We start from the raw sequence: 277875 nt of genomic DNA, 5'->3' as shown, positions 1-277875 counted from the left end.
CGGGTGTCACAATTCTAGCTCCTGAAATTGAAAAGCCCACTTGAAACTAAGTTTTTACTTCAGTTCTTCCCTGATTCTGACAGAACTAATGGGATTACAATGGGAGCTGGTAGTGACCCCTATATTTAGATGTCCTAACACTTCTTTACAAAGGATTGCTGTAATTTATTTTAATAACTCTCACACCTCCAGTGCTGGAGAGTGGAGAGGGAAGGGGTCACACTCCAATTGTCCCAAGGGGTCAGTATGCACAGTAGGACCAGCCTTTGCTGTGTTCCAGTTTGAAGAAGAAAACATTTTCAAAGGTCAATTTTTTTGTTCTCATTTGCATTTATCAGGCACACTGTGGTGATCTGTCTAAGCAAGTAACAAGTCCCAATGCAGTCTCAGGCATGTAGCCAAAGCAACCATACATTCATAAGGCTTGCCAGTGGACATACAGCTCCTGAAACACGATTTCTGCTCAGGCACACTTTGTACTATATTTTTGTAGCAGAAACTGGAACACAGTAAATTAATTAATACCACTTCAAAACTATTCAGTGGCTCAGAGGTTCAGACCAATTCCAAAACACCCTATAAAGACCAAATTTGTTCATACTTATGAAGCTTAACTAATTTTTGATTGATAGTTAAACTGAATAGTTTCCTGTATAGTTGGAGTGAAGTGTTCCATCTTGTGGCATCCAGGATCATTTGAGATACAAGTGTCCGCAACCCTTCCTTGAGTGCCTACTTAACTTGCACATAATCTAAAGTCTCATGTTGAAATATGTAGGAGCAAGGGACTCTTAGGAAATGATTAATCACCGCTCATCCAAGAATAAAATAACCTTCTATTACCTGGGCACAGTGAGCAGGAAGAGGCTTTTAACATGGTAGAGGACTCCAATGCCATTTATGCAGCAAGTTATTTAGCGATCAACTTCAAATTACCAGTCTTATGGAAATTACTATGCACAAGCCAATCGTGCCTGCTTTGTGGCTCCTTGCTGGCTTAGTGTTACATCTGAACCTAGGGTCATGGTTTGTTGGAAAATACCAAACCACTGTCTCTGGCATTCCATTCTCTTGCTCTCTTGACTTCAGTGGCTTCCTACTTTCTCCTCTTGGCTGCTCCATCCCCTCCCACCCATTTCTGCCTTTTCCTTTTGCTCTTTTTGGTTGCTCTGCTTTTTCTTTAGGTACTTGGGTGCCAAGCATCCATCTTCCAACTTCCTTCTTCAGCTTTATGTACTTTTGTGTTGATGCCACCTTATGTAGAAGATGGCAGTAGAGAACAGGGGCTCAGAGGCTTTGTAAGCAGCAGGGAAGCCCTCAAGGGCATCATTGTGCCCATGGGCACCCCAATTGCAAACATTCAGGGGAAAGCCAATAAGTTCCACCACTGCTTAGACTACTTGATCCAGGATTATGTAAAGGGTACAACAATTTTGCACATCTCAGTTCTAATCGGGGGGGGGGGTGTTCTTCAGAAGTTTATAGCAAATGGTAGCAGCTTTCATGAGGTTGAACTGTTGTAGAGGTGAGACAGAAATTTGGTTTACGAAATTGCCGTTTTGAACTCAGGTCCATGCAAGGACGGAAACCTCAACCTTCATTTAAGCTACTCAGCAGGGGCTGGTATTCAAAGCCTGGATTTGTATGCATGGTGAAATGGTTCATTCAAGGTTGAAGTGGGTGCCAGAAAATAAAATGTTTGTTTCAGCACTGTTTTCAATATTTTAAATGCTGCAGGTTAAACTCACATTGGTCTCATCTTGATTATAATTAAGATCAGGGTTTGCTTATTTGTTTGCTAAGGGGGTGGTAGGGCAAATATGTAATAAATGATGATCATGATCCAAAGGGCTACACGTGAAATGCACTGGGGCTCTCCTGCCCTTCCCCTTTCCACAACAACCTGTCCTGCTATCCACAAAGTGTTTCTGAAGGTTTAGGGGACCGTCTGGCATAGGAACTGTTGCATTGCAATGGGATACAGCCAGAAGGGAAAATTCATACACATGCAAGTATCTGGATTCTGGCTTATTTGGGAGGGGGGGGGTGATTTTACATATACCATAGAGCAGCAATTATTTGCTAACTATCCGTCATTTCTGTTAAGTCTTCAACTAACAAGATTTTTAATATTTGCATTTTCAGTTATATTGCTTTATGGAAGTAAACAACCTGAGCACTTCACAGGGTAAAAGGTTCAAGAGTGAGTGTTGGAGAAAGGGCCATAGGTCAGTGGTAGTGCCTCTGCTTTGCATGCATAAGGTCCCAGGTTCAATCTCAAGGTAGGGCTGGGAGAGACTCCTGCCTGAAACCCGGCAGTGCTGCTGCCAGTAAGTGTAGGCAATCCTGAACTAGACAGACCAAGACTCTCACTTCATATAAAGTAGCTTCCTATGTTCTTACGAGCAATCTGTGAGAAATACATATTTAAGAATATCAATTTTAACCTTATTAGTGCCAAAGTAACAAATATTTCTAAATACGTAAAGGAAATATTTTATCTTAATGAAAGAAAGCAAAAAAGCAAAAACAAATGCATCGCCAACAACTATTTATTTCAGCTGAATTCCTCAGTTCAGACAAAAACAAGTGGCATTTATAGCTGGAACTGCTTTGAACATAGGTAACTGTGGGCCTCATAAGTTCCAAAGCATTCCTAAACAAATGTACAGAGTTCACACCAAATGTTTAGATACATTCTTCAACGCTGTGTATCTAACGTTTCTGACGAAACTACGCTGATCCCACAGACCAACACAAAGATTTCAAATCCAACTCCATAAAAACTGCGTTAACCTAGACCTAAATAAATAAAGCGGACTTTCCCATATTGTGAATGCTCCCCTTGTTCATGGGGGAATATGCCTTTGGTTGCACATCATTCCAGAGAAGTCCGAAGAAGAACTGCCAGTGCTTTTATTTGCCTATTCTCTGAACTACCCAGTCCTGTTGGCAGAGGGGGCAGCGGTTGTTCTGTTTCACCCACAGTGACATGCAGCAGTTGTGGAAGGAATGATTACACTCTCCCCAGACCACTGAAAGGGAAAAAAAACCAAACTTGAGTCGGCAAGTTGGAAATGGTTAAGACAGAGATCTAATACAAAGCGCTAGCATTTATCTCAATATATATTCAGTATTGTTGTAGGACTTTGCTTTTTGTAAACAACTATAAAGTCATGGAAAAAGGAAAGTGCACCCTCTTTGAATTCAGTGGTTTTACATATGAAATGGAAAAGCTATGTGTAAAAAATTAAGTACACCTTATGATTCAATTGCTTGTAGAACTACCTTAGCAGCAATAACTTGAAATAATCATTTTCTGTAGGACTTTATCAGTCTCTCACATCATTGCGGAATTTTGGTCCTTTCTTCTTTACGTTGCTTCAATTCCTTGAGGTTTGCTGGCATTTGTTGATGCACAACTCTCTTAAGGTCCTGCACAGCATTTCACTTGCGTTGAGGTCTGGACTTTGACTGGGCCATTGCAACACCTTGATTCTTTTATTTTCCAGCCATTCTGTTGTAGATTTGCTGGTGTGCTTGGGATCCTTGTCCTGTTGCATGACCCAGTTTCAGCCAAGCTTCAGCTGTTGGGCACATGGCCTCACATTTGACTGTAGAATACTTTGGTATACAAAGGAGTTCATGGCTGACTCAATGACTACAAGGTTCCCAAATCATCGCCCTTCCACCACTGTGCTTGACATTTGGTATGAGGTGCTTGTGATGATATGCTGTGTTTGGTTTCCACCAAATGTGGCACTGTGCATTATGGCCAAACATCTCCACTTTGGTCTTGTCTGGCCAAAGGACACTGTTCCAGAAATCTTGTGGTTTGTTCAGATGCAATTTTGCAAACCTAATCCATTCTTTTTAAAGAGAACAGGCTTTCTCCTGGCAACCCTTTCAAACAAACCATACTTGTTCCAACTTTTTCTAATTGTACTGTTATGAACTTTTAATATTTAACATGCTAACTGAGGCCTGTAGGGCCTGAGATATAACTCTCGCATTTTTCTGCAATTTCTCTGAGCATTGCACGGTCTGACCTTAGGGTGAATTTGCTGAGATATCCACTCATGAGAAGATTGGCAAACGTCTTGAATGTTTTCCACTTTTAGATACAGCGGTACCTCGGGTTACGAACTTAATTCATTCCGGAGGTCCGTTCTTAACCTGAAGTCGTTCTTAACCTGAGGTACCACTTTAGCTAATGGGGCCTCCCGCTGCCGCCGCCGCCGCGCGATTTCTGTTTTCTCATCCTGAGGTAAAGTTCTTAACCCGAGGTACTACTTCCGGGTTAGTGGAGCCTGTAACCCAAACTGTTTGTAATCTGAGATACCACTGTAATCTTTCTCACTGTAGAATGCTGGACTTAAAATTGGTTGGAGATGGCCTTAGAACCCTTCCCAGTTTCATGGGCAGCATCACTTGCTTCTCTAAGAGCATTGTGTCATCTTTCCTCCTTGGCATTGTGTTAAAACACACCTGAATGCTCCACACCAGCAAACTGCGGCTTTTATAGAGGTGGGCACACTTACTGATGATCAATTAAGTGAGTGCATTTGATTATCAGCACCTGTCTGCTACTTGGCCTCTGAATTCCAATGGAAGCAGTAAAGGTGTACTTAGTTTTTAACACGTTTTCTCCATTTTGGTTTTATTTCTGTTAAATAAATCAGGACATGGTGTGATATGTCATGTGTTGTTGTTCATCTGAGGTTATATTTACCTAATTTTAAGACCTGCTAAGGAACAGATGATTGTTATTATGTCTTCATATGTACAGTGGACACTCAGGTTGCGAACGTGATCTGTGCGGGAGGCACGTTCGCAACCCGCAGCGCCGTGTCTGCGCACACGCGGGTCACGATTTGGTGCTTCTGCGCATAGCGCAATTTAGCGCTTCCAGGTTTGGTGCGGTGCGCAACCCGAAATCAAGCAACCTGAAGCGGCCGTAACCTGAGGTGTGACTGTAAAACCACAGAATTCAAAGAGGGTGCACTCCTCCCCCCCATCACTGCAGCCATGGTCCAAAGCAATGTCTTCCAAATATAATGAAATACTTTTTTTCTTGAACAGCAAGCGTTCATGCCACTCAGCATGACACAGAATATTTGTGATATGACATTGGAATGGTGGAATAAATATACTTGTTTCAAGGAAAGGAAGCCAAGAGTCTGACTGAGCACGTGAGAATTTGGGTGTGCCAAAGCAGTTCAAAGTAGCCTAAGACTTTACAGCACATGAAGAATTGTTGTCTAAGCTTATTAACATTTCTTACTCAAATACTTCACTTTTACAGATTTCGCTATCAGCACCATTCAAAAGCTATTATTATTGTGTGGAGACCATCCAAAATACACTTCCAGAATAACAGGCAGAACCTGCACTATTTGCTTTTAAAAGTTGAGGTATACATTTTTATGTTAAAAATAAGTATTGCAAATTTCTTCTATGTGAAGATTTCAACCCAGCATCACTTTTCATGTTCTTGGTTAATGCATTTTAGCAGTCGATAGTGCTTTGCTACCAAAATTACCAAGTGCTTAAGTGCAAAATATCAGACTCAGTACTTTCTACATCTACAGTACTTTAAAAGCAAGATGAGTCTCGAATCCATACAAATAAGTGGTGGTTAAGAATTCAACTTTTAAATACTCATTTTAATAAAAAGCACAACACAAAAACAGCACCCTTGAAACCTCAAGGTCAGCAAGTAAGTTGTGAAACCAAATGTTTTTTTGTTTTAAGATCCCAAGATTTCTTTCAACAAACCATTTTTATGAAAAATGCCTGAAGATACAACAGACCAGACCAAATCAAATGTTTTAGTTTATGTAACTGGTATTTCATGGCTACATACCCATACATAAAGGAAAAATTGCAGCTTCCCTATGGCCAAGTATTTTATACAAATGTATGTCATTTTACATTAACAAAGTTTTCCTGAATTTTATTGCACAAAAATAAGAGCTATTTAGCTGAAACTTTAAAAAGCACCCCACTAAGAAAAAGCCTTTGGTTGAATAACAAGAGAATGAAATCACAACATACCAACACAATCTTCTTGTTTGTTTTCAGCTTGACATCTAAGACAGGCATCTAGATGTAAACAAGGACAAGACTAAGTATGATGTTGTGAAAGCAGCTCTGAAAAGTGTGTTTCCAAAGCATCTACAGTCACTGATATACATTTAATGGTGTGCGTATACTGTGTCATGTAATCTAAGCACCTCAAATCATTAATCTAAAACTTACCCCAATACATGACCTACCACTAACAGCCACTTCCACACCACAAAAGCTTGGCTCTTCCAACTTACTTTAGAAAATTTAGGGTTCACGCTGATAATTATGAGTTTGCTTTCTTTGTGATCTCATCTTTGTCTGAAGGACTATGTGGAGAAATGTAGCGAACAATCCAGTAGTAAATTAATTCACTGTGCAGCAATTCCTTTTCCTAACACATCACTTCTTAGAAGAATGCCCTGGAGCAAATACACTGAGTTAGCTCAGTTTGTAGAGCATGAAACGCTTAATCTAAGGGTTGTGGGTTTGAGCCCCATGAGCCCCCTAAAGATTCCTGCATTGGCGGAGGGGGGTGGACTAAATGATCCTTTTGATGCCTTCCAACTCTACAAATCTATGATCTATTCCGTACCTCTGTGTAAGGTACACTGGACTGCTTTGGGAAATTGGCCCCCAAACATAGCCACATTGTTACTTCTATGGTTATTAGAAAAACACCCCAAATGGAAGAAAATGTAACTGGTGGATAGCTATTCATAAACAATTCGGAAACAACTCCACAGGGTTTCACTGCTGTCACCCAGATGTGTAATTTAAGCATAGATATTATAACAGAAAAATTAATACTGCTTCTGGTGAAAAGATGAATGGGCATTCTACCAATTTAGGGAGCCAATTGTACATAGGCACTGGTCACAGAGAAAGCTTAGCTTTACCAGTGCTGCCCTCAGGTCAGAAAGTGAGTGGGATGTGCCACCATGAAAACGGATACAGCACAAAGAAAGCATCCTACAGATGGCGATGTTCAAAGTCAGAGACAGCATCCTTTTATTATATATACAGCACTAAATCACATATATCTTCAGGAACAACAGCAAATAGAAAAAAGGACTTGTAAAAATGCACTGCAGGATAGGATATAGGATCTGCTCTAGTGATATGTACAGTTCATAAGGGCGATATTTGGTTACGGAATGGGAAAACCAGCCAACTCATTTATTTGGCACAAGCTTACTCATGGGTATGCACATTATAACAAATCTTACTGCATTCCCATGGTGATATCTTCTTAAGTAAATACATAAAAGACTTGTTAACGTCCAGGCATAACCTTTCATAATCTTACCCTGAACAGATTCATCGAGTCTATCCAGAAAGTCTTATGAAAAAGGGGGAAGGCAGTGATGGTGGTTAGCTTCCTCAGTTAGAACCTCGGAATCCTATGGCTGTGTTAGGATCGAAACTGAGCAAGCAGCATGTTCTTCTCTTTAAAAAAATAAAATAAAACAAATGCTCCAACCATTTTTATTTTAGGTCTCTCATTGTCTACAGCGGCCTAGAGGCTGTCTCAGGGGGAAGGCCCCATACTTGAGCATAGGAAAGCAGCCAGGAACCTCTCCTCTGGCCCAAGGGTGGGGAAGGGGCGCAGGGTAGGCCTTATCTCCTCAAGGGTGCATGTTTAGGCACCTAAGAGTTGCTGGTAGCGTCGGCAGGGCTTCCTGAAGAAGCAGGCGAAAAGGCCCGTTCCCCCTCACTCCTACCCGGGGGAGGAAACGCCGGCGCCCTGTCGCCTTCGCAAAAAAAAAAAAATCCACGAGAGAATAAAACACTAATATTGCCCGGGTGAGGGGTGAGAAGACACTTCAGGAACCTCTCAGGGGGAGGAGACGGGCCCATCCTCGCCCAGGGTGCCTGGTTCTGGGAGAGGACGGAGGTGGCCGCCGCCGCCACCGCCGGAGCGCGGCCTTTGTTCCGGGGCCCGGCTTTCGCCGCTCCCTCGTCTTACCCATGACCTGCACCCGGCAGATGGCGCAGGTGTCGCACTCGACGTCCCAGCTCCACATGGCCACGGCGTTCCACTTCTTCAGCGAGAACATCTTGTCGACGCCGCCCGACTTCGAGCCCGAGAAACCCGCGTGAGGAGCGGAGACACCCGGCTCGTCTCCGTCCTCCACGTCGGCCATGGCTGGGGGCGGCAGGAGGAGGGGGGGGCGGCGGAGGCGGAGGCTGCAGCTGCTCGCTTAACCGCCTGGCTCCCCGAGCGGTGGAGCGGAGCTCTACCACCACCCAGCGGTGGCAAGAGGGCTGAGGCGTAACGCGGGACGGGGTTTCTTCACAGACGCAGCCTGATCTCTGTGCGGGGTCAATTTGCAGGCCTCCTCGCAGAAACATTTTTTTTTGGGGGGGGGGGTGTCTCGTGCCACAGGCGCAAAATCCTCCGTTATAGTCCGTGTTAAATAATCTGGGAAATGTGCCGCCGCCGCCCCCAGTTTCCGTATATGCACAGCTGCTCATATGTATGGAAAAGAGGATGCATCCTTTTATCATAAGACCAGAGTGTATGTTGCCATGTTGATTTACTCTATGTAATGCATATATAACCCCTTTTCTCCAAGGAGCTCAAGGTGGCAGACACGGTTCTCCCCCTCCTCATTTAATCCCAACAACAACCCAGTGAGGTAGGTTAGGCTGAGAGCTTGTGACTGGCCCAAAAGTTACCCAGTTGGTTTCATATTCCAGTTGAGATATGAACCTTGCCTCTCTCAAGGCCATAGTCCAGGCATGGCCAAACTTGGCCCTCCAGCTGTTTTGGAACTACAACTCCCATCATCCCTAGCTAACAGGACCAGTGGTCAGGGATGATGGGAATTGTAGTCCCAAAACAGCTGGAGGACCACGTTTGGCTGTGCCTGCCCTAATCCAACACGCTAACCACTTAAGTGGCTGCTTGTGTGTACCATGTCAGTAAAGCAGGATGTTATGTTTTGCTTTGAGACCAAGGACAGGAAGCTTGTTTTCAAAATTTGCCATAATTTGTTATATTTCTGGTGCACCTATGAAAGCCTGAGTTTCACTTGGAAGAATTCACCTTTTTCACAGCTGTTGTGCCCTAGATCAGCATTTTCATTGAGCTATCCCATCATGACCCCAATATCTTTTTATGATTAGGCACAGACAGTTCTAGCTCCATAAGTGTATATCTAAACTTACTCATTCATAAATGATCTGTGAATGACATACATCTCCAAATAGCAATGAAAATCAAAGAAGAAGAAATGATACCAGGAAGGTGCTTTTTTGACAGTTGCATACTTTTAATCCAATAAACTGGAAGTGGTTGTAAATAGTTATAAAGTACTTTCACAATAAAGTAGTATAAACCGTCTTTGTAGTATTGACAAGATTAGAACATCATGTAAATAATTGCTGAAGTACGTTAACCTCTTTGAACCTAATTTCTGCAGGAGGTAAATTCAGACTTCATCACTTGATTTTCTGTAAAATACAAAACAAAACACATCTCAGAAGATTCCAATAAGAAGCAACTGTATGTGGAACAAATGAAAGTAGCTGAATACTAAGGTCTAACACACCAATCCAACAAGAGGAAGTGTACACACAAGTGGTAGTCTCTCCTTCCTTGAAGGTTTTAAAGCAGATATTAGATGGCCATCAGTCATGTATGATCTCGTTAAGATTCCTGCGTTGCATGGGGTTGAACTAGATGACCCCTGGGGTCCCTTTGAACTCTACAGTTCTGTGATTTGAAGGGGATACTATGCAGGCATTTTTCTCACCATAAGACCCAGTCCAGGCATGGGGGTTCCATGTGTACAATCCCAGTCTGGACAACTAGGGCAGTGCCCTTCATAATGCCCTATTAAAGTACATGAGTGGGACCAATAGAAAAAATGGGGTTGGGGAGTAGCGACATTTACCATACACTGCCCTGCCTCTGCCCCACCAGGCCTAATGGAGACCAGCTGCCACTGCCACACTCAGGTTGTCCTCACTATCATCAATCATTGTTCCGTTGGAAAAAGGAGGACCAACCTGATCTAGCCATCTATACCCTCTTCCCACTATTTCCACACATCCTTAGCTCTTGGATCCAACTTTTTAGCCTGGAGAAATTGTTACATGATGACCACAGTGCAGAAGACTGATCAGGATGGTTTGCTCTCAGTCCAAGCCACACAACTCTAGAGGCCCTTGCTGCCTCAATTCTCAGATGCAGCCAGGAGAAATGGTTGCAATTGAGAATTCTGGGAGAGGGGAAGCCAAACGGCAGTTGTTACCAATTAAGCAGATGGAATGAACATTACTCTTGCAATATGGAATGGCCACCAATGGATTATTCCACTCAGTGCAACTCCTTACTATGGAAATAATTTCAGAAAATAAACATGATCTACCAGTTTAACTTTAGTTCTGAGATTTAATACACAGAATTTTGTTCCTTTCCCTTCCTCCCATGATTTGCAGCTCTCCAGCAATTATTTGTTACTTAAGACTGGGGGATCAAGGTATATCTATACTTTGGAGAAAGACTGCAGTATTTCTACTATGCTGACAGTACAGTCCAGGAAGGTCTTATTTATCTTCATTTATCATTAGCTCAGTAACCTTTGTTTTTAAGCAAACAACAGCATCTCAGTGCATCTTTGTATTAACAAAGGAAAGAGCTTTATTAGTGGTGTCCTGGCAATGGGATGCCCTTTCTAAAGAGGCCTGGTACCTGTGCTACAATTATTTCAGTGCCAGGCAAAAATATGATTCATGCAAGCATTTTAACTTGTGAGAATGTTAGTTTTAAGGATTTTTATCTGTTGTTTGATTATTGTATTTGTACTGTGAAACAATGGGTTCTGCACCACCCTGAAATCTTCAATAGGACAAATGTGGCATATACATTAAATGGTGTGTGTGTGTTAATATGTATAAATAAATAATAAAATAAAGGTAAAGGTACCCCTGACCATTAGGTCCAGTTGCAGACGACTCTGGGGTTGCTGCGCTCATCTTGTTCTATAGGCCAAGGGAGCCGGTGTACAGCTTCCGGGTCATGTGGCCAGCATGACTAAGCTCTTCTGGCGAACCAGAGCAGCACACGAAAAAGCTGTTTACTTTCCTGCTGGAGCGGTACCTATTTATCTACTTGCACATTGACATGCTTTCGAACTGCTTGGTGGGCAGGAGCTGGGACCGAACAACGGGAGCTCACCCCGTCATGGGGATTCAAACCGCTGACCTCATCGGCAAGCCCTAGGCTCTGTGGTTTAGACCACAGCACCACCCATGTCTCCATAATAATGAAATAGGGGGGGGGGTCAAATTATTGCACCTTTTTCTTCCTCTTTTTTGCTGTTTTTGAACAATTCTTGAAAATTTCCCTGAAGGTCATTGATGACATCTGGGGTGTTACCTCAATGTTTATGCGTGGCATTTTGTCTGTAGAGACAAATAATAATAATAATAATAATAATAATAATAATAATAATAATAATAATAATAATAATAATAATATTCAGTCAATCAGTCAGTTTACACAAAAGACAGTATACCGTAAATAATCATTTCCCATAAATACTCATAACCATGAAGAACATTTAATAGTAAACTATGAAGACTTGTCTGCACAAAAGTTTTCATCCCTGGGTGATGACAGAGTCTGACAATATGGATCAGGAAAAGCCTACACATAAAGATAAGCCATTCCAAATGACTTTAATTTTTTTCTTGGGTTGTCACTATCACAGGGATCAGTATTTGGTTAAATGAGAGAAAGTTCCAAATGGGATAGGTCTGAGGTATTATGGTGCAATCCTATGTATATTTGCTCTGAATAGTTGCACTTGGTTCATTCGGGCTTATTCCAGCATAGTTGTGCAGTATCAATACATGTATAAACTGGCAAATCTAAAGGTTTATTGACTGGAATTATCCCACCTTTCTTTCGGTCCTTAAGAGCTTCCAATATGGCGACTGCACTTCGTTCTCCTATAGCATTGCCATCGATATCAACTTCCACTAGATGGTCAGAGTACCTGATTAGACTATGATAGAAAATATTAACAATGAAAATTGTTTCACAATTCCACAGTACCATAAATGACAGGAGAGAGTGATTCCATGTCCTGTTAATCAGTTGCCTTACCTAGTCAACAGCTGCACAAACTCTCTGATGTTTTCTTCTGTTTGGCGAAACCTTCCATCTATGGCATTATCAGCCAAACGCAGCCTAGCTAACCATGGGCCAGGGTCAGGTTTCCTACGTTTTTTCTTTGAGACTGCAAATCATAAGCACATAATTATTATTTCTGATACAATGAAGATAGGCAACTTCAGGTTACTCTGCATCCAGTACGGCTAGTTTTTGAAGCTGCATTCACATGACGTAAACTACAATCTGTATCAATTCTGTAGGTTGTTACAAATTTGATGTGTTTTTTCTCAAACCAGCTTCAACTAGAAAACTGGACGAAGAGTAAGCGGTAGTGTTTATCTGTCTTATTGTACCTTTCCGTTTCTTTTTCTTCCTACTATTTTCCATTGTAGTAGAACTATTTGTCTTTGAAGTCGTGTTCGCAACTTTTGAGTGAAGATCTGCATCTTTCTTTGCTGCTGAAAATGGAGAGGCAGTAAGTTTAAATTTTGTTGTTATGATTTCCCCAAGGCCCTCCTGAAAGATGCTCAGCATCCAAATGAGCACAGCTACCCTGCCTGAATTGTGCTTTCTGAGCTCCTGGATGTTGAGTTATATGAGTCAGTTTTAAATATGCCTGGAATCAAGCATTGCCACAGTTATGCTGCAGGGTGGGGTAGAGGGGAGATACTTCTATAACTGCTTCGACAGTCCAAATCCATTTAAAGAACTGCTTGAGTTAACTCCAAGCCTATAAACCTGATCCTTCAAAACATCTGCATGACCGCATCATTAGGAATCTCTGATTCATGCAGCAGCCTCCGCCTAACCATCAGCACATCTTGCTATTTGCAGACATCACTATCAAGCACAGGCTGAAGGACTTTGCCTTATTGCTTCCTGCACTGCCCTTTATATCCAAAATCAAGTCAAACTATGCAGAACTGCCCCCTTTCTCCAGAAGTGTTGCAGACAATCATGGGGTTGCAACAAAAGACTGGTATTTCCACACTTAGGCTCCTGAGCTAGGATGCCTCCTTTGCATGTGCCTTTCTTTTTTGTCTTAACTGACCTCTCCCAGAGCCAGTTCCACTGTCTGCTGCTTGTGGGTTTGCTTTCTAGCTCTACAGCTTTGCCTCCATTTTCAGTAAATCCATGGTGTTCTCTTTCTCTTATTTTTAAAACCAAAACAATGGGAGGTTCTTGTACAGTTTTCACCTTCCATTCATTCCCTGTCAAAGCCAGACCTGAGAGATGTGCAATAGCTTGTGTAAAACCTCAGGCAGAACATCAGGCAGAACATTGTTCTAGACATGAACCCTCAGAACCACCAAATATTTGCTTCCATATACTTTATATGCATTGCTCCCCAAAGCCTGAGTAGATCCTTGAAACAATGGCAACTGATTGAAGATGAGTGAATGGTGTGTTGTGATATCAGAACAAGCCGAGCTGCGAAGAGCCTCGTCAGCGAGGCACCTGACTTAAGAGTCATATTTCACTTTGTCCATATTTCCTTTTTTGAAACTGTCAGTTTCTATTCCTCCTGTTTGTTCTTTTCACTATTTTTCATATAGACCTGTCTTAAAAACAGCCCAAGGAAATGCATGGCCATAATGAACTTTGTCCTGTTTGTATTGTTTTTAGTGGAGTTCTGTCTAGAGCTGAAATATGTAAATGCTTGAGTTGTTTTTAAAATAGCAAATCATACCATTTAATGTTAACATTTTGAAGGTTAAGGTTGCAATCCTATACAAACACCTATGTGTAAGTCCCACTTACTTACTATGTTACAGGATTGCAATGTAAGTTGCATTAGTGAATTGCCCCCAAGGCAATCCTACCTTCAAGGCTGAGTTGAGCATTTGCTTTCTTTACTTGTCCAATGCTTTCTTCATACTCTGCTATTGGTCTGAGGAGTTCTATGGCACCCAAACATTGCAAGTGATTACCATTCAGGAACAAGTTGCTGCAATAAACAATTTAAAATGATTTCACAGACAATGGCTAAAAATAATATTAAGTGTTATTTCAACATATTTTCTTGTTTTTAGAAGCAGATTTCCCCCCATTACAGAAATTTTAAACAAAACAGAAAACATTTATTTAGTCTATTTACAATATATATAGCAGTAAAAAAATGTTAAAGCAGTAACATCAATGCAAACAACAAAAACAGCACAAGCAGAATAAAATCACTCTAAAACAGTTAAAACCCAGTTCTAAATCAATCAATCACTCAATCAATCAAAACATACCAAATGGCAGTTTGGACTACAAGAGTTGCTAATGTTAATCCACTTTCAGGCCCCAAATCACAGTAGCAGAGGCTCAGAGTTAAAAGCTTTCTATTCCCATCTAATCCATCAGTAAGTCTATTGACACAGTTATCACCACATCTGTAAAGAAAATAATAAATTAGGTGGGCAATAGTTTAAAAGAAGGCTGTTTACTCCTACCTTAAACATATAGTTATTTAGCCAGCATTATAGTATTGTACATAGGTTTGATCTAATTGAAGCAAGTCATTTAGACGCATTCCTGGAAAGATTTAAACTGAAAAAATAAGGGAGCAATACACAAAAAGCTGGCATAAAGTAAGCTTGGTATAAATTAAGTTGGTGTCAAGTACAACAGATCCAAAAGAGCAGGGCTACTGGTGGCTGAGCCAATATAAGTCCAGCAGAGGGAAAACAAACCTTTAAAATAGTGTTTGAGTTACACCATCCTTTTTGCCATCTTAACTTATGCTGGGTCACCAGGTCACATGACAGAGCTAAATGGGCTTAGGATCCAGCCTAAGTCCACCCCCTCTGGTCCCACCTCTCCTATGTCCCCAGAAAGCCCCTTTTTCCTGAGTTTAAGACAAATTAATATTAGCTGGACTTGGTTCAACCAGCTGGTCCTTGAGATAAGTCTCCATCAAGGCATGCAAGAGATAATTGGTTGAATTCAACAACCTGGTTCTATTTACAGAAGCCAGACTCCCTTTAGTGCAATGGGGCTTCTCCCCACCAGCTTACCCTCATGCCTCCCCCAAATCTGCTTTGGAGGGTTGGGAGATACCCTAGAGTAAATTGTCCTGCCAGGCTTAGCTATGTCCACTTCCCCTCACTAGGGGAAGAACTAGGTAAGAGCTTGTTCTCTTCCAGTCTACCTGAGTTCAGTGTGTGAAGAGGTTTGAGCTGGTTGCTCCAGCTCAACCACATTGATATCCAAGCCACTCTCGAGTTCCTATATCAATAATCTAGGAACTCTGACATTGTTTCCACAGCTCCTCTTTTCTTTAGGGTGAAGAAGTGAAACTAATAGTTTTTCTTACTTGGAATAATCCAGAATAAGAGAACTCAGACGGCTGTAAGGCAGAGCCATTCCAAGTCTCTCCATGCTCCAAAGGTCTAATACATGATGAGTTATTTCTAATTTGGAAAAGGGATAGATGGTACGTCCATCCAGTTGTAGCAAGATTGCCTAAAACACAGATAAGAACAGAAATCCAGATTTATCCAAACGATTAATGCTTCTAATTTGAATTCTTTGTGTGCTTTGAAAGTGTTTCTACTTAGCTTAGTCCTGCCACACTAAAAGCATAACATCCAATATTCCTGGATACCATAGTTCTGTATTTAACTACATGGTATGAATATGATTTGATGTAATATTTTTCACCCTGGTGTCCATTCATCCTACCTTTCTCCAGTGCTAAAAATGTTAACATACACTCTCTCTATATTTAACAAATAGCTACCATGGAATAACAGATATTTCTCCACTTGTAGTTCCCTAGATGGTGGCCAACATTGTAGTCAGCAAAGAGGATTAGACTGATGAGACAGATGGCTATATATCAATATCAGGCCTGTCCAACAGCTCAACAAGTTTGGCTCCCCCGAAAAGCTCAACAACTCTGGTCAATCCTCCAATGACAATGGGTAGATCACTGCCAGTTTTTTAATGCTGTGAGTAGATCACAGTCCCTTTGGAGTTGGATGGGCCTGCTATAGGCCATCTGTCATGGATGCTTTAGCTGAGATTCCTGCATTGCAGGGGGTTGGACCAGATGACTCTTGGGTCCCTTCCAATGATACAATTCTATGATTCTATGATCTGTGACACATTGAGGTCCCATGCTTGGTGGTAAGCAGATGTGCATACTCACAGATGTCTGACTGAGTCATCAAATTTGCTGGTAACGCTGTCCTCTAGACCCACTCTAACCTACTCACACTTGCATATTGGGCCAGGGCTAGAAAAATGCCATTGGTTTCTTTGGGGTCCAAAAAAACGCTGTTTAAGTGCCTTTGTTCCTTGCAAATTTCTTTAATTTAGCTTCTTCCAGGTCCAGAGCTAGCAACAAGTGAACTCTTGTCAGCTTGATGGTGAATAAGTTCAGCAACAGCAAATTATTTCCCACTTAAAAGATCATCCCAAGTGTAAGATGCCTTGGAATATGGCATCCATAAAAAGGGCTTGGGCATTCTGAAGAACTACATTTCCCAAGGTCCCTGGGTTACAGGTGTTGCAGCCTTCAAGGTGCCAGGGGACAAGTGAGGCTTTTTGTTGTTGTAGCCCAGGGGTTGGCAAACTTTTTCTATATTTTGAAAAAAAATATGAACGAATTATTTTGCCCCACATATAACCCAGAGGTGCATTTTAAATAAGAGCACACATTCTACTCATGTAAAAACACCAGGCAGGCCTCACAAATAACCCAGAGATGCATTTTTTTTAAAAAAAGGAAACATTCTACTCATATAAAAACACACTGATTCCTGGACCATCCGCAGGCCAGATTTAGGAGGCGATTGGGCCGGACCCGGCTCCCGGGCCTTAGTTTCCTACCTATGTTGTAGCCAGTGGCAGGTACTGTATGCTTTGCGGGAAAAGAAGTGAGAGGCTGCAGTGGCAGGGACTCTGAGTCCCATTTCTCCCACCCTCAGTAATACACTGGCTCTCTCCTATAATGACTGTGAGAAGCTGATGTCCAAACTATATTAATTTTGTTTTTTGAGTTGGTTGTGAAAGTCTCAGGTTCCTTTACCACTGGCTTGTGTTCAAACTTACAAGGTTTGCAATATCTTGAGGATATAGGTTAATTCCACAGATACAGAGCTCCTTCCCTCGCCGATATCGTTCATCTCGGATAGTCCTCAGTAAAGGAGTGAGATAAACTGGATGCACGTTTCTTGATAAGCCCTCTACATTTGTAAGCACGAACTAGAGAAGAAAAAGAAAAGCTTGATAACAATCCTGCCTCTAAAACATTTTTTTCCATGAAAAGTGCACCCAATTAACTGCAGTAAACAATCATTATGGTGGGAAGACACAAAACTGCATGTGAGAGAGCTAGGCAGAGTGTCCTGGTGTTATTCATATTCACAGACCCTCCAAGTGTCCCTATTTTTCAGGGACATCCCTGATTTAGAGAAGCTGTCCCGGATTTTGATTTGATCCCAGAATGTCCCACTTTTCCTTAAGATGTCCCTACTTTCATTGGAGAAATGTTGGAGGGTATGGAGTTATCCAATCCTCAAGCCATCTGAAGGCAATGCTGTATAGGGAAGTTTTTTTTAATGTTTAATTAAGATTTTATATATGTTGGAAGCTGCCCAGAGTGGCTGGGGCAACCCAGTAAGATGTGTGGGGTATGAATAGTAAAAGTATCTTTATGGAATGGGATGTCCCTATTTTTTCTTTTTTATATATTAAAATATAACTTTATTGAACACTCAACATCAACCAACACATCAATGCACAATAATATAATATGTATAACCTACATACACATATCTTACAAAGAAAGAAAAAGAACAAAAGATAGAAGACAAAAGACAGAATAAAATATACTTCCGATTATTCTCATTGTAACATTTCTTGTTTTGTTGTTTTACCCACAGTGCCTTGTTATTATTTTGTTTTTTCAATTCTTTACAAAAAGTTCCATTATTTGTCACCAATATATTACAAGAATCACTTGAGGTCTGCCAGGAGATTTTTGTTATCACAATAATTTTTCAAGTACCGGTACTCTTTAAATACTACCCATTCTTTATTCACCTTCTGCATCAAATATCTTCTAACTCAGGCATCCCCAAACTTTGGCCCTCCAGATGTTTTGGACTACAATTCCCATCATCCCTGACCACTGGTCCTGTTAGCTAGGGATCATGGGAGTTGTAGGCCAAAACATCTGGAGGGCCGCAGTTTGGGGATGCCTGCTCTAACTCTCCCTGTCATTTTTGCCAATTGTATGTATTCTATCATTTTTACCTGCCATTCAGTTTTTGTGGGGACAATTTTACTTTTCCAATTCTTCGCTACTAGAATCCTGGCTGCTGTTGCTGACACTTTTCTTAATTTCTGTTGACATTATTTCTAATAAGAAGGCCTCTGTTTTTTGGAAATGGGAATTTGAATATCTTTTTTAGTTCGTTATATATGATGTCCCAGAATTCTCTTATATTCTCACATTCCCACCACATATGCATATATGAACCTATCCCCTTTTTGCATCTCCAACATATTTCTGATCTGTTCTTATACATTTTGGCCAATTTGGCCGGGGTAAGGTACCACTTGTATTGCATTTTCATAACATTTTCTCTTAGATTATAACACACCGTGAATCTAATACAGTATCTTCCATCCATAATGTCTCCCACTGTTTCATGTAGGCATTATGTCTGAGGTCTTGGGCTCAACCTATCATAGCTCCTTTCACCTACTCCTCTTTTACCTCCCAATCGAGGAGGAGGTTGTACACCTTTGATATGTAATTTCCTTTAGATTGAATTAATTCTTTTTCCAGTTTTGATGTTTCATTTGCAAATCATTTTTGTTTATCTATACTTAATCTCTCATTTATTTGGAAATATTGTAGCCAATCCGTCAAATACATCCTAATTTTTTCAAACTTTTTCAGGTTTAATTTGTTGTTATTTTCTTCCAGTAGCATTCTGTACGTTGCCCAATCTCCTTTGGTGTTTTTCTTTCTCACAGCCAAGGCTTCTGTTGGAGAGGTCCACCAGGGGATTTTAGGCTGTAATAATTCTTTGTATTTATCCCATATTTTATAAAGGGACTTTCTTATTATATGGTTTAAAAAACCCCTGTGCACCTTCACCTTCTCATAAACTAAGTATTTGTGCCAGCCATAGTGGTTATCAAAACCCTCTAAATCCAACAAGTCCGTATCACTTAGCATAATCCAATCTCTAATCCACGCCAACCCAGCTGCTGCATGATAGAGTTCCAAATCGGGTAAAGCGAATCCTCCTCTCTCCCTCTGGTCTATAAGTATTTGATGTTTTATTCTTGGCTTTTTCCCATTCCATATGAATCTGGCCAGGGCCGGCGCGTCCATTTAGGCGAACTAGGCAATCGCCTAGGGCACCAAAATGGAGGGGGCGCTGGCCAGGCTTGGGCGGGGGTGCGGGACAGGCTAGCAGCAGCTTCTCCGCTGTAGCGGAGAGGTGCTGCTTGCCCCAAACACCACCCCCCGGCTCCCGCTAAAGCAGGCTTTGGCGGGGGGCGGGACAGGTGAGCAGCGGCTTCTCTGCTACAGCGGAGAAACCGCTGCTTGCCTCTCCACTCCCCCCACCTCCCGCTAAAACAGGCTTTGGCAGGGGGCGGGGGGGGGCGCCAGAAGATTGGACCCGCCTAGGGCGCCAGAAGCCCTAGCACTGGTCCTGAATCTGGTGATATCTCTCCGCCAGTTTTGAAAAGATTTCATTCCCCCTAAAATTGGGATAGTCTGCAATAGAAAAATCATTTTTGGTAGAATATTCATTTTAACTAGCAATATTCTGCCCCAGAAGGAGAGATGAAGTCTGTTCCAAATTTCCAAATTTTTCTTTATCTCATTCCATGTTTTGGTGTAATTGTCTTGATACAAATTATTGCATTTTGTATATAACCATACAGTGGTACCTCGGGTTAAGAACTTAATTCGTTCTGGAAGTCCGTTCTTAACCTGAAACTGTTCTTAACCTGAGGTACCACTTTAGCTAATGGGGCCTCCGGCTGCTGCCGCGCGATTTCTGTTTTCTCATCCTAAAGCAAAGTTCTTAACCCAAGGTACTATTTCTGGGTTAGCGGAGTCTGCAACCTGAAGCGTCTGTAACCCGAGGTACCACTGTATTCCTAAATATTTTTACTTTGTTAATAATCTCCAAACCTGTAGTCTCCTGTAAATCCTTCTCCTCCTTAGATCTCTTATTTTTTACTAACAAGTTGGGGTTTTTTATAATTTATTTTGAATCCTGCCAATTTACCATATTTATTTATTTATTTATTCTATTGCTGTTGGAATACTTTCTTTGGGGTTTTCTGTTGTTAATATCAAATCATCCGCGTAGGCTCTTACTTTATATGCTTTTTCTCCTATCCTTATTCCTTTAATTTTTTTCCTCTTCCCTCAATTTCCTCATCAGAGCTTCCAGCACTAATATAAATAGTAGGAGTGACACAGGGCATCCCTGCCTTGGGCCCTTCGTAATCTCAATGTTTTCTGTAATAATACCATTAATTATCAACCTTGCCTTTGGTTTAAAGTAAAGCTTCTATTCTATATAATTATGGAATGGCATGTCCCTATTTTCATCGTAGAAATGTTGGAGGGTATGTTATTTGGCATAGGCATCATGTAATATATAATTACTCACACTGCACTCGTGTGTCTTTGGTGCTCTTTCATAATAAATGAGCCATCAGATGTTCAATCTGCATGGTTTAATTTAATGGACTTTTTAGCAAATTGCAAATATACAAAGAGAGAAGAGAACTTCAAGTTAACCTACCTCAGGAGAAAGGGCAATAGAGATGCTAATCAGCTAGAACCATGCTTCCCTCTAAAGGAATAATTTGTTGTTGTTGATTAAAAAATACTGTTGGGGTATAATCCCCAACACCATTTGGTTCTAATTTACAAAGGCATGTCAATTTTTTATTTATAATCCATTCTTACCTTAGTAATGAATATATCATTTGTTACACATTGCTGTAAGTCCTGTTTGATAGTTGGACTGACACAACTTTGGGATGCCGTACAATGCTTTTCATAAGTTTGCAGGAACTTTTCAAGAATATTCATAGCTAAGCCAGGTTTTGGTTTTGGTTTGCCTTTTAGCTTTCGCATGACTTCTTTCCTTGATGTTTTCAGTTGCCACAGAATGTGGACTCTGAAAAAATAATAGTAAGTTTGAGGAGCAAAGGCAAGAGGTTGTAACTTGCAGGCCTTCTTTAAAGAATTCCATTGTTCTTAAATAGATTAGGCTTCTATACCAAAATCAGGGAAAGGAGCTAGATCAGGCCTCCTCAACCTCAGCCCTCCAGATGTTTTGAGTTGAGTCTACAATTCCCAAAATCCCTGACCACTCGTCCTGCTAGCTAGGGATGATGGGAGTTGTAGACCAAAAACATCTGGAGGGCCAAGTTGAGAAAGCCTGAGCTAGATTCAATAAAAAAATGACAAGTCATCTGTCCTGGTATGAGGCTGTGTACACATTTGATATACATTATGTATGTGTGTATTGCAAAAGTTTGTTTTAGGGTGCGATCGATCTCCGTACTAGTGATCTGATGAAGCAGATTTTTGAGCCCCCCATAGTCTAATTCTAAGGTGTAGGTGCTAATCCTAAATCTTTGGGTTGTATCCCTGTATGGGGATGGACGGAGAGCTCTTCTGTCAATGTAGTCCCTTTGCCATCCAAGCTAGTGCTCAAAATTCTCCAATTTGTCTAGCCCTTTCAAGGTGTTCCACCCCTTGCCCAACCATAGGAATAAGGGATGCAGATGATCCACCAACTTCACCTCATGGTGTAATGGATGCCTTGACCAATAGGAGCAGGGGCACACCTCTGACATCGAAGAGGGTTACCACACAGCAAACACTCCAAAACATTTACACAGATATAATAGTAGGAAGCAATAGCTTTCATAAACAGATCCTGTGTTATTGCTGAATTCACACATATTCTTTTGTTGGAGAAAATAATAATTTAATAAAACTGTATTTTGATTATTCTGTTTTGTTTTGAGTCTATGGCCTAGCTAAACTAAAAGGGCCCGTACCTGTTTTTTACAGTACTGAACTAGCTGCTTTTAGGTACTGTACATGGTGAATGTCTGTTCCAGAACACTGAAAAGAATAAACTGTTAGAATCTATGGTGGGCAATGCATTGTATGCAGGAAAAGAGAATCAGCTAGGCATGGCAATTGTGATTAATCTTGAATTGTTTTGTAGACTGATGAAAGAGAACACTGGAAGACATTTAATGTACAAGAAAATTAGTCAAAGTCTTAATAAAGAAAAGCACTTGAAAATGGTTATATGTAATCACATATTATGATGAGAGCTGATCTGAAGAGCCAAATGATTTTGATTGTTTCAGGATGATAGCATTGGCTTGGAACTATTAAAATTGGTGTGATCCATTGATCGATGAAATGAAATGACGTGTGTAGTCTGGAAGAGTATAAAAAACATTGCTTCAGATGTGGTTCTTTGCAGCCTCCTCCTCATTTTTGAGGCTGTCCCTGCGTACATTTGTATTTCAATAAAGGCCTATCTTTTCACTTGGAGCCTGCATCCTTTTCCTATGGGTTTCTGTGAGGGAAACATCTAGTCTAGAAACCCCTTTTAAATTTCTCCAACACATTAAATTCCCAAATTCAGTTTACTGCACATAGAAAACCGAAGCAACCCACAAGCGTTTCAGACGCCATTTGAATTTATTAGCACAATACACCAACCAGCCAGATTTATTCTATACAGTAGCATTGGTTGCCATAGCAATACCAGCCCTGAATCCAAACAGTCTGTGAGTAGGATGTTAGAACTACTGCAACTGCCTCTATCAACAGACTAGAGCTCATAATTCTGCTGCACAGAACAAGCTGTTTGTCTTTGTACCAAACATAGGAGCCCCAATCACAATCCAATACAGAGGTAAGTGTGCTTAAGGCCACTGAAATCGATGGTGCAAGGCTGAAATTACATGCACCTCCCTGTGGTTTTTTCTCTCCCTTTCTGCATACTCATACACAGCTGAGAAGGCTGCAGTCTTCATCATAAGACTGGGGTGGGGGTGGGGGTAAATGGTTGATTAAAACTTTCAACTCAGGCCACTTACCCATTCAAAATCTCCCCTTAAGCTGATTTTCATTGTATGTAGGGTGATTTTGAGTAGGGGCTTGATTTTGAGCAGGGGGAGGGAAATGTTGGAGGTGAAATGATAGCAAAATCCCCGTTTCATCCTTGCAATGCTCATATTTTGCCCTGACACCATCCACTTGGGGGAGAGAGAGATGAACACTGGGAAGAGCTACGTGACAGTGACTTGTACATATACATCTCTGCATGGGGTTGTACACTTGGTTGTCAGTGTTTAACTGGCAAGATCGCTTTGCTAATTCATTTTTTTCAAAACTTTTATGCGTCTTTGTCATGAATTCAACTTCATTATGTAAGAAAACATGGGGAGTCAGTTGTTAACATACTGCTATGAGCTGGTGGGGAGGAGTGGCAGTATGCCGAGACCCTTCTGATTCATGGATCCAGCAAGGATTCAAATGGTTGAAACAGCCAGTGTCATTGGCATCCACCTGTCTTGAGAGGCAATGGAGTGCACCTCTGGGGGCGAAGTCAAACTGCTGCGTTAGTGGCACTGAAGTGACCTCCCTGGGGTGCAAGCCTGGGCAGTGTGTATGGAGTCCCTGGGCTGCCCAAATGACAAGACACCCCCCCCCCCACTCAGCCTTGCTGATGTGGTCCAAAGGAAAGCAGAGCAATATGTTTGGCACCAGTTTAGCTGCAGGAGTTGCTGGAAGGAGGCGTACAAGACACCACCCCACTTTATGTAGGGTTTACGCCTTAACTGGCACAGCCTCCAAGCTGGATAAGAAGAGGCTCCAACGAGCAGTAAGAATTGCAGAGAGGGTAATTGATGTTAGTTTGCCTCCAATAGAGACACTTTATGCTGCTCAAGCCAGGAAGAGAGCAGAGAGAATTGTCGCAGACCCTTCGCATCCTGGTCATTACCTGTTTGATTTACTCCCATCCGGACATCGTCACAGGACTTTATACACAAAAACGTCTAGGCACAGGAATAGCTTTTTTCCTTGTGCCTTCAAACTGTTGAATTTGTAGTTGTGTGCAGAAGGGGGGTCAGTTGGTGGTATGGAGTTCCTTAGCTCCCGGCATTCGCGGAGGCCTGCGGAGGAGCCCAGTCACGGAGCCTCCACAGGCCCCGTGGATGTCCAGGCTTCACTCCGGGCAGCAGCGAGGCCTTCGAGAACTTGCTTCCGGGTTAAAATGGTTCGTAACCCGAAAATACGTAACCTGAAGCGTTCGTAACCCGAGGTACCACTGTATAGATCATCTTCCTTACATTTGCCCCTCTCGGCCTTTATTCATCATCACTGCTACATGACATAACAAAGCATGCAAACCATTTCAGCTCCTAGGACCTGCTGCTTGGGTACCCTGGCTGGCCGGAACCTGCACTCAGTAACCTAAGATTGCTGTGGCGCAACTCTAGTTCTGCCATGAGGGAAGTAGGGTTCCTGCTCTTGGATCCAGACAGCTATAGGCCTACTGTACACAGACAGCTCAGGAATGGGCACAATATTGCTCCATTCCTTATTTAGCTCTTGGAATGGCCACTATCCCAGGAGAATATGGAAGCCATAGCATCTGACAGTAAGTGCACCGGCAGGGATTTTTTTGGTTGGATTCTGCAGGTCAGTCCCCATAAGGAAGATAGGGACAGCTTGGCTTAGTTTGCTAAGTTGGAGGAAGCAAATTGTACTTACCCACTTTGGTAAACACACCAAATATTGCAAAGGAGTTGAAGTCTGGCAATTTGTAGGCTTTGTTAATTCTCAGAAGAGTGGGTGCAGTGCCCCTCCCACCCATCCCGTTTACCCTTTGGAATTTCTCTCTGAATTTCTCCTGTGCTTCCTACAACTGGAGTGTTTTCAGGTCACCTAGCAACCTTGTGACATGACTGAGGAACAGAGAAAGCTTGTTTTATTTAAAGAGCCAGGATTATCCTGCATTTCAGCTCATAACCCTTATTCTTGTCAATTTAATCAGGGATGTCTTAATAACAGAAGAAAGTGAGACGAGATTGAGAGTGTGCAGAGAAAGGAGACGATTTATAATTTTACATGAATAATTTTATTATTATTTTGCACCTTTTTTTTTTTACCGATCTTGCAGAACACTAAAAAAAAATACAATTAACTGAAATACCATCAAGTTACATTCACAACTAAATTGTATACCTTGCGCCTTAGTTTATGTGCCCTGGCTAAACTATCAAATTATACAGAAATATGTATTTGAAAGATGTGTGATAACATTGAACATTGATTGAAGACTACATTTGTAAATCTCAATTTCTTTATTTGTATGTGTAAAAATCAACATTTTTTTACAGGAAAACATTCCTCATAACAAATTATAATAATTAGCATGCAGAAGAAAGTTAACCTCACTGACAGTCCAACATCCGTTACAGCTTGATATTGTATTGATGATTTGCTGTCTGTCTGTTTGAAGTAAACATCACACAGACCCAGTTAAGCCAGTCTCTTGGAGATGAGGAAACCTCCTTTTCTAATGTCCAGCCAAACTCAATCTGGCAATTATATGTAATAAGAAAGGATACCTGAACATTTGATAGTGACAGCATTGCCACATCAGAATATAATAAATATCCAAGCCACAAATATCTAGACTGTTTCCCAAAACTTTTGAATTTAGCTGCATAATCACAACATAGTGCCTTAATCTCCCAGGTAATCTGATGGTGTGGTGATTGCATCTCCTTAGACATCTACTGCTATCAGTTGTATGTATCATATGCAATTTCCATGATACATGTCATTATATTTCTTAATTCCACCTTCTCATATATGGTAGCCATGTTGGCCCATAATAAATTATTTTATATACAGGTGAAACTCGAAAAACTCGTGGGAAAGTCCATTTATGTAAGCAATTGTTTTCATTAGCTACTGGAGTTTAATATGCGAGATACTCATGACATGCAAAGCAAGATATGTCAAGCCTTTGTTATAATTGTGATGATTATGGCGTACAGCTGATGAAAACCCCAAAGTTGAAACTGGGGTTCTCATCAGCTGTACGCCATAATCATCACAATTTTAACAAATAAAGGCTTGACATATCTCGCTTTGCATGTCATGAGTCTATCTCATATATTAGTTTCACCTTTTAAGTTGAATTACTGAAAGAAATGAACCTTTCCACGATTCCACACACACGCATTAGGGCAATGTATTTCCTAGACCAACCAACATCTTACAAAAGAGTGTGCATTTTTTTGAGTTCTCCAGTGCTCCCCCCCCCAAGGGTAATCAAGGGTACATAGTACTGGCACCTTCTCTCCCCCCCCCCCAATGTTAAAAGTGTGGCACTTACTGTAACAACTTCACACTGAATATCAGCACCGGTTTTTCCTTTAAAAAAGAAGAGCACTGACCATCAGATGAACTGGCAAAGAAAACCAAGGACGTGGAAGAAAAATGTTTGATGCTTGAGCCAAGGATGGACCTTGCATTTACTCAGTCTTAAGATGCAATGTGGAAGGGGACTGGGCAGGATTCAACATCGGGTGGATAGACTTTACTTTCCTCTCCCCCCCAGCCTCCCATGTACCCCCAAAATCTGCTTCAGAGGATCCCTCAACCCTTTGGAATAGATTTTGAGAACATGCAGTGAGGGTGGAGGTGAGGAAGGTGAAGTCCAATTGCAGCAGTCAGTACTGCTCATGCATGGGCTGTGTTGGATTCAAAAGGGGCTGTTAGGTGAAGTAACCCACTTTGACTCCTTTTAAAAAAACCACAACCTATCACACCACCTGAAATTAACCTTCAGATTTGTTTATTTTAAAACCCTGCCTGATGTGTCTGTATTCCTGCTTTCTACCTACTAAGAAACTGATATATTTTGTCCAAGGGCAGAGACCCATCTGGGTAACAACAGCTAGATTCTGTATTTTCCAATATTCTTATAAACCATTGTATGCTTCTTCTTCCCAAATCAGGTGCAAAGCACCTGCCAGAGCCTCATTTGAACATCTTGTACCTCACCCCACACTCTACCATCAAATTTGTTCACTCTCTTATCTAGACTGACAAAATGTTCTGGAGAACATGAAAGTATGCACATGCTTTTGCAATACTTCCGTTTGCCTAGCATGGATTCAGAAAAATAAGGTATGTTTTCTGCTGTTCAACGTTTTGTAGTTTTGAGTACCTTCTCTTATTAAGACAAAGTTCCTCCCCCCACCCCTCCCCCAAGATCTTGAAGGTGATACAATGACTAAGAAGGAAACTGGCCATTTTTTTAAAAAACAGATCTAACAGCCTGTGCTATATCCACATTTAAATCTTTAGAATCTAAACACTCTCAAATGTTCATCTGCATTGAAGGGTTCATTTATGATTGACGCCACTGATTGTGTATCAAAGGCTATTTTACCTCAGTCCTAAATGTCTACTACATTCATAACAATTTTTAAAAGCTTTCTGTTTTTCTCACATCAGCTTATTAAAGGCTGTAATTCTATATAAACTTAACTGAAAGCAAGTTCCATTGAATTCAATGGGTCTTACTTCTGAATAAACTTGTTTAGGATTCTAGTGGAAGAGTTTAAATATGCAAACGTACTACTAGGGCTAACAGCAATATATTATATGTGATACCCGATAGCTCCTTTAATCCAAAGGTATTTTGTGTTTACCTCTTAATTTTGTTAAAATTCCATATGAAAGATACATTTTAAAATTCTCATAACCTTTCTTCTGGTGTGCTAACTGGAACATTTAGGAATAAAAAGTTTTGGTATCTATTCTTCCAAGGAAATAAATGTTTCATTTAGGCTATAGTAGCACATCTTGCATTTTTATATAAAACCACACAACTATTTTAAAGGAATTCTATTTATCTTGATTAATATAAATGTCATGATATAGTTCCTTGGTCTATTTGAGTTTACTTTTAAGGTTATCTGAACTGTACTTTGACATGTAATTTATGTTACAGCCATAGTCATACCTGTCTGCATAGGTTTTCTGCAGAAGTTATATTTTATGTTAACCACCGATGTTTCTTTCAGTCAAGGGCACAATGCATTCACGGATCCTAATATTTCCAGTCTATTTCATAAGATGGAACAATAAGCAATTGATCAACATCTTTTTAGCATCCACTCTTTGAGAAAACCTTTATGTGTGTATTAAGTATTTAAAATGATCAATCAACATATTAAAAGTGGTTGCAACATGCAAGTTTCAAACTTTAATACTTGTGTTAAGAAAATAAACTTTAAATAAAAATACATTCAACATATCATCTTGACAAATTAAAAATACACTACAAAATATACATGTCAACCACAGCTAATTAAGCAGCCTTTAAAAAAATATCTAGGCTAATCCAAACAGAAACCCTTTTCAATATTTACTACCTAGTTCATACAAAACTTAATTCTGGGTTATCTACTGCATTTGAAATATAACACTGACAAAAAGAATTGCATGGTCAGGGCTAGGAAGATCTTTGGCACTTGGCCACATGCTGAAAACATCAGTACTGCTTCGCTTCATTGGAACATGAAATATTTTTCAGTGTTGCTTTATTATTAACTGCCTTGTACTTTACGCAGTGTGGTACCTTAACTTTTGAAAGTGCATTTATTCCCCATAATGGTTTTGAAGAGCTCAGGTTTAATTTGGTATAAATGTAATTTGGAGGATGAATGAGCTTTATTTGCTTGAGAGAGCCCCCTGTCCATCTCCATGTTTTGATGAATACACAGAATGCCAGTCATGACTCACATCAGGTCAATGTGTTCCTTCTGCACAGCAATCCAGTATAACTCTAGCAACAGCAACTGAATAGATGAATTACTAATATGGCAGATGTGTACTAGCTGTTCCTGGTAAACAGTGGGTGGTTTGATGCTATCTATGTATAGTAAAAGGTCCATGAGGAAGGGGAATGGGGGCTTTATAAAGCACTATTCTGCACCTCTCCATCCACAGAACCATGCTTGCACAAGGATCAGAAATTAATCGTGTTCTTTTAGAATAAGGCAGAAACAAAGTTACTCAAACATAACTTCGTGAAGATATGATATACAGAGACAGAACTGATTAACATGTGACCCCCGTTTTCTTAACATTAACTATTCCAATTTAAGTTTACATCCTTTCAACAGAAGTGTTTGCAGAGTGGTGACCCTCAATAATAAATATTATGCATTGACATGGTCCTGGTGCAATCATGGCATACTCTTCCAAAAATAAAAAGGAGCGCATTATTTTAGAAATAATGTGAACAGGAACCAAAACGATTAACAGAAGCGTTACAAAAAGTTTGAAGCACCTTACAGACCAACACATTTACCAGGGTAAATGGCTTCATCAAATGCCAAAGTAGAATGACACAGTGATGATGCAACAAGTTAACACTGTAATTCAATCATCTTGACTATCAATATACTGAAAAGCCCCAGATGACTGTTTAAGTCCACCATCCCCTATATTTTCAGATGCTCAGCATAGATGCCACTGCTCATGTAGTCAAAATGGCACCAGCAGAAGAGGGAGGTATCAGTAGATTCATGGGAACTCCAAGGTTTGCAGATTACAAAAAGTTAGCAAAAGTAATGCACAAGATTCACTGAAACAGTCCAATGAAGACCGAATATGCTTAGTGCCCCTAGGAAGGGGGAGATTTGTGTGAAAGCAGGAACAGAGTAAGAATTAGTAAAGGATGATGGAAGAAGACAGAAAGCTAAGGTGGAGATGGTCAGGATAAGTAATTTTGAGGCTATGATTAAAATGTCCCAGTGATTAAGTGTGAGCTACACATGCAAATCAATGGGAAAATTCAAGATTTTAAGGTAGCTGGAGCTGGGCACCAGTGTGGCCACCTCACCACCCTAAGAAGGAAAACATCAAAATGGAAGACCCTCCCCCTCCCCACCAAATAGCCCAATATGCTACGTGAGCAGGAAATGTTGGCTGTCTAACCAAGTGGGAAATGAAAAACCAGGAAGAGGAAATGGAACGCAGTAGCTGGAACGATGAATTGAAGCACTCCACCCTGCAACATTTTGTTGTAGGCACATTTGTGTGATATGTAAAGGGATCCAAAAGTGATGCATGATACCAATGTCAAATCTCAGCAAGATTCTTGAATACTAAGAATGTAGCTTAGGAACACCAAACAGCAGAATCACTTAACAGTAGGTCAGGAACACTGGTCTTTTAAGGTGGTTTATTACTTTGCCTGTTTTATTCATCATTTTTTTTCCTTTGATGAATCAAATAATCATCTTGCAAACTCCTAATCAAATAAAGCATCTAGAGTCCATGAAAAGTTACAGACAGTATCACTATTTGTAATGAATACAAGTGCATAATACATTTTAAAGTTACTTTGCCTATCAACAAAAATTGAAGGCACAACACCCTTAAGTTAACATTTTTAACACTCAATCCTCAGAAAGAACACCATGCCAATTTGCTTATGTTCTAGGGATGGCCACTGCGGGTTACTTCAAATCATCTTTCAGGTGCACTCCAGCTCCAGGGATGGAGAACCCCCTGCTTGTGAGTCCAATTAGGCCTGCAAGGCAGTTCCCCACAAATCATGCCCACCTGCCCCACAGCTGACATATGTGACAACAGGAGTGGGGCAGGTATGAATGAAACTGCTTAAAGTGAGCTCCCAATTGTTGTTTTGCAAGTGGGACTCCCCATCAGTGCCATTCAGCTGAATGATTATGACAGAGCATCTGGCTACACTATTGGGAACTCCCTAGTGCAGCTAAAGGAACTGGAGGAAGTGCGTTTCTCCAAATGGAGCATTTCCTCCTCTACAAAAGAAAAAAAACCACCAGTGTAAATTATTACATACAAACTGCTAATGTGGGTTGAATGTTTAACAGAAGTTTTTGATTTATATATGTACTTTTAAAATTAAAAATGTAACTTTTCCTATAACACATCTTTTTTGGATGCGAACTGAGGTATACCATATTCTGTTGTAAACAGAGTGGGGTGAGGGAAACCGTTAAAAATAAGGTGATATAAGAACAGAGTCGGGTACTAGACTTAAGACTTTAATTCAGAATATAATATAGATCAGTAGGTCCATAGATTTGGATTGTATGGTCATATTTACCAACCTCATGATTTGTAAGATAACCCAGTGGCTGAGCTGAATTATTTCAAAAATAAAATAATACTTTGTACGATTCCTGTAATACATTAGATTGTATTAATGAAAAGGCAAACTTCACTGTGTGGTATTTACAAGTATGAATTTTAAAATTATTAGTTGCACATCCTTCCCATATTGTCCATTACTTCTTTGGTACGGGTTCTCATGGTCATATTCTGATATCATAACATGATTTTATATAATGTATATATCATATCTAAAAGCACGTATGTAAAATAGGGAGTGTTATCGTTAAGTAAAAGCTGTTGGCTATACTGCACTGCCAGTGCTATTCAACTACTTGCAAATAGATGAAAGATTGTCTCAGGACATCTTAAATGCTCAGATTTCAAGGGAAAGCATAGTCAATGGTTCACCATGAAAATGCAAAACACCCCCACTTCAGTCCTTCCCTTGGAGGAACAAACCATAATCCCCGATTTAGTGTTATATCCAAACCAGGAATTATGGCTTATTTTGCTTCAAGCAAACAATGATGTAAATCCAAAGTTCTTGGCTTATCAACTGCAGTTTATTTCAGCACAACAAACGGCAATTTTGATTTGGATATACTTTTAAATCAGGGATTGTGGCTGGTTTTTTCTCATGCTACAGGAGTAGTAAAGCTGGAATTATAAGCAATGACTTACCTTGATGAGCAAATTAGGCCACTGTTTAAAACTATGTACATGGTTAAGAACTAATATAAATATAACTATTATTTTGTACTGATTGTACTATTTGCATTTATTTGCATCTTTATTTTTCACCAATTAAATTAAATAAAGACTAAAAGAGTGACATATGACATGATCCCACTACAACTGATACAGTATGTAGCTCTCACCCGGGTGATGAACCAATGATTGAATTAATAGCATTTGCATATTTCCCTATCAAAAACAGTAAAACCCACTGAAACAAGTCCCCGTACAAACAAACTGCAATGCACAATCACATCTCCAATATTTTAGTTCAATATTTTTGTTTAAACCTAGGGTGGACAAATGTGCCATGTACAATTTTAAAATTTTTTTATCAGACAATAATAGATTGTGGAATACCCAGGCCTGAACAGGATATTCCAATGGAGAGCCTTATCTAGAGGAAATAATTTCTGTCAGTACTTCTGGCCTTGTCCAGTGCTGAATGCAGAGCATAGAAAGGAGAACACCTCTGATTCAGGAGTCACTGCACTTGAAATACATACAGTATATAAATTAGCTTTATACCTCCCAATTGTTGATTCAGTTGTAATTTTCTTAGATTTGTTTGTATCTCTAGTGTTCTTCTAACATAACTTCTGCGCCATTCATTCTGCTAATCCACTCAGGTCCATGATCCAAAGTACTACACAGCTAAGCCCATGTGCCCAGGGGACTTCAACAATAGCCCCCACATTTATGGCAAACTATTTCTGAAACTTAAAAGAACTATCCAAAGCAGTTAGTGATAAGGCATGGGTATCGGCTGTTCCAAAATGACTCCCACTGGCTGCATGCAATCCTTTTGAGCATGCCTAAAGTAGCTGAGTAGATTATAAGCATTTATTTGCTGGTGCAGAAAGCCTTGTAATCTGGCTGTTGAATCCTACAGCAAGATCTTTGAATTTTTTCTTAGGCAATGCCTTACTGTTAGTAATTCATGTAGTATTTTAAGCAGCTTGTATCCATTCTTCCCAATATCTATCAATTAAAACAAATATTAACCACAACAGTGGCAAATAGCAGCCAAAAAGAAGAAAAAGTGTAGAAAAGTAAACTAGAACAACAATATACAAATATGTGGCAATATATCAATTTTTACAGTGCTCAGCAAATTGCTCCCAATATGAGGTTTCCTAGTACCACGTTCAATAATACTGATGAAAGGAAGCTTGGGGTGATATCAAGCATTAGTCATACTTAGAGGAGACCCACTGAAATCAATGGAGTTAAGTGTATTGATGTCAATGGGTTCAGCCTTTGTCTTAGTTGGATACCATGTTTCTGTTCATTACATACATTTTTATCAGCCTATGACTAAAAATATATCAAGAAGGCAAGATGAAGAGTTTCTAAATGCAAATCTGAGTCCAAAACTTCACCTAGCAAGTAAAAAACTAGATATAAAAATGTTCACAAAAGCATTGTTTTAAGCCACAATAGTGATCATTCAACTGATCATAATGATTGGATACTAAAAAGTATCTTTAAATATAATCTGGGGGCAATCCAGATATTTAAAGTGCTTGGAGTGGTTTTCGAAATCAACTAGCTGCAATTGGATGTGACATATTTCCAATGTGTAATACCTATCTTCAGGGCGATTTTTTTAAATTGGCAGGTAGATGTTGCTTGGTATGCACCCATAATAGTTTCCCAACAGCACAAAGTTCTTACACAGTACTTCCAAAAAAGCCCTGATTGCTAAAAAAAAGTACTAGTAATTGGCTATTTAAAAAAACAAAATTCAGACAGTGGTCCCATGTCACTCCATTCACTGCTCACTCCAATTGTAAACAAGATGCATAGACTCCCTGACTTGTCCTGCTTCAGTAATATCACTTAAATAACATAACATTGCTAATTATGAATGCACATTTAAAAAGTACCATCTTTTTTTCTTTACAAATGTCTACTGTGGATTAAGAAAGGACCATTTTAAAAGTGGCCGTGCGCTGTATATAAAGCTTCAATTCCTTTTGTTACCTGTTGGGATTTCTTTTGCCAAGACTCATTGTCCACAGAATAGGTACCGATGGTTCATAAATGAAATTGATTATTATCTTGGCACACCCAAAGTCCCTTCTGCAGTGGTAGTTAATTTCCTCCCTTAGAAAGCTTATTCCTTTAGTAGTTCCTTCCAGCGCTAGAAAATTTGTTTACTTTCATCTTCTGGCACTTTTAGTTCTTTAAGCGAAATGGAACTGATGTTCCTCACCCTGCAAAAAAATCAGATTCCCAAGCAAGTCTTTCCCCTATTAAATAATAAATATATTGTCTGTACACAGCTAATATCCAGGCAATGTACATTCTTAAATACTCTGAATCAGCATACAATCAGGATTTTTAAAAAGTGAAAACTACTCCAGTTTCTTTGAAATCCATTTGCTGCAGTGTGTCTTTGGTTAAGAAATTTTCCCAACAATTGGATTTTCTCTGGAAAAAAGAAGAAAAAGAAACCATGTCTATTAGGTGATAAAAGTAGCTTAAAAATATGAAAGCGTGCTAGCTCGACCCCTCTGTTTGCTACGGTCCATTTGGTTGGGATAACATACTAGCGGGAAATACCTATTTAATGCATATAAAATGGACCACTGAAGCTGGAAATATTGAATGGTGCAATATGATGTATATTACTGATTAAATGTGCTTGAACATTGTCATATCTTATATTTGTGCAGCTGGTTCTTGCTGCCTAAGATTAAAACCTTACATTTGTTCCTATTTATATTTTGTTAGTTTTGGCTCAGTTCTCCAATCTGTTAAGGTCATATTGAATCCTGATTTTGTTTTCTGTGGCATTAGCTACCCCTCCCAGTTTGGCGTCTTCAGCAAATCTGATGAGCATCCTGTCAATTCCTTTATCCAAGTCATTTATAAAGACATTGAACAGCAACAGGCCCAGGATGGAACCCTTCAGCATTCCACTTGTCACTTTTTTCCAGGATGACGAGGAACTGTTAGTGAGCACTCTTGATTTGGCCAGCGAACCAGCTACAAAGCCACCTAACAATTACCACGGCCAGTCCACATTTTACTGTTTCTACCAAGAATAATAATATTTGATGCAGCTTATCAATGCTAAATATGGAGATATGTGATAGTAATGTGTTTGGGTTTGAGTCAACTATTTCTCAGAAGCAGAGCTAATTTGCATGGTTTATCTTGAGAAAAAAAGTTGGGTGATATTTCAGAGTACAGTACAGTACATTTGGTTTGTCAGGAGACAGATCAACCCTAAAGGTAGAAGTACCTACAATACTTACTCACTGCCATATTTAGCACTAGATGATTTTTTCTTCCCATGTCTGTCATGATGCTCATCTAACTTTTCTACAACAGATATTATTTGCTGAAGTGTTTGAAAAGTTGCTACTGAGTCCTCAATTTTGAAATTAGAATAGTCATCCGGTTCCTTCCGCGGACCTTGATAGACTGCTATACTTCCACAAGCCTCTAAAAATAAGTACGTACAAGCAACAGTATTAGGGAGGCCTTAATTGTTATTAAAACAAAACCTGTATTCTTCTACATGTTCAGAAGCAGAAATATATATAACAGAAAATGTTTTTTAAAAAAAAAATAAGAAAGAAAACTACTTTACTGGACACAAAAGGAATCTATTTGCCACTTGTTCTATAACCAATTCTCATAAACTTAACAATTTACTAAATAATTTTTTTCCTCCAACACTACTATTTCTAAGAAGTCAACACTACTTGAATTAGTGTATCTGTACCTTCCATCTTCTGCAGCTTTGGCATGTTGATAGCAAAAAGGGAGTAGATTCTCTCCGCTTCTCGATCCCCATCAATCTCTATTTGTATGTCATTAGGCACACCTCTGCAATTAAAAGTTTATAAACTATATACATATATCTCCACCCTTCACTGTATGTTACAAACCATTATCTAAAGCAGTTTAACACATGCATCTGGCTCCCGCCATCAATGGTATCAATTTTCCCGATTACAATGTTGCCTGTTCCTTCTACCTGCTATCTGTGAACTCAAGGACTGGAATGCATCATATAGGAAGCACACATCTCTCTAGCTACAAATCCTAAGTTAACTGCACAGGTCGACACTCTCAGTTGTGTTCTAGAGAAGGCCCGGGCCAGAAACAAACTGTTGAAGAATTCTGCTTGGTCTGCTCTAACACTGCTTCTGATTGACTACAGAAAATCTCATTAATAGGTATGCGGATGCAGAAAAATAACTTTTCGTATATATTCACAAGGATTATCTACAACGTAGCCTCACTTCCCTCCCACTCTTCATGGAAAGGAGGTTGTAGTCTGGACCTCATGGTTGTCTGGACTCTGGTAAAGAGTACCCTTTCCCCCCAGTCTTATGCTTAGGCCCTAGTAGTAGTAGTAGTAGGTATTTGTAAATTAAGAGCACCTTAAGACCAGGCCAGCTGCCTAAAAAAAATTAAAAATCTCAGGCCAATTAACAGTTGAAATTAATGAATCAAGCAATTCATCAAATTTGTATATACACGTGGTCAAGATTTCCAACATGAAATGCTGAAGGAACCAGCATGCGGAAAAACTTGGGGTGGAGAGAAAGAGCTTCTCAACTCACACTTCTCTGGGAGACAATAAGCAAAACTGAGAAAGGATTCCAGCTGCTTATTGCCTGTTTTGGAACTTTTGTTTATCTGAACCGTAGCACTATGTGAGCATGCTTCACTTCTGCATGCTCCTTTCTCTCTTTTTCGACAGTGTGGCCACAAGGAGGGGACCAGAAGCACCCACACTCCCTCTTTTAAAGTTACAAGAGTTTATTGATACATCAGAAGACAGGAAGCTACTTTTAGTTTAAAACAAGTGGGTGTTTCCAATCTCCTCTTTGGAGCCATGCTGGAGAAGAGGGGGAAGGGGAGTGCGCAAGTCCAAGGCTCACTTCTGCTTGTTAATGCAGCTTCATTCTATGGCTTAAGATCCAAAATCAGCCTTCAAATGTCTTAGCAGGAATCAAGGGAGAGATTGATGTGCTGTAGTGGCTATATCAGATTACAGTTGTACCTTGGAAGTCGAACGGAATCTGTTCCGGTAGTCTGTTCAACTTCCAAAATGTTTGGAAACCATAGCATGGCTACTGATTGTCTGCAGGAAACTCCTGCAGCCAATGAGAAAGCGTGGAATCCCCGTCAGAAGTTCAGGTTCCAAATAACGTTTGCAAACTGCAACACTCACTTCCGGGTTTGCAGTGTTCGGGAGCCAAAATGTCTGAGTACCAAGGCATTCGGGATCCAAGGTACAACTGTACTTGTACAGGTAATCATCTGAAATTAGAAGAAACCTTTTCCTTTGTAAAGGAAATGGCAACAGTGTTTCAAGCTCCCTGCTGTTGGCAAGGAAAATGCTGGGTGTTTGATGGTTACATGTTACTATTCCCAAATGGCAGCCCCAAGACCAATTCATACATCACAGGGACTATGGACCCATGCAGTTTTGGGTAACCAGATCCAATAGGTAGTGGGTGTTTAGTGTCATGTTCTAATGATTTCCAGTCAAGAATCATGACAAACGGCCTTAAACATACGCACACTATTCTGCTATGATGCCCCTTTGGGCAACAAACATGCCAGGGAATGACTGAAATCACAGCAAAAACAGGCAGCGACCAATCTTATTTCTATTTCCAAACAAGTATACATCTTTCTTTTCAGATGTTACTTACACAGTGCATGGTGTGCAACCTTCTGTGTTCTCTGATGTAGCCTTACAGCAAAGCCAGTTTCCATTCAGAAAAGCAGACGGATGATAAACACTCAATCTGCTTTCGTTGTATCTGCTCTTCCTACAGAGAGCTTCTATCCATTCACTAGCCTCCACACAATTATTTGCTTGCACGTAGAGTGGCTTTTCAGCATGTATCACTTGAAACATCTGAGAAAGAAAATATCCTTTTTATTCAGGAACCCACAGTTTGTTCACAGGACTCCAAATGACAACAAGCAGCACAAAAGTCTCTTCATTTGCTGTTTTATTTAGCAACTTCGTGAATTTTCTGTTCTATTGCTTAGTAGCAGGCCTGCAATGCTACACCCTTCATCAGCTTAGTTCTCTGGGCAGCCACATTGTTACTTATCATGACGTCCTTGTCCATCCTATCTCACATCATAAACCAAGAAACAGACTCAACTGTAGCAGCTGCTAGCACAACAGTCATGTGACTAGCAGAAGCCCTGTTCCTCATGTGCTGCAACAGCTGGATCTAATGGGTGCCTTGGGTGGGCAGAAGAGCTTGAACAGTGTTAACATATCATATACCCTACTTTCACAATAAAATGGCTTGCATAACAGCAACTCTCCTGCTTCTTGTGCTAACATTATGTTGGATCCTGCCACTTATATTTCAAGCAGCAGCTTCTTCTGGAAAATAATCATTAATAGGAAGAATCAAAGCAGTATTTTCAACCTAAAACATTAACATGAAAGAAAGTGCACCCCAAATTGAACCTGCCTTGTGTTTATTAATGCCCTGTGGGCTTAAGGATGACATTGGTTGGATGGCAGCTCTATATATCGTACAGGGCTCCAATAATGTATAAACTGTTCACTTTTTGCTATACAGGCAAAAATCTTTTGGGTGGGGGTTACATTCCGGCCTCTTCTGGGTATGCTTGTGTGGTTGCACACATATTGGACAAGAGTAAAATGGTTGTTGCCTGTATTAATTTCCTTGCCATTGTTGTATGATATTTGCATATACATTTTACTGACGCAGTATCAAGTTATCAGCAGATAAGGAAACTCTTGATATATGAGGACATTGTTAAGTTGTAATGTATTGATTGCATATATGAACAAAGTATTTGTGGGTAATGTTTTTCAACTATTTTGCAATTAAGCATTTACCTTTAAGGGACCTTTGCCCTCCAAATTAGAAGTCTATTTTTAATTGAGGCTTTATTAATTATCTATTTCACGTAAGCCAATTCTTTAGTTTATTTATACGCCTGATGTTGTCCAGTATGAATCCAGGACAATTGGCTAGGCAGTGATATGGATATATGTATCAATCCCCATGTATATGTGTGTGTATAGTTGGTGGATATTTGAGTAGAAATTTTGTTATCTGCAGGATAACAAATGTTACAGAGTTTCATGAGTTTTAATTCATATTTTAGTAGATTTTGAGTCTGTTCATAAGTAGGGTGTCAAAGCATTGCACAATCATCATCTGATGTCATTGTTATTTCATTTAATTGACAGGATGGCAGCTCTGTGCAGCTCTCAAATTTGGCCAATGAGAGATGGGGAGATAAGAATTTGGCCTGCCAGCCAGTTTAGGTTGCTCAGCTCTGATCTACAATATGGTTGATAAATGTTTCAAAAAGATGGGGGCATTGCAAGTAAATATAATAATTATATAATATTATTTTCCAAGAACAAATACCCTGGTACAAACAAGCCTGAGATACTATGTACTGTGGAGCAGTTAGCTTAAAAACTAAGTGTATTCTTAACTAATATTTCAAAATAAATCCAGCTTACGTTTTTCCTGTTAAAGGCATTCTCATCAAGCTTTTCCACTGCAAGAATGTTTTTGATTGGAATGGTGTAAATAGGATCTTTATCTGCATAAATAAAAATGAGTAAATCAGTACAAACTAGAAAAGAAAACTATTGATTAGGATAATGCTGGAGACAAAATCTTAGTAGAATTTGGAATTGAAACTCTAGCACTCCATTTTTCATTTCCTATGGAGCAAGTGCAGTAGAAAAAGCATATGCCTGCCAACTCTATTATGGTTAACACATATATGCAAGTGTCTCTGTTAGGTAAGAAAGTAAGCAGGCTTGGATAGGGCTTTTTTACAGCAAGAACTCACAAGAACGCAGTTCCGGCACCTCTTTTTCTAGAATAGCACTGGGTTTGGAAATAGGAGTTGGAATTTAAAAATACCTTCAAAATATAGAAGACAACATATTTTTACTACTTTATACCACTTTGAACAAAAACAGGATTCTGTTTTAATGAACTCATTTGATTACCATAACAAAAGAACAAAGTCTGCACTATAGATAAAAAGACCACATTCTGTAACTTAAAATGCTAAAGTTGCAAATAAGCAGCACTAATACCTTGTTGCTTATGATAAGTGAGCTCTCTATCTGTCAAACAGAACCAACGCTTTTTGAAATTCTTTTTCCCAATACGTGTTCTTCCTTGTGCTCTTTTATACATTTCCCTGTGAACAGAATACAAAGGATTATTAAGCAGAAACCTTCAAAATCCTTCCCATAAACAGAGTTCCCAGTTGTACTTACACACAGGTCCTTCAATCTGCCTACTCATTATGCAAAAAATTACTTATCCAAACAATTATGCTCAAACCACTCCAGATTCAGATATCCAAACATCCAGAGTCTGCCATGTTCCTTACTTTGTTTGTGCTTTGGTGGCTAGCAGCAGCCGTTTGGGAGCAGAAACCATGTAGGAAGCAAGCTCCGACAAATCAGAGAGCAAGAAGGTAAAGGTAAAGGTACCCCTGACCGTTAGGTCCAGTCATGGATGACTCTGGGGTTGCAGCGCTCATCTCACTCTATAGGCCGAGGGAGCCAGCGTTTGTCCGCAGACAGCTTCCGGGTCATGTGGCCAGCATGACTAAGCAGCTTCTGGAGAACCAGAGCAGTGCACGGAAACGCAGTTTACCTTCCCACAGGAGCGGTACCTATTTATCTACTTGCACTTTGACGTGCTTTCGAACTGCTAGGGGACTCACCCTGTCGCGGGGATCAAACCGCCAACCTACTGATTGGCAAGCCCTAGGCTCTGCGGTTTAGACCACAGTGCCACCCGCTGTGATTGAACAAATCAGGGAGCAGGAGAGACTGAACTAATCAGTTTTTCTTTTGTCTGCCTTTTACTGGTGGGCTGCAGCAATTTCAGGAAGAAACCATGAAGAGAGTTGGGACAAATCCTCCAATTAGAAATGTTCCCATTGGAATCAATGGAAATTGTGGACTCCTTAATTAAACAAATGATTTTCAGGGAACGCATTGTGTTTCGTAAGGGGACCTGCGTGTCCTTACAAGCAATATAATAAATAATAAAAATAAAATAATAATTTTGTTATTTATACCACACCCAACTGCCTGGGTCTCCCCAGCCTCTCTGAGTGGCTTACAGCATATATCAAAACATGATAAAACATCAAACAGTAAAAACTTCCCAATATAGGGCTGCCTTCAGATGTCCTCTAAAAGTTATGTAGTTCTTTATCTCCTTGATAGGGAGGGTGTTCCACAGAGAGGGCGCCACTACCGAGAAGGCCCTCTGCCTGGTTCCCTGTAACTTCACTTCTCGCAGTGAAGGAACCAGCAGAAGACCTTCAGAAGAGGAACTCAGTGTCTGGACTGAACAATGGGGGTGGAGACGCTCCTTCAGGTATACTGGGCTGAGGCCATTTAGGCCTTTAAAGGTCAGCAGCAACACTTTGAATTGTGTTCAGAAACGCACCGGGAGCCAATGAACATTCTTTAGGACCAGTGTTATAAGGTCCCTGCGGCCACTCCCAGTCAGTCACCAGTCCAGCTGCCGCATTATGGATTAGTTGTAGTTTCTGAGTCAACTTCAAAGGTAGCCCCACATAGAGCGCATTGCAGTAGTCCAAGCAGGAGATAACCAGAGCATGCATCACTCTGGCAAGACAGTCTGCAGGCAGGTAAGGTCTCAGCCGGTGTACCAGGTGGAGCTGGTAGACAGCTGTCCTGGACACAGAATTCAGGACCAGGGAGTCCCGCACACGTGCCCATCCCGTCCCCCCAAAACAGTACTTCTGTCTTGTCAGGATTCAACCTCAGTCTGTTATATAGTTATAACACTAAGTGGACCACCATTTCTTTGTCAGAAATTGAACAATTTATAGCTGAATATGAGACTTTAGTAGGATACAAAGCTGACTAAAAAACCCCAGGACTATTAGGAATAAATATGATTTACAATCCATAAAGAGCATTTTTAAGTTTATAAAAAGAAAAAAGATCTTTTTTAATTTAATGACTGGTGAAAAAAGAACATACATAATTTATTTGGTTATGCTGACAGCAAGAATAATATACAGAAATAAATTGAGACTACACGTGATACCAACTGTAAGTGAATGAACTGATAAAATGTGGGGATTTGCACTAATGGAAAAATTGGTATATTATAAAAGGAAGGGAGACAATAGCAGAATATTAAAAAAAACTGAAGTCCTTGACTGATAGTATAAAGAGGTCTTTCAATATCCAGTAATAAAGGGTGTTTTATGTTACACTGAATTATTAACATTTAACCTTTGTATAACAAGTAATGCAAGGATATCTTAAGACACTGGATTTTGAGTTTAAGGGTAGGATTCATGTACTGAAACCTGTCAGCGGAACCACTGTGCTTCCCCTGCACTTCTCCCCACATCTCCCATAATTAGTTATTGGGGTCAAGAGAACCCCAGAACAACATGCAGAGGGAGTAGAGACTGTTCTGTCTAGCAAGCTGAAATACAGTATGTTCATCATACCACAACACTGAATTCAACCCATTGATACTGAATTATAGTAAGCATATATATAAAAAATATGTAAATATTTATAATGGTATAAAAGGCACATTTTTGTATAGTTGTTATAGTAATATTTTAAAATTTTCCACTTATCCTCAAAGTTCACAATGTAATAAGAAGAAAACATTTTTATTATTTCTCTTTCCCAGACTGGCTCACATCATTCCACTTTAAAAAGAAAATGCAAGGTGGTTGTTGCAGCTCTGCAAGTTCTCCCCAACCATCAATTTAAGGTAAGTATGCTGCAGGGTGATTAACTACAATAACCAACTATCCTCTCCTTGCAGGAATCTTGTACTGATAAAAAGGGGTATTTTGTATACAATAGTAATGTTAGCAAGGAATTGTGCACATATGTAAGTAGGCTACTGCCTCAGAGAGAGTTGGCAGGAAAGCAAAGGTTTTAGGCTGGAACTAGTTCAAAGAGATGACAAAAAAATGTATTCAAACAAAACACTTGTCAGTATACAGTACTTTGTACTTAAGTTACCCTTCTTTTAGATGAATCGACTCGCTCATGACACTTGGCTCTTTACTTTCAGTAGATGATACCTCATCTAAAAACTAAAAGAGAGAGAACATGTTAAAATGTGAATTGTTTTCCATACATAACTGTAGAAGCTTTTTAAAAAAATCAATATACATGAAATTTGAGGCGGTTGCTGATGACGGAGGGAGGAGAAAAAAGAACTCTGGGAGGCAGGCACAGTCCCCTCAGGCTTTTCTCTCTGGCCTAACTGATCAGATCGTTTCCCCCCCCAGCTTTCACAGATCTTTCTTTAAGCTAAGTTCTTCTACTTTCAAATAGAAGAAAGCAGAACATGGAGAACATGTTAAAATAATGTGAATTGTTTTCCATACTTAACTGTAGAAACTTTTGTAAAAGCTTTTTAAAAAATCAATATACATGAAGTCTAAGCTAACCAAAGTTAATTTACAGTTCTAAGATGTTGTTTCTGCGTTTTACCTTCACATTTGATCTAAAATATTGCATCTTAAAAACATTTCTGCCATTGTACTTTAGCAAAACAAGTGTGCACGTGTGGGGTAAAGGGTGGCACGGTGCAGTAAAGAGAGGATTAGACTTGTACCAGGAAGATCTGGGTTCAAACCACTACCCAGCTGTGAGCAACTGATTTGGCCATCTATTGATCTAACCTACCTCACAGTGCTGTTGTGTGAATCAAAAGGGATAGCCTCCAAGTACAGTTCCTAACATCCTTGGAGGAATGCAAGAAAAAAATAGAAGCCCATTTTAACTAAAATAATGTGTATATATATAAAAAATACCTTTTTGACAGCTTCAATATATGCCTCTTCCTGAAACATTTTGAAAAATTCACACATAAATGTCTCCTTGAAGCTTGACTAAAAGAGAGAAAATTGAAGTGAGTAAACCTTAGCAATTAAGATATCAGAAACAAAACAAAAGAATAAATCATCAGGTACTTACTAGCTTGCTTTTGGACAAACTTCCCCAGCTCCCCAGTGTCTGTATGGCTTTTGATATAAGGGTTAATGTTCTAGATGTCTGTACATCCTAAAAGAAACATAAACAGGTAAAGTTGTCATTTTACTGGTGTCATAGTACTGTTTTAGGCCCCTGCTAAAAACTTTTTTTTCAGGCAAGCGAACCCAGACATGCACATGTGACATGTATTTTAATATGTGATTTTATAATGTAAACATTTTTTAAACTGATTTAAATTTTGAATCTTGGGTCACCTTGTTTTTAACATCTGATTCTATTATTTATGTAAAGCACTTAGAAACTTGATGATTAAACTGTATATACATCTTGTTAAATAAATTATAGTATTACAATGCAAGAACATCTACCAAGTACTTTACTGCACAGCCGCCACATATAAGCATCATAGAGATGGGACACAGCATGAAGCAGTGTTTTGCAGACTCCAACAAAGTTTCATGAGCACAAGGGCTTTGATACAAGCAGAAGCCCCTATTAATAGAAGTGGCACAGCATGGGGGGAAGGATATAATTTTTGCCAATGCTCCTGCAGCTCCTTGTGCACCTCCCATACTGTTCTGGAAGGTCTTCAATCATTCAGAGTGGATTTGTTTGGGAGGGCAGGAGGAGCAGGTGAAAATGTCCCTCCTGTTACTGGGCAATGAGGGTGTTACTGTTTCAATCGATTAGCAGATGAAACATCTTACATTATAGATTCTGGTTCTACAGTTTGATATGTCTCCATCAGACAAAAAAAGCTGTACTTTATTGCTTAAAAGGAGCCAAGCTTTTACAGAGAAATTCTATTTCATTTATTTATCAAAATGCATTTAAAAGATGTATATACTAGTTCATTGCAAGAAAACCTTTAAGTGTTTTATATAAATATCCATATTTAAGATGTTAAACATTTATGCTAACTTTACAATACACAGACCTATATAATCTGACACTGAAACATTTCACTCATTTGAATATTTAAATGCTATGCACTAACATAATATTTGAATCAGAGACTGAGCTATATTGTTTTGCTCCAATGCATGTAACTAGCTGAATATTTATTTTGTAGCAGAACAGCGTCTTGAATTAAATCTGACATTTCTATTAATGCCCCTTCTGAAATTGTGATATATGGTCCCCAATATAATGACTGGATACTACATGAAGGAATGTATTTCGACCTCAACAAACCACATAGTTACCTAAGGACACAGCGGTGCCACTTCTATGATACTAAGTCTTTCCTCTCTTGCTAACAAGGATCAGAATCCTAAGAGGAGGTATGAGTGAGAGGGAGCAGTGACAGGCGAAAATGAGTACAGTGGATACATGGTGTGCTGGTAAGAAGTGGGGAGCATAGAAAGGACATTGCTCCGAGAACATGGAACCAGGAACTACATGCAGTGGTGCAGAAAATGTTTTGGAAAAATGTTTTGCGTCATAAGTTCATTAGTAACACTGAATGGATGCCAATTGCAAACACAGTATTAGGCAATCTTGGCAGGTTCAAAGTTGTAAATAATGTTTCACAGGTAATTAACTCTAACATTGTCTTTAAATCTTTGTAAGTATTGCAAGAAAAATGTCTACATAACAATACATATTAAGTGTGCATTAATTTCTCCCCTCAAATATTTGTGGTCAAATGCGGGGGAGGAATGTTAACTTTTTTCGCTTTGTTTACTAAACTGCAAGTGAAACAAACAGAATAAATTAGATCACTCTTTGGAGCATCAGGAAATGTTTCTGATGCAAGTTAGCCTATGCAACGTGAATAGGAAAAACTTCCAATCCAATTCAAAGTTTTTCAGAAAACCCATTATCACTGATTACATGAACAGTAGCTACAGTAGTACTATTCAGTATCCTCTAATTAAGGAAGTACACTGCCATAAAGCAGGGGTAGACAACCTAAGGCCCATGGGCCACAAGCAGCCCGTGGGGGTCGTTTAACAGGCCCACAAGCTGCCCACTCGGCGAGTCCCCACACGCTGCGCTAAACTGGTGCAGTACAGCGCGGGGACTTGCTTCTGTAGCGCAGGAAATCACATTTGCGCAGATGTTGGAAATTGCAGGCGCATGCGCTCACGCCCAAGTGCAATCTGGCCCACGGAAGGATCTCCGCTGGAGTGAACCGGCCCAGGCAAGGTAAACCTTGCCGACCTTGGCCATAAAGAGTATATTGATTTATAATAGCTTTTCCATATGTTTAATATCTTAGATCCAAGTAGTTCACTCCACTATGGAAGATTCATAAGCAATGTTGCAAAACTGATGCCTTTGTATACTGTTGCTGGGACTCACAAATGGGAAAGAGGGTTGTCGTGGGCTTCCCATATGCATCTGGTTAGTCACTGTGAGAACAGGACATTGATCTAGATGGGCCTTTGGCCTGATCCAGCAGGGCTCTTTTTAAGTTCTTATAAGACAATCTATAAATGAACATCAAAAACCCAAGAAATGAAAGCTATTATTGTGAAGTATTTTCTTTTTTGAGATGAGCAGTGCACAATGCTTTTCGGGCCACTTTCTATGGTATGCTCTTCCTACAATGAAAACATCTCTATAGGAAAAGTTACATAGAATGTTGCACATAATACCAAGCTATAACTGTCCCATTTGACATCCTGAACAACATTCTCTACATATTGCCAGAAGATTAACAATATAGCTTTCTATACACCCCTTCAAGATAACCCAGACTTCTCTTTTAGGGCTTTCTGTCACTGTTTGAGATTACTTTGAAGTCAATAGGAAGTGCAACCATATACCATACAAGTGACCAGGGTGCCAGTTACCTACTCATTTCAATTTTCCAATTATTATTATTATTAATATTCAGGCTTGATAATAGCTCAGAACCGTAGGGGACTTAGGTAAAACCTAGAGTTTACTTAAACAAATTATATCCAGAAGGCCTAAAAACTCACAGTTCAACTCTCCATTCACATTACAAATGCTAGGCTTATTTCTATATTTATCTCCCTAACAAACCTTGCCTAGAGAGTTTGAACAGAACATTATCAAAACTTACGGGATGATGAGGTCGTAAATGGAAAGTATGAGGCGATACTACAGCTACAGCAAAGAAACGAAGAAATATAAAGCTGCTCACTGCAGAATATTGTACATGAGGGTCATCTGCAGAGAAAAACCATGAAATGTAAGATGTATTACAAGTTGGTAGGAAATGAAGACAATGAAAAACTTTAGCAGGATTAGAAAAAGTAGTACTGTTCTTTGGCAGAATAAAGAACTAGCAAGTAGGATGAAATGAAAGTGTGGTTATGATGCAAGATGCTTTTGCCATTTGTTATAGGGCACAAATAAGAACTGTAACATATCTGGTTGTACCTAAACTATGATTTAGTCATGTACACAAACCTTCAGCTTGTGAGCTCCATCTCCCCTCCTCCAGCACTATTGCAGAGAGGAAACTGGAAGGGTTTGCTTCTGTTTACAGTTAATCATGGCTTATTATTGTGTCTGAACTAAAAACTATACCCATTCTTCTCTATGTTTTATGGAAACAAGCCAGGATTTGAAGTTGGCTTGTTTACTTAAACCATAGTTAAGACTTTGGTTTGCTTCACAGCTGTGCTGGAGAAAAGGAAATGGGGAGCACATAAACACAAGGCCCATTAATGTAAACCAATCAGCCCCAGCCAGTATGACCAATGGTAAGAGACATTTACAGTTAGGAGTTCAACTTATTCTGCAGGGAACAGGTTCCCCATCCCATTGTTTATCATTATGTACAACTGAAGCTACTATTTATATTTTATATAAGATAAACTATACATTCTAATAGTTTTCAGAAAATACATTTTTAAAGTCTATTGAAAATGTAAGTTGCAAATTCAGTCATTTCAGTTTCCTTATGAATGCTACTGGACAACTCTTTGAGAACACTTCCATGGACTTCAAAAGGTCTTACATAAGTTTCTAATTAAAAAAATTACACTTACTAGAAAATCTTTCAGCAGCCAAGCGCCTCAGAGAACAGAACACATCACACATTAATTTAGGGCAACTTATACTTGACTGTACAACTGTACTGAATACTTTGTCAACATAGAAGCGCAGATTTTCCTAGAAGGCAAACAAATTATTTCAGAAATCCATACTGTTTTATTCTATTGTCGAAGAAAAATCTAATAAAATTTTTACACACAAGTTCTCCATTCTAGCATAACAATGGCAATCTTTTGGGAACAGAGGCAAATGTAAATCATATACTTTAAAGGTCAATAAAACACACTGGCATATGTACAGGTTATTCGCATCTTATGTGAGGGTTACATTCTGGTGATAGACAGTGTAAAGCCAAAATTGAGTATAGTCAAAACCACCCTGTAGAAATGGGAAATGCCCCATAAAAAGCACAGCACATGTTTTCCAAGGCCACTCTAACCCTCTCACCTCCCACGCTCTCCCAAGGCAACTTGTACTCTACCTCTGCATGATCTCCAAGGTGAGTGCAATGACGGGTAGGATTGCCTATGTTCTCCCCCTGCAAGATGCCCACCCCTTTTGATTTATTTTTTCCGGCCAAGCGCATAAAGTTCAAATTATGCATGTAAAACACGAATAAGTTGTGAGTTACCTGCATACATAGTTACACAATAGAAAAGTGCACTGACATCTTCTACTTTCACTGCTGCCAATGGTACAAGCTAGCCAAAAGACAATCCATATATCACTACCAACGCTTACTGTTAATAATTAGAAACATAGCATTTTAATGGTACAAAGTGGCAAATAAAATACTTTTATTTTAACAAAGAGAAACCTGATACTTAATAGCAACAACTCTCAAGGCTACCATAATGGGTCCAGGTTTTGATCCCAACAATGTAAGGTGCATGTTCAGTATTATGAACTGAATTATGAACTGATTTACAGTAGTACTTATTTATACTGAGGTCTACATAATGGAAGTTATACAGAGAACACTGGTAACTGGAAGCCAACACAGGTAGAAGAATTACGCTCAGATTCTAGGCAATTTTGCTTGATGTTGAAATTTAGCATGGCTAACAATTATCACTCCAAAAATTGATTATATACTAGCTCAGGGGTGGAGAACCTTTTGCAGCCCAAGGCTGCATTTTGACAACCTTCTAGGTCCCATATGCCAGTGGTAGGAGACGCTGGAGGCAAAAATGGACAAATAAATTAATGCAAATTTTACCTTTATACAGTAGGCTGGTTTACACACCTCTGTCCTCCATTAAGAAAAGCAAGAGGCATTATCCAAGTTCAATAACACATCCCAGCCAGGCAAAAACACTCAAAGAGAGCACAAAGCAGGACCAATAGGGTGTAGCCAAGAAGAGTCCAGAGGTTGAGACAGAGAGGCTTAGAGTGCCGCCTCAGGGCCAGGCCTGAGGTCCCCCACCTCTGCACTAGGTCCTTGAGTATAAGCTGAACAAAATCACTTAAACACACCTGATGTATTTCAACATTATCAGCTTCTTTCAGTTTCAAAGGATCAATTTCGCAAGGTTTGGGATTATCACATATCTGAAAACAAGAGTAAAATTTTAGCCAGATAAATCAGGACAGGGCATTATTCAGGTCACCTCTCCTTTACTGAGCCAGAGGTAAGAAGAAGGGCAAAACCCATCAATGTTGCCCAGAAGCTGCCTGTAGGCATACTGCAAACTTTTGAAAAAAAGATGGCCACTGCATGTTTAAGTTTCTAGTGGCCGCACTGACACCTCCAAATCATGCATCCTCAAGGAGGAAGGTACCTTGATTTCCCTCCTTTTCTTTTCTTCCAATCTTCCTTAATATGCTGAAAAGGTGCACCCACAGTAGCAATCTAGTAAGTTAATGGCAACATTGTGGATAAGTGTTTTATTACCCCCCTCCCCTCATGATCTTGGAGATTGGATTTCAGGCTAGCCTGGATGAAGAAGTTGTATGTATATAAACTGTTAAGAACAGACCCCAGCTGTTTCCTTCCTGTAACTGACTTATATGAATAGGGTCAGCACTACATAGGCACAGATGCATGTACACATACATGGATGATACTGAAGAGATCACTTCCAGTACATTTAGGTATGAGTTGTCTTAGGCAACTTCATTCCTATAGCAGTAGTATTCTTGCTGTTGAGAAACATGTCTGCATACTGTATGTATTTAAGGGGCACAGCATGCAGATTATAATCATATGGAAGGCCACCACACTTGTCTGGAAGCTGCAGAGATTTTCCATAATATGTGTAGCGGAACCCTTCTACACTTTACAAGAGTCACAATAACCCGCCATGCAGATGTTTTGTGGCAAGCAGGAACTGTATTATGTGGTCCTTAGTAATAAAGTGCAGTTTTGCAGTGGTGCTCACTGGCTGATATCTAAGAAACAACTCTGCACTGAGTCACTGGTTAATAAAGCTGGAAGCAGTGCCAAAAAATAATATTTAACCAACCAGCTTTGTAAACTTTAATGCATAATGTTACAGTACCTCATCAAGAATTGGTTTTAATGTAACTTTCAGGTAGTGCTTTCCCACTATTTTCATCATTTCATCTAGGCATCGAGTAGCTAAAGAATTCCCTCTGAAGATTGTATTTGCTTCCCTGCAAAGCAATATGATTCATTAAGAATTCAAGATGGAAGGAATGTATAAATCAGAGCCTAAGTTTTCTGTGAAACATTTCTAGCCATCTAGCTCATATACAGATGGTATTCAGAAACCAGAGTTTAAAACATCTGCAATATCTGTGATATATTTAGCTAACTAAGATTAAATACCGGTAGGTGTCTATGCCTACTGGAAGCCTAACTAGTTATAAACTTTAAGTCATCCTTAAAGAGTTGTAATGAAAAATGTGCCCTAAGCAGAAACATATCCTATTCACAACTGACAGAAATCAAGACTAGGAAAGATATCTTCAATGATTAAAGCTAACAACTTTTAAAGTAGAAGACAGAAACCTATCATCCTAGGTACCTCTTTTTCAACCAACTTGGTAGTACAGTGGTACCTCGGGTTACATACGCTTCAGGTTACATACTCCGCTAACCCAGAAATAATGCTTCAGTTTAAGAACTTTGCTTCAGGATAAGAACAGAAATTGTGCTCTGACGGCGCAGCAGCAGCGGGAGGCCCCATTAGCTAAAGTGGTGCTTGAGGTTAAGAACAGTTTCAGGTTAAGAATGGACCTCCGGAACGAATTAAGTACGTAACCAGAGGTACCACTGTATTGGTAGTGAACTGTCAACTAAACATCCCTAAACCTATCTTCAAAAACACATCTGAAAATGTAAATTCCTTTACACAACTACATCCCTATTTGACAAAAGGACGAACTGTCCTTTCTTCTGGTTCTACCTACAAGTAGAATGTTGTGCTGTATCATTAGATATTTATTCAAAAAGAGTCAAAGCAGAACTAGCAATATAGCCAACTAATAATGAAGGTTCAGCAAGTTATCCACAGTAATGGGATCATAGACACACACCTAAGTTTAGTCTGCCACTTGAGTTCCATTATAAGAGGTCCACAAACTATGGTTAACCTTAGTAACCAGTAAAATCTGTGCTCACCCTGAGACCAGGAGAGGGGTGATGTATTGTTTTTGAGGCCATACTGATCTTTAGAGAAGTCTCCCAAGTGCTCCACACTGACAGGGTACTGAGGGGGAACAGTGTCCAGCAGACACTCCCTACCCTTCCTCAGGTTCAGGAGATCAATGGACCTTGCCAGAATTTTAGTTCAGTTTAGTTCTACTGTAGTTCTTATTTAAATTTACTTATTTATACTACTTGATTATAGAATATAGAAAACCTCAAGTGGTTTACAAAATTTCTTGGGATATTGGGGACCAATGTATAGCAGAGGCAGGTTCATTTGTGGACCTCTGACAAGCATGCATTTTGCATTACCATCAAGCAACTTGTTTGATACCTTTTGCTAAGGTAGTTTGAAGCAACAAATTTTACAAGTTTTACACACTTACTATTATTACAATTTATACCTGCCCTTCACCCAAGGTCCCAGGGGCAGGTTACAACAATTAAAACACAATATTTAAAACAGTTTAGAACATCTTAAAATTACAGAAATATGCACTTGTCATGGACACCAATACTGGGAGGAGGGAGAAAAGAGGGGAAATGAAATACTTACTGGGTATCCGTCAATTCTAACTCTGCCACTGCAGTGATAAATTGTACTAGTTTATGATGATGTAGCAACAACCTTACAAGAGGCAAAATGGCATCATATTTATCTCGACATACTTCAGCCAAAATGTAAGCAGAAGAAGCAGAAATAGGCTATAAAAAGGGGGAAATATAACTGAATTAAGTACCAGTTATACCAAATGGAAAGACAACAGAACCACCAGAATTTGAATCAACTCCAAAATGTAGAAGTATAATGTTCTAAATTCGTCCTGGATTATGCATGCCTAGAACATTTTCTTTGAACTGCAACTCTCAAGCCAGCCACATCAAATAGCTTTTGAAATGCCACCTTTTCATGATACAGGGAGTGGTTTTTTTTTTTTTTTTTTTTTAAAAACAGTTAAATACTCTCATGGTTGTACAGCGTACCTCTACAAGAGCATTTAACTATTTTCAAAAAGTAACAGTGTTACCTATAACTACACATACTAGTATAAGTAAAAGAATTATAAGTACTTATAAGTAACAGCATTATTTTATATATATAATCATGACTGCAGTGACAAATCTGGGTATCCTTTTAAAGCCATGCAAGGTAGAATTGTGACACCAGCCAAGAGGCAAATATGATATGGTATAACTTGCTCTTAAATGGTTAGACAGTCCCCAAAGCAGGTTACCTCAACTTCTGATGACTTTAGCAGCAAGTTTCTGAGGGAAGCATAGTACTGTGATGGAAGCACATAGTCTTCAGCATAACATATATTCAGTCTAAGTGATCCATGATCATCAGTTTTGGATGACTTATTTCCATTGTCTCTTGGCTGTAGAAGGTACCTTAAAAAAGAACATCCAAGTGACAGAGATTCATTTTGCGTTTTATTTATAGTTCACCAAGTAATGTTAGGTCTAGAATAAAGAAGCAACAATAACATTGCCCTTTCCTTCTTTCCTTTTATTTTAGCTAACTTGAATTTGCTTATTAAGATAAATTTTTGACTTTTCTAATTAATACTGAAGTACACCAAGCATTTACTTGCATCAACTATTATTTTAAGCGTAACCACTTTTAGATGTGGAGTTTGTGCTTGATGTAAGCAAGTCAAGATATAAATGTATTAATATATTTGAAATATATATGCTTAACTAGCATTTATTTACTTGCATGTTTTTTAAACAGCCTGCCATCAAAAGTGTGTGCAGAAAAAGGAAATACATAACATAAAAACAATATTCAGATGATCACAATGCTAGCAATGGATAAGGAAAAAAATCTGAGAAGGCCTGAGTGATGAGCAAAATTTTCTACATTTGTCAAAACCCAAGATGGTAGGTGCATCCCTTATGCCCAGGAGATGGGCTATCCAAAAGCTGGCACTACCATGTTAAAAATCTTGTTGGACTACAGAGATTTGTGGAATCACCCACAGGGCCTCATCAGAAGACCCTAGTGATCAGGCAGGGAGACAGAGAGAGAGGTGGTCTCTCAGGTAAACTGATCCCAAGCTGTACAGGGGCTTCTATACCAATAGTGAAATTTAAATTTGGCCTAGTAGAATGCTGTGAGGCAGTGCATTGCCTAGAAGAATAATGTCAAGTACGATTCTGCAGGAAACAACTGGTAGCACAACTGTTTGTTTCCAGTTACAAACACTTTCATAGTCATAAAGATAGCAAAACCTATCCTTTGGTTTTAACTATGTCACAAGCTGCCTTTTGCCTAGTTTTCTTACCATGCTTGGAAGGAATCACTTCCTAACACCTTGACAGGAATCTTGATTTCTCCTAGGAAAAGGTCTTGTACCAAGTTACCATTGTTCCATAAATCAATCCTGAAAGTTAAATAATATTTAAGCATTTCGTGTCATAACGAAACGGTTTTTCATATAACGGTAAGAGTCATTATCATCACATAGAGAACCACACCAATTCAGCATGCACACAAACAAGTTTATAACCTCACACGCAATAGTTTAAGTTAAAGAGACAAAAAAGTGTCCTATTTCTATAAAAGGCAACCATGTCAGCATATTGGTTAAAAGTGTGTCTTTATCAATAAGATAAAAGCAATATTGGATGAATTGAGGCACTAAAAAAAAAGTGACATTACCATTTTCTTCTCAAGCATTTGCAGTTGTTTGCATTTATTAATATTCCTATTTTTTGCTCTTTCTGACTAAACTGTAACACTTCAATGACACATGCATTGATTTTTATTTTTTAGTCCAAGGTCTTACAACCTAAAAAGCTGTAAGACTCCCAAAGGCATGCACTCTATGTGGGTTGTTGAGTCTTACCTCACTGACATTTCTGTTAAGACAGCACATATATTAAGAAGAAAAGAAATAAAATCCATTGTGTTGTGGTATGATTGATGTTCCCTTGCCTCCCTAAATGAGTTGCCTATTGTGTTTTTCACTCAGATGTTCCAAATTACCCTACCTACATAGTTCAAGCAAGTTAAGAAATAAACTATTCCTATCCTCAGCTTTTCAGATAATAATTCTTTCTCCTTGTGTTTCAAGTGGAGTCAAGATGAGGATAGGGACTCAGGTTTTCCCACTCCCTTCCTGCTCCCCTCCCAACCAGGGGGAAAGCACTGAGCTGAGAGATAACTTTTTCCCATAGCAGAGAGAGCAGGGGAGCCCAATGCCAGCTACAGCATACTAAGAAATAAAGACTTGTTTTAGTCAAGTAATACTGAATACACTACAATTGCTATATAAAACAGGTGGCCAGATGTTCTGCTAAATTAACTGTTCAAGTTATGAAAGTTATTACCATAAGCTCTCTAAGGCTGTTTTAGACTTACACCCACCCTGCCTCCACCCAAAGTTGGATATTATTTATCTGGGCAGCTTTCTGTAGTCCTTGAGTAATGTTTTTATCTCCATCATAAAAACCATTGACAGTTTTGTATAAAAATGAATAATTGGTTTTAACATACCTGACTTCCAGCTTCTCAATATCTTCTTCTTCCACCTGAAACTGTGATTTTTTGGTGTAACTACTGGACCTTGTTACCTGCAAGTAAAACTCAAGTAAATTATTTCTCCTTTTGCATTTTGAAGTCTACCAATACCACACATTTACTACAAAAAGAATCAAATTTATTCTAATATATCCCAAAACTGAGTGAGGAAACTCTTAATATATTTAGAGGGTTATAATTGTAATTGCCCTTATCTGCAATTTGGATCCAGCGAAATAAGGCACTAAGGATTAAACTAAAGGTCGAGCAGGTAGTAAAGGATCACATCCTTCCATCAGCTACCATATAAATTACCATAAGCAATACTGTTTTGAAGGCTGCCCCATAGTCTTGATGCCTAAGGGTGTTTACTTTGCACTCCAAAGGTAAGAGAACTTTTTCTCCCCTTGCACAGAATTCTAAATGGCAGAATAACTGCAAAGACATCAAACTGAAGAAGCATGAAAGCAGAAAAGCAAAGAGTTACATTGTATGTTGCCATAGTTACCACTTTTCAACAGGATGAGAATAGCTAGTTCGCAAACTGATCCACTAGAAATGCTAAGGCTGGAGAGTTCCTGAATCTTCGAGTGATTAAGGTCCCCAGAATCTGGAATGCATGCCACTTTCATCTTCCTCTGTCACCGGGTCAGAGAAATAAATCATAATTTCCTTCGTAGGTCTACATAATTTATGGGCTGTAGCCAACTAAGTAAGACCCGCTAAAATTAATGGACCTAAGTTAGTCATATTCATTCATTTCAATGAGTCCAGGGCTAACACTGGATACAACCTTATGCATGTGCTGACATGCTGAGAATTTAAAATATGGGTGGGAATGATCACTGCACTGCCTCCTGCACCCACCAAAACCCAACTCTAGCAATATGTGGTGCATACAACAATGGATAACTTCCAGGCATTAGCTCTGAAGAAAGGGGGGCTTGTTGTGGAGCTAGTGCCACCACTCAACAGAAGCTTTGAAGGTGAAAGAAAGCTAACTCCTTCCTTTTCCTCCCAAACAACCCATGTCACAAATAGTCACAAACTGATCTTCTAACCAAACTGTTTTAGCTTTGGGGACGGAGGGCCCAAATGGCTAGTTAGCAGCTGGAATTTGAGAACTGATGGGAAGGAAAAGGGGAGAAAACTCTGTTCCATGCTAATCTTCTCTGTATCATTCCAATTTTAGTATATGTGCTGCCAAAGCGAGCACGGAGAAAACTCTGTTCCATCTTCCTTTTCTCCTCCTCTCCGCCACCAATTTCCAGGGCTCCTCCCATAAGAAGAAATGTCAAGTGTGGTAGACGAAAATTACAGACATGCATACCACAGCTGACCATGTGAGCAAGAGGAATGTTACAAGCCATTCCTGGATATTTTACAAGCTGCAGATTATTTCATAAACACAATAGTGTCAATATTGTACAGTTATCAGCCAAGTATAATTCACAACCACAGCAACAATGATTTTCTGCTTTCTATTCTGCAGAAGGATTAAGTTGATGACCTTATAGACTTACCATAATTTGTGGATATTTTCAGAACTGAATATCAGAATTAAATTTTAACACCATATACTAGATTTAATCTATAATTCAACATTTACATAACTATAAACTATTTTTTAAAAAAAACAAATCATTTTGAATATGTAGCTTTGCAACACTTGCTGCTAAATTAGATTTGGCAGGTGATCAGATTTTTTTTAACCTTGTAAAATGTGCTTCACTAAGTTACAACCATTAACAGAAGCATTCAGGAGAAAGCCAAACCACAGAGTTAGGCTGTGAAGCAGCCTTGCATTCAAGCCATTGATATGTAAAGCAAAGACTGCATTTCTAGCCACATACAGCAGAAATCATAATGGAGAACATGTATGAACAAATACTGTGCCCAAGATTTTTGAAGCAAAAAACTGATCAGCGACTGGGAAGAAATGAAGCTTTATTACAAAAAGATGAAGCAGCTTGTATTTTGAGCTGTATGAGCTCATAGCAGGAAAATTCAAACCATCCTTTGAGCTACACTTATTTGAAATAGTCTCAAAAATGGCTACCTAAGATTTGTGCGCAACTTACATTCCACATATTTGTCTCCAAGCTCCTGAAGCTTACTGTTCATTCTCACTGTTCTTGACTTCCTAGCAATTTTCTTCTGGTCTACATTGAATGCTCTTACTAAACTCAGACCAATCCAAAGACCTCTGCCTGTGTCCTTCATAGCCTGCTACCTTTTATACAACTAACTTTTCTTCCTTGAAATCCTCCGCCACAGGTTTTCTCTGATTGATCTTCATTATCTGTCAAATCACATGCTCAACATTTCCACTGGAAAATGCCTCCTCATTTCCTTCTTTCTTTTGGGTGGGGGTGGGTAAGGCTTCAGCATGCTGCTCTTGGTCCCCAGAAGTTCCTTCTTCTTAAGAGACCTCAAACTTCATGGTTTTCAGAACCACCTATATGCTGTTGACGTCCAGCAGTACTTCTATGTCTCCCACCCTGTCTAATCCATCTTTGCCTACTTATTCAATATATGTATCTGGATATTTTCTATCACTTTCTCAAACTCAGTATGTCTAAGACTAGACTATATATCTTTTCTTCCAAGCTTCCCCATCCTTTATCATTCTCCTCATCTGCTAATGTTGTTAAAATTCATTAGCCCAGTCTGTACTTCCTGCTAAGCAAAACCATTGTTGAATGCAAATGTGTTCCCAGAGAGGAGATTGCAGCCACTTTTCTACTCCCCAGTTGCTCTGTTCCTGCATGCTATTAAGCCATAGTTTGACAAAGTCGAACCTGGGCTTGCAGTTTCACACACCCCGACAATCTGCACAGCGCAGGACAAACCTAGCTTGCACAGCTCAGGGTTAGTCTGGAGAGAGCTATTCCCAGAGTCTATGCATTTGCACCAAGCCATAGTTTGGCTTAGTAGGATGTGCAAAAAAGACTACTATGTTAGCCATGAATAGTTCTGATTTATGTTTTCATTCTCTATTGCAGTGGTACCTCTGGTTACGAACTTAATTCGATCTGGAGGTCTGTTCTTAACCTGAGATACCACTTTAGCTTCTGGGGCCTCCTGCTGCCACTGCGCAATTTCTGTTCTCATCCTGAAGCAAAGTTCTTAACCCAAGGTACTATTTCTGGGTTATCGGAGTCTGTAACCTGAAGCGCCTGTAACCTGAGGTACCACTGTATTTTATTTTGTTTAAAATCTGACCCTTTGACTAAAACTCTGCCTATATCTCTGGTGACCTCACATATTAAGTCAGCTAACAAAGGAGAAGATAGCATAAATGCACAGACAACACACCAAAACCGTATTTTGATAGATTACTTACCTCAAAATAAAATGTTTCATTAAATTGTGGATTGCTTGTTTTCTTCTTTACTTTTGTCTTCTTTTGGTCATTCCTATTCCAATATGGTACAGTTTTACCATACAGAACTTAAAAACATACAATTATAAAAACATGGTATTGATATGAATGAACCATGCAGTTAAACTATGTTTATGAAAGGCCTATCTTCAAACAGGAAAGGCATTCTTTGTAAACTGGATGTATTACTAATTACTTGATTTGTGTAGCCCTACTGAAGTCAATATGAGTGTTACACATAGGTGTACATACATGTGGGAGGAGTATATATTCCAAATAAATAAGAAACGTATGTATCTAGTACCAGATAATATGCCTGCCATTTCTGAAAGATCTGGTCACGGAGTGGTGGCCATTTCTGGTGGAGAGGGTGGATCTGGCCTGAGAAATTTGTACTGCAGGTCTACCTTACTGTTGCTTCTCTGTAATTAGACCAGCTGTCTTATCTACAGGTGGACCTGGCACCCAGACAATGTCTTTCCACACACTACTGATATCCTCAGTTATTTTCCCAGAACAGACTGGGGTGGGGGACACACCCTGGGAGAGAAGTCCTATTGCACAAATGGAAGTCCTTTGGCAAACATAATTACTTTGTCAAAAGTTGTCAAGAAATTGATTAAATTCTCCACAATTGTGTTAACAACATTAGGCTTCTCTACATTAATCAACTGAAAATTGGTGCAACAATTCATTACCTTTTCAACATCACTAAATTTGTCTAATTTTCCTATTTTATTTAAGACAGTGTGAACGTATGTTAAAAGTATTACCTTGAAGGACCCACAACAGACACTGTAGCATAAGGATCACAATTTTGTCCATTAATAAGAGGAAGTCCATGACATTCCTTCAAGCTAGAATTTTAAAAATGCAAATTAATTCAGTTGCAGTTTCAAATCTAATGGATAAAGACACACTGACCATGTATGACCACTACTGCCTGGTCATGAATTTCTCTTTTAATAAGGTGTTCAAGAAGATACTGTTGGTTCAACTTCAGGCAATCTTGGGAGATACTGATTATCTAGACTCTGGGTTAAGACCTAGTTTTGGGACTGAATTGGCCTTGATCACTCTTGTGGCTACCTTCATTAAGACAAGGAAAAAGGGAGTGGGATCCTGTTATTCTGCAGAATTCAACTGCATGTTTAAAGTTTAGTCAATTAACTCCACATTGGAGGTCTAGGTACTGTCCAGGAAACCATCTATTTGTCTAAGATCAGTCGTTTCCTCACCACTTTTATACTAAGTTAAACATGCTAATTAATTCTTGGATTCTACAAGAGGTGTTGCCTCCTTCCTGTGTGTGACCTGTGAATACAGAAGAGAATGTCTGAAATCTTGCGAAACCAGCTATGACTGCTCAGCACTTCACAAAGCTTAATTACATTGTCTCTTTGAATGGTCATCTCCTAATGTTTGTGGAAGCCTTTCCCCCCCTTCCCCCGGCAAGCTAGCCAACAGCGTTTTGGCTCACATCCAAAGCATGTTTGATCCCTTCCTCTTCCAGTTAAACTGGTTTTGTCTATTAAAAGGGAGACTTTGGAGATGGTATACTAGAGAAAAGAGAACTTTTGGGCGTCAGAATGTGCCTTGTCTTTTATTCTCCTAAGTAGATTCACTACTGTTACACATTAGCAGCCTAGTGTTTCTGACTGCTCCTAGAACAATACTAGTGAAAGTCAGAAATTGGCTCAGAAAACTGGTTATTAACAACTGCCAGAACAAAACTTGGAATATAGCACATGCGTAAAACTGATTAGTTATAACTATCAAGGGGGAAATAGTGTGTCAAAGAAAAAGTTATTTATTAGCAACTGTAATTCAGGGTGTGTTGTTGAAAGTTAATCATATTTTTAATTTGAGAAACTTAGTGGTAGAATAGTTGTATTTCCTTTTCCCTTCATTACCATGTCAGCTTTCAATTGTACTATTAAAGATATATCTATATCCGTCACTGTATGAAATGGCCTTTGGAAGTCCCACAACAAGCCAACATCCTTGCAGACCTGCTTTGAACCTTGGAACATCTTCCACTGATGTAAGCAGTAGAGGGGGAAGGTCTACAAGAGTCTTTTCCACATGTCCAGTACTTGGTGGTGGTTTTATCTTCAGCAGGAAGGCAGGCAGTTCATTTTAGGCTGAAGTGGAATCTTTGAAAACACATCTGTTCAACTTGCATTTGGCTAAGTTTGCTGTACTTAAACCTTTAAGCTTCTATTTTTAAATTGTGTTTTCATGTGCTTTATAATACTGAAAGCTGATTTGAATTACCCTGTTAATGTTCATTAGCAAGTAAAACAATAATAAGAATTGATAAATGTTCTTACTGTACTACTAGCTGCTGGCAGACTGATCCATTATCTGTAATCAACTCATTCAGTTTTAATTCGAGGTGAACTTTTCCCTGTCAATTAAAAAGAAGAAGTTTCAGTTGCAAGAGCTTGTGTGTTGAATTTATGAAATAGCCTAGCACCTGCTTAATAAGAGCAAGACAAGAGCTGACAGGCTCTTTAGCATCACTAGCATGAAATATGTGATTGACTGAATAAGCTGTATGTGAGTAGGTGTCAGACAAGTATTAGACACTGTATTTTATATTTTTTAATGCAGAAAATTGTTATCAACTTAGAATACTATTTTGGTATTACTTGTAAATAATTTTTCCTACTCAGTTTTTCCATTATAAGATAATTACATTATATGAATTTTAAGAGTTATGATTCCTTGAATATGACAGCACTTGGTGTTTTTTTTTAATGAAAATTATAACTATTTTTAAATGAAGAGCTCTTATAAAATCTTCAACGAGGACCTGATCATCTACATCAGGTGAGGGGAACCTTTGACCCTCCAGATGTTGCTAAACTACAGCACCAATCAGCCCCTGCAAGCATGGTAAATGACTACTGATAATGGGAGTTGCAGCTCAGCAACATCTGAAGGGCCAAAGTTCCCCACACCTGTTCTACATTTTGTAGAGATCCAAATCTTAATCACTTCAGAATAGCTTCAGGTAAAGAAGACTAGGCTATAATGCAATATTCATAATATCATCTTTAAAAATGGCATTGTGTGTGTGTGTGCACACGCACACACACACACACAGAGAGAGAGAGAGAGAGAGAGAGAGAGACACTCCACCTTGAAAATGAACTTCTAGTAGTACTTTGTTCCTATATGAACACACCCTAAACAAGGTAGGCTTGTTATTTTGGAAGCAATAAAAAAGTCACTGACAGAACACTTCCGGACTCAGACACTGAGCACCTCTATAATTAACTGCTATTAGTGTACTAAAGATTCTTTCTAAAGTGCTTAGGCTATCAAGTGACAGTTGTCTGAAGCAGTTCCCCTGAAAGCAAAACACAATGACAAGCATAATACATAGGGGAATCTTCCTTGCAACAATAAAATGGCACACAATTCAGTCAAAATTAAGCACATGCTTAACTTTGTCAAGTCAACATGCCTTGTAAAGGCATAGCTTGGTGGATCACACTTTTTTCTACCAAACTGGGTTGATACTCAAGCTTAAAAAATATATAGCTGCTTCACTGCCCATGTTTACACAGCTGTACTGACACAGGAGTAATACGCCAGACAACATGTATTCTGTGGGGCCACTGCATAATTAAATGATTTGGTGCAAGCAAATTTCTACTCTTTTTAAAAAGAAAGATTCAAGGGAAAGAATAAACATGTATAGTGAAGGTCCAGAAAAAAACAAAACAATGAATACATTATCTGGATTAGTGTCAGTACTATCCCAGGTTCATATTGTATACAGTTACTATACCATTTTTCCAAACAAACCTCCATGACTCCTCTATCAATCTAATTATCACCAAAATATTGCTTTAGATGTTGTAATGCACATATAGACTGAGGCAAACCCCAGCATGTCTCAGGAATGGTGAGCAATGTCTATTATTAGAGGTTAATCTAGCAGGGACATTTCCTCTAGCATTACACCCATGTCACAATGCCATGTAGTTTGCTTTGCCTGTAACCAAGCCCAAAATATTTACTTGGAACTTCCAACATTCAGCTGCACATTTGCCATTGTTATCATACACATTACTGCATGATTCACATATACCTAAACTAGTTTCAGGACAACTAAAACTGCTGTTTAATCAAGAAAAGCTGTATATGCTATTTCTAAAACAATTAAGTTGGAATTAGAGCAACCACAGATAAAGAGAAAGAAAATATACAGATACATTACCACACACAGGAAAACAATCAACACTTGCAAAAGAGAATTATAAACTGTTTCATAATTGATAAGTTAGAATTTTCTTTTTCAACTATACTATGAAAAGGGACTGAAATGTGTGCCCACTCCCAAGATGTGAAGGTCCATGAAAAGAAAAAAAATCAGAAACAGTACCCTCCCCCCCAAATCATTTTTCTCCTGAGCCTTCACATCTTCACCCATCCCGCTGACTGTAAAGTATCGTAGCCTTCTCTGGGAAGAGTACAGAAAAATAGAAATGAATTTCAGCAACACAAAGTGTAACTGAGGGATCCACACAGGACATAGCCGAGCCCTATTACCCCCACTCAACTTTGGTGCCTACAGTTAGTGAATCACACCGTTCCAGGGAATAGGAGGCACACACAGGCTTCCTATATAACTTCCCTCTCCACTCTGTAATCACAGAAGAAATCCAGAATGTCTTACAATATGGAGCATAGTTTTAAACTATACATACATTTGCTGTAGTTTGAAAATTTTTATAGGGTATTTTTCGGTCCATAAGGCGCTCTGGACCACAAGACGCACCTGTTTTTTAAAGGGGAAAAACCAGGTTTTCCTCCTCTAAAAGGCAGGGAGGGGGGCACTGGAGGGGGAGCACCTTCTCCATTCACAGCAGCTCATCCCCGCTTGCTTTAAAGGGACATGGGGACGAGGGGAGAACGCACCGTTCCTCCCCTCGTCCCCATGTCCCTTTAATGCAAGCGGGGATGAGGCTGCTTTTGGCATCGGCGCGCGGGGTGGTGGAGAATGCAGCAGCATCCCCACTGTTTTCTCCACCACCCCATGCCTTGCACCAATCCCAAAAGCAGGCTTTTGGGATCGGCGGGCAGCACGTGGGGTGGTGGAGGAAATCCTCCACCAACCTCCCTCCCGCCCACCGTTCCCAAAAGCAAGCATCCGTTCATGGAGCTGCCAGCACGATCCAGCAACATCCCCTTCACTTCCCGCTGCCTCCCCCCCATCCCCCGCCGCGTTCGGCGGGAGGTGGCAGCGGAGATGTTGCTGGATCGTGCGCCTTATGGAACGAAGGCTTCGCTCCCGCGGCCTCCCCCCGCCGCATTCGGCGGGAGGAGGCAGCTGAGATGTTGCTGGATCATGCCCAGCACCTCTGTTCGCCAAAAGAAGCTTCTTTCGGTGAACAGAGGTGCTGACACGATCCAGCAACATCACCGCTGCCTCCCCCCACCTCCAGCCGAACGTGGCGGGGGTGGGTGGGGGGAGGCCGCGGGAGCAAAGCCTTTGCTCCATAAGGCGCACAGGAATTCCCCCCTTCCTTTTTAGGAGGGAAAAAGTGCGTCTTATGGAGTGTAAAATACGGTAATTTACATTCAGTGCCCTAAGAGAAGGAAAATGAAATCTAAACTGAAATATTTTAAACTGGCACACAAGAAATTAAAGATATACATGTCCAGTTTTCAATTGTACCATGCTAGTTTTTAAGACTGATTTTGTGGACACATTGCAGACAGGCCGTTTTTCTGATGGACTAGGAACAATGCAGCACAAAAACTGCATTCATTTCATGCAGCATGGGGAATCTTAAGTAAAATTACAAATAAACATGGGGGTGGGGAAGGAAGACTTTCACTGATAGAATACAACATTAACTTTCACATCTATTCAATTTTACCTGAACCTCTGAATTAGAATCAACAGGCTGAAGCATAAACCATGTTTCCTTGCCAGAGTATTTGCTCAGATCTTCTTTTTTGATAGCTACTTTGCCTAAAGAGAAGAAAATAAAATTACCTATTTGACTGTACATGTTATTCAGTGTTTTTTGGGTAGAAAAGCTATTTTTAATTTTAGCATCTAACATAGCTCTAGAGACGATTTTAAAATAATCATCATACAGTGTGTCCTAAGCAAAGCAGTCCAGTAGCAGCAGGTGTTGGGGATGGGAGTATTTATTGGCACTGTTTGAAACTAAATGAAAAACGTTTTAAAATAAAATGCCTGTCTGTGGGGACTGTAGGTCAACTAGGAACACATGTTGTGGCAAGATTGATGGCTACTGGGTGGGCACTGGTCTGCTCAATCACTTAGAGAGAAAACCACCAGAGACACTATGTAATACAGTGGAACCTCAGTTTTCGAACGTCTCAGCTTCCGTTTTCAAACATGCCTCAGAAGTCTAACGATCTTCCTGAACGGATTACATTCAACAACTGAGGTTCCACTGTAAAGTGTTGAATTACAATTAATGGTGGCATAAGGCAAGTGCAAAGCTAGACCCCTGATTTTCACTAATTCTCTTATACAATGTACAACTTCTCCCAAGGGTTGGAGGGGTCTCCAGAATAAAGGATATGATGCAGCAGACTGCATTAGGTAGGAGGATCAGTGAAAACTGGATGCCCTACTTTATGTGAACATGTTTGCCTAATGCCATCGTTGGATACAATCCATATAAATAAACACATACATTTGAAAATAATAAGATACCTGTCTACAGTTTTACCTTTAATAAAACAAACCCACCCCTGAACATTAAGAGGCATATAGAACTAAATCAAACTCTAAGTAGACCCACTGAAATGAGTTGACATGACAAACCAATTTCAGTGGGTCTACACAGATTATGACTTAGGTGGCTACCATCCTAACTTCAATTTATAGCTTAGTCAGCAGAATATGAGATGCTTAATCTCAGTATCGTGGGTTCAAGCCCTATGTTGGGCAAAAGATTTCTGCACTGCAGGGGGTTGGCCTAGATGACCCTTGTGGTCCCTTTCAACCCAACAATTCTATGATTCTATACTTACCTATACGCAAATCCCTCTGTAAAACACTTTTCTCATAAATATAAAATGATAAACACTGGAATGTCCTTGGTACTTCAAAGTAGAACTCTTCTCCAAAAAATGGGCTGGGGAAAGAAGTCAAACAGGTTCTTAGCAAAGTAACTGAATATTTTACAATGTTTCACCACCTTTGTAACTTGCTGTAGAATCCTATTTTATGTAACTTTTATAACTGGATTCTCCTCTTGAACATAAGCCTCTTACAAGGAATTACCGTATTGGCCCGAATATAAGCCGCACCTTTAAAATTGGAAGGGGGGGGGAGAGAGAAAAAAAGAAAAAAATCCTGAATATAAGCCGCTCCATTCCTCACTGCTCTGGGCTGCATACTGGGCAGGGGGAGCCACGCTGCACTGCCGGCAACTTTTCCCCTTCCTCGCTCTCTCTCTTCCCAGCCTTGGGGGGGGGGAGGGGGGACTATGTGCAGGGAGGGCGTTGCTCTGCCGCGCTCCTGGTACTGTTTGCCCCACACTCCTGGCTGCATACTGTAAGGTCACGAATATAAGCCGCACTTTAACTTTTCACAGTCGGAATTGGGGGGCGGGGGGAAGTGAGGCTAATATTCAGGCCAAAACAGTGGTTATTTCTCCCAAAATGCTAAACAACACAAAACATTTTCAAGAGTCATGTTTATATACACACATACACAACTCACTTAATAAAATACAATTAGATATTAAAATATATGACAAGTTTACACAAGGGAAGGGGATTATTTGTTTGCTTTTGTTTTTATTACATATTTTGTGGGGGTTTTTAATCTTTAATTTTTATGCTGTGAACCACCCTGAGATCTATGAATTAAGGGCAGCATACAAACTTAATACATGGTACTAATAAATAATAAGAATAATAAGAATAATAATAGGTATGCTCGCCTAATCACGTAAATTTTCAGGAGCCGATAAAATAAAACGGAAACACTTGGCAGAAGTGGCCAAAAATAATATGGTAATAGTGCTTGGATAAGAGTCTACAGCACTGATTTATTCTGGTTTGCTGTCAAGTCTCTCTGAACAATCAGAATGCAATGGAAGTGCAAGATACAAATTTTCAAGTAAATAAATGAATGGATAAATAAATAAATGGTGAGATGTCTTTAGGAAGTCAATAGGTACTAGCATTGTATGTAAACATAAGAAATCAAAAGGCTTTGTTTTCTATTATTTATATTCACACCAGCCACATTATCTGATGAAATTTTCTTGTTTACCTTATTCAGTTTGTGGATCATTCTTTTTAAAATTGTTTCCTTACAGGTTTACTGCCAATGCATTCAAAATGTAAGGGTATGTTCTGCTTTAACTTTGGCTTCGGGGCCCAGAGTGTACAAAAATGCTGAAACTAAGCAGAAGTTATCCTGGCCAGTCCCTTGGAGAGCCACCACAAGCCTCACATAATAAGAACAGGATCTAAGTTTAATAAAGTGCTGATTCTAGGTTTTTGAATAAAGGACCATTTATGTGAGTGCAATTCTCCTTCCACAGAACAAAACTTTAGGTCCAGGCCTAAATCTTCAACACACATCACCGCTTAGATACTTACATCAGAACTCTTAGCACCTTCAAAAAGATTAACTTAATGAATTTTCTTTTTTCTAAACAAATAAATTACTATTAGATGCCCAAAGAATAATGATCGCATGCTTGCAAAAAAACAAACAAACCTGTTCTAGAAGTACAAAAAGATAATAAGCTATCTTGTTTTCAGATCAGTAAGTGTTTCGTTGTTGTTTTTACTCAAGAAAAGCAACCAAAAGATAATGTAACTATTTTGTCACTTAGTCACACTAAATTTCATTGTGATTGGAGCCTGACTGGAGGACAAGAAAGTTAAATTCAGTAGCCCCTCTTTATACCCTCTGCCTCCTGTGTGCAATGTTTGCTTGTAAGCCCCCTCTCTGGAAGTGGCTTCTGCCAAACATATGTGTAGAAGAAGTTAGCACTGAAAGGACAATTAAGTAGGCGTGCCAGGCGGACCTCTCCGAGAACATTCCATTAATGGGGCACCACTACTAGGATTGCCATCCCTCTGAGAGTTGGTTTGGTTCAGGAAGATCAATTGAAGTTCTTAAGACAAGTACACACATATAGGTAGATAACCCTTCTAGTACCCCAGTCATAATCAATGAAGGGCTTTTAGAGAAAACCAGCCTGTTGAACTGAGCTCAGAAACTGAACGGCAACCATTGCAATGGGTGTAGCACAACATATATAGGGATACACATATGTATTTTAGCTCAAATTTTATCTTTTGTATCAGGTTTTATATTTAGAGATGCTACACAAAATATCTGGGACGCGGGTGGCGCTGTGGGTTAAACCGCAGAGCCTAGGGCTTGCCGATCGGAAGGTTGGCAGTTCAAATCCCCGTGACAGGGTGAGCTCCCGTTGTTCAGTCCCAGCTCCTGCTCACCTAGCAGTTCAAAAGCACGTCAAGTGCAAGTAGATAAATAGGTACCGCTCTGGCAGGAAGGTAAACGGCATTTCCGTGCACTGCTCTGGTTCACCAGAAGTGCCTTAGTCATGCTGGCCACATGACCCGGAAGCTGTCTGCGGACAAACACCGGCTCCCTTGGCCAGTAAAGCGAGATGAGCACTGCAACCCGAGTCATCCACGATTGGACTTAATGTAGCTTGATAAATTAAACATTAATAATGCTGTGGAATTGTGACTGTTCAGATGTAATGCTGAACCATGCCTTAGTGTTAGAAGAATGAGGCCTGGTGCCCCTCAGGCTCACAAGCCCTCTCTTCTGCCATGACTCCAAGGAGACTGGAATTTTCTTTTTCTGTTTTGGATTAACTGTGGCTAGCAATGTTCCACACAAACTATGGTTAATCTTAATTACTGCTAGCTGAAACAGGCAAATAATGTATAGTTAGAAGTTGGTCTATTTCAGGTTTCGGCAAGGTTATCCAGCCATTGGCTGGATCAAGCCCACGAAGTGCGTCCGTGGGCCGGACATGCGCAGATGCGATTTTTGGCATTGGACACGTGCAGATGCGATTTTCAGTATCTGCGCATGTGCAGACGCGATTTCCGGCACCGTTTGGCAAGTCCCCACGCCGTGCTCAGGAGGCTTGCAGAGCGGGCGGCTCGGTTGGCAGGCAGCTTGTGGGCCGGTAAAACTCCCTTAGTGGGCCGCATCCAGCTGGTGTCTGGGTCTATTTCAATGAACTCCTCTGTGATCATACCGGAGAGTGGGGGAACACGCCAGCCCAAATCTTTCTTCTAAGGCCTGTTTTCATAATATTACTTTGTTTTGTTTCTCATCTGAACAAGGACTTGCAACACTGCTCCAAACTAGACTAAACTTGCAAAACTTTTTCTTTAGCATTATGGAAAAAAATATGAATAATAATAGTCAGGGCTAATTGTGACAACCTGTGGTGTTTACATGATAACTTCTTGAAATGACCACATGGATAATTGTAACTAGACAATTTAGTGGAATGTGTTACTCCTGCATGCACTTTTTTCCTGTGGAAGGTTTTATGAATTAATGCATTCTAGTTTTACCACCTTCATGCATGGAAGGGTTTATCTTCAGAAAATTATGTGAACAGCACTGACATTGATTTTTTACAATCTTCTACTTTTATTGTAATTCCTTCTGTGAAATGGAGATATATTGAATATATTTTGGGGTAAGGGTAAAGGTAAAGGTACCCCTGACCGTTAAGTCCAGTCATGGACGACTCTGGGGTTGTGCACTCATTTCACTCTATACAGCTTCCGGGTCATGTGGCCAGCATGACTAAGGCACTTCTGGTGAACCAGAGTAGTGCACGGAAACGCCGTTTACCTTCCCGCTGGAGCGGTACCTATTTATCTACTTGCACTTTGACGTGCTTTTGAACTGCTAGGTTGGCAGCAGCAGGGACCGAACAAAGGGAGCTCACCCCATCACAGGGATTCGAACCACCGACCTTCCGATCAGCAAGCCCTAGGCTCTGTGGTTTAGACCACAGCACCACCTGCGTCCATTCTGTAACCCATACATTAAAAAAAAAACAGAAACTAACCCAAAAGGAACAAGCAATTGGGGTGGGGGGAGATAGGATTACAGACCAGTTAAGGGACTGGTTAATATTCCATTTTAATCAAAGATATATTCTCATCCTAACTAAGCCTGCCATTATGATAAAGCTCTTACCTTAAACATTTCTCTACTACCTGAGTGCGAAAAACCTCTTCTTGATCCAAATTGATTGTACAAAAGCAGTCTCTCATCTTGTTTTGTCCAGAGTATGGCACTAAGTTTTTGGCTTGACCTAGTGACAAGATGAAATTAGTTTTGAACAAATATGGAGAAAAAAATTACAAGGTTGTCTATAGCCACAGTATGGAGTTGTAATTCAGAATGGAAAGCAACAAAATATTATACACACTGTAGTGCATCCTTGTCTGAATTAAACGACCAAAAGAAGCACAAAAGAAAAGGAAGTTTGAGTATTAAAAAAGAAAATTGAATACAATATTTCATCATTGCCAGGACCTTGGCTTTGTCCTTTAAAAGGCAGAAGCCACTTCCTCTAGAATAGCATTACCTGATAAGAACAGGGTCACTTACTGACTTAAAAGTGAAGGCTTTATTAACATCACTTCCTGCAACACTTGCACTTTCCTTTGAATTCCATCTGGGTAACCAGTTAAGCCTGACATGGCTGGTTAAATCAAACATGATTGCAACTGAAAGCAATATGGCCGCAAGTCTTAACACAAACAGAGTCTAGTATTTTTTCAACAAACAAATTTTGTATTTAGTAGTCCATTATAAAGTTATTATGTTTACCCTGAAAAAAAATTGTCTGCACAATATCAAGTGAAAAACCAGACTTTTGAGTTACTATCACATTGAAAAGTCATAGTACTTGCTACCAAAATGTTAATACAATGTAACTTCCTCCCTGCTCCAAGCAAAATACACAATACTTAAACTAACTAGACTAACTTTATTCTAAGATAGTTTGCCTGGAGAATGTTCTAATTTCCTTATAAAATAAAACAAAGTATCATTTTGAAAGGAAAGAAGTCAGGGATATCAATTTTCCTTAAAGATAAATTAAATCTATCACTACCCTTAATGGTGCTTCTAAGGATATCATTCTGTTTGAACAACAGAGCTGTCCAAACTCGAACATATCCGGTACATTTTAAAGCAGGGATGGGAAAAATGAGGCCCACCAAATTTGATTCACTGGCCATAATAGGAGCCAACTCCTAGGGGCCTGAGGTCCCATCAACCCCCCCCCCCATAAAATATTTAAGGGTGCCGCCCTCCAAGTTGATGGGCATCACCATTCAAATGGTGTGTCTTATTATGTGGGACAGGGGGCCCCCCAATTAATTTATTCAGGTTGACACCTCTGCTGGCCATACTCCTCACCCCATTTTAGAGCCTTATTTCTACAGCAACATATTGCAAAATAAAGTACATTCAGGTAAGTACACTTATGAAATCTCAACACCAATGTGTTAGTACTTTATGGCACTGACCTTTGTCTGCAAATTTCCTACCAGTTCCAAGCAATCAGCTTTTCCAAGTGACTACTCCTTCATTGTTAAAACCCTAGAACTAACATAGAATTGGCCTAAACACAAAGGTTTGCTGATTTCAATTTACTACTGGTAAGTGATTTCAAGGATTGGTATGGCACAGTAAACCATTTTATATTATTGTTTTTTCAAACTGGGTAAGCCTAGTTTATGCATTTTCAATGAAATAACCAGTAATGGTGGAAAAACTTCCTTTGCAAAGTACAGCTGCAACAGAGTACTGAATGTATTTGAGATCATACTCTCAATTCAAGTTGGGCAACAGGGAAACCTAACAGATTTGATGACTGTCTTACATAAACTGGGTGCAACCTCTAGAGCAGGAATGGGAAACACCTGACTCTCCAGATACTGTGAACTGAGCTTCCATCATCCCTAAACATTGGCTAAGCTGGCTGGGGCTGAATAGAGTCCAACAACATCTGAAGGGCCACAGGTTTTATTCCTTTTTTATTTACTTATTAAACTTGTACTGTATAATGCCCTTTATCTGAAGATCACAGGGGATTCACAAGAGTACAAAACGAAAACACAAAATACAAAAATCAATAACCTCCCTCCCACAAACACATTTAAAAGGCCATAGAATGTTGATCATAGAATGGAGGCAGTGAGAGATTTTACTTTCTTGGGCTCCATGATCACTGCAGATGGTGACAGCAGTCACAAAATTAAAAGACGCCTGCTTCTTGGGAGGAAAGCAATGACAAACCTAGACAGCATCTTAAAAAGCAGAGACATCACCTTGCCGACAAAGGTCCGTATAGTTAAAGCTATAGTTTTCCCAGTAGTAATGTATGGAAGTGAGAGCTGGACCATAAAGAAGGCTGATCGCTGAAGAATTGATGCTTTTGAATTATGGTGCTGGAGGAAACTCTTGAGAGTCCCATGGACTGCAAAAAGATCAAACATATCCATCCTTAAAGAAATCAGCCCTGAGTGCTCACTGGAAGGGCAGATCCTGAAGTTGAGGCTCCAATACTTTGGTCACCTCATGAGAAGAGAAGACTCACTGGAAAAGACCCTGATGTTGGGAAAGATGGAGGGCACAAGGAGAAGGGGACGACAGAGGATGAGATGGTTGGACAGTGTTCTCGAAGCAACTGGCATGAGTTTGGCCAAACTGCGGGAGGCAGTGGAGGATAGGGGTGCCTGGCGTGCTCTGGTCCATAGGGTCACGAAGAGTCGGACACGACTGAACAACTGAACAACAACAACAGAATGTTGATCAGCCAAAGTTTTTGTCTGGCACCGCCTCAAGGTAAGTAATAAAGGTGCCAGGCAAATCTCTCTGAGGAGAGCATTCCACAAGCAGGAAGCCATCGCAGAAAAGGCCAATCTCGTGTTGCCACCCTCTGTTCCTCTCCCTTCTTTTATTTGTTAAATTTTTGAAACATATCACTATCACTTTTAATTGCTATAGATACTACTTTCCATGTACTACTTTCAAACAAATTCCCATGGGGAACACAGCTAGTTTTCTCTTAAAAGAAGATGGGTATGTATGTGAAGTAGGCATTTTAGCATATATGCGTTAAATAAATAAATAAATGTGATGATAATAGGCTTAATCATTTTAAGTCAAAGCTAATTTGTCATAGCAAACAGCTGTTTAAGTACTGCATGTATTGGCAGATAAAATGAACTACACATTTTCAGCCAGGGGCTTCCTATCTTAGTTCAGCCACACAGCCCCATCCTATGGATATGCCACTGCATTCAACTGCCACTGAGATCAGTAAGATCTACTCTCAATTTAAGTGTTCATAAGATTGCACATTACACAAGCTAATCTCTCTCAACTTCAGACATTTCCATTTTCATCCCAAAATTTGGGATAAAACTGATATATTATACAGAGATGTTGTAAGAATTCAGATAATATGTGTTAAGCGCTTTGATCAATTAGTAAAAGCACTTATAAAATACTAAATATAACTACATCAGGTGACAAAAAGTAAAATTAAAAAGTAAGTTTAAGGAACTGGGATGTTAAGTATGCTTGTGGCCAGCTGCCCATTATAGATGCCTTGATAAACCAATGTACTTTAGATGCCTGAAATGTCTGTGTCATATTTCCAAATACCTACCGGTACTTCACAAGTGTGAACTGCAATACTTCCATCTGTTTATCAAAATAAGCATGCAGAATGAAATGCAACAATGGCATTAACTGGTTAATCAAGTGTGTGCAGGTGCATGTATTTTAGATTATTTTGCTTCTGCAATAGGAAATGAGAAAGAAATATTAAAAGATGGCAGTTCCTTTTAATGACAGGTAATGACATTCATTCATTCATTCATTCATTTATAAGTTCCTCCAATATGTAAAGATGACAGAGGTTTTAGTAAGATCCAAATGTACTGAACTTTAATAATTAGATCAATTTAAATCAATTTAAAATTTCTAAGGCAACTGTTTGAAAGCGTCATAATATACGAGTTTAATAAGACTGGATTTTTTTTAATTAAAAAACACAAAACAAAATCAAGTAGCATATGCTATTTTTAACACATGGAATCTTTCAAAATATAAGTTTTCATAGAAAATATTTTTTCTACAAAAAAATTATGGGTCGTTAATCTGATGCTGAATATGCACATTTAACCTCACATAAGAATGCTTCTCTCTTGTCAATGCTGTTCTATTGAAACATTATGAAATCTAGTTCCGCATCAAAATGGAAGCTAAGCATGCTGCAAGTCATTCTCTACAAGACTGAATAAAGGCGTGAGAAAGGAAGTGGGTTACGTTTGACTTACATGAATGTACTTCGATCCCTCCCACCATCGGAAAACCACTACATCCTGTTTGTCCTAGCTGCCCTAAAATCTACGTCAGCCCCATAACATTATCATTTTCTTGCCCCTTATAATTTATCAGAAGGTTTTCTGCCTTCAAGTTTAAAATTTTCTTTGCCACATTTGGTCTGGCTAAAATGGATCCTATTACCCCACAATCCCATTAAGGTATCCAAAAGAGTTCTGAGTGACTACTTCAAAACATCCTGTACAAGCTTCCCCCTACATCACATTTCACAAGAATCCCATGTGTTGCATTTTTCTGACAATATGAAATACCTTTAATAGATTCAATGCAGAGTGTAACTTCTAAGGATGTCACTTTTTTCAAGTAATGTCTAATGGCTCTCAAAACTAAATATTTTCCATTTCAGCTAAAGTCAGCCCTTCCCATGAAGTTATTACATCTTCCCCTAGCTGCAAGGAATGCACTTCCCCAACTATTTTGCTAGGTACAGCCCAGTCTACTAGCTGACACACTTACAAGCACCTCTCATGCTTCCTATTTCTACCCTATCATAGCATGGATTAGAGAACTACTGTAAATTGTCACTGGTGCCATCACCAAACTTCCATCAAAACTACACTTGGGACTTCAGGTGTGCAGTACTACTTCAGCATGACAAGGCCTTGCAAACACACACAGGAAGAACAGATCCCTAGAATATGTGCCAGGAACTGCAGATCGCTTTCATATCACCCACATAGCACACAATTACCATGGCTAGGTTTCAACTCCCATGGCTAGGATATTGTTGACCACAGTACATTCCTGATTAAATACCAGGTAACTATCTAGCATGATGCTATTTCTGCTCTCTTCCCTACTTCATCCAGCAAATATGTTTGGACCTGCAACCTGCTTGTTCAGAAACCAACCCTTTAAATGCTCCAATAACTTCATATCCTATTCCCTTATACTGCAAATATTCTTCTATCTGCCAGGTCCATCTGTCCCAGGGAACATATCTTACTGAATGAATTTCTATTATTGCTTTCTATGCCTCACACGCTCTATAAACTTTATTCTGTCCTTGCTTTCCACATCCTTAAAAAAATCCAAGTAAAATAGCCATTTTATTCTGTTGTAGCAAAAACTACCAAGTCTTGTGGCACCAAAAAAATTACTTGGGCATAAGCTTCTGTGGGCTACCTTTGACAAACTGGACTTAAGTCCCTGAAATATTTCCCTGGCTTGTGGTACCAAGACCTTATTAGTCTTGGTACCACAAGCCAGTTTGCTACTGCTAGGGGGTGGGGGAGAGAATACTACAGTATACCATCCTCCTTTATACAAAATTCAGTTTATGTCCTTAATATTGTCATGGCCTGTGTATTATAAAAGCTTTCAAAATATTGAGATGAAATATGTGCCTTATGAAGTACCATCCAAATGCCATCTATTAACTAGGAAGAGTTATTTCTAAGGGCTTCTTCACACATAACTCACCTTAGGCTGCAAGTCACTTTGGGGTAATGCGACTAACCAATTTAATAAGTAACAATAAATTAGGCATGCAGCTTAAAATATGTAGCATTCACACCTAAAAATATAAAATGCAATCCCAACAGGCAGACATTTGCAAACCATTGCAGTCATAGAGACCCAGGGAAAACCAGGATTGGGTGCACGGGGCAGGTGGGTGTCTCTCTGTCAAGTGAGATAACTTAGGAGGCCAAGAGGGCTGAGGTCGTTTTGCCCAACTATCACCATTTCCCTTTGCACGGATGCTGTATCCGTTTGAGGTTTTGTTTTGTTTTTGCTACTATAACAGCGTCGCCGTGCCCCCGACCCACCGCCTACCCAGTAGAGACTCCCTCCTGGAAGCAGCCTGTATGCTTTTCTCTCTCGCTTCCGCCACCCCCCAACCCAACCCAACCCACCCTCAGCTTTTCTCTTTCTTTCCCTCATCACGGCGGCCCACAGGTGTGCTCATCCCACAGGAGACTCTGCACCTCCATGCAGGGACCACCTTCCCACCCACCCCGCCTGGAGGGAGGGAGGCCGGCCCTCCCCTCCCCTTGAGGTAAGGGAAGCGGCACAGTAACGTCTCCAAGGAGCCCGGGCAACAGCGGGGGCTGGACGACTGAGGCGGCGGGTGAGTCAGGGAGGCCGCCCCGAGGCAAAGGCCGTCTTCCTTCCGGCTCTGCCTTCCCCTTGCCGCCCCGTCCCAACATCTCGCCTTTTTCCGTGTCCGCCCTTCCACACAAACGGGGTGGGGGGGGGTGGGTGTTCCGTTCCCTTCGACGCCCCCCTCCCCACCTACCCTCCCTCTTGCCGCGACGACTTACAAATCTTCCCGCGGAGGGTCTGCAGCACTCGCACCTCTTCTTCGCTCCCTTCGCCGGCGGCCATGGCCGGGAGCGGGCTGAGGGGAAGGACAGAGCGCCTTCTGCACAGCGCGCGCGGCCGAGGATTGGGGGTGGAGGGGGTGGGTGGGATGGGAGAGGCCAAACGTCTCCCGCACGCGGTACTACCGCTCGCCCAACTGCGCGCGCTGACTGATGAAGCTGTTCCTCGCCCCCCCCTCCCCTTCCCGGCGACAACAGACGAGGGAGGCGGGGGAGGGGAGGAGACCCGATTAGCTCAGCCATTGCCATTGGTTAGCGAGGTTTAAGAGGGGCGGGGAAGGGGGCGCGCGCAGGCGCCCTGTCGCCGCCTCGTTCTCTCTGAGGTTAAAAAAAAAAAAAGAGCGTTCCTTCTGTGGCAGGCGGTTGTGTTGGCTGCTCCGTCGTCGGCCCCGCCCGGCTAGGCGTGACTAAGAGGAAGGCTGGCCCGGCCGGAATCATCATCACCATAATCGTGGCCAAGAACCCAGTTCAGATCTAGGGAGTGCCCTCCTGGTGCACTTTTCGTGTTTGTTTTTGTGTTTGCCGGCCATACGTACAAGCGTAAGCCTTATTATCATAGCTGTCAAGTTTCGGATTTGAAAATAAGGGATCAGCACCCTCACCTGTCTACGGTTCTCAGGGACAGTCCACGCTGTGGTAATCCGCCCCCCAGGCTACAAATTAATTTACACCAGGCTACACACCATCATTTCCCCCCACATTCATATGTGGGATTTGACTGGAGTAACACATGACTGGAAAGGTTTGCAGTTCCACAAACATAGGTGTGCACTGCCTCAAAATAAAAAGAAGTGAACAAAAGAAGGCTCACTAGGGGGGCATTGCTAAAAAAAATGCCAACCTTGTAACCAAAGGTTCAACTGAATAGAATCTGAATCACATGCACCACAAGGCTATGCAGCCTCAACTTAAGGTAGCTCCCGGCCTGGCTTTTTACAGGCCCCAGCTGACTGCACAACCTGGCCTTTGGAAAGGCCATATAGACAGATACCTTTAGCTTCTGCACCCCTCCTTTGCACACCTGTCAACACAACCACATAGGCATTTTCCACAACAGCTCCGCAGCACAAATCCCTTCTGCAGGCAGGCCCCCGTGCGCAAAAAATGCGCTCCGCTCCCCACAGCAGACCCATGCTCCCTCACCCTCTTGAATTTCCCCTCTGCAAGTTGCATCCATGGATAGAACATCACACCTAAATATTTCCATTCTGCACAACGCGCAGCATTTGCACAACCCCCTCCTGACAGCACCACACACGGAGGGATAATTCCCACACACAGCTTGATGGGCACATGTGCAAACCACCCCCACCCAACCCCCAATATATATATATATATATCAGATTTGCATCAGAGGGAATGGCACATGCCTCTTTGTCAATTTGAGCATAGTTGTGCTCCGTGGGCGACAACGTACAGGAATAGAAAGAGATGGGCTTGGCCTGGGCAGGCCGGGTCGTCCTCTTATATACCTGCAGGGATTGACAAGTCATCTGACCCTCACCCTCACCTGATTCTCATAGCTCTCCGATAGCTGCCTCTGATCAGTTATCATTTAACTCTTGGGGGAAATAATTAGCATCACACATCATGTGCCTGGAAGTTGCCAAACCAATTAACCAACCAGAAGGATTACTGTTAATAGCACCAGTTTTCCTATAACTTGATATTGCTGGATAGTTTTGATCAACTGCAAAAGCATTTTTAGTTTGCTTTCTGTTGCCACACTGGAACGTTTCTTTATTAGTGCCACTTTGTTTTTTATGATTCCTTGCAAATGAAGGAAAACAACTTTTTCTGCTTGTATACATTGATAATATAATTTTGGTTACTGAGGACAAACAAGATTGTACAAAAACAACATTGGGTGCAGGCCATGCTGTAGTGTAGTGCTTATGCGACTGTGAATAAAAGGTGGCTGGGCTCATTGTCTCAGAGTTTGGGGGGAAGAGGTGACAAAACTGATTTCCAGTAAGTGCCCCCCTTTATTTCCATAACAAGTCCTTGAGTCTGTACTCTGAATGGTGACATCAGGGACCTAGAAGGTGCAGGGCTTGTCAGTCCAACCCCTACACAGTCTCATCAGGGCTGACCTTAAGGCAATTGGAGCAATTGGGCCAACTTGGGCCCCGCGGGCCGTTCAAGTGCCTGCTTTACTTCCCCTTTTCCCCCTTTCAGCGGTTTTTTTTTCCGCACGAGGGGCGGGCCAGCGACAAGCGTGACGCCCCCTCCTCACTGGCTCGCGCCGAGAAAGAGCCGCTGAAAAGGGAAAAGGGGGGAAGCACAGCAGGCGCATTCAAGCGCCTGCTTTGCTTCCCCTTTCCCCCCTTTCAACAGTTTTTTTTCTGCACGAGGGGCGGGCCAGCGAGGAGGGGGCATCATGCCAGCGACAAGTGTGATGTCATGCCCCGCCCCCGGGGGTGCGTCCGCCCCGGGCAGCGCAGAGGCATCCTCCGCCACTGCCCCCAATATATTGATCTTTGCTATTGAGGTCTTTTCCCCAGTCAGTTTGAAAAAGGATTTTTAAAAATGCCCCATACAAAAATTGATCAAGAGATAACAGGTGGCCTGCTTCAAACGCAAAAATGGGCTTTGCTTTGGGACGTTTAACTACCCTGGGTTACACTGGAATTCAGTTTGGGTTACAAAACTTGATCCCCAAATCCATTTGCATGATGCTTTCCAGAGCTCTGGGCTGCTGTTAATCTGACTAGTAGAGCTATAACTTTAGGCAGACCCAACTGCATAATTTGTGTCCCAAGCAAGTTTTCCAATTTCTGGAAGCTCCTGAAACTCAAAAGAGAAAATATGTGCCAAAGAGTGGTCATATTAGTTTCTGCAAGGAAAAGAAATGAAAAATTAATAGTTTTATTGTAGCATGAAATAGAGACCAGTTCATCAGATTTCATGCCGCTAATCTTTAGGTATGGTAAGACCTGGTTGTTTTTACTAAAAAAAAAATCTGATGCCAGTGCAGACAAATGGTTGAGAGAAGACTTCTCTGCCCTTTTTGCTTGCAAAACCTAGGGATGCAGATGTGTGGATTGGGACGAGTCCTGAGGGCCACTTTCAGCCCTCAATCCTGAGGTTCCTGACCCTGACCCAGGCACAAACAGAGCCATGAATGAAAACCCAGCTGTCCAGAATGAAAGTCCAGTTCTTCAGAGGTCAATAGATTCTACTATGAAGGCAGTTGTCATGGCAGGTATGTGCAGGCCTAATCAGTCTCACTATGATTTCCACCAGGTCCAGCCTACACTGCATAAGCCTATGTGTCAAGCTGTAGTTGCAAGTGAAAAACCAGCCAAAATATATATGACGATATGATTTTTAATTCGGCTTCCTAGTGGCTTGCAGTCGTCTATGATAGGAAGATCATAGGTAGATTGTCCAGGAAGATGCTTTAATAAATCTAATGGCTGTTTTGGGTGAGCTGCAAGTGTAGCATATGAATCCAAGTTAATAGGGTGTAAGAAAAAACACCACACCACATGTTTTTGAAAGATATATTTTTAGCAGGATAGGAGTAGGAGGATATAAGCAGAAGCTTTCAGAACATCGAGTGCAGATGGATATATAACTGTTAGATGCTGCTGCTTCACAGTAGAAATATAACATTAGCAAGAATAAATTCCATTTTAATGGGATGGGTATAGCGGAAGAACAGGAGCATATTTGGAGCTGTATCAGCAAATTTTGGTATTATTATATGACTCCTAGAATTCATTCCCTCTATTCAATCCTTAAAGGCAATCTCAAGCTTTCATATTTTACACTACAAAACTAGTGATGTAAGTGCTTTTGTATACTTCATATTTTGGTGGATTTGGTCCCATTGTGGCAGCCATCTGTCTCTAGGAGTACATAATAAAGATCACTTAACATAGATCACTTATCATAGCCTTGAACACCTTTGCAGTTCTACTCTACTTAAAACATGAGGGCTGGTAGTGATGCTGGGATCCTACTGCCTGATCCTGTGTATGCTGTACACAAGTAGAAATGCTGATCACAAATCATTTTGGTTAATTTCCTCTGTCACATCACATCTGAAAATCAAAAAGAACATGGGGAAAGAACAGGAGATGGGAATCAGAAAGGGGAAAGCTAATGCATGTGTCACTTTTCCTTTCTGTGTGGACTAGTATCAGCAGCTCTCACGAGAAAGAGAGATTGGAGAGTTAGGTTTGGGAAGGTGGTGGTGCGAGGGCTGCGGGGGCATCAAAAATTGCCAAGGGCCACCAGCGAAGGTCTCAAGGGCTGCATGCCACCCTAGCCTAGATATTAAATTTTTGGCTTTACTCTAGCCATTGCCCATGCTTGCTGGAACTGAGAGGATTCATAGTTCATTGGCATCTGGAGAGCGGAAGGTTCTCCACATGTGCTTTACAGGCTGATACTGTATTCCATGTATTCCCATATTTCTAGTTTTTAAAAATATCCACAAGGTGACTTACAGTTTTTAAAAACAAACAAGCACAATAAAACAATATGCAGTGTAAAGCAAAAGGGTGGCAGGGAATAAAATAAACTGATCATATTAAAGCCATATGGTTGATTAAAAGATGGGAAAGGATGTTCGTTCCATTGCTTAGGTTTTGGTAGTCACCCACCTGACAGTGGGGAAGAGTTCACTTGCTGATCTTAATGGGGGGGGGGGTTCATATGGTAGTTCAGCCTTAAAGGTAAAAGCCAACACCTTGAATTGCCCATAGAAACAAATGGAGCCAAAGACACTCTTTCAGTATTGATGACATGAAATTGCAACATAAAGCTGCAGTCAAAAGTCTTGCCCATTAAGTTTCTGAACACTTTTCAAGGACTGTCCCTATACAACACAATGCAATAGTGAAGTCTGAATTAGTTAGCAAAGCAGGAGTGACTATGACTAGACCACCTTCTTCCAGAATGGTGCAAAGTTGGCAAGCATTCCAAAGATGGTAAAGATACTTCATGCTGTAGAGTAGACAATAGCTCAGTCTCTATACGCAGATCTGCATCTAGAAATATGCTGAAGCCATAAACTTGATCCTTAAGAGGGAGTGCTGCCCCATCCAGAATTAGTTGAACACCAACGCCATAGGTGAATCACCCTCCCACAGTACTCTCATCTTGTTTGAACTGAGCTTTGGTTTCTTAGGTCTCTTCCAGATTCCAGCCCATTATTTATTTTAGGCATCCAGTTATCTTATTATTTATTGTTTAGGAGATGAGTATCTCTATGACACTAATTTCCTTTGCAAGATGACAGTATCCTGAAGGATTGGTTCCTACAAGAGGAGTAAAAGTCACAGTGATTACAGTTTAATTCTGAATCAGAGGAGCTGTCTGCAAGGGGAAAAACCAGATGGTTATCCATATTATGTAAAAAGGATGAAACACGGCTTGGATTAATAGACTGTGTCATCTGTTATTCATGAAAGTGATTAAGAATAATAGGTGAAACAACATTTACAGTGCAATTCTATGCACACCTACCCAGAACTGAATATCACTGAGGTTAGTGAGGTTTACTTCCAGGTAAGTGTAGCAACGACTGCAGCCTTAGCAGGTCATTATTAGTACATCTGCATAACATCACAATTATTATAGAACAAGGAAAGCTTGATCGAAGCAAGCATGCAGTTTACCGGTATGTAATTTAGACTATATACAATTTTTAATTGGATAATGTTTGATTACAAATCAGGTTACAGGCAGTATATATAATTTTCATGGAAATCAGGTTCATGCAGAAGAAGTTTTAGCAAAACGGTTTTAAGAAGTTTTAGGAAACAGCATAGAACAAGGCACACAACTCCTTTCCAGGGAAGGTAGTTGGCAGGTCAAAGTCAAAGTGAATATTGAGAAAGGGAGATCCAGGCAAAGCAGCTCTCATACTAAATTTATAATTTATTGTATTATTCCTTGCTGTATGTTTACAAAACCTCTACATCTCTTTCATATGAATATATATGCTTTGTGTGGGATGAGGCTGCTCTGGTTAAATAATTATTTTTTAAAATATTAATAATTAAATTTATATTCTACCCTTCCTCCCACAGGAGCCCAGGGTGACAAAAACAGAAATGCTGAAACAAGTAAAACATCTCAGAACAATTCCAATGCTGATGCAGACTGACCTTCCCAAAGAGGTTTGCCAGTTACCAACATTGCTGTTGTTTATTTTTGAAACTTTTTTTTAATTTCCTAGGTATTTCAACTGATCCAATAAGAACAAATCAGTTTTAATCTGTTCATTTGATCTGTGTGGATAGTGTCATTATATCATTTAGTTACTAGGTGGCACTATAATTAATTGTGTCTGGGTGGAGGCAGACGTTTCCTGTGTCTGTCTCTCTTAAGCAAGAAGAGAACTATCAAGTTCCAGCTTCTAGATTGGTGTGGCCTATTAGCTTCATGGGACGCAGGTGGCACTGTGGTCTAAACCACTGAGCCTAGGGCTTGCCGATTGGAAGGTTGGCGGTTCAAATCCCCGTGACGGGGTGAGCTCCTGTTGCTCGGTCCCAGCTCCTGCCAACCTAGCAGTTTGAAAGCACGCCCAAAAGTGCGAGTAGATAAATAGGTACCGCTCTGTTGTTTCCGTGTGCTGCTCTGGTTTTGCCAGAAGTGGCTTAGTTATGCTGGCCACATGACCCAGAAAAACTGTCTGCGGACAAACGTCAGCTCCCTCAAGTAAAGTGAGATGAGCACCTCAACGCCAGAGTCGTTCACAACTGGACTTAACTGTTAGGGGTCCTTTACCTTTACCTTTTTATGAGCTTCATAGGATGTTATTATTCTTTTATGTTTATTGAATAGATTTTATGTTGTGCTGTGCCCTGGAGTCTAATATAATGAAGGGTGGTATATAAACACAATAAATACATAACAAATAAATTTAATATCAAAATTAATGAAACTTAAAATGCTCTTTAACTATGGTTAAATCGCTCACTTATTATTTATCCCTCTTAAACATCAGCTTGCAGCTGGTCCTGAATCTTTCAGGTTCACATCCATCCTTTGTTTCTCTGTGATCTATACTGACCAGCCTGATTCAGTTTCCTTTCTTTAAGGTGGTGCCATGCTGCTGCCCTCTATGCAGCAGTGTTGCTGCTTAGTGCATAGGGTAACAGCAAGGCCAGAACTTCATGGTTCCACCAGTGGGAACTTTGGATTGACTCTTCCATTGTGCCATGCTGCACCATTCTTGCCACCCCACTATGCATGCATTGCCCTAGTAAGCAGCTGCAGATCTGCCTCCTTCTCCCCCAATCTCTCATGCCCGCTCCCATCTCTAGTAACAGAAGAAAATAGGCCATATGTAGAAAGGTGCAGCATCATTTGAGTGAATAGGCTGAGGACCATCCATTTATGCCATTTAAATTCAGCACAAGATGATCTTACTGCATTAGTACAACTGCCACTAAATGGCCTCTGCAACCATTTTTCTTACTGAGCAATTTTTATTGTATTTTATTAATTAGCCAACTGTCAGAAGATCAGAAACAGCTGCTATCCTATGACACCATGTACTGCTCCTCCTCTGCAGTATCTGTCCTGTTCTTCAAAATGTCAGATGTCTTTAAAAATAAGTTTCTAGCTTTCACGAGAACAGGGGGAATCTGATTGCCACATTTGTACTCAATGGAACGGTTTCTTTTAAAAATCATTGTTCCTGTGCAGAGATAAGCAGGAAGACTTGTCACACGTTTACAAATCATGTACGTATGTTTAAGGTAGGGATGCTTAATAGTTGTCTTTGGTTATCCTGTACTCCCATATAGATCATATGTAGCTTTCCTCCAGTTTTTGCACTAATTTGAATTTTGCAATATAGTTCTCGGCTAAAGAAAAGAACACCAACATCTGTATTCAAAATTGTTTAGGATAAAATATGTACAAAATCCAGTATTTTCCCATATTCTATGGAAAAAAAGATTGATTTTTTGTGTGGGTTTTTAAAACATGCAGATTGATGCAGATACAGAGTAGAACAAACTTATGAATGAACACATGAAAAACTGACACAGATCAGAAATAAATTTGTTTGTCCATCCCTAGTTTAAGGTACACTAATATTATTTCAGGCTGTTAGGACACATAAAGGTAAAGGACCCTTGACAGTTAAGTCCAGTTGTAAACGACTCTGGGGTTGTGGCGCTCATCTCACTTTACTGGCCAAGGGAGCCAACGTTTGTCTACAGACAGTTTTTCTGGGTCATGTGGCCAGCATGACTAAGCCACTTCTGGCGAAACCACAGCAGTGCACGGAAACGCCATTTACCTTCCTATATTAATCATCAGGTCTAAATGAGAATTGGTGAAATATTCTTATTAATGTCAACTGGCAATTATTTTTCCTCCTTTTTATTTTGCAGGGGAAGGGAGGATAGATGAGTGCTTCTCGATTACAGAAATGTTCACCTCTACAGCTGCAATCTTTAGTCTACTTACCTGGGAGTAAACCCCATAGGACTTATTTTTCTGATCAGATATGGCTTAGATTGCCCCGCAGAGCATTCTTAAAACTGCTACATGCTTAAATAGTGGTCAAGGGTCAAAATGGACTTAAACAACTTTAGCCTCCTCTGGCATGCATTCTCAGTTTTTGGTGAGAAATACCAGTATCCTGTGTCTTTTCAGTGTTTTACTTTGCCCCAGACCTTCCTCCCCAAAGTTCCTGCAGAGGCATATGATGTCTAATGTACCATTGTGTTGATTTTGTGAAATCAGCTTCAATTACTGATGCTGAGAATGCGGACAATGTAGTTTTCTCAATCCATGCCTGCCCCAGTTGGCTTTGAAGGAGATGGTAGAGAGCTGGAACCTTTCTGTTCTCACCAGCATCCTTGCGGGCCTCAATAGCACCACCTGCTGCTAGAAAACAATAACACGTCCAACACAGCCACAAAATTGCTTTGTGGGTTTTTGGTGGGGTGAGGTCAAACACAGGCTGCAAGTTAGCTTGTGCTGCCTTAGGAAACGAGTACTATAGGGCTGCACCATAGGTACCAACTCCCTGGGGCCCTGGGTATCCGAGCACCCACAATATTCCCTATGAAGGGGTTGTTGTTGTTGTTCAGTCGTGTCCGACTCTTCGTGACCCCATGGACCAGAGCACGCCAGGCACGCCTATCCTCCACTGTCTCCCGCAATTTGGCCCAACTCATGCCAGTTGCTTCGAGAACACTGTCCAACCATCTCATCCTCTGTCGTCCCCTTCTCCTTGTGCCCTCCATCTTTCCCAACATCAGGGTCTTTTCCAGTGAGTCTTCTCTTCTCATGAGGTGGCCAAAGTATTGGAGCCTCAACTTCAGGATCTGCCCTTCCAGTGAGCACCCAGGGCTGATTTCTTTAAGGATGGATAAGTTTGATCTTATGAAGGGGTGGGCACCCACAAATTTTGGTGTCAGGGCCATGCACGCTGCATGGCACCCATGGCCCCGGGCACCCATGGTCACAGGGCCAAGCTGCCACTCCTGCACTGCACCCTTAAATACTTTTGTGTTCACTGCTGTTGAAGTCAACATTGTTTTTAACATTTCCACAAATCTTTCCTGAACTAAACAATGTTTACCTATTTTGGTGTGTGAATGTGCATGCAACTGGCAATAGCCCTTTCCCATGAAGGTAATAATTGCTGATAATAACATCTAAGTTCTTTGGGTATACTCTTTGCCAGGAGCCGTCTATACTCCTTCCACTGCAGGATTGATTTGGAACTGAAGCCCTTATCATACACATCTTTTCTGCCCTTGGGCGGGGCCTGACAGGCCTCATAAGGACTGCGGCTGTGGCTGCTGCCTAGGACTAGGGTATTTGGAGGGAAGTTTGGTTGGGAGTTTTTGCTGTTGTTACTGATATTAACGTTTTGTATCTTTATTTTTATGTGGAAATTGTTCAGTTTGGATATGTAGTTTTTAATGTTTTATTTATTTTTATGACTACTTTACTATATTTGCAATTATGTAAATCTTTTCATATTGTAAACCGCCTTGAGCATTGTTTTAACTGTGGAAAGGCAGCATACAAATAAAATGATGATGATAAGTTTATTTAAACAGAATTCATCTTCCCTTAACCTATTTCCACCTAATTATCTACCCTTCCTTTATTCCAGGAATTGGGAACCCACGGATGGCTGGAGTAGATGGAAGTTGGGAACATCTGGAGGACCACAGGTTCCTTATCTCTGCTTTCTTTGATTATTTGTTCAGTAAGGCAAGCCTTGGCTGTAACCTTATTTCTGGCATTTGTGATGAGAGCATTTGATGGGCAATCCATGTTTAGAGGTCCCAGCAGTTCATCGTTGGTCTCTATTTATATGGCAGGAGAGCAGTAGTGATGCTACTCCCAATGTCTCCATTTCAATGCCATCTGCCTGGTACAGAGACTAATAGACATTAAATTTCAAACATTATGCCCACTATGTGTGATGCTCCCATGCAAAACCTGGATGGATGTAGGTGTGACTCTCTTAAACCCAATTAGTAGGGGTTAATCTAAACCCCTAATTTTTAACAGGGACACATTTCGGCTGATATGCTGGCTCTAGCACAGGAATAGAAACACAGGAAATGTGTGTGTTTTTAACTTCCTTTCCCTCAGTATGAGCAGCCACAAAAGCTTTCTCAGAACCCTTCTTGATGTACCTCAGCTGCTGACATTGATCTTTCTCTTGTTCTGTGTGTGACTGGCTTATGTAATAATCAGAGGGCTCTGCCAAAGGTGAGCTCCACACCATATATTAAAAGCACTTTTATATCATTTTATGCCAGGGATATGCAAACTTGTCCCTCCAGATGTTTTGGGACTACAACTCCCATCATCCCTAGCTAACAGGACCAGTGGTCAGGGATGATGGGAATTGTCCCAAAACATTTGGAGGGCCAAGTTTCCCTGTGCCTGCTTTAAGCAGTCATTGCTTCTCCAAAGAATCCTGGGAACAAGAGTTTATCACAGAGCTACAGTTTCCAGCACCCCTTTGCTGTTCACACTACTGGAGAGGAATTTAAAGACCCCTTTGCCAAGATCTGCACTTTGGGGGAAATGACTAACATGTATTTGGAATTCCTTAGGATCAGAAGCTGTGCTGGAGGAGACCAGACAGAATGTTCCTGGAGGCTGGATTTGGCCGTCTACCTGGCTATCCACACTCCAACCCTAAACCTACTCTAAACATTTCCCATTAAAACCACCTTATGTTCCCCCCACCCATATTTATCAAGTTTTCACCAGACATCCTACCCTCACTCTGACGCTCTGCCTCAGATACAGTAGCACTGTCCTTACACAGCCATCCAAACGATTAAATGGGTCTTCTTATGCATATTCAGTAGTCACCATTTGGTTAGCATTAATTCCCCCCCCAAAAAATATTTGGAAATAAAAGATTGTTTTATCACACCAATAGGTGTGTGATGTTTTCATATTAAATTAGCATATATAAATTAATAAGGGATAAGGCACTTTCAAATCCCTTTCTCCATAATAAATCACCAGCTTGACTGCAGTTCCTTCAGACTGACCAGTTTGAGGATAACTGGCTAAGTATGTTATGGAAAGAAGGTTAAAATAATTATTGGGGGAGGGGGGAGAAGACACACACACAATAAATACGGGTTATTTTAATGAAAGAAACCTATTATCATCAGCATTAATCTTGCAAAAAATAAACTGGATTCTTTTCATAGTTCTGAACACCAGATTTTAATAGTTTTTTAAACAAAAATACAGATACCATTATGTAGCAAACCACTGTCCTTAACAATATGTAACATCATTCCTACCTTGTTTTAATTCTAGTTTGTCAGTAATACTTTACTCATTATTTTTACATAATTCCAATATTTATAAACACATTGCTGCCATCTTAAAACTGCTTTTCTATAAATTGTAGAGAACATACAGAATTACAAAGTTATTGTGTTTTATCAAAATATACAAAGCCCTCAAACATAACAGAAGCTATTATTTCCCATATTAATTGCACAATTATAGAAAATTATAAAATTATTACTATGTATAAATATTACACATTATTGGCTTTGGTTTAGAATCATTCGCATACATGTCATTTGAGAAAATGTCATAATTTACTTATTTGAAATACCTCATGAAAATTATATTTCCTAATTGCAACAGTCTCAAACCAAAGCAGCTGTAGAACAACCCAGGGCACAATTAACTTCCTTTAATACTGGTTTCAGTTGTGTGAAATAGTTATTTCCTGTGTATTGTCTCCTAAAACAAGCAGGTAAGTGTAGCTCTCCATGTTTAGTGGAGCTGAGAATCTAAATACTAATATACAAGGTCAGTGTCAGGTGTGGTATTCTTTAGAACATTCCTGTTCTATGAAATGTAGACTATAAGGTTGTATCACTAAGCAGATTGTGCCATTGCACAATGAGTTTTCCTTGTGCAGTGGAACCATCTCCTATTTCCTCCACCACACATACCCCTAAATCTGTGCTGGGTTTCCCTCCAACCCTCCAGAGATTTCGGGACAGCATGGGGCACCTATAGCTGTGGGGAACCCCTTAGCACTAGTGTTAACGCTTAAAGGTAAAGGTAAAGGACCCCGTAGTTGCATATAGCCCTGTGGGCTTCTATTGTCTGAGAATCTGAAATGTATTTATTTCCCTTTTTGTATCCCTACAGGACAATCCTAAAGCTGGCCAGAAGCCAGTGGAGGGGTTGTTGGAAGCTGAGTACCGGTAAGTGCCACTCTGCTTTCAGAGTTGCCTGTTAGCAGGTGGTACTTAGGCTCCCAAAGGCCACCCATATGCCTAGGCAAAATGCTAAGGGTGTGAATGACCTGTCAGCAGTGTGTGTGGGGGGGGGGCGAAGAGTGTAAGGGAAAACAGAATGCTTCAGGCGTGTGTCAGGGGTACCTCTTTACCCTAGCCCAGGCATGGCCAAACCTGGCCCTCCAGCTGTTTTGGGACTACAATTCCCATCATCCCTGACCACTGGTTCTGTTAGCTAGGGATGATGGGAGTTGTAATCCCAAAACAGCTGGAGGGCCCGGTTTGGCCATGCCTGCCCTAGCCTGTGGCACTTGAGACATGTGTTTTCAAGGCCCATCCTATTCCTGTGATTGCAATCTGTTTTAACTTTTTAATTTTAAATTGTTGTAACCTGCCGGTGAAGGATGAGTAATAAATTTGATGATGATAAGGATATGTTTGCAGAGGCTGTGGAGGTCCTAAGCCCTCTCATTTCCCTGGCATGTCCTTGAAAAGGACCCAAAACTACACCAGCCCTGGTGCTGATATAGCAATTTCCCTCCATTAGCATCAATGGGGGGGGGAAATAGCAATTAAAAATGGAATAATAAAAAGAGAGAATAAACATTGCTAGCCCCAGCATGGTCACAGCTAGCTGGCTGGGCTTCAGATGTGGCTCTACCATAGAATCTCTCCACCATCATAGGCTTGTTCTCTTAAAGGTCTGTCGTTCTTTTTCCTGAAATAATATATTTAATAAAATTCTTGTCTTCCTGAATATTTCTCTTGAGACCTCGGCTCCTTTTTATTTATTTCCCTATCAACCCTATTATTAATTTGTAGCCCTAGATGCCTTACCAGTGATTGTGAAGAAAACACAACCCATCTCCCCCAAACAAGATATTTCTACTATTCTTAAGACAGCTTACCCTTCCCTTCAGATTACCCAATATGCAGTGCTATCAAGCCTGATCCAATTAAATGAAAGTGCATAACTAATGGAAAAGACCAAGTATTTTCTTAATAGGATGGATGTTAATTGCTGAAGAATCTTCCAAGACTTGTTCCCTCTGTTTCTAAAGTTCTGAGGCAAATACTGATCCTTTAGTAGCCTATTTGGCCCCATCCATGCCAAGAGGGAGGTATCAGCATGGATCACAGGGGAGCTCCAAGGTTTGCAGAAGTACAAAACAAAGCAGAATTAGAGGGGGAAACCAAAACAGCCAGTTGAGGAATTGAGTGCACTCAGTGGCCATGGAATGTTAAATGACAATTATGACACAAAAATCTGGGTGGTGGCAGAAATGGAATATGGTATCTTAGAGGAGGACATCTGATTGAACTCTAAGCAGGAAAACATTTTGTTCCAGGGCTTTTGCCAGGTCATTAGGGAAGAAAGGAAGAGCTGTATATGGGAGATGTGCATGGATTTTCACATGAAAGTTTTGGACTGACTGCTGTTGTATACACGCCTGGTCAGGGATGAGAGTGGGAGGGAAGGAAAAGGGTTCAGCCCTGTAGACTGTCTGCCTTCTCCAGCTGTGTGATCAAGCTATCCACCTGATAGCACTAATATATAACAAGCCTGTGACACACTTGCAGTACACTCTTAATAACATAGTGATTTATTATAATCCATCCTCACATATATGAGAATGAATGGTTCAGACTCTTAATAAACTAGTCATAATCCACCTCAATGGGAAATCACTTAAATATACTAACATGTTTAAATTAGGCATATTTTTTCTTCTATGAGACATAAATGTCTACTTCTATAAAATTCTCATTTTAGCTTTTTCTGGCACATTTTTTTCATGTATTATATTAAATATATTTAAATGCAATACCTCAAGTTTTAGAACTTCCATAAGTCTAGACTGTTGTTGTTGTCTATTAATTAATTAAGTACTTGTACTTCTGGTCTCTCTTCTTTCTGTTTTCTTTGCCTGTTGTGTGTTTTTCTTACTCAAAGTCCAACATCTGATGTATCATTCTGAATGCTAGTTGCCTCACGCCCATCTGCATCAATTGCATTTTGACTTAGTAAAGGTTTAGCTGTTTCATGCCCATCTGAGTCAATGAAGTGTTGACTTGCAAATGGCTTAGTGCTTTCATGAAATGGATAATCTTTTCTATCCTCTTGCTTGGAGCTTTTGAACAAATGTTTCTTCTGGTGCATTCCAAGGGCTGCAGCTGTCTTGCAAACTTTTGGGCACTGAAAACAGGCATATCCCTTCCCGCTATGCTCACGTTTATGCTTTTGCTCATGATTCTTTTTGGTAGAAAGGTACAAGAAGCTCTGGAAGCAAAACTGACAGTGGTAGCGCTTTTCACCTGTGTGGATTCGCTCGTGTATTTTGAGTGTTTCATTTAGAGTGAATGCCTTGTTGCAGTACTGACAGACAAACTCCTTGACATTTGAGTGGGTGTGTTCATGCTTCTGCAAGTTTCCTGCAACTGAAAATCTCTTTCCACAGGTTTTGCAAGTGTAGGGCTTCTCTCCTGTATGACATCGCATATGCATCCTTAGAGCAGATGGGCTCTGGAACCCCTTTTGGCATAGCTCACAAATATAGGACCCAGAAGTAGTTCTCTCCCAGTGTAAATGCTCCTTGGCTCCTTCAGTAGAGGAGCTCTCTCTTTTACAGAGTTCACAGTTAAGACTCGGCATTCCGCCATCATCTTCCTGATTAGGGACCTTTTCTTCAGGAATGTTCCTAAGTGCATAACTTGTGACGCATGGCTTTTCACTTTCTCTGTAGGAATTTCTGCTTTTGTACTTCTCTCTCCATTTTGCCTTTCTCATTTTCCTTAGTTGTTTAGGTTTCTTTTTTGGTTTGTAATTGTAATATGGGCGCCACGGTTTATCACTGGAGTCATGGTCGCTTACATCATCACACATTTCATTGAGTTCAATGTAGTCTGGTCGACAAACCCGAGGCGTACTTCTCTCTCTCTTTTCTCGTTCTACAACCTGAGTAGCGTGATCTTCTCTGGATTCATATTTAGGTCTCCTTCCTTTTTTGTAAAACAATTTTGACCCCAAAATTTGTCTTTTTACAATGGCTTCATTCCCAATTTTAACTGTTATTTGACACAGAGGAGCCACATTGCTATCGGCAGATGTTCCTGGCAATGCAGGTTTTGCAATGTAGGTTTCAGTCTTACTTGAAGGTTCAAAGATACCAGTGGGTCTGTCAGAGACTTCTGTATTTGTCATATACTTTAATTCCTCCGATGTCTCTTCTTTGTCATACAGTGGTACTTTTTTCTTTTCCTTATTGCTTCTTGTCCTAGCATTGCTTTTGATATCATCTGACCCATGTATGTGGTCATTGCTTGCCCCTTGGCAGGCAGTAATATCTGGGGTTGCTATAGTGCTGCTTCCTATTGCATTGACAGAGTTACTGTGCATTATTACAGATGAAACTCTGCCCTGGTTCACTATTACAGGGGGTGCTGAATTATTGTAGTTAATAACAGAGGTTGAATTTTCATTGGCATTGCTACTACTAAACGTTTGAAGAGAGGGATCATATTCCTGAGGACCAGAGTTAAGTTCTGTGAAAGGCAATGGCCTTTCTGTAGTATAAATATTATTTTTAAGGTCTGATTCTGATGTACCAGATTCCCAGGAAGAACTATTTGGAGGGTTCACAGGTGCTGCCCTTGCATCCCTACATGAAGATGTTTCCAAGGAGATGCCTGTGTTTGAAAAATTCATTTCAGAAGTGACAGTATTCTGAACGATGCAGGTACTAGAAGGTACTTCATTAACTTGGACATTTGCCTGCACACTTTCATATGGTGAGTTTCCATAACTTTTATACGGCGCTCTTTTGCATTTCATAGGCAAAAGCCTATAAAGTTTGTAAGGATATACACTTGGCTTCAAGCCGCCATTAGCCGTTTTCTTATTAACTCCAAGCCGATGGTCAATTGCATGGAAAGATTTCTGGTGGTTTTTGAGTATGTAATACGTCATAAAGGTCTCAAGGCAGAAGATACACTGGTATCGCCTTTCTCCTGTGTGCCAGATTTCGTGTCTGGTACGGTATTCTGCCAGTGCAAATACTTTGTTGCAATAATGGCAAGGGTAAGTTCTCCTCCATGAATGAACATTTGAATGTCTTCGGAGGCTAGACAAGGTGACATAGGTCCGTTTGCAGACATTGCAAGTATAAAGTATTTGTCCATCAACGACATTAACAAAGTGGTCTGTTTCTGGCATTGCGGAGTTTGTGACCGAATAATCAGGAAGATTATTTTCTGTCATTGCAGGCTCCAGGTTCACATATGAGGTGCCAGTTTTCCCATTAGAAGTTGCAAAATTATCTAAACAACTCTGCTCATTTTCACTTGGAGCACACAAGCTGCCCAATTCCCTGCATACTTGCTCATGTGTCTCTAGTCCAGTAGCACTTTCAAATTGTTTGCTGCAGTACCTGCAGACTAAAGGTTCTTGGGGCTGTGGGTGAAGTTGAAGATGAGTGGAGAACTGAGTCCCATCATTAAGTGGTTTGGTACAGCAGTTATAGACATGTGGAATGACACTGACTACTGATCCAGAAATTTGATCTGATTTATTTTCATCTTCCTTCGAAGGGAGGACAGCATTTGGGTGGGATTTATCAAAAGAAATTGTGTGATCATTTACTGCTTTGTGGTGACCTTCCGCACTGGTTCCTTTGTGGTTTGATCCCTTTGCTGCAGGTACTTCACTGTCATGGGAGTTATAAGCAGCCTTTGGCATACTATACGTTTGAATTACGGATTCAGCCAGAGGCATTGACTGGACAGCTTCAGGTTCTTCTTCACCCATTTTACAAGCTGCGCTATTTTCATTGTTATAAAAGGAATTTCGTTGAAAAGAATCAAAACCTGTCGTAACAGCATAGGAATGTTCCGCTAATGTGCTGGCTGGCTCCACATCTTTGCAAGCCCCATTCCTATCCTGACCAGTGCTGGGTGCTTTATTTGCTTCTGGAATTTTTTTAAAACTTGCTCTCAAATCAAGAGGAGAAAACAAATTATTACTATTTTCTGTCTCAAAAATTGAGTATGCATTTGTGATTCTTGGTCCGTTTGTGATAGCTGAATCGTCTTGTCTTTTTTCTTCTTTTACTTCACCCTTTTCACTATTGCAAAATGAGTATGGGCAAGGAGAATTTGAAGGCCCCTTTTCCATAAGTTCTTCTAGAAAGGATATTCCCAGTTTTTTCCCTGCAGCTGCAAGGTCTAGGACAGTCTCCTGCTTTTTAACAACTACAGTGGAACTGTAGATATAATTGAGTATTTCTGTGAACACTTCAGCCTTGAGGTCATTTAGCTCTAGTACATGTCCAGAAATATATGCAGCACGACTCAAAAATATATTTTTGAAATAAAGGCTCGAAGCAGCCAGGACGTTGCTGTGGGCTTTAAATTTGGTGTCTTCCACAATTATAGTAACATCACATAAAACACCCCGATTGCGTTGTTCATTTAGGATGGACAGGACTGTGTCACTGTGGAAGTTGTCTTTGAGATCCTTTAAGTGGGACATGATGGTCATCTGTATAAAATAAAGAGAGAAAAAAAAGTTAACTGGATCAAAAAGCAATGTCATGTGCTGTTCAGTGACATCTCAGTGCTTTATCGGACAACATTGCTCTTTCAAAAGACTATTGCACTATTCAGTCTATAAGGATAATAAAATCATTTTCTCTGATAAAGAACTTGGTGGTTCTATATGCTAAGCAGCAGGTCAGTGAAAATGTAGACAGAACAAGAGTTTCTGCATACTCACATGACTCCTCAGTTCTGCATATATTTTTTTGTATTTTTTATTCTTTAAAGACACTTCTATGGGGAGGATTGGAGAAGGAATGCTTCTTCCATTCTTAATTTACTACCCCTCCAATATCTCTTCAAGGGGCAGGCAGAGTCCCTAATAGCTTAAAGTAGTCTTTGACAACCCGATGGAGCAATCTAAAAATGAAGGTGAAGGCAAATAAATTTAAAAGGGGAATAAATGGATTTGAAGCTCCCCCTAATGGATACTGTGCACAGTATTTTCTTAATTTTTTTTATTTCATTATTACAGGTGTGCCCCCCCCATTTATGTGCAATCAACTCACACACAACCATGTATACACACGGCGCCAGTAAATAAATAAATTCAAACCCGGAAATGGCGGGGGAGAGCTGGAGAGTCCCTGTGGCTCATGAGGAGAACCTCCTCAGAGCCCAAAGAGGATGTAAGTGAGGGCGAAGGAAGCCCCTAAGAGACCAGAGGTGTAGAGGGGCTTTGTTTATGCTGCTAAGCCTCCCCGCCTAACAGCCATTGCCGCCTTTCAATGCATCCTCCAGTCTCCAGCTAGTCCCAGAGCTTCAGTTCTAATTGTGGATAATTTTGGATGCAGTATTTTTTGGTATGGATTGAAGAGAGAACAGTAGAAGGGGTATCTGAAGGGTGTTTATAAGGTGCTCCCCACTTCACGTGATTTCACTTATGTGCACAGGGGCTTGGAGCATAGCCCCCCACGTAAGTGGGGGGACATCTGTAGTAATTTCTGGGCCGTGGGGGATGAGTGTTCAGACCCCTGGGCTCTCACTTGTAGGGTGCCTCAGGGTTCCGTTCTCTCCCCCATGCTTTTTAACATCTACATGAAGCCACTAAGAGAGATCATCAGGGGGTTTGGGTTGGGTGTTCATCAATATGCGGATGATACCCAGCTCTACCTCTCTTTTAAATCAGAACCAGTGAAGGCGGTGAAGGTCCTGTGTGAGTGTCTGGAGGCGGTTGGAGGATGGATGGCGGCTAACAGATTGAGGTTGAATCCTGACAAGACAGAAGTACTGTTCTTGGGGGACAGGGGGTGGGCTGGTATGGAGGACTCCCTGATCCTGAATGGGGTAACTGTGCCCCTGAAGGACCAGGTGCACAGTTTGGGAGTCATTTTGGACTCACAGCTATCCATGGAGGCGCAGGTTAATTCTGTGTCCAGGGCAGCTGTCTACCAGCTCCATCTGGTATGCAGGCTGAGACCCTACCTGCCCGCAGACTCTTGCCAGGGTGGCGAATGCTCTAGTTATCTCCCGCTTGGACTACTGCAATGCGCTCTACGTGGGGCTACCTTTGAAGGTGACTCGGAAACTGCAATTAATCTAGAATGTGGCAGCTAGACTGGTGATTGGGAGTGGCCACCGAGACCATATAACACCGGTCCTGAAAGATCTTCATTGGCTCCCAGTACATTTCCGAGCACAATTCAAAGTGCTGGTGCTGACCTTTAAAGCCCTAAACGGCCTCGGTCCCGTATACCTGAAGGAGCATCTCCACCTCCATCATCCAGCCCGGACACTGAGGTCCAGCGCCGAGGGCCTTCTGCCAGTTCCCTTGCTGCGAGAAGTTAGGTTACAGGGAACCAGGCAGAGGGCCTTCTCAGTATTGGCCCCTGCCCTGTGGAACGCCCTCCCAGCAGATATCAAGGCAATAAGCAGCTATTTTACTTTTAAAAGACAACTGAAGGCGGCCCTGTATAGGGAAGTTTTTAATGCTTGATGCTGTATTGTTTTTAATATTTGGTTGAAAGGCGCCCAGAGTGGCTGGGGAAACACAGCCAGATGGGCGGGGTATAAATAAATTATTATTATTATTAATGAATCACTTTATGTGAAGCACCTCAAAGCAATTTCAGCAGTGCAATAAAACATATATAAACAGTTGCATATATAAAAACAATTACATATATGAAAATGGTTAAAACAATTTACATATATAAAAATTTCAGATCCAGTACAGATATTGATGGCGGGGCGAGCAGAACGTCTGCTTCGAAGGCTTCCCCCGCCCTTGTGTTGCAGTAGTACAGTTTTCTCTTCCGACTTAGAAAGGTTGTGCTCTGCACATCATTGCCAACTTGTTCAGTTTAAATATTTTGATAATCTCAGAGTCATGGGTTTGAGCCCCATGTTGGACAAAAGATTCCTGCATTGCAGGGGATTGGACCAGATTGCCCTCATGGTCGCTTCCAACTGTACAATTCTATGATTCCATGATCACTGTACAATGACAACACCGGGCAGGGGGCGGGATGGAAGGAGGCACAGAAGAAGCAAAGTGCATTGGGGAGGGGAGGCAAGCATATGGAAAAGTACCTTTCCTTCCAGTAATCACAGGGGTCCAGCTGTGGTCAGGGGGTGGGGGTAATATATCTACCAGAGAGGAGGGAGGGTTTCCTTCTTACTCTCCCTTTGAGATCAACTATGTCACTAAAGACATAGCGCAAATCTAGGCACATTTACTCTGAAATAATTCTCACTGAATTAAATGAGACACACTCCCAGGTAAATGTGTATAAGAGTGTACCCTAAAGCAGGCATAGGCAAAATCGGTCCTCCAGATGTTTTGGAACTACAACTCCCATCATCCCTGACCTCTGGCCTTGTTAGCTAGTGATGATGGGAGTTGTAGTCCCAAAACATCTGGAGGGCTGAGTTTGCCTATGCCTGCCCTAAACTATTCAGGTTTCTTCCCAGGTAAGTGGGTATAGAATTACAGTTCACCATCCTTTGTAGCAAAGAGCAAATACCTTGTTCCCCCATTGCAAACATTCCCTCTGAATGCACCCCTTCACTCCCATAACCTCTTCTAAAAAGACATATTTCATATGCAAATACAGATAAGCTGTTTTCTTCCATAGTGATTTGGTGGTCCTTCATTTTCATTATGGCTAATAATAATGATTTATTATTTGTACCCTGTCCATCCGGCTGGGTTGAATCTTGTGCACCAAATTCTTAAAAAAAATAAATCACCATGGTTGCCAGTTTTTATGGATACAAAGCTTACCTTAACCATCTTTGTCAGCAACTGAGAAGCCAAAGTATCACAAGACAGTGTAATAAGCTTTAAACAGGCCTGATCTCTAATTGCCCTGTTCCAATTAAAGGCCTAGAAGTCCTGGTGAGGAAACTGAAACAGCTGAGCAATCAAAATCTATAGGATTGTTAGAACATGTGAAAACAAAAATTGCACTAAATGAGACGGTTTCAATTAACCCAGAGACAGAGAGGGAAGCACTTGTGTATTAGAACTTGCAGTAGAGGAGCATTCAGACTGAATGTTTGCAATTGAAAGACAGGTTATTTGCTTTTGCTTCAAAGGATGACACACTGAGGCTACAATCCTTTACCCACTTACCGTACCTGAGAGTAAAACTGTTGAACTCAATTGGGCTTAAATTCTGAAAGACTTAAATTCTATTTTGTGTAGGCAAAAACAGCCAGGGATTGGTAATGGAAGATATGCATTAAGAACTTTTATGCCCAATCCTGGAAAACAAGACAAGTATTAAATGGCAATTTCGAAAGCAAAGAAGCTGTGTATATACTTAGATAAAAAATACCATTGTAGTTTAAATATAAGGGTTAAATTTTGGCACTAACTATAAAGTATTGTTATATGCTGTTTATAAAACTATATTAAGATGCTAGCTATAAAATATAAAACTATTTTGAAATGCATTTGGCAAAGGTCAGTAGTAAAATCAGTGGCACCCCCCAACACACATATAGCTTAAGAGGAACAGTGAAATACAGTCTTATCAGAACTGCAAAAGGACAAATTTCATAGCATTTTGTAAGTACAGTTTACAAGGTGCATAACTCAAACCAATCATTTATTTCATCTTTATTGGATAATTAATTTAGGACCAAATTCTGAAATTTGAAGAAAAAAACACCCACACATATAAAACCAACTGGACTACTTTCTGTAGAAAATGGTATCTGTGTCATTATGTTGGGCATTAAAAATAACAAATCAAAATGCAGTGGATGTATCCCGATATATGCCAAAGCTCAAGTTGTTCCTCCTATTTTGTATCCATAGATCTCAAATATTAACAGAAAAGGAAATGTTAGTTCACAGTAATCAGAAGGTTACTGACCTGAAATTTGCATTAGTTAACATAGCTCTGGTTGGTCCCATATATGGAAGCTTACATAATTATGGAGCTGGATGTACAAGAAAAGATCTAGAACATAAAAAGTACTGGCAGGACTGAATCCTGCTTCAGGCAAGCAGCCACAACCCTACAGATAACACTATATTAGCAACTGTTCTTCCCGTAGACAAGGTCTGAGATTACGTCAGCTTTGCTCATGTGATCTGGAATTAGAAGCACAAGCTTCTGACGTCTAAAGTAGATTTCACAACTGAAGCTATTGATAGGGGTTATTTTTCAAGTCCAGAAATACATGTTGTCAACTTTTCTTCCGGATGTTCATATTGACAAAACATTACTGGGCTGATCACTCCTGTGGACGATGCAACACAGCGACCATGCTTTTCAAAGGAAATATGGCATAACTGTTCCTAAGTAGTAATGTACTGGTGCCTTGAGAATGCAGAGGAACGCTGATTTCTAATAAGTAAAGGAAAATAATAGGTGCCATATAAACATGTTGGGAACCCAACCGAGTGGGGAGGAGGAGTTTGGAGCAATGATGTAGTGAAGCAGGGACGGACAGGGATGACGTAATGCTATTTATTTCACAGCTGAGATTATGGGGTTATCTCCTGGGGTGCTATTTACCAGTACTCTGAATGACAACTAAATATGGATTTTCCCAGAAAGAAACCCAACTAAAAACTACGGAGCCCTCCACTGCTTATGTTACTTTTAAAACCACTCTGTACACTTATTATGAGCCATAGACGCTGTAGTCATAACTGAACTGAAAGCAGTAATCATTTTTGTTGTAGCTGTTGTCGACACAAGAACCAGTCAATTAGCTGTACGTTCAACATTTCAGAAAAATAGCTTTCCCCTCCTTCAGATCTGGAGAAGGTTGTAAGGTACTTCTGACCAAAATATGTTGAGCAGACTCCCATTGCAACCTAACCCCTAGAAGGATGTATATTTTGAATTCTCCTCAATTCCATGAAACTCTATATGAAATCCCACTCCCCAACACACACACTCGCCAATTATTCAGCATATCTTCTGTTTGTCTGTGTCTCATAACATATTCTCTGTCTCTTGCATACATAACCACAAGATGGAGCTAGGTACAAAGAAGAATTGCAGCAAACTAGTGGAAAGAAAAATTTCTGACATAATTTCAATAATGTGAATGAGCTATTCATAAATAAGCTGTTAGCTATTAGCGGCTTATGATTAATAAACAACACTTTTAATTTTACCCTTAGCAACAGCATCTTCTATTTACTGAATTTGTTGTGCAACTAGAAATTATCTTCACATTTCTTTAACATGATGTCTCCTGCTTATGGATAATTGCTGTCAAGCAATAATCTAGAACCAAGGCTGTATATCTGTTTAAATACAGCTAGTTTCCAAAATTATCCTCAAATCATTATCAATATACCATTCTGCATTTATATGGTTAAAAGAATCTTTTTGTTTTTGTTTTAATTGGAAAAAATAGTCCTAGATTGAAAGAAGTCATGGTAGCCATGTTTGTTGTGGGCATGTGGGCTGACAGTATAGTAGCAAATCAAAGTGTAGGGATTAGCATATTGCACACGTCATGACAACAATCATGGGGCTGTGTGTCAGTAACCATATAACATCTGTTGTTCTGCAGTTGGCTGAGACATCGTTGTTATCTCTTTAAATTTGAAGCAGCTTTAGAAATTGTGGGAGACAATGGTATATCACATCTCACTTCTTCTGCAGTAGGACACAAGGATTGAGCACCAGTCTAGATCCCTAAAAGGGGCTGGCTTTTGATCTATTTATATTTCTCTAATAAGTACAGCGCTGACAAGAACCCAAACCACAATTAAATGGGTATTTAATGTACATACAAAAGAACATAGCCAAGCTTAGAATAACACAAGCAAGGTCTTGGAAAAGTAGGGTTTTGTCTTATAACTTGAAATGTATTTATTTGCTGCTTGCATGTGTTTTCTTAGAAAGGTATTTGCTGCTATTTGGGGCATGATCCAGTTAAACACAGTGGTACCTCAGGTTACAGACGCTTCAGGTTACAGACTCCGCTAACCCAGAAATAGTACCTCAGGTTAAGAACTTTGCTTCAGGATGAGAACAGAAATCGGCGGCAGCAGTGGGAGGCCCCATTAGCTAAAGTGATACCTCAGGTTAAGAACAGTTTCAGATTAAGATCGGACTTCCAGAATGAATTAAGTTCTTAACCTGAGGTACCACTGTAAATAAATCAAAAATAAACATCTATACATACATACCTACACACACACACACACACACAAACAAACAAACAAATATAATTTGCATGCCTGCAAATGATGCTGCAAAGAAAATGAAGTGCTCCCGAAGAAAGATATAATATCTGTAAAAGAAATATGTACAGTACAAAATGCAATATAATTGAAATGGTGCTACAATAAAAATGTCAGTGATGCATATTGAGTTTACAAATGACAGGCTCCAAATCAAGGGCACACGTGCCACTATTTCCTGAAACACTCCACAAATGATACATATTTTGAGCTGCTGTCCTGAATGATCAGCGTTCATCAGCTCAAGCTGCCGAGGACTGCAGTCGCTGTTGGCACATGCTCAGAACTTGATTACTTTAATCACATACTAGGATTCAGCCAGGGAGACCGAGGTTCAAATATTTTCTCAGGCATTAAGCTAAACTAGGTGACTGTGGATCAGCCGCTATGTCTCAGCCTAACCTCATTTCCGATACCCTCGGAAGTGCAGGGAATGGTGGCCCAGGGGAGTGCTTTTTCGGTGGCAGCCCCTAAATTGTGGTTTCAAAAGAATGCAGGTCTACTTCTCTGCTGAGTCATTTCCTCCTCTACTTCTGTCTTCTTGCAGCAGCTCTTCTTGCAAAGGACAGAGCTGCAATTGCAAGCTTTGCACTACATCAACGCTCCCCTCTCAACTGAACAGGCAATCAGGGCTAGGTCCCTGGGACTTGTTCTGCTGCTGCCTGCGCTACAGTTGTCAAGAGACACTGCAAGCATGCACATGCACAAAATAAGAACTTTTAAAAAAGAATCCTAAATTGCGTTTCTCTCTGTTAATTATAGAGAAAAAGTAATGTTTAGTGGCCCAAGACTGTTTGAGTTGATGGAGGTTTGCACACCACGAAGTTGGTTTGTAGTTCGAAATCTACATCTCTTGCAAAAACTCAAAACAATTGCGTGTAGAGGTCCTCAAGCCCACCCCCAAATGATTCACACCGGACACAGAAATTTTGTTTAAGGTTATTGGCATAATTTTGGCCACAACTTTTTTATTAAATTACAACATGTGAGTGGTTGCTTAGGCATTGGTTTGACTATAAGTCCCATCTAGGGGACAGGCTGACTTCCAACTGCTTGGTGGAAGACAGCAAAGGGGAAAACACTTTGAGGAGAGGATTTGGGGTCGGGGTGGCCAGGACCCTCCCTCTCCCTTAATGTTCCCAGGGGCTCTTGCGTGGCCCTAACCCATGACCAAGGGACGGACAAGCATGGAGAGCCCCTGGATTCCTTTAACGGAATTCCCTGCACAGCAGCAGCATTGGAGGGGCAGGCACGGCCAACCACTTCCCCTCCACCAACCAAATTGAATAACCAATGCCTAACCGCCAACCTTACAAGTTGTGACTAATTGCTACGCAGTAGGCAAAACCCAATGGCCACAGCCAATCAGCCAATTGGGAAAATTCCTACCAGGCCCCTGCCACAAAGCAGACGACCCCATGACAGGCATAGCAAGGTCAAAGCGCACACCTACAAAACGAGGGGGGGACGGGTGGGAGATCCGGTGCATGCAGCAAAGAGGGGCTAGTGCTGCGAGCACCCAGAATATATAACCCCTGAGCTGTCTATCAAACTTTGCAACATACAATTCTCCCCAACAACCCCAAACGCCCCTATCAGCATGCTAGCTGGCTAATTAAATCCCGCCCCACAACTCCAGCAGGGTGTCTTGCTAGGCCCCAACCGCAACACGTGCTCTCTAGGAAGGAGAACACGCTTTAAGGGAATTAAGGAGCTAAAAAAAATTCTAAATGTTGACTGATTCAGTATACCTTTGGCAGTCTTACAGTTATGCGTTAACTGTAGTATACAGAATGGCATACTTCCTAAAGCAGGGGTGAGAAATGTGGGTCAAATGGTTCTGGGGACTCTCACCAAGCTATACGTTCCCCTGAACCACACACACTCCACCCAGGACAAACCCTTCACCCATCCTCCTTTGCACCCTCCTTGCCTCTGGCTCCACCCACCACTGGCATGTGACCTCCGGGAGATTCCCCTGAAGGGAATGTGACCCTCCACCACACCTGAGGACCTCAAGCTAGCTTAGTGGGTGCCGGACAGACCATGTGGCACACATAGCTCTGTCATCCAACAGATGGGATTGCTTAAGAGTTGCCACTCTCCGCAACACTCTAGCAGCTGCTGCCTGAGGCAGTCACCTGACCCGGCTCTGTTAGTGGTAGAGCACATGCAGAAGGTCCTATGTTCAGCATCCTCTTAAAGGATCAGGCAGAAGTAGACCTGTGCTGTGCAGCTCCATGTGAGAATAACCAAGAGCAACCAAAGCTTCACACTACAAATGCGCATCAAATGCATAAAAATGAAACTTATTCAAGGCAATGAAGGTGTGGCTGACTGCATGGGTATTCTTTTGAGATGCATGCTGATTTTTCCGCAGCAGGCCATGAGCACACAGCGCCAGCGCAAGACCTTATTGCTGGACCAGTAGGTGCTTCTCTCCATTCCACATATAGATGTTGACCAGACTGCCAGTTACTTCAAAATTGGTGACAGAACAGCATCTTCCACTGCAACTGGGGGCAGTTTAGGGGGCACGGGACAGGCTGCACACACAGATCTGCCCTCCAACACTTCATTGCTGCTTGCTAACTGCTCCACTAGGTAGTTGGCAAATGCTGCAGTGCAGCAGCAGCGGTGGTGCCAGCATGTGCAATGTGAGCAGAGCCACACATTCACACGCGCAATGGCTGCTGGGTGTGTGGAGCTTGTACTGGTTCCCTCACACTCTGCTTGCTCAGTCTGGGCTTTTTTTCAAGCCACTGGAAGATGGTGACGCAGCAGACAGCTGAAGAAGCCAGAACAAGCAAGCAGAATCACCACCAGCTCATGAGGATTAAGGTGGCTGCTGCCATCTCACACAGCCCAGTATCTATCATCCGAGGCAGCCGCCTCACTTTGCCTAATGATAGGGTTGACTGTGTGAGCTTCCTAAAGCATCTTGCCGGCCACAGCTGGAGGTCTTGATGTGCTCTTGCTTTGTTACAGCTATGCAATTTTCAATGTTCTTTTCCTTCTGATTATAGTAAGAAAATGTTAGTTGTAAAATTACATAAAAGTGAGAAAGTTCCCCTAATCAATGGTTTTTATGTTTAACACTGAGCAACTGATTTTTTTTTTACTTATTTGTTTTATTTCTTAATTTATTAAATTTACACACCGCCCTTCATCTGAAGAGCACAGAGTGGTTTGCAGCATGTAAAGGTTAAGCAGGCTCAAATATAAACAAGATTTTCTGTGTCTCTCCACCCCCCATCTGCATGATGGAGAAGGAAGTTAAAACAGCTGCATATAGCCATGTGCAAGGCAAACAAATTAATCCACATGGTTTAAGCCTGTGGTTCCACGGTTGAAAACACCATTTGCTGTTTCTGCTGAAGAGGTTTCAATATTATTTCCATCTTTGCAGTGTGATTTTTCCAGCTGATAGTAACTACTATTATGAGGTTGTGAACCAGCACTGGATGTGCCCATTCTCTTTTGCTGTACATTTTCTTATGTTTAGCTGTTGCCTCATCTGGTAAGCTTCACACAAAAACACCAAGTAAGAGCCACAACCCAACACATAGGAAGTAACACTAGACCATGTTTTATTGTGACGGAAACAAGCTCACAGGGTGGGCAATGGTGCTATGCCAGCTTCCGGGCAGGTGGGTCGCTGTTGCTTATGGGGAGAGTTTGGCATGGAACAATCCAGCGTAGCTGAACGTGGTTTGGGAAAACAAGCTGCAGGCCAAACTGGGATCCATGCCAGGCTTAACTGAGCCTGTGGGCTGCAGGCTCCCCACCCCTGCTGTATTGTATCAAGATATAAACAGGTGTGAGATAGCAGCACCCTTATGTCCACTGATATCCCTAAGGTATATAGAAAAGCATCCTGACAGAGCTTCATAAGTGGCAGGTTTAGGGAGCAATGTGTTCAGGGATGTGAACGACAAGAGATTTGGGAATTCAACTCTTTCCATGATCGGGGCCTTGAGCGAGCTTCTGTAGATCTGTTTTCTTCAATAACTGCAGTACCAATCCTTTGAGAATGTAAAATTCTCTCCCAGGTACTCGCTTCCTAAGCGCAGCGCTGAGCAATTTCCCCTCCCCTAATCATGCATTAATTATTATGAGCCCATGTTGTAGGAGTGCGCTGCGCCAGCGCACCAATGCAGCTTTGTTCGTTTCCCCTTTATTGCTATGTGGTTGTCAGGGAATGGGTGACGGCACACATTAATCCTGGATAAAAGCTTGAGTAGCTGCTCAGGGACACTGCCTAAGCAAAATCCATTTATTTCTTGTTATTTATTAAAATTCTATACCGCTCTTTGTCCAAGGATCACAGGGCTGTTTGCAATATGAAAACTCAAGAAAAATAAAATCATGTCATAGCAACAAACAAAACAGTTAGGTAGCCGTGTTGGTCTGACGCAGTTGAAATAAATACATAAATAGTCCAGTAGCACCTTGGAGACCAACTAAGTTTGTTCTGGGTATAAGCTTTCGTGTATCTGAAGAAGTGTGCATGCACACAAAAGCTAATACCCAGATAAACTTAGTTGGTCTCTAAGGTGCTATTGGACATCCCCCCCAAAAAAAAGTAAGGGAAAATGTCTGTGTGTCTTATGGAGCGGAGGCGGGGGCCGGGGGCGGGACCAGCAGCCCGAAAGGGCTCTTTTTGGGCTGCTGGTTCCATCTCCTCTGCCACCACTGCTGCCCGCTGCTGCCCCCTGCCTCTTGCTGAATGCCGCTGGTCCCACCGCTGGTCCCACAGCTGCCCCACGCCTCTCACTGAATGCGGCAAGAGGTGGGGGCAGCGGTGGCGGGACAGCAGCCCGAAAGGAGCCCTTCCGGGCCGCTGGTCCCGCCGCCACCACCGCTGCCCGCCCGCCCCTCACTGAACACAGTCAGAAGCGGGTGATGGTGTCGGCAGGACCAGTGGCCCAGAAGGGCTCCTTTCAGGCCGCTGGTCTCACCCGCCACCGCTGATGCTGCACCGCTCACGCCACACAGCGTCAGGGCAGCTCTCCCCCCTGCTTGCTTTAAAGCCAGCTGGGGAGAAGGGACGGACCGTAGCAACCTCCCCTTCTTCCCAGCTGGCTTTAAAGCCAGCGGCAAAGGGGCGGGGGAGGAAGGAGGAGCGTTCCCCCCCCGCCCCTTTGCTGCTGGCAGCAGCGGCTGTGGAGGAGTAATGTGCAGCCCAAAAGCTGCTTTTGGGCTACATGTTCCTCCTCCGCCACCGCCAGGTTTGAGTCAGATTTTTTTTTAATTGTTTTCCTCCTTTTAAAACTAGGTGCATCTTATAGTCAGGTGTGTTTTATGGTGCGAAAAATACGGTAATTAGGCAAAGGTGTGGGAGAAGAAGAATCTTTTTGCCTGGTGCCTAAAGATACGTAAACAAGGTGCCAGGCAAGTCTCCCTGGTATTTGTCACCAATCTATAGCTGCTCCACCATACCCTCAATTATATATCTTGCTATAGGGTCATGATAATTTAGCAATCATAAATTAATCTAAGAATGGTGCTGTTTTACTACAGCAACATGGTTAGTTGCTCCCTTTATTTACACACTGGGTCAAGCTGTCTAGTAAAACCGTGTTTTCTATACAGTAATTATAGACTTAAAGGCTATTTTCTAAAACATACATTTCCCCCACATCTTTTGAATGTTCTTTTTACGTTGCTGCTTTAAATCAGCTTCATCAAAAAAATAAATTGCTGTAGTAATCAAGTAGAAAAGTACTCCAACAAGGATTTGTTTCAGACCAATACATATGCCCATTTCCTATCACTGTCTAGTTGTAGCCGTTATCGTAGCTGAGTTGTCAAAGTCAAGCGGATATAAATTGGTCACGTGGCAACGTTATCTCACTTACCAACAACTGTATCCGAAACAGCCGGCAACCCTAGGGCTGGAGCCTGAAGAAGAAATCTAGGCGAAAAAAAGGATGGAATTGCCCAAATCAGTACTTGAATCAGGATGACACATTAACAGCATAATCCTATGCATGTTTACCCATAAGTGAGCCCCACTATACTCAGTAGGGCTTACTCCCAGGAAAGTGGGTACAGAATTGCAGCCTAAGTGCCCAGACTGCCCAGGGTTTGTAGGTCAATGTCAGCAACCTAAATTTCATACAAAGATAAAATAAAATACTGGAAGTCAATACAGATCCAGACTCAGGCATAATAGAAAAGGAGAGCTTCTTGCTAAGAGAACAAGTTGCAGCATTCCTCATGCTTTCATGCTCCATAATACGTTTGTATTATGATTTGCGGCACTATGATAGCGGCAGTTTTATTTTCAATGTCTTTCCTAGCGATTCCTAGTATGGAATTTGCCTGTAGCAAGTCAATTTCCTGCAGCAAGTTAATTGCTGGGAGAGCGAAAACCTTGTGTGTTATTGCCGTCTGCTGCAGAGCTCAGTCAGGAGGAGAAGCGTTAAAAAGGCAAGGGTGGGTGCAAAAGAGGCAATAGGGTGCCATCCTATGAAGGATGTGCTTCCATGCATCTTCAACATGTTGCCTGGGCCTCTTTGGAGAAGCACAGGATTAACATTTAAATAACTAAAAATAGCAGTTGCATGCATTTGTTTAGAGGGATTTGGTTTTTCTCACATAGAAATTTATGCAGATTAATCAATTAACGGTTATGATGGACGGGGAAGGGCTGTGGCTGTGAAGGGTCGTGTCTCAGTAATAAAGCATCTGCTTTTCATGCTGGTGGTTCCCAGGTACCAGGATGGGTAGTGAGACCCAGACTAACCAACCCCCCCCCCCCATTTGAAACCATATGGTCTGTATTTGTGATGAAATAATTTTTGGAAATGGCAAGTAATTCCAGCATGAACGTTTGCTTAACACATTGCTAAAGAAAGGAAGAAGAAATGTATCACAAAAAGTGTATGTTCATTTAGATGCATGGGTGGTTGTGTGCCCTGTTTCGCAGAGGACAGTCCTCTATTTGAAGAGCTGCCAGGGGACAGTGGTCCAGCTGAAGTATAGGACTCTACCTGAAAGGTTGTCAAGTCTAAATCCTTTTTTATGAAACAGTAAGAAGGGATAGCAGAAACCTAGAAATTATCCGCCAGCAGTTAGGACCTGGACAGCAGGCACGGGCCATCTAGTTTCCCCCATTGTAGAGATATGCATTTCTATTTCTTATTTAGAGCTGTCCAAGTGGTGCACGAATAAAAGTTAAAATTCACAAACAAATAAAACATGCACAAAAATATCCATAAAATGCATCTTCATTCAAACAGAGCTAGAAGCCAAGCAAAAATCAATTTTAAATTGTTATTATTTTTAAATTTCTATCTATGCAGATAAATGTACACACACCCATTTTAAAATGCTCCCCTTAAGCTGATAAATTTCTTCTTCTTCTTCTTTTTAGCAATGCAATAAATAGACAACCTAATTTGATCTTGAATATATGCATCCACTGTGGTCTTGTTTTCATGAGAGCAGGAGAGACAGGAACATGCAAAAGATTTTAAAGACAGAATTATACGTGAACAGGATTTTCCAGACCTGCAGAGAACAGCTATAGAACCCAGGCAAATATTATCTTTAAATGTACATTGTTTATATCCTTTCTTACACACATCCTGCCTCTGTAGTTTTCGACTTGGAGCCAACCATTACCAAACGTCCTTTTCCCAACCTTCCAGAAAGTAGACACGTCATTCATTTTCCTGCCCTCTCTGCCTCCTTGGTTGCCCAAACGTGAGTTCCTTCCCTGTCGTTTTATATGCATGGCTCCCTGCGCTTTACTCTTTCCTATAGAGTATCACAGTCTCATGTTTTCCCACTGAGCTCAAAATGATTCTATGATCCACTCCCATCCAGATTTCGTTTCCCCTCAGCAATTTATTCAATACAAAATAAGGCATGTATTGGCAGGAGCTGAACCAGACAAAACCGTGTCTTTAAAAGCATTTAACCAAACATTGGAGAGTATATATTAGAGATCTGAATGGCTTCTGAAGTGCATTGAGGGTGGAGATACTGAAAAATCACCTGCAGAAAACACCTTTACAAATACATGAGAATGCATTGGAACATTTTACTGACATGCCAAGCACCAAAGCCTACAGGGGATTTAGCAGGAGCCGAAGCAATCCTAAATGTACTGCTATGGTGATTCAGAAACACTGTGGGTTTTTTATGGAGGTGAGGGATATGGGATACAAGATACAGATTGCACAATATACTAAACATCATCATCATCATCATCATCATCATCATCATCATCACCAGCCCATCCCACTTCATTTCAAAAGCCATTTGGAATAAAAAATATTTGCATTGTTTATGTTCTGAGAACTATGAAGCACTTTGCTGGATTGCAAACAACCCACTATAGCTATATGGGTGAGATGATCTAACATCAGGCAAGAGAACTTCCCCTTCCTCTCCTCCCCATTGCAGCAGCACCACCCCAACTTGCTCCAGAGGGTCCGCAACCCTCCTGAGCATATGGGGGGCGGGATATGGGGAGCTGCAGGGAGGAAGACAGAAAAGTAAAGTTCTGCAAGTCCATTCCACTCATAGATGGACCCAGTTGGCTGTCACCCATAGATAGATATGGGAAGTCTGCAGTTCAAGGACTGCAAGCTGAACTAATGACTTCATGCAAGACATCTCTCTCAACCTCAGCCTTCCCACTACCCACCTGAAATCTGTACTGCTGGAAAACAATGCTGAGCATGGACTACTAAGATAGCATATGTGACACCCAAGTGCTATAAGAATTCTTAGTACCTTACTGATTATAGAAGAAAGGGAGATAGCTGTAAGCACATAAACACACACGGTCTTTGTTGAGATCCTTGTATAGACCTGGACTGACCAGGGTCCGTCTGATGTTTCATACAGATGGTTGCTCAGTCTCCCACAGTCATCTCAATTTATTTCAGCGGCCATTTGGAAGGGCATTGCTTTTCTGTTTAGCCATTTGAGGTTGGTCCCTAAAGGCCACTGTGTAAACAGCCAATCCACAATTGCTGTAATACATTCCCGTGGCTATTTGGAAATCCAATGTACTCCCCATGGCCATTTAGAGGAAAATAATGCAATCCTATGGCCCATGCAGCGTTGTTCATTTTTGTGTGCCAAAATGGCTGAAATGGAGGAAAGGATGGCTGGTAAGTCTTTTGGGTACGTGTTGGTGTATGTTCCAAATCTCATAGCAAAATACAGCATTTTCCTCACTGAACAGCCAGTCAGCATTCATGCTAAATATTAAAACTAGGGAGCACTTTTATCATTAAACAAAACACAAGGCACCACCACTGCCATGCAAATAAATTAACCCAACTCTTTTGGCATAGGAATTGCTGGCCGAAAACTTCTGATTATTTTCCTCAAAAAGGCAGTGTGAATTTAGTCTTCAAAAAGTGAGTGAGTGAGTCAGAGTGAGAACGAGTGAGAAAATACTCCTTTGATGCAATAGAGGAATCAAAACCTACCATCCTGAAACATATTAGATTGAAGCAAGAGGGAATTCCAATACTTTGTAAACCATCATTCACATCCTCTCCTGCACAAAAGCTTAAAATAAATGGGCATATAATAATATGCTTGGCAGTAAATCACTTTTTAAAAGTCCATGCATGAAATAAATTATGTTAATGCAAGCATCAAAGAACTGATGTGTAAAAGTTATCCCCCAAAATAAGTACCGGTAATCAAAATTAATCACTTACAGATAATGAAATCATGAACCCTGTATTGAAAAATATCGTTCAAATGAATTTGTTTTAGAAGCAACTTAATAAAAACAGATGGGAAAATCTAGCCTTAGTAAATTTATCAAATATCGTTATTTTGGATTTAATGTTCCATTATGTCGTTCTAAAACAGCTGTTATCAGCCATCCTCTAGAACAGATGTATTATATTTTTCTTTAGTGAACTGGTAATCTTCAGAAAGAAGAGAAAATTAACATTGTACCTTTAAGATTGCTTTGCTATTTGCAGTAATATAAAAGTCCAATAGAATTATACTTTTAGTATTTCTATTAACCCAGTGAATCTGTTGTTGTTGATCGCGATCGATACATCAGCTTTAGTAGTATCGAAGTCAAGGACATGAAAAGAAAATGGCTACCATGCAGAAAAATAGCTTTGCAGTGAGATGTGCTTCAGTTAGAAGGAAAGAATCCATGTTTTCAAGAGGCTATATTAAATGTGCAGCAACGATTAACAATACCTTTTATCCTAGGTTTCGTTTTTACAGCTCCTGTTATACGTGAGCTGCTTTTCATGAAATATTATAAATTTGAACTTGCATTAGTGTTACAGTAAATCACATATTAAATTATCCCCTCTCCCTTCTCCTTCTTTGTCATCTCACGACGTTGGTTAAAGTGATTGATAATTTTAGGTTCTGTCTACTAAAAAATCTCTAATTACTGCTGAATGTAACGATGGAGAAAGGAGATTTAAACATAATTACAATTTTCAGCTGCTTACAATTTCAGCCATGTTCGTACAATACTGAGATGGAATTAACTATTTTAAGAACACATACATATCCTGCGTGTGTCTCACTAGATGAACTACTTCATACTGTGTGTTTGTTTTTGTGAGAAAAGCAGTTGCATTGCTTGAAACAGTCAATTCAAGATGAGAGAAAGGTTTCTGTTACATGCAAACCTCCCATCATTTAATGCATTATAGCCACCCAGAAATGCAATGTGAGATCATAATTTTGCATTGTGGAATTAAACAATAATAACTGTCTTTGCATCTCTGCTACTGCATCCTTTAACAGGATTTGGTTGCCAAGGAAACAGGTTTTGGCCCAATGTTAACATGAAGTACCTGTGTCCCTAAATATATCCAATGTCACACCATGATGATTTGAAAATTAACTCACAGGTTAGCATATCTATACATGGCTGGTTTTAATTTGTTAACCCTTTGAAATAAGCCAAACTCAACAATTAACATTGAGTTCTAGATAAAAAGGACATCTTTAGGTGTTTCTCTCTTTTGACATAGCCAACATCTTAAAAGAAAATAAAGACTATAATGAAATACGTCCTTACTTTATTTCCGCAATATTTATAATATAAATGGTAAGACAAATGTTTATAGCAAACGTTGACAGACCGCTTCCTAAGGCAAAATTAAAATATTTTTTTTTAAAAATTCATAGCTCTGTCCACAACTTACAGTTTTGTATCTTAGCAAACAGCTTAATCATGTTCATAACTGGGATCAAAATCCTCTAGGATGATAAGCTTTTAAAAAATGCTTTTGCTGCATAAGCGGTGCCACGCCCCGATTATCTAGTAGACGTGATATTTCTAATTTCAAAATAGATGTATGCTTTTAAATAGGGAAACCCATGCAAAGACACAACATTTAGAACTAGATCCTTTCGGGGGGGATAAACTGGTTTAATAGATCTCGGTTATATTTCATTTCCTTGCATCATGGAACGAGAATAGGTAAAAGCATGCAAATCTCCACCTACCTGTGTATATGTCTTAATGAAGTCTTAGCACGGCATTGCACCCAGCCATTTGTATACAAAGTGAGGGAGAGACGCTGAAATCTTAGACGTCTCAAAAAAATAAAATAAATAGCTCTTTTCAAAAAGCAGCTTGCTTGAATGGACTGCGATCAAGATAGCCGAACTTATCAATGGGAAGGACAGAATTGTGTGCGTCTGTCAGGGAGGGAAGAGATGCCCTCATCCAAGGTGGTGGGTGGTGGGTTTTTTTTTTAAATAAGCTGCAGCAAAGGGCTTCCTGCTCACCCCCCTTCCCTTTTGAGGGTTCAAAGCTGACCACTGCAAAGGCCACTTGTCACATTTGTTGAAAATCAGCCTAGTGCTATCCCTGTTGAAAAGGAAAAACTCAGCAGCCAAAGCCCACTGCACAACACATGAAGACTGCGTAAGAGTTAAAAATAGATTGGACGTGCCTGCATAATAAATATGTCACTTCCAAGGGCTTTAAATTTGATATTGCCATTAATTAACAATACAGCATCCATTATTTAAATAGCAGTAAAGGCAAGAGGAATAAGACTGACCCCACCTGGAAGCAGAGTTCGCTTAAAAAAAAAAACCCAAATTAAAATAAATAGAGCTAATGCTGGTTTAGAATGCGACGATAAACTAACAACAGCCCACTACACTGAAAATGAAATTGAATGCTAAAGGTGGCTGCTTAAATAGTTATGCCCATCAGGAAGCCCAAGTCTTCACTACGACATGATATGGCACACAGACCATTTACATACTCCCATTAGAAATACTAGGCATGGCATAATGAATTCTGTATCCACAGCATGCAGACAGCACAAGCAACATTAATCCTGCCTGCCATTTTAGGCTTGCAGCAGCAGCATGACGCACACACTACAGCAGCACAGATCTGGTTAGATGGGAGGCAAGGAACCGCTCACCTTAAATGCAGTACAGTATCTGATTAATGTTGTTTAAGTGATATTGCAAATCGGCTGCTGAATCTTAGAGCAACTGGGTGGGAGGGAACAAAGAAAAAAAAATGTCATCAACTGATGATGCAAGACGAATCGTTACTCTGCACTGCTCAGTGAAGCTCCATGTTCTTCAATGATTCAATCTCAAGTATTTCAGATTCTGTAGCAAAAAAAACAAAACCTGTCTGCAGAGCGGCTGTCTCCATCTACCGAGAAAAGCAGAAGATTCCTTTCACTCGCTGGAGGGAGGGATGGAAAGAATATCTGCAGAAATACCTTATTGACGGAAGAAGATTTCATATAGTACGTATTAGGTCCTAGATATGTATCCCTATTGCTGTCTTTTTCTTAACCCGTGTAATTTGCTTTTTGTTGTTGTTAAGCACGTAATTGCCAAGCATGTGAACAGATGAAATCACCATTGCTTAAACTCTCATTCTGCACCGGCTTATCGAAAAGCTGAGCGTATTGACAAAATCGCAAGCGCGCAGAGGGTCTGGCTGCAGAATCAGCTGTCTGCATCTATGTTGCTGCTGCCTGCTTAACCACAAGCAAGGTTAGAGCTAAATATATCTGCAAGGCATAAACGGAAGCTATTTTGCTGTACAGATTACGTTACAAAATGCTCCATCCTTAAGAGCTCATAAGATGAGTGCCTATTAGAAAACGTTTTTCTGCTACCCTGCATCGCTCTACACATCAGGCAGTGAAAGACTATGGAGACTGCTCTTAAATCTAGTGACCTAAATAATGCTAAGATGGCTTAAGTAATATACATACATACTCAGCACCAAAGGCAGGAAATGAAACAAGGAGTGCCTAATCAGAATGAAAGTACAGTACCAATTCTAAATAAAACGCAGTTGCCCTGTATATGCACATCTTATGTTAAGATGGAGAGGATGGGGTGCTTACACCGTTCATTTTTTGTTATTGTCAGGAGAGGTTTTTTTTGTTCGTATCCTCAGAGGCTTTTCTTAGCTACGGCATCTGTGACATCCTGATTCCTGGCATCATGAAGGTTAACACAGGCACATCTTAACGGTCCAGATTTTAATTCTGCAAATCCAAATAAGTTTTTAAAGCAACAATATTGAATTAAACTCACCAAAACACTATACTGCAACTCCTCTAAACAGGCATGGATGCTTTTGGTCTTGGTTCTTGAGTTTTGTTGTTAAGATCAATAACACGTTTCACTGCATAAATAAGACTGGTATTATTCTAGACCGAGTCTGTGAGAATTAGTTTGTTTGTTTTTTAAAATGAAACGATGTAGAGAATTTTGAAACAAGGGAAACTTAAACTGCATTAAATATGTAAGATGGAAGGAGAGAAAGAATAAAAAGGTGGATTGGTTCACTTTTTTTTCTTTTTCGGTGCCTAGAATGTGAGAGGGTCTTCTGCTTCGTATTCAACGCCAGCATCTCCCCAAGGGGGAAAATTAGGGAGGAATAGAACAGCTGGCTACGGCCAATGCTGCAGTCCCTTAAGGCTGAAGTGTTAGTTAAAAGGAAAAACAAACATCTGAAATGTACCTGCCTGGCTATATAAGGACAAGATCCTTTCTTTATACGGCATGCCACGTTTCTTTTAAGCAGGTCTAAACTACATCCTCTCCTTCTCCTCTATGTGACACACAAAATTGAGAGCTGCTGAAATTTGGAAAAAACAGCTGAATATATTTCTGACATTTGGAAATTCTTGGATGTTATAGATCTGTTTAATGCTACATTAGCTCCTGATGCATCTACACTATTTATGGGAGATTAATTCAATAGGCAAACATGGTTTGGGTACATATTTCTGTAACCCCAAAAGAAATGCCTAACAATAATGCAGCCGCATCCTCAACACATTTATTCATGAGCTAGTCACGAGAGGTCATTGCTTGCAATCTATATTGTCAATTACAAACAATTGCCACTTAAATAACTAAAGACTGCCATGCAAATAAATATTTCATAGAATTCCAGTCAAAATGGTCCCACCTTCTCAGAACATCATTCCCGTTGTTTATGGCTCTTTTATAAGAGGCATAAATTTCTCTTCCTTTTTTAAAAATCCCCCTTAAGACTTTTCTTTTAAAAAAAAACAGATTTTGTACATTGTGCTGTTGGGTTTATTGCCTGAGATTCAAAAGACCTAAAAGCTGGCATTTTAAAAATGTGCTTCTCAAATGTATGACATCAGTCAAGCAGCAGCAGAAGCAATCCAGAGACAACAGAGGCCGGGCTCACGAACACACGTGACACAAATAGGCTATTACAAACTGTGTTCTTTCCCCTTGACAGGCTTATTGCACTTGCAGTATACTCAGCTAACATTTCAAAACTAGGGACTATATGCAAGGGCAGCTTTTGCATCTAGAGAAGAAAAATAATGGCTGGCATATGGCTATGCTAATGTACGGTTTTACGCTATTGTCTGCTAGTAGCAGCAGCAGAATTCACATATTCACAGACTGTGTATAATTACAATACCAGTTTTCATTTGGAAGGACTCTTTCCCCCCTTTTTATTTTAATGAAAAGCCCTCTTGTACTATTGTGCGTAATGCCAAGGACAATTCAGTCAGTTTCCAGGTGATCAAGGCCCATATGAAATATCTTATGTTGTTCTGTACCAGATCTGTGCAAGAATTCTTAAGTGCGAGAATTCATTGTAACAATCCTCATATCCATACCCCCATACTAAGATCATTTTTTTAAAAAAAGAAAAGAAAACCCAGTTATTAATGGGGATGAATTAGTGAAGAGGGAGGGAGAGAGAGAGGGAAAGCATTGTGTAGTGTTTAGAGTTTTGGACTAGGGCTGGGAGCTCTGGGTTCAAATCTACACTTAGCCATGAAGCTCACCATGACCTTGGGCTGATTGTTATCTCTCAGTCTAATCGACTCACACAGCTTTTTCTGAGGAGCAGAGGTGGGTGGACAGCACTACGGGAACGAGGCTGGATAGGAGGAAGGACAAGAGAGACCCTGGAGGGACGGAGAGATTTGCAGGGAGCCAAGCACCCGTACTTACCTAGGGGATAACTAGGCGCAACAGCTGTAGTTCTCAAGGTGCACGCTGTAGCCGTGACTCCTTTCCAACCAACTCAGGCAGGCAGGGGTGATGAAAGTATCCTGGAAAAGACATATCCAAAGGCCAGATTGGTAAGACATAAGTTTTGTAGCAAAGGGCTATTGTTGATTGATTCTGGAAGCCAAGAAGGGGATCATGCCCCTAGTTTACACTTCTGTTGATTCATTACATACTGAGTACTATTTTCATTAGTGCTGTAAACAGAAGGGAAATAAAACATGTACGGTTCCATCCTGTGTCGTTTGTGGTCATTGCTGGGAATATGGATGCTATGGGATTTGAGGTGCTCCTCCCCCCCATCCCAGAACCCATGACATTATGCATTATCAAATCTGCCTCCTAATCAAATATTTCAGTTCATTATTTTTTTTTTTTTGCTATACAGCACATAAAATTAACATGGTGGTGTTATTATTATTTTAAAAAGTTTATTTACACAAAACATTATTATTTTTATTTCATAAATATTATATGCCACTTGATTTTAAATAAAGCAGTTTACAGAAAGAATATGTCAAGCATGCTAAAAGACCAAAGAAGATGCCTTTGTCTGGTCCTGGTTTGAGGCTGACTGGGGGAAGCTGACAACAGCAGAAGCATTTCTTGGTAATGGTAGATCACATTCAGCTAGGAAGGGCCACATCCCACAAGGCAAAGCCTGTAAGGACCCTGGACAGAACACTCTGGTGAGGACCACCTAAATTGAGAGCTCTTGCCTCAGCAAGGTACAGGTGCCTTTTCAAAGCTGGCTGGTTTGGTCCCGTTTGTGGCGACGAGGGGGCTGTGTTTTTAAAGCAGGGTTTCTCAAACTTGGGCCAGTGGGTGTTTTTGGACTACAACTCCCATCATCCCTGACCACTGGTCTTGCTAGCTAGGGATGATGGGAGCTGTAGTCCAACAACAGCTGGGGACCCAAATTTGAGGAACAGAACTTCTGATTCTGCAGAAGTTGGCTCCTACTGTGATGGGGAATGCAATAGAAACCTGGTGAGTTTGGCAAGTCAACTTATCTTCTGACCTAGAATGTCCTGCAGTGTGTAATGTCAACTCTCTGAGGGGCACCTTCTCCTGATCATCGTCCTCCTCAAAGTTCAAGGGAGGACTGAGGTGAGATTCCAGGGAAGCCTTCACATGTATATAAGCACAAAGGCCCATCACTACAGATGTTCATGCTGTATGAGCAAATGTCAGGTAAGGATTGTGCAACACTAGGGGTGAGACTACTCAGCGTAGCCCACCTTCTTGTTTCTATATTGTTCAATGCAGGAATGAAGAAGACCCATACACAGCTAACATATTTTAGGAAGATGCATCCTTGGGCAAAATGAGTACAGCACCTTCTTCTCATGCTGCTGCTTTCCACAAGGGTGAAAACAATGTTTAATCTGGGCCTAACCATCACACCCCCAGTTGCTTGCACCCTAGACAGAAAGGTGAGGTAGTAGCTTTCCAGCTTTTTTTCCTTCTCCTCCTTTGCTTTGCCTTTTCAAAGCAATCTAATAAAATATTATAATCCAGCCTGATTTCTCCTAGGTATTAACATACTCATTAAAATAAACCTCGCGCTTCTTGGGAGGTTCTGCCACATAGAATATGCTGCCGCGAGTAGAGCAGATGTACTGAAACTCGTGCGGCAGGCTTGGAGGTTGACAGCTACAGATAAGGCATTCAACACACCTGTCAAGATACGTGGGTTTTCAGTACACAAGTCACAGGCGGAAGGTCCCAGCAGCATCTTGTTCAAAACGATACTTGGCAGCTTAAATTACCTTTTAAAAGACAGAACTGAAATTCACACTTGAAGATTTCCAATTCTCTGACACATACATACTTTCATATACCATAGGTCTTCCAGCAACATTACCAACATAGCACCACCAAGAACAAATCCATCTCTTGGGCTAGCAGAAGTAGTTTGCACTTTGAAATCTGTTCTATCTGTTTTGATCAATGCAATAGCTGTTCCTTTTTAATGCTCCTCGAATGCTCAATTAATGTGTGTACAGGTGTGTGCGTGTGTGGCAGGGGTGGGGGTGGGGAGAGAGAGAGACCAGGCCTTCCTCCAGCCTATGCGCATTCATAAGAAAGTCTACAGAGAAAAGTTAGGGGAGTGGGGCTTCTACAAGGGTTCATTTGAACTTGTGTGGGTTGTGGCAGAGCCTGATGCTGTGCCCCCCCCCCCCCATGTTCAATGAACAATGCCTGCAAGGAGCAAGTGCCGAATGGTCAGGAGACAATTGTACCATGAGAGACAAAATTTAGAGGACAGATTTCAGCCCAACACTAGTCCAAACAGCAGCAAATTAAAACCCCAAGAAGCACAGTTTATCAGAAACAAAACATTGCCGCTCAGCAACGAATCCTAAGGTCGGTCCAGGCCCACCCCTCACAGACCTGGAAGGAATGAGCCAAAAAGAGAGGCGGTGGGGTAGGTGGGTGTGTCTCTTTGCAGCACTCACACCTGAATCGTCCCCACATATTTTACATCATTTCTCCCATATCTCATATATACAATGCCTGCTCACTATTTCTTCTGAATGTGTATCCTGTACAATAGTACACATACACCCTGTACAATCAACTTTTTAAAAAGCCTAGTATTTACTATGAGCTTAAGCAAACCGTTTCGGCACAGCTCTTCCCACGGTGACCTGTCCTGCAGAAGCAAGAGCAGCAGGCAAGGCGACTGAGGGTCGTCATTCTGAGGCCCGAGGCCCAGCTGTTCTGCATCCGGTGCACAAAAACTCTGCTCGCAGCCTCCTCTCATTGCTAATGTGCAGTGTTTCTGAGCCTCCTAGTGTTCAATTAGGGGACTTGCAGTTTCTACAGCAAGCATGTAAAAAGCCTTAGATGAGCTGGAGGGCCAGATTCTTAAGAAATAGCCGCTCCGGAATCTCGGCCATAATTCCCCCCCCCCCCAATTCCGCCTTCATTTTATGAATGTTGTTCATTTTAGGAACAACAGCTGGCTACACAACACACACCACTCACTGCAAGTGTTTCACTTCCTCAGATAAACCTCACGCATGGAAAACACACTCTGGGAGCAGAGGGGAAACATTAGGACTTGCTGCGAGATTGCTTTGGCACGTGAAGTAGTGTGAATGACAAGCTGCGGCCATTTCAGCTGTGGATTTACATATGAGTAAGTATGCCAGATTACCCCTCATGCCTCCTTGGCCCTCAAAATTATAGAACAGTGTGGATTGCTGTGGGCTGTGCCCCGGGGGCCACGGAAGCCTGAGGGCCTTATGCTTGAGATCCCAGAAGTACAGGGGGGAACAGTTTTGAAACTGCCTAATGGTACCAACTGATAGAGCATCCCACCACACCCCCTGACCATTGTGTTGCCACAGTAGTGGCAGACTTTGGGCTCTCAAACCTCAGTGCCACCCTGTGTGACGCTAAAATTCAGCGCACTCTCTCTCTCCCCCCCCCCGCCTCTCATGCTCCATTCCACAGTGTTATAAGAATTCTAAGGTCTCAAATATAAAATAAATGTACAGGGCAAACAAATACATAACTATATAAACGTGTCTGAAATAGTACAGAAGAGCAATCCTGAAGCCATTTTTACTCCCCCAGTGACTCCAGATATTCCTCTGCAGTAAGGGGAGGAGGACTCAGGTGGCACTGTGGTCTAAACCACTGAGCCTAGGGCTTGCCGATCAGAAGGTCGGTGGTTCAGATCCCCACGATGGGGTGAGCTCCCATTGTTTGGTCCCAGATCCTGCCCACCTAGCAGCTCAAAAGCACGTCAAAGTGAAAGTAGATAAATAGGTACCGCTCCGGCGGGAAGTCAAACGGTGTTTCTGTGCGCTGCTCTGGTTCGCCAGAAGTGTCTTAGTCATGCTGCCCACATGACCCAGAAGCTGTATGCTGGCTCCCTTGGCCAGTAATGCGAGATGAGCGCCACAACCCCAGAGTTGGACACGACTGGACCTAATGGTCAGGGGTATCTTTACTTTTTAGGGGGGGGGGCTGGAGAAAGCCTTCCCACTGTCTTTTTGCTTACAAATCCTGTCTTAAAGGGCGTATTTGTGTGTATGAATAGGGTGAGCCTGTAACCTGGATTCAGGAACAGAAGTATTTACCTTCACAAAAGAATGGCCAAGCTCATAGCTGTCAACTTCCCCTTTTTTGCGGGAAATTCCCTTATTCCAGTGCCGTTTCCCAATGCAAAAAAAAAAGGAAGGTTGACAACTCTGGCCAAGCTGCCCAGATAAAGCAATCAGTGACCATTATTAGGTATCCTGGCAGATACAGACTGCCTCCTGCTACAGACTGCCTCCTGTGATGTATTTCTGCTGTAGACCGCCTCCTTTTGTGATGTATGTATGATGTCTTGTGGGGTGGGCTACAGGGTTGGCAATTTCAAAAGTCTATATAAGGGCTTGCACACCATTGTTCTGGGTTCTCTCCTCCCTCCTGGGTGTGGGGAGTGGGGACCCTCCCCAATAAAGATCAGGCTTATCAGCCGCTTTGCTTCTCAACATATCCTGGTTGGCCTCTGCTATTTTCTCCTCCCGATAGGGAACCCACTTAAGGACTCTATACGGGCTCTTGGATACCCCATAAGGGAAAACAAGCAGGTTTTTCTTATAACAACAGCATTGTTTGGGCGGCCCCTGCAGCGTGGCACCCGGTGCCGCCACACTGGTCACAATACCCTAAAAACACCTCTGCCAACAGTTCATCAGGACACCATGGTCACTTCTCATTCTGTAATGAACATTACTTCAATAAGCATCTGACTGGGTTGCAAATCTAGGAAAAGGATATGGAACTTGTGTGGACCTCCTAATGTTGTGGGACTCTTAACTCCCATCAGCCCAAGCCAGCAGGGCCAATGGCCAGGGAAGATGGGAATTGTTACCCAACAGCCAGTAGTGGTCAGTGGGGCAGAGCAGCCAAGCATCACCTCCAGTAACCGAAAGGTCATTGTGTGGAGCAGGTGCCATGATGGAGTCAATCTGTCACTCCCAGTGCTACACCTTCCCTGCACCGAGGTCCTCCCTGGTTCTCCCTCTTATTACTGGCTGCAACGCTTAGCATTAGGAAGTGCAATGAGCAACACCTCCCTGCCTTCACAACCCTACCAAATGCTACTGCCAAGAGCAAGGGCAGGCAAACTAAGGCCTGGGGGCCGAATGCGGCCCACCGGGCTCGTTAATCCGGCCCGCAAACCTTGCGGACCCTGCCGCCCGCTCAGTCAGTCCCCACACTAAACCGGCGCGGTGCAGAGGCCTCGCTGCATGGGGACTGACTTTTTTTGAATATTTTGCTTAATTTACCATAATTGCATCCATACATCCAAGACATACCACTGTCTATATACCCGACTTTTCAGAATAAAACACAAACAGAAAAATGTAAGTCATAATGTCATAAGTTTGGTACATGGTTTGACTTACCATCCTTTTCAACATTTTTTCACTGTAATAAACCTATTGCCTTAAATTATCAACGTATTAATATTAAACTAATACTGTGCATCTATATATGTGTGTGTTTATTTTTACCTTTGTATCCTTAATTATTTACAGAGATTACTCAAACGCTACAACCGGGGTCGGGGGGGGGCACTGACCTCTCCAACGCTGGCACGGATTGGCGCTGGATGCTCCTGCAGCCAATCCAAAACCGCGGATGCCTCTGGGCGACGCCCCTTCCTTCTCGCTGAGCAGCTGCGTATGACCAAGAGCTGAGCGGGAGGAAGAGGCGGCAGTGGGGAGGTTGCCGTCACCGCCGCCCAGGCCTACAGCATGCGCTTTGCACCCCGAGGACCCCTGGTTGAGGCAGAGGATGACAACGACCCTGCTGAAGACGAGGTGGTGGTGGCGGCTGCGGTGTGAGTGGTGGCAGGGGGTCCTTTTGGGAGGGGGTTGCTTTCGGGAGAGGGTGGGTCCAGCCCCCCACAAGGTCTGAGGGACAGTGGACCGGCCCACTGCTGAAAATGTTTGCTGACCTCTGGCCAAGAGCTTCTACAAATCTCAGTTTTCAGTTTTGCTGGCAGTAACATTAGTGACGGTGAGAAGATCCCACTTACATGTTAAAAATGTGTGAGGGGGTTGTGGGGACCATACCAGTCTGCTTCTAGTGCACCGAAATAGGAAGGGGAGTGAATAGGAGAGAGGTTGGTTGTTGAGGTATTTGAGCAGCTCTAGCCCTGTTTGTACACAGTGAAGCACTGACGTCACACCAGCTTGCGGGTGTTTGGTTGTACCACACCTTTTCAGCTTTCGTACCCTTTAATTAAAATTAAAATTTCCCTGGTCTTGTCCTCCTTTATTTAAAAGCTCCATATTAGGAGGGTTCTCATAATGATATCAACATTAACCTGTTCAGAATTGCTCACAGTCTAGTCAATAGGATGGCAACAAATTGCTTCAGGCAAACCTACCATGTTTCCCAGATGTGACACCCACAAACCTTCTCTCCAGAGGTTCCTCTGGGCGCTGTTCTCTATGCATGGGCAACCACCCAAATCTCTTATTCCTTTCCCGCCACCCTGACCAACCCCACTTGTACAGGGATACTGTATTGTATTAGGGCTATTATAATTTGAATTTGCACTTTTAAAACTTCTGCTTGGCTTCCTTACTATTTGAGTTTGCCAGGTGGGTTTCACTAGTGAAATATGTCAGCTGTTGTTGTGCGTCAGCAGCCTGTATTGCAGAAAGAAAACCTGCACAGCAAATATTCTTCAGCCTCAAGGATTTTTGGCCAGTTTCCAGGATCCCTGCACTGCTCAAACCTGGTGCTAGCCCTGAAACCGCAAAAATTTGCAACAGGATTTTACTGAGAATTGAACTCCTTTTGCACTACAGTATATACGCGATTTTCAGAATGACAGGCATTTCTTGATGATCAGAATCTCAAACCCACACACTCTTTCCTGCCTCACACCTATCTTATACGTCCTTGAACTTACCGAAGCATTCTGTCCATCCCCTGTTCTCTGGCCAATCAGCTCTCAGTGCAACCCAGCCAATCCTAATCCAAAGGCATAGCTGTGGCAAAGGGCTCCCTCCCATGTGCCTCTGAGCAGAAAAACCATGTACTGGAACTGATGGGGCTGCCCAAAAATCAACCATAGTAGTAGAGATCTTCCTCCATCACTTGCTAGGAGGCCTACAGCTGCTGTAGCAGATATGGGAGGAGATTGGGATGCTTCGAAAACAGCCCTGTGTGGCAGTCATGGGAATAGTTTGTTGCCTCTTTAAGAAGTCTCAGAGCAAATGTTGTGTTCACCATAAACTGGTTGCAACCAGTTGGTGGATCTTGGTGACTGGGGAAAAAAGAAGCAGCTCCTAAATTTGTAGGCTTGTGTTTTGAAGCGTTCTGCCTTTCTGAAATATAATTTTGTTTGGAATCAGAAGGCCAGTATATAACAAAACAAAACAACACAGTTAGCTTACATCAGAACCATACATTGGTTCCAAGTGTGCTCAGAGCCATTTGTCGTAGCCCGTCCAAGTTCTGTTGCCGAGAATCAGGAGCTAGGAGTCTCTGAGGAGCCCTTGTCTGAGAGCAGAATCCACATGTGAAGTCCGACAGCCCAGAGGTCAGGGAATGCAGATGGTCACAGAGCTAAAGGTCCAGTCCAGATGATGTAAAGTCAAGGGTCCAGCAGGAAGCAGCAAAGTGGGGCCAAGAACACCAGACATTTCCAGCATCTGACTGCTGCTGAGAGCTCTGTTTAAGAAGGCCAGAGCCTGCTGGTTCTCATCAGTGCCTTCTCCTCTTGTGAAGGCTGATCAGCTGCAGGTGGGGTCACTCTGCCTTATCACCCTTCAGGCTGCTGTTCAGCAGGTGAAGCTGGCTCCTGGCCCATGACACCGTTACCTTGAAGGCCAGAGAAGCAACTCTGGAGTGTTTCCTCCTGTGAGGAGCTTATTGTTTATTTGGTCTGTGACAGAGAGAAGCAGAGAAAGGGAGAGCAAGCAACAGAGAGTCTCTTTGCGTGTTCAGACCTTTCAACCTTACCCCGAAATAAATTCAGACATGACTCAAATTTTGGTTTGGTTTTTGGCAGAATTTAGGCCACAACTTTATTGATTACAGCAAGTGATTGGTTGCATAGGCTCTGGTTCGACTAGCTCCCTGTTCCGCAGGTAGCGCTGACCCAGGGTTCCACCATAGGTCAGCCAAGGGTGAACACCTGGACAGTGGAAAGCCGGGGACCTGCTCTATCCGCCATCCAAATGTCCCCCTGGACTCAGGCACAGGCACAACCCCCTCTCAGGGGTTGACAAACCATCAAGTCCCTGGATTCCTTTAATGTAATACCCTTAACATAGGGGTGGCGAGAGGGTTCTCCCATCCCTATCACCTGAACCAGAGCCTATCCGCAACCTTACAAGTTGTGATGATTTGCTACGCAGCAGGCGAAACTCAAATGGCAACAGCCAATCAGCCAAGTGGGGAAAATTCCTGCCATGCCCCTGTCCCAACAACAGACGACACACGACGGCATAGCAAGGTCAAGCACACAAGCCCTAAAAGTAGGGAGAGGTGGCGGGTGTTCCGATGCACGCGCCGAAAAGAGGAAGCTCAGGGTCACGTGCATGGGTATTTGTAGGTCCCTCTATCTGTTTTGCTTGCATCCCATTGGCCAGATTGAACCCTGCATTGAGGGACCTACTGATTGGGTGTTGTGGCTGTCAATCACTCCCACCCACAACACAGGGATTTGGTTGTCAGGTCTCACTGCAATACGTGCCCTCTTTAAGGGAGGACCCGATTTCTATAATAAATCTCATTTTTTTACTTGTTTTGTGCTTCTTTTTTCTTTTTTTAAATTGGGCAATTTGGAGGAGTAGAGGATGGTTTGTGTATGTGTTGCAACAAATTCTGTATTAACCGTTTACCTACATTCACTCATTAAAAGATGCAGTAGCCGCTAAATGAGGCCGAGCAGGTAAGGTAGATACTACACTTCACGCGTCATGTGTAATTACATAAAAGGTGTGTGGATCTTAGCAAAGGATATATACTTAATGCACAGGTATGGAGGATAATGCTGTCACTATTCATTCGACCTTGTTCTTTTGTGGGTTTGTCAGTGAAATTCTAAAATGAAAAGCTTGTTCGAAGAAGATGACCTGGTCACTGAAATCTTCTGGGATTTATTTATTTTATTAATTATTATTATGTTACAAGGCACATCTTATTTTCTTAAAGCGCATATCACATTTTGGTCCAATGTCATACCCTCCAACATTTATCTGATGAAAATAGAGACGTCCCATTCCATAATGATAATTTTACTATTTATACCCCACACATCTTACTGGGGTTTCCCCAGCCACTCTTGGCAGCTTCCAACATACATAAAAACATAATAAAACATTAAACATTAACAAAACTTCCCTATACAGGATTGCCTTCAGATGGCTCGGGGGTCAGATAACTCCATACCCTCCAATGAAAATAGGGACATCCTAAGGAAAAGCAGGACATTCTGGGATCAAATCAGAAACCAAGAATACTCCTCTAAATCAGAGACGTCCTTGGAAAATAGGGGTACTTGTGGGGCCGGCAATGTGCATAAAACAAGTTGTGAAATTTATCAAATGCCTTGTCAGTTGCAAGGCGTTCTTCAGCACACTACCTTATGTAGAAATAATCCCGAGTGCAGGAAGACTGGAAAGCGCTGCTGTGTCTGAATTACCATGACATCTCTTGGATGTAATTCTAGGATCAAGTTTTCATAGCTTTGTCCTTCCTTACTACAATTGAGTGGCTTTACTTTGCTTCCTTTTTGAACAGTCATAATAAACTTTTCCAGACAACAGTTCCGTCTCTCCGGTTTACGCATCCTGCTTTTATTTCTAAACTGCTATCAGAACAATGGCTAAACACTTCATGTTTATTACAGCTGCTGTTGCTCCCTGACAAACATGTCAGATGTAAAGCATAATTTCACTCTAATCTGCCCCGGCCTTCATTACTTTCCCTTGTCAATCTAATTTCCACCTGTTCCCACGCTATCTCTTTCTTTCTTCTGTGCTTCGGTTGCAATCACAGCTAACATAATTCTCTGAGGTGGCGCCTCATAGATACCAAAGGCCCTGCATAGCTCTGCTGAGTCATCCTAGTGTCAGAGGCTGTGGCCTAGGAAAGGAACACATAAGCGATTTCCCCCCCCCAACCCCCAAATTACAGAAAGGCCCTGCACAGGAGAGGCAAAAATGTTGGGGGTCGAGGAGGCTCAGTTGTGAGGGAGTGAGAAATGTCCCTATTTTCATCTGAGGAACATTGGAGGGTATGTTATTGCTCAGTGGTAGAGAGCAAGTGTTGCATACAGGAAGTCAAAAGTTTCAATTCCTGGTATCTCCAGGTAGGGAGAAAGTCTCATGTCCAAAACTCAGGAGCAGCCAGTGCAGTGAGGAGTCGCTGTCCTGCCCCTGGTATCACTGCAGCCTACCTGGGTGGTGGTTTGGGGTAGGGTAGTGGCAAGGGCAAAGCTGACGGAGTCTGCAAGCAGCGGCGGTAGATTAGCTTCACTGGTGCACCTGTGCGGCCCAGCCCTCAATGCTCCCCTGTCCTTCCCCGTCATGAGCATCAACCCACCAAACTGCAGAACCCCTGGAGAGCAGCTGCCAGTCACTGTACAATTGAAACTGGAAAAATTAGAATATTCTGGGAAAGTTCATTTATTTCACTAATTCAACTTAAAAGGTGAAACTAATATATAAGATAGACTCATTACATGCAAAGCGAGCTATTACATGCAAAGCGAGCATCACTGAGACCCTCCATAAGGAGGAAAAGCCTCAAAAGGTAATTGCAGAAGAAGTTGGATGTTCCCAAAGTGCTGTATCAAAGCACATTAATGGAAAGTTATGCGGAAGGGGAAAGTGTGGAAGAAAAAGGTGCACAAGCAGCAGGGATGACGGCAGTCTGGAGGCCATTCAAATGTGTTGGGGAGTTTCACAAGGAGTGGACTGAGGCTGGAGTTACTGCATCAAGAGCCACCACACACAGATGGATCCTGGAGATGGGCTTCAAATGTTGTATTCCTCTTGTCAAGCCGCTCCTGAACAACAAACAATCCCTTACCTGGGATACAGAAAAGAAGAACTGGTCTGTTGCTCAGAGATCAACAAGAGCAAAGTAGGTGGACAGTCTGACCCCATATGGGGCTGCTTTATATATTCACATTTACATAAGAAACGTGACATATTCCTAGCCAAACTTTGCTTTTATGCACATTATTGAAATCACATGAAATGGTACGGTTCATGGACCGAGCACCCATCGCAAGAGGAATGTGCAGGGTGTTTTGTTTTGTTTTAATTATTGCTCCGAGTTTATTGATCTGGAATGTTTCAACCATGTAAAAAGCGCAGCTATACATACATGGGTTTTTTATATATATATAAGGTCATGAAGATTATCAAGAATAGAAGTCTGCTAGCCTAACAACCGACTTCGTATTGTTACATTTTTTATGCTAAATATGAAACAGACTATATTATCATTGTTACCATTGTTATTTTATTATTTCCTTTCTCATGTTTCTCAAGGTGATTTACAAATATACAATAAAAACAACAAAAAGTAGTTTTAAAACTACTAAGTATCGACTTTGAAACGGTACAAAATTATCTAAGACAGAGATTTTTTTCATGTAGCTGGAAAAGCTTGTTGCAAGAACAGGTCTGAAATTGTTTCTGGAAAGTAAAGATGGTGAAGGGCAGCCACACTGAAAGACTGCTCTGAGTTACTGTGGAGTGGGCTTCTGATGTTTTCGGCCCTTGGAGGAGAAACCCTCTTGCAGAATGCAAAATGACCTCACAAAATGTAAAAACCAGTTACAGACTTTATGGTATCAAAACCCATGATTAAAATACACAATGAAACGGTCCTATTGAAATATAAACATCTATAATTAAAACACACAATAGAACAATCTTATTAAAACATTGCTGCAATTAGCACAGGAGATGGAGGTGAAGAAATCAGGGACTGCCTGTGCAAACAGGTGTGTCTTCAAAAGCGAGCAGAATGCCAATAAAGAAGGGACCTGTTGCATTTCAGCATTGAGTACATTTCACAACACCAGTGCTACCAGTGAAAAAACTTATTTCCGCATTATCACAAGTCAGTGATCATCAGGCTGGGGCAAAACTAGCTGCATTCCATTTTTAACCAGGCCCTAAACATTTTAAAGAATGTTTCACACATCTGAATCATACAAGCACCAAAGCAAGCCTCTGAAATATCAAAACAATGCACAGAGCATATGTAGAAAATCTGTCCAAAGTCATACAGGTGGGGGAAGCTGTAGTATATGCTGGATGCATCCTTTGAAAGCTCCCTAGCTGCAAGAAACCTGCCTTGATGTTTTTGAAATTTGTTCCTATGCCATTGGCTGAACTGCTGCAATTTTCATGAACATGCTGATTGTCAAACCTATTCGTGCTCAGGTGGGGTTACAGGCTGCTAGGGGAAAGAGATAAAAAAGGTAAAGGGACCCCTGACTATTAGGTCCAGTCGTGTCCGACTCTGGAGTTGCGGTGCTCATCTCGCGTTACTGGCTGAGGGAGCCAGCGTACAGCTTCCAGGTCATGTGGCCAGCATGACAAAGCCACTTCTGGTGAACCAGAGCAGTGCACGGAAATGCCAGTTACCTTCCCGCTGGAGCGGTCCCTATTTATCTACTTGCACTTTGACATGCTTTCAAATTGCTAGGTGGGCAGGAGCTGGGACCGAGCAACGGGAGCTCACCTTGTCGTGGGGATTCGAACCGCCGACCTTCTGATCAGCAAGCCCTAGGCTCTGTGGTTTAACCCACAGCGCCACCCACGCCCCTCAGGGGAAAGAGATGCAAAGCAGCATTAATACTACCCTAGTGGGCAACTATTGGGATTATGATGGGGAAGTGTCTCCTAGTGCGTCCTCTCCTCCTTCCACAAACCTCAGTGTGTTTGTTCCGGTTTTTGAATCTTCTTTTGGAAGCCGAACGTCTGACAGGGCTTCCGTGGCTTCCAATTGGCTGCAGGAGTTTCCTGCAGCCAATCAAGAAGCCACGCTTTGGTTTCCGAACGTTTTGGAATTCAAACGGACTTCCGGAATGGATTCTGTTTGACTTCCAAGGTACGACTGTACTAAAGTGTACCATTTTTAGTAACCTGTCTGGCAGTGCCTTACCTTCTCTCTTTTCCATGGTTTCCTTTGCTTCTTGTGCTGTGTCTTTTCCACTAGTTGCCATTTAAACTTTAAAGCAAAAATAGAGCGCTCAAGGCTTCTAGCTTTGGGGCTGAAAATCTGGTTTTGAAAATAATAGGTTGGTATATTCAGTTGTGTGAGTTGAATTATTCCTTGTTGTGTGATATGGTTTAAAGAAGGCTAATGGTGACTTGAAAGTGTTTCTGCACTACACCGAGAAGTGGTCCATCCATTTGCTGAACCTTCTACCACCTGAAGTTGCGGTGGGTAGTTATTGTACTTTACCAAGTAGTTACTGTATTGATTTCTTTCTCGTCTGATACATATCTTGTCCAGAAGTTCTTTGTTCCGCAGCCCATAAACCACAGGGCTGAAGCTTTGTGCAAATAAGAAAACAACAAAAGCTCCAAATTTTATCTGAACATGTTCTGATCCTTTCCCGATGGCTGTGAAGATTAAGAGTGGAAGAATATGTAAGCTCATTTGTACACCATGAATAATGACTGTTTTTCTGGCCTTCTTATTTGAACAGCTAAAATGACCGCTGAGCTTTCCTTCTCTCCATAGGAGAAAATAACCAGTTACCATGACGGCTGCAAGAAGCAAAATGAGAAGCATTCCGGTTATTTTGGCAAAAACACCACCCAGGATACTTGGGCAAGAGAGCTCTGCTTCATATATGTTCCACGGATCTCCTTCTGAACGTTCCACAATGATCAAGCACGCAGATTTGAGGATTGCTCCGATCCAAACACAAGCTATAGCTTTGCGTTTCACCAAGTGTACAAAGGCCAGGTATCTCAAAGGCCAGCAAACTGCTAAGCAAGTGTTAATTGCCATCAAAGCCAGCGTTCCCAGCACCGTTTCTGCAATTGCTGTTTGTACTCCAAAGGTGATCCAGATCCAGAATCGTTGTACTTTAAATTTTTGTATCGCGTTGGACACCATGCCAGAGCAACAGTATAAAGAGCAACAGAGAAGATGATGGCACAGGAGGAAGTATCTCACTTCCTTCACCATTTTAGAGTTCTGTCTCACAGTCTTGATTATTAATATAGTCAACGCAGTTATGAAAATGAAGTTAGCCAAATAAAGGCCTCCTTTTACAACTACTAGCGTTTGTATTAAATCTGATTTGTTTGCTTGAGTTTCAGTCGTGGACACATTCATAATAGCCAAATGTAGTTATTGCCTGGAAATAAACAAGCGATACATTTATAACAGTACAGTATTATAACAATATATTTCCAGCTATTTTTATGCAGTCTGATGAAGAAACCCAGCCAGATGGGTGGGGTATACATACATACATACATATTTATTTATTTACATTAACAGGATTATAATCAATATGCACTGAAGTTTTGAGCCACTGTGGTGTCATGGTTACATTGCTGGAGTAGAAGAACCTAGAAGACCAGGGTTTAAAACCCAACTCGGCACTAGGGAAGGAGGAGAAATTTTATTCAGGATGCATTTGAAGCTGAAATTTTCCAGTCCACACTTTCTGAAGGAACTAATCCTTTGAAATTTGCACTTATCCGAGTTTTGCAGTGCCATTCTCCAACCAAACCCTGTTTACAAAAATGGCATACATTAGGGGAAGTTTGCCTAAAAATGAAGATACCGGGGGGGGGGGGGAGAACGGCTTGCAAAAACGTGTACATTAGTCAAAACTGTATATTAAAAACGTGTTTGAGGAGAAATTTGCCCTAAAATGTGATGAACTTTAAAGAGGTTTTTAAAAGAAATATATCTCTGAGCCACGAAGCTCATCAGTTGACTTCCTTAGCTAATTTTTCAGAAAGGGCCAATAACCATACTTTCGGTTTCCACTGAACAACTGAATCTTTTTCTCTAGTCTTTATTGAGCATTTGTTCCGATTGGTTTGCAGGGAGGTTATACGACAATGAACTTTCATCCTGATTGGCTTGCCCATCTCCAGCAAATCACCCAGAGATCCTGCATTATCTCCTGCCCATCCCTGGTTTATAACAATAGTCAGCGTGAGAAATGGAGTGGTGTCAGGCAATATTCTCTACTACCCTGATGAATAGCATGTAATCTGAAACTAGGAGGTAGGTGGGTATACCAACTTCCCCAGATAGCACATCTGCTTCTCTTTTACTAGAAAATGGTGAGAATAGCACAATTAAATTAAAACGACAACAACTAGTAGTGTATGAGTGTTCATCATGCTAAATTAAATTGAGTGAAAGCAATGTCATGTCAGAGATTAGAAAATACCATAGCAAATTTATAAATCCCAAGAGTTGGAATACATCACTTATTCAACTTCATATGTCCGATATCTTACCTTTTCATGTCCTCCCTCTCCCAAGAGTAGATTCTAAATTTGAAGATTATGACTTCTCAAGCTACAGTACAACATCCATCTAAGCAGGATGGCATCTTCAAAATGCAGACTCTTCATGGGCCTTGATGTTTAATCCTAGTTTAGATGTTTAGCCGATCTTTAAAACCGTGCTTTAAAACTGTACGCCGATTTCAATAGTTTACACTGACCTAGAAATGCAATGAAAATTTTAGACGTACCTTTGTTTGCTCTGTGCTAGCTCACACTGCTTCTTTTTGTTCCACCGCATCTTACTGAAATGCCCTAGCAGAAAAAGAAGAAGGAAAACTAACGCTGAGGTTATTAATTGTGAAACTAGAGGGAGGAAATAAAACCAAAATCCCCAAAGAAAACCTTCTCGCATCTTCCGCCAGCTATTTTGCATTTTCTTAGCAAGACCAGTCTCTAAATTTCTATTTATTGCCTAGATCAATGCCTACACCATCTACCTCAACCCAAAATGCCCAAAGTTCATGGAAAATTAATTGAATGTCCAAGGGACGTGGGTGGCGCTGTGGGTTAAACCACAGAGCCTAGGGCTTGCCGATCAGAAGGTCGGCGGTTCGAATCCCCGTGACGGGGTGAGCTCACGTTGCTCGGTCCTTGCTCCTGCCAACCTAGCAGTTTGAAAGCACATCAAAGTGCAAGTAGATAAATAGGTACCACTCCAGCGGGAAGGTAAACGGCGTTTCCATGCACAGCTCTGATTCGCCAAAGCGGCTTAGTCATGCTGGCCACATGACCCAGAAGCTGTACGCCAGCTACCTCGGCCAGTAAAGCGAGATGAGTGCCGCAACCCCAGTCGTCTACGAATGGACCTATGGTCAGGGGTCCCTTTACCTTTACCTGATGATGTGTTCATAAAATAGAACGTGAGACTTACTTTAGATTCTGAGCTATGTGGATATAGGAGACTGCCTTATACTGAGCCAGGCCACTGATTTATCCAGCTGCTGGTGCATAGTATGTCTCCAGGGTTCCTGTGAGGGATCTTGCCCAGCCTTCCCTCAAGTTGCTGGGGAATGAACCCATGATTTTCTACATATTTTCTACCATTGGCTCATGGTCTTTCCCTACCTGTGAATTTAGGTGGGTTTTATGTTCTTGAGCCTATGTCAGAAAAGAAGGCATTACCAAAAGCATGCATAATTCACAATCAGGGCCAGCTCATCCATTAGGCAAGGTGAGGCGACTACCTCAGGCAGCAGGATCCACAGGGCCAGCAGATCCCAATGTAAACCTTCATTGCCCTCTTGTTCATGATGTAGATCTTCACACATTCCTTAATCCCTAGTGTGGAGGGAGGCTAAAGTCATTCATAAGTACCCCCAAGCTGTGAACCCCTTTGTACTTCTGGATCCTTTGCTGTTGCCTGAGGCTCAGGCAGCCTTGGAGGCAAGGAGTGCCTTCCATCAGCTTCTGTTGTCTCTATTCCGGTCACCTCTAGGTCATATTATTGCAACATGCTAATCTAAACTCTGAAGACCGAAATCTGCCTCTGAAGACAGTTTGGAAACTTCAGGCGGTGCAGAATTCAGTGGCCAGGTTGCTCACCGGGGCAAGACAATTTGAGCATGTAACACTGATCTTGGTCCAACTGCACTGGTTGCCAATTAGTTTCCAGGCCCAAATCAATGTGCCGCTTTTGACCTATAAAGCCTTAAATGGCTTAGGGCTGCAATACCTCAAGGATCGTCTCTTCCTATATGAAATGACTTTGACTTTGCAATCTGAGGTCCTTCTACATGTGCCTCCCCCACAAGAGGTCCACAGGGTGACAACACAAGAATGGGACTTTTCTGTGGTGGCTCCCTGCTTATGAAATGCATTCCCCAGGGAGGCTCGCCTGGCACCTTCCTTCCGTATCTTCAGGCATCAGGCAGAAACATTCCTCTTCTCCCAGGCCTTTGGCTACTTATACAATCTAAAGGTAAAGGGACCCCTGACCACCAGGTCCGGTCGTGTCCGACTCTGGGGTTGCGGTGCTCATCTCGCTCTATAGGCCGAGGGAGCCGGTGTTTGTCCGCAGACAGTTTCCGGGTCATGTGGCCAGCATGACTAAGCCGTTTCTGGCGAACCAGAGCAGTGCACGGAAACGCCGTTTACCTTCCCGCCAGAGCGGTACCTATTTATCTACTTGCACTTTGACGTACTTTCGAACTGCTAGGTGGGCAGGAGCTGGGACCGAGCAACGGGAGCTCACCCCGTGGCAGGGATTAGAACCGCCAACCTTCTGATCAGCAAGCCCTAGCCTCTGTGGTTTAACCCACAGCGCCTTTTAAACTGGAGGGGAGAGGGAAACTATTGTTTTTGTTTGTTATTATGGTACGTATTTTTGTGTTTTTATATTGTAAACCACCCTGTGATCTTTGGATGAAGGGCAATTAATGATGATGATGAATCCATATCTGAAATGTGTTCTATATTCAGTTATCCAGTTTCTTCTCCCCCTCTTTTTAATAACAGTGCTCCTACGGTTTTACCAGCAGAATTAAAGGAAAACAAGGCAGCAGTTCAACAGGTGACACTTTCATCCTGTTTGCATTTTCATTATTGGGAATCTGCTAGGTGGTGGGGAGAGAGAATCCTTACCCTATGGAATTTCTGCCCATCACAAAAAGCTTTTAAAGGCTCAGCTCACGGAAGAAGACAGCCCTTATTCACATTATAGTTCTGGCCTATATACTTGCAGCTTCTTTACATTTAACCCACTCTTGGTCTGAAGGAGTTAAATAAATTACTCCTTCACGGTTCAAAGCAATTTTCATGAATTCTGCAGCAACCTGCTGTTCCCGTTGATAAGGAGTAAGATTTGCAATTAGTAGCTTTCCACCTATCAATGTCAAAGGCTGGAGGGCACTGAAGAGCATTGTCTCAGCACCATGCAATTAGTTTCTCCCAACATCTGTCAAGCTCTTGCCTGGTCAAAAGAGAACCAAGCTTTTGTTGTAGGAACAGCCACTAGTAATACGACAGGTAGTGATGAATAAGAAGTTCCATTATTTTTCTCATTATGGCAGAAAAATGCAATGGCTTATGCTAAGGATTCCCCATCCCTGACAATTCTATGAATGTTAATTCGTAAATGGAATTTGCACCCTAGCTGAGCCCTGCAAACATGTTTTGACAGCACATGTCCTGATTTTTTGTCATCCACTAGGGGGCAGCAAAGGGCAACTTGTTGCTAGGCAAATTACAGCACTAACCAGGCTGAAGTGGTTTAAAAAGGTGGTTAACATGCCCAATATTTCTCATTTTATACTATTCTTTCAAAGAAGTTCATTTGTTATGCACTTTATTGTGGTTGCAACGAGCATCTGCTTGGATTCAAGACAAAAGATAGCTCTGGTCACCAGACCTGATTCACAAATGCCGCAGATTGCAGGTGGCAGTCCCCTTTTTGAACGCTTACTTATGTTACAAAACTCCCCGAAAGTAGAAAAGCAGCACAACAGGCAAAGAGGTGGGGATCAGAAACTTTCTCCCTGGTGTGCTACTTTTCTGTTTGCAGGGAGGCCTTTAAAAAAAACAACCCACAACCAACCACAAGAACAATACACTGGAGCAGGGGTCAGCAACCTTTCTCAGCCATGGGCCGGGCCACTGTCCCTCAGACCATGTGGTGGGCCGGACTATATTTTGGAAAAAATAAATAATTGTACGAATTCCTATGCCCCACAAATAACCTGGAGATGCATTTTAAATAAAAGCACACATTCTGCTCATGTAAAAACACCAGGCAGGCCCCACAAATAACCCAGAGATGCATTTAAATAAAAGGACACATTCTACTCATGTAAAAACATGCTGATTCTCGGACCGTCCGCGGACCAGATTGAGAAGGTGGTTGTGCTGCATCCGGTCCCCGGGCCTTAGGTTGCCTACCCCTGCTGTGGAGCATTCAAAATGGCACACCTTATCTGCAGTCCAAAACAGCACACCTCATACCTGTTGCATGCATGTAGATGAGATTTCAGCTACAGGGCCCAGGTGTCACAAGGCTGTGAGGGCAGGGGTTGTGCTGCTATGAGATGCAAGGGGAAGGCAAGTGAGGGGACTGCATAAATATCCCTGCCCCCCACACCACCCTGGGGATAAAGCAGGTCTGAGGCAGGAAGCCTGGCTATATGGGCATAGCTTCCTCCGAACAATCTTGAACCCTGATTGTGTCGGGTTCGGAGTCCTTGGCTGCAGAGCTAGGATCCCTACTTCAGAGGTCCTGCTCCATCTTTCATATGATCGGATGGAGGGCAAATGACTGGAGGTGGCCAGTGGGGTGTACCGGTAACTACAGTGGTACCTCTGGTTACATACTTAAATCGTTCCGGAGGTCCGTTCTTAACCTGAAACTGTTCTTAACCCGAAGCACCACTTTAGCTAATGGGACCTCCCACTGCTGCTGCGCCGCCAGAGCACAATTTCTGTTCTTATCCTGAAGCAAAGTTCTTAACTTGAAGCGTTATTTCTGGGTTAGCGGAGTATATAACCTGAAGCGTATGTAACCCGAGGTACCATTGTACTGATCACTCTGCTTGGAAGCTTAATATAGTGGAAGCCAAGGCCTCCTCCGTTGAATGTACATTTCCTGTTTCCTATCGGGCACTTGATCTTGGCAATAGCAGGCCCTAGCTTGCAAGACAGCAGTTCTGCTAGCCAGACTGCCGGCGTGTTCCTGGAGACAAAAATATATGCAGAGCCAGCTCGCCCACAAAGGCAGGCTAGACAGCAGAAATTAAAGCGCCCCTGCAGTGCTGGAAGCAGCACGTAAACCTATATTGTTTCTGGAATGCCCTGTGAATTGAGAATGTGTCCCATAACCTTAATAAGCACCAGACCAAGACAAATCACTGACTGAGGCAAAGGGCAAGATTGTGGGTCGCTGGTAGTGCGCTGCCTTGGACTGCAAGCCCCCGATGCAGTGCAAAGTCCACTTTATGACAATACTGAACATAAGGAATTTCTGGTGTCTTGAGCCCTGCCTGTCTTAGCCCTTAACCCTTGCCCTAGAGGGAGAAAGCAAGCCTGTGGCCTAACTTGGCTTTTTCTGCCAGCATTACTGTCAAGCGATGGCTACAATCCTCTGCATGCTTAATTTGGATTCAGTCATGGTGGGATTTACTTTCAAGTAATAAGTAGGATCATCTGCTTCTGCGTGTTTAGAATTGAGAGCTGGGTTTGTCCTGGAATCTTAACCTTCTATTTCCAGCCATGATTGCTGTGTGTTTTTTTTTTTTTTTTACAAACTTCTCCGTTGAAATATTATTTTCTCAAGTAAGTACGCACAGGATCAGAGTTTTTCTTCTTCTTTTCTATAGATGATATAGAGGTCAGCTTCAGTCCAGTTGCTCTTTTTCTGTGGATTTGCAAAAATATCAACTCGCATCAACTTCAGTACATTAAAAGAGGTTGCAATATCTGGCTCTGAGAACTTCCTGAAGAATGGCATGCTTCTAGTAAAGATGACAACTCAATTACGGGTCCTTTTTAAAATTAACAGAACCTGTGCGCGCGCAATACAGTAGTAACATGGATGTGGAAAAACACACACCACTACCAGGGATTTAAAAAATAAAATCTGAATCTTTTGCGTTTATTTGACATTACAAAAATCAAATCTGAATAACACAAATTCAGACAACTATAGAGATATGAAATATGGGTTTAGTTTGTATTGGGGGGGGGGGACCACACTGTAAATTTGGAGATCTATTGCAAAATGGAGTTCGCTACAAAATGCCACCGAAACTGGAATCTGTGGGCATTTTTCTTAGTACACTGCCTCAAATCGGGCTTCAGGATTGCTGTTATACAAACTGGTATGTTTCTCCTGGAGACAGGTGTGAGTAACTGATGGATTTTATAAAAACTGGGGGATCAGTTGTTATTTGTTTCTTTGTCCAGCAGCCTTTAGGTATCGTCCTTTTATCTGCAGGGCACTTAGTAAAGTCTAACCCAAGTGAGTCTACAATCTCCTTCTCCATTCTGTCTTGGGGCTCTGGCTAAATGCAGACTTTGTGGTTTCAACCGCCCAACAAAGACTTCTGTGAGCTCCAAAGCTTGCGCACTATTTTGCGAAACATTGGCTAGTATTTCTGACCATTAGTTTTGCCTACCCCCCCCCCCCATGGACCAACATAGGTATCCATTGTCAACTTGATGTATTTTTCATCTAAGTCCTAAATAAACTATTTTTTGATAAATTGGCAAGGATTGGCAATGCTCTGCCTCCATGGTTGGAGGCAGTGTGGTTCTGAGTACCAGCTGCTGGAAACTGCATGAGGTGAGAGTGCCCTTGTGCTTGCAGGTCCTGCTTGCAGGTTTCCCACATGCATCTGAGATAGGGCATTGGCCTGATCCAGCACACTCTTCTTATGTTCTTATGACATGCCTAAAAGAATGTTGATGTATCTAAAATGCTTCTGACATACCTAAAGCACATGAATCAAAATCATCAGATAAGAGATAAAGGTAAAGGTAAAGGGACCCCTGACCACTAGTTCCAGTGGTGTCCGACTCTGGGGTTGCGGCGCTCATCTCGCGTTAGTGGCCAAGGGAGCCGACGTACAACTTCTGGGTCATGTGGCCAGCATGACTAAGCTGCTTCTGGCGAACCAGAGCAGCGCACGGAAATGCCGTTTACCTTCCCGCTGGAGCGGTACCTATTTATCTACTTGTACTTTGACGTGCTTTTGAACTGCTAGGTTGGCAAGAGCAGGGCTGATGGACCACTTCCTGTAGGTTAACCAGCTGGGTGTGGTCTGTGGTCACCCCTGCTCTAAAGTGGGTTCAGCATGACAGTTTTCTGACTTACTCACATAGATAGAACTACAGAAAGAAAGGTAAAATTAAAAAAACAACATATGAACAAAAAAAAATCTTTTTTTAAAAGCCCTGAAAGAAGGCCCTAGACTGCTCTTAGGAATGGCTTTGGTTGATCTAAGGAACAGCTATGGTTTTAGATCAGTTCAGCCAACAAATTCATGGATAAATTATGTGACTGCCTATGAATAACGATTAGACACGAACAAGATTTGAGCTGAATGAAAAATATAATTTCCCACCGCATGATTGCAGAGAAAAGTCCCAAACTGTCACACACATCAGGCTGCAAAAATTTGAATTATTCAAACAGAAAGGACAATGAAAACAGAAATAATAAACTTTTATATTTGCATGTATACTGGTACCTGGGCAAAGATGCAACTGACAATTAAAAACCTAACTAAAACATGTCCATTTGCATACAAAATACCTTTAAATGAAAAATATCTTATGACTTCTTACTTGGCATACATGAAAACTTTTAACGTTACTGGAATAAATGAGCAATTACACACATAACTTAGCAAATTGGAGAAGCAATACACCATGCACTGGGGTGTGTGTGTGTGTGTGTGTGTGTGTGTGTGTGTGTGTGTGTGTGTTCTGCACATGACATTGAATTTAAAACTCTTTCAATATTTTTTTTGTAATTTCCCCCCCTATTTAAAGGCCCCTCATAATCTGAGACCTTAAACTACAGCTTACTTAGCTTGTGTGCAAATCCAGCACTGTGAAGATTCTTGTGGCACTATAAAGATGAAAAAGCTTATGACATAGCTTTCACGTTACTCTACTTAACCAGATGCATTATTATTATTTTCTGTTTCTTTTCTGCAACAGACAAGACAGCACAATCCTACCTACGCATAACTACTCAGAAGTAGGCTGGGCCCTACTGGGTTTATTTTGCATTGATAATGTTCCTGTTTCCTAGTGAAAATAGACCTTACACAACTCCCCCCCCCCGCTTTTTTTTAAAGAAACCCACACCAAGATTAAAATGTTTTAAGTTTTTAAGAAAACTATTTACACCTTGCTCAAACATGCAGAAGCGGCTGTTTCAGGCATAACCTGTACCGTCTCTTCAGTTTCCTCAACAGACCTAGAAATATTTAGGCAGCAGTTCATAACTGCTTGAGCAATAAGTGGGTTTTCCTACTTACCATCTGCACTTCATCCCACTACCAGCACTGGTAGAAGGACACTCACCGTAGGAAGGGAGAAGAGAGCTCTGCTTTCCACCTGCATTAGAAGATCTTCCCTCTCTCCATTTCTTTATCAGAAAAGATTAATCCTTGGGCAAACGGAGTATCTTTACTGCCCCCATACTTAACAGCTGGCCTCTTCTGCCTCTCTCAAGTAGTACAGATGCTCTGGCAGACCAGGGAAATTAAGAAGCGACAGCAGTACCGCCCCCTCTGGGATTCTGTATTCATGCTAATCAAGAATAAAGGAAAACACAGCCCTTTCCTGTTGACTTCCTTTCAATCTTTTACAATAGAAAACGCTACAAAAGGTAAAATGCATTGATATGCACCATTAACACGTTGCACATTTGCACAATGTCTGCTGGAACAGTGATGCCATTGAGTGCAAATGCCATCCGTTGCTGCATCACGGTCTTCTCTGTGCTCCTCCTCCAAGTCTTTCCAGCCCTCTTCTCCAGTCCCCTGTTGCCTCTTGGTTATTATCTGCTTGGTTTGCAGTAGGGATCGGGTAGGGTTGCCATATTTCAAAAAGTAAAAACCAGGACCAAAAACACACAAAAAAGGCGATCATTCAACAGTAGCCGTGGTGGACGGGAAAGCACTTAAAATGAGGAGTGTGTGCCTTGTTGCAGGGAAAAAAATATTAGCCTCTTCCAAAAGTGCAGCCCCTTCAATGTCCTTTAATTTGTCTCCTGCTAAATCCTTCTTTTTCCACTTATATTTTGGAAATGTACATCTAGGTTGTTTTTCCTTTAATTTTTTTTTGGGGGGGGCCAAGAGAGTGGGGCCCTAAGCTGTAGCTTGCTTAGTTTATACGTAAATCCGGCACTGAGTATATCTCACTCTGATGCTGTTGGGGGGTAACCAGCCTCAACATATCGGAACTGCAAACTGCGTGACGTCAGAGCGGGGATCCCTCTGTTCCATCCAATGGCGAGTCGCGCGGAACAGGGGTGGGAACTTTAGAAAAAAGGCAATTGACCTGCAGCTCCCGGTGAGTCTTGCAGGGTCTGCGCTGCGCTAGTAAGGAGCGCGTGAATTGCGGTTACAGGGCGCCATGGTGTGCAGATCCCTCCGGCGCCCCCCCGCCCCCCGTTTCCCAGAGTAGTCAACCTTTTTTAGGAAAGGTCCAGTGCCTAGAAGGGAGAAATGCAGTGTTTGTTTGCATTGGGATGGTGCCAGCTTTCAGCATAAACTAAGTAAGCTACAGTTTAGGACCACAGGTTAACATAATGGTATTAATAATAGGTTGTTGTTGTTGTTGTTACCTCCTGCAATGCAGGCAAGTGGAGGTGGCCTGTAGAGGATCAAACCCATGATTTTGGTGTCATCAGCACCACAGTCTAACCAGTGGAGCTGGGCAGTCTTATTATAGCTCAATCATAGACAAAATTAAGAATGTTCCTGCCCCTTCAGCCACAGATTCCTATGATGGTCACTATGTAGCATCTTGGTCAATGCTGAGGTTCATGGAGAGGAATTTTGAAGTCGTTTTTATATCTTGCAAACCCCGTTCTGCCGTTATGCCTTGTTCCTGCCCCGCCACTGTTCCACCCATTTTGCCTTTTTCCAGGTCCAAAAGGATCTATGAATTGGCAATTGCTTGAAATGGTCTCCGCCTGTACAGTTTCACAATATGAGTATTTATTGTCATCGCCAGCCCACCTTTTAGAATACAAATCCTTCCCAGGAAAGTAACATTTTTAAATGCATTGAGAAATTCATTTAAAAAAATTAAAAAATTCCTTCCAGTAGCACCTTAGAGACCAATTAAGTTGGAATGCAAGAAGATCAAACCTATCCATTCTCAAGGAAATCGGCCCTGAGTGCTCACTAGAAAGACAGATCCTGAACTTGAGGCTCCAGTACTTTGGCCACCTCATGAGAAGAGAAGACTCCCTGGAAAAGACCCTGATGTTGGGAAAGATGGAGGGCACAAGGAGAAGGGGACGACAGAGGATGAGATGGTTGGACAGTGTTCTCGAAGCTACTAACATGAGTTTAGCCAAACTGCGAGAGGCAGTGAAGGATAGGCGTGCCTGGCGTGCTCTGGTCCATGGGGTCACGAAGAGTCGGACACGAATGAATGACTGAACAACAATAACAACAAGTTTGTTCTTGGTATGAGCTTTCGTGTGCATGCACACTTCTTCAGATACACTGAAAAAGAAGTCACCAGACTTGAATGCAGACTTGATAAAGACTTGAAGGCAGGAAAGTGGAAAACGAAGGGTTAAATGCTGCTGGGCAAAACAGCAGCTAAGGAACAAAACATCTGAGCAGGGAGAAGCCACAGCAAGGAGACCCGGTGGTTTTTAACACAGCAAAAGGCAGGGAGGGGCTGAACAACACTAATTGCTATTGGCAGGTAAAAAGACGCTGTGAAACACCAACCCAGGAGATGCTTTTGCTAGCGGTAGAAAAGCAGGGATTTTAAACAGCTCAGAAAAAGGGGGACAGAGGGAAACACCAACCCCAGAGCAGTAAAGTAACTTTAAAAGGGGGGAACCAGAGGAGTCGGGGCAGACAACACAACTCCAGGAACAGGCAAGCTCTCCAAACGTGTTAATGTTCCCAGAACAGCACTAACGGCGACAGGAAAATTGCAGTGGGAGGAAGAAAACAGTGGGGGGGGGGGAACCAAGCCTCCGCTTAAATGATAGAGAGAAACTAGCTGCAGGAGGGACAACCTAAGGAGCAAAGAACGTGTGTTCGCGCGCTGCCCAGGAGGCAGGAGTTGTAAGGGCTAGCGGCAGGGGAGAAAGGCAGTCGGTGGGATTAGGAAATCAGGAGGAAAGAGAGTAGCAGCATGAAGCCTGTTTGCGTTTCCATGTCCACCCGAGGGGGGAATCCTGCCGCGGGGGAGGGCGATCAAGAGACGTCGCCGTCCAGTGCAGAAGCTGCTTCTCTTCCCTCCCACGCAGGCTCTTAGCTCTTCCCCCTCCGCCAGCCCTTTTGATGGCACCTGGGACGGGTGGGAGGCTGCAGACGGCTGCCGCCGCTGAGGAACTAATATACTGTACTGTACTCCGCCTTTCCCCCAAGGCTGCTTCGCTCATGTGCTGCCTGGCTCCAGCCCCCCCCCCCCCGCCAAACTTCACCCAGCGATCGCCAGACTGAGGCCCCGGCAGCCCGCCAAGGGCTTCCAAACCTCCCTTGCGCAAAACCAGAATTAGCCGGTGCCTCGCACACATGGGAAGAGCGCGCCGACTTCCAAGCGGCCAGAGATGGGCCGGCGGTGCAGGGAGTTGGTGGAGGAAGAAGAGCAGGACGGTCACGCCGAGGCGAGGTGTCCTGGGGACAAAAGGGCAACGATCGGGGGTCGAGGCCGGCGGGGGAATTAAGCCCCCACCCAATCCCGACCCCGCTTCCCTCCCTCCCTCCCTCCCCAGGCACGGGCGAGGAGAGCTCCAGGCGGGCGCATTGCTGAAGATGCCAGTCCAGACTGCAGCAGTCCTGGGGACACCGCGGGAAGCAGCAGCGGATCCGCCGCGTTCGAGAGGCGCCCGGGAGTAAGAGCGGCTCCCTCCGGGGTGAGTGGGTGTGCCAGCCAGCCAGGCCTGCCCTCGAGGCTGGGCACCGGAGCCTCGGCGGCCTCGGGCAAGCGGGGAGGCATGCATGCAGTCCTGCGCACCAGGCAGGCGCCGCACGCAGCGGCCGCGAAGCTTTGTCTGCTCCCGGCAGGAAGGTTTTCCGCGCTGCTCCCGCAGCCGCCGTGAGGTAACTCGCGGCCAGTCGCCTTTTGGCCCCGCCGCGCGCGGTTCCTCCGCCGCTATCATTCCCTGCTCTGCGCTCGGGGCTCCTTATTTCGCGCTTTTTACGCGGCCCGCTCCCCACAACTCCTGCCAGGTTTCTGCTCGCGAGGAAGGCACCAGAAGCGAGAGCCGCAACCTGAACGGGCCATTGACTACCATGAAGCCATTTACTACCCTCTCGCCTTAGGCTTCTTGGTAAAATGCTGTCCCCCAAAACGTGTTTTTATTGTGTCTGAGGCGGAAACCAGGGGAGGATTTTCACATCTCTTTTTTTTATCATTTAGCACTGCCCTTCTCCGCCTGGGTGCGGAACTTTTTTTTCTGTCGAGGGCCACAATCCTTGTGTTCGGGGTCGGGGGCGCATGTTTTTTGGAGGGCAGCGGCGAAGCGACTAGGGCAAAAAGTGGGAGGGGCCACCCCTTGCCTCTCAGTCCCACCATTTCCCCCTGTTTGTGACACCCCATTTCTCTCTCTCCCTCTCCCTCCGGATGCCTGGTTCCACCAGATAGCCTTAAGTTGCAAAGAGCTTTGGAAATTAGGCTGAGGGGGCTGCATACGACCTGATCATTAACTCTGCAGTCCTAAACCTGGCTACTCAAATGTAAGATCCATCGAGTTGCGTGGGACTTTCTCCCAGGTAAGCAGGTGTAGGTGCCTTAAGGCACCATGCAGGACACAGCTTGCCATTTCACATGTTGCAGCCTGTGGTTTATTTTGAGATATTAAGCATGATAATCTGTTACGAGACAGGCTGTTGCCAAGTAAATGAACACAAGAGTACCTCTTCCAGACGAGACTTCAGTGGTGCGTAGCCTTGGAGTGAAGAGGCGCTTGCCAAGTATTTATTTTTAAATTTTATATGCCTCTTTTCGGGGCTAAGTGCTCTGGAGAAGATTTATATAAGTCATAACATCAACGGCACTGCAATATAAAACTACAACTTTAAAAGTAACTTGGCATAAGTAACCCTATTTTTACCTCTGAACGTTGGAGGACATGCAGTACTTTTTCATTTAAGGCAGCTAACTCAGGTGGCAATACGGATACAATCCTGTATCCACATTTACACAAAACATCCCAGAGGGTTCAATGCGTTTTTTTACTTAATAAATGTGTTTAGCACATACACATGTACCTGGGAGTCAGTCCACTTGAACTCAATTAGTAGACATGCATAGGATTGCATGACTGGAGAGCAAAACCCCTTGAGATCAGTGGGATTTCCTTCTGAGTAGACGTGCTTGGGCAAGGCAAAAATAGATGGGTTGAGAACCAAGCTATCTGTTAAGCAGGACTTTTGTAGGTGGGATGGAGAGAGAAGGTGGGATGGAGAGAGAATCCTGCCTGTTCCTAAAAAAATTCCCTATATAAAGCAAAAACCTACTTCCAAGAAAGCATGCTTAGAACCACAGTCCAGTCTTCATTCATGATGACCTGCCACTAGATTTTATAAAGAAGTTTGATCATAGTAGTTTAAATTAAACAAACCCCATGGCGATCATGTATGTGATGCATTGGATTTAGTAGGAAAGTGTTCAGCAGGACTATTTTATACATGATCTGTGACCCACATATTAGCTGTGCCCATGTGAGAAGCAGAGTGAAAGTAGTAGGGGGAAAATACACATTTCAGCATTCTCCTGAGGATAACGGCTCAAAATGGCTTATTCCTATGCGGAAGGCAATTTTGTAGGAATTAGTATAACACTCATAGGGAAGATGGTAGGAGTGGGGCTTCTACTGCGCCTACTTCTGCATAAACATTCTGTACAGCAAAGCAGGTCTGCAAAATATTAACAGCCTATGAGCAGATTGCTCATTTCTGTCCATACCAGAAATGCCTTTGGCACAGGAAATTAGTTATGTTTTAAGAGATAGGAAAAATCGCGGAACACAATGCCCCTGAGCTCTGAGTTACACACGTACCAATATTCAGTGGCCCAGAGTTGATGCAAACACTTCTACTATCTTTTGCCACTGATTGGCAGTAACTATGAACTACCACATAAATTATGTCTTTGTTACTTAAGACTTCAGAGGTAACCAATGGTAAAACACAAAATAGCGTCTGATTCTCTCTCTCTCTCTCTCTCTCTCTCTGTGTGTGTGTGTGTGTGTGTGTGTTGGAAAAAGCCCTGAATATTTTGCTTTGTTGTGCTGTTTAAAAAGTGCTGGTCACACACTGCAATTATGATTTAATCTTTGCTCCTTTTTTTTAATAAAAAAAGTATCTCAGGACGTGTCTTATGTGTTCAAAAACAGAAATGAAAATCATCTTGTTTTTATGTAAGGGTTGCGATTGCAGACTTTTAGAAATGGGCAGGCTTGCAAACACATTAGAAGTGATTTTCTCAGATTTGATATTTGGCCTAAACCATCAAGAACAAGATAGAATACTGGATGGAGGATCATCTGGGAGGGGTGGGGTGGGGAACTGGAATAATTAATATCATTCATGTGACAAACAAGAGGACAGTAGCGGCCTGTAGAGCTCTGGCCAGTTTGCCTCTGACACAGCTCTCTTGTGCAGCCTTAGGAAAATCCTTTAAACTGCTTCTTCTTTTTTCTTCAAAGCACCATGTATTGAATATGTAGAACTTAATACAGCTTTCAAAGGGCCCAGATTTACAGACATTCTAAGCATTTTATGCTCAGTGGGTATCTAGCCAAATCTAGAACTGCTGTTTGTTTATTTGCTGGTTAAATATATTTTTATTTCACCCTTCCTCCCAGGAGCTCAGGATGCCACACATACCCTCCTCCATCTTATCCTCACAACAATCCTGCAAATCAGATTAGGACGCAACATAGGGATTTGACCAAGATGACCCAGTGAATGAACCTCATATCTAAGCAGGGACATAACAAAATTTTAAATGGCAGTAGGAGACCTTCCTATGCAGTAAGTCTTAGAGTAGGTCTAACTCAGAGTGGTCCTACACATGGCCCAAGGGCCCCATGCGGCCCTCAAGTTCTTTTTTGGTGGCCCTCTGCAATGAAGTGCATGGCCCGCAGATTCCATGTCAAAATACTCTTGCCCTGCCCACTTGATAAGAAAAGTTGGACTGCCCTGGTCTAACTGAACTGTATGGGACTTCTCAATAAACATGCATTAAATCACACAGTTAGCAAGTTGGGCCCTAAAATGTAAATAATCTAAACAGTTGCAGCTAATAAAATGTTGGGCTTATCATCACTTTACTTCAATTTCCCCATCTGCGAAACTGGCACATTCCTGTTGTGATTTTAGTAAGGAATGAACTACACATTATGTGTAGTTGTGTTACTCCTTTATACAATGAAGCTGCTGGTGCTTCAGTTAGAAGTGGAACACCGATAAGGAAGGAAGAAGTGTGTGTGGAGGGGGATAGAACCTCCTTTTTACCTCGTGCTGTTTTTCTACTGAAAATTGCAAGCCTCCGAACCGCTCTTAACCCCACTAGGAGAAAATGTATTTTGGACAAAAGTGTGGGAGGAAATAATGTCATTCCCAGAGCAAAGACAGCATAACAGGGTTATTAGAAAGACAGTATCAATTATGGAAAGAACTTTTTATTCTACAAGAGCAAATGCTAAATGTATTCTGGAATCCTAGTTATGATGTCAGTGTAGCATTTGGGACTTGCTGGCCTTGTTTGATTAAGAGCAAACAGCAGTCACTGATGTTTGGCATTGCTGCTCTAAGGATGGTCTGCGGCTTTTCTGGCAGCCAGCTTGCTGCATGACACTTAGTTGTGTGGAGTAATCTGTGAGTGAATGGAAGAGACAATGCTGGGTCAAGGCTGCTCTGAGTCAGCAGTGAGGTGAGGGCCAGTGTCCTATCCAAGTTCTGGGCAGCTGATAGCGTGTGCACAGTTTTGACAAACAACCTTTCCTTTTTCTGAGTGTGTTTGCAGTGCAGATATCTAAAGATAAAAATACATTGCGGGTAACAGTGTGAAAACATTTTGTGGCCAAAATATCTGTCCCTACAAGGGCACGGTTAAGTATTTCAAATCCTACAGCTGTGGCTGGGTGTTGAAAATCTGCTTCCAATTCATGTCACTTTGGCTGCCTACAGGTGACTTGGAGAGGAGCTGAAATTTCTCAAGAGTACCGGTACATTTTCCCAAGATTTTTCTTTTTCTCACCCTCCCTCTAGAAAAATGGAGGCCATTTTTTGTGTGTGGTAGTGGTGGCAGCGGCTGCCGTTTCCACCCTCATGAAGTTCCAAGGTGTTGTGGAGGATGCAAAATGGCAGCCAAGCTGCCAACAAATCAGTTTTATTTGAGTTGATGAACAAAGCACCAAAAAAACTAAAATCAAAGACAACCCTGATCCTGTGAAAACATTTTCTGTTTGTTTCAGGATACTCAGTGGAAAATGTACGCCAGTTGCGAAGATGTTGGCTATGATTTTGAAGAGGATTCCAAAGACAGGGAGAAGAAGCTTATGGTGAATCCAGATGTTGATGGTGGATGGGCTTGGATGATTGTCCTTTCTTCTTTCTTGGTGCACATACTCATCATGGGATCACAAATGGCCCTTGGTGTTCTCAACATGGAATGGCTTGACGAATTCAGCCAAAGTCGAGGCCTGACAGCATGGGTCAGCTCCCTCAGTATGGGTATAACCCTGATTGTAGGTAGGTTCATAAGCCATTCTTGAAGAAATTGATATGCCCAACATCAGTTCCCGCAGAGATAGATACATTTATGGATCAAAATATTTAGCAACAGTCCCTTATAAAATATGATACTGTTTGCCTGTTTCCATTTTTCTGTAATCTCTGCTTGTCATGAGTCATATTGTCTCAGTTTCATATATTGATTAGAAATAATTGCCTAGATCTTTGAGAACCAATGTTTAGCAATTAACAGTTTTGAACAAGTGGCCTAATATTTACTGATCTTATTGCTGGTAATAATCAAGTGGTTTCAGTGTGGTTATACCCATGAAGAGAATAAACAAAGCTTTAGGAAAACAATCCATTCTTCATGTTTTGGCACAGGTCCTTTTATCGGTTTGTTCATTAACACCTGTGGTTGCCGGAAGACAGCAATAGCTGGAGGGATTTTGACTGCTGTAGGTTGGATACTGAGTTCCTATGCCTCAAATGTATATTACCTCTTTATAACGTTTGGGGTTACAGCTGGTAAGCATGCTTTATTTTTTGAATATGCACTCGGATTTTCATTGCAGTAACTGATCTGTAAGAACACAGAATGCAAAATCCCAAGTTTGCAAAGAGGCAGTCACCCTGACCTAAAATTCCTTCTGAGCACAGTAACTGCACCACAAACATGAAGTTCCTCAGCCTGTAAGAGTTTCTTCATGCATGTCAATGGAGGAGGGGTAGGTTTGTGCACACAAAACAGTGCACATGAGAAGATACATTGCATGTTGGAGGTGACACGTATGCAGCATCTACATAAGCACTTCAGATCACCTGCAGATCACCTTAATTCAGGTGATGCATGGTGTTTCATATTAACGGGAAAGCCACAACCAAACTAAATATTTAATGTCTGTATTTTGTTTCACAACAAATCATACGCCTACGTCACACTTCTTGGGCAGATGCCCAAGTTGCACTTGTTGCTGCTGATGTGAAATGGCAAGTTTGTTTGCTTGTTTGTTTATGTGCCTTCCATATAAAACATTTCCAGGGTGGTTTGCAAAATATTTAAAAGCAGAAGACGCAATTACAATAACACATAACAATAAAACATGCAGTTTACCCATAGCTCTTGGACAATCCAATGTCCAGATTCCAATGTTCCCCTTTGTCCTTCCAAACTAAAAGTACAATGATAATTTGAAGGTGTGATGCAAGCATGTTCCCCCCCCATGTCCTTTTTTCAACAATGCAGGCAAGGCAGCACTAAGATTAATAGTTAAATAAGATCAGTATAACTGAATGGCTGCATTTGCATGTCACAGTAAGCTATAAACCATCTGTTATTGTGCATGAGCAAATCACTCCCACTTCTATCCTCTCTACTACTTCCTGCTAGTGTGCAGGGGGGGGGGCAAACGACAATCCCTAGCTGAGCATTGTGTCTGAAACACAAGGCAGCCCTGTTTAGGGAAGTTTTTAAACTGTGATATTTTAAATGTATTTTAATATTTGATGGAAGCCACCCAGAGTGGCTGGGGAGACCCAGCCAGATGGGTGGGGTACAAATAAATTATTATTATTATTATTATTATTATTATTATTATTATTATTATTATCATTATCATCATCATGATTTGTTTCACCCCAGCCACAAAGATCAGCCAAGATTTCTTCTTGGCTTACCAATTGTGGTTTGCTTGAGTGCTGGTTTGGACATAATACTAAGCCGGGGATCATGGTTTGTTTTCTTTGCACACTAAGAGCATGATTTGCTCATACACAGTAAGTCATGGATTACTGTTTGCCATGATGTGCAAATGTGTTGAGTGTTTGACAGAATCCCTTTCCTGGAAACATATACCAGTTATTTCGTGTACACAAAACCATATGAAGAATACAGCACTGTGGAACATAAAACGCTTGGTGCTCCTTTCAGAAGCATTGGAATGAATGTACAAAGCTTAGTGCATCACTCTAAAGCAGGGGTTCCCAAACTGGTCTGCAGACTACCGCTGGTCCGCAAGCTTTACTCAGGTGGTCCATGGCACGTCTGGGAAGAATGGTGGAAGCAGCGGCTGTGAATGGCAGGCACAATTATTATTATTATTATTATTATTATTATTATTACTACTACTACTACTACTTATTAAATTTGTATACCACCCTTCACCCAAGGATTTTAGTTGTTGCTCCATTGCTCTAAGATCCCAGCGATCTGCCCACAGGGTGAATAGGATGGACCAGGATAGAAGGTGGCTAGTGATGTGATAAGATATAGCATCTAGCACAGCATGTTACAATTGCTACAACAGGCAGAAAAATCATTGTGTCAAGACCCTTGGCAATTTCCAAGTGGTCCATGGGGGGGAAAGTTTGGGAGTCCCTGGTCTAAAGGAACTAGATAGATATTGGGGTCACCTAAGGTATTGTGTCATTTCAGGACAACGTCTTCCTCTTTTACATTGTTAATCCTTATGAGCAATATTCACTTGCTCTTTCTCAGAGTGGATTTATGGTTTTGGTATTGATAATCTTTAAATAACCTTTCCTCTGAAGGTGGCGTGACAGCTGGTTAAACAGAGTTGCCTGGGCCAATGCAAAAGTTTCATAGAATCATAGAATGTTAAGAGTTGGAAGGGACCCCAAGTGATAAACTCACTTGGCATATAAAACTTGGCAGAAACTCATACAAAGTTGCTTAAAGCAATATATTTGAGTGTGTGCCATAGATAGAAAGCTTATGATCTCAATGAGGCTTACTATCGAGTAAGCTACCAGACATGGAATACTGTGTACTGTTCTGGCTGCTACAACCAAAAAAAGAGGTTATTTTAGAGCTGAAGAAGGTGCAAAAATGGGCGACCAAATTGATCAGCAGGTTGGAACAACTGCCCTACAAGGAAAGGTTCTGACTTTGGGGTTTTTTAAGGAAAATGAACAATATGATACATGGTAGAGGTTTATAATTATCACGTGCGGCATTTTACAAAGCTTTACATTAAATTAATTTAGATAAGCCTTGAACTGGCCTATGTTCATTCTGTTAAGACAGATAAAATTGTAGATGTTTGCTATCCCTTTATGGAAGTGGGCAGGCACTGCCTTCTGCACTCAGCTGTCTGACTACGAGTGTGAGAGTATAAATAGAAGGGCAAAAAAGGGAACAGTAAACTTTGTTGTGTATAGATGAGAAAATTGATTTTGAGCTTGAAACACCACAAGGCTGTTAATCATAACAAGAGATTTGGGTATCTGAAGTGGAAAAATCCAAACGACACCCCCTGCAGTATTAAAATACAATGATAAGAGAAAACAAAACATTATGACCCCATTTAATGGCATACGGAAGCTGAGTTGGACTTCTCTTCTGTCTCCTGGTAAGGTTATCCTGTTCAGTAGAGTAAATATTAGTCTTCTCTCTTTCTAAGGCCATAGCAGACCCCATTAGAATAAGAGGAGAAATTCCACCTTCATTTTCAGCCTGGAATGAGGGGCCGGTAGCAGGTGGAGAGGAAACCTTAGGAATAAACTTCTTGTAAACTGACAACATAAGCACATTAGGTGCTTAGAGACAGCAAAAACATCTTCAGGCAGAAAGTATATAGTCCATTAGTCTGCAAATATTTTCTTTTTTTCACAGATGATGCCACAGTGTTGTCATAAGAGCAGATTGTCTTTTCTGGGACACCTACTTAAATCAATTAACTTACTAAGAATTGTTTGAGCATCAGCGAAAGTGGAACTCAGAGCAGTTTCAGCTCTTATCTCAGAAAAGGAACAATTTTAAATACAGTAAATAAACCTTTACAGTATATGGCTGTGGTGGTTGTGGAATGGAAGCCACAAACTCAATCCCTAGTTATTAGTCCTGCATGTGAGGTAGCTTCTACCTTTAGGGGAAACCATGTGTCCAATAAATCTCTGGCTTTTACCTGAAACACTAATGATAGGTCCCATTCATGCATGCATAATACTATTTCTGGAATCAGGCTTTGGTGTTAGCTGAAGAGTCATTCTGGCTTTGGAGGTTGATACGACTTGAGTTTGAGATTATGCACAGTCTTTCTAGTGATGGAGATAATTCATTTTTTAAGCCCAGGTCTGATATTTAGGTGTGATATTACAGGTCTCAGGAATTTATGGCTTATGCTACTACAGTATCAGCTCTGGGATATACAGCTAAGCTTCAGTAGGCTGATTTAAACTTTGATTTGTGGTGCTCAGAAACAGCTGAGTGTGATCTGTTATTCACAGTCTTTAGCACGACACATTTCTACAACACATAAAAGCTTTACAAAATACTGCCACAGCATACGCCCGTGTCTGATTCCTATAGCAGCATACAGTCACACCTTGTCATCATTTCTCAGCATTTGAATCCATACTGGAAGCTGTTTAGCTTTGCAAATGTGCTAGCAGTTTTAGTGCTGCACCACTAGGATGCTTGTGGAAGCCTTTCCTTAACTCTAAGCCATACTGGATAATAACGTTTGGGCCTTGTGTCAATTTGCCTGCATGTGTTATGACTGCAGTGAAAGCTCTCCAGCTGATTCAGGAATCTCTTTTCCCCCCCAGGTGTTGGGAGTGGGATGGTATACCTGCCTGCTGTGGTCATGGTAGGAGAATACTTTGAGAAGAGAAAAGCACTTGCCCAGGGACTCAGCACAACTGGGACGGGGTTTGGTGCTTTCCTGATGACAGTTCTGTTGAAATACCTTTGCACGGAGTTTGGCTGGAGGAACGCAATGTTCATCCAGGGCGCGGTCTGTCTGAACCTGTGTGTTTGTGGAGCGCTCATGAGACCAGTTTATTACAAAGAGGAAGCTGCTGAAAAAAGCGGAGTGGGAAATGTCAGCAAGAGCCATGCAAAAGCTCTCTCTTGCTCTGCAGAAACACTGGCATCTAATGGCATCTTACAGGAAGAGGGAAAAGAGGCAAAAGAAAGGCAAGGTAAGGAGGAAAAGTCTGACATTTTTTCAGACTTTGAAAACAAAGGTGTAACCAGACACTGGAAGAATATCTACACTCTTTGTGTGCTGAAGACAGTGAGTCAGCTGACTGTTACAATCCAGAAAGGCTTTCGGACCTGGTATTCTAGTTACTTTGGCGCTGCATCCCTCTTCACCAACAGAAAGTTTGCAGCCTTTGTGTTTTGGGCCTTATTTGCATACAGCACTTTTGTTATCCCTTTTATCCATCTTCCGGAAATAGTGAAGCAATATGGCCTATCTACACAGAACGATGTATTCCCTTTGACCTCAATTATTGCCATTGTCCACATTTTTGGTAAGGTCATCCTTGGCATCATTTCTGATTCACCCTGTGTCAGTGCTTGGAATGTCTTCATGGCAGCCAACTTCACTCTTGTCTTCTGCATTTTCATTTTACCACTAATGCACACATATGCTGGGCTTGCTGTGGTCTGTGCCCTAATAGGATTTTCCAGTGGATATTTTTCACTCATGCCTGTTGTTACTGAAGATTTAGTTGGCATCAAGCACCTCGCAAATGCCTATGGAATCATCATTTGTGCTAATGGGATTTCAGCACTCCTGGGACCACCTTTTGCAGGTAAATGCAAAGTTTTGTTTGTCCAACTTTATAGCCCATGCATGCTTTATAGCCCCTAGAGTTCATAGTGAGAGCCAGGGTGGTGGTGTAGTTAAGAGTGTTGGACTAGGACCTGGGAGACATGAATTCAAATCCTCACTTGGCCATGAAGCTCGCTGGGTGACCTTTGGCCAGTTACTGCCTCTCAGCCTAACCTACTTCACAGGGTTGTTGTGGGCATTAAATGGGGGGGGGGAAGAACCATGTGTGCCGCCTTGAGTCCCTTGGAGAAAAGGTGGGATATAAACACAATAAATAAAATAGTGAATCATTGCATGTACAATTACCATTCATTCTCACCCACTCCACGCCCTTCATGGGTCACATTCTTAGTCAACAAATATACCTTGGTACATTCTTGAGAAAGGAGCTCCTAGTGTGGTAGAAGTTGTTTGACAAGACAACCCCATGCTCCCAGGGCAAATTTGAAGATGGAACTTCACCAACATCTGCTTTCTCACAGATGTCTAATCTCATTGGCTACCAGCCACTACCTCTGACCCTTTGTTGGCTGACTCTACCAGACCCTCTGGCTTATAGCATATATTTTTTTCTTGGGGGAGTTTTGTACAGATGCAGACTAGAGTAAATCAGATACCAGTTAGTGTAAGGCATAGCAACCACAAAGCCATACAATGCATTGCAGAATGGTTTCTATGAAAGTTAAGATGAATGAAAGACAAATGGAGGTGGGGAAAGAGACTGAGCATAGTATGATAACAACAACTATGCTATGATTAGAATAAATAATGTTCTTCACTGATTTATTGATCATAGCCTATAGATAATTGCCTTGCTCTTGTTTTCCAGGTTGGATTTATGACCTGACACAAAAATATGACTTTTCTTTCTACATATGTGGCTTGCTTTACATGGTGGGAATCCTCACTTTGCTCATACAGCCTTGTATTGGAAAGATAAAGCCATCACCGGCAAAAAACACAGAAGGTGGAAAAGCATAGCACAAGTGCTTTTTTAAACACGTCATTTCATCATTTGGTTTTCCGGAAATGGAACCAAACAGTCCATCTAATGGGACCAACTGAACTGAAAGTCACCATCTTTGGACAGCAAATAAAGTTCACACTGCCACTATCAACGGACTAGTGGAAACAAGACTACAGCTGGTAGTTTTATTGGCACCTTTTCAAAAGCTGAACATCCTACTGACACAATGGTGCAGCTTGATCAGTAGTTGAAAATAAGTTCTCTCTTTTGTTATTCACAGAGCTTTGACAGAAGCACAATTCAGCAGACCAGAATGCAGTTACCGTATATACCCGAATATAAGCCGACCTGAATATAAACCGAGGCACCTAATTTTCCCACAAAAACCTGGGAAAGCTTATTGACTCGAGTATAAGCCGGTTCACCTTTGCCGCTGTGGAGGAGGAGGAGGAACGAGCAGCCCGAAAGCAGCTCCTTCCTCTTCCTCCTTTGCCAAGTTTGCATTTATGTGAGCAGCTCAGGAATGGAACAAGCTGCCTGGGGAGAGCAAAGAACCGCTGTTCTTGTACGCTTCTTAAGGAATGGTTGACTGGAGAGAGCGGGTGGCGGCACGAGCGGAGAGAAGGCTTCTTTCTCACCGCCCCTCACCGCCCACCTCACTCAAGTATAAGCCGAGGGCAGCTTTTTCAGCACAAAAAATGTGCTGAAAAACTAGGCTTATACTCAAGTATATATGGTACTCCTTATTTACACTAACAGGAAAAGAGGGAAAAAATAATTAGCCCCATTAGGAATCACACATATGAGATTCATCTCTTTTGGTTATTCCAACTGTTGATAAATTAGTTGTTGAACATCAGCCAGACGCCAACCTGTGACATGTTACTACACAAATTAATGAGTTTCTTCTTTTAAGGCAGGGATGGGGAACCTTTGGCCCTCTGGATGCTGTTAGACTCCACTGCCCATGAACCCCAGCCGGCTTGGCCAGTGGTCAGGGATGATGGGAGTTGTAGTTCAGCAACATTTGAAGGGCAGTATGTTCCCAACTCTTGTTTTAAGGACTCAAGATAATGAAAATGTTGTGTTTATTATTATTATGGGATAAATGATTTGTGTCTGCAGACCACGGAGCAATTTATTGTATTTGCGCTAGCTTAAATAACCTTGAGACAGCAACATGGGAAAGAAGGAACAATGGCAACAAAAAACCAAAGCTTTAAGTGGTTACTAGTGGGGAGCTACATCGTGGTTCTTAGGATTAAACGATCAGTAGTGAGGCTGAAGATTCACTGCTGCTGATTTCTTGTTTACATATTTAGCAAAAAGGTAGCTGTCAGTCGGATTGATCTGACAGTGTCTGTGGATCCTAGTTCAACTGTAGCAGTTAGTCCTAGTTGCAGAGGTACAGTGGTGCCTCCTCTGCAGAGTACAATTCCAGTTTTTCTTGCAGCAGTATTATTAGTTAAGATAACAGAATAGGTGGGAAATAAAGACCGTTTATTTAATTTCACAAGAGTTGATAGAAGCAGCTCAGAATCGCCTTCACTGGCTTTGATGAAATTAGCACAGCCAGAGCACGCCATACCCCATATGTCAGATCTCCCCCCCCCCCGTGTAATTGCTATGTCACATGCTTCTGCTAAACAAGCAAGGCTGGAACATAAAGCCAGCTGATGTTAAGGGGCACCAATCATGGCCTATGCAAATGCAGCACTGAGGATTGTGGTGCACTTCACCATCTTGATCTCCCTCCCTAACATTAAATAGCTTCTTGTGTTGTGCCCCCCTGCCATACAGCAAGCTGCCCCGGTTTGTGCATGGGAAACAGCTTCTGGAGCTCTGCAACTAAGGGACAAAGCTAGTTCCCAAAATTAGTGCAAAGGAGTTAAGGTCTACCATTGTCCTAGTTCTTGGAAGTCCATTGTACGATTCTTTTCCCTGCTGCATTACGCCTCAAAAGCAGGATTGGATTGTAATAATGAAATAATTTAGATGTGGAAGTGTTTCTGTCTAATTGTAAAATACAGTAAGGACTATGTTGCACATCAAAATGCAAACATGCCAAAAAAAAATCTAGGCACAGCAGCTTTAGTACAGGGTATTTTTGGGGGGTGGGGGTGGGGGTGGAGAAGTGGATGATTAATTCTTTTCAGGCTGACTGCTTTAAAGCTGGAACTTCTTTCCCCAAGATACTTTTCTAGGATTCCAGATGGTGTTTATCTTGCAGTACATGACTTTAGAGTTGCAGGGACCTGTTGCAGCAAAATGAAAAAAGGAAAAGGGGTTAAACACCCCAAATCTCTGCTGCTTCTCCACTGCAAATTGTTGCCTTCTGAAGAGGCTTAGAAAACATTTAGCCTTTGGTGTACTGCCTTCTATTACTGTGGAGAACCATCTTATCTCCCTGTGATTTTTGCCAAACACAATCTCTTGTTTGTACGTCACCTAGAAAGAATCTTTAGTGTTCACTTTACTGCCTCCCAAAACATTGCAGTTTAACATTCCCTCAGAGGGTTTTAGTCTGGAAAAAAATGTTTCCAAATGCATACAGAAATCCCTGGCTGCCTTATTGTTTGTGTAATTTACTGTAGTTTTTAATTTTATTGTGTAACCTCAAGGAGCCACTTTCTCAGGGATGAAATTTATCAAGGGTATATATTTTGTCTGAGAAGCAACTCCTTAGAATATAATAGAATATAATACAGAATGTTCGATTATATATACAGAGAACAAAATATATACATTGTAAACCTGAATATGGCTTTTCCAAACTGTGTTGTACAGGTTTTTGTTTTTGGTAGGGAGCACAACAAAACCTTCAAGGGCATTACATTTTTTAAAATTCTGAGAACATGGTGGGGCAGTATAGAAATGGCTGGTTCACACATTTACCCAGTTAGTGATCCCCTCCATGAGGAAGCAGAGGAAGTACTTTTATCTAAAGCAGTGTTTCGCCAACTTTTTGAACTCAAGTCATTTCTCCAGAATTTACTCTACCCTCTGCTGTTCACATCCCTGCGCCAGTCACTCTCGGGCTGTTCCATACGTAAACGATAGGAGATCCTTGTACATATGGTATACCTTTCCCTATATAGGGATCTTGCTATAAGTACTGAAAACCTGAAAACCTGGCATTAGGAGAGGAACAGAACATCTGTTTTCCTCATAAAGTCATGCACAGCAAAACAACATCAGAAGAAAGCAGCGTTTTGAACTCTTCTTTCCAAATCGCACCCAGTCATCATCTCCTGCCAGGGGGCATTTAATTCACCCAGGTCCTGACTGGTGAGAGCAGAAGCTGCCCATTGCTTCAGAATTCAGTCCCTCTTTGGAACATTGCCCTCCCACTTTACCAGGCCTTTCACTGAGCAGCTAATTCTCCATGGGTTTTTGGATCCAGCCTTTTTTGGGGGGGGGAGTGGATCTGGCACCATAATGCCCTACTTTTGGAGCTTTCTGCTGGCCATTGCTGGTGGTAACTTAACTGCCTACTAGGCTGGAGGTGGGTATTCGACTGCAGCAGAGCCACCACCGTTAGGGACACTCCACTGGTGGGAGACTGGTGCATCCTAACCCAAGCCATCAATGTTGTGGGATTTAGGATTGCACCATCAGGATACATGTTTATGGGTCTCTCCATGAAACTCCTGCAGAACATGTTCCTTTGGATGTAGTGAAGAGGGATGATTTCTGGCACCAAAGGTTATTTCTGGCCAGGGAAGTATGTGAAGCAGCCTAATGTTTGGTGACTTTGCAATCATTTACTCTTTTTGAGAGCTCCTATCTCTCTTTCAACTAGTTTATTAAGGGTACTTATTTTTTGTGTGTAAATCAAATTTGTGTTTAAATATGTAAGTGCAATGCTGGGATCTTAAGAAAATGCAGTAAAGGGAAAATAATGATAATATGTACTTCAATGACAGCTTTTGTTGTTGTTGGAATGCTACCGGTAATTTTATGGAGACTTCTCACAAATGTGATTATATGAAATGTGGATGTTTATTGCTTTAAACTCTAATTCATTTTTCTATTTGTTCACATTATTGTTAGTAGCATTTTACCATACTTACTCAAATGTTGTATCTTCTGTGTCATATACATTTATATGATAATGAAACTTTTTAGTAACTTGCAGCACAATCCTCAACACCACAGCGAGGCAAAAGAAGAAGAGGAGTTTGGACTTGATATCCCACCTTTCACTCCCCTTAAGGAGTCTCAAAGCGGCTAACAATCTCCTTTCCCTTCCTCCCCCACAACAAACACTCTATGAGGCTAAGAGACTTCAGAGTAGTGTGACTATCCCAAGGTCACCCAGCAGCTGTATGTGGAGGAGCGGGGAAGCGAACCCAGTTCACCAGATTACGAGTCCACCGCTCTTAACCACTACACCACGCTGGCTCCCAATCATGCAGTGGCACGATCACCCTACTAGAGACAACTATAGAGATAATCCAGTCTGCATTAGAAACAAGAATGGACAACTGGTTCAACTTTAGACCAGAAGTGTGATTAAGGACTGAAGAAGGATCACGATGGTCTGTAACTCTAGCCATGTTTTTTTATCTCCAACAGCTGAATATTAGCAAATCTCAGACATGTCTAGAAATGGAAGTCAGTTGCATCATTCATTAGCCACTGGTTGCAGCAGTCACAGCAGTTGCTAGCAAGGCTTGTCCCTCATTTTCAGAGGGAAAAGGTGCTGGAAGTGTTGTGATTGGCCAGAGTGGCTGCAGTTTCTGTGGTATCAGCACAACTACTAGGCGATGGGGCAGGGGCCTGGGCTCTTAGGCAAGTGGCATTTGCCAGAGCTTGGCTTCCTACGCTGGCACTAGGGGAGAGTTGCAACCTTTAGGCTTCAGTCCCAAAGGCTTATGCATACATACTTATGATAAAACAAAATCGAAAATTCTTTCTAGTAGCACCTTAGAGACCAACTGAGTTTGTTCCTGGTATGAGCTTTCATGTGCATGCACACTTCTTGAATTACATAAGAACCCTTCAGTTTACATCAAGCAATAATGAAAATCTGTGATGTAACATTAGCAGAGTCCAAATTAAAACACAGTTCAGAAAAAAATCAGTTTCAGAACAGCACTAAACACAGGAAAATGTTTTCACGTTATTTATACATTTATTTAAAAATATTGTTCATTCAAGACACAATTTGGACTGTAAGTGTTCTATAATAATACTTAATATTTTCACAGCATTTTAAAATGTACTGTAAAAAACCCTTACTGATCATTTAAGACAAGATTTAGAATCTAATACTTAATTTTCAACTGTTTCTAAAATCAAGGAAATCAAGTCATTAAGTATACCCTAAGCAAATTATGTTTAAGGATATAAGCAAACCTGAACATTATTTTAAAAAATTGAGTGGCACATTTTATAAAATATGGCAAAACAGAGAATGTACTATATATCATTTTGAACTGTATCATAAACACTGGAGCAGAGGGCAGATAATAGATGAAGAAAGTCACCAAATCATATTAATCTTGTTTTCACATGAATATTAGGATAGTCTTAAAAGTATTATAACACCAAATAACAACATTGCATGTCCTTTGTAAACATTAGTGGTAGCTTGAAAGCTGTAGCCATGGTTAGAGCAAATAATACTTTTCTGGACTTGCAAGTGGATATTCCTGTTTTAGGGTGGAAATTGGGAGAGCAGTGCCATTGTTCCACACAGTTCTTTATGCTTTTGTTTGTTAAAAAGTTGGCTTAACATTTGGCTATTAAAAATATAATAGCCTTCAGAAATATTTACACAGTATTCAACCTTTTTTTTAAAAAAAGGTCATTATATTGTAGTTAATCAGGTCCCTCAAACTATGTATAGACTTTTCATATTTTACAAAATGAAAGGGAATTGTTTCTTTGTGAATTAAGTTGCAGCTACAGGAAACATCAGTTGCTTTCAGCAGCTTCCTCCTGGTAGCTGCCATTTTATTTCCCCAGAATACGCTGGATGTTGTGTCATTTCAATGCATTTTCAATTGCACCCAGGCCAGGGATGGGGCGCCTACATCGTTTTTGTGGCAGCTAATACTACCCTTACCACCATCAAATTCCCTGGGTTAACACAATGCCTAGGTCTTTCTGGAAAAATGAATTGCAGGCTACAAAGAAGTGGTTTCCATAACCAACCCCTAAGAAAATAAAGACAATGCAAAAACGGGAGTGATGAACACAAAGGTACTGTAAATGAACGAACCTCACAAAGTTTTTTACCCAATGAAATTAAATTAAATAATGAAACAAAAAAGTTGTTCTTACACACCTTCATAATGAGTGTTCATCAAGGCAGGACCCACATTAATTTTATACCTGCAACTGAATTTCTTTTTTCCAGAAAACAAAGCAAGACATCTATGGAACAAATACACGCATTAGAGTTGTTACCACCAGCTAGGAAAAGCACTCCTTTAATCTGACAGGCTATCTGATGATTCAGTTTTCATCTGTCTTCTTCTTCTGAGTTGGAGCTGCAGTTGAATCTTGTTAGTGAAGAAGAACTGCTTCCAGCCCACCTCTTGTGCCAGGGACCTCATTTCTGTGGTAATTTTGCCCGATAAATTTTGTACAATCATTTCCCATAGTTTATCAGAGTTGCATAACTATTTGCAAAAGAAACAAAAAGGTATTAGCCTTAAACATTAGCCAAGTGTCATTTTAAAAATACAGTTATTTGAATTACTGCTGGATGTTTCATTTACAGTAATAATGAGAGCTTTTCCAAAGCTTTCTATAGTGGTGTTAATTACAGTATATAGTATTTCCTACTTTGGATTAAACAACCTACAGATTCTTTCAAGCTACAATGCCCTTGCATTTTAAAAACAGATAATTATTGCATGGGGATATTCTGCTACTTCACTCAATGCATTTTTTTTCTTTGCTGTGCTGCCACCACAGATGGATTGAATCACCTTTGTCTATGCTTTTGCCACTTCCTGACATATACAGAATTACAGAGTAAATCTCACTTTTCCATTTAACCAAATTATGGATTGGACTTGCACTTTGTAAATGAAATATGATATATTAAAATAATCTACAGAAAGAACTCTGCCATCATGTCCCCCACCACAAATCTCCTGTAATGCTTTCAGATTGCAGAATGAAATACAGAATCCCAGATACTTGGGGCTGCCCAATGTTTTCTTATTTAAACATGCATACATCGGGTAATTAATCTGTTGAAAGATTATATGGCTGCCAAATGATACAAGTTTCTTTAAGAAAACTATGCCCTTGCTTGAATTTCTCTTTTGCATTAGGCATTAGCTCCCTCTGGTGGTGTTTTGTTTAAGTCAGTCATGTGCAAGCATTTAAAACCAGAGTGCAATTGTTTTGATGACATTGTCACATGCTGTGAAAAATAACTCATCTAACGAGATAACAAAATCTTATGACAGCTAGAGATACAATGAAGTTTGTCTTCAAGAGATGGATGCTTAAGGCACAAGGGACTAATGCAGGAAGGGTGCAGGAACGGGTGTGTAGAAAAGGGCCAAGCATACATATTAAGATAAAGAATATAGCAAAGCACTTTCCTGGATGAACTCAGTTTAACTCAGTTTCCTGCTTGGCAGGGGGTTGGACTGGATGGCCCTTGTGGTCTCTTCCAACTCTATGATTCTATGATTCTAATAAAGCTGACCACATCATGAGTTAGCTTTTTCACCCTAGGAGACCAGAGAATCTATTGATGCATATTATAAAATAATATCCCCAGTCCCTCAAAATGTTTCTTTCCATGCTCATGCAATAACTAGCACTCCTTGGTACTTTTTGGTAATTCATCAGGTTTGATTTACATGACTGGACAATCATTAGACAGACACTAACTGAAGGCACTCATCTTTGTTGAAGCTAAACTGCAAGTGAACACATTTCAAATATTGCTTTTTCTTCTTTTTTTACCGTTTCAAATCTGTGAGATACTTGAGAAAGTCTGGCAATATCTTCAAGATCCAAATAGGACATGATGTACAAAAGCAATGGATCAGGAAGTCGCACTAGGAAATCATAATTCCCCCGGCACATGTTGAAGATATGATCCAGAGTATCTGCTCCAAACACGATGGCTATTTGAACTAGGTTAAAAAACAAAAAGATTTATACTATGTTCCAAAGGATTAGCCATTCTTCTAAATGTAATGCTAAATATAATATGTTTTATCATGCTAGAAACCGTAAAGGTTAGGAAGTATGTATTAAACCACACATCATAAAACCCACCAATTTTCAGTATGGAAAGAATACATTTGAAGTTGTTAGTTCCAACCTTGAAAAACTGAATTAAACTACTATCTGAGATTAATAGTAAATACCAAATGGGAATGTTTCAGTGTGGTGCAATCCTTCAAGTCATCGTTGCGTGGTAGGCCACTGGAATGCTTTGAGCTGCTGAACTTACACGGGAATTAAAATACACATATTAGTGTATTTTATTCACTTAAATCTCACAGTTCAAGTTTGCTAATAAGTGAAGCTGCACAACTCAACCTGGCATCAATTTTATTGCTGAAAAGAATGGATAAGACAGTTTAATATCCATTACCCACACATTCTGGTCTTCCTCCTTAGTTAGACTGGCAATATGCTTCCTGTAAATTCCAAGAGTGAAAGACTGTATTTCAGGGCAAGTGCATTGAAATCCTGACTGGCTACAGAACAGATTATTGCAAGTGGTTACCAGATCATGAGTATGCAACTGTATTCATATTCAACACTAGTTTTGGATAACTAGATGACACTGTAAACCTATATAAGAATTATTACTGTAATATGTAATAAAACAATTAAAATACTACTTGGCATTTTTATTACACTGTATAGTCTCCACGTGCTTCGCAAACATGATCTCACATAGACAATCTATGTTCATCTTCGTACATGAAAGGCAAGTTTTCCATTGTGTCCTGGAATTTAATAAACTGGAACCAAATTATACTTGCTACTGTGTACGGCTACAATTGTGCAAAAATGATAGCTTGTTTGCTTTTTTGATACAGTACAGCGATATTTCCCCTCAATAATAGGTGGCAGCAGGGACAAAGAGATGGAAGGGCTCTGAATTTCATTTGTTGGCACTAACTAATAAATGAAATCTTTAGTTGCTGACCTCTGTTCTCAAGTCATAGTTACCAGTGCAATTACTGGCAACAAATTCAGGACTCTCAAAAGAAAGCTGTCACAGGACAGCTACCTACATAAGCAACTGTAAAAACAGGTAGACAAATACTACAAACAGCTATTAGCCATGAAACATCATGCTCAGTTAATCAAATTTTTTGATAATCATGATAAACAGATATAAACTCTAAGTATCACCATATACAGTTACAGGTGGGTAGCCGTGCTGGTCTGCCATAGTCGAAACAAAATAGAAAATTCTTTCCAGTAGCACCTTAGAGACCAACTGAGTTTGTTCTTGGTATGAGCTTTCGTGTGCATGCACACTTCTTCAGATATCACCATATAGTGGGCTTTGCAGGGGTATCTGGTTGTCTTTGTCAAGAGCTAGTGATCAATTAGATCAAAGGTGAGGGACCCTTTTTTGGCTGAGAGCCACCTTTCTTTGGGTAATCTGTTGGGAGCAGCATGCTGGCAAGAACTAGGGGCAGAGCCATTTGTAGGCAGAATCAAAGTCCATATTGGGCAGGAGTAAAATAAAAAATGGGTGCGGTGTCCCTCTTTCTCTCTTACCCACCAGCTTTCCTGTTTTATACTGCCCTTGCCAGGGACGCGGGTGGCGCTGTGGGTTAAACCACATAGCCTAGGGCTTGCCGATCAGAAGGTCGGCGGTTCGAATCCCCGCAACGGGGTGAGCTCCCGTTGTTCGGTCCCTGCTCCTGCCAACCTAGCAGTTCAAAAGCACGCCAAAAAAAAAATGCAAGTAGATTAATAGGTACCACTCCAGTGGAAAGGTAAACTGCGTTTCTGTGTGCTGCTCTGGTTCGCCAGAAGCGGCTTAGTCATGCTGGCCACATGACTGGGAAGCTTACGTCGGCTTCCTCAGCCAGTAAAGCGAGATGAGCGCCACAACCCCAGAGTCGTCCACGACTGGACCTAATGGTCAGGGGTCCCTTTACCCTTTACTGTCCTTGCCAGCAGGGGGGGCATTATTATTATACAATATAATACACAGAAACAGAAGCTTTTTTAGACTGAAGGCCAATTTTCTCATTGCCAACACTGCTACAGAGGTACCATAAACCATGGTTGGTGCACCCTGTTTTGCTGCTAGAGGTGAAGCAGGAAGCTGCTGCCCCAATGAAGTCTCCTTTACCTGGGTTGTGTGGAAGCACCTGCAAAGTGGCAGCAGTGGGTTGTGGTGAGATCTCAAGATCTTGCAGAGAACTCACAGTGTGTGTGAGATCTCGACGGAAGCTGCCGCTGGCACTTCTCTGCTGCTGGCAGAGGCAGCAGGGTGGGCCTCTGGGGGTGCATCCTCTTGGCATTCTACCACCCAAGGTGGCTGCCTCAGCCTGCCTCATGTCATGCACACAAATTCACATGTACACACATATACCCACAATTTACCCACATCCTCACACCATTAAGCTCCTCCCTCCTCAGTGCAGCAATTATTTTTGAAAAAAAGCTTCCCATGGAGACAAAAGCCTCCCATTGGATGGAAAAGCCTATGGGTTGAATCCAGCTAAGATAATGTCCATTCAGAGATCCAGCCCAGTTTGGGATTCAAGGATACAGTGAAACTCACAGAGTTTAATCCACAAGTAACATATCTTTCTTATGGATAGGATTGCACTCTATGTTACAAAATTTGTTCTTATGATCAATCTTTCCAAGGTTATCTTTATTATAAATAGTTTAATCATCTGGTTGCTATCTTAAAGCTGCCATCATAAGATACCTGGGTGAATAGCAATTTGTCAGGCTGCTGTGTTCCCCCCCCCCCGTTTTTTTTAAAGTATTGAATTTAAAGGTTCCCTTCTTTTGATGTAAGGACTCCTTCTGCTGAGGAAGAAGGATAAACCCCTTAAAAATATGTTTTGCACTAACTTACTGAAAACACACCAGTACCGGTATATCAAATTTAAACCACAAGCAAAACACACAGCTGCCTAAATGTTACTAGAATGCTGACGTGTAGAGAATCATGAATTTCCCAAGGCTTGTAGGCAGATTATCAAATGCAAAATCAAATTAAATAGCATGACAATGCCCTGAAACCAGGCATAAATTGGCAAGTGCATGACTGCTGCTAAACTTGGTTGCTTCTCTCTGTGTGATGTTTATATGCTATTATGAGCATTTAAAAACCATTATCAGTTCCTGATTATTTAAAATGGTTTGTATCATAAGCTTTCTACTAACAGCTGGAAGTACCTACGTAGGATAATGACTGGCTTAATGTTTTACTGACAAAATTAATTTATTTTATTTTATCTTTCCTTGAGGAACAAACATTTTACAACAGCGTATTTGGGAATGTCTTATTGCATTATAAGACACATAAAAACTATCATGGATACCAACTACTGAGAGGCAAGTCAAATATTAATTAATAACTTTAAAAACTAGAGATAAAATTAGCTAAATGCTTATGGAATGCTGCATTTTCAGTACTTTGTGCCACAGAGTTGGAATAAAATCTTCATCTATCAACAGCTCATGTAAATACTATCTCTAGCTCCATTTATTAACCCTGTCATAACCTTGTTCACAAATCCATAAATTCCCTTCTCAGTTTCTCCAGACATTTAGACATAAAGCTTCCTAAGCTGGGAGAGATTCAAAAGAAATAGAAAAAAGCAGGGCTGGTTAATTTTTTATTCAGAACCTTAATTCATGGCCATGGCCTTCTGTCAACTGTACAACATGGACAAAGAGGTAATTCTATGGCAAGATCTGATGGGATGTAGTGGATTTCTGGCTGAGCTGTGAGCTTCCCACCACAGTTGGGTTCAGCCAAAAATATGCCAGTATAACTTGCCCATCCTGGATCAGCTGGGGCTCAGCCATCTGAGCCAAGGCCAGTGTAAGTCCCCAAGAGGTTGTGTTCCAAGGAGTGGCAGTGGCAGGACTGGGCGGAAGGCCGGGGGGGGGGGGGACTTAAGCTGGATCCTAACTGTCAGCTCAGTCATGTGACTTGACAAAAAGGGTAGTTTAAGTCAAACTCTATTCTGTAATCTTATTTTCCTTCTGACAGGCTACGGCTGGCTCACCTGGTCATAGTCTTGCTGCTGAAAGGAGTTTGGTTCCAATGTAAATTTACACCAGATGATTTATGCCAGCTTCTTGAGTATACAATTGCTCCCTAAGGCACTGCTTGCAAGGAACGGTAGTTTCTGAAGAAGCCTCCTGCCAGACTGGCTCCAGAAAAACCTTTGGACCTCACTACTCCCTGTTGCCTTGTGCCTTCTGCTCTTTCCAGTCTAGTCTATTTCCTGGACTACTACTACTGCTGGCTATATATCCATATCCCAATCCATTTTCTGAAGTCATCATACATGTCTCAGTTCTGCTGGAGAAATCTTTTGGCAGTTGACTCCAGAATGATCCCCATAGAAGCCTATCTGTCAAGCTGTGTGGAATGATCATGCCGACTATGATCATTTCTCCCTAAACTTTGTCCGGACTGAATTTCTGTTAGATTTTCTGCCTGTAGTTCATTACTGCAAGGAGGCAACACAGAAAAAACATGTCTAATTATTTGCGGTTGCAAGATATATATTTTCAAGCTAAGGCCTGATTTGTCACAGGATAGTTGTGCTACAGATTCCTGAAACCAAACCAAGTCCCTGCTCTCTTCTGCTGCCTTCCAGAACCCAAACTCCTGCCTTGCTGTACATGATGAGGCCACCTGCCTCTGTCTTTTTGGAACCGTCATTGCTGCCTTTGGAACCTGCCCTTGCCTACACTTCCTACTTCTGGCTGGTGACCTGTGCCTGCCTTGGACTGCTCTACTGCCTTTAGCTTCCTCAATTGGCAACCAATACTTCCACAGAGCCTGAAAGCTGATGGCTTTGGGAGTGGGGTCTTACCCCATTAGGCTCTAAAATACTCCTTCCTCCCCCCACCAGTGAGTTTCTGTTGCCTACTCATGACTTAATACACATCAAGCAAGACTACCCTAAAGCACAGGACACAGGGGAGTGGATTATGAAGCTGCCTTACACTGAACCAGACTGTCTTCAACACAGCACTGTCTATTCCAATCAGCAGCAGAAAGCCAAGGGCTCACATAAGAAGCCTGTTTTAGCCCTGCTACCTGATCCTTTCAGCTGAAGATGCAAGGATTTAAACCAGGAATCTTTTGCATGCAAAGGACACTCTCTAGTGCTATAGGTGCTACCTGAATAATTATTCTGTATGGCACAAATGCCCCAAAGGTTGGTCCATAATGATCTATCTATCCCAATTACTTGAATGGCTGTCAAGATATTTAGTTATCTAAAACATTTATATGTTTGCCTTTACCAATGACTGCAACACAGTTTACAAAAATGAAAAGCAAATGGCAGGAATAAAGCACAATTAATAGCGAAAAAATTTAAAGTAAATAAAAAGGTTTTAAATGCCTGAAATAATAATGGTTTTCCTGGTACTGAAAGAATAAACAAGTTGGTGCCAGGTTACAGTATATCTCCCCAGGGAGGGCAGTCTGTAACTACCAAAAATACCCTCTCCCTTGTAGATGTAAGCCTCATTTCTGATGGAGGTGGTATTCGGATGGTCACTGTCTAATGACCTTAGTGTAAAAACAGGTGAAGTTCTCTGTGAAGACTCACCATACATATGGTAGAACTATTCTGAATTTATTCATTACAGTGGAAGGGTAAATCTGATATGATTTTGAATATTATGCTGGGTTGCAACACACGGGTAACTCCCTTAGTAGCGATTACTGGTTTTATCAGTAATTTTAACACTGAGGCTTAAAAATGTAAAATTAAAAACAACACTAAACTCACTTTCCTAAACCAAAAGTATAGTGCTAATTTGAACACACATAATGTTCAAATGCAGTATACAAACTGGTCTGGTTCCTAAGTAACACTAAGCCATCATTTGCTGAACAAGTCAGGATTTGGCTCACATATGTTCAAACGACAGCTTGTCTTGTGTGGTTTTTAGTTTGCTGCCCCACCCTCCTTCGCATATGAAAGAACAGACTTGGAGCACGAGTGTGTTACTCGATCTATCTCTGTCACTAGAGGTCTGGGGGACATCAGTTGCTAGGATTGCTTTTTACCAGCTTCAGCTGGTAAGGTAATCAATGGCTGTTTCTGGATGGGGAAAGCTTGATCACTGCCATCCACACACTTGTAACAACCGGATTGGATGACTGCAAAGTGCTCTATGTGAACTTAATCTGGAAGCTACTAGTGCAGAATGTGGCAGTTCATCTGCTCACTGGGGCAGAATATTACCATCATGTTATGCTACTATTGACAGAATTGTACTGGCTGCCAATTCAAGGTGTTGGTAAGGTAAAGGTAAAGAGACCCCTGACCATTAGGTCCAGTCGCGGACGACTGGGGTTGTGACGCTCATCTCACTCTACTGGCCAAGGGAGCCGGCGTACAGCTTCCGGGTCATGTGGCCAGCATGACTAAGCCGCTTCTGGCGAACCAGAGCAGCGCACGAAAATGCCGTTTACCTTCCCGCTGGAGCGGTACCTATTTATCTACTTGCACTTTGATGTGCTTTTGAACTGCTAGGTGGGCAGGAGCTGGGACCGAGCAACAGGAGCTCACCCTGTTGCGGGGATTCGAACTGCTGACCTTCTGATCGGCAAGCCCCAGGCTCTGTGGTTTAGACCACAGTGCCACCCGCATCCCATTCAAGGTGTTGGTATTGGCATGCAATTCCTATTTGGCTTGGAACCAGGAGACCATCTTGGCTGTGAGTCCTGGAAGACCTGCTCCCTGCCTTGCAAGCCTTTTTCCACCTGGTCTGAGAGGGTGGGGCCCTCACTGACTCCAGCTACAAAAGTTGAGGCTGCTGAAGAGAGCAGATACCATCTTGGCTGTCTCTTAGTGCAGGCCGAGGTCATTAAGCCTGAGCTTCCACAACCGCCGTCCACCACTGGTGGCAGCAAAAGCAGGTTTGTTCTATGCGTATGATAATATGCTATTTTCTTGTTAATTATGCAGTTTTTAAATGTGCATTTTATATTTCACTTCTTTTAGTACTGTCTTCTTTTGAAATGTTTAAGATAATATTTTTGTTTCCTGTTAATTATGTTGTTTTGATTGTGTACTTTATATTTGATTTTCCTTAGTAATGTTTTATTCTGGATTGTTTTATTTGGTGTTTTTGATATGTTGAATGGGGAGTTGTAGTTGCCGGGGGTTCCGAGGGACACAAACCAATCACATGCTCTTCCTCTTACTCCTTGTAATGGCCGCTTCCAGGAAGTAGGTGTTGTTGAAGAAGACTGTCAGCTTCCTAAGATCCCAGCGCCAACCACTCCAGGAAATACCCTAAATACATAGTCTGTTACCCCGCTAAGCCTTTGGTTCAGGATCATCGGCTCAACAATGATGAGGAACATGGGTGCGACAGGGAATGATTCCCAGCTCTTCTTGGTGTTTTTATCACTCCTGATTGGGCTCCCTGTTGTGGTAGCTATGGATACGGGTGATGTATCCTGATTCTCAGTTGCATTGGATTATGTGCCTGCCTGGGCTTATATGCAAGAAAAGGCCATGGAAAGCTATGATGGAAGAAAAAGATGTCTCTGTCAAGAATAGCTACCTTGTTTGAGGAGTTTCTGGCTGTTTCCAGTACTGGAGCACAACTCATCAAATCCTTATTGCCATGCCATGTTCAGGAGTAAGGACTGTGCTGGACTAGAAGATTTTGGAGAATTGTACCCCACACTAATAGGAGGACAAATATTTAATATTTCTTGGGATTAAGATGCTGCCTTAAGGGGGGGGGGTCTTGTTTTGATTGAATAGGGAAAATTAACATGTTACACAAGCTTTGTTGAAGCACAATTATGGCTTTTTTCTGGTATGCTTCCTTTTCTTAACTTCAGTAGAACTTGCATGAAAGTTCCTGATAGATCAGGGGAGGATGTTCAAATGACCGAATATTTTCTCTCTCTATTTTTTTATTATGATGTTTTATTGTTTGCAGCATCATGTTCAGTATTTTAAAGATACTAACTGTGGTGGAAGCTTTCAGTATTCTAAAGGTGTAAAACAAGGTGAAGGGTCACTGATAACTCAACCAGATGATGGATGTAACTAAATCAATAAACTCTGCGAGTTGTATGGTTTAAATGGCAGCATGCAAGCTTCCTTAGTTTCTTCAGGGCTTGAGGAGAAAGTCTGTCTGAATTTAGTCATATCCTGACTGAATCCAGTGCGAAAGAAAGAAAGAAAGAAAGGTGTTGTAAACCACTTTGAGATTTTTTCTTTAAAATATAAACTGGTATAGAAATGAAATGAATAGTAATACCTAAAAGAATGTCTCATCACATATATACCCAACTGAACATTGTACTCTGCAGGAATATAACTATAGGGTTAGAAGGGATGCCCAAGGAGAAACTGAACTTTTACAAAAACTAGGGATATGCACCTGCACAAGTTGAGGCAAATTTTTCATAGGCTTTCCACCAAAACCAGTATATGTGTGGTTCAAAATCACTCCATATGAAGTTAAAAGATGGTATCGATTCCATCCCCAAATTAGTATTTCTTCTCAAATCCTCAAAAGTAAAAAAATAAAACAATTATTGATATAAGAAAGCCAAATCAATAGCACTGTTGTTGTCCTCTTTTATAAGGAAACTAGTGCAGTTTCCATCATCTGAAATGTTGCCGTCACAGATCACCTTTAAATATGTTATTAATCTAGGTCTCATGCAAACATGAATACAGATGATGGATTGGAACATCCATCAGACTCCATCTATATTTTAGTATCTTACTTTGGAGAGAAGGGTCATCCAGGAAGTCGTCATGAGTTTCTCTAAGTTCTCCAGGTCTTGCTTCGCGAAATTCACTCCGAAGAGAAATTTTCCACCACCTGAAAATTACCTATAAAGGAGAATTTTGAGAAGTCTTAGCCAGTGTTTCTTTGGGTTTTTATTGTTGTACAATTGCTTTGATTTTTGTGTGTCAAATCACAGTATATAATGGTATTATAATAAATAAAATAAGTGGCCTCTGTGGCAAAAAAATCTTGCACCAATTATGAATCTTGCTGGACAGAGATACCATAGCCTCAAGTCATCAATGCTCTGCTAAACTCTAGATGGGATCATTTTAATGCCACAAGGCTGCCTTTGAAAATGGTTCAGGAATTGCAGTAAACATGCTCACAGCTGTCTTTTGCACTAATGGGAACAAAGTATTGGGGGACACATCATGCCAGTGCTAAAATGCCTGTATTGCCTCCCAGTATGTTTCAGAACCTAATTCAAATTGCTTGTGTTTACCTTGAAGCTCTTCACCATTTAGGACAAGGGTACTTGACAAATCACTTTTCTGTATATGAGCCTACCTGTGTGCTGAAATCATCTTCAGGTGCCTCTTCCTGGTCTGTTAGCTGCCAGTTCTAGTGAACGGCAATGAGGTAAATTACCATTTTAGTGATAGAGAGGCTAATTTAACACCTATTTTGGTTCCAGGTGAACCAAATACATCCAAATACTTTCTCAGGCATTTTAACATTAATCTTCTGTGGTGATTTTTATGCTGCTCTGCCATCTGCTGTTTCAGATCTCATTGCTGTTTTCTTGGATATATTTTATGTTTTCTACTATAATTTTTCTATTTTTAGTGTATTGTCTTCCTGGAATGGTTTGCTTGAATTGGAACTTCTAGCAAACAAACAAAAAATGAACAAAAAAAAGAAAGAAATCAAAATTTACTCCAGTGATGATAAAAGTAAAAAAAGACAGCAGCTAACACCAGAACCAGAAAGAAGCAGGAAAAAATTATTACAAACCAAGGGGACTAAAGATATCTTTACCTACTGCTAACAGTGAAGTTTGTGCAGAGTAATCTTGGGGAAAGCATCCTCAAAACAGGACACCATCAGTTCCAATGCCAAAAATTGTGGTACTGTCCCCATATTTAGAACATCCTTATTGTGGAAAAAGGTTATCAAGCTTTCTATCTATTCCTCAGCTACACGGAGGGCAAGTAATTCTAGAAGTGTAGCCGTAAGCTAATTTATGAAAAGGATCATGATGGAGAAATAGAAGATTGCTTGTCCTTCACCCACATATGCACCTCTTTGGTAAAAATCAGAACCACAAAAGCCTTTTAAGAGAATGTAAATCAATTTACTAGAGGATGAGCATGTATTTACAGTATTTTTCTTTCTCTTTCTATTGTTATTATCAAAGGAACTTTCACTGCAGAGACAAACATATAATAATAAATTTCATACCTCCCACAATATGTAAACACTGGCATGTTTACTTTTTCAGTTAAATTGTACTTTTTGGGACGGAATGGCTCACTCATTAATGCAACAAAATTAGTTCCTGGGATACCAGCACTTATGCATCAATTAATTTTCCTGAAGGATAAGCTAGGAATAAATCCCAAAGGGCATTGTTTATTTCCTTCTCAATATCCATAATGAAAAATACAGAGGGGTCGGGTGGTACATTAAGAGCCAACAACTTTACGGCTCACCAAATGCTTTTACACGCCAGAGTCCACTTGATAAGATTTGTAAATTGTTACTCTCAGGTGGTAGATAGAGATGACTAATTAGATGCTTATTATGGGACTTACTGAAAAAGATCCCCTCCCCTCTGGATTACTAAATTGGCTTATGATGTTTTGGCATAGGTCTGTGTAATGCCACGTGGGGACTGTAGTGCAGGGTCTAGCGGTCAAGCAGCGGCATGTTGTCATGTATCCTGGTACCCAGGCCCTTGGTTGGTTGGTGGAATGTGGTGGTAAAGGAAACATAAGCACTTCTAGCCACATCAGTGGTAGCAGTCGTGCTTGCCATATGATAGGCAGCTGCAACTCTAGAACAGTTTGTGTTTCAATACCATGCATTCTCCACTTCTGCTCAGGTTTTCCTTGATATGTGGAGTCTGATGTTGGAAAGTGACAGCACAGGTTCCTGTTAGAAACAGGAGTTGCAGGGACACATCTTTATGACTCATAGGCTGGGAAACCTGCCACCTCCAACAGTTGGGATTACTATCAGTGTACACAGCTGTCAGGAAGAATGGACAATTTCTAATTGAGAATGAGTAAGGGGTTAAATTGTTGGCAGGTGCCAGCAACAGCTACTGGCCTTGCTGGCCTGGTCTAAGGAATGCTGAACATGCCAGCACAAAAGCAGAATATCAGTTTGAAACACATCATATAAAATATGGTCAGAGCATTCCACTCACATAAAAATTAAATGGCATTGTTTTGATTTTTGTTTAATTTTATTAACATTATTAATATCAAAACTTACAAATATAAACAAAGTAAAAGATTAATCATAACACAACCTTTTTTTGCAGATGCAATATTCAAAATAGCATTATTTCTAATGGTTCTTCCATAACTCTTTATATGGTTTTCTTTTTTTTGGTCGTTCTTAAAAGTTAACTCCTAGTGCTATCAAATCCATATCTTCTCTGAAACAGAATTTTCCTTACCATATTTTGTTTTTAAATCTCAGAACAATTCATCTTGGACTGTTTTCATCCCTCCCTAGTTTTTTTTATCCAGTAAATTAGTTTCACAGATTCAATCAATATCTAGCACTTTATTTCCCTATCCATTATTCCAGGTACTTCATTTCTCTTCAAATACTGAACACCACAAAACCTTTGCTGCTGTCAATAAATAATAAATTAATTCCATTTCTTCTTCTGAACTTTTTCCTTCTATGCAACCCTCTAACAGGGTATAATAGTATTTCCGCATTCATTACATCTTTGTTAATATTCATTACGTCTTTGTTACTATCCATGCTCAAAATTTCTGTATGCTCGGATAACTCCACCATATATGCAACATATCTGTTTTATAATATTTGAATCTCCAGCATTCAGCTTTTTCTTCGGAATTAATCTTTTAAAATCTACCTAGTTTTGTCTTCTCAGTGACTTTCCGTGAGACAAAGTGTATTCTTGAGAAACACGGTCCAATTACAGTTTAATGTGAGTAATCAAAGAGATGGCTCACATTTCAGGTCTATGAGGAAAAACAATTGTTCAGAAAATGAAATCACCATTAAAGTGTGGAAAGGCTTCCATCTTTATTCAAAGCAACAATCTGTCTTCCCTCAAGGAGCCATAATAAGTGTTTGGAGCTTACCCAGGGGCATATCATTTGTAGTGTTCTTTGTTTTGTTTTTCCTTACACTGGGGGAAATCTCCAAGGGAATGGGAAAACCAAAATGGAAAATGGAAATGTATTTGTTATCTTTAGCTGTTCAATCCTGAACATGTTCTATGGAAAGCATACACTTTTTAGGACAAATACATTTTTTTAGTCTGCCCCTAATGATTTATTGTTCTAGTGACTATTACGGTACTCTTTTTGGATCTAGAAGTCACGCTGGTAGACAACGTAAGCAGCATGATGCTTCCAAGAGTGATTGTATGGCCTTCGGATTGTGAGAATTATGTACATCCTATAACTAGGACTGATTTTATTAGGGCAGTTAAGATTGTACTTGTAAGGATACTAACAACTTCTCCATAAGCATGCATTGGATTGCACTGTGCAACATTCAGGCTTTTTCAAGCAATCTAAAAAGTTTATTAAAAAGTGTTATTTCAGTGCAGATAGAAAGCTTGACTGACATGTTAAAAATAATTTATTTGCATATTTAACTACAGTAGAACGCCATCAGTTAACACCAGAAGTTGGCATGTCATATGGTCAAATGTTTGCATTTAATTAGTTACAAGGAACTGTCTGAGGAGGACATGATAAATGAAGCAATTATACCAAAAACTGAACTCAAGAACATGCAATAATCTTTTTATACAGTTACTAACTCATTAGCAGAAAAATAACAGGCTGTTTGGAAACCTAGATATTGAAATGAGCCACATCATTTTAATTTGCAAGAAAATTAATATTAAGAGCAGATTAACAGAATAATAAGGGAAAGTATGTATTCCTACAATACTTTTTTGGATACTATGCTCAGATTGTTGTTAGAAATAATGCCATTTAAAATCACATTCCTGTTTAGAGAACTGAAAGAATTTCCCTGCATCTTATATGAAGGGGTGTCTCTTAACAAATCAAGCTACAACTGATTTACATTCTTTCTTTGCATCTTAATCGCCCTCACAACTACGGTACTTACAATGAAAGAAGAAATAATTACAATAAAAGCAAATATCACATGCTGAATAAAAAAAAGCAACAGCACAGCAGTAAAAGCAAAACTGTTCCAACTTGCCATCTAGATATAAGGAGACTATTCCAAAAGCATCCCTCTTTCAAGTATTTCATAAATAAGACATCACGACAGAAAATGCCATATTTCCAACTGCCCCATACCCAGTCTTTGGGAGCAGGGCTATCTGGACTGAAGTCTCCAATAAAGATTCTAATGATCTTGGGATAAAGGCAGACAGCATTTCCATCAAAATGATGGGGTGGTTTTATGCTGCCATTGTTATTTGCAATACAAATGTACATTCTTCTGTCCCACTGTATGCTTTGGTTAAACTGGTTTTTCAGATTTTCACCTTGCCTCAAGGTGAAGCTGGAAAGCCCCAGTTCCTCTTCTTATAAAGGAACATTCAGTATATATGCAAACAGTTGTTTGGGGCTACTATTGGCTAATGCCAATGACATCAACATCACCTCACACTTTTCTAGAGCAGTTTGCAACTATTTTCTACCAAGTTTTTTTTCTGATCCCCATTCCAAAGTAAAGGATTAACACACTGCTTGTTAACACATACAGCTTTGTAGTGCAAAAATGACTTTGTAATGCTGTGCTTCACTGTCATGAAAATGTGCACTAGAGAGTATAGAAAATACAGAACAAAAGTGGTCCTCAGAGCACTGTGACAATTTGCAAAATAAAACTGAGTCTTAACACCGCTTTGAGGTTCTTTTCTGCAATCAAGCAGTATATACATTTTATGAAATAAATAAAAATAAACACTACACTTAAGCAAAAAAAAATCTAAGTGTGTTTAAATACTGCAATAAACAAACAACTGCTGTATATACACAAGAAGTGGACAGGAATTGTTGCACTGTTTAATATGCTAATTCATACGCAGCAGAGGCAATGATGCCTTCTCTGCTGTGCTCAGTCCCCCTGCCCACCCACAAGATGGCCCAACAACTACCACTGCTGCCTTGTCCTGAGGAACAACTACATATTCAAGAAGAAGAAAAAAACAGAAGTCACTTAGCTAACCATGCCCTAGAAAACTGAGAAAGAAGGGAAATTGTGAAGTATTATTAGTATATATTTATGTCCCACATTTTCCCCTGATGGGACTCAAGGTGGCTTACAGATAAAAACAATTGCTTAAAAAATAGGAAAAATAATTATAAACAATTAAACATTAAGAGAATTAGAATTTTATGTGTTTATAAAATCTGTTTAAAACTTACAAATAATTACAATAAAACAAAAGTACTTTGTATCAACCTGAAACAAGATGCTTAGAATAGTATGGGGCAGCCTCCTACAGAATTGTGATGTTCCCCCAGTATTTTTAGTGTAGCGTAGATTAGATACATCTACAGAGAAGGAAGCTTTGTCTATACCTGTTTTTCAAAAATGTTTATCTATGGTCATTTGCAGCTACTGGTGCCATCCTACATTACTTTAGCAAAACTTGTTAGCAGTGTCCATTAAGTTCAAAAAATAAGTAGCAGTGTAGACAGAATAATACTTTGGAATAAGGTGCCAGAGTTTGTCAAGTCTGCATTTTTTAGTACAGAAAATATTGGTTTAAAGTGTAGAGATCTTTCCTATTCTAATTTATTCAAGAAGGTTCTAGAGGCTTCTCTGTGTGATATAAGCTGGTGCGAGCTAGAAGTTTTTAGCTGACAAGAAAGCTTCTATTCTGCTTGGAAACAAGCAGAAGGTTCCTGATGTTTGGGTTATTCCTTCAGAGAAGCTGAACAGCTGGTTTAAACTGGTTCTGTTATCTCTTTCACTCAAGGTCATAGTGCCCTATATAATAACAGGCCAGAAGGAGCTTGGGTTTCACTTTTTGTCTCTCTTTCCTTCTGGTGTGGTTGTCTGTATGATCCTTAGGGTCCCTTCCAATTCTACAATTCTGTGATTCTAAATAATAGGAAATACACCAGTTTAGTTACAATTCACTATTAAAGGGGATCACTTATGTTATAAAAAACCATTCACTATTATCAGCATACTGAGTGAATTATTAGTTCTATAACTGCATATATAAAGGAAATGATACAAGCATTTGGTTAAATCAGTCCTATAATACCCCATATATGTGAAATCTGCTAATATAGAGTGTGTTTAAACTAGTTGTTCATTTATTAGGTGACTCACTACGCACAAGAAAAATGAGCACAAAGGAGCTAACTACAGAACAGATTGCAATTCATGAACCTTGACTCATTTGTCTGACAAATTTTAAATTAGCATACACACACAAAATATTAAAATATTGGATATGGTGGGAACCTGAGCAAAACAAACTTCTACATTAATTATGCCGGGGAGCAGATATATTGCTCCCACACTAGTGGAACCAGTGCTTTTTTCCTTGGGGGTACGCAGGGGTACACATACCCCTAAACATTTTGTGAATCTATGTTTGCCCTCATTGAGTAGGAAAATGAGACTAAACATTTTTTTAAAAGAAAAAAAGCACTGAGAGGAACTATATGAACTACATGAAGGCTTATTATTGCCTACTGGCCCTAGGAAGGTGAATTTGCTATGACATGCTTGCTAAGCAATTTTTTTTTTAATTAAAGATTTTCTTGGTTTACAAAGTGTGTGTAATGTCTCTCGTATTTTTCCATAAAGCATTTTTACAGATCAATTTTAGTTGTTGAGACATTAGGGAGAGAGGGGGGGAAGGAAGTGGGTGGGATGGGTGGGGTGGGGAGATGATATTTTTATTTTCCTTAAAATATGTAGGGTTTGGTATCAGCGTCGCTTGTGTTGGTTCTCTGTTGTTTGCTTTTGTTTCTTTGGCAGTGAGAGGTTGCGATTGGTGTGGCGTTTGATTGTTCATTTTTGGTTGGCTGTGGTGGTCTTTGGTTTCCTGTGTGAGTGGGGTGGGTGGGTGTTTTGGATCAGGTTAGCCATATTGATTTGTATGCTGTCGGTAGATTTTTGTCATTGTCTTGTTGGGCTGTGTGTGCGATGAAGGGGGACCATACGGGGGTGAAGGTGTCTTCTTCTGTTTGTCCCCGTGCTAGTTTTAGGTTGCTGGTTATTTTTTCTAGTAGGACTGTTTCCCATCTTGCTAAGCATTTTGAGAATAAAACTACTTCCATCCTCTCTTGGATTTGGGCTCAGCTGATGATCCTGCTGAAGAAAGGTGCTTTCGTGCTTTCTTGTCCAATGCCATTGGATGAGTTTCAGTTGCTGCAGCCTGAGGATATGGACAAGATATTTGGCTAGGTTTGCGCAACCACTTGTGTTTGGACCCTTACACCTCATGGCTTATAAAATCTGCTAGAAAAGGGGCAGCTGAATGGGCCAAGAAGGTGATTAATGCTTCAAGAAGGAGTGGTCCCAGGTGTCTTGCCAAATGCAAGATGGTTCTTTTAAAAGAGATTCAGAAGCAATACAAAACACAAGTGAGTGAGAAGATTTAATTTCTAAACAGCAAGCAATATATACATACCAAGCATGCCCTTCCCTCTGCCACTTGGAAGCCCGCAAGAAGTGACAAAATGACTCCCCCAGGTAGCCTCAGTTTGCACGGCCCAGTCTGTGCATGAGCTTCTGAAAGACTCTGCCCAAATCAACCGATTTATAAATAGCCACCTCCTCCCAATCCCTCACTTTAATAATTTCCAACATCAAAGAAGGTTTCCAGCACTATCTTCCCAGACTGATTAAGGCAGCTGTGTGGGGGGCTTCACCTCCTCCCAACTGATTAGGACACCAAAGACTGTTCTCACACCTTCAAAAACTAATGGCTGGGAGGGAGGGGGAAGGAACAGAGGCAGGAAGGGTAACCATGTTAGAATCATGAGATCTCCCAGTATAGGGCGGTATATAAATTCAATTAATAATAATAATAATCATCATCATCACTAAGTCCTCGATATACATTTTGTCTTCCGGATGGATTTCCCATACACCAGGCTGCCTGAAGGAGGTGGTTGCAAGACCACTGCTGAAGAAGCGTTCCCTAGACCTTGAAGTTCTTAATAACTTTAGATAAGAACCTTGCCCAGAAAGGGGGCATTTGCTACTTGAGTGGTTGGGTACCAACCAGATCCAGGTTGTTTTGGAGGAGACAGATTTTCTAGATCCATTTCAATTGACATTCAGGCCTGGTTTCAGTGTGGAAAATGCCTTGCTCATAATGTATGATCCTGTGCCAGGGGAAAGAAATGGGACATGTGTGTGACTGTTGATTCTTATTAGATCTCTCAGTGGATTTTGATATCATCATCAATCATGGTATTGTTCTGAGTCAGGTTTGGGGGCACTGCACTGCAGTGGTGCTGTTCCTATTTGGATGGCTAGCTCCAGGTGGGACCTGACTGCTCCATGGATTCTCCAGTATGAATTCCTGCGGGGTCATTTCTAAACTGAATTACACTTCCTCTGAATGACTGGGTTTGTTGTTTGGGGGTTCTGGATTCAATGCTGTCACTTGATGCACAGGTGGTCTTGTTGCACGGAGTGCCTTCCATCATCTTAAGCTCATAGTACAACCGCAGCTGTAGCTGGGCAGGGTTGCAGTAGTCCAGGCATAGGCAAACTCTGGCCCTCCAGGTGTTTTGAGACTACAATTCCCATCATTCCTGACCACTGGTCCTGTTAGCTAGGGATGATGGGAACTGTAGTTCCAAAACATCTGGAGGGCTGGAGTTTGCCTATGCATGCAGTAGTCTCAAGTCCAGTAGTCAGGATATAGTCCAGAGACACACCTGAAGAAGAATTCACACCTAAAGAAGGCTGATCGCCGAAGAATTGATGCTTTTGAATTATGGTGCTGGAGGAGACTCTTGAGAGTCCCATGGACTGCAAGAAGATCAAACATATCCATTCTCAAAGAAATCAGCCCTGAGTGCTCACTAGAAGGACAGATCCTGAAGTTGAGGCTCCAGTACTTTGGCCACCTCATGAGAAGAGAAGACTCCCTAGAAAAGACCCTGATGTTGGGAAAGATGGAGGGCACAAGGAGAAGGGGACGACAGAGGATGAGATGGTTGGACAGTGTTCTCGAAGCTACTAACATGACTTTGGCCAAACTGCGAGAGGCAGTGAAGGATAGGCGTGCCTGGCGTGCTCTGGTCCATGGGGTCACGAAGAGTCAGACACGACTGAACAACAACAACAACAACACACCTGAAGGGCAGTCCCATAGAGGTCCAGGAGCATCCAAGCCTACTCTAGCTGAGGAATCACACACCTCCCCCCAGAGCTAGCAAGCCCCACCTGGCTAGCTAGGGAGCTGGGCTGTGATCCCTTGCCTCCCTCAGCCTTCTTGAGTGCCCCTTCCACTGCTCCTTACCTCTCAGAGCCCACCATGTTCATGGAGACAGCCCCCCCCCCGGCTCTGATTATGGGTCTTGCTGCTCTGGTTCCTGCGCACTGACCCTCATTTCCTCACCATCCTCTGTAACCCTGAGTACTTCCTTCCCCATCCCCTGCATGCCCCAGTGTGTCCTGGCTACAATCCTCACAGGGATCCTCTTTCATCTCTCCCTTCTTGCTGTCATCTTGCCAGATCATGGCATACAGCTTCCCCAGTTAGGGGAAAGTGTTCAGTGGAAGAGAGTCAGCCAGGATCCCAGAAGTTATTTTGTGTGAACAAATCTGAAAGCACTGCTTACCTGTGACTGCTCAGATAACTAATGTGCCATTCCTGTGTTCCCTAATGGAACTATTGGGTAAATCTGTCTGTCATTAAAGGTGCATATGTAATCCTGAACAGTATGTCCTAGTACATGCATATTAGCAGAGAATTCAGAACAGCTTTGCTAAAGGAAAACAGTAATAGGTGTGGCAAAACCACAGGCTGGGATAGGCTGATTTGGCACACAATCTGAAGAATAATAATTTATATTCTGCGTCCAGAATCCTTAGGTTGCCCTGAGGTGGAGGTTGGTTATAGCAGTTGCTAAAAATCTGGAACTCTCAGCAGTCTTCTACTAAAATCTTTACTGAAAGCTGAGAATTGGTACCATGACATAAAGGGTTAGAAAATACTTCGATGAGCATTAATCATATCAGTAAAGAACAGTAGCATAGTAACTTTATTATAATTTAATGCAGGCATCCCCAAACTTGGCCCTCCAGCTGTTTTTGGACTACAATTCCCATCATTCCTGAGCATTGGTCCTGTTAGCTAGGGATGATGGGAGTTGTAGTCCCAAAACAGCTGGAGGGTCAAGTTCGGGGATGCCTGATTTAATGTCTCTCTTCCTGTGCAATTATACATGCTGAAGGACCTGAATATTAGCAGATGGCCACATAGATGATTAATTTTAAAATGTAGTCTGTACTATGAGGCATATCTGTTAACACATATGAAAGATTGGCAAGTCTCATTTTCTATGAATACCCCAGCATGGGCAATTTTAAAAACTGCTTACCTAGTAGCTTTCTGGATGGCTGAATAAAAAAAGGACCAATGCCATCTTCAATCTAGAGAAACTATAGTAGTATACTTTCTATAAACACCAACTTCACTAAAATAAATAGCTGACATTTGGAAGGCCTATATTGATCTCTACGTGTAAAGTAAGATGGATGTATTGACGTATAAATGTATTGTTAATGTGAGCTGACAATGTTTTTTCCTTCTTCTTGTATTGCCTGCCCCCATATTTGTTTTTTTCTTTGATTTTTTTTATTGCAATTGACTTTAATTAAAATATTTGGGTACACAAAGGTATTAGAATAAGTCATATGAAGCTAGCTCATAAACTTCTGTAGGAAGGGAAGGGAAACACTTATGAAATTTTGATCTAGTTTTTAAGACTTAGGGAAACAGGGCTGGGCTTATCCAGTATTTAAGATGAACAGTGTATGAGTTTTGGCACATCACAAGTTCTGTGAATGTTGTTATCTATGAATCTTCCTGCTGGACCAGTCAGTAAAGAACAGCAGCCACATCCAAAATATGAGCTATCCCTTTATTATTTGTAAACCTGTTATGTATAAGATATAGTAGGATTAATCCTCCAAAGTTAGTACCTCTGTCATGTGGATGTCAATGTACATGCATTTATTCTACTGAAATAAACAAAACTTTGAAATGCACAACTTTGGAGGGCTTATGCCCATTCTTTTTTAAGGAGCAGGGTGAATGCGCTACATCATTGTGAATATACGTAGCAGGGTGGGGAAACTCCAGGTGTTAGTAGACTCCAAATCCCATGATCCCTGACCACTGGGAAAGCTGGCTGGGGCTGATGAGAGATATAGTCCAACAACATCTGGAGTGTAGAAAACCCTAGTCTATAAGACATAGGCCTTCATATATGCTTACATTTATCTATCCTTCCCACAATAGAATTACTGCTTACTAGGACACAGTGGAAGTGAGGAACAGGTTTAAGGATTTAGATTTGGTGGACAGAGTGCCTGAAGAACTATGGATGGAGGCTCGTAACATTATACAGGAGGCAGCAATGAAAACCATCCCAATGAAAAGGAAATGCAAGAAAGCAAAGTGGTTGTCCAATGAGGCCTTACAAATAGTGGGGGGGAGAGAAGGCAAGCAAAATGCGAAGGAGAGAGCGAAAGATACAGGATTGCCCACTCCCCACATCAAATGGGGAGCGACTTTTGCGTGGTTGCGTGCAGCTCCCTGGATCCCAGTGCGGCTCCTGGTAGTGCGGCTTCATCCTCCCCAGGCTGGAGACCTATGGTCTCCGCCTACCTCAGTCAACCGCCCAATCCCGCCTGGGGAGACGTTGCCAGGGGATTGGCCAGGTAAGGAGAGGGACTGCCCTGTCTGCGCAATAGGTGTAACATATACAACATCCCCAAGCCGTCTCCCCGCCAGATTCCTTGTTTGCTGCTCCTGGCTGGCTGAGGTGCTGGGGCTCTTTGCAGCATCCCTAAGCCCTCTCCTCTCCCGGCTGGCCCCTTCCCCTTCCTCCCCACTGGAGGTGTGGCTGCTTTTTGCGCTGGAAGAGGTACTGCTGCTCAGTTGGCATTGGGGCTCCCTGTATCCCAACAGTTCCACGGGTCCCCTCAGCAGGCCAGGTGGCAGTTCCCTGACACATACTGTTAAAATGATTAATTTAATGGAGTAGGTAGATATGAATGCAAACTCTGCAAAAACCAGGTGTTCAGATAATAGAACTTGTGTATTTCAGTGTTGTTAATATACTTAAAATTAGCTGTAACTCTCATCCTTGCTGTAGAGAAAAAAATCCCTGGAGGGTGGGGGGAAAGAGACCCAGATGCCTACATTCCTGTCATATCATCAATCCTCTCTGAAATGGTTTCATGTCCACACCTCCCACATTAACAGCAGTGCCTTTTCCTGCAATTTTATCTTACCCATTTCTGGTTTAATCTAATCTTTCCAGCTGTCCGCATTCTTATAAAATACTCACTCTTCATACACTTCTTGATACAATACTAAACTACACTGTTATTCTCAAAGTTGTATCTCCATTTAGAGTCTTTTTTAAGAATGTTTTGGGAAGTGTCCATGAATCACTCATCTGCCTGCACTTTTCAAGGACATTTGAGTCTGGATAGATTAAAAGAAATATCTTCAATGGTATAGTTTTCTGTTGGAAGAAGTGGGCGGTTGAGAAACACTTTGGTTAACTGAATGCTTGAGCTATCATAAAAATGATTATTTTGCAAATGGGGAAAAAAGTTCTGAACAAAATTAATGTTGTAGTTAACCAGGGTTTTGAGCACTTCAGAATTTTGCTACAAAGTATAAGCTCATTTATTCTCCAGATGAAAAATTTCCCTCAGAAGTAGCCCTGTAGATCTCTCAAAGATCATTAATCTATTATGCCCCTCCCACCATTTTATCTCTAGCTTGTCCATGTACAACCACAGTGAAATCTAGTCTGAAGGGAAGACAAAGAAACAATAAAACGAAGCAGCAGGTGAACAACTTCAGTTATTTGCAACCAAACTGTTAAAACTAGCTGTTTTTATCAGTGGAACTTATGACGTGCTTTTTTCTGTAAGAGTAATGACTTAATGAAATCTTATACACAAGTATTTATGTTAAAATCAGGGCTTTTTTCAACCTTTTTTTTCAGCCAAAGCTCACTGGAGCTCAGTTCTGGCATCTCTCAGGTAGGCACAACTGCCATTCTAAGGAAACAAATGAGGAGTTTATGTTGAGCTTTGACACTTATTTTTCTAGAAAAATTGACTGGTTAAAATATATAGGAAAATACAACTTGGACCTTTATGGAAAGAAATAAGGTGTTTCATAGAAATCAATGCATTTGTCTTACTTAGATCATTATTTCATACATTACAGTAATTAACCAGCCTGGTCAAATCAAAGTGATGACAGATGTAATATTAATTACACATTCAGAATATTCCCTAGTTACGTTTCTATTGTTATCAACCCTATCTTATAACGAGTCCACTGCTTAAGAAGCTTAAGTGCCAGATTTCTTTGTCTCTTTTTTGTCTAACCCATAATGATCCCACTCTTTTAACTTTACCATCTGAAACAACTTCCTTGCATTAACAGACTTCCATCTTTTACCCACCTAGTCTCTTTGATTCATGACTCACTACTGCTCATTAAACTTTTTTTTTTTTATAAAACCAAATCATAGAAGTTCAACTGTTACCTTGCTTTTATTAGTGTTTCTGGATTGCTGGTCATTACGTCCTTCTGTGTACCCTCGTATGATCTGCTGTTAGTCTCCCTTCACCACCCCATCTCCAATAAATTTTAAAAAGAAATGCCAACATGCAACCAGGGTTTGGCAATTATTTGAATATAGAGATAAAATCCAGAGAATATCCCCCTGACATGAAGATTAATTCTCAAATTTTCAAATAAAAATCTCTTCTTCCTTTGTTGTCTTGCTTGCATTGCTTTATAGATTGTAAATCTCTTGGGCTGAGGATCTGTTCTGTCATACTTTGCAAAGTGCAATACACATAGATAACACTTTATTTATCAACATCATCATCATGATTATCATCATTCTTTATTTCATCCTGCTGTTATGGGGGAGAGCAACTCCTAAAAGATTCTTTCCCTCACAACTAACCGAAAAACATTTATTTTACAGTTATTTAGGTTGTATATTTATGAATAGAATATTAGGATTACTAATTTCCACTTCTTTTCATAATCTAAACAAAGAAGTTATACTGTATTGTACATTTAGAATCTTTTTATTACATTACAATAACCTGCAGCTGGAATGTTAACTGGGTACTCTTCCATTTCTGTGCACCCTCAGGAAAGTTATTTCCTAAACAGAAAGGTGGCAAATTGTTTGCAGGCACCGGATTTGGTGTAACTGAAAGAGAATCTCAATCCCTGTATATTACGTATAAGCATGTATTTCTTCTCCTCTGAAATTGTTGGGAGTTTACAGTAAGAAAAACCAAAATGTTGTTCTCCCCCCCCCCCTTCCGCACTTCCAGAAATTTTTCATTTTTGGGGAAGTTGTTCCAGGAATTCACATGGCTTCTTAACACTGAAAGTTTCACTCACTTAATGCTTCCGCAGAAGCAGTTGCTTTGATGCAGCCATAACTGTCACTGTGCCAGAGAGATCAACGTGGAAGAAAAGCAAATTAAGGGATAAAGGAGAAAAGCAAAATAAAGCTCAATTTCCCCTTCTGAGCTGCCAGAACAGGTCACCAACTAGACAGAACCTTTATGATTCTGGATCCCATGGAATCAAAGCAGTTAGGAGATGTGTCAGTTATACTACAGAAAAAACAACAGCACTAGTAGGTAAACCACTATATTAAAAGCATACTGACAGTATTCTCAATTCTTTGGATTCTAGAGTGATGTCACAGCAGTATCAGGTCAAAGAAGGGCAATGAGAAACATTATCCTTCAGGATCTGTATATGGGATACTGTCTCCCCCTGAACAGACAGCCACTTTGATTTACATATATACACACTAAAAATAATTTTGCAGTACAAGGTACTGTATAGGATTTCTGCATACAGCTCTCTCACAAATGCTGAGAGCCTATAATCAAAATACTGTAACTTGCCATAACAACTCTCTCTGGAGGAGAGATATTACTTTTACTAGAGATTAAACCTTACTTCTCCAACTGTGGGTCAAACCCACCTGGGAATGAGCAAAAGATGCTTGCAGTGTGCATGCAAAGTTCTAAGAAGAGAAAGGATCCGAATTTCAAAGGTAATATTGTTAGCTATAATAGCACCGTGACAACACTTTACTGAATTACTGAGTAAGTAACACTGTTAGGATTTGATGTTGGAAAAAGTATTCGCAAATGTTGCAGAATTCAGAGCACCTTCGGGTATTCGGTGCAGAAATGCAATCTGGGAACCTGCAAAGTATACAGCCCTGCAACATGTTGGAGTCCAATTGCCTCATTTTTTCAGGTGAAAGAACTGAGGAATGTTTGAAACACACACATACACACACAGTCAAAATCATAGTCAGAGGCAAAAGTAAGCAATAAATGTGAATTTTGTCACTGTATCTTATAGGGTAGGTTTTTTCACAATTGCATCCCTCTGTATTCTCCATCCAAGCAGAAATGAAAGACTCAAAGATGGTGCAAAGTGGTCTAAGGAGGGGCTGAGAAGGGTGTGTGGCCTGAGGAGAGCAATGAGGGCCAGAGTCCCGGAGGGCTGCATTTGGCCCTTGGGCCCAAGGCTCCCCATTCCTGTCATTGATGGAGCAGGATGTGTAACATAGAAATAAGAATTTTTGTCTATTTAGAATTCACCCACTATAACTCCTGTTGGAAAACCCACCTCCATGGGAGATGCCTGGGATTATAGGATCCCAGATGAGAAAGCTCAAAATGCACCAGAAAGGTGTGCATTTAACCAGGTACAATGTGCCTTAAATAAAGGCAGAATCTAGGATTAGGGGACAGGATTACCAAATTGGAGATTTAGAGAATGAACCCAGAAATGTTCTAGTAGGAAAATTTGGCATGGCAATTTAATTATCAGTGAAATGTTTTGCTTAAGTTCTAATGGAGAATTTCCCCATCACTTTTCTAGGATGCACTTGTTCAGTCCTAGGAAGAAGTAACGAATAGCCCTAAATTCAACTGAGGCAGCTTTCCACCACTTTTTTCACTATCAAGTCAGGCCGTCGCCGCTCACCCCATAACAACAGCGAGGAAGGAGGAGGAGGAGAAATCTGTGGAGGACCCCCTGAGAGGGGAGGTAGCTTACTCACCTCCGTTTTGGTGACAAGGAGCTGGTAGAAGTCTTTGCTGGGCGCCGGGGCCTGCCCTCGCGCCTCAAACAAAGTGTCTGTGAGGAGCGACGCCATTTTAGGACGCCAGCGGCCAATCGCTATGGCAACCAGGAAGGGGCGGGCGCACGGAGAGGTCACGGGAAGCCCAGCCTCCCCTCTTAAAGGAGACGGGCAAGCTCCTCCGTGCTGGAAGTCGGCGGGTCTTACACTACCCGAGAACGTACGGGAAGCAAGGAGGGGGGGGGGAGTCTCTAAATCGGGGCGAAACCGCCAACGGGGAGGCCGCCGCCGCCGCCAGCGGCTTCGCTGACCCTGTGGGGGATAAACACTTGCGCGCACCCCGGGGGTGACGACCCCAGCGGAGGGATACCTCTTTTTCAGCCAAGGAACGTCTGAGACGAGCGGAGGGGGACGGCAAGGATAGAACCGCCGCCGATCCTTGTCGTGTGGGAGGAGGGGGGGGGGGCTGCCGGCTCCGCGGCAGGGAGCGCCAAGGCGGACAGGAGGAGAACACCCGCTGCTGGCGAGTGGGGGGGGGGGGAGAACGGGGGCCCCCGGGCCCCTTTGGGGGTAAAGTAGTCCCCGGCCTCCCCCTACGCCGCTGGAGGGGGTACGGTGCGGAGGCAGACGGCGCACTGATCGGTGCTGCGGCTTCAGCTGATAATTGAAGGGAAGAGGCGCCGGGCAGGACAGAAAAGGAGCCGGAGCCACAGAGCGCTTTTGCAGAGGCCGCGTCGGGATAAACTAGGTACTGTGGGTCGAGGCGGACGAGGCCTGTTTTTCAACGCCGGGGTTTCTGTGGGAGGGATAGCGACTCTTCGGCTTTCCCCCCTCCCCTCGTTCTTCGCCGGGGGGCCGGAGTCGGGGAATGAGGGGTGGGAGGGAGGCGGCGTTGGGTTTAGAATATGACAGGGGGAGGTTGGTGGTGAGGTAGTCCCGGGCCCGACGGGGGCGGTCGGGTGGCAGAGAAAGGAGAAGGTTGGTGGTATGTGTGTGTGGTGGTGGCGGCTTGAGGCCTTGAATAGGGTTTCAGGAAGTCCTCGCCATAAAGAGGTCTCCTAATATGTACCTAATATACAAGGTGTTGGGGGGGGGGCGGCGGCGGAGGAAATACTAAACGTAAAAAGGTTGGCTTCTTTCTACCCCACCGCCTCGCTCCATTCCTAAGAAAAGGAAGAGAAGAAGCCAGGGTGGCAGAAATGGGAGCTGACAAAATGGCCAAACGGCTGCCTGAAGCTTTATCGTGATTCAGCCCTTCCCTTCTTTTCTTCGCCTTCCACGCTCCCGTGTAAGCGGCTCTCTGTTAATGGGGTGAATCTGGACCCCACCTTTTATGCCTGGGTTCACAGGAGCGCAGGATGCCCCATATCGCAGCCGTTCTCCTCTTTGCGGGCCTACCTTTAAACCTTCCCTCCCCCACTCTCTCAGTCCCCCCCCCCCCTCCTTCCGCCACGGTTAAGATTGGCGTTCTGGCTTGTGTGTGATTAAATACAAAAGGACAATGTCAGTGTTGACACTGCGCCCGGTTTGTATTGGGCCCTGCTTCACAAACTCCCCCAAACCTCTTTGCTAGCCCCTGTCCTCCCCAGGGGCCCCTTTTTATTTTGTTTTCTTGAAGTGAGCTACTGAGTCCCACTGAATTAGTCGTAGGGGAGGGTGGAAAGCAGCCCCCTTTTAGCCCAACGGCGGCGTCAGCGTCGACAATAAAAAAAGAGAGAAATGCTAAATGATCTGCTGACTCCATATTGGCCTGGCTGGGGAAGGGGGAAATCGTACTCTGCTAAGCGGAAAAGGGTGTTTGTTTATCCAGTCCCTTTAGGCACTTGGTCCCATTACTGGAGCAGATTCCTTTCACCCCTATAATTTTAGAGTTGGTTTGTGTTCCTGACGCCTTCGAAAAGAAACTAGCGTGAGGCTTGTTTGCATAACGCGTCTTATTTGGCTATTTACATTCTCCCCCCCCCCCGTCTCTCCTCCACGCCTCGCTTTTGCGTATCTGCCGACTACTACCGGGCTAGCATTCAAACTGATACCGGGGCTTTTGCCAGCCGTACAGGCCCAGCTGCCTTCTGTACAACTTTTATTGTTCCTCTTAATGGCCAGTCCTGTCGGGGTGGGGTGTTCTTCGCAGTAGGGTTTTTAAAGGCATCAGGAATTCGAAAAAGTTTTAGATTAGGAACAAGGAAACATTAGGGCGGGGTGAGTGGAAAGTTTTATCGGAGGCTTTAGGGAAAAACAACGATGTATGGAACAAAGGTCCTGCCTGTATCAGAGGCCTACATACTAGGCCTGACTATGTCGCATTTACACAGAGGAAAGAAATGAGATCTTGGCATTGGTCTAAATGGATTCAGTGTCTGCCATGCATTTGAGAAACGTTTATAGAATTCGTTTAGCTGGATTTCAGGATTGTTTTCATACTGCAACCAAGATCTAATAGTTCTGCTGTGGATTTTCTTAATGTAAGTAGTAGTTCTCATAACCCTTTTCATCAGCAGGAGGATTGATTTGATACAGATTTAAGGCAAAATCCCATTAAAAAAAAACACAACAAAGTGATTTCCCTAACTGACTTAATCGAAATATTGACTCCCTTGGTACTGTTAGGCCTGTCAGTAATAATAATAATAATAATAATTAAGGGGGGGGATTCAAGGAAAATGGGGCAAGATTCTTTGCATTGAAAAGGAGAAACCTTTCATAACAATCCAAAATGAAGTTTTCTTCAAAACGTGTATACATAAATGTTAACAGAAATGTTGCCCTTTTGGGGGTGGGTGGGGTAGTTTTTATTGCTTTTATTGCATTCAAATTATTCTGAAGAAAGGCAACCAATAACTTTGAGACTGTTTAAAAATACTGATATAAAATGAAGCTTTTTTAAATTTAAAGATTTGTCCACAGTTAAACATTCATTCCACCAGAACCTTCAACTAACTTTACCTTTTAAAAAGGTAAAGATTATTACCTTGCATTATTTAAGTGCAGCTTTTAAATTACTGCTTGCCTTTCTCTAAAATTTAAGAAACCTGATGCATTGGAAGTGGTCTATAAGATAAAAGGTGATGCATGAATAGAAACTAATCTCCAGCACCATCACAGGTGTTGTGTTGCTGCTGTTTCTGTGTTTTGATAGTTTTTTATGCCTTTCAGGTTCCCCTGACTCCTCTATCTTTATGTGTTGCACACATGCATACAGTTACTGTAGATACTATACAAAATAAGAGTGGTCACCAGATAAAGGCTGTATTTGATGCCACTTTAGATTGATAAGAGTTACAACCTCTCTTCTTTAAGAGATAGGAAAGGCTGTGAAGGAAGCTGTGGTTGTATTACAAGATAATACATGAGAAAGGTAATATGAAATAAGAAGTTAGGTAGATATGGGGTGGCTTGAAAAACATGGGAAGTGTACCAAAGTTATGTTGTTAATTTACAGTAAACAATTTTAATATTGTGGAATCTAATCAATGGGGTCAATGTTATCTGCTATAGTTTTGAAACTGATATTTCTGAGGGTCTTGTTACCTTCGTGTGTAAGTGATGCTGGCACCCAGGAACTAAACAAAAGTTCAATTCAGAATGAATATTTATCTGCCCTATGCTTTGGACTGGTTGGGAGCTACATCTAACAAAAACCAGATTGTAACATAGAGCCAGGAGGAGGTTGTAAAAAGGCCCAAATGACTTGCATGCCCCTGTAATTGATATAAAAAGACACCCTGAAATTGATAGTTTCCAATAAGGCTGTTAAATATCAAAGACATTTTTAAAAAGACAATTTTCATAAATTTGTTTCTTTAGCTTCGAAGAAGCTATTTTAAATTACAATTGGCAAATTTCAAGAAATCTAACCTTCAGGAACTGTTGAATATATCTGGACAGTCATGGTAGAGCAGGAACTCTGAAACTATTTAAAATGTTGTAGGGCAGGCAACAATTGAGTTATGAGAATAAAAGCATCTCTATTCCGTACACCTGAACAAGTTTCATAACTATTTCCTCTCCCTACAAAACCCTGGTACAGTGATTCTGTTTGTGGGGGGTTGGGATATCACACAGAATTCTTTATGCCCTTTCCATGCTAAAGAATTCGTTGGAGAAAGGCATGGCACTTAAAATTGCTATAAAAACCAATGTCTCCAGTGAACTTAATTTGGACTTATTTTACATATTGGTCACTATTGACATTTAAGTGAGTAGCTGAGTTGGCTGCAAGTGTTGTGGAGTTAATAATTCAATAGGCTCAGATAAGCCTGGACCTCTAACTAAATGTGAATAAAGTGTAAACCTCAAATGCCACATTTCTAGAAGAAGTTTACCTGGCTTAGAATCTGGGCCTTCATTAATGCTCTGTACCTGTGAGTTGGATCTGAATTCCAAAGCAGCATTATCTAGTCCCTAGTTAGCCCTACCAACTTCTAATCAAGGCTCAGTAAGAATTTTTACTGAGCTTTCCACTTGAATGAGAATTACTTATGTATGTTAAGATTGCCTTTCCATAGTAGGCAAGAAATAGTGAAGAACTGCTGCTGGACGAATAGCTGCTATTTAATTCCTCAGTCGCTTAATCACTGACTTCCTGCCAATTGAGTATATGCTGCATACCTGTGAAGCAATTAATACAAAATGATGCCAATTTGGATTCAATACCTGTCCAATCAAAAACACTGTCAATATTGTCGATCCTTTAATATTATAACAACAAAAAAGGTAACCAGCAGGTTCAATAGAGTAAGAATAAAGTTGTTTTGTGACCCTGTGACTAGCTTTCAAAAATCACCATCGTTTTTATTTCATATTTATGCGCCTCTTTCCCAAGGACCTCAGGGTGGTGTACAGTATCTCCTCCGTTACCCTTGCCACAACCCTGGGAAGTAGTTTAGGCTGAGTAAGGTAAAGGTAAAGGGACTCCTGACCGTTAGGTCCAGTCATGGATGACTCTGGGGTTGCGGCGCCCATCTCACTTTACTGGCTGAGGGAGCCGGTGTACAGCTTCTGGGTCTTGTGGCCAGCATGACTAAGCCGCTTCTGGTAAACCAGAGCAGCGCATGGAAACGCTCTTTACCTTCCTGCTGGAGCGGTACCTATTTATCTACTTTCACTTCGTGCTTTCGAACTGCTAGGTTGGCAGGAGCAGGGACCGAGCAATGGGAGCTCACCACTGACCTTCTGATCAGCGAGCCCTAGGCACTGTGGTTTAACCCACAGTGCCACCCGCTGAGTAGGAGTGGTCTAATGTTGAAGTGATCATGAATGGGAATTGGAACCAGAGTCTTCCTTATCTAGTGCAACACTACATAACAAGGCAAAGACCTTTGCCACTGCCTACTTTTATTCAGAGATGACTGCAGCTATAAATGGGTAACTAGCACTAGATTTAGCCCCCTGGCTACTGCAGAGGAAGGGACAACCTGTTTTTCCTCTTGCTGATAAAAGATTCTGTAATTAAATAAAAATGGTAGGCTGGCATCTACCCAGTGGCATGCTTGGAATATTTGACAATGAGTAAATAGGCAGTCAGTTAACCTGTTTCAGAACTTGCATGCCTGTTTTAATGCCACTTATTCTGATCATCTGTAAGTGGTTGGATTGTTTGAGCCCCTGGGCAAGGACCTGGAGAAAAGAATAGCTCCTGAAAATAAACCATCTGGCATATATTTTAATTGGGGCTCAGTGAGTTCTTCACTTGCAGAATTTCTGTTGCTGGGAGTTCTACTGAAAGCACTTCTTATGAAGTTGACTCCAGTAATTAAGGTTTAATAATTTTTGTTCTTGTTTTAAGTTGCCATAAGACTTTTGTTTTTGCTGCAAAAGGCAAACTGCTTGGCAGAGGTATTTGGAGCTAGTCTTCCATTAGGCTAAAAGTGAGTTTCTCTGAGCTTCCTTAAATCTCCTAATTCCTTCCGGTAGCACCTTAGAGACCAACTAAGTTTGTTCTTGGTATGAGCTTTTGTGTGCTAAGGTGCTACCGGAAGTAATTTTTTATTTATTTTGTTTTGACTATGGCAGACCAACACTGCTACCTACCTGTAACTTAAATCACCTAGTTGGCCTTTTCTACTCCAACAGTACTGTTTGATCTGCCTAGGAATGTTTATCATACTTTAGTAATACTGTATTTTCCGGCGTATAAGACGACTGGGCGTATAAGACGACCCCCAACTTTTCCAGTTAAAATATAGAGTTTGAGATATACTCGACCACAGATTCTCCACCTGGCGTATAAGATGACCCCCGACTTTTGAGAAGATTTTCCTGGATTAAAATAGTCTTATACTCCAGAATATACAGTGATAATTATTTATTCAGTTTATATACTGCCGTTTATCAGAAGATCAAAGGTTGATGGACAACATTAAAAACATATTTTATGGAGCATGATACATAAAACAAAGTATAATCATAGACAGCACACTAATAAAAATAATCATCATTACATACCCCCCCCACCTTGAACAAGCCATAGATTATTTAATGGCTGAAGGTCTGGGTAAAGAGGAATGTTTTGCCTGGTGCCTAAAGATATGTAATGATAGTGCCAGGTGAGCCTCTGGGGAGAGAATCCACAGATGGGGAGCCACCACAGAAGAGGCCTGTCCTCTTGTTGTCACCCTCTGAACCTCTGAGAGGGAGAATATATCCATTTACACACCCCCTTCCCCCCCTCATCCACCCCCCAAAGACTTCCCTCAGCTCCCCTCTCTGGTTTGTTTATATATGTTATTTTCTGCATGTTATAAAATTGTGTATATCATTGCTTTATCGTATGTTCTACTTCCAAATTTGTGAGTGCTTAATCAAAACTTGCCAAAGAGTCCAAATCCTTTTGTTGTCTTTTTAAATAGTTTGTAAAAAGTTCGCATTCTTCCTTAAAGTCACGGTTGTCCTTCTCACGTAGTTTATATGTTAACTTTGCCATCTCCACATAGCTCATCAATCTTTCTTGCCATTGTTCTTTCATTGGGAGAGGTGGTTCTTAAGGTATTGAGGTCCTGAGCCATGTTGGGCATTTTGAATTGGGCCCGGAAATAATTGGTAGCCAGTGAGAGCCAGTGTGGTGTAGTGGTTAAGAGTGGTAGACTCGTAATCTGGGGAACCGGGTTCGTATCTCCACTCTTCCATATGCAGCTGCTGGGTGACCTTGGGCTAGTCACACTTCTTTGAAGTCTCTCAGCCCCACTCACCTCACAGAGTGTTGGTTGTGGGGAAGAAAGGGAAAGGGGAATGTTAGCCGCTTTGAGACTCCTTCGGGTAGTGAAATATCAAATCCAAGCTCCTCCTCCTCCTCCTCCTCCTTTTTCAGTGCAGTCGGGCCAGTTTTGGCATTATATTCTCAAACTAGTGAGCAATTTGGCCATTGAATTTTGCACCTGTTGAAGTTTTAGAACCCATTTAGACTTGATAATACCAATACATTGAGGCACTAGGTTGTTTATTGGATCTGTTGTGTATATAGTTTTTTTGGGTGTGTGTGTGTGCATTTCTAATCAATATTTATTCTTCATCTGCTGGGCTCATAGCTAGTTTTTAGTTAACCCAGCGTACTGTCTTGGCGAATAAAACAAAGTATAAATCAAGTTTAAAAAATATTTGGTCTTCAGCTTTTTTGGTGTGTGGAGTTGCTTGAACTCCAAGCACCTCCAGCTACAAAGTAGCAAACATCCTGGGATATGATGTGGCGCTCCAACATTAAACACAGGGGTGTATCTAGGATAAGAAGTTGTTAAGTTTATGCCCTAATGGCTGTAGATTTTGTCCATCTTTCTGTTTGCCTGCTCAATCACCTGGTAGTTATTGGTTTAAAGGGATGTGCTAGAGCAGTGGTAGTCAACCTTTTTATACCTACCGCCCACTAATGCATCTTTCTTGATGGTAAAATTTCCTTACTGTCCACCAGTGCTCGATGGAAGGATTCAACTTGTGCCGTAGAACCCCCTACCCCCTATTCCCCACCTAGAATCCTGAAACGTCCACTAGTGGGTGGTAGGGACCAGGTTGACAACCCCTGTGCTAGAGGCTAGAGGGAGTGGAAGCTGAGTAAGGAGTGGTGGGAAGCTTGCAGTTGTGATGGTCAGGAGAAAATGTAGTGGAAAAGCAAATACAGCTATGGACACAAACCAAGGTAGCTGGGCCACTGAACCCAAGCAACCTGAAATGGGATACAATTAGTGGTAATACAACTTTAATTATCTATAATTATGGATAAGATATGAGGAGCACAACTGTATATGTACCTTTTAACTCAGATAGAATCATATGAGCTATTGATAGGATTCCAGTAAATGATTAAGAGACTGATGGTGATGTACAGATATCTTGGTTCTTGAAAGGTGTATCTTGCTTAACTTGTCTCATGTGTTAGACCAAGACCAGAGATCAGCTAAAGGCTCTAAAAGTGCACTGTCCACCCAACTGCTGGCTTTCTGGGTGATATTATTTTTGGACATTATGTTGAGATGACCCAGGCTTATACTTGGCTATTTCTATCAGTACAGCAAGTCTAGCTTCTTGGAGCTGGTGTGAATCCTTGGACCTCCATTGCATTTACTTTTGTATTAAATAATATTGAGCCTTTCACATGTGGTTCAGTTTGGGAGTCTGGGAGCTGGGGAGATAGCATGTTCTGAACAGGGTTGCTTTCCTTTAGCTTGGGAATATTCATGGATCCAATGCTATCACCGGAGGCTCAGGTAGCTTCAGTGGCTAGGAGTGTCTTTTTCTAGCTCTGGCTGGTTCACTAACTGTGGCCCCTCTTGAGCAGGGATGACTTGGCCACCGTATTCCATGCTGTGGTAACATCCAGATTGAACTATTGCCATGTGCTTTTCATGAGATTGCCCTTGAAGACTATTTGGAAATTTAAGTGTCAACAAATGTAATGCCTGCTTTAATACAGCTGCGCTGGTTGCCAGTTTGTTTCTGGGTCCCATTCAAAGTACTTATGTTAGTGTTTCTAGCCCTAAATGACTTTTGGCTTCAAATATTTGAAAGGCTATATATGGCATGGTTACCATATACTCTGTAACATTGGTGTCAGATGAAGTTTGGTGCTCTAAATGTGCTTACAAAGTCCAAGGTTTCTCTCCTTTTCCTCATCCAATCTTGAGACATGCATGGTGTATCTTCCAATCATATATCTTATCACTGCTGAATCTGGATTAAGCAGCTTTGCTGAGGAGAAGGGGACTTGATTGGAAGGAAGTAAATTTAGTGCAGACGTGTGGTAAATACTGGAATAGGTCAGCTTGTTCAACTTTAGCATATTTGCTTCAGTATGTGCAAAGCAGAACTGTGGTACAATGCCCTCTGAGAGCTGCAGATGTTAAGTATTAAGAAGCTGGGAAATAAAGTAGAGCAGCGATTCCCAAACTTTTTTCTCATGGCCACTTGGAAATTGCTCAGGGTGTTAGTGGACCACATAATGATTTTTTTCCTGAACATTGTAGAGGTTGTAATGCACTGTGCTGTATGATTTTTAATTGTATTTTTGTGGTTCCCCCCCTTTGATTGTATTTTATTGCATTCTAATTTGAATTCTAATACAATCAAGAACAATAAGCCACAATTAAAATCAATTTGAATTTTTGATGTGTACACACCACAGACTACCTTCATGAAACATGTGTAAAACTAGTGGTCCAGGGACCACAGTTTGGGAACCCTTGAGGTAGAGAAATAAATACAGTGGTACCTCGACTTACGAAGTTAATCCGTTCCGAAGGGGCGCTCGTAAGTGGAAATCTTTGCAAGTCGAAGCTGCCATATCGGAACGGGAAAAAATTCGTACCTCGAAAAAAGCGCATTAAAATCTTCGTAAGTCGAGGTATCGTGCCGCCGCTTTCACTTCGGAAGCGGCGGCCATTTTTTCGCTTCCGGAGGTCATTCGGAAGTCGAAAAATGCGGAAGTCGAGTCGCTCGTAAGTCAGGGGTGAGACATGGGTTGAATTTGGGTGACTTGGCTCCCAATGGGTACAGTAGGACTAGAGGAGGAACAATATACTGGTAATCTCCTCTCTGGGAGCCTGCATACCAGTGTAGACTGCCCAAAGTATAGCTTAGCATTATGTGCAAACCAAGCCATGCCAAAGGAATTTCTCTTAAGGTATTTGCTAACAAGATTATTTTATTAAGAGAGATGTGCTGCTTATCCATTAAACATGTGGGATTTGTTACCTATTTTTTTAATTTGTGAATCACCTCTTACATATGTGTTAGGGTGATTCAGAAATATCATAAACACAGCTGAAATAGTTTTTTAAAACAGTACAGAAATAACGGAAGAGGGATGATCACTTTGTCTTGTTTTTAAACCTAAGGCAGAGAACTTTTCATCCAGTTGGAAAAGCTTGTCAAAACAAGTAGGTATTCAGTTGATTCTGGAAAGTACTGATAGTGGGCATCTGTCTTATCCTGACAGGAATGCTGTTCCACAGAACAGGGGGCAGCCACACTAAAAGCCCTGCTCTGGCCACTATGAAGTGGTCTTCTGATATATTTGGGACTTGGATGAGAAACAGTCCTACAGAATGCAGTGTAACTTACTAGGCAGGTACATAAAAGTCAGTCTTCTCAAGTAAACTGGTCCTGAACTTTATGTGACCTTATATGTTAGTACCAAAACAAGGAATTTGGACCACTAGCAGATTGGCAGCCTGTAAAAAAAAATCTCCCAAGCATGATGCTGGTGGTTGTTCGCCACCACAAGAATCCTAATCACCATGTTCTGCAACTAGCAGCAGTTTTCTGGACCAACCTCAAGGGTAGCCCTGATATAGAGCATGTTACAGTAATCCAGCCTTGAGGTTAATAGGGCTCACGGTATCCCAATCCAGGAATGGCCATAATAGTCTTACCTGCTGAAACTGATAAAAGGAATTCGTAGGCACTGAGGACACTTGCACCTCCTCCTTCAGGGAGTATTCAACCTCATCCAGATGGGCAACATATTGACTTCTCAGACCTGGAAACCACTCACCAATGGAGCCTCCATCTTGCCAGGATTGAGACTCAGTTTATTGGGCTTCATCCAAGCTAACACTGCATACAGACATCAGTCCAGGGCCTTCTTAACCATTTCAGATTCACTTGCTACAGAGACATAGAGATGGGTATTATCAGTGTATTGTTGACACCTTGCTCCATATTTCCTAATCGTGGCAACCAAAGGCTTAGCATGGATATTAAATAGCCGTAGAGACTACATGGTGTTCTGTGGCACCCCAGAGTTCAAGAGCCAAGAAACAATCATCCAGTTCAAGATGGTTTGAGCATATAATGCCAATCTTGATCTAACTGCACGGACTGCCAATTAGTTTCTGGGCCCAATTTAAAGTGCTGGTTTTGACCTATAAAGCCTTAAATGGCTCAGGACTGTAATAACTCAAGGACTCTCCTGTATGAACCGCCCCAGACAATGTGATCATAATCTTAGGCCCTTCTCCATGTGCCTCCTCAGTGAGAGGTCTGGAGAGCAGAAACACGAGAACAGGCCTTTCTGCTGTGGCTTCCCACTTGTGGACTGCTCTCCGCAGGGAGTGTCTCCTGGTGCCTTCATTACATATCTTTAGGCATCAGACAAAAACATTCCTCTTCTCCCAGGCCTTTGTTAATTAGCCAATCTATGGCCTTTAAAACTTTTTAATAATAATAATCTAGAACGGGTTGTCAACCTGGTCCCTACCACCCACTAGTGGGCATTTCAGGATTCTAGGTGGGTGGTAGGGTGTTCTATGGCACAAGCTGAATCCTCCTTACTGGTGGGCAGTAAGGAAATTTTACCATCAAGAAAGATGCATTAGTGGGCGGTAGGTATAAAAGGTTGACTACCCCTCATCTAGAACCATCCCTTAAGGCAGTGTTTCTCAAACTTGCACCCCAGCTGTTGTCAGACTATAACTCCCATCATCCCTGACCACTGGTCCTGCTAGTTAGGGATGATCGGAGTTGTAGTCAAACAGCAGTTGGGGACCCAAGTTTGAGAAACACTGCCAGGTTAAACCAGAATCATTGCAGGATAGATTCCCCATCTCATAGACTGTCTCTGAGGATACCATGGTCAATTGTATCAAAAGTTCATAAGAGATTGAGCAAAGGTTTACTCCCCTCTCCCTCTAAAGGCTGATCCAGTCCTGAGCCCAGATCATAACCCAGATTGGAATATGTCTAGATAATTTGCTTCCTACAAGAATGTCTAAAATTACGCTGCCATGACCTTCTCAGTACCTTGCCTTTAAAGTGGGTGTTTTCAACTGTTAAATGCCATCAGGTCCAAGGTGAGGTTTAAGAGTGGCCACACTGCTGCCTCCTTCAAGGTGCCAGGCACACCCCTCTCATACAAAGGCACATTCACCACACCATGAATCCACCCAGGCTTTAATTAGCCATGACGGAATGCATGTTCACAAACACCTTGCTAGCATCATCAGGCTGCAAAAATTGAAGCTGCTGCTATTAGTCAGTGGTCCTGGAATCTCATTTACATAGTTAAAACAAATGCAATGCTATGACATGTATCCTTAAAGTCATGTTGACTTTAGGAATATTATCAATTGTTGAACGTTACTGCTTTATGAAGGTAGCAAAAGCTGATGTTTGATCACATATGCCCAATCTTGGCCTAAAGAATGTGTGTGTGTTTATATATAGAGAGATAGAGAGATAATACTCTTTGAGGCTGGTTACTAAGACAAGTTTTTGTAATTTCAGTCTTAGAATGTTGGCAGATCAACCTTGGCGTATATATGTAGAAGAGCAAATATAGCCAACTTAGCTTCATCATCTCACTTTGACGACTTTCATGAGCAGAAGGTCAATATTAGCATGGAATCCTTTTGGAATTAAATCTTTGTGAATTCCTGTGCAAAGTGACCTGAATCGTTCAGACTATTGTCTGCATCAGAGCAATCTGAGCAATCCATCACTTTCCCCCCTTCTCCAAGTATTGTGATGCAATATCTTTAAAGGGCAGAGCCGTATGTAAATGCACAGACTTGGTGCATTTACATACGGCTCTGCCCTTTAAAGATTCTAGAAAAAAAGCACTGGTTAAAGTAAATTGGTTGTGATCTCAAATACAGTTGATAAGGGGCAAAAGCTGCTTCTTACTCCAGCTCTTGGAGTCAGTAGGGGCAGATTGCTGCTTTAGTCACTGACTATGTATGTTTCTTGTAGGGCTGTGGCAGACTACATATCTTCCCATTGTGTCTCTTCTCATAACCCAACTCAGCCAGGAGCAGTGATTGGGAAGTGAAGGGCAGTTCACTACATAACAAGTGGAAAAATTACCACTGTTGGTTCATTCTTTTGAAACTTTTTTTCTGATCAGGTTTTGTTTCATAAAACTTCAGTTTAACAAATGAAAAATTTCCTTTGGATCATGTCTTTCGGCTTTACAGTAGTTCCCATGCTACTCCAATTTACTAACGGGAAGGGGATAAATGTATATGAACACATGTATGGACGCGACACTTAGTATATATATGATCATGGACTGTTCAGTCTGTCTATTGAAGCAGCTATTGATTAATGTCTGATGTTTTCATTTAATAAGGGAAACTTCAACCAAATGTAGTTATGGACTGGGGTATAAATAATGAGATAGGTATGTTGTGCACATGCCATTCTCTCTCAGTAGTGAGAGATCTCAAGAGTGCCAGCATACAACTTGGGCTTAGATGAAGGACATTCTGTGGTTTTTGTGTGATAGATGTTTTTATTTACACACAAATGATATTGCTACCCTATTGGATCTCTCATTGTCCCCCTGCCCTGCAAGCTATAACTTTGGATTCAGCACACACAGCAAGTCAAGCCTCTGAGTCTCTTTCCAGCCCAGTTTTCCTCTTACACGTGGCCCATTGCATTCACTCCAGACAGACAGGAGAGAAGCCCCCCACCTTTATTCTGCTTCTGAAAGCATCTCCAGCTAGTAGTTTCTTAAGTCATGCAGAGAAATACTTAACACATAGCTAGAACTATTAACTTAACAAAGAAACTTGTTTGACCACTTTAGTAGTTTCTTTCTACAGAATCCCGTCTTGCATAGATGGGATCCCAACCTTAGGTTTTGATGGGTCCAGAAGATGCCAGCTAGGCTACCCCCTCCCAAAAAAACCCCAAAAGGAGATAAATGCTCATCACAAAAAATCCTATATATATCTACTACCACGAACACCTAATTCCAAAAAGAATATGAGAGTAATTATCATACAATAAAAATGTTAATGTGACTTGTTGATTATATATTGAATCCACAACTGATGGTGTGTCCAGACTGAATTGAAATGTAGAAGCAAGTATTATTTATATACATTTGAATATTGCTTTCAGTGAGCTTGGGCATGCTTTATCTCCAAATCCTGAATAATCTCATTGTTTATGTGATCTGTAGTGAACAAAGGCAGCCCTTTTTCTTATCCTTCAGTGGTGAGCTGAGTGGTGGCTTATAGAATAGGGAGCACTGATATAAAGTGCACACATACATTGAATCATAGAACTGTAGAGTTGGAAGGGACCACAAAGATTATCTGGTCCAACCCCCTGCAATGCAGGAATCTTTTGCCCAACATGGGGCTTGAAGCCACACCCCTGAGATTAAGAGTCTCATGCCTTACTGACTGAGCTATTGGTGTCTGAATAGGATCCATGACAAGCCCCAGCACTGGCATGGTGTCGTGAAAGCTGCTGTCAGCAGTAAGGGCAAAAGTTTAATTTGACTCATTAACTGGGGCATTTTTTGTTTGTTTGCTTTTTAAAAACAACTGGCCAGCTGATTAAATCTTGGCTGCCTCAGAAATGCATAATGTTAACATTTTGCATAGTGTAATGTATGTAGTCAAAAATAAAAAGTGGGGTAGATACATATGTCTCAGAAAAAGTGACATATTGGATATAGTAACAGAAAAACACAATTATATCTAGAAAGAAATATTTTATTGTTTTGAGCACATATGTTATTTTACTAATAGAACCATTTTCTTCCTTAATTTTCTAGAGATTAAATCCATAGAGATTCTACTGTGTTTCTCTGTTCAATTAACTGAAAGCTGCAGTAATTTTTATCTAACTAAAACACAGAACTGAACTGTTTTGGCAGGAGGAGGTGCAGAGGAGAGTGGTGGAAAGTCCCATTGTGTTAGCGGGACTTGTTGAGATGGCCCTGCCAAGCAACTGTTCAGTTGAATCTGGCCCAAAATCTTTCTTCCTCTGGAGCGACCTGATGTGAAAATGAAACTATAAAATAATGGATTTTAGCAACATCATTCTTTTTTTCCAAGTCTTTGTACATTGATTCATATTTCTTAATTGAAATAAATTAATCAGTGTCCTGTCTAATAATTTGGGTCCTGGTTCTATCTTGTGCTTTCATGCACAATTGACTCAGAAGGGAGTCAAACTGAGCTCAACGGAACTGACACCTAAAGTATGTACGTAATTGAATTGCTGTTTTAATATGGGTAGCTGATTTGCCTTCAACATGGTAGGTAGTGCCTTTTAAATAGGTAAAGGTAAAGGGACCCCTGACCGTTAGGTCCAGTCACGGATGACTCTGGGGTTGCGGTGCTCATCTCGCTTTATTGGCTGAGGGAGTCATGTGGCCAGCATGACTAAGCCGCTTCTGGCGAACCAGAGCAACGCACCGAAACGGTGTTTACCTTCCCGTCAGAGCGGTACCTATTTATCTACTTGCACTTTGATGTGCTTTCGAACTACTAGGTTGGCAGAAGCTGGGACCGAACAACGGGAGCTCACCCCGTCAGGGATTCGAAGCGCCGACCTTCTGATCGGCAAGCCCTAGGCGCTGTGGAAGGGGCACTCTGAGGTGGCCTTTCTACTAAAATAGAGAGAGGCCTACATTTAACTGCCCATATTGCTAACTTACATTATCTCTAAAGTATATAGACATTTCTAAGGGAATTTTAATTTGTACTTCTGATCTCAGCAGTTGATCATTGGTTTACCACACTGTCCAGTTTCCCCCCCTCCCTTTTCTTCTTTTGCCTCATGTTTTGGTAACTCTGGCCTCTATTGTAATTTCTGTAACTGAGATCAGAATTAAAACAAAAACTACAACTTGCTTAGCATAGTAACGAAGCATAGGATTGATCAACTGTAGCATCCTTGATGCAAATATCTTCTGCTGCAAACTGACTTTTCCCGCAAACTCAGTGGGTGCCTTAGGCAAGTCATAATTCTTTCAGCCCGCCTATCTGACCTGTTGTCCTGGTTCATATGTAATGCTAAGCCCAAACTTTGAACAAGCAATCATGTTTGCTTTGCTTTGTAACTCTAAGCCAAACATGGCTTAGCTCCCTGCAGTACAATAAGCAGCTGAACTGTGTGGGGGAGCAAAGTGGCTGCTGTTTTCTAAATGTGCCCACAGTATGCTTGCTCATTCATGGTAAGCCATACAGTAGTTTGGTTTAGTGTCCTATTAGAGCAGAACTTTGTAGTTGTAAATATTATTAAAAATAGCTGAAATAGAATATAGGAAACAGTTTGAACACTTTAAATGAGATAAATTAAGAATTAAGTAGGCAAATGGTGACATAGAGTGTGGAATTACAGGGTGGCAATGTAGCCTTGCAAATAAATCCACAAAGTCTAATAGCCCACTTTTTTCTAACTCTATATTTTAACATGCATTTTAAAGCCATTAAAAATGGAATTATTCTCAAACCCTTAATTTTTTAAAATTGCCCTCTAAGGTTGATGTGGTACATGGATTGTTTAGAAGCAATAGAATAAGGATTGCTGTTCTGTGTTCATAAAGGGTCCTGAATAGATGGAAGATAATGAAGTGGAGGGAGTTACTAGTATTTCAATCTTGAAGTAACTTCGAATAAATATGTGCCTTTCCTTCCTTCCAAGGACCAGAAAATGTTTTTCGTCAAACTGAGTTGTGTAGCCTGACCTTAGGTATACTTAGCTAGAAATATATATTTTGTTAAACGGTGTAACATGTGATCTTGACAGGTTGGTCATGTGGGAATCCGCCTTAATCTTGACAAGCAGTTCTTGTCCAAAAATAGACCTTGTCATTTCTGCCTTCTGCCTCAAAAAAACCTTAGTTGAGATATCAGACATGTGCATATGTTCATAAGTATTGCATGTACTGTTGTGCTTTAATTGCAATATCATACTTATGCATGAACGAAAGAAGGCATGATAATGTTTCCTGCTTTGCAGAAGTGACTTAGATCCACCTTCTGCAGGAGCTGTACTAGAAATTGATGGTGAGAAATGAAGTTTGTGAATTCCCAGGTTATGAACTAATTGTTAGTTTTGATGGGACATAAATCATTAAGAAAGTGTTGGTAGCCAGAGCTATGAAAAAAGAAAATTATTGGTTAGAAAGATTGTCACAATTTGCAGTAGAGTATAAAGAAGTACAGTATCCAAAATTATTGAAATTCCTCCTTTCCTTATGTTAAGATATGTACTCATCTACATTTTTTGTTTCAGCATGCATGGAATCCAGTAACAGTTGCAGAATCTAGTAACTAGCATTTCAGATTCTTCTAAAAATCAAGTTTCTGGCTGTTATTCCATAGAGACATTAAATAGATAGTAGTGTTTGCAAAAGGCTTCTGTACTGCAGGGGACTAAAAAATGACTGTGTTCTTGGCACTGACAAAAAACATTCGAACTAGCATTGTGTAACTAATGAGTTGCATATGCACAAACCATGCAAACACAATAAATTAAACAGGTAGACAATGTAGTTTAATCCACCTAAGGATATAAGAGCAGAAATCTAGCTTGAGTTTCAGATAGCGATTCTGCAGGACTGGCAGTAACTTTTAAAACTGAAGTCAGTTTACCTAGCTAAGATAATAATAGATGCTCACATTATAATTAAATGGCTTGTGGCCTAAACATGGTTCTCTTTTTAAGAATGGTTCAGACATTTTTAGAAAGTTCAGATTATAAAGCAAGTATAAATTAACAAAAAACCTCCACTGTGAGTTTAACATGTTTTGTTAAGGGCTTTCCATGTTCACGGAAACTCCAAAAATGCCAGGAAACTTTATTTACCGGTAGGCAATATACATATGGTGTATTGTGATGTGCTATATTGCATTTGGTTCAAGCTTCATCGCTAACTTGGAGCAGGATGTATGTTGGTGAGGAAGAAGTGGAGCAAAATCCCAAATGCATTTGTTCACTGGAACAGACACATGGAGTTCATGCAACTGAAAATATTGTGTAGGGGGTTGGACTAGATGACTTCTAAGGTCCCACCCAACTCCATCATTCTGTGCGGGTGGTATTGGTTGCCAGTTGGGTACTTGTAATGTGGAAGAGTAAGGTCAGTTGCATAGATTCCATGTGTCTATTCAACTGAACAGACAAATCTGGATTTAGGTCCACCACATTAAATATGAATTTTAAAAATTCATTTTTGGTTGGTTCTCTTGCCATTATACTGAAAATTTTGGACAATTGTGAATGGATTTGTATACATTTTAATGCCTTAATCATTCATGCCAGGTGACTGATGGATCCTCTAGTCATGTCCTATCCAAAAATATTAAGAGCTCTACAAAAGAAGGCTTAAGCAGAACCTATTTATTACAATGAAGCTTCTGTGTCAAACCACCCCAAATCCATGCAACATGTTTTATAACATTTTGGCAAGCTTATGAACAAATGAAACAACCTTTTGTGTGCATGTTAAATACTTGAACTGCATTACTGCTATACTTAATAAAATGTGACCAAACGGACATGGTTATGGGTAGAACTGAGGAAAATTGAAAGAAACTGGAAGAAAGGAAGAAGAATCTTGTTCAGATGGCATCTTGCTCCTGCAAGGGAGGATAAATAAGCACAAATCATTCAGATAACTGTTGGAGTGTTGTGGACAGAATATTCTTAAGGCACTAACTTCTGTTCAAAGTATACACCCTATACTTTGCTGTTCTATCTCACAATACTTAAATCTGTTACTGAGGACTAATACTGAATGCTCCAGAATGCTCCTATATTTGTAATAGTGATGCTAAATATTGATGAGTTGTAACACCTAGCCACAAGGTCTCTTACACACACACACACACACACACACAAACACAAACAACGGCTACAGCTTCCTCCCTATTCTTTAAATTTCAGAGCTGAAATAGTTTTGTGTTTGCACAGTCTGTATATAACTGACTGTAAAGAAATTGCACCATCTGATTCATCAGCAAAACTGGCAATTACTAAACATTAGAAAAATACTAAAAGGTGAGTTTAGAGGAATATGTGAATAAATCTTAAAGCTAACCTTGTAGTTGTGAACTGAAAGGTGAAATTATATGAAACCGCAATAAAGGCTTAAGTAAGAATTGTGGTATTCCATATTACAAACCAATATATTGGTATTGCTTGCATAGCATGATAAGCCAAACTATGGCTCTTAGTTAAGTTTGGCTTAACATGTCTAAAATCACACTTGCAATTAAGGTCTCTTTTTCACTAACCACAGTTAGTGCCAAGGCTTGTTTTTGGCTAGAGCTTGTGGTTAGTGAAGCGATACCTTAATCATGAGCCTGGGTTTGGATGATGCGCTAAGTCAAGCGTTGGCTTAGCTCAGCTTGCTGCCAGAGCAAAAAGGATGAGTAAGGATCAAAGTGCTCTTAAGCCTTTTTCTGAGAGCCCACACATTTGCATGTTCCCAATAAGCCATAGTTCGTCTTACTGTGTCACGTCTGTGGAAGTTTGTGCTTTTATAAGTACAAATATTTTTGAAATCAGTAAATAAAGCATGGTGGTTGTTTTTATAAAACTGAGCATAAGCCCATGCACTATCATAAAATATGTACTGGAGTAAGGAAGCCCTTGTCATGCACCTGAAGTTCAGCAAGGATGGTGCCTGTAATTTCAGTTGGGAGTGAATTCACAGACTTGGGCCTACAACACTGAATTGATGGTAATTTTGTCTTCTCTCCCACCTCACATTCAACACTCTCATTACAAAGAAGAGGAATGGTTCTCTGCTCATTTATGACAATGTAGAAAATAACTAAGATCAACTATGGGCCGATAAAATAGGTGATAAATTAATTTTAACGGTTTTTTAAAGTTCTGTTGGATTAGTCAGATTTCGGTTTGACTTAGATGGAAGGGTGTAAACGGGTTATTTTAAAATTGGTTTTCTACTGTATTGTTTAAATTTGTTACATTTTGTGTGTGTGTATTATGACGAATGTGTTTTTGCTATGTGATATGGGCCAAATGGCCGAAATAAGCTACCTACCTACCACTCTCATTAGCAACTGAAACAAAGCCTGTGTATGTAGAATAGCATTTGCCCCCATTCATCTTACTCATCTGCCCTCTCTCCTGTACTGTTGAAGCCAAGCTGGAAGGATCCTCTGCTCTGTGTCTCTGCTTCTGTGTTTATTGTAAAGCACTATGATCTTGTACTTCGGGGTGGCAAATCTGTGGCCCTCCAAATGTTGGATTACAAAGAAGTCCATTCCTGGCAATTGGCCGTGTCAGCTGAGGCTGATGGGAGGTATATTCTCAACAAGATTGCTTACCTGGAAGTAATTTCCAATGAATTCAATTGGGACTACTTCTGAGTGTGTAAACGACTGTAGCATAAGCAAAAGGTTGTCTTTTCCTACCTGTGTTCTAGAGAATTGTTTCCATGCTAAGTCTAAAGAACGGGTGGAGGGTGAAATACTGTGAATGGTTTAAGTATAAAATGTCATGGTCAACACAGTTCTGGGAATAGCTGCTGTACTTGGAAATGGTGCAAACGTTAGATTTTTATCACCAAGGACATTGGCATAGCAGTGTGGAGCTTTACTTCCGAGGTCATTAGCAAAGTAATGTTTTCAAGCCTCACAGCCATCGTATGCATTTTTGCTCTTCATAAGCCCTTAAAATGCCGTGCCACAATGTAGTTTCTATAACATTTCCAAAGTCATTATTTATCTTTAAACATTGGACAATTTTAAATGCCATTTATTGACAGTGTATGCAGAAATCATGCCTTTGGTAAGGTCTTCCTTCCTTGCATATTAGCCATCTTCGAGCTTCACCCTGGCTAGAGAGTGGCATGTTCATCTATAGCCTATTAAACTTGGGTGGGGGGCTAGTGATAATGTTTTTGTTTGCTTCTATGTTATGTATTTTTGAGTTTTTATAATGTAAACCGCCCTGTGATTCTGGGATGAAGGCAGTATAGAAATTTAATAAACCAATAAACTAGTATTTCAAAAAAGAAAGCAGCAATCTGTGCTGGTTTATACAAGCATTTGTTGAGGAATCTTGTTGAAGGGACTGTCACAAAATTAAAGTAGTGATGTTTGTGCATCGGAGAGCAACACATGTAAGAACTGATACATGTGATGTTCTCACAATTCTCCCATTCCCTTAACTATGAGGGATTACTCAACAACTCTCATATTTCTGCATGAATTAGCCTATTACTGATTAAGGTTTATATTGGAACCAACTTTAACTATTCTTGGCACTAACTAGGGTTTTAGCCAGGATTTGAAGCTAGTTCCAACTGTCTAGTAATGACTCTAGTTGGCATCAACGGTGGTTGAAGCTGAGGGTTTTTCTGAGAGAATACTGTGCTTTTGCAACCTGGTGATGGCCAAGGGGATATTGTGTACAAAAGCCCTTTCTGATTTGGTAAAAATCTGTGGGTTTTTAAAAATCACTGAATGTGTTCTTTCTCTTTCCCTTTCTATCTGCTAATGTATTATAGCAAGCAATGCTTTAGAAACTTTAATAAGTGATATTTGGTCATTGTTTGAAATGTTCATTGGTATATAATTCTGTTTTCTCTAAAACATTGTGAGTATTAAGTAACCTTTATCATAAGATGTAAACATTGCAACAGAGGCCAGATATTCTCATTGGGGCTCTTTTTTGTCTTTCAGTGAATGGTAGTGTCTAGAAAGGGTATGTCCCTTCAGGAGAGAGGTGCCAATGTCCAACCGGCCTAGTAACAGTCCAGGGGGCTCACTGCGACGTTCACAAAGGAACACTGTCGGGGCCCAACCACAAGACGACGCAGTAGGAGGAAGGTATGACTCGTTATCTAAAAGCTTCTGATCATCAGAGGTTTAACATTTGAGGGGAGGAATCCCAATAAATCTTTTTTCTTTATTTAGGCCAGATAACTACTTCCCTTGCATTTATTAGTACAGTATCTCTGAAATGTCTCCTTTGGTCTTAACAGCTAAAATTGTGAATATAAATATAAAATGCACAACCTCCTTCTAAGCATTGAACTAGAATGCCTAGTTAACAGGGCTTAAGCAGATTTAGATTTAAAGTCTTGTTCTGTGGACTGAAGCTCACATGCGATCTTTTGGTTCAGGTTTTTAGTACAGATTTCTTTGGACCAGAGACTAAAATGGCCTGTTGTACATTTGGCTTTATCTTGCAGCAAGAGTGTAAAAACAATTTTACAGCTGAGTGTTGATTTATGCACCAGCCTCTCAGCATGGCTTTACCTTGATGCAGCAGACAAAACATATGCACATAGTTATTTGTTGTTGGCATCCATCTGTCTTCAAGGACAATGGAGTGCGCCTCCAGGGGTAAAGTCAAACCGCTGCATTAGCAGCACCGTAGTGACCTCTCCTTTCCTTCTATGTGTCTAGGAGCAGATTTAGGAAGTTATAATTTCAGTTTAAGCTGATGATGGATTCCTCTCATGTCTGAAACCACGGGTCATGGTTGGACAATAAATATGGCCAGCTTCAAAACAAGCCGATTTCAGACCATGGGTTCTGAAGTTGACGGTTTTTTTAACTAAGTAAATTGGAGTCCTTAAATTCTTGAAAGACCAAATTCCCCTCCACTGCCCAGTAACATCATTAAGATAAACGAATGGAACCTGGTTAGATTTCCATGGCCTAATCATTGTTGCTTTGTAGTAACACAGATATGGGCTTTCTCAGTGTTAGCACTGGTTTTATGGAATGTACTTCCAACCAAAATACGGGGGCAGGGGCATCTATGTTAGCTTTCCACTGGATTTTGAAGGACTTGTTTATGCAGGTATGCCCTTGGATTCTTGATCTGGATATTTATCTTTTAATAGTTTGTTTAACTGGTTTTTGATGCTTTGTAAACCATTTAGAAACATATTTTGACATTCAGGGATGCATAATAAATTGTAAATAAATTACTCTAAATCCAGAGATACAACAGCATCTTTTTTAATAATTACTATATGCTCTGTATTCTCCACACAAAAGTTGGTGAATCCGACTTGACGGGATGTGGTATGACTGACTAGATTTATGTGTAAACAGATGCAGCTTAATTTTCAGACATTTAATTCAAATGCTATTAACTTTAGAAATATTGAGTAACTGAACTCTCAAGTGGCCAGGATATATCAGGCAATTGGTCTGCATAATTAAGAAGGAGATGGACTCTGGTGGCTGATCATATTACTTAACCATGCCTGGGCACATCTCCCTCAGCATTATGTCAGCAGTGCATGTGGCAGCTTGTGCTTCACCTTCTCTTCACTTATTTCTAATTTCTGTATAACACAGGAACAGTGATTCTTCTTTCCTTTCTCTCCCCCCCCCATTTCAAAGGTTAATGGTAAACTGTTGCCAACCACTAACATTTCTTTATTCATAGATTGAATTGCATAGTACTGACTCTTCCTTCTGATTATTCCGTGTCAATTCTAAGATAGCAACCCCCCCTCCAAAACACACCCACACCCATAGCTACTTCTTTGCTTTTTAAAAGCTTTTTGTAAAAGATAACTTTCTACCTGGAAGTAAAAGTGCAGTAGTGCCTATTACTGTTGAATGATAATGAGTTACGAGTGTTAACAATAAGGAAGTGGAGATGTTTGTAGTCCTCCTTTTCCAATTATAGCACTATATGCTAAATAATAATAATAATAAAATTATTTATTACTTATACCCCGCCCATCTGGCTAGGTTTCCCCAGCCACTCTGGGTGGCTTCCAACAGATTAAAATACATTAAAACATAAGTCATTAAAAAACTTCCCTAAACAGAGCTGCTTTCAGATGTCTTCTAAACGTCAGATGGTTGTTTATTCCATTGACATCTGATTTATTTTGGTAAATAAAAATGCTAAATGTATATTTGGTGAATAATTGCTCAAGTTACAAATAATTTTATGGAGCTGCAGGATTTATCAACTACAGAATCATTGTGCAAATGTTTATCATTTGTGTAGAGGAAAAGTGAGAGGTTTGGAGCATTTCTTAGTTGCCCGAATGCATATTTTTAGTTAGAGGAAATGAAAAGGAATATAGGAAACTACAAACTTCAAAATTGGTTCATGATTCCAAATCTCTGATTAATGTCAATGATTGAAAGACTGAAAAGGCCAGGAAATATCATAGAATAACAATTTGAGATATAATTTCATTTGAGAGAATTGATGTCTTGATATACCTAACTTTTCTCCCCAGAACATCTTTGTATAGGCTTAATGAAAAACTATACTGCAAATATACTCCATGTATACATTTGTTTGTATGTCAGTTTTCCTGATAGCTTTCTGTTCTTAATTATTTGCTAACAGGTCACATTTAGGGCAGGCAAAACATAAGGCACATAGCCCTTTTGAAAGTAAAAAATCAGTATCAAAGGCACCCAAAGTGCAGTCCAATACTACTTCTGAACAGTCCAAGGGACAAGTTTCTAAAAGGTAACTATTTTTCTGAATTTACAAATATAACTTCAGCAGTATATATTGTAATATTCATTGCTTGTTACTAGAAAACATTAAATATTTATCATGGCCTGGCTTAGCCAACATCTTTGTGAAAAAACTATGGTATTATGTCTTAGTCACTCAGACTAGAAACATTAGTGTTTCATGACGGAAGTCCATGACCTAACCTGTTTTTCAGCAAAATTAACTTTGTTCACTTGATTGATATGTAGCATTGTAATTGTTGTATCTGTTGTAAGCAATAACAAAATTATTTATGGATGCTATATAGTTATATGTGCTATGTAAAGAAGTACTTCCTTTTGTCTACCCTGAGCCACCACCACTTCACTGCAGTCAACAGGTTTTCCACACCTATCAGCTGATCACCCATTCCCACCACCCTTCTGAGTAATACCCCTCCCCACGCCCTCACTATATTTAAGGGTCTGGTGACTTCCGTTTCAGTGTATCTGAAGAAGTGTGCATGCACACGAAAGCTCATACCAAGAACAAACTTAGTTGGTCTCTAAGGTGCTACTGGAAGGAATTTTTTATTTTATTTTGTTTTGACTTCATTTGATGTTATAATAGTTTCTGTTACATCTCTTATTTCTTGAACTGCAGCCTGGAAACTTTCCCCAGCTATACTGCATTTTTGAATATCCATTACCCTTTTTGGTGAAAATTCTAAAATGGAAAAAGAAAAGAAAAAAGAATGCAATACTTAAGTCACTTTTCAGTATTAATTGTTTAGTATGTTAAGAGACACATATGTTGACAATACAAGTTTCTGTAAAACTTTCAGCACTAATGCTTCACTCAGAGTTGCTTATTAAAATCAGAATTAAAAGTTTAATGTAGATTTTTGCTTTTTAGATAGTAAAAAAAGTAACTAATTATAATTTCCTTGGAATACCACAAATTAAATAGCTGGGTGACTCTGATGATGATACTGCTTTTTCCTCCCCTCAACAGAGGCTGTACCTCATCTGCTATTATAATTCCACAACAAGAGGCTCTGGACACAGACAATACTTTGGAACGGCAAAAACCAGGGCAGGTGCCTAAAAAGGACAGTTCTCGAGGAGTGAAACGCAGTGCTAGCCCAGATTACAACCAGACAAATTCTCCTAGCCCTGCCAAAAAAACCAAAGCACTTCAGCACGCTGATTCTTCCTCAGATTTGGAAACTAACAAGCCACAGACTAAGTCTAAGAAAAGACACTTGCATCAAGAGCAGGAGTCAAAGTCTTCACAATTGCCATCAACAAGCAAGGCTCATACCAGAAAGGGTGGAGCTGCCAGTGGCTCCCGAAGCCAGAAACGGAAAAGGACAGAGACCTCATCCATTGTAAAGAGTCGTCCACCAGCTGAATCGACTGGCAGTGAAGAGAGACCAGCAAAACCCACCAAGCTGGCTTCAAAATCAGCGAGCTCAGCCAAAGCTGGGTGTAGCACCATCACAGATTCTTCCTCTTCAGCCTCCACATCCTCCTCCTCTTCTGTTGTTGCTTCTGCCTCTTCTGCTGTTCCTCAGGGTGCCAGAGTGAAACAGGGGAAAGACCAGAGTAAGGCCAGGCGTTCCAGATCTGCATCCAGCCCCAGCCCACGGAGAAGTAGCCGTGATAAAGAACAGAATAAAATAAGTGGCTCTTCAAAGTTTGATTGGGCTGCTCGTTTCAGCCCCAAGGTTAGCCTGCCTAAAACAAAACTGACTCTGCCAGGCTCTTCTAAGCCAGAGGCATCAAAACCCGGGCCTTCAGGATTGCAGGCTAAACTAGCAAGTGAGTTGAAAATGTTTTTACTTATGTGAGGGCTTGAAATTTGACCACCTTATGTAACATGCTTATTGTACAGGATTTGCATTAAATAGCATAAAAAGTAATTTGCAGGTGAGGGGAAGTCCGTACAACTGTTATAGCAAAGGAGAAGCTACTGTAATACTTCAGCTATAGATGCAGAGATGTATATTTGAATACTTCCACATAGGGTGACAACTCCATGTTGAAGAAGAGAGGGTTTGACCTAATCTATTTAGCATGCTAGTTTTCTGGATGCAAAGAGTTCATCCAAAATATGAACTGGTCCTTAGTCTCTATTCCAAGTTGCTTGTCTTATTGTACAATAACTTAACATTGGGTATGCTTTTTAATATGCACCCTGAAATATTTCATCCCCTGACATCACCTTGTTTATATATCATTTTTCAAGGTTTTATAGTCTTTCTCTGCTATGCCTTAGAACTATGTGTGTTTAGTAATACTACCCAGGAGCACATTCCATAACCTCCATTTAAGTACCCCAGAGATGTTTTGCAGCACCAAATCTGTTTTTTCAGCCTATGGAAACTGGTGTGCAACTCAGACTGCTGTTGAATTGGTTTGATATTTTGGGGAGAGGGAGGTTGTTCAGATGTGTTGCTTTTTTGATGTCTGTTTCATACATTAGTGACATTATTACTATTATTACTCCACACAGCATATATCAAAACATAATAAACAAATATTAAAAACTTCCCAATACAGGCCTGCCCTCAGATGTCTTCTAAAAGTTATGTACTTCTTTATCTCCTTGACATCTGAAGGGAGGGTGTTCCACAGGGAGGGCGCCACTACCAAGAAGGCCCTCTGCCTGGTTCCCTGTAATTTTTCTTCTCACAGTGAGGGAAACAGCAGAAGAGCCTCAGAGGAGGACCTCAGTGTCCGTGCTGAGCAATGGGAGTGGAGACACTCCTTCAGGTATACTGGGCCAAGGCCATAGGGCTTTAAAGGTCAGCAGCAACACTTTGAATTGTGCTCAGAAACGCACTGGGAGCCAATGAAGATCCTTTAGGACCAGTGTTATATGATTTTGGCAGCCACTCCCACTCACCAGTCTAGCTGCCACACTCTGGATTAGTTGTAGTTTCCGATTTACCTTCGAAGGTAGCCTCACGTAGAGAGCATTGCTGTAGTTCAAGCAGGAGATAACCAGAGCATGCAACCACTCTGGCAAGACAGTCCACAGGCAGGTAGGGTCTCAGCCCGTGTACCTTTAGGCTGAAGGGTGGAATACAAATTTAATAAATGAAATCTAACCAAGGCATAGCAGATAAAACACAATCTTCCAGTAAAAAAAGGAGATTTAGTCTGCTGGCAGGAAAAAAGTCTTCACAAACTAAGAGAAGTTTAGTTGACCCCACTAGTTGTGCTTCCACCATAGTTGAAACACAGAAGAGCCTCACACTTAACTTGATGAGCATGCTGGCTAGTACAGGACCAAGTTCTGGTTACTGTAAATCAGTACAATCAGAAGACCAAACGCTTAACAGTAGAGAATAGGATTTTGTTTTTGTTTTACATTGTCCACATAGTTTAGATTTCAAAGGTTGAAATAACAGGGAAGAAAGAAAGCACTGGTACAACTGACTAATATTCACCAGTTAATCCTAAAGGTTAATTCCAAGCTGTTATCAAGTAAAAATATAGGAAGAGCCAATTGTGTAACTCAGCTGTCCCTTGCATGCAAAAGGGTCTGGGTTTGATCCCTGACACTTCAACAATGGGTATCTTGTAGTAAGGCTAAGAAAAACCTCTAATGTAGGCCTTACACAGCTGCTACTAGTCAGAATAGGCCACAATGTGTTTCATAAGTGGAGGGGTGCTAAGAGTGGCAGAAGGGTAATTCTTGGTAGTTCCTCCACCATCAGGGGCTTGGGTAGTGGTGGGCTGAGAGAGGGCATTCTCTGTGGCAGCCCCCAAGTTGTGAAACTCTCATCACAGAGGTGCTTCTGGTAATTTCATTTTACAACTTGCGGCAGATTCTCAAGACACCTCTTTACCCTGGCTTTTGGCACTTGAGGGGTATATTTTTTAGCGCCCACCCTATTTGTTGTTCTAAGTCATTTTTAGTGTTGTATTTCCAGTTTGAAAGATCAAGTAGGAGTTGATGAGAGTCCTTTGCTAAGACTCTGGAGAGCTTGTGCTTATGTACTAGATGTATAGGTAGTAGTCTCACCTTAAGGTTATGATACATAAATGATCTTAGGAAAGCTTATGCTGGTAAAAGAAAATTTGCAGCTTGCTATCCGATGATGGGAAATGGTTGTTTTTGCAACCTGTGGCTGGAATTCAGGCATATGCAAGGTTTCAGAATCCTTCTGAGCCTTGAGATGGGTAGGAGTGATAGAAGGAAATTATCTCTCAAGTAGTTAATGACTCAGCTACTTCTGGTAACTGAGCAGCTAAAGCATTTTCAAGTCAACTTTGCAACAGGTTGCTTGGATGCTCTTAGGCATACACCCTGGTCTGATGGTAGATTAAACCACATAACATGGTGTGGGACAGAAGCTACTAGTCTAAACATTGTTCAGCTAAGTTGCTCCAGCTCCCAGATCAAGAACAGTTCCCAACTTTTATTTAAAAATTGTTGTTAAGTCTCTAAGATGATCGGAATATATTTCATTTTCTACATAGAGTGCCTCATTCCTTGGAAGAGGGATAGGGTCCACTTCTGAATGCATATTGTAGACACAAACTTTCACAACCTCTAACCTCTCTTGGTTTTATTACGTATGCTAGCTATTATCACCAAAATACAGTGGAACCTCGTGTTATGGACGGGATCTATTCTGGAGGCCCATCCGTTACATGGAACTGATGCAAGCTGAAGTTCCGTGTCTGCGCATGCGCACAGCGTGATATAGCGCTTCTGTGCATGTGCGAGCGACGAAACCTGAAAGTAACCCGTTCCGGTACTTCCAGGTTGCTGCGGGACACAACACAAAAACACGTAACCTGAAGCGGGCGCAACATGAGGTATGGCTGTATGTGACTTCAGTAGTTTTCCATGCAGTCATATCCCATAGCCTTTGTTCTAAACTTCTGAAAAGGAATAACCTTCCTTTGTTTAAACAATGCTATCGTTTTGGATATATTTTGCATTCTTACTGTTAGAACATAGATTTCAAACTCTTGTATATTTAAAAATAAAAAATTTGCTGGTCAGTCACATTTCATAGCACTTCTGTAGGTTCAACTTCCCTCTAAAATGGAAATTCACCCCAGAGTACTGCTTGAAATCTGTGTTCAAAGTTATATCGCAAACTGGTACTCCTAAATACAACTTTGAAATATGCAACTGCTAGTTTCCTTCAAAAGAAGCTTAAGGAAAAATGCATAGCACTTGAAATTACCCCAGTGGCAATGCCTGTATTTCTAGCTTTAGTTCAGATTGTGCCCTGTGAGGCCTTGAGGTCCTCTTGAGATGTAGACCAAGGACATCACTCTGTTCTTTGATTCAGAGGAAAGCAAATTAAAAATTCACGCATAGTACTTAATTTCTTAAATAAAGAGGGGTCATGGTGCCCTTTTAATTTTAAAATTTATTTAAAATATTTCTAACTTGCCCCTTCCTCACAAGCAATCTCAGCGCAGCGCTGAAGGCAGCAGGGAAGTTTTTAGTGTTTGATGTTGTATTGTGTTTTTACTATTTTTTTGTTGGAATGGTAAACTAATGTTAAACATAAATCAACACAAGAATTCCATAAAATGAGAGCAGATTCATACATGTATGTCATTCTAGATGCTGAAATCTCTCTTCCATCTGTATGATTTCTGGTTGTGATTGCTAACAGAGGAGGGCAAGTCCTTTGTACAGTTACCCTCATTGCATAAGACTGAGCTTGAGTGTAGAATTGGGATAAAAGCCCTGGTGAACACTAGCTCAGTCAAACTTCTCCAAGAAGTAATATGTGTGTGATCGATAATGCCAATATAAATAATGAAATGAATACAGTGGTACCTCTGGTTGCGAAAGGGATCCGTTCTGGAGCCCCGTTCGCAACCTGAAAGGTCCGCAACCTGAAGCGCTGTGCATGCGCATGACGTCATTTTGTGCGTCTGTGCATGCGCTAATTGCCGAACCCGGAAGTAAGCCGTTCTGGTACTTCCGGGTTGGACGCTTTCGTATCCCGTGACAAACACAACCTGAAGGAATTGTAACCAGAGGTACAACTGTATAATGAAATCTAGGACTTTGGCCTTCTACACGTTGATATTTCACAATGTTGCTTATACTTCCTTCACAGGACTAGCAAGGATTTTGTCTTACATTTACTATTATTTTATATATGATTCTTTTTTTTTAGTGACTGCCCTGTTAAGACTACCCTAGCTTTCAGGAGAAACGAACTTGTTCAGCTGCAGTTGCTGAGTTTGATTGGATAGAAATCCACATTTGAGATTCTTGCATCCATGCATACTCCTTGAACACCTGTCCTTCAGCTAATAATACAAACAAGTTCAGACTTGGCTTAGTTGTGGTAACCTTGGCTTACTGCTTGTGATTGATTTTGGGGAGAGTCAGGTAGCAAAATCTGGTACACATGTAACACTAAGCCAAACAGAGTAAAGGTAGAAAATGTGTCAGTATGCTTCAACAAACTTTGTGGTAAGCCATGGTTTACTGTGATATGCACATTAGCCCAGAGACTTCAGATGGATTCTGATGCATGCTTCAATAAGTTTTATTTCTTTAAAAAGGTTTTGCAATTCAGGATGGAAGAAAATCATGAAATTTGTCATGTATTTTATGGTCCCTGTTCAAGTATTGGACTACAAGTCCACCACCGTACAATGTGGACCTTTCCCCCATCTTTTTATTAAAGAGGGTCATAGCCGGGTAAGGTTATTTCATAATGTGATGTTGTTAACCACATAAATACATGCAACACAGGAGGTATTGTATCTGATAGAGAATAAATACAGTTTGTGTTTTCCCTTCAATCCATAAAGTGGTCAAGAGGAGGAAGAATGTGCAGCTTAATTTCATTCTCTGAAGCACAGTCTTTGTAAAGAAACTAGAATTGTCTTCATTTCAGCTGTCTTTTTCTCTCTTTAGGCTTAAGAAAATCAACAAAAAAGCGCAGTGAATCACCACCTGCGGAGCTCCCCAGTTTAAGGCGGAGCACACGGCAAAAGACCACGGGCTCCTGTGCTAGTACCAGGTATTTTTGAACTTTAAAAATTACATGTATGTTAAGATTGTGAAGATGAATTTGTGTTTGAGGGAAAGAGTTTAGAAAGCATTCTTATTGACAACCTATATTTGTGTTTTGATGACTACAGGATAATATGCAATAAACCACTCAAGAGAAGGATAATTTAATACAGGGGCCCAATTTCTCAGCACTGAAATATACACTACTGTACAAAATAACCTAACTTGTTACAAGATAACTACGGCCCAGTTCAGATAATCTAATTACAGTGCTGTTAACTAGCCTAGTGTGAGGTCTTGAAGATGTGTTATTACTCATCAGCTGTTTTGAACAATACAGAAATTCTGTTTTTCTATAAAAATTAGGAAAGTAGAAGGAAATTTCTTTGTAGGCATATCTGAACAAGTAGTTATTGAAGTCAGCGAAGCATGGATGTGATAATGTCGATAATGCATCTCTTTTTCTCAACATGCCTCTCATCTGCTTCATCTGCAGATGGGACTGTTTGAACTCCCCCTTTAAAAACATTTTGCATATAGTTTAACTGTTCTGTTTTGGCTCCATGTCTGCATGGTTTAATTTTGAGTGCTGATAGTACCAGTACTGTAGACCATGTAGCGTAATCTGGATGGCTTCTGATGTTAACTCTGTTTTCAGTCGGCGAGGCTCTGGCCTGGGCAAAAGAGGAGCAGCTGAAGCTCGCCGACAGGAGAAAATGGCTGATCCTGATAACAACCAGGATGGAGTTAATTCTTCAGCTGCACGAGCTGATGAGGCTCCACAAGGAGCAGCAGGTATGGTTAACTAGTGTCACTGGCACAGAAAAAGCAGTTAATGTCCAGAAAATGTTTGTATTTGCTCTGCCAAGAAATGTCAATACTAGTACACTTAAGTATCTGAGGTTACATGCTTTATTCAGTGCTATATTTTGGCCAGATTTAAAAAAGGAGAAAATGCTCAAAGGGTCTTTGGACTTGAGTTACTTGAAATGTTTCCGCTTTGTGATCTGTTATACTCCATTTGAGACTTTGAAAGACAGTTTATAATATAGCAGTGATGGCGAACCTTTTTGAGCCCGAGTGCCCAAACTGCAGTGGAAAACCAACTTTTTTATTTCAAAGTGCCAACACTGCAATTAAATGGCCTTAAGTTCACTTATTTCACTGGGGTTGCTCTGAGGAAATAATATACATACCAGTACAACCCTTCATTTGTTCTTTGAATCTTTCTCAACCTATTATTCATAGCCAGATCGATAGAAGGTTATGGGCAGCAGGTTCAAAGAGTTATTTTATTTTGGGTACACTGAATAAAATTTCGCCCACGACTGTGCTGGTGTGTGTAAATACATAAGCAATCAATCCGCGGAATGTGATACAGGCAAAGCTGCCTTGATGCATGTAATTTACCTTTAAGGAAGTAGAGGGGGGGGGGAGGAAGGGAAGAGAAGAGAGAGAAAGACTTTTGAGAGTTAGTTCTCCCTGCATGAACTCCGCCCTCCTCTCCGCATCTGCATACAACTTTGCAGAGGGAGGAGACAGACCGTTCCCAGAAAACGGAAGGCAGGAAAGGGCCAGTGGGTTTTTTTATTTATTATGTGTGGGGGTTTTGTTTTTGTTTTGCAAAAACTGGGCAAAGGGAGGAACCATAGCGGTTGCATCCCAAACCTTCCCAAATGCAGCTCCTGCCCTTTCTTCGAGGTTTGACTTCCTCCTTACCGGAGAGCGCTCGGGCAGTCGGAGGAGGTAGCTAAAGACATGTGAGAGCCGCCACCACAGCAACGGCGCCTCCCGGACTGTGAAGGCGGTTGGGAAGAAAAGCCCACCCGGCAGTGCGAGGCGGGAAGCAAACGCCGCTCAGCTCCTGCACAACTCCGTCTACCCCTGCGCGGGGGCGCGCGCCCCTTGGCGGTTTGGGTCTTAGCGAGACTTTTCTTCGCGCCATCCCAAACACCGCTCGGATGGAAGGGGAGGTGGCCGCCTACTCCTCCAATGCACCAACCCTGTGTGCACATGTTTAAGTAAAGAGCTCCACATTTGCCTCCTTCCATCCTTCCTTCCACCCGAACATACATAGCACTGCCGTTTTACTTAGGGATGGCATCGCCGGCGGGGCCGCGCGGCTCCCCCCCCCCGCTCGCAGCGCTCAAAAGGAGGGCTTCCCCCTCACCCGCCGCCCCTGGCCCAGCCCGCCACTGCTGTTACCTCGCCGTCGTCGTTGCCTCGCGTCGAATCCTCCGCAGCAGCAGCAGCCAAACACCACAGGCGCCAAGGAGGGAAATTGCTGCTGTCTGCTGCTGCGCCTGCGCTGGCAGGACGCATGAGCAGAGCAGCACGGCGGCGCCATTTCCCCGCCCCTGGCGTGCCAGCAGAGAGAGCTCTGCGTGCCAGCTGTGGCACGCGTGCCACGGGTTCGCCATCACTGTAATATAGCATAGAGGCTTGTTCAAAGAGGACCCATTTAGCATTCCCAAACCATGTACCTAAAGTAGTTCTTTAGCTTCAAAGCATACTCTGCCAACAGTTTGCTCTTAAGACCCTGTGGATGGGACTGCATTTCTGTTTTTTCTTGCACAAACTGCACTTAGTGATACCTATGTTTATATTCAAGTTAGTTGAAGATAAATTTAGATCCCACCTTCTAAAAATATGTTGTCTCTTACTGAGGTTTCAAGTTTGGCTGAGATTCTTGTTAAAACAGGAATCCTAGCTAGTATTAACTGTGGTTTAATGTTAATGTTGATGTTTTTCTTTAAATATATTTGTCAAGGGGCAGTGAGGGCAGGGTGTGTGTGTGTGTGTGACTCCTGATACCTCTACTGTGGTTAAAAAGGAGTGAGCGTTCATTTGCCTTGGCTCCTGTCCAATATACCATGTGCTTGATAGGGTCATAGATCTACTGACTTCATTTTGGTAAGAAGTGTTGCTGAATATAAGTAAAGCCATTTGCTCACTGGCTGTTTTTTTACATTAGTTTTAATTTGCTTAGTTTTGTTTATACTTCTATTAACAGGTAATTTTCATTGTTATGGCTGCAGACATATGCACCCTTTCTAGGGAGTAAATCCCACTGAAATCTATGGAATTTAGTTCTGAGTAAACATGCATAGATTTTTGCTGTTAGCAACTTACCTTGCAAGCAAGCAAACTAGTAGTACCCTGAACAAATGTTTGTCTGTTCCACAAGTCTGTGGGAAGTGTTTCCTCTGCCTCTTCCACCTCCGTGGTTTTGTGAAAGCTACAAAGCTGCTACACTAGTCTAATCCTACAAACTGTATTAGTGCATATCTGCTTGGCAGCCTTGTTGCAGGGTGCAAAGCACACCAAGTTCTGATTATAACTCCTAATTCCTGAATATTCCTGTCAGTTTTCTGTTTAAGCAGAAACATTTGAACTGTTATTATTTTATATAGTATAATGCCATTGCCCTCTGTTTTAAGTTGCTTACTTACTAAAGAAAAAGAAGCCCCAAAGTTTCAACCATATTGCATGGCTGAAAGTTTAAACTGACCTTGTGTGTTCAAGTGCAGTCATTCCATACTATGTGGGTCAAGACTAAAAATAAACCTGCTTTTTTTGTATGCCCATTCCTATTCCTACTGGAGTCAGTAAAGGTTTTCTTTGACTACTTTGGAAGGAGGATTTCAGGAAGAGTTAACAAGTATGTATACTGTGTGACTTATTAATATAGTGTCACTAATTTTTTCCCCTCCTGTAGCTTCTAGTTCTGTTGCTGGGGCTGTGGGCATGACTACCTCTGGTGAAAGTGAATCGGATGATTCTGAGATGGGGAGATTGCAAGGTACAAACTAAGAGGCTTATGTTACACTCATGACTACAGTAAATAAATATTAACACAGCTTTTAGATTTGTTATAAAATGTTAAGGATTTTTAATGCTGCGCTTTTATATTCTTTGGGAAGGAAATGTAGATCAGTCAGCATTAATTTTCCAGGACTTGTAATGTATTTTTTCACTCTTTCTGCTCCAGTTACTCTGATTATTGATGGCATGTCACTTAAGTGAAATCTTCATGGTTAAAATAAAAAATAAAACTTTTGAGGTGAGAAGGTTGGAAATGGGATTGGGTGATATCCAGCTAAATTGTTCTTTTGAGTAGACAGAACTAAGTTAGAATACAGTGGTACCTCAGGTTACAGACGCTTCGGGTTACAAACTTCGCTAACCATGAAGTGGTTGCTCCAGGTTAAAAACTTTGCCCCAGGATAAGAATGGAAATCACGCACCAGCGGTGCAGCGGGAGGCCCCATTAGCGAAAACACGCCTCAGGTTAAGAACTGTTTCAAGTTAAGAACAGACCTCTGGAACGAATTAAGTCCTTAACCTGAGGTACCACTGTAGATTGATTGAAATAAATGTACATAGATTAGTGGGTCTGCTTATCACTGGATATTGCCCCTTTTGATTTCTGGAACTGCATTTGCCATCATACACTGTAAAGTCAAAGTTTCATTATTGGAAGGAGAAACTTTTATGGTGATTGGAAAATGTTTTATCTTTTTGTTTGGTCTAGCATTGTGTTCTCTAAAGGCTGGCTTCCTTATCTTCTAGGTCAGTGTTTTTCAACCTTTTTTGGGCAAAGGCACACTTGTTTCATGAAAAAAATCACGAGGCACACCACCATTAGAAAATGTTAAAAAAATTAACTCTGTGCCTATATTGACTATATATAAAGTAATTCTCTTGAATTTTTCAATTTTTCCCACGGCACACCAGGCAACATCTCGCGGCACACTAGTGTGCCGCGGAACACTGGTTGAAAAACACTGTTCTAGGTGGTAGTTGGCAATCCTTGCTCTTACTTTTCTTTTTCTTTTTAGAAGAGCAAAGAGGATTCAACTGCTTTTTGTCCTTAATAGATACCTTTAGCTGTCCTAAGTAGTACCATTAATAGGTATTGGAACTTTCATTTTCAATCAGAATAAAGAATAGGTTTTCTAAGTTTTCCTTGTTTTAAGTAGGTGTTCAAGTGAGATGTATGCTAGTAATTTTTTTAAACTTATACTGCTTTCAAGGCTTGGGGCTGTTGACTAGATAAATGCATGTAAAAAATTCTTCACAGAGAAAATGAGTCTAAAATGGTTGAGACATTCAAATGTAAATTGCTGTAAGTTTTGGGTTCTGCAAAAGTAAACAAAACACACACACACACACACACACACACAAAACAACAACAACAACACTGCACTCAGATCTTGATTAGAATTGGCTCACTATTGTTATGGTATAGGGTTTAATCATTAATAATCTGTGCTACAACATTGAAAGTCTGTGATGTGAATTATATATTCTGGTGCTGTGCATGAATTTCATACAAATAAGTTATATGTATATTTTTGTCTCTAGCTCTGTTGGAAGCTAGAGGTCTTCCTCCACATCTGTTTGGTCCTCTTGGTCCTCGAATGTCGCAACTTTTTCATCGGACAATTGGAAGTGGAGCTAGTAAGTAAGCTGCTTCATCCAGGAAGTTTCTGGAATTACTACTCTTGGGAAGTTTGTCCCACCTCAGCCTCATAGCTTCTTGAAGGACTACTTCTAAGACTAAATTCTCAGAATACTTAGATCTTGTACTGTAACTATTATTAACCAGTAAAAAACCAACCCCAACAACCTCCTATTAATTAGCTGTTGTCAAACCTCCACATTGGTGGATTTCTTCATAATCACTTGAATTATATTTATTGCAGCAGATGGGAAACATATTTAAAGCAACCTGTTTAAACAACTACTGCTTTCTAGACTTGAATCACACGGTTTGGATGATCCTTTCTCTGTCTCTTAAGCCTAGTTAAATCTGGGGTTTTTGCCTACATGCACAGCCCTTTCACCATGATTCAACCATTAATCCTTTTCCAGCTTCACAATGTGATTTACGATTCTGACTTGTTCCATATGTGGTGGGCATCATTTTATCATTTTGGACAAAGGGGAAACTTTAGTGCAGTAAAAACTTAGAGTGATTAGATGATTTAGAGTGGCTGAAAACCTATTGTGACACGCAGACACACACACCTGATAACTTTGTTCATTCTGCATACATTGGCTATAATAGACATGGGATGGTGTATTGCACACAATTATTTCTCTGGATTGGATGCCAGTTCTGTGCCATCTTATATGGAAGCTTGTCTTTGATTGTACAAGGCTTTTTTTTAGGTATATGATTTGTGGTGGTTCAGAGCTTGGGGTGTACACCCCCCAGTTCATTTCTAAACACTTTGGCTATTATTGGCATTGGAGTGCCATGCTTGACACTTTCTTGTGCCAGAAAGAATCATTGGGATGTACCTAATTCAGTACTGTCTTCTAGCAAACTCTCTCCTGGAGTTGTGGGTGGGTGATTGGAGACATGGATGCACATTCCTAGTTTCTTTTCTATATACACTGGCTATTGTTGACTAGGGGGTGCCATGTTTGACAGTGTCCAAGAGTCACTTCCTATTTGGTTGGACCATGGCCTCTTCTGAGAAGTGCAGGAAGTCTGGGACCCACAGGAGGGCCTGCAATGCTAGGAACAGTTGTCCCCATCTGTCCTGTAGTAAGGTCAGCCTGATGGCTCGGAATGAAAAGTACCCATCTTCAACTTTTAGTATGTTGTTTTTTATGCTTATCTGGTTGTTCTCTCAAATAATTGCTTTTGCGGGAATCCTAAAGTTTAAATGTGCTTTTCACTATTTTTATTGTATTTGATGGTTAATTTTGAGGCTTTCTGGTTTAATAGTGGTTCACAGTGCAGTGGTGCACAGTTAAATCCCCATTTAATAAATAAACCAACATTCTCCAAACACAGCCTCTGCATAAGTAATCAAATATTCCTATAGTGATTTAGTCCATTGACCAAGGTGGTTTAAATTTTCTAAGCTTTCCTAAATTAGGAAGATGTATATACTTGCCTTGCTCTTAGAAGCTTCATCAGTAGCTCTATATTTTAAGTAAATGATTCATATGTTAACAGAAGCACTAGCCTATGACCTATCCAGACTTAGATGTACACCCAGTCTCTTGACATTGTGAAACTTTGACTGGTGAGATGCTGTTCAGAAACACACTGGTCTCTAATCTCTCATGATTGATTAAAACTGCATATTTTGACTAAAGGTTTTTGTTGTTGTTGGTACTTCACTGTGGAGGGTGTACCATGAAGAAGAAAAGTTTTTGAATGTTTAAAACAGAATCAGGATCCTCTCTAAGTTTTGCCAGTGTAATTATTCCAGTATAATGACACAACAGTACAGCATAACAGCCTAATTCTCTTCAGTTAGGCAACCATAGTTGGCATAGGAAGACAATATACAATTCAGCTTAATGTCTTCCAGGGAGGCATCTGTCATTTGGCACCCGTTCATCACTAGAAAGCCTGAAGTACAGATAGCTACAAGTGTAGTATTAGCAGGAGTGAGAAGAGGCTTAACTGTGTGTGTCTTAATTGCATGTGAATTTGGAACTTAATTTTGAATAGTGATTCAGAACTATGCCTATAGATCTACCAGGGTTTGATCAGGTTGAGAACTCTGCTAGCTAAAAAAAAAAAAAAAGATCTTAAATTATGTTTCTATTTCTGTTCCTATCTTATCAGGATGGATTCAGTTTGCAATATCTGTTTAATATTATAGTGCATTTCGGTAGCTTAAAGCACATACTGTTGGTTTATTTGGTAGTTGTAATCTAATAACATTTAAATATCAACAAAGATGCATATAAATGTAGCATTACTGGCTCCCTGCATTCATATTTATGATAGACAGTTAATGAAAATGCCTTGTCTCTCTTAATCAGCTATGATAATATATTGTGGAAGTGGAAGATTTAAGCTTTTAAAATCCCAATTTTTTCTAGGTTCTAAAGCTCAGCAACTTCTACAGGGGCTCCAGGCTACTGATGAAAGCCAGCAATTACAGTCTGTGATTGAAATGTGTCAGTTGTTGGTCATGGGGAATGAAGAAACTTTGGGAGGATTTCCAGTCAAGAGTGTTGTGCCAGCTCTGGTAAGTCTTCACTCATTCAGTTGAGCATGTAATGTGCATTATCCACTGTTTTTTCATGACGAAGTAAATGCTTCAATAATTGCATTCTCTCAACGTTTTAGAGGAGTATGTTTCACCGATGGCCTTGCCAAAAAGTGACATTTTTAAAGAAACAGCAAATTGCTGATTGTGTTTCAGACAACTAGGGAATAAATGTGCATCTTGTCTAACCATTTTGAGATCCAGTGTAGTGGGTAGGGGTTTGGATTTGAACTGGATAGACAAGGGTTCAAATTTTTGCTCAGGCATGAAGCTGTGTGGGTGGCCTTGGGCAAGTCTCTCTCAGCCTAACCTATCTCATAAGGCAGGCATAGGCAAACTCCGGCCCTCCAGATGTTTGGGACTAAAATTCCCATTATATTATCCCTGACCACTGGTCTTGTTAGCTAGGGATGATGGGAATTGTAGTCCCAAACATCTGGAAGGCCGGAGTTTGCCTATGCCTGTCATAAGGTGATTGTAAGTGCAAATTGGGATAGACCATTATATGGGCACTAGAAGCTGAAACATTTTGTCAGAGCAATATCATAATACATGTTCATATGTCATGCTTTCACAGACACTGCCATTCCTTGATCTCTTGTAGTATTAACCTAATGTAGAGGAATACTGCATTAATCCAGGCTTGAGAATAAAATTTGGTTAGCAGTGACACTTTATTAATTTTTAAGAAAGATATGCAACACCAAATTGATGCAATGAACCATCAACGTAACTTGGAATTTATTTGCTGCATAAACTTGCCTCTGTTATGCACACCTAGTAGAAAACTTCAAACATGAATGCTCAAAATGGCATCTCAAAACCCAGCAGCTAATTGTTTTAACAGTTTATTTCTACAAATATTTATTTTTCACAATATAGCAAAAATGAATCAAAGTGGTTTACAGCAGTAAAAATAAAACCATACAATAAAAGCATAAAAGGTTAAAAAGAAGCTAAAAAAACAACAAAGTTAAAAACACACGATTCAGCACGCTTATAAATTACTAGAATTTAGAGAAATTGTTCTTGCAAGCTGACTCATCCTTTTGTATTGTTTGCAGATAACATTGCTGCAGATGGAGCACAATTTTGACATTGTAAGTATTTCATGCACACTTTGTTAAATGCAGCTTCAGGTAAATCTCAAAGCAGGCTTTGCTAGTTTGCACATTCTAGATAGCGTTGTTAGACTGGTCCCCTATCATTATCAATGGCTGCTGGTCATGGTGGCTATATGCTATGTCCAGTACAAGAGGCAGACTGCCTCGTGATAACCACTTCCTAGGGAACAACAGTAGGGAAGACCTATTACCTTTATTCTCTACTTTTGTAGGCTTCTTAAACGCATCTGGTTGGCCATGGTGGGAAACAAAATTCTAGATTAGATAGGTTTTGGACTGCTCTAGCAGGGCTCTTATGTTCTTATGTCTTTTAATAGATGAATCATGCTTGTCGAGCCTTAACCTATATGATGGAAGCACTTCCCAGATCATCTGCTGTTGTAGTAGATGCAATTCCTGTTTTTTTGGAAAAGGTAATACTGTTAACTAACTTTATTAACTTAACGTTTGTTGTAACATAATGTCTTACGAAGCAGTACCAATAGTAATTTTTCTCAAACTGGTATAAAGTTTTAAGATGGACCCTCCAACACCTGAGAAAAATTGAGGATTTACTTGTTTCTTTTTAGCTGCTTTTAGTTCCCTTACATTTCTAGCCGTCTGATTGTATTTATGAACAAACATGATAGCATAGCAGGTATGTATATATGTTATACATGAGTGATGCATCACCTTCAGATATCATTCCCTGTCCCTGGAATCTAGTGCCAGTTCTAAAACCATTCTAGAGATGAGAGGCCTAGCTTTATAATGTTTATGCATGTTCTGGAACCTGTAAATCCTATTGGCAGCACTGGTGTCTCCTTCCCTGGGGTCTCAAAAATCCATGATTATGACAGTACAGACTTGTTCTCTCCCCTGTCCCAGTTGCTGGTTAGCTGTCACACCCTGCTGGCAGCTCTTGCCTTTGCATAAAATTTGTCAGCAGAAACTAAAAGAACTGGGACTTGTAGTTCCTGACAGAGCATGTAATGTAGCGTGGTGCATTGTCACTTAAAACAAAGTCCACACACACACACACTCACTCACTCTTCTAGGGGGCCTGGGCCAGAAGCACATAACTGTTTAGGACGTTGCTTCTGTTGATGTTTCTGGTTGGCTCTAGCAATATCTGGACACTGTATAGAGAACATAGGTTTCTTCTTGGTAACAGGCTTGCAAGCCTGGACTAACGGGTCTGGGTAAAGTGTTTGCTTCTCTCCCACCCACAGCCCTGTAAGCTGAATACATCAAAGCCAGAAGTTATGGCTGAGTTTACAGAACACTCATTTGAGTATTCAAATGCATTTGGCAAAGTGTAAACTTAAAGACTCAGCCAATTCCAGTAATCCTGAAATTTCTGTTCAGTCTGTTCTGGAGGATTCAAGGAGAACACTGAAAATTTCAGTGCTGTGGTTGAGTTAAATCAGATTTAATAGGGTAGTAGTAGTAGTAGTAGTATGGGGTAAAATGTTACAATTTGGAAATGGTTTGTATAATACTGTACACAAATACTGGACAATCCCATATTCTTTCCATGTGATTAAGTAAGGAATCGGAATGAAGCACACTAATGTTGTATAAAATAAATATATATAGTATAGGGTACATAACTGAAGAGCAATCTAATTACTGTTATATAATACTTAAGCTTAAAGTTATATTATAAAGTGTGCATGTTTAAAGGTAATGGAAACTATTAAAAACAGTTCAAAATTTGAACATTGGAAAATGATTGACAGCATATATCAATTTCTAATCTTGTTTCATATCACTTTAAAAACTAAATAAATCGCTTTTATTCTAGCTGCAAGTTATTCAATGTATTGATGTGGCAGAGCAGGCACTCACTGCCTTGGAGATGTTATCACGCAGACATAGTAAAGCTATTCTGCAGGCAGTAAGTATTTCTTCTGATTTAAAAAAAGGCTATTTTTAATCTTGATTGTTACCAGAGTTTTCTTTCTCAAAGAGCACTTGCTCCAAGAAACTTCTGTATCTATCCTGATGATCTAAAGTCCTCTCTTTGCTTGAACTGGTTTTGTGTGTTTTGTATTATAGGGAGGCTTAGCAGACTGTCTGCTGTATCTGGAATTTTTCAGCATAAATGCCCAGAGGAATGCACTAGCTATTGCTGCCAACTGCTGCCAGAGCATCACTCCTGATGAGTTTCACTTTGTTGCAGATTCTCTGCCATTGCTTACACAAAGACTAACCCACCAGGTCAGAAACTGTCTGGGTCAGCTATCTTCTAAGTGTTCTGATATGTGAATCTTAGATTGATCTACATGTGCTGTGGAGAAATTTCACCAGACCTTAATGGTAGTTCAGCCCCCTAAAGGAGATAATATCAATATGTTTCCATAGTCAAAATTAAGTAGTTTGTCCCAGTTCTTGGGTTGTGATTCTTGGTTGTGTATTAGCTTGACTAGGTCCTTTTTATGCTTTCTCAGTTAACTCTGCCGAACACTATTACAAGACAATTCCAGGATTGCAATTCTTGATATACCTACATGCCAAATCTTGTATATTGAAATGTAATACTTCTTTTCAATTTCTTAGGACAAAAAGTCAGTAGAAAGCACTTGCCTCTGTTTTGCACGCCTAGTGGACAACTTCCAACATGAGGAGGTAGCATCTATTTTCTGTCTTCAGCATAATGTTTAAAAAAGGTTTTGACCAAACAATACTTAAAACACTCTTTCTTTCCTTTGAAGAATCTCCTCCAGCAAGTTGCCTCTAAGGATTTGCTCACAAATATTCAGCAGCTCCTAGTAGTGACTCCTCCAATTCTGAGCTCAGGGATGTTCATCATGGTGGTGCGCATGTTTTCCCTTATGTGCTCCAACTGTCCTACACTAGCAGTTCAACTTATGAAGCAAAGTAAGTGCATGTGTATGCTCTTTTTGCGTTCAGTTTACCAGATGTTATGGTGTCTGTAGGACTGGCAAGTGAAATGATAGCAAATAGTTAAATGCCTGCTGCTGCAACTTCATTAACATATAGCTAATAATAATAATAATAATAATAATAATAATAATAATAATAATAAATAAATAAATAAATAAATAAATAATTTATTGTTTGTACCCCGCCCATCTGCCTGGGTTTCCCCAGCCACTCTGGGCGGCTTTCAACAAAGATTAAAAATACATTAAAATGTCACACATTAAAAACTTCCCTAAACAGGACTGCCTTCAGATGTCTTCTAAATGTCAGGTAGTTGTTTATTTCTTTGACATCTGATGGGAGGGCGTTCCACAGGGCAGGCGCCGCTACCGAGAAGGCCCTCTGCCTGGTTCCCTGTAGCTTTGCTTCTCGCAGTGAGGGAATTGCCAGAAGGCCCTCGCCGCTGGACCTCAGTGTCCAGGCAGAACGGTGGGGGTGGAGACGCTTCAGGTATACTGGGCCAAGGCCGTTTAGGGCTTTAAAGATCAACACAAACACTTTGAATTGTGCTCAGAAACTTACTGGGAGCCAATGTAGGTCTTTCAGGACTGGTGTTATATGCTCTCAGTGGCCGTCACCAGTCTAGCTGCCGCATTCTGGATTAGTTGTAGTTTCCGGGTCACCTTCAAAGTTGGCCCCACATAGAGCGCATTGCAGTAGTCCAAGCAGGAGATAACTAGAGCATGCACCACTCTGGCAAGACAGTCTGCGGGCAGGTAGGGTCTCAGCCTGCGTACCAGATGGAGGTGGTAGACAGCTGCCCCGGATACAGAATTGACCTGCACCTCCATGGACAGCTGTGAGTCCAAAACGACTCCCAGGTTGCGCACCTGGTCCTTCAGGGGCACAGTTACCCCATTCAGGACCAGGGGGTCTTCCACACCAGCCCACCCCCTGCCCCCCAGGAACAGTACTTCTGTCTTGTCAGGATTCAACCTCAATCTAGCTGCCATCCATCCTCCAACCGCCTCCAGGCACTCACACAGCACTTTCACTGCCTTCACTGGTTCCGATTTAAAAGAGAAGTAGAGCACACTCCCCATTTTTCTCCAAGAAAATGTCATTCCACAGGGCAACCAAAGCTGTTTCATTGCAAAAAAACAACAACAACTAGGCATGAAAGCTGAGTAAGATGAATCGAGAACACAAAATTGAGTAAAGCTTTTCCCTTGGATAGCAACTGCCACTGGGTGTATATATCCACTAGGTGTATATTTTTCTAGTAATTCTACAAAACTCAAAAGATAGCAAGCCACTAGATTCTTTAAAAATAGATAAATAGTAATAGTGGGATACTGCAATGAGCAGCTTCTGTTCTGCTTGTGCAGCAAATATTTCTCAGATTTGCATTTCAACTCGAAATTTTAGTAACAAAACATGTTTTCAAGTCTGCAACGTGACAACATACATTTGTAGGTGAAGGCTTAAACAAGATAGCTGAACCAGAATTTCAGAATTTTGGTGCACATGTTGTTTCTAATGAGAAAAATATCTCTTACCTTGTCATTTAGTTGAATTACATGTTGCTTTCCAAACCTGGTGCTTGTGACTACCCTTGGCGTACGCTTGACACAGTAAACTGAGATGCATCACTTAGGTGTGTGTGTGCGTTCACCACATGAAAAGGGCAGAACAAGCATATAGAGACAAAGAAACATGCTTAGAGAAATGTGGAGCTCTGGCGCAGATTAGCAGCAGATGGCGTCGTCAGGAGGTGGCACTTACATGACTTCCTAGCAGGAGAGTTGCGGTTGCTTACCTGGATGGAGAATGGGAGGAGCAAAGCAGGAGGGAGGTTGCTGCTGTGAGAACCACTGGTAGAGCTGCTTCTGTTGGTGCATTTGCACAATGCCAACCTCCTTCATGGTAAGCAGCAGTAACTCTCCTGCCCAAAGATGGGCAGGTGCGGTCTCTCTCTCCCCACCCCCCAATCTCATACTGATTTAGATGCAACTCTATCTTGACAGTAGATCTGACAGATTTCACACTGCACAGAACTATATTTTCTACTAGCTGCCCGGCCACGCGTTGCTGTGGTTTTTTTTTTGTTTTTTTTGTTTTTTTGTTTTTTTAAATTCTGACCCCGAAAGTATTCTGGAAGCTCCTGTTTTCGTTTTTCCCTGTCCCTGTAGAGTAGGGGTCAGCAAGGGGCTGGGCCGGTGGTATTGATCACTTGGGACTGTGTGTGTTCATCATGCGAAGTTGCGGCGGCCATTTTAAGTGAGGGCACTGGCCACTTTATGGAGGCCTACTGCAGGCCTTGTTCTGGTTTTTTTTACTGTAAAAGCGCAACCCCCCCCAACCCCCCCCTCTTCACAATTAACTGGCCCCATGCTCTACGCCATTAAAAAGAACATTCTCCCCCATCCCAGTCCCAAAATTACGCACCCCATCGACAAAATTCCCTCAGAGCCAGTCTTACTCACTGCGACTTCTCAGGCAGCCTTCGGCTTATTTTGCTCCCACATTTTTTTTCTCCCCCCTCTCTTCCGCAACTGCCCTGCCTCCTGCTCCGTCTTTTTTCCACATTTCCACTAAGCAGTTTGTGTCAGAAAGTTCTTGGGTGCTTACAGATGGCTGTTATAAAATGGTGGACGGGGTTTTCTTTTTGGCGCAGGTCTGATGACATCAACAGGCAATCCGCCTTTTTATTGGATGCTGTTGGAGTCTTCAGTTCTGTTGCTGGTGACACGTAATGTGTGTGCCAATTTTTTTGCCTTTATTCTATATTTTAGGCATGACAGGTGTGGTTTTTTAAAATTTTTTATTATGCTAGATCCTTCCTCGATGGTCATGTTACGCTTTGTCCTAAATTTGATGCGCTTTGGTCCATTGGTTACGGAGCAAGGTGGGGCCGGACGCGCACACAATGGGAACATTTTTATATATATAGATACTATTTGCAATCCTAGTCAACAGTGAGGTGGGGAGCGGGAATGAGCTGTAGGCTCCAATTACAGCCAGTCAATTCCTTTGTGCTAATTAATGCACTGGTTTCTCTTTCCCTTGCCCTAACAAATACCTATAATGTTCACTAGGGACCCTGGCCTCCTGGTGACCCCCAAAGTCATTGATAAGGACCCAATATCAGTTTTATTTTGTGTAAAGTTGCCAGAATCAGCCTATAGAATAGAGTCAGAAGATTTTTCCATTTCCCCCCAGAGTGAAATATACCTCCCCAGGCACACACACTTGAAGGCTTTATGCTTTAGAGAGGATCATGTGTGCAGTATGGTTTTGGGTTGCTTTCAGTTACTGTTACTGTGTACGCTTAATTATTGCAGTAGAAACACACACTAAGTGCACTTTTCTTGGAATTGCTCCATTATGAGAGCATTCTTTAATGCTTACTACAGACATGGCAGAGTAACATTGTGATTGATTGTTTATGCTTAAAGATATTGCAGAAACTCTTCACTTTCTTCTTTGTGGAGCCTCCAATGGAAGTTGTCAGGAACAAATTGACCTTGTTCCAAGAAGCCCTCAAGAACTGTATGAGCTTACATCACTTATCTGGTAAGGTTCTTTGTGTGTGTGTGTGTGTGTGTGTGTGTGTGTGTGTGTGTGTTTTCCTTTCAGGTTTTACTTGAGATCCCATTTCATAACACACTGTCATGAAGTCTAGCATTACATAAAAATCTGCTGTTAATTTTGTTTTGTTTGTTTTTGCTCTTTTCAGTGAATTGATGCCTTGCTTACCAAAAGAAGGAATTTTTGCTGTTGACACTATGCTAAAGAAAGGAAACGCACAGAACACAGATGGTGCAATATGGCAATGGCGAGATGACAGAGGTCTTTGGCATCCCTATAACAGAATTGATAGCCGGATAATTGAGGTAGTAACCCACATATACCTGTATAAGGAAAGACATTGCTTACTGTTCACTCTTGTAAATGTATATACATTGGTTAACAATTATTAATCAAATTTCAGCTGTGAAATGGAAATCATCTCCTCAGGCTAGGTTAATTTTGAAGCTTATGTTTAGTCAGTTTCATGAAAAGGTGGATATTTTTGTCTGAATTAGCTGAATATAGCCATTAAAATAGTTTCTTGATGATACTGTGTAGTACAGGGTGAAAACTTTGGATTGTTAATTTTAAACTTGTAGTCCACAAAAAAATAAATTTAAGTAAGTTCTTCGGGTAGCTCGCAATATGAAATCAGGACAATTTAACCATAAAGCAGGCAAAAAACAATTTTTAAAACCTTATTTGTGGCATGGCCCATATATGAGGCTGTTAGCAACGCTTTCATTTTGTGCCCATTATATCCCTCAGCAGCGGGAAACACGATATCTTCATTTATGTAAACTCAAAACTCATACAGAGTTTAAACTTACATATTTGTCTTCAGGCAGCTCATCAGGTTGGTGAAGATGAAATAAGTCTGTCTACGCTGGGGCGTGTTTATACAATTGACTTTAATTCTATGCAGCAGATCAATGAGGATACTGGAACAGCACGTGCCATTCAGAGAAAACCTAACCCTCTAGCCAATACCAACACTAGTAAGTACTATTTTAAAAATAGTTCCCACATTTTGCTTTTGTAATTAAGGCATGTCTCCTATATAAAGTTTGGTGTCATTCAGGTACCTATAATAAGGAACAAGATCCTATTTAGGGCCACATGCTTTCTAATATGTAATGATGATAATTTAATGCGTGCCCAATTTCCACTCTGCCCCTTTTAGAGTGTGAAAATTAGGTAAATGAATTTAAATTCAGATTCTCGTTGATTTCTCTGCACCTTTCAGTACTATCGATAATAGTATTCCTTTGAAGTGACTTTGTGGGTTGTTGGTGGGAGGTACTGTTTTGCAGATATTTGCAGATACTTCTCCCCACAATCCTGCTACCAGACAGTAGCAATGGGCAATTTTTGTTGCACCCTGTGGGATCTATACTGTCCCTCCTGCTATATGAAGCTGCAGGGAACTGTCACCAGGGGATTTTGAGGATGACACCCAGCTTTCTCTCCCCATAGCATCTGATTCAGGAGAGGCTATGCCAGTGTTGGACTGGTGCTAGATAAAGGTCAATAAACTGAAATTTGAATGCTAATAAAATGGAGCCCACAGTGGGTTGGTGTTCATGCATTGGTTTCTTCAAGACTGAATTGACACAATGCACTCTTCGTGCCCTTTCCCTTGCGCTTGATCCGGAAGCTGCAGTTAGCACAGAATGCTGCAGCATGACTGCTGACAGGAGTGAGTCCTTGTCAACATATAGCACCTCTGCTCAGAGATCTGTACTGGTTGTCAATTTGCTTGTTGGGCCAAGTTCAAGCTGTTACTGTTATCATAATAAAGGCCTTGCCCTACATGTGAACACTCAACCATTTCAATCTGTGGAATTGGCACTACTACAGGTGCCAAATAGTATCTGTTCTGCATTTGTAAGAACTTGATCATTTGGTGTGGCAGCATGTGTACTTCAGAACTCCTTGCCTATTGAGATCAGAGCAGGCTCCTTCACTGTACTCTTTTCAGTGCCTGCTAAAAACTTTCTTGTTTAGACAAGCCTACCCAGCTGTTTTAAAACATGGTAGTGATTTTTTTCTTGATTGTATTGTTTCATCTACTTGTAAACCACTTTGAGGTTTCTTTACAACCAAGTGGTATGTATAAATTTTATGAAATAAATAAATAGTACTTCCTGGTACATATTTTTTTTGCAAATTTTATGCTAGTATGTTACCTTTAGGGGTTTAGGCAGGATAAAATTTGCTTTAAACAACGTACCATTCCTTGATATTTAATGGTCAAGTTATTCTCCTGTAGGTGGACATCCAGAATCAAAGAAGGATGATGCTCGAGCACAGCTAATGAAAGAAGACCCAGAACTGGCTAAATCTTTCATTAAAACCTTATTTGGTGTTCTCTATGAAGTGTACAGTTCTTCAGCTGGACCTGCAGTAAGACACAAGTGCCTTAGAGCAATTCTTAGGATAATTTATTTTGCTGATGCTGAACTTCTGAAGGACGTGCTGAAAAATCATGCAGTATCAAGGTAATTGTTATGTGAACTTTGATGCAAAACCTATTCTGAATGATATTGTGACGAGTCAGATTCTTAATCTAGCAGTTCATTTGACTAAAACGAGAGTCTCAAAATGCAAACTGCCACTTAAGATATCTGGTTACCACTTGAGGCTTCTGTGTTTAGCTATGATTGCCATTGTGTTCGCTTAGAAATGAAAGGCACAGCCTTTTTAATTAATGAATACCCATTATTCATTAACTATAACTGCTTTCTAAATTTCGTATATGCAATGGATGTGCTTTTTTTTTACGGTGACAAAATCCCAAGATGCTCATTATATTGCAGTTGGTCTTCAAATGGCCTGTTGACTGGATTGCTTGTTGACCAAGGAGAAAATGTAGATACCAGACAAAATAATCATAAAAACCTTTTCATAAACACAAAACTTAAACCCCAGGATTGGTTGCACATCATTGTTGTCTGTGTGAAAGCAACAAGTCAGGCATGTTGTGATGCAGTGTGTGAAATGGATCTCATGGTACCAGGGATATAACATTCCTTCCCACTTTCAGCAACCTGCCCAGTACTGAAAAAGTCCTCATTTGTGTATGCAAAATGTAAATGAAGCTGCTTTCATCTTGCTGAATTTTGTTTGTCTTAATTTTCTCTTGCAGTCATATAGCCTCTATGCTGTCAAGTCAAGACCTTAAGATAGTAGTTGGAGCCCTTCAAATGGCAGAGATCTTAATGCAAAAGTTACCTGATATTTTCAGTGTTTACTTCAGAAGAGAAGGTAATGGCAGAAGTTAGATTCATGTGTAACTCTTCATGTGCCTTGCAGTTTGTGTAGACAAGGGCTGGATCATGTTGTATTGTGAAAAATATGTGCATAGGAGCCAACTCCTAGGGGTCGAGGACCCTTCGCCCCTCCCCAATAAAATATTGGAGTGGGCAGCCCCCCCCAAAAAAGTTAACGAGTGTTGCTATTCAAATGGTGTGCGTGTGCAAGGTCCTGTGATATGCAAGGCTAGGCTAACCCCTCCCCCTTTCATTCAAGTTGGCACCCCTGATCATGTGTTTTGAACAGGCAAACCACATTGAAATATGTGTCTCTTTGTCACTGAAGATTTCTCTCTCTTTAAAAAAGGTGTGATGCACCAGGTGAAAAATCTTGCAGAATCGGAGGCTTTGCTGACAAGTCCCCCCAAAGCATGCACTAATGGCTCAGGAACGCTGGGTGCTACTACAACAATAAGCACTGGAACAGCCACTGCTGCTACCAATGCAGCCGCAGACTTAGGCTCTCCAAGCTTACAGCACAGCAGGGAAGACTCTCTGGACCTGAGTCCACAGGGGTGAGTGTGTTTGACTTGGTCTGTGAACAAAGCACTACTAATGGCATTGCTGAGAAATGAAATAGGTTAAGGTCCCACATAGACAGACATTAAAATAATCAGAGCTGTCTGCTAAATTGGAAGCAAAATCCTAACATATGAGTTTATTACTTGAGATTATTAGCTATAATTTAAATTCCAGGTTGGTTCAAATATATTACAGTTTGGTTCAAATGTAATGTATCAGGCCTGATGTGTGTATGACACGTGCATTTTTTAACATTTGATAGCCGATTAAGTGATGTTCTGAAGAGAAAAAGATTGCCAAAACGTGGGCCCCGGCGGCCAAAGTATTCACCTCCCAGAGATGATGACAAAGTAGACAATCAAGGTAAACTTCTGTTGAAATTGCATAACGGGTATAGTAAATAAAATATTGTGGCTACTTAAGAAGCAGTGCTGTACAGTCCTCAGAAAAGAAAGTTTTCTAGTTCTGAGTATGCTCTAAATGTCTAGATATTGGCAGACCTGTAAAATATTTCCAAATCAAAGCAATGACATTGCATTTTGAGCAACTGAATGAACTGATATATTTTTGACCGGAAACTTCTTGTTTTGGCACAATTTTTTGAAGTGGCTTTGGATTAGATTATTAGAATTTGCAAATGGAAGTAAATTTTTGTTTCTGGAAATCAAAGAGTTCATTAAATGCAGAAGAAGCTATCTGCTCAATACAAAGCTTAGAGTGAAGGCTGCTGCTGATTCCCACCCCCTAGCAACCCCCCCCCCCTTTATAGGTAGGTGATGATACCTCCTGGCTGTCACTGAAATTCAGTTACTTGGTTTTACTTGCTTCCTTCAGCTGTGTCTTTGTGTGTAATGTTCTTTTTCTGCTACTGCTGTGACCATTCTTTCTGTAAAAAGAAAGGTGGAGAGTATTAAGCTTTTTTAAAATTTGAGATGAATCCATTGTACACAGTGCTGGTGACCTTTTAGCAGTGTGTGGACACATAGCTTTAGAATTGATGTATGCATGTGTTCACATTTGAGCTGTAAACATTTAAGTGTCTTTAAATCACTTTGAAGATGCACCTGATAATATTTTATTCCACAATTGGGAGCTGTAATTGCTTATCTCATAGCTTTGCTTAGGAGGAAAACATGACATGCATTAAAAGGGGGCAGAACTCTGAATGTTGGTGACTTTGAATGCCAATTGGTAAAGCTTTAGACTTTTAAAGCTTAAACTTGAAACTTACTCTCCCATTCTCTTTTTCCAAAAGCTAAAAGCCCTACAGCTACTCAATCTCCTAAATCTTCCTTCTTGGCAAGTTTGAATCCTAAAACCTGGGGAAGATTAAGCACACAGTCCAATAGCAACAACATTGAACCAGCACGTACAGCAGGTGTGAGTGGTCTGGCAAGAGCTGCCTCAAAGGACACAATATCCAATAACAGGTATAATCATACTTCACTACACAAAACTCCATTCAGTGAAGCCTATAGTGGCCCAGTTCACATGCCATGGTAAACCAGAGTTAATGGTTTACTATGAACATTGATCTTGGTCACATTCTCCTGCAGAACAGACCATGATTCCTGGCTTAGCATTGTGTTCAAACCATTGTTTGTTTTTAATCAAACTGCAATCTTGTAACCAAGGTTTGTTCTTGGCAATGGATCAAACACCCACAGTAAGCCCAGGGATCATGACTTGTTTCTCCAGTTTGCTGGTGGGGAGAAGCTAAGTGACCCAGATCAGCATGTTCACAGTAAACTGTTAACTATAGTTTACTATGACGTGCAAAAAAAGTTTAATATATAGATTACCCGTGTTGTCTGTGGCAGCTTAGTTTTGGTTTTAATAGAAAATTTTGGTAGGAGAGGATGCTGAAGAACTTCAAGCTGGGACAGAATGTGCCAAAATGAAGTTTACATAATGGGAAGCAAAAGTAAATATATGGAAGGCAGAGGATAAATTCATAAAATCATAGGACAAGCAGGGTAGAGGGATATGAGTTTGCAGGGAAAATGAAGTTATACTCTTGAGTGATCTGGATAAAGTAACTGTCTATATTTAACAAACCTGGACTGAAGTGCAATGGGAGTTCTTTGTGGTGGGAAGAAAATTCTTGGCCTTGCAGCTTTTCCTACCTCCGAGTCCTCTTTGCACTATGAAAATATACTCAAATTGTGCAGGGCAGTTGTGCTTAGTATGCCAATGTTAAGTGTTCAATATATTAAACTGTACATTTCTTGTAGAGAGAAAATTAAGGGTTGGATTAAAGAGCAAGCCCACAAATTTGTGGAGCGTTATTTTAGCTCTGAGAACATGGATGGAAGCAACCCTGCACTAAATGTGTTACAGAGACTTTGCACTGCAACTGAACAACTCAACCTTCAGGTTAGAATATCTTTTTAATCTATATTGGAATGAGAGGACGCACTTTTCGCAGGAAGAGCAAATAGTTTAATACTACTTAGAATGTACACATGGATAAGCCCCAAGCCTTTTCTGCCGTTGTTTATTTACTATTAAAATAGTGAGGTCATCAGTGCTTATTGCATCCAGCTTCTAAGCTTCAGAAGTTGACTGTTTAAAAGCCATTGGGGTCACTAACATTTCCGTTTTGCAGTTCTTCTATGTTGGAGGGTATGTTGGTATGTTGTCACTGCCAGTTTGTGGATGTCCAGTGCCTTATGATACAATAAGAACCACTACATTTTTGTTACAAAAACAATTTCATAACTGAAGTAAGCCAATAATCTTCAAATAATGCTCCCTGAGCATTGTAGCTATATGAAAATTGGGACACAATCCTTAGAGTGGGTGATGGATGCAGTTTTACATCAATAGATGTTTATGTAACTTGGCCAAGTGGTGGGGAGGGGAGAGGATATAATAGATTGAGACATCTAATATGGTGGATCGCAACTCCCATTATCCTGTATAGCCACGCTGTCTGGGAGCTGATGGGAGTTGGGCAACTACTTTGTCTACCCCGTGGTAAATTCCTGATGGTGATCTAGCATGCTGCCATGTGCATGTGCAAAAGGTCAGTGAGCAAGGGGGCTCTTAAAAGTGTGCCCAGCTCTGCTTTTAGGATGGATCATGGCCTAAATCTTAAACATTGCTGGAATTTTAAAAGGTGATTAATGTGCAGTCAGCAAGTTGTACAATATGATCAAGCAGTGTGCTAGTGCATGCAGCTTGCTCTCTCCTCTCTTCAGGTACAGCAGGTACAACAAATGAAGAAGGAATAGTTCAGCGTGATGTCCAAATGCAGAATTCTGGTTGGTTGGTTTGACTACCAAACAAGCCATGATTTGTTGTCCAACAAGTTTAGGAGCAACAGATCAGAATCCTGCATTTAGACATTATGTTAGCTATCACAACCTGATTTTTGTTCTGTCTGCTTATGTGAACAGAAGACTGAGTGGGCTTCATGCAGTAGCTCACTGCTTAATCATATCATAGTTCAAGGTTTTTTTGGGAATGTGCAGAGTCAGTATTTCACTGTTTTAAAAGACCCTCCTTTCATAATTTTCTCACACAGCTACATAGTCAGTGTTGCTGCATGGTGGTATTGGCATACAACTGGTATTTTCAAACATCAACTAGTTTTAAAAGTACTTTGGTACTCATTTAGTGATGACCATATCCTGTTTGGTAAGCAGATATCAAGCCACAGTTTCGTGATTTAGACATATTGGGGAAATTGTGACATAAACCATGAGAGAAATGCTGAAGCTGGCACACGAAGGGACGTTGGAACATGTGGGCACATTTGTTCTTAGCTCAGTAAACCTTGAACCAACTTGTAGAAAATATTTCTGAATCGATTTTCCGTTCAAGCCTCTCCAGGAGGGCTTTGTGAGGGGAAAACATCCTGGATGACATTACTTAGGCACCCAGTTTCAGTGTAATGTGCTGAATAGTTATATTCTCATAAGGCCGCTACATATGTGCTGCCTTTTAGTGGTGTATTGGCATGAACTTTTCTGCACATGCTCACTTAAGTTGTGTAAAGTAAGTAAGGCAGTGCAGAGTATATGTAAAAAATCTGGGATATGTATTCCTCTGGGTTTGAGTTTTTATTTTTAAATATGCTGGTTCTTGTTCCATTTGTGGAATAGTTCCTGGACTACTAAGCCTCATTCTCATACAGAGACTGTTTATTTCAGGTGGATGGTGGAGTTGAGTGCCTTGTAGAAATCCGTAGTATAGTCTCTGAGTCTGATGTATCTTCATTTGAGATCCAGCATAGTGGGTTTATGAAACAGCTGCTGCTTTACTTGACGTCTAAGAGTGAAAAAGATGCTGTAAGCAGGGATGTGAGATTGAAAAGGTTCCTTCATGTGTTTTTCTCTTCTCCAGTAAGTACTTACAGCTCCAGTATTAAAGGGGTCGCTTCATTCTTGTGTTCATTATTTACTCTGTCAAGAATCCAGGGGAGGTGGTATTAAAAGACATAACTGACTGGTAGCCATATATGGCTTTCCTCTTGCCCCAGAGAGAACTTGATAGGCAAATGACTAAAACATGCTTTGAAGATAACATTTTATCTCTCACACAAAAATGGACTGCTGTGTGTTTTTATGTACTTTTTTTCTTACTTGGGTTAAACTGTAGTTTTGGATAAACAGGCGCATTTTGTTTTGTGGAAGTCAAATGCTTGCCTATGTTCCTGATGAAATATAATCATTGGGTTTGGGTTGCCCATAGCATGTAGAATATAAGCTCGCATTTGCCTGTGCCTGCCTGCTTTGTCAGTATTTGGTCATAGGGTTACTCAGTGACCACTTGGCAAAAACTATTCAAAAAATTAAATAATTAAGCAAAACTTTAATTTCAGCTTCCTGGAGAAGAACCCCTTGGAAGATTAGAGCCATTAGAAAATGCACCTTTGTTGGCTTTGGTTCACAAAATGAACAACTGTCTTAGTCAGATGGAGCAATTTCCAGTTAAAGTCCATGACTTTCCAAGCGGAAATGGAACAGGGAGCAGGTAAGGATTAATTCTGAGGTAAACCTGTCACATTTCCAGAATGTTCCTGGAACCATGAATTCTGCATGGTTAAGTGGCCCATTGTGTTGTGTTTGCTGTCCATTTTTCCATTTATGGTCATAGCAGTTCAAAAACCTGTAGAAAAAACAGTGCTTTGCTTCTAATGGTAGTGCTAAATTCAAAATAATGAGTAGGTATTTTCAAACTCCTAAACCGTATTTGCAGCTTCAACGTCATTACTACAAGCATCTTTAATGGACTTCCGTAAAGGTTGTTCTTACTTAACATTTTAATATAAAATTCCAGCTTTCAAAGGATGTTTGGAACTAGGAGAGTATGACACACATCTTTCTTGAATAGTGGCAGTGGGGACATGACATACAACTAATAAGACCAAAACTATATTGATCAATTTTACGCCATTCAAAAGCTATAATTGAAACAGTATTCCTATTGGATACTTTGTGAATAGGGAGTTCAGATTTAGAAGTATGTAGTTAGAGACTTAAGATTTTTCTGGTTTCAAGATGAGCACTTTTCCTTGGTTGGTTTTCCAAATGAGTCTTTTGCTCAGCTGATTTATGAAATTCCATATTGGATATAAGGAAAACACATTGAAGTACCTCTTTCAGATATTTGACTAAAACTCTAGAATGAGAGAATAGTTGAAGCCGTATTCCAAATCCATGTGTAAGTCAAGCAAGTCTGTGTCTTTTTGTTCCTTATAACCACTTTTTGCTGTCCGTGTCTTAAACTAATTAAGTATTTTTAGTCTAAGCAATACAGCCAACACTTTGTGTGTGTGCATGTGTGGTTGTAATATTTGCTATTGTATGCATTTCTGCTTTTATCAGTAGTTTAGCAAGTAAAAAATGTAGAGCAAGTAAAAAAATGTACAGCAATAACTACAAGAACTGCTAATTTTTAAATAAGTTTGTGGGTCTCAGTTTCATTAAAATGTTAGATCCTGTGGGTGATATCCATTGTTAGTATAATACCCACTGAAATTAGTGGACAAGTAAATTGATTTCCGTAGGTCTGTTCTGAGTATGACTTAGTTGGATATCACCCTGTTTTTTCTGTTTCTCATTGGATTTGTTGAACTGGGAGATATTTGATGACTGTTTCCACACTATAGTGACAGAAAATTTTGTGAATATAATAACTGCAGAACTAGAACTGTTCTATAACCCGAACAAGCAAACAAAAACGAATCTAAATCTCTTACAAATTGATATACACGAACATCTAAAGCAGCAAGATACACTGAAATAGCAGTCCAATATCTAATTACTGTTTTCTTATCAACACCTGAAGTGCAATCCTCTGCATGTTTACTCAGAAGTAAGTCCCACTGTGTTCAGTGGGGCTTATCCCAGGTAAGTGTGCATAGGATTGCCACCTTGCTCAGCGTAAACTGGCCTGGGGCACATATTCTGTAATAGTTTTGATTAGTTACAGGTAGGTGGCCATGTTGGTCTGCCATAGTCAAAACTAAATAAAAAAATTCCTTCCAGTAGCACCTTCGAGAGCAACTAAGTTTGTTATTGGTATGAGCTTTCATGTGCATGCACACTTCAGATCTGAAGAAGTGTGCATGCACACAAAAGCTCATACCAATAACAAACTTAGTTGCTCTCGAAGGTGCTACTGGAAGGAATTTTTTTATTTAGTTTTGATGAGGTTTCAGTCTGACATTAAGCGGTGGCAAATAAAAATGCATGCAGTTTTAATAATTTTAATTGTAAAGGCAGAAACTATTTTAATTGCTGTAATGTATTAAATGTCCACAAGTGAAAATAGAATAACTGTAGCAACGTTTTTCATAAATTATCTTGAGTTTTTCTCTTAACAGAGGATCGCAAGCTTTAAAATTTTTCAACACCCATCAGTTAAAATGCCAGTTGCAAAGACATCCAGACTGTGCTAATGTGAAACAGTGGAAAGGTGGACCTGTGAAGATAGATCCCCTGGCGTTGGTACAAGCCATTGAAAGATATCTTGTAGTTAGAGGTACCTCTTTTCCTTATCATACACTGTAAAAAGTGTGGTGGTTGCCTTGTGTGTCAGTTATTGCTGTATGTGTCATAAGGGGTCTCATTGTACAGCTTGTAAATTGACAGGAAAATCTGAACATTTTTATTGCCTGATTATAGTTCAATAATCATTGTATAGATTTTCAGGTTGATTGAGACTGCCTGTCAATCTCCAATTGAAATGCTTCCCCCCTCTCATTGGTGTATTCAAGAAAGCAATCTGCCCAGCCCAAATGGTCTCTCTGATTCACTTTATCACTTGTTGCATCATAATTGCTGTGTTTGCTTGTATGTAAATAGCAGATAGGTATCACCAAATAACCTGGGGAAACTTCAAGATCCCACATGTTAAAGGTTTTTTACCACTAGCTAAAAACTATTGTTGCTAGTGGGAGATCTTTACAAGATAGTATTTTGGAGAGCTAATACCAAAATGCTTCACTCTCGGTCACCATGGACTGCTCAAACATGTTTCCACAGATGCTAGACATCGTATGTTATTTCCCCTGTGGCAAGAATAGGGAGAAACAGATGGCACATAGGTGTGGATTGTTCAAAAGTGGACTTTTACCCTAGTTTATAGAACTACATAACAATCATAATTATTGTAAATTTTGAAGCAGGGTATCTTTGTTGTTTGAGGTGCTAGGTCAAAAGGACAGTAGATTGCTTCTCGTATCTCCAGACTAAGCCCAAAGGTCACTAGCAGACCAAGCAGCAATGGAACTTTCTGTATATTTTTTCTCAAAGTTAGTTTTTTAAAAAGTGTTTTCAAAAAATGAATTCTATGTGAATAAAAGAGGGAGGGTCTTCATTTCTCTAATCTAGCCCAGTCTAATCTAGTTCACATCTCAAGTCTACTCCACAGCAACCAGCAAGATGTCTTTTGGGAAGCCCACAAACAGGAATGAGAGCAATAGTTCTCTTCCTCAGTTGTTCCTCTGCAACTGGTGTCCATAGGAATTCTGCCTCTGGTGCTAGAGGTAGTGTGCTGCCATCATGACTAAGCTATTGCCAGTCTAATTATTCATGCATTCTTCTAATCCCCTTTTAAAATTGTCGGAGTTGGTGACCATTGTGTCTTCTGGTAGCAAATTCCATAGTTTGTCCTCAGTTCTGCACATAGGATGCTGCTAAAGCTGCATATTGGCAAGTGTACTGTTGTGATCCATTTTTAATGTTTCTTAGATAGTGACTTATTTGCGTCTGGAAATAGAATAGTGTGAGAGGTGTTTCTTGCAGCCTCTGTAAAATACTTTACAAGTTGCACTGCTGTTATCCATTTTTAGGTTATGGCAGAGTGAGAGAAGATGATGAAGATAGTGATGATGATGGATCAGATGAGGAAATAGATGAATCTCTGGTAAGGCTTTGTTCAGTTTTGATCTCCTTTGTTCACAATTGGAAGGTTGATTTTTAACTTCTATCCTTTCCTTCATACAGGCTGCTCAGTTCTTAAATTCAGGGAATGTGAGGCACAGGCTTCAGTTCTACATTGGAGATCATCTCCTGCCATATAACATGACAGTGTATCAAGCAGTTAGACAGTTCAGTTTGCAAGCTGAAGAGGAAAGGGAATCAACAGATGATGAAAGCAACCCTTTAGGAAGAGCTGGCATATGGACAAAGACTCATACCATTTGGTAAGTCAATCAGAAGAAGGGGAACAGTCACTGTTGTCACTGAGTTACAGGTGCATATTTGTGTTTGTAGCCCTCGTGTTAAGTTTATTGAAGAATTGTGTAAAATATCGTTTTCACTCTTCATTATATTAATATGAAGTAAGAATCTGTTAGGACAGTAAGATTATGGACAGCACAATTAATTTGGATTGCTTTACTGTGAAGTGAAGTAAAACATCCTGTTCAAGCAGCAGTTTCCAAAGAGGTTCCATTTTTGCTACGTGTATTTTTCTTTTTCTTTTTACATGTGCTGATATCTGCAGAGTGCCTTTATTCAAGTAAATATAGGATCTCCCTGTTTTTCTCCATAGGTTGAGGGGAGCAAGGGAGGTAAAATCCTGAGGCCCAAAGTACTGCATGAACCAGACTTACTTAGCAGTGGTTTGCACATAATGCTAACCCATGGAAGCACTATGCAGACGAGCCTGAACCACGTTAGGCTCTTCTTCCCTTTCCTCTTCCTCTGCGGTGAGGAGGAGGCCAAGTTTAAAAGAATATTGACTTAAGTGTTGGGTACAAACCAGAATTCCTAGTTTCAAACAAAGGCTAGCTGCTAAGAAGGCCAACATAAAACAGATTATAACCCATTTTTAATTAACCACTATTTTAAACCAGGATTCGTGGTTTGTATGTAATGCTAAAGAAATACTATTTTGAAATGGAAAGTAATATTTGCAGAAGTTGGCCATCCTTATGTGTGGGAGTAGGAGTGTGGAGTGTGTGAGTCCAGTGTTTTGCTCATGCACTCTGAGACTTGTCCACATAGCACTCAATGATTTACTGGTAAGCAGCCCAATATTTAGGAGATCTGTGATTGATCTTCAGGTTGTTGTTTTTATTTATTGTACCTGTTATGGCCTGGTAGGTGCCCTGCCTATTCCCCGCTTTGCCAGATTGCTGATGAAAATTGTTATCTCCCGCTGATGGTCACCCATGGCAGTGGAGAATATAGGAACTTATACTCCACTTCCCTAGAGCTTGGAGCAGTTTTGAAGGGGATATGGTTAACCCTTCTGCTGCTGCTTCAAATAAATTGGCAGTCCTCCATAGCTGCACTTCCATGTGGGGAAATATTGGGAGAGCAATTATGAATCTCTTGTGTAATGCGTAGATTGGTCCTCAGTCTGGCACTAAAAGGTAGACTTTTAATAATTCTAATTTTATTGGTATATAGTATTAGATTGGCATGCTCTTTTCACACAGGAAACTACTGTTCCTGTACTAGATTTCATTATCGGGTCAGTTAGTCAATAACATGATGCTTCTTTTTAGGTACAAGCCAGTGCGAGAAGACGATGATAGTAATAAAGACTGTGTTGGTGGTAAAAGAGGAAGGGCACAAACTGCTCCTACGAAAACATCCCCTAGAAATGCAAAGAAGCATGATGAATTGTGGCATGGTAAGCATTTGGATCACCTGCAAGCATAGAGGGAAGGTTGCATAATGTTTTATTTGAAGCACAATTTAATTAAGATTCTGCTGCTGAATATTATATAAAATAAAAATATATGAAAACGTTTCTCCACTGATTAATAGAATCTGTCCCTTTTTCAGATGGGGTATGTCCTTTGGTCTCAAATCCTTTGGAAGTTTATCTTATATCTTCGCCACCTGAAAATATAACTTTTGAAGATCCATCATTAGATGTTGTTATTCTTCTGAGAGTTTTACATGCTATCAGTCGTTATTGGTATTACCTGTATGATGTGAGTACACCTGTTGCTGTTGTGTTTGTATTTTTTCTGATCTTTGCTAAGATTTGTCTGCTTAGGAACTTCTGACTGTATTGTGTCTTTGTAAACAGCTTAGAGACTCTTGTAGTAAGCAGTATATGAATTGTTTATATATATAAATACAATAAAGAAAAAGAGTTATTGCTCTTGATAAGTGAGGCTAGCTGGCCAAGCATTCTGGCTTCTTCAACAGATTGCAATTCTCCTGGTTCAGGTTAAGCAGAAAGAGGGCTCACAAGGCTAAAACGATCACCCACCACACAGCCAGCAATAGTCCTGTTAATGTCACCAGCCTCCACAATAGTAAAAAACAAGCTATGCCTCTGTGCAAAGACAAGCTATGCCCTAGTGTGCAAAGATACTTCAAGCCACAGTTTCAGTGCCTGGCTTTAGTAGAAACCATTGTTTGGGTTGACCATGTTATGTGGCAACACCAGATTACATGTGCATCATGGTTAATGCTGAAAAGCGGGGAAATGTAATCCAAAGTTGGGCAGAAAGTGAAGGAGCATGTCTTCATTTGGCTAGTTTCTGACTTGCAAGATGTGGTTTTGCAGGGAGCCCATGTTAAGCTAAAGGCACAGTCACTGTGTTCCCATGTTTTGTAAAAATGAACAGTCTTGGTAGTGAATGAGTTTTTCTAAATAGAAGCAACTTTCTTTTTGATATTGTAGAATGCAAGCTGTAAAGAAATTATTCCAACATCAGAATTTATCAACAGTAAACTCACAGCAAAGGCAAACAGACAGCTTCAAGATCCTTTGGTGATAATGACAGGAAACATACCAACATGGCTGACAGAGCTTGGGAAATCATGGTATGGAATTTGATTGTAAACCATTATTGTACTGTGGAGATTTTGAGCAGACTCTTCCTAACACTAGAGTGTTTATAAAGGAATGAGGGAGTGAGGGAAATGATGCAGAACTTTGACATTTCATATTGAGCAGGTCAGGAGGAATTCTGAAGTTTATAGGCCTGCAACAGAACAACCATTTAAACAGGATAAGTGACTTTTAGGAAGAGGCATCAAGTTTTAAACATGAATATATATTTCATGATATCTAAATTTCTCGAGTGGAGTCAGATTGCCATATGCTTTTCCCCTGTGCAATGGTTTATTCAAGCTTGAGGAAGGCTTAGTTGAAACCAACTTTCAAGCCTTTTTCTTTGTTCCAAAAATGTTCACAAACTTCAAGGACTAAGTAAAGAATGTTAACAAGATCCAGGTACTGCCCACATGGCAGGTATTTTTTCTCTTAAGAGGCTTCTTCCTCTGCATCCAGCATGCAAACATAGACGTAACTTGTTAACAAGCTAGGCTTTTTTGTAGGCTTTTTTGCAAGGTTTTTTTAAAAAATAATGCATTGTTTTAATTGATACTGTAAGCTGCCTTGAATTTATATATAGAGATAAATATTTTAAACATTTTTAAATAAATAAAATGTTTTAAATAAAACATTTTCAACTGTTGTCATATATAGCCTTGCTTCCAAATAATAAAGTTGCGGTGCAAAACTCATCTCTCTTTTTACAGTCCTTTTTTCTTTCCATTTGACACACGGCAAATGCTATTTTATGTAACTGCCTTTGACCGAGATCGAGCCATGCAGAGACTGCTGGACACCAATCCAGAAATCAACCAGTCCGATTCTCAGGATAGCAGAGTGGCACCACGACTGGACAGGAAGAAGGTAACTTTATTATTGTAGGTGGGGGGAGGTGGCAGGAAAGAAATGATCTCATTGAACCCCTCAGAGGTTTAGAATAAGCTTCTTTTCTATAACTGAATTACATTAGTTATAGGAAGAAGTTGGGGAAGTCTGCAGTTCTTCCAAATGATCACAGTGAGGCCTTTTCAAAGCTACTATGAGGCAGTAAATATGCTTGTTGTCATGGTTTATAAATGATGCTCGCTTACTAATTTTTATGTATTCTAGAACACCTAAATCCTCTGATCTATAACCTGAAATGAATTCTTGCTTCAAGAATGATTATTTTTTTCTTCAAATACAATTGCAAATGCAAGGTGTGGGGAGATCCAATATCAAGTACAGCAGAATAGTTATGGAGGGTGCATTTGGCTTGGGCAAGTGGGCACTAGGACAATAACAAGCAATCCTGTTGCTTGAAGGCAGGAAAATGTCAGCTTTCCAAAGGAATCTTTGACTCACCCTTCCCTTGGGGTGAAAGTTCATTTTGCTGCCTTGCTTGAAGAGAGATTATGTCTTGCCTTTGCTCTTGTGGGTTTGTTTTACTGTTAGGAAGTTGGGTGGTTTGTGAGTGGGATGAATGTGTAATTGGTCAGGTGAGGACAATGATGGGAGTGGGATTTTTACTGATTCCCCATTCCCTCTGTAGCGCCCCCTTCCCAAATATGCTCCAGGACCCTTTGGAGCAATGTAGGAGGTGTTGGTGGTCAGAGGACTGCATTTAGGTTGTCTGTTAGTGCAGACTCAGGTCATTAAGCCTGAGCTTCTGTAGCCTCCACTCAGCACAAACCACCATTGGCAGAATTGGTAGCTTTAAATGTGCATTGTATATTGGGCTTCCTTCCGTAATGTTGTCTTTTGAAATGTTTAAGATAACCTTTTTTTGTTAAATGTGCATCCTGTACTTGATCTCCTTTTGTGATGTTTTATTTTGAAATCTTTAAGATAACATTTTAGTTTCCTGTTAATTATGTTGGTTTGAATTTATACTTTATATTTGACCTTATTTCTGGATTGTTTTATTTGATGTTTTAATGTAGGTTGTAAACTGCTTTGAGATTTTTTAAAAAAAATATTGAAAGTAGTATAGAAATGAAATTAATAATAGTAACCACAGATAAATACAAACAAACAAACAAATGAGGAAAAAACCCCTACATACCTCTCTCCACTGGATCAAAATGTCTTCCATCAACAGAAGAACACAATTTAATGCAAACCAACCCTAAAAATCAAGGCTTCCTGTAATTAATGCAATGTAAAAGGGATTTTTACTAGTTTTAGGGAAGTACTTCAGTATCTAATGCAAGTACTACACTACATAAAATGCCCTCTAAATATATAATTTAGAGGGCATTTTGACTCGGGCTGTTATCTGTGATCTTTGCTTTCAATACTACAATTGGCTTGTGAAGACTAAAAATAATACCTGCCTTTCATTGACAAACAGCGCACTGTGAACAGAGAGGAACTGTTGAAACAAGCTGAATCGGTGATGCAGGATCTGGGCAGCTCAAGAGCAATGTTGGAAATCCAGTATGAGAATGAAGTAAGTAATGACTATAGCTGCCTGTCCCCGCATGCTCTGGTAATCAGCGGCATCGCTGGGGAGGGGGTGGGTTAACGGGAGGGGGGTGACAATAGGGCCGCCCCGCCTCGCCAGCGCCCCCCGAGCAAGCCGCGGAATGAGGCCGCTCCGCCCAGCGGCTCATGTGGGGCCCGCCTGTCAGCACCGCTATGGAGCTGCCCCACCCCTGCTGCATGAGCCGCCGCGGAAGCAGCAGCGCTGGCCCAGACGTGAGTGCGCACGCGTGACATTTCACACGTGCGCACTCCGTCTGGGCCGGCGCTGCTGCTTCCGCGGCGCTGTTGCAAGCCCGCCGGGTGAAAAGGCAGCTTGTGGGGAGCTGCCGATCGCGTGCGGCAGCCCCACAAGCCGCCTTTTCACCTGGCAGGCTCGCAATGTCGCCGCAGAAGCAGCGGCGGGGGCCCAGCGACGGAGTGCACGACATTTTGCGCGTGTGCACTCCGTCCTGATGTTGCGTCGTGACGTCACGACGCAACGTCACAACGGCCGCCTCCAGGGGGTGCCTCCTCCGCGCTGCCGCCCCGGGCAGCATGGAACCTTCCTCCGCCCCTGCTGATAATTGTTTATTTTCCAGTTACAAGGAAGTTTAGCAGTAGTCAGCGTGATCCTGTTGGCACATCAGTCTAAGTCATGGTTTGCATAGCTTGCCGTGGTTTTTCTGAACATCTGAAGTCAGCTAACAGATCATATTTTGCTTTCTGTTAGTATGGCAAGCTCACAACACCATAGCCACCTTGATAACTATGGGGCTGTCTTAGTACATTGTGGGCCTGACACATGCTGCAGATCATTTCCTCAACCTGGTTTTTGCTGCAGATCGGCCTGAAGATGGTGCCATAGAATTGTAGAGCTGAAAGAGACTCTCAAGGTCATCTGGTCCAATCCCTTGCAGTGCAGGCTTGGTAATCAGGGGTCTTAGAGTCACATTTTTGTCCGGGTTATTTTGTCCGGGTTTGTTTTAATTATGGTTTGGTGTAATGTGAGCTCAACATTTTATAGGCCACCTCAGATGTTTGTCAAGCTACATAGCAGCTAAAAAGCAAACAAAGCTTTGGAGAAACAAGTTGTGGTTTATATGGCTTGTGTGTAAGGGTTCTCCAAACCCTTAAAGGGTTCTGTTCAGAGTGTTAGAAGCATGAGGTTTTCTGTCTACAAATAGGACTGATGCCCTCTGATAGGATAGAATATGGTGCCAAAATATTTCAGAAAGGATTGCTTGCAGTTTGCCCTTCATTCTTTTGAAGCAAATCAAGATCCCAGCACTATCTTGGTACTATCATACTATAGTTGTAGCATGCAACTCTGAAACCAAAATCAGGTGTCCAGTTGTGATACAATAATGCTTTTTCCAGTGCAGTGCTTACACAACTATTTTCTATCCCTACTTCATCTTTAAAAGCATCATTCAGAGTCCCCTGCAGCAATATCAATGTGCAAATGTTTTAAGTTTGGAATTAAACAATTTGTCTTTAAAAAAACACCTGAGTTTTAACATAATTAAGTAGCTTCTGTTGCACATTTCTGCCAACAATTCCTCCTCTACCTTCATTCCTGCAATTAGCATTTTTTATTGCAGAAAACATGTTTGGACTTTTTACAGACATCTCTAAATTACCATTCTTTTCTCAAAAGGTTGGCACTGGTCTTGGACCTACACTGGAGTTTTATGCACTTGTATCTCAGGAACTACAGAGGGCAGACTTGGGCTTGTGGAGGGGTGAAGAAGTTACTCTTGCTAATCCTAAAGGTAACTATAATGATCATCTTGATATTTTCAGAAGGTGGAATTTTCACAGCTTATACTGCACTGTTGCGGGAAATAAAATTGTATCCTTTAGGTGTAGCTTTAAAGTATCGAAAGGAGCTCCATAAACCGTACTTTAAACAGAAACATAAATATTGTACGTGGATTATACTTGCTTTGACATACTACTAACCTTTTGCTCTATTTTGGAGCAAGATATTGCAGTTGCTGTTGTAACCCTATGTTGAAAGCTGACTATATATCTAAATGCAGTTCATCTGCTTGAGTTAGTGTTTTAAAACTAGACTATTAGTTTGAGCAACATTTTTATAATTTTGACCTGTGTATACTTCTACTGTTTGTGTTTCTTTCTTTAAACAGGAAGCCAAGAAGGGACCAAATATATTCATAATCTTCAAGGTCTGTTTGCACTTCCCTTTGGCAGAACAGCTAAACCTGCTCATATTGCTAAAGTTAAAATGAAGTTCCGTTTTCTGGGAAAACTGATGGCAAAAGCAATCATGGATTTTAGATTGGTAAGAGTGGAACTGGTTTTAAATTTAAAGTAGCCTCTGCTATACAGTATAGCCTTCAAGCTGAAATTGCAATTCTAAAAGCCTGGCTTCAAGGTTCTAGTTGTGAAAAACATACTGTTGGAAGTAGCACCTTCTGAATATAGATGGCTAATACATATTAATGATCCCCAAATGATTAGCTACATACAGCAATGGCTCTCCTGTGCATTAAAGTAGTCTTCAGCTTAAGTATGTTAAGTAGTGCAGTAATAGAGTAATTGGAAACTTAATACTTAAACATCATCCATGGCATTTATACAAATGGCATTTACTAGATTAATAGCAGGCAAAGTGCAATTTAGCCTTTTTCAGTTGTTACTTGGTGGTGTGCAGGTACGTAGAGGTTTACACGTCTCTTTAAGTTTTGTTTTCAGATAAAGGGAAACTTTTTTTTCCTTCTAGGTGGACCTTCCCCTTGGCCTTCCTTTTTACAAATGGATGCTGCGACAGGAGACGTCGCTAACATCTCATGACTTGTTTAACATTGATCCTGTAGTAGCCAGATCAGTATACCATCTTGAAGAAATTGTGCGGCAAAAGAAAAGACTTGAACAGGATAAATCGCAGGTAGGTATAATTATAGAACAGAAGATGCCATATTTATCCACCGGTCTTTCTTACTTGGTAGCCAGAACTGTGGCAAATAGTCCATTTGATGGATGCCTTGGCCATGGCTTAAGTGGTAGACAGATTGCAGACTGGCAAGAAGTGATTTTCATACTGTATTTTCATAGTTTACTTCTGCATTCAAAATTGTAACATGGTTAATCTAAACTACAGTTAGTTGAATCAAACCAGCTTCATAAGCTATCATTTGAAGTTGACTTGTTTCAGCTAACCATAGTTAAGATTAACCACAGGGTTTGGATGACATTTCCAAGCTTCTTGTGGCTACAGCAGACAGTATGTAAACCTGAGGCTCTCTGCAGCTTGTTTTCCTAAGATCAAATTGTGGTTTAGCGTTTACATTTTATCCAACACAATGTTTTACATAAACATGCCTGCACAAATCTTGGATTCATTCCATGCCCCTCTCTTTTGTGTGAATATTTAAAAGCAAAGAAGTGCTTTCAAGTAATGAATAGAGTGCTTTCAAATAGCCAGCCATAGTTACCTCTGACATGTGACCTCAGGAACTGGTTGAGAACAAGCAGCGTTTAAACTCTACTTTAAAAACATGGTTTTAACAAACCACAATTCCCAAGCTTTAATGTCTTGGAGAACTGTGCTAAGTTTCAAATGGCCTTTGCACGAGGATGCAGCATGTTTTATTGTACTTGGCCATACTTATATTCTGTGAATGCTGTTGATCAGTTTCCTGGTAATCTTGTGACCTATATGCATAGCTAAGGGTAAGTTGAATGTTAATGGCATCTTATTTTCTTGGATTTTTACTTTACATTGTGTTGAAGCACTTGGGCCTGCTGATACCACGTAAACAACTTTTAATAAAGATGCAAATAATTCAGTGTTGTGCTTATCCAGTCGTTCCATCAGAACACACATTTTTGCTTACTTGATGAAATTCTCCCCCCTCTCCTTCCCCCATGAACTATTCTGGGGGTTCTTCTGACACCTCTCCCCCAGCAGATTCTGGAGAGATGCAGGGTCTTTTGTGCCAGCGGGAGCCCTTCTGCTGGCTTCCATGATCATGTGGAGTTAAATGAATGTTAGCCACTTTATGAATATTACACTATAGAAGGCTATACCTAAAATTTCTAAGTTGTCACTTACATTTTATCTTTAGACCAAAGAAAGTCTACAGTATGCGTTGGAAACACTGACCATGAATGGCTGCTCAGTAGAAGATCTAGGGTTGGACTTCACCCTCCCAGGCTTTCCAAACATAGAGCTGAAAAAAGGAGGGAAAGATATACCTGTCACCATCCACAATTTAGAAGAATATCTCAGAGTAAGTAACAAGAATGTTGGAAGGGTCTGCTGGGTGCACAAGTCTTTCCCCCCACCTTTTAACTAGAGTATTAACTGCAAACAACAATGCACTACCCTGAGGTATTGATTCACCTTGTGTTGAAGTTGGAAACCTAAGTCCCATAGCTCTGAATAGGTCAGGGCTCCCCAAGAGATGTGACTATTTGAACAGTGTAAATGCAGACCAAATAATTAGCAGTTTTTCCCTAACTAGTAACTGTGTACATGTGTGTGCTAGTGAAAGGTAAAGGGACCCCTGACCGTTAGGTCCAGTCGTGGGCGACTCTGGGGTTGTGGTGCTCATCTCACTTTACTGGCCAAGGGAGCTGGTATACAGCTTCCGGGTCATGTGGCCAGGATGACTAAGCTGCTTCTGGCGAACCAGAGCAGCACACAGAAACATCGTTTACCTTCCCGCCGGAGTGGTACCTATTTATCTACTTGCACTGGCATGCTTTTGAACTGCTAGGTTGGCAGGAGCAGGGGCCGAGCAGCGGGAGCTCACCCCCATCGTGGGGATTCGAACCGCTGACCTTCTGATCAGCAAGCCCTAGGCTCTGTGGTTTAACCCACAGCGCCACCCATGTCCCATGTGTGCTAGTACAATGAGTTAATACATTTTTCGAGAGAGCTATCTATAGTTGAAGTGTTGTCTACCTAGCTCCGTAGTACCAGCTTAATTTTAATTTTACACCCAGTAAGACAAATGTACCAACTTAGTCACAATTAGAATTATTGTTGTTGTTCTTCGCTAGATCAGCTTTGCTCTCTTGGTGACTAGCCAGTCCTGAAAGCATTGCTGGCCTCCTACTTTACTATTTTCAGTAACTGGAAAATAAAGGGTGTTGTTGACTTGAAGGACAGTTCACAACCTTGCTTTCTTTTTCCGTGCTACAGTTTAGGTACATGGCTGTACTTTTGTTTCCTCTCTCCAGGTCATCATATTACTTAATACGAATACATTATTTAAAATTGCTGTAATTGTGTGTTTCTCTCTGTGTGTTTTTGCAGCTGGTTATCTTCTGGGCACTAAATGAAGGCGTTTCCAGACAATTTGATTCCTTCAGAGACGGATTTGAATCGGTCTTCCCCCTCAGTCACCTTCAGTACTTCTATCCTGAGGAGGTTAGTACCTTTATGCCAGGTGCAATAACTTGGTTCATCTGACCTGCTTGCTCTGCTTTTGAAGGTGTGCATGTGAGGAGCTGGAGTTTTGTAGGAGGGTCCAGGAGTCTCTTAATACAATTTTTTAGCACCCTCATAAATACAGTTGTACCTTTGAATTCGAATGGAATCCCTTCCGGAAGTCTGTTCAACTTCAAAACATTCAGAAACCAAAGCGCTGCAGGAAGCTCCTGCAGCCAATCATAAGTCACTGAAGCCCCGTCGGACGTTCGGCTTCCAAAAATAGTTCGCAAACTGGAACAGTCACTTCCGGGTTTGTGGCGTTCAGGAGCCAAAATGTTCAAGAACTAAGCTGTTTGAAAACCAAGGTACAACTGTATACTGTTTCCAGACCTACTGTGGTAGTCATGAAATTCAAATTCTAACTTTTCTAGCATGTTGTACTTAAATATTCATATGTACATAGAAAAGAAGTGCATAAAAGGACTGTAACTCTCACAAAATACTTAATTCTATGTATCATAGTTCCATCCTGAATATTTTATATTAAAAATTCAATAATTCTCCAAAGAGATCTGGCTTAGATTACTGTGTTTGAAACAAAGTTGATTTTAAGTTTTGGAAGAACTAAAAGGAGTGGAGAGGAAGGATGCCTTCAAAAATTAGGATTCTGAGTTAGAGAATCAGAATTGGCATGAAGCTTCATCTCCGAAGTTTGGTTAGTTGGTAGTACTTTTAGCCTGTGTGCAGGGAATTGTATTAACCATGTGATAATTCAACAACAAATTGATGTTCTCTCCCTCCCTCCCTCCCTCCCTCGGTTCCACTCTGGCATTTTATGTTGTTATAGCTGGATCAGCTTCTGTGTGGTAGCAAAACAGATACTTGGGATGCAAAGACATTGATGGAATGTTGCAGGCCAGATCATGGTTATACACATGACAGGTAATCACAAAGTAATATAATTTGTTGCTAGTTGGCAGTGATCTAATGTGTGGAATGTCTCAAACAGTTTTTTGTGTTGTAGCTTTATTAAGATAGCCACTTGTTGATTTCTCAGTGTATGTTCTGTTTAACAATCTCTATTTCCCCCCCCCCTTTTCTTTTTAATTCTAGTCGTGCTGTGAAGTTCCTGTTTGAAATTCTCAGTAGTTTTGATAGTGAGCAGCAAAGATTATTTCTCCAATTTGTGACTGGTAGCCCTAGACTGCCAGTAGGAGGTGAGTGTTTTTATAATATTGGCTAAAAGCAAGTGCAAATGCAGTAACATTCAAATGTTGAAAACCGTATTTATTATGTTGAATCCTCCAAAGTAAAAACTCTGTTGTGCTATAAGATAGTAGAAGTCTATCCTTTTGAACTGTATACAAATACAATGGCTTTGATTTAAAAGAGGGATGGGGAACCAGTGACCTTCAGACTCGTACCATTCTGTCTGTGGGCTGTGCTGGCCAGGGCCGATGGTAGTTGGAGTTCAAAAACATTTAGAGGGGCCACTGGTTTAAGTCATTGACAGTCAATTTACACATGTACACAAAGCCTACTGAGTTCAGTAGGCAAGTATGCATTGGGTTGTAGCCTTACTTAGCCCAGTGCATAAGAACCTATAATAAAAGCTGAGCAACCCTGTGTTTTGCTAATAGACATAAAGGTGAACTATGTTCTACTTGTCTAGGATGAGTTGCTAATGTCTCTAGGCAAAGACTCAGTTTGTCCCACTGGTAGAACTTCATATGGAATGACTGTACCAGTATGATATATGACTAATTGTGGCATTTGCTTTGTTAGCGCCTAAAGTTCTTGGCTGCTGGGAGAGGAGCAGAAATGATGCATATACAAACTTGGTTGTAGCCCCACCATGGTTGCTGCCTGGCCCCTTCTGTTGTTAAAACATCTGCTTCCTCTTTAATGTTAGAGGCCATATAATTGTTCTGTGAAAGAAAAGCTACGAAGACCACAGTCATGATTCCTCTTCTAGAGTTAGGATTCTTTATATTGTCTGAGCGTACCACAAAAACAACTGACAATGCAGTGCTACAGAGGCAGGCTACATAAGAACCTTTTCACACATTGGAGCCTATAAGCCTTTTAATGCTAGAAGAGCAGGTGATTTTGCAGGGATTCCGTTTTCACACAGCTGAGTTAATCCACCTAAGTAATACGGAAAGCAGCACAAAGAATGCAGTCTTTTTCTGAGACCTATAGCTTAATGCTCTTAAACTTTCTTAATATTAAATCTGTCGTGAACTTCGTTGTTTTTTCTTCTTAGGCTTTCGGAGTTTGAATCCTCCACTTACAATTGTACGCAAGACATTTGAGTCTACAGAAAATCCAGATGACTTCTTACCCTCAGTAATGACTTGTGTAAACTATCTCAAGTTGCCAGACTATTCAAGTATTGAGATAATGCGTGAAAAACTCTTGATAGCTGCAAGAGAAGGGCAGCAGTCATTCCATCTTTCCTGATCACAATGAAAAATGCAATGTCTGCCTGTTACAGCAAAAAGAGAATCATGATTCTTTTCTAAATGTATCATCTGAGTCGAGGAAACGTAACGCCTCCTTGTAGAAAACGGCTTGCAGATTATAAACAAAGACACTAGGTTGATACTCATTAAAGGCCCCATGGACTTAAAAGTGATCAGGCCCTAAAGTTGTTGTGACAAGGTTTCTTTAGCAAGTTCTTGTTTTAAATTATCATTTATCGATGAGTGAAGTTTAACTTGCTTTGCTGTGTGAAATTTAAAAAGGGATGTTTTTTCAGGCTGGAACAATAAATGTTGCTGTGCAGTTTAATACTGGGCTGTGTGTATCCATCTAGCCAAGTCTGCAGTTTTTTCCTCCCAAAGACAACTTTGTACATAAGTACAGAAATTGAAAAACATGTATTGGCACATCTAGTTAAGTAGACTAGTTCTGTGTACCATCACTTGCCCCTGATTTCCCTCCGTCATGTATTGTCTGATGTGCAATCCACATGGCTCTCTGTGTACTCCACTCGCAACAATTGTTACATTTTGGACATGGGCATTTACTGGTCCATGTTTTCTCAAATTAAGAAATAATTTAATTTTATTAAATATATTGTCAATAATTCCGCCTTTGTAAGTAGGTAGAATCTTTCTTATAGCTTAGTTTAATGTAGTAGTAGGATATATTGGCTACAATCTTTACCAGAAAATACTCTAGAACCATTCACACAGTGATTTAGGCAACAGCCTCTTACTGGTGAGCTAGGATGAAATTGATTTTTCTTGTGTAGTTGAAAAACCCAACAACCGATTGGTCTGGCCAATATTTATGGTGTGGCCAGAGCATTTTGAATTGATGTAAAGTTTTTTATAAAGTCGAATTAGTATTTTCCTTCCCTGTTCAATCCTTTCCCCTTGATTTAAGTTTCCCCCCCCCCTGTATGTCCTCCTCCGTCCCCTAAGCCCTCCCCTCCCCTAGCACCTTGCCCCCCCCCCCCCCCCAGCACTGGTGTGGATCAAAACAGTTCAGCATTTCTTTTGACACAGATAAAACACATGTAAGCAATGCTCTGTCCGATTGTTTTCTGTGCTGATTTCTCAAATCTGCAATAATTTACTTCATCAGGTTAATGTTTTTACCTGAATATAAATAAAGTTTGCTTCACCTTTTTGTTCATAGTTCTGTACTGTATGCATAAGTTCAATTGTGTAAATTATTCCAATGCAAGTAAATCATCTTAATTCTCCTTGGCTGGCTAGCCACCTTGTCATGGATGATTTACCATTAAAACAAGAGTTTGCAAGATCTGGTATTCTTTTATTTTTATATGAGTTCAAAAACAAGACTATTCCAAAACATTCCCGAGATGTACATCCTGTATAGTTCATCTCTTAAGTGAAAATTTGACAGAGATTACTTTATTCAACTTTGAGAAATCAAAATAAAACACTTGAGTGCTGTTAATTTGGTTGGATGATCAGGGTAGAATATCTATGAAACATCAGCAAGTTTCCTTTTCAGATGAAGAACCTGTAACCACACAATGTACTTTAGTACATGTAACTGACATTCTCTTTTAAGTTAATGTTCACAGAATTAAATGGGACTGGCCATACCGTGCACCACTGAACTGTGATGGGAAGCTGAATGTGAAATCCTTGTGCAAAGACTCTGAGCAGTCTGTCAGATTAGAACTGAATGGAAATGCGTCACAGTGGACATAAAAATTGGTCATGCAGAACATGGCTAGCATTTCGTAGAAACCGAAAGGCAGTGTTAAAAAGTATGGACTGGTATTTAAAAACTGTTCTGATAACGCTATCAAAACTTGGCACAAAAGACTCGTGTTTATAGTGTGTTGATAGCAACTTGTTCTTTTTTTTAAGGTTCTATATTTTAAAAAGACTGACTTATGTAAAAATATTTTGTATTAAAATATCATCTGTATTGATATTTTTTTACCCATGTTGTCTCCCTACAGAACCTGGCTTTCATTGACTTGTAGTTCTTAAATTTAAATAGTTTATACTAGTGATCCAGTGCCTGAAAGTCCATGTGGCTTGGGGGGCTGCCATGAGAAAAGCATGTCTGTACACTTAGATATGGGGCTGGTGGCAGCTAAAGATTGTATTAGATGCAACAAACACATGTATCTAACAGAATAGCTCGTGATGAAGCCTAACTCTGGCATTCTGGATGTTTGTAGAAAATGCTTGCAAACTCTGGTTTCCCAGAGAATAATGTGGGGCACTGATTGGTGTTCTGAATGACATATCTCTGCAGTTAATAAAAGGATTGACAATAACCGCTTTGAAGAGATCAGTAATGCTACAGAAAAAGTCTTTTATGGGTTGTTATATTACCAGTATTCTGTAGGTTATCACTGTTACCAGGAATAAAATACTCATCTCAAACTAGACTAATTGATGAACCGTAGTGCTTGAAAGCAACTACTGAAGTTCAGTGAAGATGGATTCCTTGACTCCTACTTCAGCCTTCTCTTGTGCAAAGCTGTGTGTTATCTAAAGAAATAACTGAAATTCTGCCTAAGCAAAATGAATTTAGCAATAACTACTATGCAAATCAGATTTATGAATTGGTAACTGATGAAAGCAGAGCTTTCCAAACTCTTCATGTTGGTGACACACTCTTTAGACACAGTAATTCAGTTTTACTAGCGAACCAGAGGTTAAACTAACCCCTTTCCAACCCCGGGAAGAGTGTAGGTAGCGTTCGCACGACACTGCAGTTTATGCACTAAGACGTTGCAATACACAGTTTGAGTTAAAGAAGAGGAAGCAGTAAATGGGCAGCTCTCACAATGGTATAACTTAAGAAGTTGTGTCCCCCAATGTTCTGTATTGAGTCTGTGACTTGCTCATCACTGATCTGGTGAGCAGGGAGTAGTAATGTCTGATGATAATGCCAAGTTAATTAGAGTGGTAAAAACAAAAATAGCTGATGAAGAGCTCCAAAAATATTTCCAAACTAGGCAAATATGCAGTATAATTGCAAATGCAATTTAATGGAAGCAAGTGTAAAATGATGTACAACATGGCAAGATTCCTAACCTTTAGACTCAAATGGGGGCTGAGTCGGCAGTTAGTGAGCAGGAAAGGGATCTTGGGGTTGTGATAGGTAGCTCAATAAAAGTGACAACACAATGTTGGAACATTGGGAGAGGTCAAAAATAAAATGGCCAATAATAGCTGCCCATTATACCTTTATTGAAGTCTGGTGTGACTCCACTTGGAATATTGTGCACAGTTCTTGTCATGGTACCTCTAAAGAGTATCTTGGGCAAAAGGTACAGAACAGGGGAAACAGCTGCCTTTTCCAGATAGCATGCAACATTTGAGATGACTATAGTTTGGAGGGGGAAAGGGAAATAAGTGTAGATAGGATAGAAATTAATAAAATTATACACAGTACTAAAAGAAGACAGTCTTACCACATAATACTAGAACTGGAAGCCATCCAATGAAACTGACCATGTATGTTGAGAAGTACTTAATTTTGTCTGTCCTGAATCTGCGCCCAGAATGGAGTTTGGTAGTGGCTACCACTACATCTCGTGTTATATTGTAAACTGCCCTGTGATCTTTGGATGAAGGGTAGTATAGAAATTTGATGATGATGATTATGGAAGGGAAGGGCTTGGTAGTTCTACTGTCCTCAGGATTTTGGGGGCAGCAACCTGAAAGATGGCTTTATCTGTAGCAGCCTCCAACTTGTGGAATTCCCTCCCTGAAGTTGCCAGATGCAACTTCACTATACAGGTTTCTGGGTCTGCTGAAGACAAATCTTCACTCTGGCCTCTTGACACTTGAGATGTGTTCTTTCAGGAGCAGCCCTATTCCTGTGACTTAAATTTAACATTTTAATTCTGAACTTTAAATAATTGTAGCCTACCCCGGGACCTGCTTGCTTAATAGCAATAGCAGATACCGGTTGGCCACTGTGAGAACAGAATTGGGCCTTTTGTCTGATTTAGCAGGGCTACACCCATGAGAACATTTTTCTTAAGTTTGATTAACTGATTCTATAAGACGAATCCTGTAAATCTGCTGAATGCAAAGTATTTTATATTGGCATTGCTAAATTTCGCTGCTGCTGCTAATAATGGCCAAAGGATACAACGTCAGAAACTTTCTGATCCTTCCAACTGAAAACATTTTGACAGCCACACTGGTTTTGAAGTTTCAGGCCTCGACAGTACACTTTAAAGCATATCTGTGAAACTGTAGTGGTAGGAACCGAGGTTTGTTACTTTTTTAAAAAGCTGGCTCTATACAAAAGCTGAAGTGTGTCCAGTATCTTTCTGTATAATACAGCTGCATGATTCATGCTACTTCTACAGCTGAAGATCATCCCCTACTTCATGTGATGCTACTTCATTAATGCATTTTGGCTGGCGTGGAAATTAACTTCCATGATGCCATGTTTGTAGGTTTTCCAGACACAGCTCATTTCCAACTTTTGAAAACTAGTTTAGTCTGATCAGATAGCAGGGTTCTTATGCTGAAATAAACATTCCTGTATGGGTATACTTCTGTATCTGCAATCATTCATCCATTTTTACTGGACAAATAGCTGTTGCTTCTGCCCTTTGAGTTTGTGGCAGCAATAAGTATTTCCTCATTCCCTTTTTGTCAGGCACATGTGAACAGTGTGGAATAAATACTTGAAACTAAGCTTCTATACATAATCCATGTCCGTGTGTCCCTTAGCATTAACCATGAAAATAGTGTCAACACTTATCTAAGCTACTGCTCTAGTAATTTGTGACCTCTCCTTCCTTGGGTCTTTCCCCAAAAGAATCCCAGATTCATGAGTTGGTGTTCCTAAATGTGTGATCCTGTTTTGAGAACTGGGGCATTTTAAGATAATGTTAAAAGCTATCAAAGGAAAAACAACCCTTTGTTGGTACAGAGGGAAGAATTCTCATCCTGGTTTTGCATCTAGACATATTTTTTGTCTTCTAAAGGTATAATTCAGCAACATAAGTAGTTTACATTGTACCACCTTTCAAACATCAAAGTGGACAAATCCATAAAAATTCTCCTAGGTAGGCTATCCACTTTTGATTACTCCAGGGGTGGCAAACCTTTTTCCAGCCAAGGGCTGCACTGATCCATTGTCAACCACCTGGATGTCAACATGAGTATGGATGAATTGTTTAAAGTGGGTGTTACCATCCTTTTTGTTTTTGAGGACATATTTGGAGTGGGTCACATAAACCTCTTGACATCACAGAATTGCAGCAGTCATCATTTTAAACAATATTCATAGAGTTGGAAGGGACCACAAGGGTCATCAGAGTCCAACTTCCTGCAATGCAGGAATCTTTTGCCCAACATGGAGCAAAATGTTTTGCTTTATTTTAATATTTTGGAGTCCTGAAAAAAAATATCTAGGGCATATGCAGCCCATAGCCCACAGATTAGACCAGGGGTCAGCAAACCTTTTCAGCTGGGGGCCGGTTCACTGTCCCTCAGACCTTGTGGGGGGCTGGACTATATTTTGAAATAAAAATAAAAATGAACAAATTCCTATGCCCCACAAATAACCCAGAGATGCATTTTAAATGAAAGGACACATTCGCGGGCTGGATTTAGATCTGGCCCCTGGGCCTTAGTTTGCCTACCCATGGGTTAGACCGTCAAGAACCACCTGCAGCTGAAAGTATTGGGGTCAGTCATTGCCCACGTGGTTTGAAGACAAGGATTTGGAAATTTGATGCTGCCCATATCCTAATGAAAGTGACTTCTTATCGTATAGCAGTGCTCAGTAACAGCCAGGAAAATGGGCCTCATAGGTAAGAGAAACAGTTCTCTGTTGTCCTGCTGTTTTTCCATTGAAGATTTGTTTATTTTACAAGCTGCATAACATTACTTACTGTGTTCAAACTTTTTTGAGGTTTTAATTACTGTGCAGCCTTTCTCATAATACCGTACTTCCTTTCTTCCCTAATGCTTTGGAATCGAGGGGTGACCTTGAGGACACATTGAGAAATGGCGCTTTATATAATATGTCCATGTTCTTTTATTAATTGCCAGTGGGCTTTCTGAACAGCTGCTGTGTGTTCCTTCAATCAACGATCCACATTTCTAAGGCCTCTTTCTTCTCAGCGAATCCTTTAATTTTTAGAGTGTACTGTCTTGTCTTAACTTACATGACAGAAACATGAGAGACACTTAGTTTGTAAAATAATTCTGAAATGGAATGATAGCAGAACAGAAGGGAAAGCACTGTTTTTAAAATTTTTAAAGTTCATAGAATTTTAGATGGGCGGGGTATAAATAAATTATTATTATTATTATTATTATTATTATTATTATTATTATTATTATTATTATTATTATTATTAGAGTCGGAAGGCACCCAAGGGTCATCTAGTCCAACCCCCTTCAATGCAGGAATCTCAGTTGTATCTAATATAGTGCTAAATTAGAGACACTCAGTGGTAATCTTGTTTCACTGGCAAAATACTTTACAGCAGCAGAACCTTATGTGTAAGAGATTACAGGTTTCTAGTAACTGTTGCACACCAGATTTGTGCAATCTGTTGCACAATGAGCACAAATGTTTCAGTGGATTCCTCCGTTGTGCAACATTAAAATTCATCCATCTGCTAGTACATGTCATGGACTGGTTGGACGCAGAGGAATGGTGGGAGGGAACCAGTTGGGGAACCCCCAGGGGAAGAAGGCTCAAAGCCAGGGGAATGTTGGTGAGACAATACAGTATAGAGGGAGAAGACTGAAAGGAGGAGGTGTCTGTAGCTGAAGAGGTAACAGGGCTGTGGCAGAGAGAAGTCCAGAATCAGAGGCAGAAGCTGAAGCAGGAAGCGCAATGAGGGAGGTCCAGAGGCAGAGATGAGTCAGGCTGGTGAAGAGGCACGGGTGTCCACCCCCCCCTCCTGTTGTGACATTGTCACAAGCTCCCTTCTGGTCTCCCAGAACGAGAAGAAGTATGAAGAGGGCAGAGGAGAGATGGGCACCACACAGTTGAAGTTGATTGCTTGAGGATCCCTCCACAGAGGAAGGGACTTAGGCAGCTGTGTGGAGTCAGGAACCTTCAGTCTCAGCAACTGCTTCATGGGGGCAAGACTGAGTTGCTGTGCTCATTTAGGCCTGACACTCCTGTGCTGATCATGTTTTTGAGAATAAAGAGTTAACTCCAACTGCGCGGTGTGATTTACTGCTGGCTTGCTCCTGACACTGCAAGAGCCCCTATTCTAGATGGAAGAGAGCACCAGATACAGCCCCAAAGTTGCAAAGCAATTTTTAAACATTGAAACCCACTTTACAAGGTGATCGCTCTTTCATGTTCATGATGAACAGTGCCATCATCCTCTGCATGTCTACTCATAAGCAAATCCTATTGAGTTCAGTTGAACTTAACTGTTGGAAGTTGTTCCATTTGCACAAAGTGCTACATTGACTGCTATCCGTTGTTTCCTACTTGGCCCAGATGGCTTGTTAAATTTTACTGGCAGATAGTTCCACTTTGCTATACTATAGGCCTGAATTTATAACCCCTTGTTTGTCATTCAACACACATACAACCTACCACTCATTTTTTTGTGAAGGATGTGTCATTCTGTGTTTTACTGGAAACAGGGCTATAAGGTCTGAGGTGATTACTGTAAGTCTATCAGAACAGAATGCTTTGTTGTTTTGGTGAACTGAGAACATTGGGGATCTTCCCTACGGAAAGTGGGGGGAAGCAGTGAGGAAAGAGAAGGCTTTAAGCACTTGATAGAAAATAAATACTGTGATGTGTACGTGTTCATGCATACTACTGAACTTTTATTTGGTTTATTGAAAATTACCATGAAACTGTTGATAACTTCTGTGTTCCTATAGTCAATTGAAGCTATGTTTAAGCTGCTGAACAGTGTGAAACAAATCTTACAAAGTCAACAGTTCCACATGTGCACAGGCACCTGTTCGGGGCAGGGAGGGCAACATTTATCAGAGACCATTCTAGGCCAGGGAGGGGTGGAGAGCCTGTGGCCATCCATACATTGTTGGCTTGGACTCCAACTCCCATAAATCCCAGGCATCGTGGCCCAAGGTCAGGGATGATGGGAGTTGTAGTCCAGCAACAACTGGGAGGTTTTAGGTTCCCCGTCCCTGCTATAAGGTGACGAATAAAGTAAAACGTATTAAATGCCAACTTGTCAATAGCCCCTATGGTTCCTTTCTTTTACTTCATATCCTCAGCAGTATTTAACTGAATTTCCACTTGCAAGATTGAGTCTTAAGTAGAATATCTCTTTAATAGTGGGTATACATAAATGATATTTTAGCCAATTATCCGTGAACATATTATTAATCCTATATGCAACAGGGAGTCAAGTTTTTCCCTTTATTTACCCTTGCTTGGGTTTGAAATGCATCGTTAGCCTAATAGCTTATTAGTGCAGCTTGAATCACTGACAGTCTTACTCAACCTTATATCTGAGGATTATCCATATCAGAGTAGCTGAAAGAATTAGAGAAGATCATTCTGTTTTGGATAAATAGCAAATAAAGATATTTTAAAATCCCCCAGATTTCCCTGTTCATGAAACATGCACACGCACATACCTAATCACAGATTGCTTCCCATAATAACTCCACATTGGGATATAAAGATTGGTGCAAGGCATACAGAACTCCTTTGAGAGAACTCTGTGATTTAAATATGGATTCCATATATGTATAGCAGAGCATAACTCTGGGCTCCTGGGGAATCGCAGAATGTGCTCACTGAAAATATGACAGCTTTACGGTTAGTGCCATTTCTAAATCGAAATTATTAATAATATTGGTCAGGCACGAGATACATTAAAGGGACTGCTCCAGCATAATCAGGACAATTAAGCCATGTTTTCCTCAGTGTTTATTTTCCTTAATAGCTGCCAGTATTGGGCTGTGTATGTTGCTAACAAATTAACTGATTACAGCAAAAGAATGCAAAACCACTCACTTGCATCTGGTTCCTTATTTCCGCTTTATGTGCTGATTTTAAATGTTTGCGGGTCTATAAAAACAACAGCAGAAAATGCAGCCAAATTGTTCCCTGAGGTGAGGAGCCACATATTAATGTGTGTTTGTGTGTGTATGCATCTTTTGCTCAAGTAATGAGAACTCTGGGAAATAAAAACAAAGTACTCAATGTAAAGATGTATGTGTATAATTTTATCTCAGTATCCAGAAAAGGTATGTTGCCTCTTTGTCATGTGACCTTGTCAATTAGAACAGCATTGTCAATAGGATGTGATGCAGCTTGGAAAGCCAATAGCCTTTCTTGCCAGGAGACAGATTGGTCGTGGCTTTGTTACAAGTGATTCTAAGAGTGCTATATGTGGCTTTGTCCTGTGCATCTTTTTACACTGTGTGTAAGATCTGTTGAAGCCAATGGCACTTCCACCCACATGAATGGGGAGAAGGTCCAGTGAGTCCTTTTTTTATAAGTCCTAATAAAAAAGAGAGTTAATATAACAGTCAATATAATTATTAACAGAGCCGTCTTAAGGGGATCTGCCGCCCTGGCGCGGCTATCCCTCCGGCGCCCCCGCCATGCCGCCTCTCCGCCGCCTCCCTCCCGCGCTTGCCGCCCCTTGGGAGGGGGGTGGGCGAGCGGGGGGTGAGGGGCGTGGCGCTGGAGCGGCGCGGGGCTCTGCGCGCCCTTCCAGCGCTTCCGGGATGGGAGGCGAGGGCGGCCGGCTCGCGCTCCCGCGCAGCTCGCGCTCCGCGCGCAGCTGGACGGCGCGGCGCTGCTGGGCAGCTCGAGCTGCATTGGGCGGGTGGCCGGCTGCGCGCGGGAGCGCGAGCCGGCCGCCCTCGCCTCCCAGAGCCCCAGCTGGAGTGCTGGAAGGTCGCGCAAAGCCCCGCGCCGCTCCAGCTGGGGCTCTGGGAGGCGAGGGCGGGCGGCTTACAGCCCGCCCGCCGGCGCGCGAGTGCCCGCCTGCCCGTGGGGGCGGGGGCGGGTTGGGGAGGAGGAGCCCGGTATGCCGGCGGGCTCGCGGGGGCGCCCCTGGGGCGCCCAGCGCCCTGGCGCACCGCGCCACCGGCTTCTATGGATGAGACGGCTCTGATTATTAACAAACTCTCAGAATATCAGCAGATAATAACTAAACAGAAGTTCACTCTCGACCATTACAACAAATCATTCCTAAATTATAATCAAGAAAAATAGCAGCAAAGTTACAGTACATAAAATACCACAATACATTAAAAAAAGAAAACATGTGGAAAGATTGGATTGAGCAACAAGATCACATAACATGAAATTATTAAAAGATTCCACCTCCTCAAGTCCTCTTCTCTCTTCCCAAAGGCTTTTGCTGTTCTTAAAGCTATGGCCCGGGAGAGGCTGTTGCTCAGCTGGACTGGACTGAGGGTGGGGAGGTGAGGCTCTTCCGCCCTTCCCAAGCTGGCAAGACGCTGAGGCAGTGAGGCAGAGTAGCAAGGTGTTACAGCTACTCACATTTCTGTGCCTCTCTCTCTAGTTACCCCATCCCACTCTGCCCCTGGAGCCCTCCTCAACATTTCTGTTGGTTGTGGGATGGGGCTGGGGCTGAAAAGGCCTGGTGCTTGTGCAGGAGGCTCAACATGCAAACTTTTGAATCCAGACCTTAGCCTGATATGAATTGTTTGTGAATGCTGTTAATGCGGGACAGAAAACAGCAGATAGTTGTAAACCGTCTGTACATTCTAGCCAGGGTAGGTGTTAATTCATGTTACGTGTGTGTGTGTGTGTGTGTGTGTGTGTGTGTGTGTGTGTGTGTGTTTCTTTGTGAAACAGCCTTGATTATCAGGTGCAAAACAAATTTCCTCCTGCAATGATGACTTCATGCATTGCAGTTATATTTGTGTTTACTCAGAAGTAAGTTCCACTAAGTTTGATGGGGCTTACGTGCTAGTAAGTGGGCATAAGGTTGCTGTTCAAGTCATGCAGAACATTTTGTTCAAAGCCCCTTAAGAGAATTGAGGCATTCAAGCTACAACCAGACTCACTAGATAACTTCTGGTGCCCACCTTTCGAAGAAAGATGAAACAATTATAGGAAGTGAAGGGACACAGCTGAACTCGTTTTCTGGGACTGGAAGTTACAGCTATGTTACATCCCATTTTTTCTCCTAGGAGGTCATGTGTCATACAGGGTTCTTCTCCCCAATTTATCTTCACAATGGCCCTGTCATGTTTGTTACGTGGATCAATAGTCCAAGGTCACCCAGGGAGTGTTTTGAACCCAGGTCCTAGGTCCAACACTTTAACCACTACATCACATGGGCTCTCTGTGAAGTGCTCCTTCACATCTCGAAATGGCCCATGGATGCTCACCTGTAATATTACAGGTTGGCGGTATGTTCAGATCATATTTGTTGTTGTTGTTCAGTCGTTCAGTCGTGTCCGACTCTTCGTGACCCCATGGACCAGAGCACGCCAGGCACGCCTATCCTTCACTGCCTCTCGCAGTTTGGCCAAACTCATGTTAGTAGCTTCAAGAACACTGTCCAACCATCTCATCTTCTGTCGTCCCCTTCTCCTTGTGCCCTCCATCTTTCCCAGCATCAGGGTCTTTTCTAGGGATTCTTCTCTTCTCATGAGGTGGCCAAAGTACTGGAGCCTCAACTTCAGGATCTGTCCTTCTAGTGAGCACTCAGGGCTGATTTCTTTGAGAATGGATAGGTTTGATCTTCTTGCAGTCCATGGGACTCTCAAGAGTCTCCTCCAGCACCATAATTCAAAAGCATCAATTCTACGGCGATCAGCCTTCTTTATGGTCCAGCTCTCACTTCCGTACATTACTACTGGGAAAACCATAGCTTTAACTATACGGACCTTTGTCGGCAAGGTGATGTCTTTGCTTTTTAAGATGCTGTCTAGGTTTGTCATTGCTTTTCTCCCAAGAAGCAGGCGTCTTCTAATTTCGTGACTGCTGTCACCATCTGCAGTGATCATGGAACCCAAGAAAGTGAAATCTCTCACTGCCTCCATTTCTTCCCCTTCTATTTGCCAGGAGGTGATGGGACCAGTGGCCATGATCTTAGTTTTTTTGATGTTGAGCTTCAGACCATATTTTGCGCTCTCCTCTTTCACCCTCATTAAAAGGTTCTTTAATTCTTCCTCACTTTCTGCCATCAAGGTAGTATCATCAGCATATCTGAGGTTGTTGATATTTTTTCCGGCAATCTTAATTCCGGTTGGGGATTCATCCAGTCCAGCCTTTCGCATGATGAATTCTGCATATAAGTTAAATAAGCAGGGAGACAATATACAGCCTTGTCGTACTCCTTTCCCAATTTTGAACCAATCAGTTGTTCCATATCCAGTTCTAACTGTAGCTTCTTGTCCCACATAGAGATTTCTCAGGAGGCAAATGAGGTGATCCGGCACTCCCATTTCTTTAAGAACTTGCCATAGTTTGCTGTGGTCGACACAGTCAAATGCTTTTGCATAATCAATGAAGCAGAAGTAGATGTTTTTCTGGAACTCTCTGGCTTTCTCCATAATCCAACGCATGTTTGCAATTTGGTCTCTGGTACCTCTGCCCCTTCGAAATCCAGCTTGCACTTCTGGGAGTTCTCGGTCCACATACTGCTTAAGCCTGCCTTGTAGAATTTTAAGCATAACCTTGCTAGCGTGTGAAATGAGTGCAATTGTGCGGTAGTTGGAGCATTCTTTGGCACTGCCCTTCTTTGGGATTGGGATGTAGACTGATCTTCTCCAATCCTCTGGCCACTGCTGAGTTTTCCAAACTTGCTGGCATATTGAGTGCAGCACCTTAACAGCATCCTCTTTTAAAATTTTAAATAGTTCAGCTGGAATATCATCACTTCCACTGGCCTTGTTGTTAGCAAGGCTTTCTAAGGCCTTTACTTCTTGATAAACAATGCAGGCAGAAATTTTTCTTTACTTCTTGATGAACAAGAAGTAATGCAGGCAGAAATTCAATACACACTTTCTTTGCAGGGAGACGCGGTTCCATGTTTCAAGGTTACAGCTGCCATATAGCTTTCAAGGACACTCAATAGTCTCTATATAGAAAAGTTTGAGAAGATGACTGGTGTCCTGTTCTCACTATGCCTTTTTAAACCAGTGACTCTGTAATAGTTGTGAAGGCATAGTTCAAGCAAAGGCAAACTCCGGCCCTCCAGATGTTTGGGACTACAATTCCCATCATCCCTAGCTAACAGGACCAGTGGTCAGGGATGATGGGAATTGTAGTCCCAAACATCTGGAGGGCTGGAGTTTGCCTATGCTTGGCCTCGTTTCATGTGGACTCTTAGTCTGTAATGCATTACACTGGCCTGCTGAGGGCTATGCAATAATAGCAATTCATGACAAATAGAGGATTTGTTCCCCTGAGGGTTTTGTTGAGTTCATTTATCTCCCACTAAAAAATAAAGTAGATCAGGCAAGCCTGAAGTCTGCTTGACACTGCTGCAGAGGAAGAGAGGACGGATTGCCTTATTTTTATTTTTACGTTACTAGAACCAGAAATCTAAAAGCAGAGTGAGCTGCAAAATAGTGGCTAGCATGTGAGCAGGGACCTGCTCTAAGAGTTAAAGAATAGGGTGCCACTGAGCATATGCAGAGCCCAGGAATTTGTTTTCAGCATCAGAACTGAATTCATAGTTCTGTCGCACACAAATCCAGTCCTGATTTTCCTCCTAAATTTTCTTATCTCATGCAGCCCTGGGCTCCTTTGGGAAGAAGGGTGGCATATACATTTAATCAATGAATGAACAGACAAATTTTGAAGGGGGAGGAATTCATCCCCTTTTTTTGTAGCTACTGTTGGCAAAGGGTTGGGAGGCAAGATCTACTGCAAATCACTCCGAGATCTACCAGTATATCCCAATATATCTTCTATTGCTCGTATTGATTTGTACCCGCAAATTAATATATTTATTAGAAGTATGTGTGAAAGCACAACTGGGTGTTTGTGATTGCTTGGGGTTCCCCTAGGCATAAACAAATGTGTTTTCGAGAGCCTGGGAAGGCAGGAGAAAACAATTTCCCTTCCCATCAAACATGGTTTAGTGGACAGAGGACCTGGATTGAGGAAGTCTGGACCTGGATACAGAGATCACTTTTGCCATGGAGTACCTCTGTTTGTTTAAATTGTTCTGCATATAGAATTTCACCTTCAACATTCTACATTTAAGAGTTCATGTCCAGTAGGGAGCCTGTGTGTCTACATATTGACATCATAATATTGCCAGAAATTGTGGTGGTACTCAATAGCACAGAGGAAGAGACTTGGGGTTCATAAGCATGTGAATACAAAGTTGAAAACTGAGTAACTTCATTTTTCTGCTTCCCTGTAATATTTTGTATGGAATTATTATTTTAGAGTTATGGGCAGGATACTTTTTAAGTGTTTAACTGCATTGCTTTTTATACTCTGTAAACTGCCCTGGGACCTTCTGGTGAAGGGTGGGTAAAGAACACAATAAATAAATAATAATATTGATAATATGAACTGTAAGGCCTGTAGAGGGAGTTAGTGTGGCACCAAGTGTATAACATGAAAACTCAGCATACAAGGAGTGGAAGACGTTGAGAAGTACTGTAATGGAAAAATGCATTGCCCTTCCCATCAGCTTGATTAGACTAGACTGTGATTAGTCTAGTAACAAATTCAATCTGAGCAATCAGTTTGGCTTAATTCAGGCAACACTTTCAGTTGCCGTCACACACAATACTGGGAAGTTGCTATTTTATATAAGAGCTGGCAATATGAAGCTGCCTTAGATCACTGTACTCAGTCTTGTCTAACCAGTAGTGGTTCACCAAAATTTCAGGCAGAGGTCTTGACCAGCACCTGCTACCTAATCATTTAGGCTACAGATTAAATATGGGGCCTTCTGCAGGTGCTCTACCATTGAGCTATAGCTCTTCCCTATAAATACTTAAATGCCCATTACATTTTGCAGAGGGCTGACCTCTCTTCCATGCCACCTACCGGTACCATATGTCAGCTACTCCAGTTCTCACCATCTATTTCCATCACCCACTTACCACCAGTTTCTCCACCCTGGTGAGCAGAGGCCAATATTTGATCTGGAGAAACAGCGCCAGCCCTCCTGCTTCCTCCTTTCACAGTGGCAGAATGAATGCTGGCTGGGGAGGTCGCCAACTCTCCTCCTGCCTAAATTCCTCTCCCCATCAGCATAGCAGATGTTGTTTCTACAAGCAAAGCAGCAGTTGTGGGTACATGCTAGTTTATGTAGGCTTGTTCTTGCGCCAGGTTTAGTGCAAAGTGATACATGCGTGCATTTGTGCTTTAGCTGGCTCATTAGGGCTAATGGGGCACTGCCCCACCAATCGCAGGATGATCCACCCCTTCTACCTGTGAGGCAGCAGAAGTGTATGGCCTCTTCGCTGCCACAGCCTTGGAGTTGCCATTGTGCCCACTTCCGAAGCCAGTTCCTGAAGAGGACGGGATGCATTAGAAAACTGCAATCGGTACCCAATTCCTTCTTTATTCAAAGATGTACGGTATGTTTTCCTGGGGTGGGAGGGGAGAGGAAGCAATGGGTTGCCTGTGTTTGGCTACCCTACTGGTGCAACTCAACTGATGTCCAGCTTCGTTTTATTTTTACTTGTTTCGAGAGTGACAAGGAGACATAGTGTTGGCAACTGGCGATTACGCAGATAACAAATGGGTCAAAACGATGGTGTGAGGAATGCATTCTGGTTGGGGTTCCAGCCGGCCACACACTCTTTCAAGATACTCCAGTTTTCAACCAGCAATAATCGTGCCTCGGATTAACTTCATTAATCCTTCATCCCCACCAACAGTCGGCATTCTGTTCACTGAGCATAACTAATATTCTTCTATCTGTTTTTTTTTTTGGGGGGGGCTCCATCTGCACTCCCCACGAGGGAGATTTTTATGTACTTCTGCAAATAGCTGAAGAAGTTCCCCAAACCCCGCAACAACTTTCCTTTCGAAGGTGTATGGTGTCCTTTTAGCTACAGGACCGTCAGGACGATCCAAGGTCTGAGAACTGAAGTGTGGTACATAGGATTTATTTTTGTTTCTTAAATCCTGACTGATTGAGAATGAGAACCAGTCACACCTTCTCAAATTCACCGGGGACAAGGACGCCATATTCTGTGGAGGCTGCCTTGCAAATCACACACTCGTACTCATGGAGAGTTGTTGTTGTTGTTGTTGATTATTCTGCTCTC

At 41.2% G+C, this 277875-nt stretch overlaps 8 protein-coding genes, 1 long non-coding RNA gene and 1 pseudogene across 29 annotated transcripts; 3 read left to right on the top strand and 7 right to left on the bottom strand.

Moving 5' to 3' along the window:
• Window positions 1-2536: 2536 nt before the first annotated feature.
• RNF7 (ring finger protein 7) lies at window positions 2537-8252 on the bottom strand. Of its 2 annotated transcripts, none has more exons than XM_033150366.1 (3): window positions 8039-8252; window positions 6058-6105; window positions 2537-3035 (listed from the first exon to the last, which is right to left on the bottom strand). In XM_033150366.1, exons 1-3 carry the CDS (start codon window positions 8214-8216, stop codon window positions 2917-2919), a joined length of 345 nt encoding a protein of 114 aa, XP_033006257.1. In that variant the 5' UTR covers window positions 8217-8252; the 3' UTR covers window positions 2537-2916. The 2 variants fall into 2 exon arrangements, with proteins under 2 accessions (XP_033006257.1, XP_033006258.1); XM_033150367.1 differs by having other exon boundaries at window positions 2979-3035; window positions 8046-8252.
• A 3116-nt stretch (window positions 8253-11368) lies between these two features.
• On the bottom strand, window positions 11369-25339 carry LOC117047332. Its single transcript, XM_033150365.1, has 10 exons — window positions 24993-25339; window positions 21144-21357; window positions 17243-17395; window positions 15501-15649; window positions 14437-14577; window positions 14023-14147; window positions 12553-12654; window positions 12191-12323; window positions 11983-12089; window positions 11369-11484 (listed from the first exon to the last, which is right to left on the bottom strand). The coding sequence occupies exons 2-10, from the start codon at window positions 21312-21314 to the stop codon at window positions 11369-11371; spliced, it is 1197 nt and encodes a 398-aa protein (XP_033006256.1). The 5' UTR covers window positions 21315-21357; window positions 24993-25339.
• Window positions 25340-34441: 9102 nt separating this feature from the next.
• RASA2 (RAS p21 protein activator 2) lies at window positions 34442-76624 on the bottom strand. Of its 2 annotated transcripts, XM_033150363.1 has the most exons (24): window positions 76414-76624; window positions 69917-70034; window positions 65719-65822; window positions 64584-64678; window positions 61017-61093; window positions 59457-59540; window positions 58645-58717; window positions 55275-55351; window positions 54061-54159; window positions 53008-53164; window positions 52329-52477; window positions 50661-50775; window positions 49636-49710; window positions 48153-48276; window positions 47219-47325; window positions 44164-44250; window positions 44001-44078; window positions 43201-43274; window positions 40246-40352; window positions 39655-39737; window positions 37835-38043; window positions 35887-35990; window positions 35414-35603; window positions 34442-34583 (listed from the first exon to the last, which is right to left on the bottom strand). In XM_033150363.1, exons 1-24 carry the CDS (start codon window positions 76475-76477, stop codon window positions 34553-34555), a joined length of 2481 nt encoding a protein of 826 aa, XP_033006254.1. In that variant the 5' UTR covers window positions 76478-76624; the 3' UTR covers window positions 34442-34552. The 2 variants fall into 2 exon arrangements, with proteins under 2 accessions (XP_033006254.1, XP_033006253.1); XM_033150362.1 differs by lacking the exon at window positions 59457-59540 and having other exon boundaries at window positions 76414-76557.
• Window positions 56456-56514, bottom strand: LOC117047643 (annotated as a pseudogene).
• LOC117047331 lies at window positions 76009-86619 on the top strand. Its single transcript, XR_004426673.1, has 3 exons — window positions 76009-76220; window positions 82518-82607; window positions 86579-86619. It is a non-coding gene; the product is annotated as an uncharacterized LOC117047331 (long non-coding RNA).
• A 1535-nt stretch (window positions 86620-88154) lies between these two features.
• Window positions 88155-119723, bottom strand: ZBTB38 (zinc finger and BTB domain containing 38). 7 transcript variants are annotated; one of them, XM_033150352.1, is made up of 5 exons: window positions 119646-119723; window positions 118672-118763; window positions 116935-117035; window positions 107325-107380; window positions 88155-94743 (listed from the first exon to the last, which is right to left on the bottom strand). In XM_033150352.1, the coding sequence occupies exon 5, from the start codon at window positions 94741-94743 to the stop codon at window positions 91156-91158; it is 3588 nt and encodes a 1195-aa protein (XP_033006243.1). In that variant the 5' UTR covers window positions 107325-107380; window positions 116935-117035; window positions 118672-118763; window positions 119646-119723; the 3' UTR covers window positions 88155-91155. The 7 variants fall into 7 exon arrangements, with proteins under 7 accessions (XP_033006243.1, XP_033006244.1, XP_033006248.1 ...); XM_033150353.1 differs by having other exon boundaries at window positions 119617-119703; XM_033150357.1 differs by lacking the exons at window positions 118672-118763; window positions 119646-119723 and having other exon boundaries at window positions 116935-117193.
• Window positions 119724-130136: 10413 nt separating this feature from the next.
• LOC117047329 lies at window positions 130137-140873 on the bottom strand. 3 transcript variants are annotated; one of them, XM_033150361.1, is made up of 3 exons: window positions 140516-140873; window positions 132731-132794; window positions 130137-131366 (listed from the first exon to the last, which is right to left on the bottom strand). In XM_033150361.1, the coding sequence occupies exon 3, from the start codon at window positions 131341-131343 to the stop codon at window positions 130354-130356; it is 990 nt and encodes a 329-aa protein (XP_033006252.1). In that variant the 5' UTR covers window positions 131344-131366; window positions 132731-132794; window positions 140516-140873; the 3' UTR covers window positions 130137-130353. The 3 variants fall into 3 exon arrangements, 2 of the variants coding, with proteins under 2 accessions (XP_033006252.1, XP_033006251.1); XM_033150360.1 differs by lacking the exon at window positions 140516-140873 and having other exon boundaries at window positions 132731-132860; XR_004426672.1 differs by lacking the exons at window positions 130137-131366; window positions 140516-140873 and adding an exon at window positions 132591-132626 and having other exon boundaries at window positions 132731-132860.
• Window positions 140874-143692: 2819 nt separating this feature from the next.
• SLC16A14 (solute carrier family 16 member 14) lies at window positions 143693-155512 on the top strand. Of its 3 annotated transcripts, none has more exons than XM_033150350.1 (5): window positions 143693-144093; window positions 148663-148939; window positions 149306-149449; window positions 153491-154486; window positions 155336-155512. In XM_033150350.1, exons 2-5 carry the CDS (start codon window positions 148678-148680, stop codon window positions 155485-155487), a joined length of 1554 nt encoding a protein of 517 aa, XP_033006241.1. In that variant the 5' UTR covers window positions 143693-144093; window positions 148663-148677; the 3' UTR covers window positions 155488-155512. The 3 variants fall into 3 exon arrangements, with proteins under 3 accessions (XP_033006241.1, XP_033006242.1, XP_033006240.1); XM_033150351.1 differs by having other exon boundaries at window positions 144052-144072; XM_033150349.1 differs by lacking the exon at window positions 143693-144093 and adding an exon at window positions 144870-144952.
• A 6365-nt stretch (window positions 155513-161877) lies between these two features.
• FBXO36 (F-box protein 36) lies at window positions 161878-189407 on the bottom strand. Its single transcript, XM_033150348.1, has 4 exons — window positions 188989-189407; window positions 172413-172521; window positions 163415-163587; window positions 161878-162105 (listed from the first exon to the last, which is right to left on the bottom strand). Exons 1-4 carry the CDS (start codon window positions 189082-189084, stop codon window positions 161914-161916), a joined length of 570 nt encoding a protein of 189 aa, XP_033006239.1. The 5' UTR covers window positions 189085-189407; the 3' UTR covers window positions 161878-161913.
• Window positions 189408-189610: 203 nt separating this feature from the next.
• TRIP12 (thyroid hormone receptor interactor 12) lies at window positions 189611-261997 on the top strand. Of its 9 annotated transcripts, XM_033150338.1 has the most exons (42): window positions 189611-189757; window positions 210900-211046; window positions 213553-213678; window positions 214663-215471; window positions 220567-220672; window positions 221324-221460; window positions 224384-224467; window positions 226033-226128; window positions 228523-228671; window positions 229757-229792; window positions 230134-230229; window positions 231603-231695; window positions 231857-232018; window positions 232358-232426; window positions 232513-232678; window positions 236143-236260; window positions 236424-236580; window positions 237102-237255; window positions 238530-238758; window positions 239406-239524; window positions 239879-240086; window positions 240356-240456; window positions 241349-241523; window positions 242328-242469; window positions 244251-244442; window positions 244922-245073; window positions 246914-247086; window positions 248399-248472; window positions 248553-248752; window positions 250064-250191; window positions 250347-250498; window positions 251200-251342; window positions 252063-252219; window positions 253688-253786; window positions 255458-255572; window positions 255951-256105; window positions 256547-256711; window positions 257892-258056; window positions 259088-259201; window positions 260052-260146; window positions 260318-260421; window positions 261471-261667. In XM_033150338.1, exons 2-42 carry the CDS (start codon window positions 210949-210951, stop codon window positions 261665-261667), a joined length of 6210 nt encoding a protein of 2069 aa, XP_033006229.1. In that variant the 5' UTR covers window positions 189611-189757; window positions 210900-210948. The 9 variants fall into 9 exon arrangements, with proteins under 9 accessions (XP_033006229.1, XP_033006234.1, XP_033006230.1 ...); XM_033150343.1 differs by lacking the exon at window positions 213553-213678; XM_033150339.1 differs by lacking the exon at window positions 189611-189757 and having other exon boundaries at window positions 210949-211046; window positions 261471-261997.
• The last annotated feature ends 15878 nt before the right edge of the window (window positions 261998-277875 follow it).

The sequence above is a fragment of the Lacerta agilis genome, chromosome 5 (assembly GCF_009819535.1).
Source record: "Lacerta agilis isolate rLacAgi1 chromosome 5, rLacAgi1.pri, whole genome shotgun sequence".
In the NCBI taxonomy this organism is placed as follows: Eukaryota; Metazoa; Chordata; class Lepidosauria; order Squamata; family Lacertidae; genus Lacerta; species Lacerta agilis.
Note: the sequence above shows the minus strand (reverse complement) of the source record. Positions and strands in the feature narration are given on the sequence as shown.

Bases quoted from the DNA above. Each gene is read 5' to 3' on its own strand.
- TRIP12 (XM_033150339.1), top strand. From the start codon at position 210,949: ATGTCCAACCGGCCTAGTAACAGTCCAGGGGGCTCACTGCGACGTTCA. The intron at 221,461-224,383 runs GTATGGTTAACT...CCCCTCCTGTAG, and splicing joins GGCTCCACAAGGAGCAGCAG to CTTCTAGTTCTGTTGCTGGG. The intron at 240,087-240,355 runs GTGAGTGTGTTT...AACATTTGATAG, and splicing joins CTGGACCTGAGTCCACAGGG to CCGATTAAGTGATGTTCTGA.
- LOC117047329 (XM_033150361.1), bottom strand. From the start codon at position 131,343: ATGAATGTGTCCACGACTGAAACTCAAGCAAACAAATCAGATTTAATA.
- RASA2 (XM_033150363.1), bottom strand. From the start codon at position 76,477: ATGGCCGCCGGCGAAGGGAGCGAAGAAGAGGTGCGAGTGCTGCAGACC. The intron at 70,035-76,413 runs GTAAGTCGTCGC...TCTTGTCACTAG, and splicing joins GACCCTCCGCGGGAAGATTT to GTCAAGCCAAAAACTTAGTG. The intron at 35,604-35,886 runs GTACAGATACAC...ACTTATTTTTAG, and splicing joins AAAGCTGCAGAAGATGGAAG to AGGCTTGTGGAAGTATAGCA.
- FBXO36 (XM_033150348.1), bottom strand. From the start codon at position 189,084: ATGGCGTCGCTCCTCACAGACACTTTGTTTGAGGCGCGAGGGCAGGCC. The intron at 172,522-188,988 runs GTGAGTAAGCTA...TCTCCTTTATAG, and splicing joins TCCTTGTCACCAAAACGGAG to GTAATTTTCAGGTGGTGGAA. The intron at 162,106-163,414 runs GTAAAAAAAGAA...TTTTGCAAATAG, and splicing joins TATCTCACAGATTTGAAACG to TTATGCAACTCTGATAAACT.
- LOC117047332 (XM_033150365.1), bottom strand. From the start codon at position 21,314: ATGCGAAAGCTAAAAGGCAAACCAAAACCAAAACCTGGCTTAGCTATG. The intron at 17,396-21,143 runs GTAAGAATGGAT...TTTCTTCTCTAG, and splicing joins ATGATATATTCATTACTAAG to TTCGTGCTTACAAATGTAGA. The intron at 11,485-11,982 runs GTGGGATAATTC...TTGTCTCTACAG, and splicing joins TCTTAAGGACCGAAAGAAAG to ACAAAATGCCACGCATAAAC.
- SLC16A14 (XM_033150350.1), top strand. From the start codon at position 148,678: ATGTACGCCAGTTGCGAAGATGTTGGCTATGATTTTGAAGAGGATTCC. The intron at 148,940-149,305 runs GTAGGTTCATAA...GTTTTGGCACAG, and splicing joins GGGTATAACCCTGATTGTAG to GTCCTTTTATCGGTTTGTTC. The intron at 154,487-155,335 runs GTAAATGCAAAG...CTTGTTTTCCAG, and splicing joins CCTGGGACCACCTTTTGCAG to GTTGGATTTATGACCTGACA.
- RNF7 (XM_033150366.1), bottom strand. From the start codon at position 8,216: ATGGCCGACGTGGAGGACGGAGACGAGCCGGGTGTCTCCGCTCCTCAC. The intron at 6,106-8,038 runs GTAAGACGAGGG...GTTTACATCTAG, and splicing joins CTGCCGGGTGCAGGTCATGG to ATGCCTGTCTTAGATGTCAA. The intron at 3,036-6,057 runs GTATGTTGTGAT...TTTCCCTTTCAG, and splicing joins CAAACAAGAAGATTGTGTTG to TGGTCTGGGGAGAGTGTAAT.